At 48.0% G+C, this 208,010-nt stretch overlaps 1 protein-coding gene, 3 long non-coding RNA genes and 1 pseudogene across 12 annotated transcripts; 4 read left to right on the top strand and 1 right to left on the bottom strand.

Annotated features, from left to right (window-relative positions):
• Nucleotides 1–1,659: 1,659 nt before the first annotated feature.
• Nucleotides 1,660–5,626, bottom strand: LOC144378466 (uncharacterized). The gene is made up of 2 exons (XR_013440155.1): nucleotides 2,689–5,626; nucleotides 1,660–2,158 (listed from the first exon to the last, which is right to left on the bottom strand). It is a non-coding gene; the product is annotated as an uncharacterized LOC144378466 (long non-coding RNA).
• A 168-nt stretch (nucleotides 5,627–5,794) lies between these two features.
• On the top strand, nucleotides 5,795–18,716 carry LOC120887229 (uncharacterized). 8 transcript variants are annotated; one of them, XR_013440151.1, is made up of 3 exons: nucleotides 5,795–6,008; nucleotides 8,860–14,475; nucleotides 16,133–18,716. It is a non-coding gene; the product is annotated as an uncharacterized LOC120887229 (long non-coding RNA). The 8 variants fall into 8 exon arrangements; XR_013440154.1 differs by lacking the exon at nucleotides 5,795–6,008 and having other exon boundaries at nucleotides 7,964–9,462; nucleotides 11,229–14,475; XR_013440153.1 differs by lacking the exon at nucleotides 5,795–6,008 and having other exon boundaries at nucleotides 7,966–11,321; nucleotides 11,504–14,475.
• Nucleotides 18,717–24,206: 5,490 nt separating this feature from the next.
• Nucleotides 24,207–32,207, top strand: LOC120887228 (uncharacterized). The gene is made up of 2 exons (XR_005730347.2): nucleotides 24,207–29,365; nucleotides 29,895–32,207. It is a non-coding gene; the product is annotated as an uncharacterized LOC120887228 (long non-coding RNA).
• Nucleotides 32,208–47,765: 15,558 nt separating this feature from the next.
• On the top strand, nucleotides 47,766–191,542 carry Atxn10 (ataxin 10). Of its 2 annotated transcripts, XM_078052542.1 has the most exons (12): nucleotides 47,767–48,126; nucleotides 71,989–72,180; nucleotides 78,096–78,178; nucleotides 88,923–89,019; nucleotides 91,527–91,685; nucleotides 103,817–103,897; nucleotides 110,437–110,602; nucleotides 117,839–117,947; nucleotides 119,439–119,608; nucleotides 165,456–165,519; nucleotides 190,590–190,777; nucleotides 191,238–191,542. In XM_078052542.1, the coding sequence occupies exons 1-12, from the start codon at nucleotides 48,011–48,013 to the stop codon at nucleotides 191,238–191,240; spliced, it is 1,428 nt and encodes a 475-aa protein (XP_077908668.1). In that variant the 5' UTR covers nucleotides 47,767–48,010; the 3' UTR covers nucleotides 191,241–191,542. The 2 variants fall into 2 exon arrangements, with proteins under 2 accessions (XP_077908669.1, XP_077908668.1); XM_078052543.1 differs by lacking the exons at nucleotides 190,590–190,777; nucleotides 191,238–191,542 and adding an exon at nucleotides 187,669–187,868 and having other exon boundaries at nucleotides 47,766–48,126.
• On the top strand, nucleotides 48,156–58,564 carry LOC144378465 (thioredoxin reductase 3 pseudogene; annotated as a pseudogene).
• Nucleotides 191,543–208,010: the final 16,468 nt, after the last annotated feature.

The following is a 208,010-nucleotide window of genomic DNA, read 5'->3' as shown; positions in this document are numbered from 1 at the left end:
CTCCGACCCTCAAGGACGCGAGTCCAGCCTCCTGGGGACCGCGGTGTTTCGAAGTCACTGTGTGAACACTGTCAGGCCAGGCCAGGCCTGGGGAAGGCCGTGTGGGGCTGGGCAGACAGGGAGCCATGTCCAGTGACAAGGTCAGCACAGGGGATTCAGCAGCTCTCCAGGCCAAGGAGGCAGGTCTTGGCAGGGAGCACGGCCTGGGGCTGATCACAGGAATGGAATCCTCAGGACTTGGGGAGAAGAGAGGGCAGGTGGAGCCCAACAGCCACCTGCAGCTAGGGAGTCATCTGCAGGGCCAGCAGCTTGGGCCAGGCTCAACAAAGGATTTCTGGAGCGTTCTTCCAGAGGTCTGACTGGGACTTGGACTGGGCCAGGGGCACAGAATTCCTGACAACTTCCAGAAAGGGCACCTCCATAGGGCTCTTGGCATTAGTTAGCATGGGACCTGCCATTGGTGAGCAGAGCCAAGCCTCCTGCCACTGATTGGCTCCCAGATGAGCATGTGACTTAAGATGGCCAATCAGGGCCTTCCCTGAGGGGGCTGATTAGGGGGCGGGGCTGGGAGCTGCCAGGTCTGGGAGCGGAGAGGAAGGGACAGTGCTGATCCTTCCCGATCCAGAGTCAGTCTGGACCCAACCTCAGCTCTGTCAGGGCCAGCAGGGCGTCCCTCTCATCTTCCAAGCTTCATTTCTGCATCTTTAAGCAGATACAGCAATCCCTAGACCAGGGCTAAATTTCATGAGCTCAAGAGGGCTTGCCGACTGTAAAGAGCTGCACACAGTGTGAGATCCCGTGGTCGCTGACCGTGAAAATGATGATGGATGCCACTGGCTGTGAAGCCACATGAACGGGCTCCAGAAGCCTTCATATTTTCAGTCCTGATTTCCATTTACGTGTGTGTGTGTGTGTGTGTGTGTCCTTTTTAGTTGTAGCTGGACTCAATGCCCTCATTTTATTCATTTATTTCTATGTGGTGCTGAGGATCGAACCCAGGGCCTCACACGTGGTAGGTGAGCGCTCTGGCACAGAGCCCCGGCCCCGGCCCCTGATTTCCATTTCTTAATCACCCAGGAGAGACCCGGTAGACAGCTGTGTAAATCACACCCAGCCCTAACTCTTCCCATTTCATCTCACACTCCATGTTGGTCACCGGATGGACCAATAAGTGTCCATTATTCTTACAAAGCAATCGCAGTCAGGGCCCAGCTAACAAGAGCTGGAGGTGCCTCTGGGCCCCAACAGCAGTTCCCTGTCTTAATTGCAGCCTTTAAACAAAGTAATTGCGGGGAGACGCTGAAGGGAAAGCAGTTTATAAGCCTGAGAAGGCAGACACACAGGGCCAGTCGTTTTGCTGACCTGGAAGTAGAAGGACTTGGAGGGAAGATTCCAGAAAGCCCAAACTACCATTCAACCAGGAAACGGCTGGCTGGAGGCAAGGACCCGCCCCACTGTACTGAGAAGCTCCGCAGCATGTGGCAGGAGCTCCCCGGCCACCTGGCATCCTCGTGAGACCAGTGTCGGCACATTTGTGGGACTTGGGTGGACAGTGGCAGGGCCACCCAGCCGAGGGGACTAAGGAGGTGAGCTGGCGCGCCAAGGCTCCGTGAGGTTCCCAAGTTTGTCCCTAGTGAAGAAGCCCTGGGAGTCGAGCTGTGCTTTTCTTCTTTCTTAATATTTTATTGTGAAGCTTTCTCAAATATACAGCAAAATTGAAGGAATTTTAGGGAGAATGCCCAGGTGCCCACCGCCTTGACCCTGCCGTTAACATATTAGGAGCTCTAGTTGCATTTGGAAGAATCGGCGACTCAGTGAGATTATAAATATAAAAGCTCTGCAGAGCTTGCAGCCTGCCTTCCGCTCCTGCCACTTTCTCACTGTGGGCTGCCGCCCAGCCCCACCATGGCAAAGGAGAGGACACCTGGGCACCTAGTGGCGCTTTCTGTTAGTCTAGTCTGGACAGGAAGCAGAAAGAGTGAAACTGCACAAGAATGGGTCACTGGCTATGGACGTCCATTTGTGCACCTGGCCCCTGCTGGGTGGGGAGCACTGAGGGACCAGGACGCGTCTCTGTTCACTTGGGGGTATCCCCAGGGAGTGCGTGGCTCAGAAGAGGCGCCCAGGAAGCGTCTATGGGATGGACAGCATAAAAACCCTGCAAACGGACAGGAAGGGGCATGATGCTCCGATTCTTACAAGACGGTCAGCCCACAGTCTCATGGTGGTGGCTGACGTGGGCAGTGGCAGTGGGAGCTGAGGAAGGAGACAGTTTCTAGAAAGCATTCTTGATTTCTCAAGAATTCAAATACTCGAAACCTTGCTCTTGGAAGTTCTCTCTGAGATCTAACTTAAATCCATTCCTCCTCCTCTCCTCTCCTATAGTCTAAGAATCTTTGGAACAAGAATCCATCTAAAAGACCCAAAACCCCCTGCACAAGACCCTGGCTTGAGCCTCCCCTGCACCAGGCCTGCAGCACTGATTGTCTCTCCTGGGCTCTGTGCACCTATCTGGTTGCTCCATGCAGGGCGGGCTGTGCTTGGCAGGACAGCATGGCCAAGACCAGGGCACACAGGTCCCCTCCGCTCCCCCCTCCCGTCCCTGACCTCACACCGGCACCAGGGACCCCCATGCTCCTAGAGAGCAGCCTCTGAGGCCCCTGCTGCCACCTCGTGCAGTCCACTGACCTCCTGACCCAGGGGCTCATGTGGTGGGTGCCTCGGAACGGGCAGGTTGGGCTTGGAAAATGATAAGACATGCCTGAGCCGGGCTGGCCCAGAGGTGACCGCCGCCACCACCAGGCTCTGAAGAGAGAAAGGCATGTTTCCCACGGTGCAGCGCGAGACGCTCGTGTCCCGCAGCCCACCTGGACAATCTGAGGGCTGCTCTCCGTAGCTCAGCCTGGATAATTGCATAGTTAATCGTGTGCAGGTAACTCAGCCAGGGGAGGTGGTCAAGGGAGGGGGAGCCCGGCTCCCACTCCGCTGGAGAGCTGCCACGCTGCCCCTGTGCCTGATCCCGGGGTGGACCTGCCGCCCACATGCACGAGGCCTGGCCTGCTCATCTGACCCAGGGGCAGCTGGACGCTGACGCCTGGTGGCCTTGCTGCTGCCCGCTTGCTCTGTCAGGTCAGGTCAGAGGCCACTCCGACTGCAGATGCTCTGCCAGGGTGGATGGAGGGAGGGTGTCTCTGCTCCCAGGCCGGAAGGAGCCAGGGTTTTCCCTGGGGACTTCGGCCCAGTTTCCTGGGACACAGGGAAAGCCAGTGTCCATTTTCCTTCCTCCACACACTGGCTCTAGGGTCCTGGTGCCCATGGCCCTGGGTGGTTCCCCTTGGGGCCGCTCAGCCTTCAGGGATCCAGGCCATGTTCAAAGGTCCCTGACACCACTGGGCAGAGGGCCGAGGTCAGGGGAATGGCCCCCAGGCGGCTTGATTCTCTAATCCCGTCCCTCCCTACATCCCAGGGTTCTACCACCTCAACTGCCAGGCACGGGTGCCCCGGCCCCTCCCTGCTCTGCAGCTCGGCCGGGGCAGGCAGCCCTGGGTGCCGAGGGGTGGGGCTGGAGGGCGAGGTGCAGGGCTGTTGTCGGGCAGTCTGCAGCCCTGCCCTGACCGGCAGACCTCCGCCTCCTCCCTCCCTCCTGTTCCCTCTTCCTCTGGAGAACTCAGGGACAGAGCACAGGTCTCCGGGTGTGGACCGCTGTGACCTACGCTGCAAGCCTGGGACAGCCTCTGCGCCTGGTGCAGAAGCCTGAGCTGCAGCCCACACACCCAGGGCCTCCCTGGAGCCCAACCTGGGGAGGCCTGCCCAGGAGAGGCGGCGGGAGGGAGCCTGGAGACAGGGAGGAGGTCACGCCCCGGGTGAGCTGGAGAGGCAGCGGACACAGGGTCCTGGAACTGGGCCAAGGAAGAAAGTGTCACCTGGAGGGTGGGACCAGGAGCCGAGAGGCCATGGCGTGCCTCTGCTGACAGTCCTCGGGGGCTCAGGGGCCACAGCGGGACCAGGAAGTCTGAGCAGCAACAGAGCCGACCGTTATCATCTCGGGGACCCAGCTCTCAGCACCGAGTCTTCCTGCACTCTGAGGGCCAGCGAGTCCAGCCGTGTGAACGCCCAGTGGTCCAGGCTGGCTCCTGAAAGGTGAAGCCCGCTCTGCCCTTCTCCTTGCCAAACTGGGTCCATGCAGGAGGACCTTCAGACTCCCAGGGGCACCCTTCTGGACCTCTTCTCCTTACTGCGCACACAGCAATGGCCTAATCCTTGCTTTAGGAAGCAGGGCCCTCCCGCCCCAGTGTGAAGACTCTGGTTTTGCACAAAGGGATTATTCCACAGGGGACAGCTATGGGCCCTCTCAAAGGGTGCTAATAGAACCTTCCAGAAGCATCAACCTGGACACTGGAGCACACTGACCCCAATCCCAGAACAGAGCAAGAAGGGACATGGTACGGATGGCCCTGAGGCCAGGGAACACGCTGGCCTATGCTGATGACCAGGGAGCATCCGTCCAGCCTGGGTCTCCAACTGGGCTCCAGGAGGACTGGGTCACACCATGGGAGGTGCTTTTTATTTTTCTTTCTGTGCCACAACAATTTGTGGCACTTACATAACTCAGGACCCTAGAAGTCTCATGAGGCCAGCCTGTGGCCTCCCTGCCCAGCTCCTGTTCACCGTAGGCAGGGAGGCCGAGGGCGGTGGGATGCAGAGTGCGCCAGGGCAGCATTGCAGCTGAGACAGAGCCCGGCTTGGTGGGTTGCCACCCTGAGAAATGGCCCCCGGGTGTCCAGGGGAAGGCAGGGGCTGGTGCCGAGGGGAGGTAGGCAGTGGGCTCAGGGTGCCGCAGAGCCTGCTCAAGTAGAGATTGAAGGAAAACCCTTCCAACGGGTCAAGGGCGGCCCACAACGAGAAATAGCAGCAACTTGGCATGGTGCCCCCCAAACAACCCACCATCAGGGTCAATGGTGAGCCTCAGAGATCAAGGGGTACCCCAGAGTGGCCCCAAAGCTGAGGCCCTCCCGGCTCTCTCCACTGCAACAGAAAGCGAGCCGCCACCAGGAGGAACGTGCCTGAAATAAAACCAGAGCGCGATGATGACAAGCCAGCAGCCTCGGACACACACCCAGTACAGGCCTCGCCGTGGTGCAAGCTGTGCTCTCTGCCAGCCAGAGGCCGTCCCAGTGTTCCAAGGTGGGGGGGGGTGCACGTCACTGGGAAGAGCCCCCTCCTCGCGCCTCCCGGGCTGCCAGGCACGGAGCCCAGCCTTGCTCACAGCTCTTTCAAGACCTTCCCAGAGTTTCCCTCATCTGTATCAGTCTTCTCATCTGCAAAATCGGCCTAGTAATTACTACCTTGCAGGATTTTTGTGCACATAAAGCAGGAGGATGACGGTCACACGGGATCGGAGCCTGTCTTGGAAGATGAGCCGTGAAAAAAATTGTTGGGAGTCTCCCTGAGAACTCCCCGGGCCTTTCAAACATGGCGGCGGGCAAATTGCCAGTGAGCGGCTAGAACTCCCCGGGCCTTTCAGATAAGAAGCCCCTCATGCAATATGGCGGGGGGGGGGGGGGGGGCAAGTTGCCAGTGGGCGGATAACAAGCTGTTTTGAAAATTCACTAATTGGCCCTCCCGTCTTCCGTGATCGTGGACAGCTGGTGCCCCCCATGAATCTTGTGCAGGGTGGATGTGCGTGCACCGTAGGTGATGATCTGACCTTTACTGTGATTGGCCCCGGGAGCTTCCTGGTTTAAGATAACTGACTCTCGCTTTCTATATAAGCTGGAACCAGCTTGCAGCACAGTGCTTCATCTTTGTCACTGCTGTCTGTGTGTGTGCCTTTTAATCTCCGACGACGAACCTTGGCCTTTCACTGGTGCCGTGACTCGGATGGGGAAATTCCTCATTCTGAGGACCCCCTCTCTCAAGGTTCGCCGTCCTCGTTCACCTTTTTGAGCGCTGCTACATTCCACCCAACACCGGCTCTCCAATAGGTAACTACTTCTGATCGACAACCGGTGAGTCCCCCTCCCCCTCTTTGGGAATCCATCTCCAAACGGCTATATGCAAAAGGCCTTGACTGTGAACGTCCAGCAAGGCCCTTGACGCCTCGTTTGGAGGAGAGAACGCACCCCACCACCACTTTCACAGTTACGGTGGACTCTCTGGATGCCCATCTCATGGTTGATGAGCTATAAGGGACAGAAGAATAGGCATCCCTGACTCTCTCCTTCTCCTCTCCTGGAAAAACCCTGACGTCAGGTGGCCTGTGACTCCCGGCCTCAAGGTCTCGCTGGTTGGGCTCCTGGGTGACGACTCATTTGCCCTCCCGGCCCTGGCTCTCCCGGGTCTCTTTGGTTGACCTCTCCTTTCAGGGACGCCTGAAGGAAACTCAACCCAATTCTGTTCCAGTCCAGGCCACTCACCACTTCTCTTCCTGCCGAGAGTCATCCTGGGAGCCTCTTCTTCCCTCCCCGCTGACTCCCCTCTCAAATGCCTCCTGGCTAACCTCATCCGGTTCTCCCTCACTCCTGACATCAAACCCAAACTCCTCATCAAATTCAGTGCACAGAATTGGCCATGTTACCAATTAGACCACCAAAACCGATGGCCCCAGAGGGGTCTCTAGATCCTCAAATTCTGCGTGACTTTTTAACTTCTGCGAGCGCTCAAAAGGGTGGAAGGAGATCCCCCATGTGGAGGCCTTTTCCCTCCTTCTCTCCCACTCGGAACTCTGCTTCTCCAGCAGATCCTCACCCTCAGCCTTCTGCCCCACACTCTGCGGTCACTCCCACCTCAGTAACCTGATTTCTCCCCTCCAATTACTCGATCAGAAACCCAGACCTCCGCCGGTTCTCAGACCATTGCCCCCTTGCTGAGCTGGCAGGTACTGAGGTACCCCTCCACCCACTCACTCCTCTCTTCTCCTGTCAGTGCCCACACCGGTCCCACCAGGTCCTCTTACCAGCTGACCCAAAGCTCAAACCAGCTGAGGACAGCCCTCAGACCCCTATTCAAGATCTGGTGAAAATGGCCTTTAAAGTTGCTTTGTCATCACTGGAAACAGGTTACTAAGAATTTAAAGTCCCTCACAGGCTTTTTGGGATACTCCCAACTTCCCCTCTGCTCTACCTGTTCTACTGCTCAAGTCTTCGTTGCTAGGAAACTCCCAAACCCCTTTCCCAGTATCTTTTACATCTCCTTCCTCATTCTCAGATCCACGGAGCTGCTCTCAGCCCCGCCTTCCCGTCCTCCCCCTCTGTACCAGGCCCACAGAAAAGTCTTCACTGACCTTCTCCAGAAGCCTTCACCATGGCTGACTTTAGGACTTTCAGCAAAAGAGTCCCTATAAAAGAGTTCAGTGTAGATAAACTTCCTCTTTTCGTGTTGCCCTGTTCTACTTGGCCACTGGCTGGAAAAGTCAGCACTCCTAAGCTAGACACCCCCTTACTAGTTTTTCACAAAATTTGTGAACAAGGCCTCTGGCCTGGAGCTGGGCTTCACAGAGATGGCTACATTTCTAAGATAAGGAAGTTACCAACTGGGCTTCAAGGGAACAGCTAGCTGGCAGGGGGAGGAAAAAAAGAAAAAAAAAACTTTCCCCCTCCCAAGTGTCCTTGAAAAGTTAACTTGCCCAGAACAGAGGAAAAAACAGAGACAAAACTGCCTTTTGTGAACTCTGCAGACTGAACTTCTGAGCCCCTCCCCTTACATGCTGGATGCAAAATTCTGAAACTACCTAAACTTGGGGTTCAGGGCATTAATTGATCACAACAGAAGCAGTGCCCTCTGAATCTCAAATAGGACTGTTTCCCTATCTTCACTGCTATCTTAGGTGCCTTGCTTTGTCTGTCCCTACAACAGTATAATTTCATATACTTAAACATTGTTTATGTTTTCATGAAATTTTGTGTACTGCAAAAACAAAAGTACTTTGCTACTTTTCTTCGAAAGGTTGACAGTTTCAGCCTTTCTGTAATTCATGTTTTAGATGTGATATTATATTGTGTTAGCTAATATTCATATGAACTTGAGCAACAATTTATTTAAGCTTTGTAAAATGATATTTGAAAAGCAAAGATCAGCTTCAGAACTATAACACTTAAGATTTATGAAGAGCACCACCTTGCCTGAGATAAGGCCTATGTCCCATCTCACTACATGTCAGAATGACTCCAAAGTAGGCCAGACTTCAGGTAAAGCCCAGTTCTCTTATTTTAAAGTGAAACTGACTTTGCTGCATGTTTATGATTAATATTTAAAGTTAAATGAAAAGGGCCAAGAAAACCAATGTTTGGCTCTGGCCCTCTGAGTCAGTCTGAATCCAGGGAACAAGGAACTTGTCTAAAGAGCTTTTCAACTCTGGGCCACATAACCTCCTGGTCAGGGAGATTAATGAGACCACTGGAGAATGAAAAGCAATCCGTGCATTTGCTGGGAATAGGAGGGTCACCAGAGAGGGAGACATCCCTGATGCTTCCAAGGGAAGCCACGGTCAAGCAAGGCCTGGACCCATCCTAGCGCAAATGGCACTAGCAGAACTGAGAAGCTGCTCTCAGGTTCCCTCAGGAGCGACCCCTATGGGAACTCGGCTGACTCTTAACAATAGATAGAAACAAAGTCAGTTTTGACCAACTTGATCTTAGACACCTACCAAAAACAGTTAAGCCAAAACATAGTCATTCCTGGGAGTAATGAAAGACAAGAACAGCTAGAAAAGAGGAGACAGCAACTAGCCAACAGGCTCCATGGGGAATGTTCAGTCAAGTATGGCCTTGGCTCCTCCCCCTCGCAGGACCCCTATTAGTCCTCTTTAGGTTTCTCCTAACAGAACCACTAATAGGACCACGTCTGTTAAATTGCCTACAGAAGTTCCTGCAAGATCAGATGTATAGATTCACCAACAAGCTGGTCAATCAACTACTTCTTAAAGACTACCAGCCCTGGTGCCCAAGACGGAGACCTAAGACTCATGACCAACTCCTCTGGCTCCAGAGACTCTGTGCCCATCTAAAACCCTCTCTAACCCCTTTTCCAGATTTTACAACCCCTCTTTCACTTCCTAGGAATGAGAACTAATCTCCAGCAGGTCCACCTGCTTATTCTGTCTGCTCTCCAGCATCCCCACAAGGAAGCATCAAAACTAAGCTCCCCACACCTCAGATGAGGAGCCACCACCCAGGTGAAGACTGGCAGATCAACTCCACTCACGTGCCTAGGCACAAAAAGCCTCGCTACCTACTTACTCTGGTTGATACTTTTTCAGGTTGGATAGAAGCCTTCCCTACCTCCAGGGAAACTGCTGACACTGTTGCCTCCATCCTCGTTGAGCAGACCATTCCCAGGTTCGAACTTCCCGCCTCCATCCAGTCGGACAACAGTCTGGCCCTCAGTTCTCAGGTTGTCCAGCTAGTCTCCAAAGGCCTCAGCATCACTTGGAGGCTCCACATCCCCACCAACCCCAATCCTTGGGTAAGGCTGAGAGGCCTAACCGCATTCTCAAGGATCATCTCACTAAACTCGCTATTGAACTTAGGCTCTTCTGACCCACCTCCTGCTGTTGGCCCTCACCTGAATTCAGGCAGCCCCAAGGGCCCCCTCAGGCCTTAGCCCCTTTGAGCAACTCTATGGGTGCCCTTTCTTAACCGCCCACAGCTTTTCAATCACTCCTCCTCCCCTTGTGTCCTCCCTGCCCAATCTCACTCTTCTACACAAACTCCTAAGGGAACACACAGACCAGTGCCTTCCTGCACCATTCATTGCCTCAATCCCAGCACAACCAACCAACAAGCAGAACTTATAGCTGCCACAAGAGCATGTGAACTAGCAAGAGGGAAAAAGCTTTCTCTATACACTGATTCCAAATATGTCTTTCATATACTGGTTTTTCATGTGGCTATCTGGAAGGAGAGGGGACTCCTAATGACTAAAGGAACTGCTATTATATATGCAGCCTTATTTCTAATCTGCTATGAGCCTCCACGCTGCCTTTACAGCTGGGAATAGTCCACTGTAAAGCCCCGTCAGACCGACTCTTCTCCTGCCACAGTGGGCAACTCCAAAGCTGACCAGGTCAGCTGCCCTACAGGCCCCATCCTCTTCCTCATTGCTCCACCTTTCCTCTGAGGAGCGACCTCCTGACCCTCACCAGCTCACTAGATTCCTCCATTCACTGCTCCATTCCAGCCCCCAGAGCTTATCGACTTTCCTTCAATCTTTTTTCCCTCTTTCCTCCGACGATCGGACCTTTCTGCAACAGGTTACATCCACATGCCAGATCTGCCAGAGGCCCAATACCAACACCCCCTTAAAATCCAGACCCTATCCTTCTCATCAGGCCTGTGGCCACACCCCGGAGCTGATGGGCAAATTGATTTCACAAACATGCCCAGGGTAAAAACATCAAATATCCCTTAGTACTGGTGGACACGTTCTCAGGGTGGAGAGAGGCATTTCCCCATCCAATAAGCGGGCCTCCACGGTTGTGGATCCGTTGATATCTGACATAACCCCTCGTTTAGGATGCCCACTTCCATCCAATTGGATAATGGCCCAGAATTTACCTTGCAGATAACTTGGGGGCTGGCTAGTGCACTATCACTCCCTTGGCACTTCCATTGCCCTTACTGTCCCCAAGCTTCCAGGAAAGTTGAAAGAACTAATCACCAAATTCACCATGGAATTAAGCTGAGGCTGGACTAAGGTCCTCCCCTTGGCCCTGTTGTGTCTCAGGGCTTCACCAAAGAAACCATCCAACCTTTCCCCATTTGAGGTTATGGATGGCCATTGATTCTTACCCCCTGGAATACAGACTGAACAGTTACCTATACCTGATTCCTACGCTCCACCTCTCCTTTTCCATCTACGCTCTGAACTTTGGAAATACCAGGACTGGCTTTTACCTGACCCAACCATTACTCAAAACCCCCTCACCCTAACACCCGGCCAACAGGTATATTACTGCCTCCCAGGTGAAAGACCCCAACTATGCCCCAAATGGGAGGGCCCTGCCTCCATTATCATGTGCACTCCCTCAGCAGCAAAACTCAGACTCACAAATGATCAATTAACTCCATGGATTCACATTTCCAGGCTCAAACCATGCATCTAGGAAACTGATTCTGGCAACATCCGACCAGAGGACTCATAAGAATCCACACCTACCTACTCTTGCTCTCCCCACCCTACTGACCCTTTTAAAAATTCGTCTCTCTCGTGTTTCTGCCCTTACACCATAGCTGAGAACATATACAAAAATGAACCTTAACTTTCTGATCCTCATCCTCACCCCAAGGGTAATGCCTTCACCATCGTATGTCTGGAGACTCAAGGTGAGAGAAACATACACAAAAAACACCCAGACCACCCACTTGGCTACCACTTCTGACTGCCCCCTAACAGGGTGCTCCTCAGCCATCTCTATTGTACTCTCTTCCTCTTCCTCTGAGCTCATTAAGCAAGCCAGCCACCCTCACTTTGTTTTGTTTTGTTTTTTTTTTATGACCAAAATAAGGATTACTGCAACGGTGGCCGGAAACCTACGGAGGCTGCCCCTATTGGTCATGCAGAATTCATGATGCATATTCAGGGCAATTTAATGTAGGAAGATTTAAACTTGAGTCTGCCTCCCACCAATACAAGCCGACCATCCCAGGCCCTGGGAACCCACGCTGGGCAGCAGGAGTAAAGGCTTCCTTTTATTGCGGTAGGTATGTCTCCACTCCCTGTGGTTCCTTATCCATTACCTGGAATATGTTTCCACAGAGTCCCCAGGCTCTCTTGTCTCAACCAACACAAAACACTCAGAACAACGGCTGCTCACATCCCTAGAAAGCCAACGCACTTCTGACTCTCAGGCTTCACCCATCTATACCTGGTTACAGATCATCACTGACACATTGTCCTACCTAAACTCTCCCCGCTGCAAGTCCAGCAAATTGCTCTCTGTGTGCTTCCCAAGCATGGCCCTTACTTGCCGAAGTTCCAATAAAAGTTTCCAGTGCGAATGTCTCCAGCTTGCCCAACTCACCCTACAACAGGGAACCTATGAAACCCCTGCAGAATGTTCCTTTATGGGAACCCGAGGAAAATAACCACACCATGATTCCTCGGGTTTGCCTTCTGGGATCCGCAACTCCCAATTTCCTTCCGGCAGGTTTTTGCCACCGTAACCTAACCATCAACCACACCACTTACTCCCCACCAGTCTCTTCTTCTGTGCAATGGCACTCTCACCAACATTGTACTCTCCAACATGTCTAACCCATGTTTATTAGTCACCATAGTTCCAAGCTCACTCTCTATAGAAACTCTGAAGTAAAATCCATCCTTAACCCTATAAAACGTGGAAAACGGGCTGCATTCCCTCCGTTAATGATAGGCATTTCATTAACCGCCTCAGCGGCAAGCGCAGGGTTATCGGGAGGAGCCTTAGGTCATTCCCTGTGGGCTGTCAAGGACATTAATTCAAAACTTGAAGGAGCACTTACTTCCACAGCAGAATCTCCAACATCCTTACAAAAACAGGTCACCTCATTGGCACAGGTCACCCTTCAGAATCGCAGGGCCCTAGGTTTACTCACCCCCGAAAAGGGCGGAGCCTGTCTTTTCCTCAGGGAAGAGTGCTGTTATTATGTCAACGAATGGGGTCTTTAGAAGACAATGTGGTTAAGCTCACTGGCCTGGCAGCCACTTGAAGGACCCCAACAAGTCAAAACCGCTTCTCTTCCTAATGTCCACTCCCCTTCTGGCATGGATGGCCGATCCTTGGACCACTATGTGTAATCTTTTTAATGTGTCTATTTTTACCATGTATTATAAAGTTTAGGTAAAACCTCTAACCAAACTTTTAACCAGCTTCTACTTAGAAATTATCAGCTTCTGGCCACAGATGAGTCAGCCGCCTTCTCCAGAGAACACCCCTCAATGCTGAAGACCCTTCAAGGTTCCTGGGATGCCTTCTTGAGAGCCATATCTGATGAGGCCTGGCTCGTACCCGCCGTGGAGACTTATACCGCCTGGACTGAAGTGATGATGGACCTTTGGCTACAGGGAACATTTTGTGATGTCACATCTGACTTTGTACCAATCTTGGCAGCTCTCTTGAGGGGACTCCTAACTTCCCTCCTTCAGACCCCTTCCCCGGTGACGACCCCCACTCAGCAGGAAGCAGCCAGAACGAATCGACGTCCCTTTCCATATAATAACAAAAAGGGGAATGTTGGGAGTCTCCCAGAGAACTTCCCGGGCCTTTCAAACATGGCGGTGGGCAAATTGCCAGTGGGCGGCTAGAACTCCCCGGGCCTTTCAGATAAGGAGCCCCTCATGCAATATGGTGGCAGGCAAGTTGCCAGTGGGCGGATAACAGGCTGTTTTGAAAATTCACTAATTGGTCCTCCCGTCTTCCATACACGTGGACAGTTGGTGCCCCCCATGAATCTTGTGCAGGGTGGATGTGCGTGCACCGTAGGTGATGATCTGACCTTTACTGTGATTGGCCCTGGGAGCTTCCTGGTTTAAGATAACTGACTCTCACTTTCTATATAAGCTGGAACCAGCTTGCAGCACAGTGCTTCATCTCTGTCACTGCTGTCTGTGTGTGTGCCTTTTAATCTCCGACGACGAACCTTGGCCTTTCAAAAAATCATTCCATTCCTTGTTCCAGTCCTTCTCATTCTTACGTGGAGACCTGCTTTTCCAGGTTCTCAGAAAATGTCCATTCACTCCCCTCTTCTGATCAAACAGGTATTTCCTGCAAGTCTCCTCTAACCCAGGCCTGGCAGAGGCCCAGAGAGGCAGAGGCAGGCCTTATCAGAAGGATCCTCTGGAGAATGGAGGTGCCTCTCAGACCCGGGAGAGGCCAGCTCCTTTTCTATGGCAAAGACCAAGATTCATTCTCATCAATTTTATTTTCTTCATTTTCTCTCCGTGTGCCAACCTTTTTAGAATAAAACTCATTTTAATTTCACAAGACAATTCAAGAAGGAAGCAACAAAATTGGCTTAATTTAACTTTACAAACTTGAATAGAAACATGCTTTTAGCATCCAAGTATCCCTTTTTACTTTGACTCCTGGGAAGCTCAGATGTAGATCAGTGCCCAGTGAGTAATCCGATGTCTCACACTCACATTGAACTCTCCCTTCCGTCTGGTTTCTCGGCCCCATTCTACTTGCGCCTGCTCTTCTGAAGCACTCACTGCAGGGAAGCCATCGCACAGCCTTTTGTGAAGTGAGGCACAAATGACAAACAATTCTGTGAAAGATGCAAATGTGCGGTGACAGAAATCAGCTGGCACAACAGCCAACAGGTGGGAATGACCGCAGTGACCATCAATGGATGAATGGACACACAAAACAAGATAAATGCACTCAGCCTTGGGAAGGCAGGGAATTGCCACCTGCCACAACACGGTGAACCTCGAGGTCAGCATGGCCAGAGACACATGCTGTCCCAGGACGGATCCCGAGTGACCGCAGGCGTGTAGGTAGGCAAACCCACAGAGGCAGAGGGTGGCGGGGTGGCGCAGGGCTGGAAGGACGAAGTGGGGTTGGTGAGTTCCGAGGGCCGATGGTGGTGGAGGCCCAAGGGGACAGCCTCTCAGCGTCCGCTCAACACTGGCCGAGTGGTGCGTTTTATATCTTGTCCCTGTGCTGGGAGCTGGCCTGACACTTGTGCTGGGGTCGGGGTTGAGCTGTGGCTCGCTGTGGACAGACCAGGGCCTGTGGGCTGGTGCCCCATGAGGCCTGGCAGGGCTGGTGCTGAGCCGGAGGGGGCTGTGGCCAGCCTGAGGCAGGGCCAGGATTCGGTGTCCCTGGCAACTGGCTGTAACAACAGTGAGGCCCATTTCTGGCCAAGGCATCATGGTGAGAACAGGTCGTGGGGTCAGGAGGCTGGGATTTCAGTTGAGGCTCTGCTGCTAAGCTGTGTGACATGGGCAAGCTGCTGACCCTCTCTGAGACAGATATGGAGACAAGGGTACCGTCTGTGAGCAGCCTGGGGCCTGCCGCCGGCAGGGGCTCGTGGTGCTCTGTTCCCCCCTCTTCCCTCCATTCAGTGAAAGTCCCTCCTGCCACACCCCAGGCCCCTTCCCGCAGGCCCTGCTACCCCTGCGCCTCCCTCCATCTGCAGAGATGCCACCTCCTTCTCGGGACACTTTCCAGCTTCCCGCAGACACAAGGGCAGCCTCCTGAGGGCTGGCTCGGACGTCCTGCCTGGTCTCTGCTGGACACAGGCTGTGACCTGAAATCCTCCAGTGACCAGGGACAGTGGCCGCAGGGAAGTCAGGCCTGTGCAGGCAGATGGAGCCCCAGGGTGACGGGCACAGCGTCCTGCCTCACGAGCCCCAGCCCCTGCCGGCCCTCCTCGCCCTCTGGAACATGAACAAGTCCCCTCTGGTGTGAGGCCTGTCCAGCGCGGGGCCGGCAGGCCAGCAGTCAGGAATCAGGGCCCTTGAGATCTAGATGGACTTTCCTCCTGTGAACGGGACGGAAGAGCAGCTTCCCCAGCCTCTGTGCTGGGCGACAAGGCCAACGACCGGTCGTTCTATTGCTGGGGGTCCATCCTAGGTGACAGCCACCCCGGGTGTGACGGGGGACACAGTGGAACCTGGGTCGGTGAGGACCTGGACGCCCACTGGCCCCAGGGACAGGCTGACAGCCGCTTCGTCCAGAGGGAGGCCGGTGAGACACGGTCTCGGCACCCGGGGGACACAAGCCCTGTGTGTCCTCGGGCTCCAGGAGGACCCAAGACGAGACCAGCTGTGTTTTGGGCCTTGCCTGCGTGAGCAGGGGCGTGCTCTCTGCAGGAGCACGAGCCTCGTGGCTGGTGAGGCGCCCGCCGGCTCCCAGGGGCTTCTGGTTTAGGGCTTTTTCCCTTCCAGCTATAGTAATGTATTTGAAGGTCATTTCCACCCCGAGTCTTGGCTCTGTAAGTGAGCTTCAGGACACGCACAGTGAGGTGCTCACGGCTTGAGGGTACAGCCGAGGGGACGTTGACACCCGTGTACACCGTGGACTGGCCACCCTCCTACAGAGCACCTTCGGTGCCCAGAAGACCCAGCCCCCCACATCCTGACTCCTGTGGCTGCTTGGCTCCTGCAGGAGCGTCCTGTTAGCGGGAGTGTGGTGTGCATTCTCCCACAGTGTCTTCTTCTGTCCCGCGGCGTGCTAATGGGGAGGTCAAGTGTCCACTCTTCCTTGTCACGTGATATTCCACCGTATGTCACAGCTGCTGTGGCCTCCTTGCCCATGACCGTTGTTGGACACACACATCCTTTCCTGCTGGGTGAGTACCCAAGAGGGGAACTGCTGGCCTTGATATGGGCTAAAATGGCTGCACCGATCTGGACTCCCTCCCAGAGCCGCTCAGCCCCTCCTGGGGAGGCTCACACTGCCGTCATTTTCAATCAGCCAGCTGGTGGCCCGGGTGATGTGGAGGACTTTCCTAGCCTGGGTGTGCGTGTGTGCGTGTGTACGTGTGTGTGGTGTGGTGTACCTCTGTGTGTGTGTGCATGTGGTGTGTGTGTGGTGTCTCTGGGTGTGTGGTTGTCTCTCTGTGTGTGTGTGTGCATGTGTATGGTGTGTGTGGTGTACCTCTGTGTGTGTGTGCATGTGTGTGGTGTGTGTGTGGTGTGTGTGTGGTGTACCTCTGTGTGTGTGGTGTGTGTGTGTGGTATGTGTGTGGTGTGTCTGTGTGATGTGTCTTGTGTCTGTGTGTGTGCATGTGTGTGGTGTCTGTGTGTGTGTGTGTGTGTGTGTGTGTGGTGTGTCTCTATGTCTGTGAGTGGGCATGTGTGTGGTGTGTGTTGTATGTCTCTGTGTCTGTGAGTGGGCATGTGTGTGGTGTCTCTGGGTGTGTGTGTGTGTGGTGTGTGTTGTGTGTCTCTGTGTCTGTGAGTGGGCATGTGTGTGGTGTCCCTGGGTGTGTGGTTTGTGGTGTGTGTGCATGTGTGGTGTATCTGTGTGTGGTGTGTCTGTGTGTGTGTGTGTGTGGTGTGTCTGTGTGTGGTTGTCTCTGTGTCTGGGTGCGTGTGTGTGGTGTGGTGTCTGTGTGTGTTGCTGGGGATGGACTCCGGGCTCACACACCCTCAGCGCTGGACCACTGAGCGGCACCGCCCACCCTCGTGGCCCTGGGGCGGGCCTCCGGTGGCTTTGGTTTGCCAGTTCCGTTGGGTTCTGTCTATGGCACTTCCGGCCTTTGGGCCTCGTCTCTGGGACGTGCCAGGTGCTTGTCTTGTTGCTGACCGCTGAGGCCCTGTGTGTCCTGGACGGGAGCCTTTCTGGACATGTCACCTAACCATCTCTCCGTTTCCGCTGGCCTCTCTTGTTGGTCCCTGTTTCTGGTCATTTCATTTTTCCTATTTTGTCTGTTTGGGCAGCCCTGGAGACTGAAACCAGAGGTACTTCCACCGAGCCGTGTCCCCACGTGAGACAGGGTCTTGCTAAGTTCCCCAGGCTGGCCTCAAACTTGCAGTCCTCCTGCCTCAGCCTCCTGAGTTATCAGTTTCTCTTGATGAGCGGTTTATCAACTGCCCTCTTATGATTAGTGTTTTGTGTTCTATAAGAGCAGTCATAGAGAAGAGGGTGCTGGTGAGGGCCGACAGGAAGGCCAGAGAGAGGAGCTCGGCCAGCAGGTGGGTGCTGCGTGCGGGTCCAGGGCATGGTCCAGGAGAATCCTTCAGGGAGGTCTCCCCGGCACGGTTACACAAGTGGGCAGTTCTGTGGGGTCACACTGGGCCTGAGAAACAGCCACAGGCCCCGTGGGGTGTGGGAGGTCAGCAGGGTGAGTCAGCTGGGTGGACTCGAACTGTCCCACTGGGAGGGGGCCACCAGGAGCCATGTGCAAGGCAGGATCAGAACTGCCCACTCTGAGAAACTGGGGGGTGGGTGGGGAGGCAGGCCCCTGAGCCCTGCTTCTGGTCCAAGAAAGGTTGACTTGTGTTCAGAGTGGAGGAGCCTGGATGTAGAGAGTTCACTGCGTGATGGAGTCCATGATAAACCTGAGAAACTCTAGTCATATACCTCCAATCCGTGAATGTCGTGTTCTCTCCATTTATTTAGGCCTTCTTTAATCTCCCTTAGAAATGTTTGGTAGTTCTCAGTGTAGATCTTGCACATATTTTAAAGATTTATCCATGGCTGGGGTGTGGCTCAGTGATAGAGCCCTTATTAGCACGTGTGGGGCCCGGGTTTGATCCCTCGCACCACATGCGCACGCACACACACACACACACACACACACACACACACAGAATATTCCTAGATGGTTTATATTTTCATGCTATTGAAACTCTTCTAATTTCTTTTTTCTAGTTGTTTGTATATTGATCATTTTATCTTGTGATGTTGCTAAAATCACGTATTACTCCTCATGGTTTGTAGATGCTTCCAGATTTTCTATGGACACAATTATGTTGTCTTAAAACAAAACAAAAAAAATTATTATTATTTTTTACTTTCTTCCTTTCCAATTTTTATACCTGTTTCTTTTTCTTGTCTTTGCACTTGCTAGGTCTTCCAATGCTATATGGAACAGGAGCGGTGAGAGGGAAAACAGCAAGAAACTGTAAACAGTTCCATTCACTCAAGAGTGGGTCACCCCCCAACACACACACACACACACACACACACACACACACACACACACACACACACACTACGGCTAGTTACCTTGAGTCTCCAATGTTCCACCAACCTTCGTTTCTGAATAAACTCCACTTGGACATGAGCTATCATATTTTTACTGTATTTGGGGGTTTGATTTACTAATGTTCTGTTGAGGATTTTTCATCGATTCTCATGAGAGATACAAACCTTTACATTTCTTTTATCATAATGCCCTCGTCAAGTTGTAATATCAGGGTTTTGCTGCCTCATTCAACAGGTTGGGAGGCGTTCTCTTTTCCTCTGTTCTCTATAAGAGTTTGTGTAAGATTGTTGTTATTTCTTAAATATTTGAAAAATTACCAGTGAAGACATCTAAGTCTGGAGTTTTCTTTGAGAGAAGGTTGTAAATTACAGATGGAATTGTTTTTAACGTTACAGGATCTTTGGCTTTTCCCTTTCGTCTGTGTAAGTTTTGATAAATTGTAGTTTTAAAGAACGTGTCCACTTCCTCCAGGTTGCCACTTTTACTGGCTGGAAGTCCTGCAACATTCTTGTGAGGTTTTGAATGCCGTGAGAACCAATGAGCTGGTGCACACCTGGCCTCCTAGCCCCTCCAGAGGCCGAAGCAGGAGGATTGAAAGTTTGAGGCCAGTCTCAGAAATTTAGCAAGACTCTGTCTCAAAGTAAAAAATTAAAAAGGACTGGGGATGTAACTCACTGGCAGTGCCCCTGGGTTCAATTCCCAGTACAGGAAAATAAAAAGTCACTGGGGGGCTGGGGTTGTGGCTCAAGTGGTAGCGTGCTTGCCTCATGCGTGCGGCCCAGGTTCGATCCTCAGCACCACATACAAACAAAGATGTTGTGTCTGCCGAAAACTAAAAAATAAATATTAAAATTCTCTCTCTCTCTCTCTCTCTCTCTCTCTCTCTCTCTCTCTTAAAAAAAAAAAGAAGTCATTGGGATCTGTAGTGAGCCCCTTTCACTTCCAACATGGGGATTAGAGGGGCTGGGGTCCTAGTCAGCGGCAGAGCGCTCACCTAGCACATGTGAGGCCCTGGGTTTGATCCTCAGCACCACATAAAAATAAATTAATAATAATAAAAAGGTACTGTGTCCAACATAGGGATTAGAAATCTGAGTCTCTCCTGTCTGTCCACCCCACTGTTCTTGGGAGATCATCCACTGTGAGTCTTCTCCAACTCCGGGGCCACCTCTGCTCATTCTCTCCATTGGGTATCACTCTGCAGCTCATTGATTTCTACTCTGATTACATTCTTCCTTCCGCTTTCTTTATTTAGGTTTAGTAACTGTTTTTCCTTTTCCCAGTTCCTTGAGAGAGACTTCAATGGTTGACTTCAACCTTCTTATTTTCTAATATGTGCCCTTCCTTTGCTGCTTCTCACGAGTTTCATTATTTTCATTATCATTCAGTCTGAAGTCTTTTCTAATTCCGTTGTGATTTCTTCTCTGTCCCGTGGGTTATTCGTAAGTGTATTGTGTAGTTTCCAAGCACTTGGGAATTCTCTAATTATCTTTCTGTTGTTAATTTCTTGTTTAATTTATTTTGCTTGATGGTCAGAGAACACACCTTGTGATTCTGGACTTTGAAATCTGCCAGGGCTTGCTCTAGGGCCTGACCTAGGGTCTTTGGGGTAAGGTTCCAGTCCCCATTTTCCCCTCCTGCCCTGGCGCCATAGACGTCACACGTTTTCATATTTATTATACTATTCTTGCTCTCCATGGTTTACACTGTTGTGTACTTACCCGATATTCACCTTAGCCGGTCTTGCTCCCCTCTGCCACTCCCTTCCATGGTGGCTGCTTTCCTTCAGCCTGGGGACATTCCTTGGAGGGCGCATCTGCCCTCACAGATTCTCCCAGCCTCCGTTTGAAGACATTTTGTGGTCTTCGTTTCTGAAAAGTCCCTCCTTCAAAACCGGGAGCCAGGTCTGTTGGTTTGTTCCTTTTGGCAATTTAAACATGTTATGTCCTGGATTCACCAACTTACGGGTCACCTTGGGGGCCACGCTGCCCTCCACAGGCCGTCCCAGTTTCGGCACATCTGCCGCCACACAGGTGCGTAGCGGAGTCTGTAAGCATCGGCACTGGCCTCCCAGGCCACCTTTATTCCCACTCTGTGTGAGCTCCTTTGGTCAATGAGCAGCTGCAGGGAGAAGTCACACACACCTGTGCCTTCCTGGGGAGGGGGTCTCCAAAAGGGTCACAGGCGTGGTCACAGGCGTGGTCACTTGCGTGGTCACAGGCGTGGTGGTGCACACTGTGAGCCCAGGCACTCGGGAGACCGAAGCAGGAGGATCGCAAGTTCAAAGCCAGCCTGGGCAACTTAGCAAGATGCTGTTTCAGAAGGCACTGAGTTCGATTCTCAGCACCACAGACAGATAAATAAAAAATAGAGGTCATCAACAACTAAAAAATAATAATAATAAAATAAAAAATAAAACTGAAAGGACTGGGGATGTTGTTCAGAGGTAGAGCACCCCTGGAGCCAATCCCCACTACACACACACACACACACACACACGCACACACACACACACACGCACACACACGCGCACGCACACACACACACACACACACACACACACACACACATACACATGTCCTGAAACATGACACTTGTCTCTCCCGCAGGTTCTGAGCTGGCTGAGGAGCCACACAAGGCAGAGCAGAGCAGAGCCCGGGTCCCCTTTTACTCCCGAGTCACGGGGGAGCTGGACCTTTGGAATAAGGACAGTAGCCCCCACCCCCAGGAGGCAGTGTCCTCGGCTCCACCTGGGAGGCAGAACAGCCTCCAAGACCTGAACAGCCCTCTTCCCACCCCGGGGGCAGCTGGGTAGGACTCAGATCCAACCCGTCTCAAGATGTCAAGGTTTAAACAGTGGGATGGGTCCTCAGTTCCGGGGCGTGCCCCCCACATGGCGGCTGTTAATGGAGTGGGGTCTATTGCATATTGTGGTGTATTGAGTATCAGCACGGAGCCCCTCTTCTCACGGCACTTCAGCTACCCTGGCCTCCAAACACCCACCTTGGAGTCTTCCACCTGCTGTTCCCTTGGCAAATCTGCTGGTCTTGGCCTCCCCCCTCTCCTGGTTCTCACTCCTGCAGGTCTTCATTTACATGTTTCCTTAAAGTTGGGCTTTTGACTCGCCCCCTGATTTGTCAGCTCCCTTTGGTGACCTTGAAACGTCTTATTCTGTGATACTTCTTTCTGGAACCTAACCATCCCTCGTGATAACGGGACCGCTCTTACTCCTGAGGTGGGCCCTGCCTCCTCCTGGCCCCGCTGGCTCCTGGCCACTGCTTTCCACCCGGGGATGGACTCTTCCTCTTCTGCGTCTTCTCTTCCTTTCTCCTGGGGGCGAGGCCAGTTCCTTTCTCTCCACCTCTGCTCCAGGGGAGACAGGCAGGGAACGGCCCCGGGAGCTGCCCAGGTGACTGCACTGGTTGGGTCACAGAAGGGCGACTGGCAGCTTGGCTCCCTGGCCTGTTTCACTGAGTCATCTTGGCAAGGTGACCAAGCTCCAGGACCGAACATGCACGTGCAAAAGGCCTGCTCCCCAACACGCCCACCTCTCCGAAGCCAGGCCAGGGCGCACGGGCGTGGCCTGGGGCGCAGGAGTCTGCAGGTTGCCAGACTTGAGCTGCTGATGTGCCCGTGCAGCCCGCCCAGGCTCAGACCCGGGACCCCGCGCAGGTCAGAGTGCTCTGCCCCTTGCGTTTTTGCTGAGTGTGTCTCCACTCCAGTATCTTTTTTCTTCTCTCTCTCTCTCTCTCTCTCTCTCTCTCTCTAGGTAACAGGGATTGAGCCCAGGAACACTTAACCACTGAGCCACATCCCCAGCCCTTTTTATGTTTTATTTTGAGATACAATCTCACTAAGTTGCTTAGGGCCTCACCTAGTTGCTGAGGCTGGCCTTAAACACACGACCTCCTGCCTCAGCCTCCAGCGCTACTGGGATTACAGGTGTGCGCCACCCACCAAGCCTGGCTCTGGTATTTTTTTCCGTACCCCACAGAACACCCAGCTGACAAGGGCCCGTTAGGTGCCTTCGTGCAAGCCTCCGTCATCCCACGTGCTTGGGGACTTTTCACTTGTTTTGCCTTTTTGCTGTGCTTTTGCATCCTTCAGAGGCCTCTCTTTCTCCCTCCCTCCCTCTCTCTCTCTCTCTCTCTCTCTCTCTCTCTCTCTCTCTCAATGCTGGTGTACTGTTAGATTCACGCTGAATAAAATTCACAGCTTCTCTTCAGGGAGACACAGCCTGTGTCATTTAAAGGTGGCTCCAGGGGCCGGGAGTGAAGCCCAGAGGCTCCAGGCAGGTGGCCTCTCAATGGGGAATGGACCTGGAGACATCTGAGCGGCGTCTGAGCTCGGGAGCCGCTTGCTGGACAGCTACGTGGGTTTGACCAGTCACGTCAACCCTCCGTGTCCGTTTCCTGGTGGACAAAGTGCACTCACAACGCCCTGCTCTGCAGTCACCACGGGAACTGGAGGCGCTACGTCCAGGCTGGGGGTGTGACTCCGAGGTGGAGCACCCCCGCCACAGGTGAAGCGGGGCCGGGGACCGAGCCTGGCACTGAGAGGGGCTTCCTCAACACAGTATTTATTATGAGTTTTCTTAAAGTGACACTGACACAATTAAAAAATAAAAATAAAAAAAAGCTTCACATAATATTCACTCTCCAAGGCCATGAACCTGGTCAGAAACAGATGTGGAACCACAGGGTTCTCGTTCCCTCCCTCCCTCCCTCCCTGACTCCCTGCTCCCTTCTTCCTGTCCCTCTCTCTCTCTTTTCTAGAATCTCCCCCTGAAGGGCAAGTGACCTCGAGGCGTCCTGGGGACGTCCACTCTGCCGTCAGGAGACCACGTCCCCCTGGCAGTGGTACCTGGAGTACCCAGGGCACCTCGACCCACTCCCCGTGGGGGGCATCCTCCTGTCCACCCTGCTCACCTCCTCGCCCAGCCTCACCTCCGCCCAGGGACGTTCTGGTAAACCAAGCCCTTTGGGCTGTCACTACAGGGAGAAGCACAGAAGGCGTGGCCCGGGGTGGCCCAGGATCTGTCCTTTGGGGGCTCATCCCCGCCCTTCCTGGTCACTCTGTCCTTGTAACCTGTGAAATAGCCGGTGCTGGTGTGGACAGGTGAGGTCACTCGCCCCGATGGACGCAGCAGTGTCAGGAGCCCAGGATGGGCAGCAGCCAGTTCAGGTCATCCCCGAGCTTCCAGGGTCAAGGTGCTTTAAGGAAGGGCAGCAGAGGCTTGGAGCAGGGACGTGCCCTGGGAAGGCAGGGAGAAAGGGTGAGGAGCTCCGCCCTTCACGGGGAGCAGGGCCTGCTGGAGACCAGCACCAGTCCCTGCTGTGACCGCACTGGGGTTGACAGGCCGCCCCCTGCAGCGCCTCGGGACCCCAGAGGGGGGCTCAGGCAGGACAAGGATGCACAACCAGACGCAGCCAGAGAAATCAGAGTGTGGGGACAGAGAGCACCAGGCCCTGGGGAGGAATGGGAAAAGTGAGCAGGGGAGACTCCAGATCTGGCCTGGGTGGGGGTGGGGGTGAGGGTGAGGGTGGGGGTGGGGTGGGCGGAGCTCAGTCTCCCTGACGACGTGGGAGGGAGGAGGGGGAGTGGCTCCCAGTTACCCTGGCAACAGGGCCCTTCAGCTCAGGGGATGGGAATGAAAAAAGCCACATGCAAATGAGGCAAATGAGGCAAATTGCAATTAGGGAGAACAGGGAACACTGGGTCAGGTCCACCCTTAGAGGAGCAGGAGGGGTGTGCGGAGCAGAGGAGGCCCTGGGTATAAAAGCCTATGCAGCCGGGGTGTGCAGGGGCCCCTGAGGTCCTGGGGAACCTCCCTTACCTGGGGTGTGCTCAGCTGAGTAGTGGACTCCATGGTTTAGAGCCCCGGGGCTAAACCATGTAGATGGATGGGAGGAGCAGGGCTGCAGCAACAGCCAGAGCCATGTCCTTAGAGACGAGGAGACACAGGCGTGGGGGGCGGGGTAGTGGTGCGATGCAGGCAGGTGGGAACACAGGTCTTTCTGAGATAAACCCAAGAGTCAGTTTGCAGATCAGGTGGCCATCAGCCCGCCAAGAGCCTCATGTGGGGAGGCGTGAGCCCCTCCAAAGCATAAGCGTCCTCTCCAAGACACACCTCACATATTTAGGTGCCATGACCGTCCTCCTCGCCACCAATGCAGCCCTGCCTGCCTGTCTCCTTCATGACCCCTGGAGTGACAGCCAGGAGCTCTGGACTGTCCTCTGTCTCTGACACCTGAGACCAAAGTTAACAGTCAGATTGAAAAGAAGAAGAAGAAGAAGAAGATGAAAGAATGGGCAAGAGGGGCTGGGCGGAGGCGCAGGGGCAGAGCGCTCGCCTAGCATGTGTGAGCACCACGTATAAATAAATAAACAAACACAACAAAGGCCTTCTGTCCATCGACAACTACAAATAATAACAATAATAGGCAAGAACTTCAACCACCACCACCACAAAACCTCTAAGTAGATCCTTAGGGAGACTGGAGAAGACACTGCATTGGTCAAACAAGAACAGAATGATCTGAGAAAGGAACATTGCAAGAACAGGAGGGAGAGGCTGCCTACGGTGGCGAACAGAGCGCGGAGTAAAGGCAGGGCTGGGGCCGGGGCTCAGTGGTAGAGCACGTGCCTAGCACACACAAGGCCCTGGGTTCGATCCTCAGCACCACATAGAATAAATAAATAAATAAACAAAGGTATTGTATACAACCAGAAAAATTAAAATAAAAAAGAAGAAAGAGGCAGGAGCAGAGGACGAGAAAGACGTAGGGAGAGGGAACCTCCCAGCCAAGGCGGGAACAGTGACTCACGTGCCCCACCCACACCCACAGGAGTGGTGCCTGACTTGTCTTCTCCCCATGGACCGAGGGACAGGTTGTCTTCCTTCCCTCTGGCTAACCCCACCTGGAAAGTGATTCCTTGACCCCGGAGCAGGCCACGTCCTTCCACAGGGCAGGCCCTGGGAGCCGCTGCTATTCCCTTAACTGATGGACAGCCTCACTTCAAAACACCAGCAAGAATGTGCTTTATTGTTCTGTCTTCAGCAGCCACTGAGCGTGTGGGGCAGGGCCAGCCCCGGAAAATCTAAGTCATGGAAACGGAGACGCCAAGAGGCACTGGGCTGATAAGGACAGGAGCTGAGAAGGAGCCAGCAGGTCACCACTCCAGAGGAGCAAGCAGTCCGACTCCCTCCCACCAGCCTGGGCAGGAGGAAGGCTGACTGTGCAATCTGCCTGGTCTACGGGGGGACGGACGCCAGGTCCCCGGGATGAGGGCAGGCAGGACCGGGCAGACTGGACGCCCTGCAACCCGGATCACCCCAGATGAGCCCAGGAGGCATGTCTGGTGATGCAGATTGCTTTGAGCCACAGCAGCCACCTCTTTGTCACCTTGTGCGTAGAGTGGGAAGCGTTGTCTCGATTCCTGAAGTCACACAGTGTTACCTGCTATCGCTCGTCCTGGCCAAAAGCATCTGGTGAGGGCTGGCAGTTGAGGAAGGGGGCACACTCGTCTCATTTGCATTTGGATTCATTTTCCTTACACAGTAGCACATCGACTGAGGGGAAAATGAGAAAAATCATAGGTGCTTTGAAGTCCCAGGCGCAGGCTGAATGCCTGTCTCTGCCTCATCTGGCTGTGACTTGGGACAGAGTCCTGCGATTTGCCGAGCTCCTGTTTCTTTGTCAGCAAATAGGGTGGAGGGTGATAATCTTTCCCCACAGAACTACAGGATCAAATGTCTCCCCTCTTCTAGGGAGTTTCCGTCCAGGGGGGGGCCTGATTCTTATCCCTTGGCACCAAAAAGCATAGCTTGGCCACCCTAAGAACAGCGGCAGCTGGAGGTAGAGCAGAGCACGGCAGGTGTGCTTCTGGAGCACTAAAGCGTCACTTCATTCCATTTAGGCAGCCACCCCGAGTTAGTGCCCTTTGAATCCCTCCTTTTGCTGTGGGGAAATGGGAGCGCAGAGAGATTGCCTCATGGAGCTGAGGTCACACAGCAGCAGCAGCAGCAGCAGCAGCAGCACTAATACATGGCTGCAGGTGGACCATGCCCGGCTCTCTGCCCTTTACCCCATGCTCTTGGGTCTCAAAATACAGTCATATTCCTCATAAGGACCCTCAGGTCCATGATGGCCCACACTGACTGCAGTAGTCCACATGGCGAGGGGTGTGAGGGGCTGTGCCGTGGGGGGGGAGCTCATACACTCTGGGTGTCCACCCAGCAGCCAGGTCACCGACCATGCCTGTCATCGAGCCACCAGGACTGCTTTTAACAAGGTCTCTTCTCAGGCGGATTTCCCTCAAGGCACTGAATTCTGAAGCAATCTGCTTGTGCACGTTGGAAACTTCCCTTCTTAAAAGTCCTCTCAAAGTTTGTGTAAGAGAAAAAGACCCCAAAGAAAACCAAGGAAATGATGTTGGAACTCCCCCCAGGGGGCAGGTGGCTGGCCAAGTCCCCCTCCAGGGTCCCCACTCCAGCTAGGCCCGAGCAGGTGCTGCCCGTGGTGCAGACAGGTCTAGCAGCCGCCGCTCACCCAAGAGGACCAGGGGTCCCCCAGCCAACGCGTGGGCCCTGCGAGCTGGACAGAACCACTTCAGATGTCCCCTGCTCAGGAATTAGCCCAATCAGAGGGTCAGCAGCCCCCGGGGCCAGAGCATGCCACTTGTGGAGGGGTTTTAAGCCCCCGGGGTCCTTCGAAAGATGCCCTGCCGAGCTGGCGACCCGGCCTGCAGAGTCCTCGGTGGTTTAGAAACACATGTGGGGCTTGGCTTGGGAGCCACCAAGGCCTGTGGGTCAGGCGGGGACAGGGCTGGGTAGTCGTGCAGGGAGAAGTGGACAGTGTATTCTGGCCAAGCTGCAGGTCGGCTGTCCTGTCTCGGAACAACTTACAAAAAGTGTCCCATTTTTCCTGGAAAGCTTGCGTGAGTGGGCCTGGGCCTGGCTACTCTTGAGCTGCCCTAGTCAACAAGCACCAGTCCCTCAAAATCCGAGCCAGGTTTGGTAAAAACTGTAGAGAATCTTGGTGCTTCCTCATGGCCTTGGCCTCCCTGGAGTCCTAAGGTTCCCAGGTGAGGCCTTCAGATTCCCGGGTGGTCACAGAAAACAGGACGTCCTCGCCAGTGGGGTGGGTCCTTCAGTGCTCTGGCCTGCACCCATGGCTCCAGGACGTTTGGCCCGAGGGCCTGAGCACGGGAGCCGCCGCCCCGCGTCTGTGTTGCCGACACTGCGGCTGGCCTGCCGCGTCCACTCGCGCGGGCTGTCCACCGACTCCCAATGGGGCAGAGCGGCGCACGCCTGTGGGGTTGACTCTAGTGCCTTTGGCTAACAGGGAAGGAAAATGATAGTTTTTCATCTGAAGCCTGCAAGGAAACAAGGTCTTCTCCCTTGATCTGTGCAATGGCCGAGGCCTCGCTCAACCTCTGCCAGGGAATGCTCTTCCTGCCCCTCGGGGCTGGATAACCCCCTTAGACACCCCCATCGCTTCCAGCCCCCAGCTCACGGCTGTCTGGACCCCGCTGTCTCACCGGGCCGGGGACTTACCCAGGCCACGAGCTGTGCCTTCCTTACCCTCCAGAGAGCAAGCCAGAGGCTGTCCTCACCACGGGCTTCACCCTGACCCTGGTCGCGGCTTCTCAGACCTGGGACAAGGCAGCTCCCCCAAAGAGGGCTCCCATCTGATCCGGGGACGCTCGTGGATTGTGTGAGAAGGTGCCTGACCTCCTCGTTGCTGCCGCTTGTAAAACATGTCAATTCTCTTTTCCGCAAGTAGACGTCCCTTCCCATAGTTTCTATTCCTTTAATGACCACTCCCCGCAAGGGAAAGCTACCAGAATGTTCTCAGCTCAAGGAAAGGGCCATCAGTGGCACGTGAGCCTTAACCTGGGGATAGCCGCGGTCTTCATCCGTCTGGCCAGATTCCTTCATAAGGAAACCTGGCCTGCCGCCTTGTGAGCTCCTGCAGGCCTGTGGGCTTTTCTACTGGGCAAATCGGGACATTTCCACCCTCAGCCACCAACACTCTGTGAGTGCTGAGTCCCCAAGACGGTCTCGCACAGGAGCAGCGAGATGCCTAAAGTTTTTAACACTGACCCAGAAAACAAATGGGCATTTCTGTTTGCCAGTAAGAAGTTGACAGCCCGTGTGTGTGCACACGCGTGCGCATCCACGTGTACAAATAAACGACACACACTGGTCAAAGCGGCGCTATTTGGTCAAGGCCGAAGGCGTGTCGAGAGGGAAGGGGTGGAATTCCGAGTCGACACGGTGGGCGTTTCAGAGTCACATCTCAATGGTCAGGGGAAGGAAAGGACAGAAGAGAAGGGCTCCTTTAGAGGAGACCCATTTATCATGGTCCCCCTGGCAAACAAGAAAGCACCAGAGACGGCTCTGTGCCTGGAGAGCTGCCCTTTGGTTCCCGAGAGCTGCAGCTGGCCTGAAGTCAGGGTTGCTAAGGAAACGCCGTCTGCTGGTGGATGGCAGAGCAAACAGACACCGCGGCCTCGGGTAAATCATTAATTCATCAGTATTCTCACCGATGGCATCTGGAGAGACAGACGTATTCCTGCTTTCTTCCAAGTCCTCAAAAGTGCTCTTTCGTCGCCAGGTAAACACTTGGACGACCACTTTGTGGATAATCATTCCCTCCTGGGCTCACACTCCAGAGACCATGAAGGGCTCCCTCCCGGATTTTAATGGATCAAAGAAAATGGTAAGCGAGGCACAAGTGCGCTTGGCGGTTTCTTGTTTTTGTTTTTTAATTGATGGCTGTGGTTTTTGTCGAGAATGGAAAGTGCATTAAGGAGAGTTTGACGTAAACGCAGAGCTCCCTGCGCTTGACCGATGGGGCTGAGGGGAGGGAAGCCATGCCCACAGCCTTCCCAGGGGTCAGGTCTCGCGCTGCAGGGCAGGGCGAGGAGGAGGTGGTGACCAGTGCCAGTTGCAGGTTGGGTACAGCCGGCGTGTGTCCAGAGGGGCAAGGGCCCAGCGTGGGCAAGGTGACGCCCAGCCGGGGTTGCTGCTGCGACAGGGGGTGCGTTCAGCTTCCTAGGCTCCGGGCTGCCCCAGGGAGTCAGCACTTTCTCCTCTGGCCACCACCAGCCCTCGGGGGACACGACAGAGCTCAGCAGTTAGTGAGAGGTGGGCATCCCCACAGGCCTTCCCTCGCCGTCAGGCCCTCCTCCTGCATCCAGGCCACCTTCACAGAGCCCTCCCTTCTCCCCACCACCTCCTTCCCTCAGGTCTGAAGTGTGTCCGTGATCACTGCCTGTGGCCCCCTCCTCTGATGACAAGCCTGGAGTAGCACTGAGGACCGAGAGCTCTCTAGTGATGGAAACACCCGGAGCTGTGTGACCTCTACCACCTGCTCAACCTCTCTGTGCCTGGTTTCCTCCTCCACACAGTCACAGAACGTACCTTGAAGGGCTGCTGAGAGCACCACCTTGGTTTTGGGTGCACTGCTGGTATTAATAGCAACGGAAGCAGAGAGTGGTGGAGAGACCACAGTGTGGCTGGCAACTCATTCACCTTCTGCCCACTCCAGATCTGGCACCTTCCAAACCCCACAGAACCCTAGACAAGGCCTCTGGTCTCATCTGGTCCACCTCTTCATGTAGGCCCAGCAGGACAAATCATTTCCACCGGACCCTCTCCTCCAGGGGAGCTTGCTCAGAGATGTGGGACACAGTGCAGTGCCAACCAGGGGGGACATAGTGAGTGTTTGTTGATGGACTAATTTCAGCCCTTCAGGAAGGTGCTCCTATGAAGGGAGGTGGGTGAAACCATGGCTGTGTGGCAGTGAAGCCAGAGGGATGTGACAGCAGGGGCCACAGGACAGTCAGCTCTGACACAGGAGAAGGGGCAGGGAGCTGGGGGGGCTTCCTGAAAGAGGGGGCTTTTGAGGTGGGTTTAAAGAATGGAAGGAGGCTCAGGAAGCCCGGGGCAAACCATTTGAGGTGTGGGGCTCTGAGGGTCGGGTCAGGGCTGCAGGACAGCAGCAGGAAAGAGCTGGAGGCTCCCTCCCCTGCAGCCAGCCCTTGCGGGTCTGGCAGGCAGGTGGGCGTCCCCAAGGAAATCCCCAGAACGGGACCGTGGGTGGCCTGTGTGGCTAGCTGGGCACTCTGCATCTGTAGCAGCCACACAGCTCCGAGGAGACGAGATCGTGGGGCCTACTTACTTGTGTGCACTTTCCGGGACTGAAGTAGGTGGGGGAAGGCACCAGAGGGCCGCCCACCCGCCCGCAGAGAGGGCCCCCGGCAGCCTTCTGTGAGTTGAGCAGCTGCACGGGAGACCTGTGTTTTCTCAGGCTCACCCGCGTGCCCATGCGGGGCCTGAGAAAGTCCCTGTGTGTGTGCGTGACTCAGAGGCAGGTGGTCAGCCGAGGAAATGACACCAGGCCCCTGCACGGGGTCTCCGCATTCCAGTCCGTGTTCCCACGGTGCCCTGCGTCGTCAACAGCTCCCAAACAGGCCCTCTCCACGGGAACCCGCCCTCCAGAACAGGCACGGGCTCGCTGCATGTCAGGAGGCTGAGTTCTAACTGACAAATTGGAGAGGTTCCCCAAGGCAAGGGTTACTGAGCTCTGTCATTCTCACTAAAAATGTGATTTATAATATATTCCTACTTGCCAGACACTCCTTTCCCCAGGAATGAACACTTAACGCAGACATGGGAGGCTATCCCAAGGCCTGAGCCCACAGGCGCACACACCCCTCCAAGTGTTCACTGCAAATGAGCAGACGTGCCCAGGCCCTGGGCAGCATTTCGATAAGTCTTCATATCTAAGCAAACACTTAAAATTCAGGACAGGGCGAGAGTGGCCCATGATTGATTTTAGCATTTCACATTCTAAAGGAAAGATCTAAGGGTCTGATGAAGGAGGTCGTATTGGACCTCGGGGTGTAGCTCAGTGGGGCCTCCGGCTTAGCGAGCACGAGGCCCTGGGTTCCATTCTCTGCACAAAAAAAAAAGAAAGTAAAGAAAATGTATTTCCTAACATTCCTTAGAGTTTATAAAAGAAAACAGTTTTTCTTGCTCCTTCAATCATCTGATATTTCTGAATGCGGCATGGGTCAGATAGTGAAGAGCAAGCTGCGCCTTGGGACGGGCTTCCTGAGACCCTTTGTAAAAAACACACACAAAAGCAGCTGAAGCCGCCTGACTTCTCTTAGGAGTCGGGTTAAAGTTGCAAACTCATTTTTGCGGGAGATAACCAGAAATCCTCTAAGCGGTCTAAGTGGGCAGGACCGGATTTGATCTCTGCGTCTGATTGCCTAGCAGAAGTCAAGCAGCCAATGTCTCAACAATGTCTCCATATCATGAAACTTCCTAAAAATCTTCAAGGGAGTAACCTGAGCTCCTGAAAAATGATCTCGAATGTCCACAGGACAAAGCTTCCCTTCTAAGATATAAAGGGGGAGCTGGAGCAGGCCTCCCTATTCGACTCGACAGGAATCTTGTTTCTTTGTCTGTGCTCTGGAGGGCTTCTGAGGAGGCGGCTATGTCTTGGTTAAGAGGAATGATTAAAAGAATTTACATATAGTAAGCATTTAAAATTGAGTTCGGTCAATAGGAGTTATTCATTTTACTGTTGTGTGTGTGTGTGTGTGTGTGTATGTGTGTGTGTGTAGATACCTGTTTTTCTAGACAATACACAGCTTTTATTTCATTGTGTGCATAAACCCTGACCCAGGACCCTCCGGCCACGGAGCGCGGGACTGACATCCAGCGTCCACAGCCCGACGTGCAGGTGGTCAGATGCGGTCTGGAGGTCTGTGGCGCTTGGCCAGAGAAACGCGGATAAGTGCTCTGGAAACGTCCCTGAACGCTGGCGGGGCAGCAAGATGAGACTCTTTGTTGTGCGCGCCCTACGTCCCCAGCGTCCTCTCACCACTAGGTGGCGGTGGCCGCCTCCCTCCTCCAGGTGCGCCGCGGAAAGGTCCCCAGACCTGCCTGGCTGCCCCGCCGGGCAGGGCGTCGGCGAGAACCGAGGCCGGCGCTCAGCTGACCCGACGGGGCTTTCCGGGACGGCGAGGGCGTCCACGTGAAGAGCCAAGGTCATTCGAAGGCTGAGCTAGCACGGACCGGGCAACACCGTGTCGCCGGGTGTGACCTGCGGCGCAGCCCCTCCTGGAAGGACTGTGGCGCGCGGCCCACATGCAGACGGGGCGCCGTCCTCCCACATCCCACAGGTGGTCCTTCGAGTTCTCTGAGCGTGTGCCCCTGCGAAGTAGGATGTCGCGGACCTGCTGCGAGGGGCGGGGGCGGCCAGGACCGAAGCACAGGCCACTGCCGCACCCTCTCCCGCTGCTGGATTGACACCAGGGTCTCCCCGCGGATGCCTGGACCAGGCCAGGACCCAGCGTCCTTGCCCAGTGCTCCCCCGAGAACACTGGGGCGAACTTGGGGAGCTGAGCCCCTGCCCAGGCTCCCCGGCACTCAGTCCTGGGCCGTAAGACCCCCAGCCTGCCCACCTGCACCTGCCCCCAGCCTGCCCCCATTCAGCTTGCCCCCTGAGCCTGACCCTTAAGGCTGTCCTCCGCCCCACCTGTCCCCTAAACCTGCCCCGACCAAGCCTGCCCCCCAGGCCTGCCTGCGGGGCCTCCCCACCCGCGCCTGCGCCCCCACCCCGGGGCTGCCGGCCTGAGCCGCTTCGTCTGCGGAAGCGCTTGCCGGGGCGACCGCCAGGTGGCACCCTGTGGCCTCGGATGGCGGCTTGCAGGGCCCCGACAGCCTGCGGTAGCTTTTTCAGACATTGTCTCCGGCTTCCTCCCCTTTTGTCACATTGTACCGCCGAGGTGTTCGCGGCACAGTGCTGTGGCTCCCGCACTGGGAACACCTAGGACTCGTGGACATGATCAACCATGAGCGCACAGAGGGAGCAGGACCGGCCGCGGGGGTCTCCCGGCCCCCAGTGTCTGGCCCATCTTGCCGTCTCTCCCTGCCCACCATAGGGACAGGCTGGGCACACCTGCCCGGGTTTGTCTCACCTTCTAGATTGTGAGGGATGATTATTTCCCACCTGTTTGGTCCCTACACTGACGACTTTGAAGGGGATTTTATTTTTTAAAATTATAGGTAACTGACAAAGAAACATGCAAAACCAATAATAGCTCTAAACATGAAAGTCAGAAAGCAAGCCCAGCCCCCGCACATGCCTGAGAGCCCAGCGACTCCGAGGCTGAGGCTGGAGGATCACAAGTTCACAAGTTCAGCCTGGGCGACTTAGCAAGACCCTGTCTCAAAATTTAAAACACCGGAAAAGAGCTGAGGATGTGGCTCAGTGGTCGAGCAGCTCTGGGTTCAATCCTGAGTACTGCTAATACCAACATTAGAAAGCAAGGAGGCAAGCGTCCAAGACTGGCCCTGTCAACTTGCATTGTGATGGAAGCTTTGGGGGCCACACAGAGTGGGTGGAAAGCCTCCCAGATGCAAAGCAAGGGGTGTGCCCTTGGAGGTGGACACAATAGACACTTGTGAGCAGAGCCCCCTGGCTGCAGAGGTCAACCAGGGATTCCTGCAGCCCGGTACATCATGAGACCTGCTCTAAGCCCCTGGTCTTGCTTCCTGACGCCCCAGGTCAGGTGCAAACACCTCCTCTCCCAGGACCCTAGGTAAAAATCTTAAAAAAGAAAGAAAAGGGCCAAACCATCAATTCTTCACATTTTTGTTCTCTGTTGGTGGGGTTGCGTGTGGCATTAAAAACAAACAAACAAAAAAACAGAAATAATAGAAACAGAAGAAACACCTGAGGGCTGGGAGAGGGCATGCTGATGAGTGTGCACCTTTGGGGGTCTCCATCCCCCGCCATCAAGTTGTGTGACGTGACTGTTCTGAGGAAGCAGATGACAGAGATGGCCATGCAGGTGGGGGAAGGTGTCAGGTGTGATGAGAGCTAATGCTGAGCACTGGCCACCGCCCCCTTTTGCTGAGTGTCCCTACCCACCTTTTGGGTGCAGCCGGTGGCCAGTGCTGGAGGCAGGGTGTGGACGTGAGCCTCCTGACTCCAGAGCCCCTTTTACCCACAGGTCTCCTGGACAAACCTCCACCCTGAAGGCCTGAGTGGCCTGAGTAATGTGACATGAGGTGAGCTTTCTCCACAGCCCCAACCGCAGGGGTCCATGATGGCAGGGGTCCTGTCTTCGGAAGCTGGGGCAGTGTTTGTCAACTTGCCTGAGATTAAACCACCCCCATTTGAAACAGTTCTCCACGTCCATATTTGTTCTCCCAACAGCCCTGGGCAGTGGGTAAAGCAACCCATTTTACAGATGAGGAGACAGTCCCAGAAGCTAGTCAAGGGTGGAGTAAAGCTTGACGTAGCCAGTGCATGTGGGAAGGCATGCTTACTGGAAGGGAACCAGCACAAGGGACGGTTGTTTCCCCCTCTCTCCATCTTGCTTTCTGAGGCTTCAGTTCCCTGAAAATACTACATGGGAATACTAACACTTCAGCCTGAAAATACTAAATGGAAAATTCCAGAGATAAATAATTCATAAGTTTTAAACTGCATGCCACTCTGAGCAGTGTGGTGAACTCTCACACTGTCCTGCTCTGTCCAGCCTGGGAAGTGAATCATTTTTCTGTCCACTGTATCCACACTGTATATGCTGCCCACTCTTAGTCCTTTAGTGACTTTTTCAGTCATCAGATCAACTGTCCACATGATAGTGCTGTGTTCAAATGCCCTTTACAGAGTAACCTAAGGCTGTGTTACAATGCCTGCATCTTCCCTTTAGCTCATCACATGTTTTGAGAGAAAAACACCATATTTGAATAACTTTTATTATAGCATATTGTTATAATTGTTCTGATTTACTATTAGTTTTTGTTAACTTTTTTTTTTTTTTCACTGCTAGGGATTGAACCCAGGGCCTCACACATGCTAGGCAAGTGCTCTACCATTGAGCGACATCCCTAGCACTTTTTATTTTATTTTGACTCAGGGCCTCACTAAATTGCCCAGGCTAGCCTCAAACTTGCCATCTTCCTGCCTCAGCTTCCAGAATAGCTGGATTATAGGTGTGCACCACCACTGTGCCCCAGTATTCTTACTGGGCCCAGTTTCTGAATTAGACTTTATCACAGGTGTGTATGTATAGGACATGATACATATGAGATCCCATACTTCTGTGACTTTGGGCATCCACAGGGGTCTTGGGACATGTCCCTGTGGATGAGAATAGGCAGCAAGTTATGAATCATGGTTAATTTCAACAATATTTACATTAATTATAATACCCCTGTTGGGCATATTTTCCCTGACTTACTGAGGCTGAGAGGACATGAGGTCCCCCACCATGGCCAGCGGAGCCAAGCCTAGAATCCAGTACAGGTGACGACAAAGCCGTGCCACTTGTGTCTCTCCAAGGGCTCCCCCACCCTCTGTCCTCTGCACCGCGGCCCACCTCTGAGGCAGCCCTTCCTCAGCACTCTGCTCAGGGCTGTGGTGCCCACTAGGCAGGATTTTCACTCTGTAAACTAAACACTGTGGACATGGGCTGGGGGCAGTTGTGGTGGGTGCTTGCCCAGCTTGTGCCAGGCCCTCAGCACTGGAGGGAAGAAAGGAAGAATGGGGGCAGGGAGACAGACAGACAGAGACAGAGAGACAGAGGGAAGGAGGGAAGGAGGAAGGAAGGAGGGGAAGGGGACCCATGGCATAATCACTGATGAGGGTCCATATGACCCACGGGGATGATGGACGCTGTGCCAGCCACGAGGAGGAGGAGGTGGACGACAGGGGGGCGTAGGCAATGGTGGGGGGTTTAAAGTGAGGAGGGTTTGGAACATACGTTCCATTGGGGAAAGGCTTCGTGGTGGAGGACCACGGTTCTCACACCAGCAAGAAAAGAGGACATAGCAGCAGACGTGGAGGGTGGAGGTGCGGGCGAAAAGCTCAACTGTGAGTCACGGGCTGACAGAAGCCAGACACCCTGCACACAAGGCTCCAGGGGGCTGCCAGATCTGCCCGTCCCTTCCCACACCTCCCCGGCCGGTGACCTTCACCTCCGCTGCACTGTGGCTGCCCACGCCCTGGACCCTGTCATCACCGGGACAGTTCCAACTGCTCTCCGTGAACCCACTCCCTGACCACAGCTTCCGAGGCTGCCAGTCCTCTCACGCCTCCGCCCCTCTCTCCCTTGACATTGTCCTGATCCCAGCTCCTGTACTTTCCCACGGGCATCAGCTCCCCTGGCTCCCCACCGCCAGGCCTCTTGACCACAAGGGACATCATCTCAGCTATTCTCTGCCAGAGCCCTCAACTGCTTGGCCCTTGTCCTTCCGCCCTCCTCATCCGGAAAAACCCAAGCCAGGGATTTGTAGCACCTGTCTCCTCCCCCTCCCCAGCCTCTATGCCAGTGGAAGAAAGCCCACACCAAGGATGTGGTGCCCACAGGCCACGGCACCCAGAGTCAGCTGCGTCTTGCACGCCTCGGCTCCTCTCCCGGCACCTTTTCCAAACCTGCACCCTCTCCCCCAGCAGATGGCTCTGCCTTCTAGCTCACAGGAGGACACAAGCGCGAGCGTGGTGCAGACGCCCTTGGCTCTGTGCTCCCCTACCAGGGGCACGCTCTTCAAGCATGCACCCCGCACAGGGAGGCTCCAAGGAACACAGCAACCTGCCCAAGGGTGTGCGTGTCCCAATCCTGAGCCACTTCTCCTTCCACATAAAAAGGATGGTTGCCCTGTCCCGCTTTTGACCTGTATCCACCTGTCAAGTGTGGTAGGCAGAATAATGTCCCCCAGAGAGGTCCCCTGCCTGACCCCTGGCCTCACAAGTATGTGAAATCACATGATGAGGGGGGTTGAGGTCACTCACCTGCGGATTTTGAGATGGAAGATTGTCCTGAACTATCTGGGCGATCACAGGGGTCCTCATGTGTGAAAGAGGGAGTGGGGGTGTGTTCACACCAGATGAGGTCGTGATGGAGACCAAGCCAGAGGATGGCACTGTCAGAGGAGCCCTTCCCCCTGTGTTGCTGGCTCTAGAGGTGGAGGGATGGGGGTGCTCTGCGCTGGAACAGGCAGGGAGACAGAAACAGCCTCTTCCCTGGCACCTCCAGAGGGAGCCAGCCCTGTCCCCGCCTCCCTTTTAGCCCAGTGAGATCCATTTCAGTCTTCTGAACTCCAGAACAGTAAGACATTAAATTTGTGTTGCTTTAGGTAACTCCATTTGGGGTAAGTGCTAGTCAGCTTTTTGTTGCTGTGACCAAAATATGTGGCATTAACAACTTGGAGAAGGAAAGGGTTATTTTGGCTCAGTTTTAGAGGTCTCAGTCCATGGTTGGCCAACTCCATAACTCTGCCTCTGAGGTGAGGTGGAAGGGTGTGTCCTAGAAAAGCGGCTCAGATCATAGCAGCTGGAAGCAGAGAGACCCAGAGGAAGGGAACCGAGATAAGATGAACCCTTTCAGGGCATGCAGCGGTAATCCACTTCCTCTAGCTTGGACCCGTCTCCCAATAATGCGTTCAACCAATCAGATGGATGAATCCCCTGATGAGGTTACAGTTCTTGTGGTCCAATCATCTCCTAAAAATCCTGCCTCTGAACATGGCGACATTGGGGACCAGGCCTTTTGCACATGAGATTTTGAGGGATATTCCATTTTCAACCATAACGGGAGAATTTGTTATGTCCATCACCAGAGACCAATAAACCAGCTCATCCCACACGTGACCCAAACCTGCTTTTTCCCTTTTCCCTATGATCACACAGAATTCCCACTCACGTGGCCATGGGTGACAAGAACTTAAGGACATGTGCCAGTGCAACAGTGGAGGGTGACATGAGTTTGGGGCCCTGGTTTGTGCTTCTTATAGTCGGTGTTTCCAGGGAGACACAGCAAGTTGTAGGTTCTGTGGATCAAAGAATGGAACCCACAGACAGCAGAGGGCGAGAGCAAAGAAACAATTTATTTTTGAAACATCAAGCAGAGATCTACAAGGGGGATCCCAGGGGGTTGCCTCGAGCTGCTGCTGTCCAGCGGTGCATGTGGCAGTGCTGGAGGTGGACTTGAAAGCTATTGGCTAATGATTTCGAGAGAGGGGAGTTTCTACATCCAATCAGAGGGAGACACTTGGTGATCCTGCTCCCCCTGACAATCGGGGTGTTTACCATGTCTGTTGGGGGGCTTCACCACATGCCACCCAATTCCTCCTGGATGGTACAGGAATCGTTGCGATCCAGGCCAGCCCTGTCCAGCTGGCTCCTGCTTTCACCAGCACTAAACCTCACGGGATCTCTTCCGTCTGGGAAGAACCACAGTTGCTGCTGGAGGGCCTGATGCAGTCCAGCCCATGATGGGCAGTGCCAGGCACATGGTCATTTGAGGTCCTGGTTAGCAGGGCCCATTAGCATGCCAGGAGCCTTTTTCTTTAAGTTTCATGACTTTGGGTAAATTTATTCTGTTGTGCAGTTGTCACTGTAATCCAGGTTCAGAGCACTCCCGTTGCCCCAGTACTTCCATTTGTGATCCCTTTGCAGTCTGTTTCGGGACCATTTGTGGTCTACTCCTGACCCTGCCTGTGACCCCAGGCAAATTCAGATCTACGTTTCTATCTCTAGAGTTTCTGCCTTTTCTGAATATTTCATAGAAACGCGATCACACGACAGGTGGTCTTGTTGGTGTGATGTCTTTCCCTTCTCCCAGTATATTTGAGGTCCATCCACGTTGTGTAATGCACCCCCCTCTGGCTGGGCTAAAGTGTGAGCCCTGGGAAGCTGCAGGTTGGTGCCCTCACGGCCTCTTGGTCTTGCTTCACGAGCTCCCTCTCGGGGCACCTGCAGTCTGAATATTTAGTCCAAGACACGAGGGGCTTCCCAGCTGATCTCCGGAGTTCCTTCTCTGCAGAGCTCGCACCTCTGGAAACCCCAGCCACCTGGCTTGGCTGTCTGGGACCTCTCTCCTTTATTCGTGGGGTCTGCCTTGCAGTCAGTCCTTGGCGGCTGCTTCCTGTGCTACAGTGTGGGAGGGAGAGAGTGCACGTGGGCAGGAGGGCTGGGTGACCATCAGGACCACCTCACAGTCTCTTTGTTTCCCAGGGATTTTAGGCCCGGGCTGCATGCTATTCAATGTCTGGAAATTTTTTCATGTTTTTCATATACCTTGCCCAGTGTTCTAGTTGCTTATAACTGGAATGCAAGTCTACCACCAGGTAGCCTCTGTGGCCAGCCATGCTTCTTTTGTTGTTGAAAAATTTCACTATTTAATAATACATAATAAGATTCTCCTTTCCAAAATGCATGGCTGGGTGAATTTTGGTAATTGTATAGGACTGATTACCTCCATCACCATCATGAAAGAGGACAGTTCCCCTTCCACTCCCCTCCTCCATCCCAAGCAATATACTGATCTGCTCTCTGTCACAAAGTGTCCCCTTCTCTATAATTTCATACAATAAATATAAAAAAGAATTTTATCAAATACTTTTTTATACCATGAAATTTCACCATCTTTTATGTTTGAGATCCTTCATTTAGCATGCTGTTTTTGAGATTCATCCCCATTGTCCTCTGTGTTGACATTTTGTTTCCTTCCATTTCACCACCTGATGGAATTTGGTGGCTCCTGATTTGAGGTTATGATGAATAGCGTCACTGTGAACATCCATGCACCCGGGTTTGTGCAGGCATATCTGGGAATGCTGGCACATGTTGTAAGTATAGATGAACTTTTAAAGGTATCGCCATGCTGTTTTGCAAAGTGACCATGTCAATTTGCATTCCCACTAGCAAATGTGTAAGAAGAGTTCCAGTTGCCCTCATTCTTAGCGACACCTGTTACTCATGTTTAACTTTAGCCTTCTTAATGAGTGGGCAGTGATAGCCCATTGATTTCCCCCTTTGAATTACCTTGGCATTTTGGTCAAACACTAGTTGACCATATAAATGTGTTTTTTATTTCTGGTCTCCCTGTTCTATCCCATCAATCTACATGACAATTCCACACTGTGTTGATAACTGAAGCTTTATGGTGAATCTTCAGATCAAGTTGTTCTTTTTCAAATTGTTTTGGTAGTCTGGCTCTCTTACCTTTTCATGTACATTTAAAATCAGCTTTTCAAAGTCTTTGTGCAGAGACTATTAACATTTTAATTGAAATTACATAGACTCTAGAGATGAACTTACCCTGATATCTTGAGGATATGAAATCTTTCAGTACGCAGGCATGGTGTGTCTTTCCATTGTGTTAGGTCTTCTTAAAGTTTCTTTTTGTGAAGGTTTTGTTGTACAGGTCTTCCACATCTTTCATTAAATACATCCCTGGATGTTTTCTGATGTTTTAAAAGTGAAATCATTTTTAATAGAATGTGTAACTGTTCATTGTCAGGATATAGAAATGCAATTGACTTTCACCTGTTAACTTTGCATCCTGCAACCTTATGAAGTCACCTGCTAGTTCTAGTGGTGCTTTAACAGACCCTGGGGTTTTGGACAGAGTTGGCATCTGCATAAAGGACACTTTTACTTCTCGCCTAATGCGTGTGCCTTTTACTTCTATTTCTGGCCATGGTAAGGTGCATGTAAGATGAGTGAGAGAAGGTACCCTGGCCTTGTTCCTGGCCACGCACCCTAGCACTGAGTGTGACATCAGGTGTAAGATGTGTGTGTTAAGAAGCTCTTAATTAGGTTTTTGACTTGTTTTTCTAGGTTTCTGAGAGTTTTTGCCAAGAAGGGAGGGGGTGTTGAATTTTATTAAATGCTTTTTCCTTTATCTGTTGAGATTATCATATCGCTTTCTCTTTATTGCATCAATACAGTGAATCATATTCGTTTTTTAAACTCACCATACATTCTGAAGATATGCCCTATTTGCTCCTGCTGCTTTTCTATATTGTTTGATTTGTTAATATTTTGTTAAGGATTTTTGTGTCTATTATCTTGAGGATGTGGGTCAGTGGTTCCTTTTTCTTGTGTGGTCTTTGCCTGGTTTGGAGTCAGGATGATAAAGCCTCATAAAGCTCATTGGAAGTGTTGCCTCTACTTCCTGAAAGGGTCGGTGTAGGACTGAGCCATTTCTTCCCGTAGCACAGGCGGCCTTTACCTCTGAAGCCCTGTCAGTCTGGAGGTTGCTTTATGGGAAGCACTGTTCTTTTTTTTTTTTTTTCCCTAATAAATTCAATTTAAGATTGTTCAAAGTTTATATTTTTCTTAGATAAGTTTGGCAATTATGTCTTTCAAGGGCGATGCCTGGGGTTCCTCTGAGGTCTTGTCCCTCCTGCAGACTCCTCTTAGCATTTCTGTGGGTCAGGAATTATCTTACTTTTATCTGAAAATGTCTTTGTGTTCATTCCTGAGTCACATTTTTCTGGATGCAGAATTTCTGATTAATAGTTTTTTTCCCTCAGCAGTTTAAAAGTGTTGACCCACTGTTTTCTGGCTCCATGGTTTCTAATTCGGCCACAGCTCAAGTCCTTGTGCTCCTGAGGCTGAGGCTGTCCCTCTCCCTGGCTTGCAGAGCTGGTGTCTCGGGGTGTCTCTGCGTTCACTGTGCTTGCTGTGAGTCTAGCATCTTGTGTTTGTGAGGTTCATCAAACTTGGAAATCAAGCACATTTTTTGGTCTTCTTTTCTCTCTTAACAGTCCCTGAGGTTCTTGTTCTTTGTTGTATTTTAATGTCTTCTTTTTTCCTTATCCTTAGACATTTCCTGTCCATCTACTTAGCTGTCATTTATCTACCCAGGGGTTCCATTTCAATCATTCTTCTTTTATGGCCGTCAGCTGTTAAATACCCCCAGTGAAGTGTGTGTGTGTGTGTGTGTGTGTGTGTGTGTGTGTGTGTGTGTGTGTGAGAGAGAGAGAGAGAGAGAGAGAGAGAGAGAGAGAGAGAGAGAGAGAGAGTGTGTGTGTGTGTGTTACTAGTAATTGAACCCAGGAGCACTCTATCACTCTACCACTGAGCCAAATCCCCAGTCCTTTTTATTTATTTTAAATTTATCTATTTTTATGTGGTGCTGAGGATTGAACCCAGTACCTCACAGGTGCTAGGCAAGCACTCTGCCACCGAGCCACAACCCCAGCCCCAGTCCTTTTTATTTTGAAACAGGATCTCACTGAGTTACTTAGGGCCTTGCTAAGTTGCTGAGGCTGGCCTTGAACTTGCCTCAGGCACCTAAGTCTGTGGGACTACAAAAAGCCACTGCAGTCAAATCCAGTGAACTTTTAATTTCAGAAATTGTGCTTTCCAGGGTTATATTTCTATTTGGTCCTATTTTATTGCTTCTATTTCTCTGCTGAGCTTTACCATTTTTCTCTTGAGGTTTTTCTCATTCAGGTTTTTTTTCATATATATATATATATTTAGTTGTAGATGGACACAATACCTGTATTTATTTGTTCTTATGTGGTGTGAGGGTTGAGCCCAGTGCCTCATGCGTGCTAGGCGAGCGCTCTTCTGCTGAGCCAGACTCCCAGCCCTCAAGTCGTGTTTTGTTTTACTTCACTTAGTTTTGAAAGGTGCTTTAAAACCCATTTCTGTGGACTGTAACCCTGGTGCATTTCCAGGGTGGATTTTATTGCTTTTCTTCTAACAGTGTTTTCCACATTCCTGTTTCTTTCTACTTCAGGCTGCATTTGGATCGTACGATGTTGGGCTGCAGGGTTTCTGGATTCAGTTATTTTCCTGTGTTGAGTGTTGATTCTTTTTTTGCAGGCTGTTTTCTTGCGTGGGTTCCAACTGAAGACTGTTCTAGGGGAAGCCCTGGGCTGGCTTCAGGCCCTTTTCTTTAGTCCACCAGCCCGGGTCCGAGTGACACGGTTCTGTGGGAAGTGAGACACGGACAGAATGAACATGAGGATCTCCTCTCGGCCTTTTTCTTCTGCGGTCGGCTCTCTCTCTTCAGTGTGTCCCATTTTCATGTTCACTCTGATGTTCCCCAGGCCAGAAAGATGCAGGGTTTGCATGTGTGTCCCCACCGCCGCTGTGTACACCCACGTACGACAACTGGCCCAAGCCCACAGCTGAGAGGTGGCATTCCTCACAGCTCCCCTCCCTGCTCCTCCTGATGAGCATGGCCCCCTCAAAGAGGTCTGTCTGCTTCGCACACTCGCAGACACCTGTGGGGTGGTTTTCTTGCAGCATATCTATTTTAGGACTGTTTGCTGGGGCTGAGTCTTTGTCGTGTTGCCCAGCGGTGGGAACGAGCTGAGCTTGTCCACAAAGCCCTGTGAATAGCACTGTGTGCGCTCAGCGATGGCCCCGTTTGGAATGGCATTTGTAAGGCTCTTTGCCAGTTTTCTGCCAGATGTTTGAAACTGGGGGCTTGATACCAGATAATGTCAATACTAATAAAGGAACTCCAAGTTCAGCCTTCTGTGATCTTGGCTGCTGGCTGGGACGTGTAAGGCAGAGGTGATGCTTGAGCAGGAGGGACCCCTGGGCCCCTGCCCACAGAGGGGATCTGGGAGCACTGGCTGGGAGCGAGGGTGGAAAGCTTCTGGGGGTATTGGGAAGGCTGGGGCAGAGCCGGGTCATGAACACTGCAATTCTTCATGTACTAAACCCCTGAAGTCACTGTCCTTGTTGTTCTACACAGGGACGGTCATTTCATGAGGCCAACTTGCTCCTCACCCTGCACTCTTCACCCCATCTTGGCTGGGATGTCTTTGCGGCTCAGCACCCATGGCTGGCAGCTGTTTATATTTTCAGAACACTTCCTCTAGAGAATGTAGCCTGCTCAAATTCTCACTCCGTTAAAAATAAGCTTGGTTTCTTACACCTTCTTATCAGCTTTTGTCCTTTTCTGCAGTTTCACCAGGATGTGTCTATTTGTAGATTTCTTTTCACCTTCTCTGCTTTGATTTCATTGAACTTCTTGAGTCTGTAGTTTGGGGTCTAAAGATTTCTGTCCTATTTCTCTCTCTTTCCGAGACTCTCGCTGTCTGTCAGACATTCTCAATCTATTCTCTGCCTCTTAGTCCTTCTGTATTCTCATACTTTTATTTTTTTCATGTTGGATAATTTCTTCGGACCCATCTCCAATTCATTTATTCTCTCCAACCTGCTGTGGATTCCATCCTTTGGGTTCTTTTTTATTATTTTTTAATTAAAAAAAATTTTTTAGTTGTTGATGGACAACACAATACCTTTATTTTATTATTTTTTTAATGTGGTTATAAGGATTGAACCCAGTGCTTCATGCGTGCTAGGCAAGGGCTCCACCACTGAGCCACAACCTCAGCCCCCTGCCCTCTTTTCCAGCCCCGATTTTGTTTTCTTTCTCAACACACTGCGTTTCACAGCTCCATTCCTTGCTTGGACTTTTGAGTTGCATTCTACTCCTTTGAACAATGCACATGCTGTGTCATTGCCTCTGCCTGAGAATTCCAGGGTTAAGTCCCCCTGCCTCAGTATCTGTCACAAGTTGCTTCTGCTAGTTCTCAGGTGTCTTGTCATCCTGAGGACTAGCTATTTTTGTGTTTTTCACTGTATCTGAGAATTTTTATAGGAATAGTTGGATGGCTAGGATCTTTCTCCAAAGATTTTTTTTTTTAATTTTTAAGTTATACATGGGTACAATATCTTTATTTTGTTTATTTTTATGTGATGCTGAGGATCGAACCCAGGGTCTCACATGTGAGAGGCGAGTGCTCTACGGCTGAGCCCCAACCCCAGCCCCTCCAAAGACGGTTTTTATTTGCTTGCTCCTGCCAGTTAAGTGCAGTATGTGACACCATTCTGATTTTTCTTTCCTTTCTTAATTTTTTTCTTTTTGGTACCAGGGATTAAATCCAGAGGCACTCAACCACTGAGCTACATCCTCAGTCCTTTTTACTTTTTATTTTGAGATAGGGTCTTGCTAAGTTGCCCAGACTGGCCTCAAACTAAGACTATCCTGCCTCAGTCTCCTGAGTTGCTGAGATTACAGGTGTATACCACTGCGCCTGGTGGTTTTATTTTTGTTTTGTCACTCAGAGGATGACTTTAAGTAACTTGACATGACCAAAGTGAAACTTCTTCCATTTTCTGAAACTTACTGTAAAAGACAGGGATCACCCTTTTCTCCGTGCTTGGTAAAGCTCGCAAAGTCAGTGGGTCTAAGGCCATTTTCAGTGCTTCATTTTCTGGAAAGCATTTTCATCTTTTGCCTGCCGAGTGTGCATATTATTATTTAGGATTTAGGTGATACTTTCTCTTGTTAGCTTTCTTCACCTCTCCTGTTCCCTAGCTTTTTCCTGGAATTATTATAATGTATCATCTCTCTGTTTCTACTTCTCTATTCCCTTAATAGACTCAGAACTTATTGATGGCTAATGACTATTATTTGTCTTTACAAAACTAGTTTCTAAAATAGTCCATGATAAATGCTTTAAAGTATTGGCCAAGGCTTACTTTGTGTCCCTCACTGTGGTGGCATGTTCCCCTGGTTTACTCAAGGTAGTTATATAACATAAAAAGATGCCACTGAACCCTGAACTACTAGCTTGGTTCCATCAGTTCAGGCAAGGTGGAAAATCGCTAGTCTTTCTGAGTGGTTGACCCTATCCACCACTGACCACCTTGACTTCCTGTGGTTTCCTTACCCTTACTACTTCTCTTCTGTCCTAATTATGACACTTTTAAAATCTTCTCTTGTGGCTTTTTCTTCCTCCTTTTCCATACTCTTTCTTTTCCACACTTTTTGTTTGGATTGTTGTGTTTTCTCCTGGATTCATGCCATTTCCTTTCTCCTTTCTGAAAATTCAGCATATCTAAAAAAAAATATTTGTTCATTAACTCAGTTCATATTTATTGAGCCATTACCACAGAGTGGATCTTCTCCCAGGTGATGGCTGGAGAAATAAAAGTAAACTCAACAGGCCTGGGGTCATAGCTCAGGGATACAGCACTCACCTAGCACATATGAGGCACTAGACTCGATCCTCAGCACCACATAAAAATGATGTGTCCATCTCTGCCCTTCTGGAGCTTGTAATTCTAGCAATATACACAATAGATAGCTAGGATCTTTCTCCAAAGATGGTTGAAGGGTTAACTTGCCCAGAACAGTGAAAGAAAAAGCTGCTTTTATGTGAACTTCTGCAAACTGTGAACTTCCGAGCCCCTCCCCTTATTTTCTGGGTATAAAACTCTGAAACTCCCTGAACTCGGGGTTCAGGGGATTGATTACAGGAAAAACTGTGCCCTCTGGACCTGGCTGCAGCCAAATAAAACGTTTTCCTGCTATCTTCGGTGCCTTGCCTCATCTGTCCCTACAACAGAGGAACATGTAGCCAGAAAACAGAAACTGAATGACAGCATCAGGGATCTGGGTTGTGCCAGCTCACTGGTGGGCACGCTCTAGGTATGGTTGTTGTGTCTTTAAATTTCATTCAACAAAGAATGAGCAAAGTGCCACACTTGAACACACTCCTAGTCTTCAATTAATATGTGGAGGCTGTGTGCACATATTTTAAGTGACTCCACAGCAATCTGTACAGTTCCTGTCACAGCAGGTCACTGGACTGCCTCTCTCTCAAAGGTCTGAGATCTTTCAGGGTTGGAACCACCTTACTGACCCATCTCCAGCACTCAGCACAGGGTCTGGCAATTATTCTTGTTCAAAAAAAAAAAAAATACACGCAATGCAGAAAGCACACGCGGTGCAATTTAATTAAGGGCGTGGAAAGAAAATGTCGGTATCAACCCTGGTCGGAGATGCTTTGTTGAATTCTTGTAGAAGAACACATTCCTTTCCTTAGAGAAACGCGCTTCTGACCCTGTTCAGTCTGGGAGCCCGGGAGCCCGCAGTGCACTCCGCCTGCGCCCAGCGCCAGCCGGGCTAGTGCTGGTCCGGGAGCCCCGTGACCGGCTCTCAGGGTGCGCCTGGGGCTGCTGCCGGGCAGCGGCCTCCTCGACCCACTGAAGAGGCAGGACCCAGGTCTGCGCCCCCGTCCGCGGCCTCGCCCGGCCTCTGTCCCTGGGCCTCCGCGGCCCTCGGGGGTCTCTGTGCCGCCCCTGCCCACGAGGGGGACACCGCCACTTGGTCTCCTCGCCCTGGGGGCGCGTCCATCCCAGACCCGTCCCCCACGGGAGGCCGACGCGACCCGGGCCCGGAGGCCCCGCCCAGGACGCAGGCCCGCCCCGCTCCCGCGGCGACCCCCGCGACCCCGCGCCCCGAGACTTCCGGCGCGCCCCCCGCCAGGCGGGACTTCCGCCGCCCCCTCCCCGGCCTGCTCTGCGGCTCTGCGCGGCTGGGTGGCGGCTCCCGGGCTCCGGCGCTGCGTGCGGCCCCGCGCTCGTGCTGCCGCGCGGCCTCGGCCTCGCCTCCTGCCGCCTTGGCCCCTCGGCCCTCGCCGCTCCTCCTCCTCCTCCTGCCCCTCGCCGCCCCTCGCCACCCCTCAGCGCCGTTCCTCAGCGCCGCTCGGCCGCGCAGGAGGCAAGATGGCGGCGCCCAGGCCTCCGCCCGCCCGGCTCTCGGGCGTCATGGTGCCGGCGCCCATCCAGGACCTGGAGGCCCTTCGCGCGCTCACGGCGCTCTTCAAGGAGCAGCGCAACCGGTAACGGCCGCCGGGCGCCGGGGCGGGGCGGGGCGGCGAGGCGAGGCGCGGGGCCGCGCGAGGCCTGCCGGGGGGCGCTGCCCCGTGTGCCTGCAGCCTGCCCAGCGGGACTCTGCCCCTGCCCTCTGCCTGCAGCTCTGCCCTGCGGGACTCTGCCCCTGCCCTCTGCCTGCAGCCTGCCCAGCGGGACTCTGCCCCTGCCCTCTGCCTGCAGCTCTGCCCTGCGGGACTCTGCCCCTGCTCTCCGCCTGCAGCCCTGCCCTCCGCCTGCAGCCTGCCCAGCGGGACTCTGCCCCTGCCCTCTGCCTGCAGCTCTGCCCTGCGAGATTCTGCCCCTGCCCTCCGCCTGCAGCCCTGCCCTCGGACTGCATCCCTGCTCTCCGCCTGCAGCCCTGCCCTCGGGCTGCATTCCTGCCCTGCGGGCTCTACCCCTGCCCCTTGTGCCTGCTCCTGCCCTTTGTGCCTGCCCCTGCTCCTTGTGCATGCCCCACCCTCTGCCTGTAGCCCTTGCCCTGTGTGCGTGCAGCCCTGTTTTGTGTGCCTGCCTCTGCCTTATGCCTGCCATGCCCTGCGTGCCTGCAGCCCTGCCCTGTGGGACTCTGTTTCTGCCCTCTGTGCTTGCAGCCCTGCCCTGTCGGGCTCTGCCCCTTGCCCTGCGTGCCTGCAGTCCACCCCTATGGGGGCTGTCCCTGTTCTGCAGGCCTGTTTTCCTGGCCTACTGCCCTGTCTTGTGGATTCTGTTTAGAGCGCTTGACCTGGAGGCTACTGGAGCTGCACATTCTAAGGCCTTTTTCTGTGGGTCCCGATGGGTCGCACTGCCCTGGAGCAGTGTTGTGTGGTGTGCAGAGCACTGGCTGGGAATGGCTGGCCCAGTTGGTGAGAAGACCAGGTGTCCAGGAGTCCATCAAGCCTGGGTTTGATTCTTAGCCTAACCAGTTGGACTATTGAGCACTTTCTTGAAACCTTACTTAGATTCCTGATCTAAAAACGGGAATATAATGCATAACTGCATTGCTGGATGGTACAGAGGGACAGGTGAAGTAAAGCATGTGGAAATATAAAGTATCTGAAGCCCTCAGTTCCTATTTGATTTGGGTCTCTTCCCTGGGCCTCAGTGTCCCTTTGGTTTAAAGGGAATAATATTGGACAGTATCTCCCTATGGGCTTGTCATGAGGACTAAATGAAATAATGCATATTTTCTCCTCAGGATGTGCTTGGTACAAAGATATTGTATTAGTGGAAAAATGCAAAGTCCTTGTTTTCTCCTGTAGGAAGCCCAAACAACAAGCAACCCTGGGGGTTTGGGCAAAGAGAAAACACAGGGGAAAGGAGCATCTAATTTTGGATTGGTCTAAAGGGTGATAAGAAGTGCCCCTCTCTTTGAACTAGATACCTGGTCTGAGCAGTTCTGGTACCCCCGGTCAGTAGAAAGAGTGGAGCTGCTGGAAGGTGCAGAAAGCCCAGGGCAGTGCTCCTTGGGTTTTTAGGGGAGATGTTTGTCTTCTTTGGCGGGGGTAGGAGTGACACCTTGATATGATATTATTGGGAGACGGGTTGGTTGATTTGAAGCTTAGCATTGTCTATACCAAGCTGGATCTATAACCCAATCATCACCCATTTGTTGAGTGCCTACCATGAGCCAGGTTCTTTGCTGGAGTCTGGGTACAGAGACGAATGTGGCATGATTCCTTTTGTCAAGTATGCTAGGGAATTGCTATGTAAGCATGTCAGAAGGGAGATCTGTGTAGGAACAGGTGCTGCACATAGGGAGCCCGTGGATATTTGGGATTGATGGGTAAGCCAGTATTACTGCAGCTGTTGTGTTTCAACGCATGAAGAGGACTTGTTGGAAAAATAAGTATTTGCAAAGGGGCCATAGACTGGTTTCAAAGTGCTACAGAGAGGATTAAATGAAACATCATGGGTTAGGTCTGGTCCAGAGGCGACACTGAAACCTCATTTTCCTTTTAATAGCCTGCTGGAGAAAATCTAAGGCTCTGAGTCAGTTTACAAGGCCCTCTTGACTTGGTCTGTTGTATCACTGAAGGTTTTTATCAAGGGACTGGCATGATAACATCTGGGTATTAGAAAGACCTTCTGGCTGCGACTGTATGGAATAAGAGAGGGTGAAGCTAGAGTAGGGGGGCTTTAAGAAGCTATTGCAGAAGCACAAGTAAAAAAAAGTACCCAAAGATAGGACATATTGTAGGGCTGGATAGGAAAAAGATTGAGAAATACTTATAAAATTAAATGAACACAACTCAGGGACCATTTGGATTGTTGGGAGAGAAGGGGTAAATGAGGGTATTACTCAGACTTGGTTCAGTTTCTTCTGGGGCAGTGTCCTTGTTGTAGGCAAAGTTTGGGGCCTAGGAAAGGTGAACTGATTGGCAGGTCCTGGGATGGAGAGAGACAACTGTGGTGGTGCAGAGAGCTCTAGATGATGGTCTGTAAGGACAGGCTTCTGGTCTTGTGCCTGTCACTGTGTCTCTCTGTCTTCATGCAAATCACTGTGGTCTGTAGGGTTTGTCTCCGAGAGGATCCCTCTAGTCCTGACACACTGTCAGGGATCCTTGAGGGATGTTTGTCTTTATTGGCAGGGGTAGGAGTGGATAGGCCTAGTGCTGTTGTATAGCATGGAATGGGAATGCAAATGGTCCAAAGTGTCAGGAGTTGGATGAGACATAAAGGGAAGCAGAATGAGTCTTCAGAATAGCAGATAGGAAATAGACAAATTGAAAATAAGAATAAGGAAAGTAACTTACTTTTCCTTGATGGAAAAAGAATTATAAACTTATGTACTTTGTGCTCTTCCTGAAGTCCTTGATATTAAAAAAACGAGTTTCCTTCTGCTGTCAGTGGTAGAAACCCTGCAGTGGGAAGAGCAGTGGCCTTGGAGCCATGTAGATCTGAACAGGAATCCTGGCTTCTTGGTCTCTGAAGACGTCTTGGCAGGGATCTTGGAACTACATAGACCTGAACAGGAATCCTGGCTCTATCTCTGCAGACATTTAGGCAATGGCTTTGGAACCATGTAGACCTGAACAGAAATTCTGGCTTGGTTTCTGCAGACTTCTTGTTTTTCATCTTGAAAACGGGAGGATGGTAACCACTTTGCAGAAGTATTGTGAGGATCCATGATGTTATTTGTATAGCACTGTGGTTCATGCAAAGGACCTGCTGTTAAGAAAGGACTGGTCTGGCCAGTGCAGTGGCTCGGGAGGCTGAGGCAGGAGGATCACAAGTTCAAAGCCAGTCTCAGGAAAAGCGAGGTGCTAACCAACTCAGTGAGACCCTGTCTCTAAAAAAAATGCAAAGTAGGGCTGGGGGTGTGGCTCAGTGGTCAAGTATCCCGGAGTTCAATCCCTTGTACCCCACAAAAAACCAAAGGACTGGTCTGAAATGAACGGGAGCGCAATCGTGTTTCACCTCTTGCTTTATTGCAAACAACTGAAGCTATTTTAGGATAGTGATAATTTAAAGTTTTGTTTTTAATTGTGGTGCTGGTGCAACCCCTGATAATTCTAATTTGAGGTTTCCAGAGAAAGAGCTTCTGGAATTTCATTATACAATTTTTAGCAACCCTCAACCCTCAAGGAAAAGGAGATTCTCATATCCCATTACATGTCCACACAACCCTTGACTCAAGTCTGTCAGGTTTTTCTCTCATGTGAGCTGAACATAGTGACTTGTTTCTAAAGAGCAGATCAAGGAAGGAGTGACAGTGTGTGATCTCACCTTTTTCTTTGCTCTCTCTTGGATCATGCATCCTGCCAGGTCAGGACGCTGCATGCATCTTCAGAGTGCTGTGGAGAGGAACGGGCCTGCTGCTGAGGGCCATTGAAGAGCTGTGTGGAAGTGGGTCCTCTCAGAACAGCCAGACTTTTAGCTGTATATGCAGCCTCCAGACCCTGAGCCACTTTCAGAGTTTTTTCTTCTTTTCTGTGGTTATGATTTTTTTCTCTGGTGCTGGGGATTGAACCCACGACTTCTTGGATGCCAGGCAAGTGCTCTACCAATGAGCCATTTCACTAGTCCCTTTATCAGATTTCCGATCGTCCTAGTTGGATGTGTAAGATCATAAATGTTTCTTCTTTAAATAGCTAAATTCAGGGGATGCTTTGCTGTATGGTAGTGAATTATTAATACAGTCTAAAGTCATGCATCAGACATTTTGTAGCCCTCTTCTTGAATAATTAACCACTAAAATTTGCTGAATAATTGCTTATGGCCACAAAATGTAGGTATTAAGATTCTCCTCAGCTAATTTTTCTCTTGGAGGATAATTTTTTTTTCTCTCATCTATTTTACATTTGTTTTATACCTCTGGTTGAATATGGATATCTGCATTTTTCACATTTGTTTAACAAGTGATTTTGTGTGTGTGTGTGTGTGTGTGTGTGTGTGTATGTGTGTGTATGTGCTGTGCTGTGAATCATTGCAAATCATGTTAAATCCTTCCTGGAACAAACTAAGATATAAAAATTAAAAATTCTCTGGGGCTGTGTTTGTGGCTCAGTGGCAGAGCGCTTGCTTCGCACATGTGAGGCACTGGGTTTGATCCCCAGCGCTACGAAAAAATAGTAAAATAAACAAAATAAAGATATTGTGTTCATGTATAACTAAAAACTTTAAAAAGATTTAAAACTTCTGGTTTTAGTCTTCTGGAGGTTTTATTTTCCAGCTCTTGTTACCTTTGTGATGTGTCCTAGAGACACACCTGTGCTGTTTTGTTAAGAGGCCGTCAGTCACGTAGGACTTTTTAAATTCAAATGATCTGCAGTAAACAGAGTTAGGCATACAGTGGCCACATGTGACCAGGTGCCTCCCTGGGCAGTGCAGGTGTGGAATGCACTGTCATCTACTGCTCTGAAATTGTAGGCAAGGATTGTCTCTGGGCTCTTGAATGTTCACAAAATAAATGTAACATTTGATAACTGTTTTCTATAAATATGATACCTTATAGCTCCATCTTATTATTTTTTTTGGGGGGGAGGGGGTACCAGGGATTGAACTCCGGGGTACTCAACCACTTAGCCACTTAGCCACATCTCCAGTCCTATTTTATACTTTATTTAGAGTCAGGGTCTCCCTGAGTTGCCTAGCACCTCATTTTTGCTGAGGCCGGCTTTGAACTTGTGATTCTCCTGCCTCAGCCTCCTGAGCTGCTGGGATTACAGGTGTGCACCATTGTGCCTGGTTTCATTTGATTATTTCGAATAAAGTGAGCACCTCCCCTTCACTGCCCGGTTGTGTGAGGGTAGCAGAGGCTTAACAAGGTGTCATGGAGTGCTGGTTTGCATGGCTCAAGCATTGTGCTTGCTTGGCCTTTTCTCTTACTCAGGTAGAAACCCCTGCCCTCCCCCATTTGTCAGTTTGGCTTACTTGACTTTTTAAAATGTATTTAGTTAAAATTGTTTTTCTGTTTGCTTTAACTTGGGCATCCTATTAAAGGTGCTTGATGTTTCTGAACCCCTTCACCTTTGTCCCCGGTCAGCATAGGTGGTTAATTGTTTGGTCACGAAGGGAAATTCTCAGGGAGTTACAAAATAAAACAGATACACAATTTTACCTGTAAAACAAGCTCTGGGACCCAGGATGGCTCCTTGGGCTCTCTGCCTCAAGCTTCCCAGGGGGGAAGCGAGGATCTACAGGAGAGGCTAGTGAGAGAGAGCAAGCATGCTTGGGAGTGGGCTTTTATAGGGGAAATCTAAAGTCTGGGGAAAATCCTGTCCAATGAAGGTCAAGGGGGGCAGTTTGCAAGGTCAGGTGAGGTGACTGGATCCTGTGGTAGTGGAGAGACATGCCTCTACACGGACACTGTCCTTGAACTCAAGAAGGGCGGGGAAGTCCTGCTGCATTTTCTGCCACGGACACCTCAAAACACCCAGCCAGGGAGTGACTCAGTCACGTGCCAGGTTGTTCTCCCACACCTCACCTTATTAGCTCTGTTTTTACAGGACTTACAGCACTTACTGTGTTTTAACTTACTCCTTCTAGAATGGAAGACAGGTGAGAGCAGAGATGTTTGGCTTTTTTTTTTTTAATCCTGTTTGGTTATTGCTTCTTAAATTTGATGACTTTAATTGGTTTGGGAATTTGTTAGCCAGTACTTGTTCAGATGTTGCTTCTCTCTGTTCTCTCCTTTGCTTCTGGAATTCCACTTATACATGTTAAACTTTCCACTGTTTTGTATGTCTCCTAGGCATTTTCTCTGTATGTCTGTCTGTACGCGCGCACGTCTCTCTCTCTCTCCCTCCCCCCCCATATATTTTTTAAACTTCAAGCTTCTTTTTGAAAGTTTTCTACTAACCTGCCTTCTAGTTTTCTAATCCTCTTTTCTGCTGTGTCTAATCTAGTGTTTATTGTGTTTTTAGACTCAGGTACTGTATTTTGGAGTTATTGTATTATATAATTTGATTTTTTTCTAAACAGATTGCTATTCTCTGTTGAAATCCATCTCATTATCTATCTTCTTGAACATATTATACTTATTTTAAAGGATGTACCTTATAACTTTTTTAAAAAATATTTTTTAGTTATAGATGGATATGATATCTTTATTTGTTTATTTTTATGTGGTGCTGAGAATCGAACCCAGTGTCTCACATGTGCAAGGCAAGCACTCTGTCACTGAGCCACAACCCCAGCCCATTCTCGTAACTTTCTGTTATCAGTTTCTTTCTTTGTGTGTGTGGTGTGTCTGTCTGAAGATATTTGGTTGTGTCTTTTTTATTGAATGCTGAATATTTTGATTAGGAAAATTGAGACCATTTCCTGGCATCTTCCCTTTGCAGAATATTTGCAAACTGAAAACCAGAACTTGATTCCTCTCAACAAGTGGTGGTAGACCAAGTAGATAACATTCAACTGGAATAAATTGAACCTTGACACACACTTCACACCATTCCCAAGAAATATGTAAACACAGATTATAGATCTAAACATAAAAGCTCAATTTATATGTAGGAGGAAATAGAGTACCTTTGTGTCTTTGAATCTAGGCAAGGACATAGGTTAACACTTACCGTATAAGAAAATACTGACTTTATAAAAATTAAGAACTTTTCATCAGAAGACACCATTAAGATAGAAAGGCAGGCTGGGATTGTGGCTCAGTGGTAGAGCACTTGTAAGCATACGTGAGGCATTGAGTTCAATCCTCAGCACTGCATAAAAATAAATAAAAATATTGTGTCCATCTACAACTAAAAAATACATCTTAAAAAAAAAAGATGGAGCTGGGGGTGTGGTAGCGTGAGCTGTGGAAAACACGTTGCCCTTGGGGTAGAGGATGGGACTGGGCAGGAGAGTTTAGGGGCTAAGGAGCATCAAAGACAAACTGAGGAGCACTTGCTTTGGAAAGTTCACCCATCACATAGAGCCAAGAAGGAGGCTGAGGGGCTCCTCTGGAGGAAGACTTCTGATGGTTTATGGTGCCAGTAAACCAACATGCGCCAAGCAACACTGAGTGCCAGGCAAGCACTGAACCAATGACCCATTCTAGGGGCTACTGCGACTAGTGAAGTGTCCCACCTTCTAGAGGTTAGCAGGGTAATGGAGAAACTGATCAAAGTAAACATGGTCTTGCTAAGATGCTGAGTCTGGCCTAAATCTTGTGATTCTCCTGCCTCAGCCTCCTGAGTAGCTGGGATTATAGGTGTGGCCACCACATGTGGCAAAAGAGTGGAACACAAAAGGAAAAATCAGTGCTTGCTGAAAGCCAAGATAACCCGAAGACACAGTGCCCGGTTAAAGAACTCTTTTCTTCTTTTGGAGTTGACTATAACATCTTGGAAATTAATCACAATGATGACAGGACCTGTATTCAAGAAATACTGGCAGAAATTGCTTATCAGAAAACTGTGCCCAATAATTTTGTGAATAAAGTGCATGTGGGGGGATGTGACAGCTTTCCAGGCACATTCCTTCAGGAATGCCCAACAAATGATTATGAGCCCATTGTTACTGGTGGTGGTTCTGGTGGCCTCCTATGTGCCAAGGAAGCTGCCATTTTGGGAAAGAAAGTGGTGGTATTAAACTTTGTGGTCTCATGGCTCAGGGCACATCCTGGGGCCTGGGTGGTTGTGTTCCTAATGTTGGACGTATTCCTAAGAAATTGACACATCAAATTGCCCTCCTTGGACGGGCCTTGGAAGACTCGAGGAAATTTGGCTGGATGTGTAATCAACAAGTGAAACACAACTGGGAGACCATGACTGAAGTGATTCAGGACCACATCGGCTTTGGTTGGAGCTACGGGTTGTCTTTGAGGGAAAAGGGTGTGGCCTATCCTATGTCAATGCCTATGGAGAATTTGTGGGCCGTCATAGAATCAAGGCAACCAACAAAAAAGAACAGGGAACTTATTTTTCTGCTTCAAAATTTGTCATAGCAATGGGTGAAGGCCACTGTACTTAGGAATCCAAAACATTAGTTGTGGGTGCTTCTTAGGTTGCCTTGGAATATGCAGGATTTCTTGCTGGCTTTGGTTTAGATGTTATAGTTATGGTGTGTTCAATCTTCCTTTGTGGCTTTGATCAAGAAATGGCAGAGAAAGTGGATTCCTATGTGGAGAAATATGGCATTAAGTTCTTAAGACAATTTGTATCTGTGATGGTTCAACAGTTGGAGAAAGGCTCACCTTGAAAGCTGAAAGTATTGGTTAAATCCACTGAAAGACCAGAAACTGTTAAGGAGTTTATATAACTTAGTTTTGCTGCCATTGGTTGTGACTCCTATTCAAGGAAATTAGTCCTGGAGAAGATTGGTGTCAAAATCAATGAGAAGAATGGCAAAATACCAGTAATGATATGGAACAGACCAATATGCCCCATGTCTATGCCATTGGTGATGTTTTGGAGGCAAACCAGAATTGACTCCTGTTGCTATTTAGGCAGGCAGGCTGCTAGCTCGAAGACTTTTTGGGGCCTCTTTAGAAAAGTATGATTATGTTAGTGTTCCAACTACAGTATTCACACCTCTGGAATATGGTTGCTGTGAATTTCTGAAGAAAAAGCTATTGAAGTGTATAAAAAAGAGAATCTAGAAGTGTACCATACTTTGTTCTGGCCTCTTGAATGGACTGTAAGTGGCAGGGACAATAATACTTGCAAAGATAATCTGCAACAAATTTGACAGCGATTGAATGACAGCATTTCATATTCCTGGACCCAGTGCTGATGAGATTATCCAAGGATTTGCAGCTGCGATGAAATGTGGACTCACAAAACAGCTGCTGTTTTGTGACCCCATTGGAATTCACCCCACATGTGGGGAGGTCCTCACAACTTTGGAAATCACAAAGTCATCAGGATAGGACATCATTCAGAAGGGCAGCTTAGGGTGGCCCTCCTGCTATGAAGTTCTCCTTGTCGTGTTGTCATTTCAATGACAGTAATGCTCTGTGCCCATGATGCCCACTCTGTTGCTGGAGGACCAGTTCAGGGCTCTTCACAGCACAGAGATGAGAAGGTAGACAGGGAGATGGGACAGCAGCAGGGGCCTGCTGGTCATCTCAGCTGACATGAGTGGCAGTTGGATTGCTTCCTTGACACCCTGGCTCAGAGGTGAGGTGAGCCAAGGCCGACCCCCTCGTGCATCAGACTTGACTTTCCCTCCAGCACGCTTTTGAATAGCAAAGCTGACCTAAGCTGACTTTTCCAGTTGCTACTATGAAAAAGTTTTTTCAATTGTGAAACTGGCTAGGAAAAAACTATTTTCCAGTGTGGTCATGGAACGTACATGTGCTCTGGGGTGGGAGGCATCTGGGAGGTGCATTTGAGTAGCTGGCTATAGAGACTGGGGACATTAGTAGAAATCTCTGCACCATGTAGGTGTCAGTCAACTGTCCTTTTAGGTATATTTTAACCTGCTGTCAAAACTGAACTCGGGCCTCACCCTTGTGTGCATTTCCTGGTGACAATAACCCGAAGTTATTTTCCTCTTATTAGTATCTCTAGACTGGTGTAATATATAAGAGGAAAAATACTTGAATTTCTTCTTGTTGATTTTTTAAAAAAATATATATTTTTTTTAGTTGTAAAGGTATTGTGTAGACACAATACCTTTATTTTATTTATTTATTTTTAATGTGATGCTGAGGATTGAACCCAGTGTCTTCCACATTCGCGGCGAACACTCTACCACTGAGCTACAACCCTAGCCCTTTTGTTATTTTTTAAGAGTAATATTAAAAGAAGTTTTCAGTATTAAAAAATTAAAAAAAGCCACAGACTGAAAGTATTTGCAGTACAAATATTTGACAAAAACCTTTTTAAAGTATGTATAAAGCATTCCCACGACTCTAATAAAAAGATTACCCAATTAAAAATTAGACCAAAAGACTGCTTTACAAAAAAGATAAGTAAATGCCAGTAGACATGATGATTAGGTGCTCAGCATCAGTAGTCATTAGGGAAATAATTAAAACCAAAAGAGATTACCACTTCACACTGTCAAAAAACCCAACAAAACAAATAAGCAAAAAACCACAGGTATTGATGAGAAGGTGTAGAAATTAGAACACTTCATACATTGCTGGTGTGAATTGTCTAATGGTTCAATCACTATGGAAAGCAGCTTATTGGTTCTCAAAGATACACCTAGAGTATGACCGAGAAATCCCACTCTTGGTATATATCCAAAGGAAATAAGAAAGGACAGATATTGTATGATTTCACTTATATGAATATCCTAGAATAGATTGGAACTCACCAGGCTTTGTGGGGAGGGAGAATGGAGAGTTATTACTTAATGGTTACACAGTTTCATGTTTGTTATTAAAAATTTTTGGAAATAGATGGTTGTATAACAGTGTGGATGTAATTAAAGCCACTGAATTGTAGACTTTAGAAGGATCAAAGTGGCAGATTTTATGTTTTGTATCTATGTATTTTACCATAATTTAAAAATGAAAAATGAATAGTATAATACTGAAGCGTGTGGATTTTGTTGTGGTAGTGTGTATCCACTGAAATCCAAATGACTTGCATTGCCTCAGTCTGAAGACGGTGTGTAGACCTGAACTCACGGATTGCTGCTGGGAATGCACAGTGTACAATGCTGTGAGAAATATGTTGGCGGTTTTTTATGATGTTAAATGCATACCCACTGTGGCCCTAAGTATTTTTCCAAGAGAACACCAAAACATTTTTTGTTTAATTTTGTTCACAAGTTGCCCAAAGCAACTTTATTTTTTTAATATTATGTTTTATTTGTAGACGGACACAATACCTTTATTTATTTTTATGTGGTGCTGAGGATCGAACCCAGGGCCTCACATGTGCTAGGCGAGTGTTCTACCACTGAGCCACAACCCCAGCCCTGCAACTTTATTGGTAGAGCCAGATATTGGAAACAGCTCAAACATGCTTCATTGCCTTAACTCCTGGGTAGTAAATGAGTGAATCTATGACTGACAGTTGTGGGGGAGCCTCAGGAGCACGCTGAATGAGAGAGCCTGGCAGGCCGGGCAGTGATTAGCTGGAAGGGGAGAGGGAACATTCCAGGTACAGGAAGTGTGTGCTGTCTGATGGGGGTTAGGTGTCTGGTATGTGCTTAAACTGTGTCGTTTAATATCTGTGCATTTTACTGTACGTATGTTATACCCCAATTTTCTGCATGTAAATCATCACCTTCCTGCCACCCCCTCAACTCATTTGAATGTGGCTGAAGGACTTTGAGGAAACATCACTGGCCTTTTCTGCTCACTGTTGAGAATTATCATTGGTAAAATTTTTTTTTTAGTTTTTGTTTTTGTGGTGCTGGGGATTGAACCCAGGACCTTACACACTGGGCAAGTGTTCTACCACAGAGCTACATCCCCAGCCCTAAAATGATATTTTTAAATTGTAAAATTTGCTGTGAGGAGAGGGGTTGGCCGCTGTGTTTGCTGCCTCACTGGAACCCTGGCACTTGGCAGGTTTTGCTTCACTCATGTTTGTCTCTGAGACAGTGCTGTGTGTCCAGAGCGGAGGTGAGCGGCCCATGGATGAGGGAATTGCCCGAGATCAAATCTTTGAAAAATAGAAGTAGCCTTGGCATCTAGCAACACTAAAGTCATGTTAAGCTATAAGAATTTCCCATTCAACAAGGGAATACCTGAAAATAGCTTAACATTCTGACTTAAGCCCAGAACTTGGGTCTCGTGTTCATGGCTGTGCGTGAGGAAGTGACTGGAAGACAAAAGCTGTGCTTGTTATTCCTGAGGACGAAGGAGATGGGGGACTTTTCATTAGTTTCATCCTGGTGGTGGTGTTGTTTTGGCAGGTCAGAACTACAGATGTGTGATGACGTCAGTGCCCGTGGATGTGGATGGGACTGTTAAGTACCTTTGCTTCCCCTGTAGGACTCACAGCTGTTAGATTTTGAACTGATCTCAGTCTACAAGCATCACCCACTGAAACTTCACTGTGTGCGAACACATTGCCCTGTAAGGGAGCAGCTTAAAGCCACAAGCATTTATTTCACTCTCTGAGTGAGGTCAGGAATCCAAGAGCTGCGTACTGGGTGGGTCTGGCTCAGTGTCTCTCATGAGGTTGCTGTCAAGCTGTTGACTGGGTCTGTGTCTTCCGAGGGCCTGACTGGTGCCTAGGGATCAGCTTCAAACTCATGTGTGGCTTTTGGCAGGTAGCTTCAGTGCCTTGCCACACGAACCCCTTCCTAGGACTGTGTCTGACTTGACTGCTGGCTTGTCCAGTGAGTGTTCCAAGGGGGTGCTCTTGAGAGGGGGCGCTGGAAGCTTTCTGGCTGATTTGGGAGAGGTATGTCCCTATCAGGCCTGTTCTCAGGTCAGGAGGGCCCTATGTTCACTGGGGCTGTTGGGATCCCTGGGGCTGGAAGGCTGGCTGCTACCTCTGCATTGCAGGCTCCAGCCCCTTCCTCCCCCTATCCAGAGCGGTTTTCTCTCAGTCCACTAAGGTGCCTGTTTCATTTACAGCACTTACATAAATGATATTGGCTGTTTTATGCTGTATACTCTTCAGTTTGCATTTTTATATAATATTTTTGATGCTATCAGTTCATAGCTAGAGAGGTAGACCATTAATTTCAAATATTGTGAAGTACACAGTAGTCTACTCTTATCTGGTGATCTGCATGTATTAAATGAAAAATTTCAGGAAAAAAATAATTCAAAATTCAGGTAGTATATTATTTATTATAGTATTATAGTATATTGTTATGATTGTTCTATTTTATTATTATTAATCTCTTACTGTGGCTAATTTATAAATTAAATATTATCATAGGCATGTAACAACATGGCATACAAAGGGTTTGGTACTCAACGGTGATTTTAGGCATCCACCAGCCGTCTTGGAACATGTCTCGTGGATGAGGACAGAGCACATACTGTCATAAGAAAATACTGTTGTTTGCCCTTTTCCCCATGGATGGAAATTTGGGTTGTCTTGAATTTTGGGTAATTGAAACAACCTTGAAGAGATCATCTTGTCTATTTCCTTGTATCTGTGAGTCTTTGTTTTTTCCCCCCAGAGATCTGAGACCAGGAAGTGGTGTGAGTAATGTATGCTGGCCATGCTGCTGTTGGGTGTTGGAGAGGGCAGCCTGGACGTGGAGGAGACAAAGCCAAGGGGAGGGTGCCTTGTTGAGCTGTGACTGCTGTGGGTGGTGGGCTCCGTGGCACTGCGGCCCCTAGGAACTGCACAGAGTGCTCCTCCTTGTTGGGCCTCTGCAGCCCTTTGCCCCCGCCCCCAATCGGCCCAGGGTCCTGAGCTGGCTGGCCAGGGCTGGGGCGGGGCTCTGTGAGTGAGTGTGGTAGTCTACTCTTCTGCTCAGACCTCTGTCCTGAGACTGTCACTCTTCCCCTGACTCTTCAAGGTCGGTTCCTAGGAAGGAGTCCTGTTGGAGCAGGCTGCAGTGCCACTGCTACAATCTGTCCCCAGGGGAGGCAGCACTAGGTGACAATCATTTCTGCCTCTGCCTTCCAGCCCAGACTTCCCTGCTCAGCCAGCAGTGTGTCTGGCTGTGCCTCCAAGGGGCCTGAGCCCTCGATCTCCTTTCTCTCATCAGTCCAGGGTGCTGCTGTTGCCTGTTGCCAGTTACCACTAGGCACTGAGGTACTGAGGGACATCCCAGTGAAGCCAGGTTCCAGGTCTTACCCCTTCATGTCCCCATCTTACAGGAGCAAACCATGGCTGATGACCCTGGCTGATGACCCCTGCAGCATGACTCAAAGAAGAGTCTGCTGGTTGGGGATCCAAATTGATTGCTTTGTAGGTGGTGTTAAGGCACACAAACTCTTTGTGCTCCTTGGCAGAGGTGTTCTCTGGCTCAGGGATTTAGTCCAGCACAGCCTAGACTTGGAGATTACATGCAGATTCTGTAAGGGGTTGCTGGCGGTGGGGCGGTGGGGTGGTGGGCAGGGGAGCCAGGTGTCCTTCTTGCCGGTTTTTCTGTTTGAACCTTTGCTGGCTCAATCTTTGAGTGAGAGATTTATATTGCTTCTTCCTTTCTGGGCTCATTACTCCCTTTGGAATGGCTTTACATGTCCTTATACCTATTCTCAGGGACCTTGGACTAAAATCAGTTCTTTTACTGGTAGTTTGTGCCGTGGTAATGTTAGCTATTGTGTGTTTGGTTCCTGAGCTGAGCACCTTGGACCAGCCCCATCTGTGAAGCTCACTGGGCTTCCTTCTAACATTGGGGGACGCAGCTTTCCATGCAGTTTGTGTGGGGCTGAAGTGATGGCAGCTCTTCATTCTTTAGATGCAGGGAATGCTGTCTTAGAGCTGAGTTTCCCACTGTGGCTCAGATCTCCAGAAGGTAACAGGGGAGCTTTGGAAGCTGTCACCCTGCATAGTTGAACTGCACACTGCCTCTGGTGGTTGTGAAGATGCTGGCTGTTTGTCTCCAGTCATAGCCGAGTGTTTTCATTCGGTGTCTAGCGAATGGAGAGATTGACCTTGTTCTGAGATGGGCCATATGTTCGTTGATAATTTGAAAAAAGTAGACTTGCTGTGTTGTTTGGCATGGAGGTTGGGTGGTCTGCTGGGAGCTGCCCTGCCCCACTGTTGTTGCACCCTGCAGTAGTCCCCTGCAGTAGTCTTTCTCCACTTGACAGCACTTTTCTTGAGGGCAGGAACCTTTGTCTTTGTGGTCTCTCAGAGCAGGGTGCCTGGACCCTTTGGGGTGCTCATTAAATGTTAGCTCCAGTGAGTAGATCCCTGCCTGGTGTTGACAGATATTAGTCAATAACGAAAGCTATTAATTCAGTTTACTATGTTATTCATTTGTTTAATTCCCCCCACATATGGTATCTGCCAAGTTCTGTGCTTTGAAGCTAATATAGTAAAATGAAGTGTTTTCAGCTTGTTTTTAAGTACTAACAGAATAGCTCAAATGCTGTTATTTATTTATTGGTACTGGGGATGGAATCCAGGTGTGCTTTACTACTGAGCCACATCTCCAGCCCTTTTTATTTTTTATTTTGAGACAGAGTCTTGCTAAGTTGCTTAGGACCTCTCTAAGTTAAACGTGTAATCCTCTTGCCTTAGGCTCCCGAGTTGGTGGGCTTACAGGTGTGCACCACCATGCCTGGCTGTAATTTTTAAATTTATGACTGTCTTATGTCTTCTTCATCCTTTTCCTCTCATACACACTCCTGATTTTCTCTCAAGATTTAATTACCATCCTATTTGGTGGTGGAATCCTTTCCCATCCCCAGATTACCTCCACCTGTATTCCCTCTGTCCTCTCTTTCCAAGAGCTTCACACAGAGAATTATAAGCACATAATTACCCACCGGTTCCCCTAGTCTGAGCAATCCAGGGGTAGGATTCTTATTTGTTTCTGTATTTTCAGTACCCCCCCTCTACATCTAGTGCATAATGAGCATTTAATAGTATTTTTAAATATTTATTAATTTTTTAAAATATTCATTAATTTTTTTAGTTGTAGTTGGACACAATATCTTTATTTTCATTTATTTTTTTAATGTGGTGCTGAGGATCGAACTGAGGGCCTCGCATGTGCCAGGTGAGCGCTCTACCGCTCAGCCCCAGCCCTAGCCCCAGCCCCAGCCCATTTAATAGTATTTTTATTATTCCCTCCCTCCCTTCTGCTGGGGATTGCACTTGGGGCCCCAGGCATGCTCATCAAGCACTTCACCAGGGAGCTACATCCCCAGCTGTTTTTTTTTGTTTTTTAGTTGTCAATGGACCTTTATTTTATTTATTGATTTGTATGTGATGCTGAGGATGGAACCCAGTGTCTCACACATGCTAGGGAAGTGCTTTACCACTGAGCTTCAACCCCAGCCCCCCAGACTTTTTTTTTTTATTATTTTCTTGAACATTTACTTTTCTTGAGTCATTTAAATAAAAAACAAGAGCATAGGAAAAAGACTAGTTAAGAAAGGACAGGAAATATCAACTATGACAGATGACTTTGATTTCAAGGGATAGAAAATGACTTGGTATTCTTAGTTGCTTATGTAAATATGTTGACTAACCCTCATAAAAGTCAGCATACCACAGAGGTAAAAAATAAACCTGTCCATCTGTGTGTACACACAGGCACAAGGATTTTCCCAAACATTACTGAGCCTGTGGCCAGCAAGTCTGTGACATACCAAAAGAACAAAACAAAAACCCACAGGAGTCCTGAGCTGAGCTAAGCGTACCATGTGGCATTTGAGTCAATCATGATTCAGCTCTGCTTTGTTGGGAGAGAACGTCAATTAAGTTACACTATAAAAAGAACTCTCAGAGTGTGATGGCAGTCTCCCTTATTTTTACCTATGCCATGAGCTGGAACACCACACGGAACTGTTTGGTAAGGTGTTCTGACTCAGTTTCAAAATACAGAAGTGGTCAGCATGAGCCACCTTACATTCAGTTATCCTAAGTGGTCGAAGGAGGCAGGGAAGAGTTTGAGCCAAAAAATCAAAATACATAAGGGTAGACTTGACAGCAGGCCCTGAGGAGTTCCAGCCCTTCCATTCTTCCAGGTGTCTGTGGGGGTCACTGAGTTCCAGGGCTTCTCACTGGCCAGGACACTCGAGAGCACACCCTGGGACTGCACCAGGTGAGCCAGGTTCTCCAGTGGCCACCTGCCTGGATGACTTATAGTTCACCGATGGTTTGTGAGTGAGGCGGCCCTTGTGGCAGCTGCCGAGGAGTTTCCTCATGTGGTGCTCAGAGTGTGCCCGCACAGGGACGCCCTTGCTGCCAGTTATGGTGCCAACAGAAATGGCGGGGTGTGCAGTGCATTTGGGAAGTCTCACTAACAAAGATGGCAGTTCTTACAGATTGACCTGTGGATTTGAGGCCATTCAGAATAAAATCTCAGTAAACATTTCCTAGAAACTTACAAGTCATTTTTCTAATTTACACAGGAAACCCTTAAGACTTCTCGAATGAATCCTCGATGATGTGGCTCTGGAGTTCTTCCCCTAGCCCTCAGCAGAGTACCCTGTCCCCCTACCCCCTGCAGAGTCTCTCATCTTGCTTTTCCCCTTCCTGCTCAGAAGGAAGTGTGGCTGCGTCAGACATTGATGTGGCTCCGTCAGACATTGATGTGGCTCCCAGAGGCTCTGGAGAGCGGGAGGCGATTCCTCTTTGTCGAGCACCTGCTGTTGGGCTTGAAGTGTTCTAAGTGTGGCTTCACTGCTGCCGTCAGCTCCCTCTCCCCTTGCATGTGCCTTCATACTGCCGATTGAGTCACCTGTGCAGTTGAGACCTGCAGGTCCTCGTGTATCTGCTTGGCTTTATGGCCAAGGTTCTGTGTAGGTGGTTTCAGCATTTGCATAGAGCGCCTTTCACCACCTGACCCCTCTTTCCGGGTGCGCCCCTTTGCTGAGCTTGACCTGCCCCTGCCCCCACCCTACCCACACATTGCCGCACCTCACGTGGACTCTGCTCTGCATCCAGCAGTCCCTGGTCCTCACTTGTTCTGGTGACCCACTCATCCTAGGATTCCTGCTTCCCCAGCCCACAACTTGGTGATCCTACTTCCTGTCACTGTGCCTTTTGTCCTTCCTTCTCCTTCTTACTGTCCACATTCCCTTATAATCCAGATTAGACCCTGGGTTAGTAATAAAAGCCTTTCCTGTGTGCACCCTGCTCCCTGCCGCCTCTGTACTTCCTTTCTCTCTCTTGCTGAGACTCCAGCCCTGGCTGAATGCTGTGCTGGCACCGGAAGAACTGCGCAGGGCTGGAGAGCAGTGTGCCTGGGCCTCCTCAGCTCCACTGCACAACCACACTCGCTGATCTAAATTTTTTTTTTAATATTTAATTTTTAGCTATAGGTGGACACAATATATATATTTTATTTTTATGTGGTTCTGAGAAACGAACCCAATGCCTTAGGCATGCTAGGTGAGCGCTCTACCTCTGAGCCACAACCCCAGCCCCTTACTTCATTTTTAATTAAAACTTATCATTTCTGATTGACACATCATGACTGACCTCACACGGGATGCGATGTGTTTATTTGAATGTGTGTGAGACATGCATTGATGAAGTTGGGCTTACTGACGTGGCCGTCACCTCACCTTCTCTCTCATCTTCTGTGGTGAGACATTTCAGATGTGTTTATGTTGGAACACAGAGTGCATTATTTTTGACTATAGTTACCCTGTTGTGCAGTGGACCTCAAACCTGCTCCCCTGTCTCTCTGAGATTTGTGCCCTTTGGTCAACAGCAGCTCATCCCTATCTTCTCCACACCCCAGTATCTGGTCACTGCCCCCTTCCCTGAGTTCAGCTTTGCCAATCCTGTTAGCGTGGGATCAGGTAGTGGTTATCTTCCTGTGTCTGGCTTAGTTCACTTAGCAGCACATGCTCAGGTTCATCTTGTGGTTGAGATGACAGGTTTCCCTCACTTTTAAAGCTGAAGATGTGCCAGGTGTCTGTGTCCCCTGTTGGTCCCTCCATCCATCAATGGGCACGTGGCTGCTTGCTTGCCTTGGTTATTGTGGACAGTGCTGCAGTGAACACGGGGGTGCCAGTGCAGAAGTGGAGCCCTGGACCACAAGGCAGTTGCTGTCGTTACTTTTCGAGGAGCCTCTGTAGCCCTTCCACGTGGCCATGCTGTCATTCCCTCCCACTCACCGAGCTCCATTTTCTCTGCAACCCCTCATGAGCACCTCAAATTTAACATTCCCCAAACCAAACTCCTGATCCTTTCATCCCCCAAATATCTCCTGGTTGTCTTTTTATTTCTTGTTCCCTAAACATCAAATACATCTTTGCATTTGTCATTCAGGCCACGGTTTTGGAATCACCTTTGCCCACCCTTTCTCACGTACCTCTCATAAAATTTATCATCAAATTGTGTTGGCTGTGTCTTGAGAATCTGGTCTCCGCTATCACATCTGCTGCTCAGTGTCCTGCTGTCTTCCCGTTCAGCTTTTGTGCTCAGTGCTTCAGAAAGCAGCCAGAGGGGTCCTTGGAACACACGCCAGGTGTTGCACCCGTTGGCCCAGAGCCTCCGTGACCTCACATCAGGTGAGCCACTGTCTTGCCAGTGCCTGTGTGCTGTGGCCTCTTCCTGAGCCCTTGTTGCTTGGTACTTTACTGGCAGATGTGCCTTTCCCCCACCAGGCTCTTCTTTGATGAGGGTGGGTGGGTGCTCAGATGGCACCTGTGAAGTTGAAGTCTCTTTGCCTGAGATATGATGACATTCTCTGCCTATATTCTTCAGAGTGTGATGGTTCTGCCTTCTGTGTGCTCCTGGCCACTCTCGGAGCTACCTCTGGGTCTGTGTGAGCTCCCACAGTGCCCTGGTGGAGCAGGCCACCCTCCTGTGTGCCTTGCTGCTAGCGCACACTTCTATTCTGGCGTCGCTTTGGTCCAGCAGCTCAGGCCTGCCTCTGTGTCCCCTTGACCTTTCCTAGCTTCTCTCATTTAATGCGCTGCATCAGAGCTTCCAGTTGCTCTGATGAGAAGTGGATTTAAGATGTGGTGAGCACAATGGGAGGGGGAAGCATGTGATTTTGGGGTCAGGAGAGGACTGGTGTGTTTGGAACCTATTCAAACGGGTTTCCAGACTGTGGCCAGATCTGGCCCACAACCTGTTTTATTGTGGCCCATGAGTTAAGAATGGTTTCTACATTTTTAAGTGGTAGGGGAAAAATAAAATTTCATGACACATGAAAATTATATGAACTTTAGATTTTGGCACCCACAGGAGTTTTATTAGAGCCCAGCCATGCTCTTTTGTTTAGGTGTTGCTGTGGCTGCTTTGGGCCTTAAGGGCAGGACGAAGAAATTGTGGCTGAGGCCTTCTGGCCAGCAAAGCTGAAAATACTTACTGTGGAGTCCCTTTACAGGAAAAATTTGCGACCCCGCACAGCAGATTGGCCTGGGCTGTCAGGGACAGCCTCAAAGCCTTGCGCTGACAAGGAAGGAGAAGTGGGAGGAGGGCTGGGGTTCTCCATGCTTGCCCTCGGCTGTTTGTGGCAGGAGATGGAAATGTTTTTATTTTCTGCTTTTGATCAATCTAGCCTGGTGAAATCAGCAAGCAACGTTTATGGTTTTAAATAACAACCAGAGAGTGTTATTTTAATCTCTGAACTTGTGTGCATTTGAATCATTTTTCTCAGTGACAGTGGTTAAACTACGTTTAACCACATATGCCAGCTTTTACTGAACTAGAAGGTATTAGAATAAATCTTTTAACAAGTGCAAGCGACTAGTCTTGCAGCGTTACAATGACCTGCACTTAGCTTGCTTTCTCGCAGGAGGTCCCGCCTGCCGCAGTGGGCTGCAACACTCGTGCACACGGCGGGGCGGGAGGCCTGGCCAGCCTGTGGCAGGTAATCACAGGTGGTTTTCTTCAGTGTTACTCAAATGGGACTTGCCAGGATAAAACCTGCAGATCTGTTCAAACTTGAAGGAAATGAAATTCTACCTTTTGTGTAATTGAGAGGATTTTTTTTTGCTCTGTAATGTAACATTTCATTTCTTCGCTGTCTTCAGGGTGTGCATTCCTATCTAACAGGAATGTCTAAGGGTTGAATTTTAATTGTTCTCCCAAGTACTTTCTGTCTTCTGTGACTAAAAGCTAAGCTTTTTAAAGTCTTTGTGAATATTTTTTGTTTGGTTAAAGCAGAAACGAGGATTTTAAAAAAAAATTTTTTTTAATAATTGTAGACGGACAGCATGCCTTTATTTAATTAATTAAATTTTTAATGTAGTGCTGAGGATCAAACCCAGTGCTTCACACACGCTAGGCAAGCGCTCTGCCACTGAGCCCCAGCCCCAGCCTGAGAGTTGTTTTTAATCAATAACATTTGCTCTATGGGAGCGGCTGACCTTTCCCAGCTGTCCTTGGTCAATCATGTGTCCAGCTGTTCTGCCATGGCCTGAGCATGGGCTTTGCGGAGTGCCTCTAGGTTTGTATCTGCAGTGCCACACGGTTCCTTCAAGGCTGTGGAGGTGAATAATACTGGTGGAGTTCAGTGCTGTCCTTCAGTAGGACTTTGTCCTCATCTGGTGGAGTTGTCTGTGTTAGGTTGTGTAAAATACAGTGAGTAGAATCTGGAGCTCTTCCTTCACACCTCTAGAGGAAAGGTTTTTTTTTCCCCTCCTACCTTTTACAGAGGGAAACAGGCATCTAAGATGTTCTCTGCCCTCAAGAAATGAAAAATACAGTTAAGCTTAACTGTATTTTCCCCCTCCGTTTAAGCTTATCCATTATAGCACTTACTGGGGAGGAGAAATTTTATGACATCTACATGTATCCACATCTTAAAACGCAGCCAATTTTCAAGGTTCTATTTTGAACCTGGGCCCTTGGTTCTAGGCAAGTGTTCCACCCGAGTTGTACCCAGCGACATGTGGACGATCTCTCAGAGGGAAGGGAAGAGTGGTCTTGAGGACTCCTCAGATGCTGCTCAGAGGGCTCAGTTCACGCCTGGCACCATGCCTGGTACCTGCCACTCTGCTTCTGCCAGGTCTCCTCGCTGTTTAAACTTGACTTGAACAAACTCCGTCAGTAGAGGCCAGTTTTGGGCCCCAGAGACTCAGTGGTGACATCTCCAGCCCTTTTTACTTTGAGACAGGGTTCTCACTAAGTTGCTTAGGGCCTTACTAAGTTATTGAGGCTGGCCTCAAAATTGCAATCCTCCTGTCTTAGGCTCCCAAGCCACTGGAATTACAGGTGTGTGCCACCATGCCTGGTCCCTTTTTCAAATTTTATTTTGACACAGGATCCTGCTGAGTTGCCCAAGCTGGCCTTGAACTTGTGGCCCTCCTGCCTCAGCCTATGGAGTTGCTGGGATCATAAATGTGTGGCCCTGCACCTGGCTCAAAAAGTGTTTTTTTTTTTTTTTTTTTTTTTTAAAGGAGATGCAGGATTCTCTCAGGCAGAGAATTGGTGTGACCTGCACTTAGAATGGGCTGGACTGGAGGAGATTCAAGTGAATGACTTATGTGTTTCTAGTTATTGACTTTTTTAGGTACCAGGGATTGAATGCAGTGATGATTAACCACTGAGCCGCATCTCATCCCTTTCTATTTTTTGTTTTGAGACAGGCTCTTGCTAAGTTGCTTAGGAATCTCACTAAGTTGCTGAAGCTGGCTTCAAACTTGAGACTCTCTTGCCTCAGCCTTCTGAGTTGCTGGGATTACAGGCATGTGCCACTGCATCTGGCTCCAATTTTTAATTGATTATACTCTGCTCTGCCTCTTTCCGAGAACAAATTTGAGATGTCTTAAAAAATAAAAAGCATTACAAAAAGATAAGGGAGTGGCTGGGGATGTAGTTCAGGGGTAGATCACTTGCTTAGAGTGTGGGAGGCCCTGGGTTCCGTCCCCAGCTCTGTGGGGAAGGGCTCTGGGGGAGGTAAAGGCCAGACAGAAAAAGTAAGGATTCTCAGTATTGAAGTGGGACATAGATTTGAACCCAGACTTATCAAAGGACCAGAGAGAGTCAGCTGATTTCTGTAGCCTGTTAAGACAAATGTCGCATGTGGTGTCCAAGAATTCTTAGGGCTTAAGCTCACAGTGAGGTGCTACTCCTGGCCCTGGAAAGGAAGGGGCATCTGTAGAGCAAGTACCCTCTGTGGCCAGAACCACACAGTGCCCCTAGTTCAGAGTTACTGTGTGGCTTCCTCATGGTCTGGCTTAGCACAAGGAAGGATGTGGGGTCAGTCCTGAGTCCACAGTGAGAACAAGGAGGATGTGTTTGAGGTCACTAGCAGAGTCTCTTCAGTTGTCCAGCGTGGCAGTTTTTCTTACATTAAAACAGGTTGCTGTTCTTCTATGTGAGTTATAGAATGTGGAAATTGGCTTGCATTTAGGTGCCAAATTGAACACAAAAAATTCTTAGCTTTAGTGCTCTGGAATGAGAGCCAGTGCAGGCGTGCTCTGGAGCCAAGTGCCCAGAGTGGCACCCTGAGTGGGAGAGCTGGCGCATGTCGTCCCCCCTTGCCCCATCTGGTCAAGCGTAGAAAAGTGATTGTGGATGTTGCTGGCTTCCCTTATACCTGGGGGGTGAGTCGTTCTCATCATTAACTCAGGTGCACATTGGGTGATGGCAGATGTGTAAGTACCGACAGTCATCTGCACTGGATCTAGGCTGTCGTGTAGGGTGGAAATTCTGGGGTCAGCGTGCTTCTAATTGTAGCTCTGCCATCACTGGCTGAGGGATGTGGGTCAGTGATTCCCCCTTTCTGCCTATAAAACGGAGTATTGGCCTGAGAAGTTACTTCAAGGATGAGGGGAGCCTGCACACTGTAGGCGCCATCTGTGTAGTCTTGACTTGTGTTGTGACTACGGGGCTGGGGCAGGCAGGTCCAGCATAACTCCCCATGAAGGCGTGAAGCAGTTTTCTGACCAGATGTTTGGAAGTCAATCTTTTTTTCGCGTTTGTAATAATTTTATCTTCTTCCAGAGAAACAGCACCCAGGACCATCTTCCAAAGAGTGTTGGACATCTTAAAGAAGTCTTCTCATGCTGTGGAGCTGGCCTGCAGGGACCCATCCCAGGTGGAGCATCTGGCTTCCAGTCTGCAGCTGATAACTGAGTGCTTCAGGTGTCTCCGGAACGCTTGTGTGGAGTGTGCTGCGAACCAGAATGCAATCAGGTGGCGTTCCCTATGATGCATGCAGCTTCTGTCATGCTGGTGTTTGACCTTGTAGTTCCCCCAGGGTGTTGTGGGGCTGTCCCTCCTTTACGCTGGGAAGCATTCCTCTTCACTTCCTTCCCAGGCAAGCTCAGGCCAGTGCAAGAGGTTGCAGCATGGAACAGTGCAGACACTAGGGCCACCGAGCTTTCCTGTTTATCTTAATTTTTTCCATCTTTTTAAGTTGTACATGATTTTGGGGTTGAGTGTGACATATTTGTTGCATACACAATGTAACAATATAATCATGCACACGATGTAAGAATATAATTTGGTGGTATTGTTTTCCAGTATTTCCCTTTCCCTTGCCTCCTCCCTTCCCCAGTTCTTTCTTCTATCCTGCTGTCCTATTTATATTTATAACACGTTTTGAGATTTTTTATTTCTGCTCATAACAGTGATTGAACTTCATTTTGATTCTTTATTTCTAGATTCTGCCTCCTGAGTTCATGTGCAGTTCTTGACCTTACTTTTCTTAGTTGTAAATGTCTCATTTGCTTTTACTGATTTAATTAGTTACCCTGTGTTTACTTTGAACAAGAAGCCTCTTTTGTAAATTTCTAAGATCTTTCCTTGAATATAAATGTTCCAAGCTCTACTTCCATCCATGTTACAATGTACAGATTTTAGTAAGTTCTTTTCTCTATTATGCCCTCCTAGAGCTGAACTTCTGTCTTCTTTGATTTTTTGGAATCTGCTGTATTTTGTGGGTATTGGGGATTGCACTCGGGGTGCTCTACCACTGAACTACATCCCTAGCCCTTTTTATTTTTTATTTTGAGAAAGGTCTCACTAAGTTGCTGAGGCTGGCCTTGAACTTGTGATCTTCTTGTTTCAGCCTCTGAAGGTGCTGGGATTACAGGCATGTGCCACTATGCCCCCTTAGGAATCTGCTTTTTATTAAAAAGTTTTATTTGAAGTGAATTCCGAAGCCACAAGCAGGATATTCATGTTTCTTTCCTGGACTTGCATGTAGACAAAGCCTTCAGGCTTCCCTGTCACTGATATGATGGGTGAAGTGGGGCTAGTCCAGAAGCCACTTGAGGGACTCTCCTTGTTGCTTAGACAGTCTTATACCTGAGGCTTTAATATGATTAAGGTTATGCAAGATCAAAGGAGGCGAGAAAGGGCCAAAGTTGTTTAACTTCAATACTAAACTCAAACTGCCATGTATTTGCAGAAAAATAGAAACAATAATAGTCTTGCTAACAATAGTTAATATTTAAGAATATAACTAGCTATGGGGCTGGGGATGTGGCTCAAGTGGTAGCGCGCTCGCCTGGCATGCACGGGGCACTAGGTTCGATCCTCAGCACCACATAAAAATAAAATAAAGATGTTGTGTCCACTGGAAACTAAAAAAAAATAAATATTAAAAAAATTCTCTCTCTCTCTTTTTTTAAAAAAAAGAATATAACTAGCTATGTGCTAGAAGCAACCAGCCAGAAGGCTTGTTTCTTTGGTTTCTTTCCAGGTGGGGAAGTACTCTAATGTGTGTGTGGTGGCAGCTTAGAGCAGAGACTGTGACTGCAGACTTGTCCTGGTGGGGAAGAAACCGAGCCCTAGCACCTGGCTTTGTCTCAGGTCTTTATTTTAATCTATAGATCAACCAAAGAAACAGCATGCTGTTATCTCCCCATTTTTATAAGAAGAAACTGTGCTTCAGAGAGGTAAAATAACTTGTTCTAAAATCACTCATTGAATCAGTGGCATGTGACCCTAAAGCTCTCAGTTGAAAGCAGGGCCTATGCCCTTCTGAGGCTTGCATATTGGCTCTGTTGCCTGTGACAGCTGTTTGCCTTATGTGGCCACATAGCCTTGGACATGGGATGAAGCCATCCAGAGTGTCTGTTTTCTCCCGGGTAAACAGAGCGAATGCTGTCTTCCTGTGGGCTGGGTGAAAGGGTTATGAGATTACCTGGCCTGCAGATGCCTGTGCAGGCACAACTGCCAGTGTTCCTGTTTCTGCCCATGTTTAAGATAATGCTACTTTAAAAAAAAAAAAACAATTAGTTTTACTTTTTTTGAGCTATACATTCAAACTGTAAAAATTGAAATATTTTAAAAAGTATATGTTTTATGGCACACAAATATCAGTAGTTTGTTAGCATGGCTGTCAAGGTGGATGTAGGGTAGTAAGGCAGTCAGCAGACCAAAGCGAGGGTTGGAAGGGAGTCAGTTTTCTGCCTCAGAGCTTCTAGGGTTGTATTACTACTGTTGATTTTCACAGGGAATTTCCAGCTCATTTAGGCCTTTATCTCCCAGAAAACAATTTTGAGTCAGAAACAGAACAGAAATTCCAGTGAGGACTTTGCTGCCACCTTTAACTAAAACTAACCTATAAGAACCAATCAATACTCAGGTTGTAATCTATGGTATTTTTCTGGAATTTTATTTTACATTTTTAATTAAAGGTTAATTGAAAGATGGGGCTAGAATGTGGCTCAGTGGTAAGGAACTTGCCTAGCACATGCCAGGCCTTGGGTTCCATCTCCAGCACTGCTAGGAAGCTTGGGCAGGATTAATGAAAGGTGTAATGCTGCGTAGGCCCGCAGGCCTCGGTTGTGTGGTATGGAATGGAACATAACACAGCGAAGAAACAGTTTAAGGCTGTGCAACTTCCAGAAGTGCTTGAAGAAGACTGTTTAAAGCTGTGACATGTAGTCAATAGCACCCCTGCTGCTGAGGCCCCTGTGCCACTTCTGTAAAGGGTGGGAATGTGAGGCTGTGGGATCTGTCAGTGTCTCAGCTCTGCCCTCTTGAAGCCCGAAAGCAGCCATAGATAGTATGTGAATGGATGAGCATGGCTGTTTTCCAACGAAGCTTAGTTTCTGAATATTGAAATTTGAATTTCATAGAATTATTATGTCATGAAATTGCATTTGTTTGAATGTTGGCCATAGAGGCTGGCAGCAGGCCCACAGCCTTGTGTTCTTTATGTAGAAGTGAAGCAGGAGGAAGGTGCTGAGCTGTCTCCCCATGGTCATCTGCCAAGGTGAAGAGGCAGGGAGCAGTGGCTCTGATCTCTTGTCGCAGGGTGATACCTGCTAGCCACATGTACAGGGATCCTGAACATCCGAAAATCCCTTTCATTAACCTGGGGCTTCACACAGTGTCTGGACTTGGATCTGTGTAGGTCAGGATCCTTCTCTGATCATGTTTGGGAGCTGTACTATTTTCCTGTTCCTATTGTGACAGATCACCACCAAGGTAGGGCTTGAAGCAGAAGGGGTTTTTTTTTGTTGTTGTTGTTGTTTGTTTGTTTTTTTATACTTTATTTTGTAGTTGTAAATGGACAGAATGCCTTTATTTGTTTGTTTTTATGTAGTGCTGAGGCTTGAACCCAGTGCCTCATGCATGCTAGGCAAGGCTCTGCCACTGAGCTACAGCCCCGGCCTGAAGCAACAGAGTTTTTATTGCATATCTCCGGGGCTTGCAGGTCCAAGAACAGTCTCACTGGCCTGAAGTCAGTGTCTGCAGGGCTACTTTTCTGGAGGCTCTAGGGAGAGTTTGTTTTCCTGCCTGCGGTGCTTCTAGAGCTGCTTGCTCTGCTGGGCACAGGGCTCCATTCTCTATCTGCAGAACAGCAGCGTAGCATCTGACAGTCTTTGTTTCTGACTGTGACCCTCCTGTATTACCCTCACAAGGCTATTACTATTAGTGGCCTGCTGAGATCTCTCAGATAATCTGTCTCGAAACTATGAATCTGATCATGTCTAAACAGTCTCTTGTGGTGTTTTCTGACACCAGCCAATTCTGATTCTCTACCACTGGGTTTTCCACAACTGAATTCTGTTGTGACACTGTCTGTTGGGAAGTCAGAGGTGTTAGATCCCACAACTTAAAGGCTCAGGTACTCTCTCTTCAGGAGCCAGCTAGAAATGGAATGCCCAGGCTTCCAGGTTTCTGCATAACTGACTCACAATTGGGGTTCCTGTGACTCCCCTCAGGACTACAGAACTCCAGGAAGGTGTCACTCACTGTGGCTGGTTTATTACAAAGGTCACTTCAGGAACAGTGAGGGGAAGGTGTGTGGGGCAGGTAAACAGCCAGCGCCAGTTTCCCCACCTCTGTCCCTGATGCCTCTCCTGGCAGTTTGATGTGTTCGCCAACTTGGAAGCTTTCCAAACCTCATTGTTGAGGGATTTTTGTGAGGTTTCAGGACGCAGACATGATTAATTAAGCCATTGGCCATTAGTGTAGAGTCCATCTTGGTCGCTCTCCCTCGCTCTGAGGCCAGAAGTGGGCTGGAGTTTCTACCCCTTTATTACTTGGCTAGTTCTTTTCTCTAGCCACCATCCTGAAGCTCTCAACAACAGATGCTGCTGTCATTCAGCAAGTTCTAAGGGTTCTAGGAACTCTGTGCAAGGAACCCAAGACAAAGAACCAAGGCTGGGTCTCTATTACCACGTCTCTCACCATATGGTGATGTTCACAGGTCCTGGGTTTAGGATATGAGCATCTTGGGAGGATCATCCTTTTACCTGCTTTGGCCTTTTGGCCCTTGAACATTTACCTCTGTCATTCATATAGAATATATTTGTCCCATCTCAAGGTTCCCCAAATTTTTGACCTATTATAAGCAACAACTCATGTTCAGAATGTCCCTGCGTCTCAGCTGAAAAGTCCCAAATCTAGGCATCTAAAGTGTGTAACTTACAAGACTTGAGTGTGTACTTTTCTGGGCAGATCCTCTTCATCTATGACCTGAAACAGGACACTGAGTATCTGCTTGCCAGGGCAGGCACGAGGTGACAGTTGAACAGGCACGGTGGCTGTCTGCACCGTGGGCTTTCTGTCATGCTCCCCAGGGCTTCCCTGCCTCTGCCCATTGCCAGATCCGAAAGTGTTGAGGGCCACAGCCGAGTTGGGATGACGCATGACATTTTTGCTAGAAGTAATGGTTGAGAGGTGATGCCAGCGAGCCATTAAATGATGACTTTTGAGTTCTTGCGGAGTTCCCGTTGAGTTCTGGTTGAGCTCTCGCGGAGATTCCTGAAGAGTTTGAGGTGGTTAGGGAAGTGCCTGAGGAGGGATTTCCGGTGTGTGGTTCCTGGAGGAACTGCGTGGCGTTTGGGAGAGTTCCCGGGGAGCGTGTGTGGAGTGTGCTGATGGAGTTCGGAAATAAAGTTTGTTCCTGCTTGAGTGGCTCGTGATTTGTGCCCAGCCAGACTGCAGCACCAAAGCACCTGGCACATTTTACAGATCTGTTACAGCAGCACCCTCTTCTGCTACCCATCTCTCTATGAGTTCCTTTTGCTGATGTGACAGATTTCCAGAAACTTAGTGCTTTCAAACACCATACCTTTCTTATTGGAAACTGAGAAGTTTAGAAGTGGTTCTGAAGGGCTGTGTTTCTTCTCTCTAAGGACAGCTGGCTTCCTTGCCTGCCTAGCTCCTAGAGGCTACTGCACATAACCCCATGTGTTCCTCTTGTAAGAATCCCTGTGTTTGCTGGGCCTCCATATAATCCAGGACAATTTTCTCATTTTAAGATTCTTAATTTGGGGGCTGGGGATGTGGCTCAAGTGGTAGCGCACTCGCCTGGCATGCGTGCGGCCCGGGTTCGATCCTCAGCATCACATACAAACAAAGATGTTGTGTCCACCGAGAGCTAAAAAATATTAAAAAATTCTCTCTCTCTCTCTCTCTCTCTTTAAAAAAAAAAAAGATTCTTAATTTGGTCTTGTTTGTAAAGTTCCCTTTGCCATGTAAGACAGCATATTCATGGACTTGGTGGGCTATGGGTGCTGTTGCCCTGCACACAATGGGAAGTGTTAGTTGGTAGTTTTAGCAATATGTATCAGGTCATCATTTGAAATGCAGTTTTAGGAAAGCGTATATGTCTAACTTTGTCTTTTCAAAATCCGATACAGAAACCTGGATACGATTGGTGTGGCTGTTGATTTGGTTCTTCTGTTCCGTGAACTACGAGTGGAACCGGACTCCCTCTTGACAGGTAAACCACAGTATAATTCACGGATTATTTATATCTTGGAAAAGGATTTAAACCAAGACTCTTGAGTAGTGCATCATTCATTGAAGCACATGTTGTGTATTTTGAGAGACAGGGAAACAATGAATTATTAAAGAGTTAGCATAAATGAAAGTTTCAGTGACTCCCTTCCTCCCTGATGTGGGCTGAACCATCTCTCCCTGTTGATGCTGAAATCTCTTAATCTGTTCAGGCAGCTGTAGTAAAGTCCTTAGCCTGGACTAACTAACAAACTATAGAAGTTTAGCAATCACAGTTCTGGGGACCAGCACATTTGGTGTCATGAGGGCTGCCTTCTGCCTCCAGATGGTGCTGTCTTGCAGCATCTTCACATGATGGAAGGACAAAAGGGCACATGGGCTTCTTCTGACCCTGACCAGACACCTGCCCAGGCCCCAGCCTCTTATCAGCAACATATGGGGATTTGAGTTAAACGCAGACATTTTTGAAGGACACAAAGTAAGTGAGGACATTTGACTCATAAGAGAGGGTGTTAGGACACATACACACACAGAGGCAAGAGCACATGGGGACACAGGGGGAGAGGGTCATCTAGTGCTAGGAGAGGTCTCAGGAGTCAGCCTTGCTGCGACCTTCCCTTTGGACTTCTAGCTCCAGAAGTGTAGAACATGAACTGTTTTTTTTTTTTTTTTAATATTTACTTTTTTAGTTTTTTTTAGGTGGACACAATATCTTTATTTTATTTTTATGTGGTGCTGAGGATCGAACCCAGTGCCTCACGCATGCCAGGCGAGTGCGCTACCACGTGAGCCACATCCTCAGCCCCTGCACTGTTTTTTTGATATTTATGAATATGATAGGTCCTCTTCTAGGTTTTGGGTGTGATTCCAACAGTGACCAAAACAGACAAAAATCTTTGCCCTAGGGCTCACATTCCAGTGGGAGCCAGATATAAAATCTGTTAATTAAGCCAAATACGTGGTGTGACAGAAAGGGAAGCTGGCTGTAGTCCTTAAGGGCTTTGACAAGGGATTAAGAGCAGCCAGCTGCTTAGCTGGAAGGCTAAGAGGTTCTCAGGCTGTTTTGAGTGGTTTTGGTCTGCGTATTCCTAGCATCAATACTTCTCCTTTGAACAAGAGTTATTATCTCGACGAAATATTAAAAGCCTCTAGACTTTCAAATACAGTCTTGTCTAAGGAATTGAGATACTATATGGGCAAAGGATTCTCAAGAAATTGATAGGATGTCCCATTGAGTCATAAGTTGTTTTTAAGTTGTTCTACATTTAAATGTGTTTTTGTGGCTCCATTTTATACTAAAATGGAAGTGTCAGTACTTAATTGGGGGATTAGAAATCTACAGTGAAGCCCATGTTGTGTCTATTCAGTAGGAAGCTCAGGGTGTGCACTGCGCTGTGTTCCCTGACAGCTGGCAGGTCCTGAGGTGGTGGGCAAAATGCCTCTGGCAGAGCAGAGGTGCTGTGGGTTTTCTTTTAGTGATGTGTTCCTGATAGAGCAGCAGGGCCTGAGGCCACCCAGATGCTGTGGGTAGCCAGCTCCTGGGGCCCAGCCCCGACCCTGGGTCCTGGGCTCTAGCCCACTCAGGAGCAGCTCCCCTGGGAGTAACCCCTGGCTCCTGGCCTCACTCCCACCCTGGCACCCGTGCTGTGCCCTCTCACCAGCAGGGCCTGTGCGGGCTCCTGCTTTCTTCTTACATAACCTTCCTTGACTCCACCTTCCCCTCGCCCCTCATTCTCACTTTTTCTGTGTTATCCGAAATTCCTATGAAAGGTTATGTAGTTTTTATCATACTTGATGACTGGTTCTTTCTCTCTTTATTCATAGTACTGCTTTCCCTGAAGCAAGTAGGTTTCCTAAGAACACATGCCTAAGCCTGCTTTTGAGATCCAGTTTGTTGTGGAGGAATTAATTGCTTGGCTGGTAATGAAAGAGTAGATCCTTACAGACCCGTTTTCTGTTAGCTATTTCAAGATCTGTTCACAATTTCAATGGATAGTTGCAGTCTTATTAGTATAATTGTTTTTTATTAGTGTGAGGCTCATATAACAAAATGCTCTCTTAGTGGGAGCAGTGCTGTGGCATTTAGGGTGTTCACAGCATCGTGCATCTCCACCTCTGCTCAGAGCAGCCTGTTTCCAGGAAGCGCTTCCTCTGGATTTCCCTCCTGTCACCCTTACATTCTGCTTCCTCTATGGACTCAGCCCATTCTGGATTTTTTTCTTGCAGTACTGGGATTGAACTCAGAATTGCAGATTGAACTGAAGAACTGGGATTGGATGTGCTCTATCTCTGAGCTACATCCCCTGTCCTTTTACTTTTTATTTTGAGGTAGGGTCCCACTGAGTTGCCTTGGCTGGCCCTGAACTTGGGATTCTCCTGCCCCAGCTTCTGGCATAGCTGGGACTGTAGGCATGTGTCATTGCCGCCAGCATTCTGGATGTGTTATATAAGTGGAACGAGAATTAGGTGGCCTTTTGTGTCTGGCTCCTTTTCCTTATCATGATGTTTTTGGGGTTCATCCATGCTGTTTCTGTTCTGGCTGAATGCCATTCTGTTGTGTGATTATGTCACATTTTGTTTATCCACTAGTCGGTTGATAGACATTTGGCTGGTGTGGATAATGCTCTTGAGTGTACGTGGATTGATTTGAGGGCCTGAATTCCATTCCTCTGGGTCTGTACCTAAGACTGGAGTTTCTGGGTCATGCGGTCACTCTATGCTTAACATTTGGAGGCCCCGCTGAATTTTTCCACAGCTGGTAGGCTGCTGTGCTTTCACCAGTAGGTCTGAGTGTCCAGTTTTTGCACACCTGTGCTGGGTACTTTCTTTTTTTGGATTATAATCATCCTGATGGGTGTGAAGTAATGGCCCTTCATCGTGATTTTTATTGCCCAAATGACCAGTGACGCTGAACATATTCTCAAGTGCTTATTGACCATTTATGAATCGTCTTTGGAAAAACGTCTGTTTGTCCTTTGCTTGCTTTTTTTTTTTTTTTTTTTAAATATGTTTTTTAGCTGTAGCTGGCCACTGGCCACAATACCTTTATTTCACTTATTTATTTTTATGTGGTGCTGAGGATTGTCTCGCACATGTGAGGCGAGCACTCTACCAGTGAGCCACAACCCCAGTCCCCTTTGCCTACTTTTTAATTGCACTGCTGTTTTACTGTTGAGTTGTAAGAGTTATTTACATGTCATGGAGACCAGGAATTGCTGACTCTGTAGATCCATTTGTGGAGATTTGCCATCTCAACAATACTGTGTCTTCTAGTCCGTGAGGGTGGAACATTTTCCATTTATTTAATTGTTTAATTTTTCATGTGTATCAGTTTTAAATAGCTGACTCGTGTTCAGTGGCAGATTTGGAGAGAGATTACAAGGCAAGAGAGAAAATGAAAACTAAATAAAATTTCTGGTCACCTTCTTGGAAAAGCCGTGAAATCACCGATTTTTGTTTGGAATTCAACAGTGAAATTTGGATTCAGTAGGAAACTGAATTTTTTGTAGTGTGCTAGTTCAAATCTAAAAGGATCTTGTTAAAAGAATTCTGGTTTCTATAAAGTACCTGTACTATCTTTTGATTCTTTCTCTGTGAGAACTTCATTTTAGGGAGATTTTTAGCAGGGTAAATGTGCCAGTTTTTTGTTACCACTCTTGAGGTAAGAACTGTAATTATATTGTCAAAATAATATTTAGAGTATTATTTTCAAGCAGTAATTACAGTGATGTGACAAATATATTATGCTCATAAAATTTTATGTAAACACAAGCATGAGTTATTTTAATTGAGTTACTGATGTTATTTTTGGCTTTTATTCTTTTCTAATCTGTAAAAATAATGTTGGAACTTTGTAATAATTGCAGTATTTTTACATAAAGATCAGTTGATAAGGTATTTGGTAAAAGCATCCTTGTCTGGAGTTTTCTTTCCTTGTGTCTAGGATATCTTTAAGCCTTTTCCCATCCAGAACTGGATTCTGATGTGGAGACCAATTTTATTTGCCTGGTGAACCATTGGGTCAGCTGGCTTTGAGACTAGCTTGTGCTTTTGGCCTTTTTTGCATGGTAAACTTCTGTATTTGTATAACATTCAGTAGAGGGGCCAGGGAGGCCGCTCCATGGTAGAGCTTGCCTGGCATGTGTGAGGCCCGGGGTTCATCCCCAGTACCGCAAGAAAATAAAAAATGAAAAAGATTCAGTAGAAATGCAGGTCATGTCTTCTAAGATTATGACTTCCCTGAAAAAGACTAGTGTTTTCTGTTATAAACATTTCATATATGTTCAGTGCAGAGCATTATCTTCACTGTTGTTATTTTTCAGTACTGGGAGTTGAGCCAAGGGTTTTGTGCATTTTAGGCCAGCAGTGTACTTCTGGGCTACATCCCCAGCCCTATTACAGGTTAATTTTTAAGAACTCAGAAGGTGGAGAGAAGAAAACTAATCATCACTCATGTGCAGACCGTGAGAAGCTAGCTCTTGGGTTTCTCTGTGTGTGTGTGTGTGTGTGTGTGTGTGTGTGTGTGGCGCGCGCGCGCCCATGTGTGTGCGTGTGCTTGCAGTCTTGTGCCAGCTTCTTGACTTCACACTATAATACCCACCTAATTCAGTTTTGGGGTTATTGGTGCATTGTTTTCTGTGTGTACTTTTTAACCTTCCGTGGTCTGGTTTTTGGCCTGGATTCTGCAGCCCTGTGAGCAGCCAGCTGTGGAGTTGCAGTAAGGGCACAGTGTGGCACCTCTGCCCTGAAGTCCTCAGGGATTACTTGACCTGAAGCCAGCCATGGTGGGAAGTGGTGGGCAGGACTTGCCTTGGGCTGGATCAGCAGGCCAGCCCTGTCCTCAGCAGGGCTGAAATGTTTTCCTGCTGGGAATTCCTTTAGTCAGTCAACTCTTCATGTGCACTTGAGCTCTCCTGTTGCTGCTCGTCTTCCCTGACAGCTGGACTCCTGCCCTGACTTGGGGAGGAGACCGATTGCTGCTGTTTTTGCCAATCCCATTCTGCTACTCACCAGCTTGATGACCTTGCGCTGGTCACTTACCTTTCTGTGCATTGGTTCCTGGCTGAGAAATGGGGATATGATTCGTGTGTACCTCATGAGGTGTGGGTTGGGTGAGCAGGTCAGCAGTGTGCAGTGTCAGTGTTGGTCAGCATCCCAAGGTCCTGGGTGACAACTCCATCATACTCGCCTGGTTCCTAGATTCCTTAGGGATGCCTCTGTCTCCCTCTGCTGTCCTGGCCCTGGTGTGAACCCCATTAGAAGTAGCCAGCAGGCAGTGGCGCTGGGCTCTTGGCAGTTAGGATGTGGTGCTTGGGAAGGCTGCGTCCCAAGGAAAGGGCTGAGGCAGTGGGATTGAGAAACACTTTCAGCAAGCTTTTCCCTGATTGGCCTCACTATGCTCTGCTCCTCAGAGCGTTGGAGGGTCAGGACTTCTACTGCTGTAGCCCTGCATGCTGGCTTAGGTCCCTCTGAGCCTGTGCCTTCCTTCCTCCTGGGAAATGGGGCATCCTCTGCTTTCATAGGAAAGGGAAGTGAAAAGGTGAGGAGCTTTTGGAAGGTGTCTGTGTCTCCTTAGTGACTGCTGAAGTATTGCCAGGACTGCTGGCTGTCCCCTCTCAGCACCCTGCATGCCCTGTGACACCATGCACTGCTGAGGCTAGGCTCCACTGACCCCCCTCCTTGGCTGACTGTTAGCTTCAGATGACAAAGGAGCCCGTGGAGTGGACCTGACAGGCCAGGTGGCTCTTCCTAGTGAGGCCCTGAGTGCCCCTGCTCCACTTGCGAGTTTCCTCTGTGAGCCCCTCTGGAGAAGGCCCTTTCTCTACAGGCCTGGCCTGCAGCCCTGCAGGGCCCTGGAGCTCTGGGCTTCTACACCCTGCCCTCCCTCGTTCCTCCAGTTCTGAGGCTGGAGGCTGTTTTGTGCAGCCTGCCTCTATTACCCCAGAGCTGCTCTTTCTGGTCGATTCATTGCATTAAATTTTCTTTGTTAAAATAACCAGTTTGGTTTCTGTCACCTGACTGGGTTCTGACTCTTGTCATTTTCTAAAGCTTGTGCTTGCTGCTGCTTCTCTTGCTCTCACTGGGTTCCTTTCTCTCTCAGGTCCCCACTCCTGGGCATCCATTCTATCAATGGGGGTAACCAGCACATGGAAGCCACCTTGTAGTCTGGACAGGGAAGGTACTTAATGTAAAGAACTGCTGTCACAAAGGCTTGGACTAAGGGATGAACAAGTAAGAAAGAGAAGGCTGACAAACCCCAGAGTTGCCGAGGCCCAGGGGCCTCTACCCCTAGGACTGGGGGAGCGTCTTCCCCTAGGACTGGGGGAGCGTCTTCCCCTGGGGCTCAGATCCCACACCTCTTTGCACAGAGCCTAGTGCTGGCTCATTGGGTGCTGCACAAGTCACTGACAGTGGTGTTCCAGGGAAATTTGCTGGAGACCTACCCTTTAGCACTAGGGGTCCTTGCTGGGAGGCTTCTTGAGGAAGCTGGCTGCTGTGCGCTGCTGGTAATGTTTTCTGAGGAAGCTGAGCCCTCCTGGAGAAGGTGTTCCCCAGGGCATGGCTGGAGGAGGGCCAGTCCTGGAGGAGCCCGTCCTCCCTCCAGCGCCCCTCCAATGCTCTGGAGATGACTCAACAGGCCATGGGCAGCCCATGTCTTTGCAAGGCCACCTTTGTCTTTACAGAGAAGATAGGATTTATTTAGATCTGGGAGGCAAAATTGAACACCCCAGTGTATTTTAAAGTCAGCCTGTGCATTGGCTCATGGGATCTTATCACTCAGGTTGTGCCAGTCTGGTGGGTATGAAGGGGACCTCGGTGCCAGTTTCCCTTGTGCTTTTATTCTATGGTATTTTTTTGAGAAAAGTATCAATATTGAGATGTTATTTATTTTAATATAGTCCAGTTTATTAATTTTTTTTGTAACGAGTACCGTTCTATGTCCTGTTTGAAAAATCTTTCTCCAGAGTTTTCCACAAGTTTCTCTCGGTGATTTTTACGTTTAGGTTGGTATTTGGAGTTGAACTTCTGTGTTGTGTGAGCAGTTCAGTGCAGGTGTTTCCGTAGCTGTACCTGGTTGTCCATGCTGTTCTCTGAAAGGCCACTGTCTACTCAGTTACCTGCCTTCACGCCGGTTCTGTTCTGTCCAGGCCTGCCAGGACCGACCCTGCTGTCTTCCCACAGTTGCTGCACTTGATGCTCCTGCCTCCTCCTCTCTGGGTGGTGTGCACTGTTGTTGGCTCCTGTGTCTTCCCACGCAGGCAGACACAGGTGGGTGCCCCACGCAGGCAGACACAGGTGGGTGCCTCTGGTATGTGGAGTGACACATGGATCCCTGTGGGATGCAGCCGGGATTGTGTGCACTTCTGGAAGCGGTTGAACCCTCTGCTGGGTGAGCCCGTGGAGCCCTGCACTTGGTCCTTTCCTTGACTGCTCTCAGGCAGGCTTTCTGGCTTTTTCCCTGGGGCTGCTGTGTACTGGTTGTACCCTTGATGCTTTTATAAATGGTCTTTTTTGTTTGTTCTTCATACATGGAGATGTTATTGGTTTTGAAAATACTTTTGTCTAGCAGCTTCCATAACTCATTTATGAATGCAAGCAACTTACACATTTTAAAATTTTTCTACACAAATTTTTTCATCTGTTGGGGGAGATGACAATGTGGTTTTCTCCTTTTCAGTTCTTAGGTCTTTGATTTGTCTTTCTGAGGAGATTTGTAGTAGAGTGTTGACTGGAAGGTGGTGACAGTGGGCCTTGGACTCCACCCTCGTAGAGGAGCGTTCTCTGTCTCTGCAGCTGGCTGTTAGTTACACTGTGTGCTGTGGATTTTTGTTGATGCTTGTATTTAGGACATGAAGTCCCTTTCTATTCTTTTTTATTTATTTTTTGGTACTGGGGATTGAACACAGGCCTACTGTACCACTGAGCTACATTCCCAACCCTTTGTATTTTCAGACAAGGTCTTGCTAAGTTGCTAAGGCTGGCCTTGAACTTGTGATCCTTCTGCCTCAGCCTCCTGAGTAGCTGGGATTATAAGCATGCGCCACTGTGCTATATCAGTCCTTTAAAATTTGTTGAATTGTCTCATACTCTGTTATTTATAATGAGATACTATATTTTCTTGAGAACTATATATTCTTTTTTTTTAAGTTGTAAATGGATCTTTTTTATTTATTTATGTATTTATATGTGGTGCTGAGGATTGAACCTAGGGCCTCATACATGCCAGGCAAGCACTGTACCACTGAGGCACAACTCCAGCTCCAAGAAGACTATATTTTTCTGCAGGTTTTTTCTTGTTCTTGTTATTGTTGAATTTTTCTTTATTATTCATCAAATTTGGATGTAACTACCTAGAGCTTCTGGTAACAAGAGTTAACAGTCCTACCATGTGGGTTGATACCATCACGGGGATGCAACCAGAAGTGAGGTGCTTGATACTTGTGGAACTTTGGTCAGGTTACTTACCTCCCTGGGCCTCACTCTCTGTGCTTCAGCGTGGGATCACTACTCTCTCAAGAGGCAGTATTCAGGGAGGGTGGGTCCCATGAGCACTTGGGGTTTTCATTCAGAGTCTGAGCGAGCACGGGAGCACGTTTCCATTACTTGCTTGGAAGGTCTGTCTTTTTAAGCCACCCTTAGTTATCCCCACCTGTGTGCTGGTCAAGAGGTGGTCAGCTGAGCACTCACCACGTTTTCTATTGCATATTCAAGACTGTGAGTGTGAGTTCCTATTTCATCTCCACAGTAACCTATTGGCTGCCCCTGTAACACCTCACAGGGCTACCTGGGGAGGAGCTGAGTGATAGAGTGCTTGCCTGGCACTCATAAGGTCCTGGGTTCTGTTTTCAGTACTGCAAACACAAAACGAAAGAAAGAAAAGTGCTTGTTGAGGTTGGGAAATGAGCAGAAGCCTTTTTGTAGGGGAGTAGTTGTTAGTAAACAGTTTTATTTTACTGTAAAATTTAATGGGCTTTATTTTTAAATACACAAATTGAGAGGCAAGAACAGGTTTCATACCTAAATGCTTCCCTGACACGTGCACAACACGTCCCACCAGTGTGCTGCCTTGTTACAACTGATAAGCCTATGTTGACAGGCCATCGTCACCCTCTGTCCCTGGTTTAATTAGGACTTCTGTTGGTGCTGTGTATTCTGTAGATCTGGATAAAGGTGTGATCAGTGTCTACCAGTGGACTGTCATGGAGAGTCGTTTCATTCCTAAAAACCCTTTATGCGCTGCTTGTTCATCCTGCCCAGCTCTTTTTATTTTTTTAATTTAATTAAAAAAAAAAATCCTCCTCACTTCTGGCTTTTCCTGAGTGCCACAGGGTTGCAATCATACAGTGTCTAGCTCTTTCATATGACTCCTTCAGCTTGGTAATATGTACCTAAGTTTCTTCCTTTTTTTTTTTTTTGTTTGGCTTGGCTTGAGAGCACATTTCCTTTTAATGCTGAATAGTATTCCGTTGTTGAGTAGAGCACGGATGATTTATCCCTTCACCTGCTGAAGGACACCTTGGTTTTTTCCAAGTTTTGGAGGTTATGAATAAAGCTGCTGTAGGGCTGGGGGTGTGGTTCAAGCGGTAGTGCACACCTGGCATGCGCAGGGCGCTGGGTTTGATCCTCAGCACCACATAAAAATAAAATACCAATGTTGTGTCCACTGGAAACTAAAAAATAAATATTAAAAAATTCTCTCTCTCTTTAAAAAAAAAAAAAAACTGCTATAAACACTGTGTGTGTTTTGTGTGTGTTTAGGCCCAGTGTTTTAATATCAAGGAGTGTAGTTGTTGGATCCAGTGGTAAAAGATGCTTAGTTTTGTAAGAAGTTGCCAAACTGTTTTCCAGTTTGCTGGCCCGTTTTGCATCCCCAGGGCAGTGCGTGGGAGTTCCTGGTGCTCCGCGTCCTCCCCAGTTCTTGGTGTTGTCTGCGTTCTGGCTTTTCTGCTGGCATTCTGTAGTTTGATGTCATTAGGTCGTTTCTGAGTCGTGTTGAGATCTGGTGAACATGGCGTTCTGCCTGTCTGTGCTGTGAGTTGCTAGAAGGGTGTCCTGATGGCCCCTTTACTGTGGGTGGGCCTCTGTCCTCTTCACTATGTCAGTCCTCCTTAGGTGTGCCCTCGCCACTGTTACCAGGAGCAGTCCAACTTAAAATCATTGGGTCTTTCTGGTAAGTCATTTCCTAGTGGCTATCTTAAAAAAGTTTTCAATAATTCTTTTTGTGTTAAGGTTATTATTATTATTTTTTGCTTTGCTGTTGAGGAATTGAGCCCAGGCCTTGGGCTTGGTGGGCAAGTGTGTTCTAATTTTAAGTGCTCTGTGGCTTCTTTTTGATTGGTATTCACCTGGTATATCTTTTTGCTAGTCTTTAACTTGTAGTATTTCCCTACCTTTCATTTTCCAAAAATCTCTCTTAAACAGTGTGGAGTTAGAGTTCTAAAAATCCAGCCTACAAATATCCCTCTTTTAATTGAAGCCTGTATTCCAGTGATATTTGTGTTACAGTTATAGTCTTGTTAAGAAGTAAGTTTTGTGTAAAGTGTATTGTTTGATGAGGCGTATTAATGTCATACCCAAAGTGTCATTGTGGAGGGACGACTTTATACTTAAAAGAAACCAGCAGAGCTTCATTGAGTAGCATGGGGACCATTTCTTATTAGAGTGTCTGTCCACTGAATTTAATCAGATGTCTGTCTTTGTTTTTCTCTCTTTCTCATGCCCCTCAGCCTTTCGCTGTGGCCTGCAGTTTTTAGGCAACGTTGCCTCACGGAACGAAGACTCCCAGGCCATCGTGTGGGTGCACGCCTTCCCCGAGCTCTTCATGTGAGTGCAGAGGAGTCTCCTGACTCCTCAAAAGACAGCTACACCAGCCCCTGTGCATGGAGGTGGGAACGTGGGGAACCAGCCTGTGGCAACAGCGTCTAGGCCATAGTGGCTCCTGGGGTGGTAGGGGAACGGTCTGGGGGAGAGCGCCTGAGAGGACACTAGGTGGGGTTCCGTGATCCCACACATGTGCCCTCGACTATAAGTTCGTTTGCTGTTAAGAAAATACAAATCATGGGCCAAGTAAGTAACGTTGCTAAAGAACCTGGAATTTGTTAAGACCAAAAAAAAACCCAATAATTGAACCTGAAACCTCAGCGCATGGGCAGTGAGTTAGCCTTTCCTTGCTTTCCTGCACAGCACAGTACTGTGTGCTTTGGTAGGTAGGGGAAGTGCATGGTATGGTGGCCAGTCTGCTCATTAGTGTGAGAAGCATGGAGAGCCAGTGGCCAGTCTGTGATCAGTGTGAGAGGCAGTGACCAGCCTGTTTTTAGTGTAAGAAATGGCAGTTAGTCTGTCTGTATAAGAAGGGGATAAGCAGCCCATGTGCTAACCTAGTATGTGGCTGACCAGTCTGATTATCCCTGTAAGAAGTGGCTAATTAGTCTTTTTATTTAGAATGGTTCCTGAGTCTTTTCCTGTAGATAGACTGTTTTTTAAAACCAGCTCTTCTAGTTCACAGAAGGTCGAGCACTGGGAACACTGTACTGCAGTTTGTGGGGAGGGCAGACTAGGCTGTCGGAAGGGCAACAGTGCCACGTGGCTGTCCCAGGGTAAAGAGCAGAGGGGCAGCTGTCATTTATATGTCCTGAGCTGAGTGTTTCCTGTGTATTGTTTGTGTTCTTGCAGCAACTGCCCTGGGGGTAGGTGGTCCTGGCCCTGTATGGATAGATGAGACGGTAAATGGCTGGCTGGGTCTGAAGCCTGCACTCTGTAAATGGCTTGTTGCCCTAGTTCTGTGCTGCTTCCCTGCTGGTGTAGGTCTGGGGCTTGCTGTAAAGTCTGTCTCTCAAGTTCCTGCAGACGTTGGTGTTGAAAAAGTGTGTGTGTAATGATTAGTAATAATTGAGCTTAGGTGAAAGAACACTCTAAGCTACAGAAGTAGACATTACTTATATTTGAGAATTTTTCTCTGTAAGACATTTTGGGCACCTAATATATACGAGCTTTTGAGCTAAATGACTGTGATAACTTATTTCCATTTTTTTATTGGTGCATTCTAATTGTACATAAATGATGGGATTCGTTGTTACACGTTTGCACATGCATACGGTATGACAGTGTAATGATTGGCAACTTAAATATATCTATTAACTTCAGATTCCATGCTTTGGTGGGGGAAATAAAGGAACAGACAAGTACATAACAATGCAACTGAAATAATCAGGATAAATCCAGAGTATGATAGAGAAATAGGAGGAGGGCCTATCAATAGTTTTCATGGTCCTTTTGTATGAGTTCATTTGATCCTCACAAAAGCCCTGGAGATATTTGGAGGCGGCCTTATATTCTATTTCATTTTTAAAATAGCTTTATTTTATTCATTTTATTTTTATGTGGTGCTGAGGATTGAACCCAGGATTGAATTCGAACGTGCTAGGCAAGCGCTCTACTACTGAGCCCTAGCCTTAGCCCTCTATTTTGTTTTTTATATCAGAAGACATACTGACAGAAGTGATGTGACTTTACTCTGTGCTTATGAGGCAGATAGAACCAAATTTGAGTTCTAGTTTTGGCAGACACTGGCATTGTACTGTTGGGCAAGTGGAATCAACAAATTCTTTCTCTGTAATCCTCCAGGAGGCTATTGTGAAGTTTAAATGGAAAAATAACAACAAAATCAGACAACTACCTAGTGCTTGAGCCCAGGTAGTTGAGAGTCTAAGGGAGCTGGGTTGATGAGCAGGCAGTTGGCTGGGGTTCCTGACTCCAGGCTCCGTTTCTTGCTACTGCCTTCTGTTCTTCAGATGTGCTGTCCCTCATGACTGGTCAGGCAGTGCCTGTGGTCATTGTGGTAACTCTTTTTGCCTGTTGGGTGTTCTTTCTAACAAGAATGCGTGTCCTAATGCTTTATAAGTGTGATCATTTTTATCTTTTTTTTTAAGAGAGAGAGAGAGAGAATTTTAATATTTATTTTTTAGTTTTTGGCAGACACAACATCTTTGTATGTGGTGCTGAGGATCGAACCAGGGCCGCACGCATGCCAGGCGAGCGCGCTACCACTTGAGCCACATCCCCAGCCCATTTTTATCTTTTCTAATCAGATGTGAAGTTGCTTTTTGCTCCAGAGTCCTGAGTTAACTGCAACTTTTTATTGTGATTTGACTTTGTATTTGCTATTTTTATATTATTACTATTTTAATGTTAAAAATCCAAAGTATTATGTCTTCTTCAACTGCTAAAAATATCAGTATGTACTGAATTTACTAATGGGTTTACTGTTACTTGTGTTAAAATAATTTCTTGTTGCTAAATTGAACAAAAAATCTCATTTCTTCGTTTGAAAGGTCTTGCTTAAATCATCCAGACAAAAAAATTGTTGCCTACTGTTCAATGATTTTGTTCACATCTCTTAATCCTGAGAGGATGAAAGAACTGGAAGAAAACCTCAATATTGCAATTAATGTCATTGAAGCTCACCAGAAGCAGCCTGAGTCAGAGTGGCCGTAAGTATCTTGTTAGAAATAAGATATTTATTTGCATGAGGATGTCCCAACAGATCACTTTCCTCACAGAGATTTTAAGTAAACATTTGAACTATGATAATTAAACCATAAGTTCAGACTTACCCTATGGTTAGTAAAATTACCAAAGTTTTTGGGAAGAGTCTGGAAACTTGGGAAACAGGTGACGCTCATTGTGAGCTGGGCTGGAAGCATGCGGGGGGGGGGCTTCTAGGTGGTGGTGGGGCATTCTTGTGGTGTGAAGGAGGCAGTGCCTGGGCACTGGGAGTACACAGATCAGGCCCCAGCATGGATTGGGGCAGCCAGAGGTTGTCCTGTGAAAGTGACTCAGCTGCGGCTTACCTTGCCCCCTACAGAATGCAGGCCTTGTCTCTATTGCTTTTAAAGTTTTTCTTAGTCTTTAGAAGTTAATAATGATGTCTTAGCATAAATTTCTCTTTTTGGGGTTAACTCAGCCTCTTGCATCTGTAGATTTATGTCTTTCATGAAGTTTGTGACGTTTCTAGCCATTATCTGAATATTTTTCAGCCCTACATTCATTCTTGCCTCTCTTCCTCTGGGACTCCACGCCAGTTACACACACAGGCCACTGTGGTGACCAGTGAAGAGACATGAAGAGACAACAGCCATGTGTAGGTTTAGACAGTTTGTTCCTGAATGGACAGAGGCAAGCAGCCAGAGGGGTGGGTGACAGGCATGTGACCGTGAGATGGCCCATGGCAGGGGAGCCACTGGTCAGGGTCCTGCTGTGGCACAGCTTGATGAGGCTAGGGCAGAAAGTGTCAACCCTGTTGAGAGTGACACCTCTGCAGGACTGTCTCATGAGAGTCACAGCCCACCTGAGGATGTGGCAGGGCCCTAGGTGGTGGCCTCAGGCCTTGCATATTCTCCTGGTCCAGAACCAGCACAGGGCGTTCAGCTAAGGCTCAGGCGAGCCGCTGTGGAAGCTCTGGTGTCTGGGCACATTAGGGGTCCCCATGTGCTTCGGGGGAATAGCTTTCCTGTACAGTGGTGGTCCTCTGGTTTTGTTCTGTAGGTCCCTGAGGCTCCACTGAGGCTTTTTTTCTTTTTGGTTTCCCGTTTATTTTCTCTCTTAGCCAGGACTACACAGTGTAGATTTTGTAACTTAATAGTAAGTTTTGAAATTGGCAAGTATGAGTCTTCCAACTACGATGTTCTTTTTCAAGATTCTTTTTTTTTTTTTTTTTTTCTATTTTGGGTCCTTTGCATTTCTGTGTTTTTCAGGATCATCTTTTCAGTTAAAAAAAATAGCTAGAATTTTGCATGAATATGTAGATCAGTTTTGAAAATATTGCAGTCTTAACTAGATTAAGTTTTCCAAACCATGAGTAGGGGATGTTTTCCATGTATTTAAGCCTTCTTTAAGTTCAGTGATGTTTTGTAGTTTTTATTGTATGAATTTTGCATGACTTAAATTTATTCTAAATATTTTATTCGATTGCCAATGGATTGTTTTCTTGATTTCATCAATGGTATTTAGTGATGCATGAGAAAACACTGCTGTGCAGAGAAAGAAATAGAGTTGGTTTTGGGCATTGGTCTTGTGTCCTGAAGCCTTGCCGAGCTTGTTTGTTGTCATGACAGGATTTTGGTGCTGTTTGGGGGTTTCCTGCGTCTAGGAACCTATCCTCACACATCAGTGGAGTTTTGCCCTTTCCTTACCTGAGTGCCCCGACTGGAGATTCTGGGCAGTGTTGAGTCTGAGTGGACAGAGTGGTTCATGTCAGTCCTGGCTTTGGGTTTTACCACAGAGCCGTGGCAGCGTGGGGGCTTCTGGCTGCCTTTCGTCAGGGTGGGAGCAGGCCTCCTGGATGCTCTTGTCTTGTCGAATGTTCTCAGTGGTTAAAGGGTGGTGCATTTTATCAAATTCTTTGCTGTCTGTTGATATGATGGTTTCGTCTTTTTCTATGGCTTTGTTTTTTAGTTTATGAATGTTTTATACACGTGATTAATTTTTGTATTTTAATCCAGCTTTGCATTCCTAGAACAAACCCTACTTGTTGGTGGTGTATAGTCCTTTTTACATGGACTTAGTTTGTCTGTGTTTCGCTGAGGATTTTTAGATCTATATAAAGTGGCATATTGGTCTGTAGTTGTCTTTTTTTGTGTGTGATTTTTCCCTTTTTCCTGGTTTGGCATCAGATTAATGTTGGCTTTATAGAATGTGTTGGTTTTATTTTTATTTATTTTCTGGTGAAGTTTGTGGAGGATTGGTGTTAATCTTTAATTATTTGGTAGACTACACCAGCGAGCGTCCGGTCTTGGGGAGGTCTTGGTTGCTTATTCATTCTGTATTTGTCATAGGTCTGTTTAGATTATCTGCCCCTCCCTGGGTCAGCTTTAGTACTTAGCGCCTTTCTAGAACGCGGTCTGTTGGACTTTCTAATTTGTTGGCACATGATTAGTCACAGTATTTCCTTAGGATCTGTTTATGTAAGGTTGGTAGGAGCCCCCTCTTTGGTCCTAATTTTAGTAATTCAAGCCTTCTATTTCTTTCTTAGTCACTATAGCTAAAGGGGTTTTGTTTGTTTGCTTTTGTCTTTCCAGACAATAAATTTCAGGTTTTGTTGATTGTTCTCTATTTTTCTGTTTCCTCTCTTTTGCTGTATATCTTTATTTGTTTTGCTCTTCCTTTGTTAGTTTCTTAGGGTGGAAGTTAGGTTGCTGCTCTGCCGTCTTCCTCTCTTTGACGATCTGTCACCTTCCTCATAGGAACCACTTTCATTCCCGTCCTTCAGAACCATTAGTTTTGCAATGTGGTGCTTTTCGTGGCCTCAATCTCAAGTTATATTCTTATTTCCCCTGCGATTTCTCATAGAGCCCACTGGTTATTCTAGGAGTTTGATGTTTAATTTTTACTTGTTTGTGTATTTCCTAAATCTCCTTTTTAAAATTGACTTATAATTTTCACTCCATTGTGGTTGGAGCACATGCTTTATATGGTCTCCTTCTTTCTGAAGGCACTGAGGCGGTTCCATGGCCCATGGCATGGCCTGCCATGGAGTGTATTCCCTGTGCACTTGGGACGAGGGGTGTGCTGTAGGTAGGTACCTCTGGGTTTGGTTGGTGTGTGGTGCCGTTCAGGTCCCCTGTTTCCCTGTTGATCTTGTGCCTGGTCCTGTACATCATTAGAAGTAAATTTTTGTCCTTACACTTCAGTTCTTTCAGGTTTCGCTTCAGTTATTTTCAGGCGTCTTTGTTGTGTGTGTGTATGTGTGTGTGTGTGTGTGTGTGTGTGTGTGTGTGTGTGTGTGTGTGTGTGTAATTGTTACATCGTCTTGAGGAGTTGACCCTTTTTTCCAGTACAAAACTTATCAGTGCTTCTGTCACTTACGTTTAATGATCTTCTCCTGTTCACTTCAGATCTGATTTTCAGGTTGTGTTCCTCACATTGGTCAGTTCTTCAGGGCCTAGACTGCTTCCAGGTGGCCCCTGTTAATCCCACTTTCCTTCTTATGTGAGGCTGCAGTCTTTTCAGTTTTAGCCTTTTTTTGTGTAAACTATTATCCTTCTGTTGAAATTTTACCTGCATTTAAAATTACTTATGTTCTGAACATTGATTTGTATTTGAATTGCAATGTGCAAACAAACAGAATATAGTACATGAAAATATTTTGGAGTATTTGAATTGGAAAATGTCCCTCAGCATGCAAATGTAACATGACAGGATGAGTCTTGAGTCAGCTCACTTAGGAAAATTTCCTGTAGCTGAATTTCATTTTATTTGATAAGTATCATGGATGTGTATTTTAACAGCATGGAATAAAGGGCCAGGGTCATATTGGCCAAATATAAAGTCCCCTTCAGAACAGCCCAAGGTAAACGGTATCAGAGGTCACTGCATAGATGGAAGACAGGATGGCAGCATGATAGTCAGCAAGCCTTTGTTATCCTGTGCTGGGTGCTTGATGTGTGACGGGAGAGAAGCTCTGCGTTGGCAAATGATGAGACTGCAGACTACGCAGAGGCTCCAGAAGCTGTCTTTTATTTATTTATTTTTAACTCTGAAAATTGGAGAAAGCCCACCTTCTGCTCCTCTTACCCTAGCCTTGTGAGATGACTGGCAAAGAGCATCACACCACATGATCTTAGAACTCAGGGGCTCATTATCTCTTCATTTCTTCTTTTTTCTTAGAAAGGGACAAATGAAAGTTTTCAGTGCCTCTGGGTCTTTTTGTTTGGGTGTACTGGAGTCACAGGAAAGTGTAGGCAACGAAGTCTTTGGGTCTGTTTGGTTTGAGTTAATGAGATAATGTCTTTCTAAAAATGTTTGTTTGTTTTATTGGTAGGTGTGACAGATGTTTTCATACTCTTAGATAGCCCTAGATGAGTCCAAGCCTTCTATTTTGAGTTCATCTGATGGTGAGTTTGTGTTGGCACATTGGAAAAGACTCCCTGTGAATCTGTGGGACTGGAAGGCAGAGAAGGGGACGTGCCTGCTGACCTGGGTTGCTCTGGCTGCTTCACTTTGTCCATGCAGCCGCCACGTGCAAGAGAGCCCTGAGACCCAACACCAAAGTTGCACAACTAACACCCAGCAGAGAAAGATTGAAGGCGTGCCAGGCCTGAATGCTTGCCCCTTTATACCGTGTCTGGAATTACTGATCTTCAGGAAGAGGTCTGCATCTCAAGGGCAGGTCTGAGCACTGAGCTTGGCCTTTTGGGATAAGCTTTGATTATTTTGAGCTTGTATCCAGTTTCTTACAGAAATGATGTGGCTGTGAGTAGAGCGGTCTTTTTTGTCTGTGTTGGGTTATGTAGTCGACTTCTTTTGTGTGAGAAAGGTTCATTTCCAGACTGATGCCCCCTTTGCTCCCGGGTACGCCTCAGGTACCTGTGTTTTTGTCCACTTCAGCTTAGGTTCAGCTGTCCTTCCTTCTGCACTGGGGACCTCTTGCCCTTTTGCTCTCTGCTGTCTGTGTGTTCCCACTTGCAAGGCTCTTGAGGCATTCACTTGTCCATTAGATGGGCAAGTCCCTGAGGCAATGTCAGTGTTCTTACTTGGATTCTGACAAGGTTGTGTTCTGGCAGGTGACGAGCACTGTGGTGTAGTTATGGTGATGGAAGGCCAGTGCAGCCAGCATGTGCACAGAAGGGAATTTGTTGGTTTATGTGACTACAGAGTCGCTGGCCCAGTGTGCCCAGGGGCTGACCCTCCTGTCACATCTTTGCCTCATCTTCCTTCTCTGCTGTCTTTGTCCTTAGCTTTGTTTTCTGCCTCCCTTCTTGGCTCCTATTCTTTGCATCTGCTCACAGTTGGTGGCCCCTGGCTGGTCCTTCGGCCACTTCTCTGTATCAGGGCTCATTCCTGGATGACCTCATCTAGTATTATAGCTTAAAACACCTCCTTTGAATTGATACTCTCCAAATTGAGGTTCCTGGGCTTGCCCCTTGTCGAGGCTCCAGATGAATGCCTATAGCTTCCTCGCAAATGCTTCAAGTCAGCGTCTCAAACCTGTCAAGGCTGTAGCCCAACTTCTGCTTGCTTACACTTAAAACCTGTGTGATTCCACCAGTTTTTAGTAGAGACCCTGAGCCCACTTGCTGAGGCCCAGGATCTGCCCAGGTTCAGACCTGTGAGTCATTCCAGAGTCTTCTGCCCACTTAGACTCCTGTGCTCTGTCTTCCAGTTCCAAGTTTGCTTATGTTGCACCTTCACTGCTGCGACACATCCAGGTGCCGTCTTCTCTTGTGCAGACGGGATGCTGCCAGAACGCTTTCACTCATGTCTGTCCCTCCTCTTTCACTCCGGATTCCTTCACAGTAGCCAGAAGGGCTGTTTAACGATTTACTGTCGCTCTTGCTACTCCCTTGCTTCAAGGAGCCCTTACCCAGAAGCAGGGTCCTGCCCTTGCTGCAGCCGACCATCTCGTCTTGATTCCCTTTCTGCGCTTGTGTGTTGGCTCAGGCGTTCTTACCCCTCTTGAACACCCGAGTTAGTTGCCCCCCCCCGCCCCCCCCCCCCCCAGCCTCTATACCTGCTGTTCCTTCTGCTTGGAACGACCTCCCTGTAGATCTGTGCATGGCTGGTCCCCAGGGTCCCCTCCATTGCCCTTTCTCCCTAGAGGCCTCTGGGACCTGTGTTGGGGGTGGTGTGTCGGCGTGTCCCTTCCCCACCTGTTTCTCTACTTTCCTCTCATCCATTCATTTCCTGTCTCCATCACTACACATTCTATGCATCGTTTCCTTGGCTATTGTGTTTTGGTGCTGGAATATAAGAGTGGCCCTAGAGCCTGGAGCTTGTCTTGGTCATCATCCTGCCCAGGTCACCTAGAACATAGGCTAGCAAGCTGCAGCACATTGCTCGTTTCCAGCCAAGCTCGTTAGGTCACACATATATTTGGCTGCTCTCTGCTGCCAGGGGAGCCGAGTGTTGGTGACAGAGACTGTCGGCTTGCCTAAGTATGTATCACCCAGCCCTGTGGGCAAAGGTTGCTGCCCTGGCATTTGGCCAGTTTTGGTGTACAGTGTTTGCTGAAGGGCCAAGCAGCTGGTGGCACCGTTGGCTACAGTTGCTGTTGGGCTCACCTGGTGGTCATTGCCTTCGGAGAGATGCCCTGAAGGTCTTTACTCAACATCAGTAATCTTTTCTTGGACATCATTTTGTGCAAAAATGTGACTAAGAACCTATTTTCTTTTTAAAAATGGGAATGTTTTAAAACCAACCCCAGTTAGTTTCTTAAAATAGAATCAAAACTGGAATATTAGCAATAGAAAGGAACAAATTATTGATATAGCAGTAACTTGGGAAAAATCTTCCAGAAATTAGGCTGAGTAAAGCAAAAGAACAGATAAAGACAGAAACCTAACCCCAGGAGGTCAAGTGGAGTGTCTCTTCACTTAACATTCCATTCCTGAGGTGTCAGCATCATAGACACTGGGGACAGCTGTCAGGGTTGGGGAAGGTGCCCAAGAAGGGGGTGCCACTATGAAAGAGCCACACAAGGGGTCCCTGGGTTGTTGGAACCACTCTGTTAGCTTAACTGTCATGGTGGCGATGTGAACACGAGTGATAAGATCACGTAGAAGTGCGCATCCTCACACACATAGATTCACAGTGGGAGTTCAGTAAGACAGGAAGGCCTCGTCAGGCCTGTGGATTGTGTCAGCCATGGTGTCTCGGTTGGGATGCGCTGCAGCTTCACAAAATGTTACTATGGGGGAAACTAGGTGGAGGGTACATCCAGTCTCTTGTGTTTCTTAAAATGACACTTGAACCTATATTATCTCAAAATAAAAAGGTTTAAGTAAAATAAATTAGTAAGTATAGGGCTGGGGATATGGCTCAAGCGGTAATGCACTCGCCTGGCATGTGCGGGGCGCTGGGTTTGATCCTCCACACCACATAAAAATAAAATAAAGATTGTGTCTGCTGAAAACTAAAAAATAAATATTAAAAAATTTTCTCTCTCTTAAAAAAAATTAATAAGTATAACCCAAACACCTGTGTAGGCAATAGACTGAGGATCATTTGGGATCAGGTATCAGGCTGTGCCCTGTTTCTGTCTTTCTCATTGCCATGGGTTAGTGTGGTTTTCAGAAATGCTGTGCTGCTTCTTGCCGCCTCTTGCCTCCGTTATCCCGGAAGTGCTTCTCAAAACCTCCATGCAGTTTGGACTCTCCACCAACTGAATAGGGAAGGGAACCTGTGACTTTCTGTGTATACATCTATTTGTGGGATGTTGTAGGTATTACTTTAGGATATAAGTAAAAGTTTTCCTACATAAACATTGACTAGTGAACATTGAGAAATTTGGAAATTAAAAAAACAAGGAGTTGTGACCTAGGTGAATGTGTACTGGGTGTGCCAGTGAATTATCCCTGCACAGCCCTCTTTCTGGTAGAAAAGGGCCCTCTGCTCATTCTGTGGTGGGGCTGCAGGGCTGCGTGACTGACAGCTCCAGACACCAGGCTTGGGCTCATTTTTTCTTTTTTTTTTTAATATTTATTTTTTAGTTGTAGATGGACCCAGTACCTTTATTTTATTTTTATGTGGTGCTGAGGATAGAACCCAGTGCCTCACGTGTGCTAGGCGAGTGCTCTACCCCGAGCCACACCCAGCCCCTTGGGCTCATTCTTGAAAGAAAAAAATTCTTGTTATTCAAAGAAGGAGAAAGGGATGTGAGACAAGAAAACAAAGTGGCGGACACTTTTTAAGGACTTAAAGCTATTTGTGGACTGGTGCTGCATCTTCACTGCCTGCGGCTGCTTCAAGGCTTGCCTGCTATTTGATCTCTCTTCCTTTCTGTTGGGGTTAGATTCTGACGTGTTGATACCGGCAGTGGGAGAAGCAAAGGCCTTGATGCTGAGAGGTTAAGTGTTGTGCCCAGCGTCACTCCCTGCGCATGTTGGGACACACTTGGTTCAGTTCTCTGTGAGATCTCAGTGTTCGCAGCCCTCCCCCGAGAACAGGGCCTGGAAGGAAGAATGGCTGGGGTGGGCCTGTGTGTGGTGCTTTTGCCCAGGGCCTTGCATGGGGAGCCTTTGGGAATCCTAGTGCCCTAGTGTCAGCTCATTTAGTTTTTTTTTTTTTCAGCTTATGGCGTTTTTCTTTTAGTGGAAGAAGCATGATCACTGAACCAGACTGCTATTTTTCTCTGTTAATGCTGCTCACATTTAACCCAGTGAAAATGTTATTTGACTCTAACAGGGGAAGGAGGTGGTTTTTTTGCAGCAGCCTCATAAGCTCTGTGCACACTGCTAGGTTAAGAGCTGCGGCTGAGACTCCCTAGATCTCGAGCACAGGAGAGAAAGACACAGCTAAGTCCAGGATCACTTAACTTCTTCATTTAATCAGTGAAGTATAAAAATATTTTCTAGCTTCTTGCAGTCAGTGAAATCACGTGAAGAGTATAGTTTTGACATTGCATGCCTGTATGTGTATGAAGATAACAGACAGCTACAATTTTAAAAAACTTCCCCTGAAACACTGACTTAAGAAGCCACACAGGGAGCATGCCTCATCCGGGGCAGGCCTTCTGCACTACAGGCTCTTGCCCTGGAAGTGGAAGGAGGATGGGAAGGGGGTTGTGGAGGAGGAAAAGACATCTGCACTGCATGGTTCACCTGTGACCTGACTTGTGCACAGTAATCCTTGCAAGGCAGTAGTGAAGACTGCATTTTAGTGATAAGATTTTGACTTTGACTTTGGACGATCTGAATCATTGTATCACTGAGTTGCTGTGACGGAGAGGTATTTACTGTATCTGGCTTAGGAAGAGAATAAAGACTTTTTATTAAATTATCTTGGAGAAATGATTGAACTCTGTGTGACGAGAAGTAGTGACTCTGAAGACTAACCTTCCTGAGTTCTCTGCATCTCTGTATCGCCTCCTGGGAATCCACAGGGCCAGGTCTCTCTGAATGCTGCTTCTCCCAGTGTGTGCCAACACCTTCTCTCTTCAGCAGAAAGTTCAAGAAATAGAGCTGAGCCTGAGATTACTTTTTCCTGTACATTGCTTAAATTATATAGTTTCTGGATAGATAATGCACGCATGTGGTTCAAATATCAATGCCTCTCTGCCCTCCCAGCCATTCACTATCCCTTGATCAGTCAGCGATTCCTTCTTTCCTGTCCCCATGGTACATATTTGATGTCCTTCCATATTGTTATATAAAGTCCTCTCACTTTTTTCTTCTTCCCTTGGACCAGTGTACTAGGGTTTCTTTCTCTTGATCTCTTTGTTGATGGGCATCTCTGGTTTTCATGACCACAGGGGTACTGCAGTGAACACTCTGTTCCTACAGGTCACATTACGTGTGTGCAGGTGTGATCATGGGGCAAGTGCACGAGCACACCTGCCAGGTCAAAGGGAAGTGCTTTTAGGTTTCTGAAAACCCCTCCTAGTGTCCCTTCGTGGAAGCCTCAGCCCCATTTGCTCTCTTTCCCACAGCATTGCTTACAGAATGTTAGCAGTCTTACATAGTTTTGGATCTGTCAGTCCTGCTGAGGTTTAAAATGGTATTCGTGAGCTGGGCTTGGTGGCCCATGCCTATAATCCCAGTGGCTTGGGAGGCTGAGGCAGGAGGATCTCAAGTACAAAACCAGCCTCAGCAATTTAGTGAGGTCCTAAGCAACTTAGCGAGACCTGTGACTAATAAAATACAAAATAGCTCTGGAGATGTGGCTCAGTGGTCAAGTGCCCTTGGGTTCAATCCCTGGTACAAAAAAAAAAAAAAAAAAGCATCAGAATTTGTGCGATAAAAGCAAAAACGGTGTTTAGGAAAGTTTATAACTTCCTGTCTTACCTCAGGTCACTGATTTTAGGCCTTCCTTTGTTTCACTTGTCTGGAATCAGAGATCTGAGGTTTTTTTTTGTTGTACATTCAGAAGGGAGAAAAAGTAGAGCACAGTAAACCCTGAACAAAAGAGAAGGAAGGAATAAAAGACAGGACAGAAATTAGTGACATAGAAAGCAGAAAAGTGTAGAAGTGGATTCTTGCAAAAGTTGGTTAAGAAGAAAGAGGACATTCCTTGCAGATGCCGTGAGAGCAGGTGTGGCTGCCACCTCCATCTCGATCTGCCCAGGCCTTCATTGAGGCGACTTGTCCAGTGGAAACCTCTCTGAAGGCAGAGCCTGGTGCCCCTAAGCCTCCTGTTCTCCTCCCTCTGGGGCCCCTAGTGGTATTTTGCTACCTGTGCTCCCTGAGCTCACTGCTCTTCCTACCCTCTTGCTGTTTTTCCAGGTCCTCTTTGTTCCCCTCTCATGTGACCACTAGCCCCTCTTCTCCCAGGGATTCACCGCTTCCCCTTCTTTGGTCTTCTCCCCTTCCTTCCCCAACCCACTGCTGCTTCTGTAAGCCACCGTGTGTGCCTGCCTGTGGCTTAACACTTTCTTCTGTCATTGTCTGTCTGTGTGTGGGTCTTTCTGCATGGTTTGGAGAATATTTTTGGAAGTAAGGCTTGTGATGTAGCCCTAGCCTAGTAATACTTAGAGTATTGTGTTTTTGAATGAATGTTCTTATAGGAAAATGTTTTGATTTCCAAGTGAGTGGAAGATGAATGGGCTTTAAGATCTGGGTCTTGTGGTGAGCCTGGCTTTGAGTGCATGGATTCCTGCTGATGCAGCTTGGTGTCCTAGTTGATATAAATGCTGGTCACAGTGTGCTGCAGAGGGTACTTTGTGAAATTTTTGAATATTATTAATTATTGTTAGAAATATTGTACATCAAAGTGACCAGCCACTTTAAAGGCTATAGAAGAAATATAGTACCTGTTTATATTTTAGTGTATTTTTTTAGTGGTGCTGGGGATTGAACCCTGAGTCTAGTGTGTGCTGGGCCATGCCCAGCTCTGGATTCTGTTTTTACCTGAAGGCTGATGTGTTGTGTAGTCCCCGTGCTTCACTTGGGTATCATACTGCATGACATTACTGTATTATTTTATTTGTGAACAAGTGATTAAACTGTAATGTATTTAAAGTATATTTTATAGGCAACTCTTTTTACTGTAACCTTGGTCATAAACAGTGCATTCCTTAGTTCTTAAATCTTTTCCTCAGATGCCCTCAGGTAAATACAACCTAGAATTTATAATACCATTCAATCTTTTTAGATGTCACAGTGGTACTTTGAAGAAATATGCCTATATTCTTTGCCTGGGGCTTTTGTAATTGTTCCGCGGGTTCAGAGGAGTCTGCTCCTTGGCAGTGAGGGAGTCTTGATGACTTGAGAGCTCCTCAGGGTGGAGGACCAAGCGGAAGCATCTCTGCTGTGTTGGCATATCTTTAGATAGAAGCAGAACAAGCACCAAGCTTTTGACTGAAACAATGCAAAATGCTTTCTGTCTATTCCTGAGCTTATAGTGAAATTTCATGTTTTTTTACAGCAAGAGTTTTCCTTTCTCAGCTTAGATAAAACCTGTGGTAAGCCCTTTCTTCTAGTTCAATCAGTTTGAATTATTTCAGTAAAGTTTTCAGTTGGAGACAGTAGTTTAAGGAGTATTTTTCCTTTTTTAGCTGTTAATGTGAGCCTTCTGAAGCATTTGGGATTATAGCAGAATAAAGAGTTCTATGAAAGGAAGTGCTTATAAGGTCGACAAGACCAGTCTGTTTTACTATTCTAGTAACCGAACTTTCCCCCTTTTCTCTTAGGTTCTTGATCATTACGGATCACTTTCTGAAAAGCCCGGAATTGGTGCAAGCCATGTATGCCAAACTGAGCAATCAAGAAAGGTAACCCCAAAACCAGTGTGGTTTGAGTATTTAGCATTCCATATGGTGCATCCTGCTGCTGGACTGAGAAGCTGTGCGGTTTCCTGGTTGGCACAGACCTCTAAGTACATGCTTCTGTGTTGGTGCTGGTTTTAAATTGCTTGGCTGACATTATAGCTTGACCACAGTAGGCAGTGATTTACGTAGAATTGCAGGATTCAGGTTGGTGCCGTTATGCAGTAAAAGAATATTTTAAAAAACAGAAAACACTTCAAGAACAAAATGTTATGCTTGTGCCTTAATTTTATAATAGTGATTTATTCAACTGTGTATTATATAGATGTGCATTTGACATGTGCTCATTTGTTTATATCATGGTCTGATTATATGGAATATGCTCTGCTAGGTTTATAGTTTTTTTTTGGTTTTAATTGTCGATGGAGTTTTATTTAATTTATTTATATGTGGTGCTGAGAATCGAACCCAGTGCCTTACACATGCTAGGCAAGTGCTCTGCCACTGAGCTACAACCCAACCCCTAGGTTTATAGTTTTTGATAAGTAATTCAGATGAAAAGAAAATTGTATCTGCCTGGGGCCCTTGGCTGCTATAGCACCTGGTGCTGAGACTTTGGTTCAGGCCTCCTTGTGACAGCAGTGAAGATATGGCTGCAGTGGGGACTTTTAGCCTTGTTCGGATTCAGTTTCTTGATTTGTAAAATAAGAGGTTTGAAGAAAATAATTTGCAGGACATTTTCTGTTCCAATAGTATGTGTCTTATTAGAAGTATTGCCTTAGTGTTTTCAGAAATCACAGATCTAATGATCAAAAACTTAAATATTTTACAACTTTTTAAAATCATAAACAAAGTCTTTATAATTGCATTGGTTTTGGAATTATTACTATGTATTTATGTTCCAGTATTTAAGCTTTACACACTTTTGTAAGGTTTTGCTAAGTAAAAAGTCTTCAAAAATAAAGAAAAGTTCATGCTTGTAAAATCAGTTTAAATACCAGTTTTATAAATTTGGTACTCCCACCCCCACTGCTACCATATACATGCATTCATTGAAGAAAAATAATAATTTATATTGTTTTGACCTAAAATAAATGTATAATATTTAGTACTAATATTTGCTAATTGCTTTGTAGTAGGGAACACCAGAATATAAGGAGAATGCACAGCTTAATTGTAGTATAATATTCAAATTTCTATCTTCCATGTTCCTGCCAAATTTTATATACTTATATATAGTTTTTTAAATGTGTATCACATTGTGTGTGTGTGTGTGTGTGTGTGTGTGTGTGTGTGTGTGTGTGTGTCTGTGCACTTAATCACTGAGCCACATTCCTAGCCCTTTTTATGTTTTATTTTGAGACAGGGTCTCACCAAGTTGCTTAGGGCTTCGATAAGTTTCTGAAGCTGGCTTTGAACTTGTGATCCTCCTGTCTCATCCTCCTGAGTCACTAGGATTATAGGTGTGTGCCACCGTGCCAACCAAATTATATTATTAAACTAATCCATTGCAGAACTAAATTGGATGATAAACTAATGACTTGTTGTTGTCACTCAAGGAATTCCCACCTGTAGCAGGTGCTTCCTTGTCCATGCCAGGTTCTGCTCTTGAGTCTCTAGTGTGTTCTCTTCCAGCTGTGTGCTGCCATCTCATCATATCATTGTCAGGCACTGTGTCCCTGCTTGCTTGTGGCACACTGCCATTAGGTCATTCGTGCTTGAGGACAAGGACTTGATCCCTCTTGTTTTTTGGTGGCCACATGTCCAGTTAGTCCTGGGCACATAGCAGGTGCTCAAAAAGTTTTTTTTGTTTTGTTTTTTTTTACATTGAAGACATGAGTGAATGAATGAATGTTTTTACTCCTCCACGAAAGGCTTATCTATTGGCCAGGTTAATGTGATACCATCTGCCAAGCTAGAGACCTCAACTATCCTCAGCCCTTCTCCTGACCTTTCTGTTTCACACCAGTCAGTGAGCTGCATCAGCTGCACCATCTCAGGGTCTTGACAAATTCTTTCCTTCCTGCCACAGCCTTAATTGCTTTTGTGATGTCCTTGATGCACACACTGTGTTTAGTTTGTCACTCATCCATTGGTGGGCACATCCTTATCTGGTGACTAGCTGTCATTTTATAGTTGTCCACTAAAGTGTCAGTCTGGGGTGTGCAAGTCTAGCCTGATGAGTAAGGCAAGAAAACGTCAGATCACCTACCCATATTTATCATTATCAGAAATTGAGTAAGTTTTAATGCCTAGATTGAGTCTTAATAGACACATAGTTTCTAGTTAAATTACAGATGTGGGAAGTATGTCATGTGAATTTTTTTATTGGTCAAAAAACCTATTAAGGGGCTGGGATTGTGGCTCAGTAGTAGATTGCTTGCCTAGTACGTGCAAGGCCCTGGGTTCGATCCTCAGCACCACATAAAATAAAATAAAATGAAGATATTGTGTCCAACTTCAACTAAAAATAAAATAAAATAAAATATTTTAAAAAAAAAACCTATTAAGTCAAAGCATGTTGTTGCCTGATGGATTGTCCCTGTGGAGATTCCGTGAGTTTCTGTGTGTTCTGAATGCCGAGGCACCACAGTTACCCAGCATCTGATATCAAGAAAGGGGCACTGCTGTTTTGTAGCATTTGGTATATAGGTGGTAATGATATTGTCGTTCTGGAGTAACTGTCAGTTAAAAACAGGTTTGTAGCTCTTGGTCTTAGGGAGGCAGCAGAGATTTCCTCTCTGTCCATGTGTTCCTTTGTGCCCAGGGCAGGAAAGGTTGGGACTCAGAGGAGGCACATCTGGGTTGCTTCAGGATGGAAGTTGGGGGAAGGATCTGCTAATTCTTGGGCCCCAGAGAGTAAGTTACAGCACTTTTAGAAATAATGAGAGTTTAAAGTGATATTCTAGGATTAGATCTTGGTCTTCCCCAAAATGCTTATTTTATACACAAATATGTGATTTAATCAGAAATTTAACATTTAGTTGATCACATTCTAAATGTAAGAAAGGTCACTGGGAACCAGTTCATCTTTGTTCTGTCTTTTGTGCTATTGCGTAGTAACTGCTTTTTCTATGAATACGTTACCGTTGAAAACATTTATACTTTTCCCTTACATTTGTATATAGTGCTTGTTAACGTAGGTCAGGGACCTTCCTTCCTTCCTTCCTTCCTTCCTTCCTTCCTTCCTTCCTTCCTTCCTTCCTCCCTCCCTCCCTCCCTCCCTCCCTCCCTCCCTCCCTCCCTCCTTCCTTCCTTCCTTCCTTCCTTCCTTCCTTCCTTCCTTCCTTCCTTCCTTATCTTTATTTATTTTATTTATTTTTATGTGGTGCTGAGGATCGAACCCAGGGCCTCACATGTGCGAGGCAAGTGCTCTGCTGCTGAGCTATAACCCCAGCCCCGGTCAGGGATTTTTCTAAGCACTTGACAGATGTTAATAAAACTCTCATTCACCCTAGAAGATTTGTACTGCTGCTGTACCTGCCTAGTTGATGTGGACACTGGGGAGGAGTTCTGTGTGGCTGCACCAGCTTGCAGGGGACAGGTGGCAGCCTAGGCTTCATGCAACTGGTCTGACTCCAGTCCCTGACAGTAACTGTAGCATGATGCTGCCTCAGGGAAGTCCACTATGGTCAAATGACATTCATGTTATAGTGAGGAATTTAAAACACTCATCAGCACACAGGGTAAGGACCTATAAATCACTTACTTTTAACATTTTTAAGAGAAGATGACCTTTCTCTCCTAGGGTTTATTTCTCCTGAATGTCCATCAGTCCATGTACTTCGCTAACACCCACATGGCAAGTGTGACCCTTTGGATGCCACGGTCAGTCGATCCACTGCTGCCTGTTGGTTCAGTGAGTGAGCGAAGAATGGATGTCGAGCCTCAGTGTTACTGAGATTGGATTTTAATGGCGTGGGCTTTATAGTTCACACCTGTGTGGCAGTGGGGCTTCACCAGATGGCAGCCTCAGCAAGACTCTTCTAAAAGCACCAAGCAGAAGTTTTCTGGCTCAAGATTGGTACCTTTGTTTCTCGTGCCTTATAAATCACATATATACTCACGGGAGCAATGTATCATCCTAGCAAATTTTTTTGTAAATATGTGTGATCACATAAGATTGAAGACAGTGGGGGTCTAAGTGCAGAAGGACATGCAAAAGGAAAAGACCAGGGTAAAGGGGAGGCACAGGCACCAAACCTCTCTATGGGTTTTTTAAAAAGTATTTTTTTAGTTAAAGATGGACACAGTACCTTTGTTTATTTATCTTTATGTGGTGCTGAGGATGAACCCAGTGCCTCCCCCGTGCTAGGTGAGTGCTCTGCCACTGAGCATAACCTCAGATATCCCCTCACCCCGTGGTTTTAGTGAAAGCAAAATTGTGTTACTTGATTTACTTCAGTGAGTTATGTTGAATGCCTAGTGTGAACAAGGCTCTGTCCTTGTTCTTGAGGGAGATGCCAGGGTGAACGTGCCCAGCCTTCAGCCATGCAGCCTCTCAGTGAACTACCGGAGACAACTGTGGGAAAAGTGAGCCGAAAAGTGAGCGTGTTGTTAACCATATTGGAAGACACGTCTGCGGAGGGGCCAGGGTGGGTGAGGAGCCCGGGTTGGGTACAGCGGTCCCTCAAGGCTTCTGTGTCAAGTGGACCTTGTGAGAGGTGCGCTCAGATCCTCCAAGGTCCTGCCAGTTCTGTGCCAACAAGCGGGCCCTCTCCATTGGCAGATATGGCACAGCAAGAACAGGTGGAATCCTTGGGTGTGTTTGGAGAATACTGAAAACTGCACTTTGTGGAATAGAAGATATTCTCAAGAGAGCAGTGGGAGAGAGCACTGAGTGGGAGGTCAAGGCTGAGTTTTGTTTTGGTCACAGAGTTTTTCTGTTCATTCAACGAACATTTATCGAGTGCTGCTGAATACCCTGGACAGACCCCTGCTGTCACTGTGCTTGCTTTATGTGGGAGTGCAGCGGAGGAAGGGAGCAAGCTGTGAACTCTGCCAACAACTGAGGGGAGTTGTGGGTGGGGCACCTCAGTGTCCAGAGAGCCCTGCGGAAACTTGAGTCCTGGGGCTGTGGGATAGCCTGGGACCCAAGGACAGGGAGCGTTGGGGCCAAGCTGAGTGGGTTGCTGGTAATTTCTACCAAACAAATACTAACACCAGTTCTTTACAAACTTGACCAAAAAATAAATAAAAACAAAATCAACTCATTCTGCACAGCCAGCATTAATCTGATGCCAAACAGGGTGTGGGGAGGCATCACAAAAAGACAACTACAGACCAAAATGCCTGGCCATCCTCCTGTGTGGGTTGGGGTTGGTCTGGCCTTATGGCCCAAGGATGGCCATTGTTTTTAAGATTATATATGAACAGGGGAGAGCAGAAGCATCTTGGCATTATCTCAAGAGAGGGACTATGTGTTTGCTTGTTTTAATTTTGATTAGTAGTTGTTATAAGAAAGCTGTGATTAGGGGGAGGGTTTTTTTTTTTAAAAGATGTTGATGGACCTTTATTTTATTCATTTATTTATATTCGGTGCTAGGAATTGAACCCAGTGTCTCACACAAGCAAGGCAAGCGCTGTACCACTTAGCCACAACCCAACCTTAGAGGGAGTTTTGAACATTCTGGTCTATAAGTGATTTTTCCTGTTTTGACCATGTTGGCTCTATTTTACTTGAAGTAGTAGACAGTTTGTGTTACTCTTGGTAAGGAATTTTCACTGAAGTACATTTCCGCCCATTTACTAAACATTTTGGATGCTCATTCTCTTTCTAGTTAAAAATAAATGAGGATTATGCATATAATCCCAAATCAAAATGTGATTTTCATCCAAGGTCTTTTTTGATCTATGTGGATAGATTAGCCTGTTGGCCGTTAATTTTTCCTAAGATCATTGATTATTCAGTGGAGATCATTATTTGATTATTTAATTATTGATATAAAGTGGCATAGGTTGGCCTTCAGAATTGTGTTTTGGTAAACAAAAATAATTAAAAGCAGAAGAAAGCTGGCCTCTCAAGAAAGGCCATGGAGTGAGTGGGGAAAGCATGGGCCACTGGCTGCAGGGGTGCTGGCTCAGCTTCCCGGAGAGGTGACTCTGCGGGGGTTAGGTGACCTCACCGAACCTTTGCACCTTTGCACACCTTTGGTATGAGGTGAATGACAGGACCTGCCTCCTCGAGCTTTCTGTGAGGATCCAGTGAGATCCTATGTGTAGAATGCCTGTCTCGACTCTAAGTAACGGATAAATGTCAGCCCTTCCACCTGGCTGCTGTTCCTGTGGCTGTGTTCACAGAGCTTAAACTGACCACGTAGTGACAGGTATGAAAGGTGCATTAGTCTTGCTTCCATAGCCAAGTTATAGCAGAGAAATCAAGATTTTGAAAAATAGGTAGTGGATGAAGGTTAGCTTTTATTCATAAAATTTTCCTAGACATTATAATAAAGTAAGGAATTTATAATAAAAATATCACCTTAAAGTTGTCTGTGTAGGTGTTTCTGGTGTGCTACAGTTTTGGTGGAGCTATTTTATGTTCACAGGGTCACGCTGCTCGACCTCATGATAGCCAAGCTGGTGGGAGATGAGCCGTTGACCAAGGATGATGTTCCAGTGTTTCTGCGCCACGCCGAGTTGATTGCAAGCTCCTTTGTGGATCAGTGCAGGACTGTGCTGAAGCTGACCTCTGAGCAGCACACTGAGGACGAGGTAAGTGCCTCGGGTGAGGGAGTAAGCAGGCTTTCCAACCCAGTCACTCTTCTGGGAGAACTCACTCTGAGAAGCTTGGAAGGATGGCCTTGAGTCCTGTGTCTTATGCTGGGGTACTTAAAAAATGCAGATGAGGGAAAGCAGTGCCCTTGTTCCTGCAGGCAGAGTCAGTGACTTTCAAAGTGGCTTGCACATTTTTCAGGGCAGATAATGTCAGATCCATGTGTTCCTAGGTGGACATGTCGGTGAGGTTGTTCTGCCACCAGCTTGTGAGTTGGCTTTCTTCTGAATGGCAGCTTTGTGAGGGTAGGAGGTCATCGTCATGGTACTGAATGTTCATAGTGGGCACTTTAGCAAATATTTGCTGAATAAATAAGGAGTAGTACATTGTGAATATCTTTTAAAAACGTCATTACAAACATTCCAGGTAAAGAATTTCCCATAATTTATTTGACCAGCTGCCTGTAGGTGGACGTATAGGTTTGCTAGTTACTTCTACTTATGGTAAATGGTGCTGTCATAGATGTCTTTACAGTTAATCTTTTCACATCACTAACTGACGTTACTAACCTGCAGTGCAGATCCTTGCAGTGCAGTTTCTAGGTATGCAGTATATACCTTTCAAACCTTTTGGTATCTATAACTATTTTCTACCTTCTAGAAAATTCACTTCTCCTAGCTATTGTGGGAGCTTTCCAGTTGTAGCACCTGCTGCCCCTCTCGGCCACTCCAGGTGGCTTTCTTCCCTCCCGCCTATCCTTGAGCACTGGGCCTGGTCTCTGTGGAGGGCACAGGCCTAGCTGGCGTCACTTCTGTTCCTGCCTCTTCGCTGGAGAGTCTCTCTTTATATGTACCTATTCCTCCTTCCCTTTCGAGGTAAGGTTGGAATTGTTCTTTTTCTGGAAATCTGCTCAGTAGACAAAAGGAATGCTCTCTGCTACTGTCGCAGGGAGGACTCCATATGCAATGGGCCAGAGAGCAGGCATCTGGCTCCCCTTCTGTGAGACTGGAGCAGGCCAGTGCCACCAGGGCTGAAGCCAAAGGCAGAGGGATAGGAGAGGACTTTTTTGGGTAACGGAAGTGCATACACTGCTGTGCACTTGTGGGTGAGATTTACTGCATCTGAGTTATACCTTAGTAGAGTTGATTTGAGTTTGAACATATTTGAAAAAAAAAATGGTAAGTCTGTTGTGTACTGATTGGAATGGGCCAGTGGAGTGGAGTGAATGATGCTGGCAGTAGGCGGACAAGTAGGTGGAGGGATTGGAATCCAGAGAGGACCCCCACCACTGCCAGGGGGGAGCAGAGAGCACAGAAGTGGCACAGCCATCCCAGAGTGCTGTGTGCAGCGGTGCAGAGCCCTTAGCTCCTGTGGTCGGTGCCGCTGTGACGGTGACTGTTCTGCACGAGAGTGGGTTTCTGTGCCCGTGCTTTGGCTCAAAGCCACTCTGCTGTGGGTCTTCTCTGCTAGGTCACCCGATCAGGTTCTGGCTCACTGACCTTTTCTGTGGTAGAGAAGAGGGAGGTCCTTTCTCACTCTTTGCATTTGCTTTCTGGGGATAGATTTCCCTGTTTCCAGCAGGAGGAGCCGTGAGCTGTGCTTCAGAAAGTTTTAAAAATTTCTCTAGGAGACAGGAAGACATAACACTGCACTTGTTAAGTCACAGCTTTGGTCCATTCCCAGGACTTGTGTTGAAAGCATTTCAGTACTGTAGTACGGAGTTACTTAGTGGGTTTTTTTTTTTTTAAGGAAAATTTATGTTTTCCCCTTAAATAGTTGTTTCTCTAAGGTGGGAGGAATTATATGTTAATGGAGTAGGAAAAGCTGAGATAAGAAGTGCATCAATCTGCACACTCATGACTCATGCAGATTAATGCACACTTGCTGTACTTCAAGATAGGTGCAAAAGTAAATAAAGTAAATGCCACAGTAGTTCTTAAGAAGACCCCATGTGTGTGTTTAAAATAGTTCCCAGTGTAGTTGGCCTGCACCAGCTTCTGAGTTGGGTACCACACACTGAGGATTTGAGCTAGGTATCCATGGTTGGCTGGAAGTCACCTGTGGCAGAGGCATCTGTGCCCAAAAGTCAGTGAGAGCTACATCCAGGGCTCACTTCTCTCCCCTCTCAGCAAAGCCCACGCTCACCCATTGGTGGCACTCTTGCAGATGATGTAGTCAATAAAGTTCTCATAATTCAGTGGCTGGAAAGTGAGAGTGAGAAGGGTCATATTAATTGTGTTTGTTTTTTAATTTATATACCTGGCCATAGAACCCGAAGTTCTGTGCACGTGTTCTTTTATAGAATTCATCTTGGGTTCTCATGTCAATGCACCCACTCTTGTTTCCAGGTTGGATACGTCTTGTCAGCTCCAGAATGCTTAATCTGTAAGATCTGAGATTTAGTTTCCCACATCTTGTTTACTGCTCATGAGCCTTGCCTTTCCTCTGAATGCTCAAAAAACATTTCTTTTAACTTCATATTTCCTTACATCTGTATGTGGTGAGAATTATTCTTAGTTTGTAGGGTTTTCATTCTTAGCTCTTGCAACTACATATTAAATCATTTTACACAGTTGGCAGTTAATGTATATTCATGGAATAAGTAAAAATAGTGTTGTTTTATTCCATTTTGATAAGGGCTTAAATTATTGCATTATGCAAATAATATTTTCTCTGTTGTGAAAAATTATTTAAGCTAGAGCAAAGTTAAGAAGTTTCCTTCCTTTTGCCTAGCCCCTGTTTTCTACAGAGCTATTTGCATGTATTTCTGTTTTTTTCCCTAAAGATATTTGTTGTATATACACACAACTACATGCTTTTTATTTCCTTTTTCACATTATTGCATATGATGTTCTTTAACTTGGTTTGTCACTTACTTGTGATAAAACTTATATATCTTTCCATCTCAACACTAATGCATTTGTTAATATTTGAATAGCATCTCACTATTTAGATGCACCATAATTTTTTCATTTGTTTCTTATAGATACTTCAATTGTTTCCAGAGTTTTTTTTTTTTTTTCCATAATTGTAGTTGGACACAATGCCTTTATTTTTATGTGGTACTGAACCCAGGTCCTTGCATATGCTGGGTGAGCACTCTACCGCTGAGCCACAACCCCAGCCCTCCAGGTTTGGTTTTTAAAAGAAACTTTTAAAAATAATGCTACAGTAAATATCCTTCTAGGCATTTCTTTGCAATTTTGGACAAGTAAATCTGGGATTATCAATACCCAGAAATTGATTAACAGGTCAGAGAGTTACATTTTAGAGACAGTTCTAAATGAAAGAACACTGCAGTGCAAGACTGTGAGTCACAATGGTCTTAGTCAGCTTTCTCACTGCTATGAATAAAGGACTTGACCTGAACAATTGTAGAGGAGGAAAAGTTCACTCAAGGGCTCATGGTTTCAGAGGTCTCAATCTATAGACAGTGGAGTCCATTCCTCAGAGCTCAAGGGAGGCAGAACATCTGGTGGAAGATTGTGGCAGAGGGAACCAGCTCACGTGATGATCAGAAAGCAGAGAAGTCTTCACTTGTCAGATACAAACATGCACTCAAAAGCCACACCCCCAATGCCCACCTCCTCCAGCCACACCCACCATTTGATTTAACCACTCAGTTAATCCCCATCAGGGGATTAATTCACTGATTGGGCTCATCTGCTCACAACCTAATCATTTCTCCTCTGAATCTTCTTGCATTTTTCTCCCAGATGAACTTTTGGAGGGACACCTCACATCTAAACCATAACAACAACCCTTTGCAAATCTAACTGATTACATTTCTCTACTGTTTTTCAGGGCCAGTATGTTCATTTATTTTGCATATTAAGTTATCTTTGACATTGACAGTTAATTTTGTTTGAATTTATTTGTAGTGTATTTAGCTTTTAGAATTTTTTGTTTGTTCTTAATGTAGTTAGGCTTATCAATGTTATCCTTAATGACCTGAATTTTTTTGTCAAATTTAGAAATTTAGTAAACTTCTCCACTTACAACGTGGACATATTTACCTGTAAACCCCATTTCTTTCAGTTCCTAGACCACACTTTTGATTAATATAGAAATTATTTTTAGATAAGAAGTGATGTGTGGATTCAAATGAATTATTTATGTCCTTTGACTGTGGAAGATTTTATAAAGTCCCTGGTATGCGTCGGGGTGGGTTTGAGTATTTCTGTATTGCTGGCATGTGGACTTGGAAGTCTCCCACCTCTGCATGCCTGTTTTCTGTGCATGTAAGTGGGGTGTCCTTGAGCATGAACTTTTCCCTCTGCTGAGCAGTACATACCCCTTGCTTCTCAAATGTTGACCTGTTACCGAGTCAGATCATGTTGTTTTCAACTGCTTTTAGTACTTTCTGATGTAGGAAGCTGCTGCATACGTTTGGATCCATTTCTAGATGTTTAGCTTTTATAGAAGGAGCCAGTACGATGTTAACTGGAGAAAGGAAACGTAAAGAACTACATGTTTGTATGTAGCAAAGGAACGTTTAAATGAACATGTGTCCGTGTATGTTTGTTACATGCATGTAAAATGTATTTAATGAATACATGCAGAACTGGCCTTTGCAGAAGGCAACGATTAATTACATTCTGTCCTGATACAACTAATTTGTATATCTTTGGGCAAAAATATTGGCATCATTTTTATTCTTATATCACTTACAAAGGTATAGAATGGCTCAAACGCTGAAGGTTAGAGAGATGAGTTGGACCAGGAGACCAGTCTTTTTTTTTTTTTCTTTTGCCCTTTCAAAATGTTTTGGAATGTTGCTCCTTTTGTTTGCGTATGTCTCTCAGTACCTGATTTAATTAATATAGTTTTAGGGTACTTTTAAATATCTGGGAGGACATTTTACTCGTTACCCTTAGTTTTTTAAGAGTGATTTTCCTGGCTGTTAATTTTAATTTCCAGATGCTCATTAGGAACACATTATTAATAAAAGGACTTTAATGATGAAAATTTGGCATGTTTAAGGTGGGGATAAATTAATTTTCTTTTGGGTTTATTTTGGTTAATATCATAGAATTTAGGACTGGAAAGACACTTCCAGTGCATGTCTTTCAACCCCTTCATTGTCTCTTTATTTCTGTCTTTTAATCATGGAAAATTCCAAATAGACTAAGAGAAGAAAGTGTAGTGAAGCTCAGTCAGCCGTCCCCAGCTTTAGTGTCCTCATTCATTCTTTTCCTTTTTTCTGGTTCATTCTGTATGTGTGTGTGTGGGGGGGTGCAGGATTGAGCCAGGACCTCAGGCCTGCTGGACAGGGCTCCCCCTGAACTACTCCAGTCCCACAGTTCACTCTCGTTTCATCCACAGACTTATACCCCTAAAAGATGAGGAGTCATCAGACACAAGTGCATCATAATTAATGTACCTATAAAGTTTAACAGGAAAATTTTAATACCAGATAAATAGTGCACAGATTTTCTCCATTGTCTGATAAACTTTTTTCGAGTTCATTTTTCAAATATGGATGCAGATAATGGCCATGCCTACAATGGGTTAGGTCTCCACCTTCCTTAAATACCTAGGCTTTCCTTTCCTCCTCTCCTCTTGTGTGCTAGCTGCAGCTAAGGTGCCGGCATCTTTTCCTCGGGTGTTGCCTACGGTTCCGATGTTGGTGTGTGCGTCTCTGGTGGGTTCTGCCTGTGGAGGAGGGTTAGTTCTTGAGGTGTGTTTGGATATGGGTTACTGTTTTGCAATTGTGTTTCGTTGCTGTGGTGCCCACTTTCAGCAGAGGCGCAGAATGCTTGGCCTTCTATATCTGAGGTGTTGGTGGGCCTTGATGATTACTTCAATCTCCCAACTGTTGAGATGTGAAGCCTTGGCATTTTGACTGTCACAGTCATTTGTCACTTATTAGCAGGCATATTTTATAAAGAGAAACTTTCCCTAGCCAACTGTTAGGCTCCAGACAGTATGGTTTAGTTAAGGCAAGGAAATGCTTGATTGCCCCTTGATTCAGTCTTCAGAGTAATTGGTCAGTTCTGTGCCCTCACTCCAAGGTGACCAGTGAGCTGGTTTAATTAATTATCTTTGTGGCATCATGACTTTAAAACTGCCTGGCTTATGTTGAGGTGTGATTGTTCCTGATGTTTTTCACTTACTGATATCTCTGGGGTGTCTCTCAGCTTCCTCGCCACATGGTGTCTGCACGAGCTCTGCCTCACCCTGATCAGCCAGCCATTTCTCAGGAGAAATGGGAAAGAGGGTGCCGGAGCCCTGAGACATTCATACATTAGCTCAAGTCTCCATGTTCAAAGTACAGTTTCAGAGTTCTAATCTAGATCCCCCCTCAACTCTGTAATTAGCAAATAAAGCTATGAAGTAAGGTTAAAGATCCAAGGCATTAGAAATGTGCTATTTCTTGCTATTTATTTTATGATTTCTAGATTAAGATATTACCTTTAAATGTCCTAGTTAGAGAATAATAAGTACATGTTTGGTATTAACAAAGTAATTTATCCTTCTTTTGAAGAATGTTAACTTTATGACCTAAGCTTATAGTCTCTACCACATTTTGTCAAATGCTTTAACAGTGGGGCTTAAAAGTTCTATAAAGTTCTGCTTCTTTGAATTCCATGTAGACCACCTAATACCATGAAGTTGGTATGTGGTAGCTCCTTGTCATGTACTCTGTTTGATGTAGATCGTTTAGTAGTTATGTGAATTTACATGTTCAAATAATATTATCTTTTCCAACCCAGCAAGATACTGCATATAAGTTTTTATTTACCCAGAAATAATACAGAGATCTTGAAGCCAGAGTTTGTCAACCACAACACTTTACAGGATTCCTGTGGACAAGAAATTAATGTATTTCATGGGATATTTGCATCTTTAAAGTAGAACTTGAATACTGGAAACGCTTTAAAAAGAAAGTATTTGCATAAATGTTATGTACGCGTAGCTAGTAATTTTGAACATTTATCCCACTGTTGGAAGGTATTTTTGCTTGAATAAGAACTTTTCTGACTCTTTGCTCCAAGAAGACACATAATGACACATAATCTTGCATTCTCCCTGGTGGATGTCTGCTGTTAGGGAGATGATTATTTGAGGACATATATAATACTTCTATTTTGTTTTGCATGGTTCAGTTTCTCCTTTCAGTAATTACATTACTAAACGCAGTGTTGCATGTTACTTTCATATTTAACGTTGTATTCCATTCTCTCCTGGTGATCTATAAAATGAAATCATTTAGCTTCTCACGTACTTTGCAGGAGGCTCTGGCCACCATTAGGCTTCTGGATGTGCTGTGTGAAATGACGGCCAACACCGAGCTGCTGGGCTATCTGCAGGGCTTTCCTGGCCTGCTGGAACGTGTGGTCGGTGAGTGAAGTACACACATGGTGTTTTAGTTAAGAAATCTTTGACTCGTCATGCTGCTATGTAAATCCAAACACAGGTTCTTAATTTTCAGTTTTCTGATGCACTTTGAGGGTTTTGGGTATTTCTTCTTGAGGGGAGTCATGTGTTGTGGTACTAGCTCAGGCTTCAGAGGCTCGTGGACCTGAAGCCTCATCAAGTTTCACCACTTCCCTCCTGTTGACCTTGGAACACCTGCTCAGGAAGATGGGCACAGTGAGACTGTGGTGCGGGTGCTGGCAATGGGTATGTCACCAGGAGGCATGTGACCAAGATGATGGGGAAAGGAAGAGGGGAGGCTTGTGACCATGAAGATGATTTTATTTTTTTTATATTACTTTAACTTTATGAAACTTGGCAGGAAATTTTTCACAATTTTATTTACTGAATGCATAGAAAAGTACTTTATGTGTTTTATATATTCTGTTCTTACAGGAAAGCAGTTTTAAGCAGGAAGCCATTATTTGAAGTATTACTATCTTTACTAAAAAGCTATTTGGAAAATAATTCAAATGGAACCTGCTCCTTGTGGTTAGCCGAGCTTTGGTGTTGGTCATCTCTGTTCCCTGCTTTCTTCCATTAAAGAGGCCACGCTTATGCTGGAGGCCCATAGACTAAGGAAAGTGACTTTGTATCAGAGGCTAAGATACCTAGCAGTCAGCTGCGGGAGGTGCTAGAATCCCCTCCTGGGGTGCTATTTTGAGTGCAGTGCTTTTAGTGATAATCAAAATAAAACACCGCCAACCTAGAATCCTTGTGGAGCCAGGACAAGTGTGGGTTGCCATCCCACTCTGCCAAGTTACTAACTTCTCTGTGTGATTTCTCCATTATAAAACTGGGAACCTGATGTCTGCCATTACTAGGTTTGGCGAGAGGGTTAAGTGAAATAATGTGGAAACACAAACTCACAGGTCTTAGAAGATCATCTGTTTTCCTAGGCTCTGGAGAGTATAACAATGTTATTTTTCTGACTGTGGCTAAAGCAGGTCTGTCTTGGATTATTTGACCATCGAGAAGTGGAAAGCTCTCTTGGTTCTGTGGTGTGGTTTGTTACAGACATGGGCTGTGATTTTTAACTTAGCTGACTCGTTATCAGATGAATTCTTATAGAGAGAAAGGTGTGTGTGTGTGTGTGTGTGTGTGTATGAATGATATTTATTTATTTTGGTAAGGAAGATATTGGGAAATTTTTAGCCAACTTTTCTTTGTAGGTAAAGTAGAAAGTCCAAATCAAGGTAAATAATTATGTCTTATCTCCCTAAAACTAGAGTCAAAAAAATAGAATGCAAAAGCAGAAGAGCCATTTAATCATTATTTAAAGAAAGCTTTTAGTACTCTATCTTTATTTTGCTTTAATGCATTAAAATAAATTAGATTTATTTATGGAAAGCTAGTACCAATACTAAAAAATATTTTCTTGTGTAAAACAAAGTTTATTTATCTTTTTCATTCTAGATCTTTTACGACTAATTCATGTAGCTGGAAAAGATACCACAAACATCTTCAGTACCTCTGGTTGCATAAAAGCAGAAGGTGACATCTCAAATATGGCCGAGGGGTTTAAGTCTCATCTTATTCGCTTGATTGGAAATCTGTGTTACAAGAATAAAGATAACCAAGACAAGGTAAGATGATTTATTAGTATGTGTCATTTGTGCTTTGCCTTATTTAGAGTTTAGACTACATTATGGTTTTGGAGTGAAAAATTGAGGTGGTTAGAAAATAGATTGAGAAGAGATACATAAATTATATATGTAACATCAGTGAAAACAAACATATATTATTCCCATAAATAAACACAATAGATCATATTTATTAACATTAGGATTGTGTTTTTTTTCTAATTTCGTGTTATTTTTGTCCCGAGTTGGAGCTAATTTCTTTTCCTGTACATTACTGATGTTTGTTCACAGCCTGGGCATTTGAACACTGTTATGTCTCCCAGTCAATGAAAATGTGTTTGATAGGCCTAGACAGTTTCTAGCACAAACTAAGCATTAAAGAAACTCTAGTTATTTTGATATTTATTGTAAGAAAAAAACAAAACAAAGGTCCCTTTAATTTCGTCCGTGTTTTACATTTATCAATGATGTTATCAGAAGCTTTTCTTCTGTGTGTTTTGAAGTGAACATATAATTTTAAGTCTTAAGACTTTGGAAAATCAATAGAATGCTTTTAGAAAGCTCTTTCTGAACAGTGTAGAGGCCATTATTTCAGTCATGGGAGAGAGTGATGAGTTGCAGGATGGTTGGGTTGCATGTTTCACATTGAACTAGTGTTTGTTGGAGTCTCTTGAAGTTCTACTTTTGAGTGACTTTTGTTTTGGTTCATTAAATGTGTGGCAGATTATATTTTCCAAGAAGTCTGCAGAAACATGTTATTTTACATATTTTTCTGCAGTGTGACTTTGTCACTCCCCTACCAAGGGTTGGCACCTATCTCTCCATCCCTTTGAATCTGTTCAGCTCTTGTGACTGCTTTGAACAGTATTCCATGGTAGGAGCCATTCTGTACCATTTTGGGCGTAGCTCTTAATTGATCCTGTTTCTAACTTTGTAGCAGCCAATCACCATGCAAGTAGTGCTTGTTCCCTGAGATCACCATGATGGGACTTGGTGAGTCCCCATGGAGAGACCCTGGAGTATGAGATGTAATAAAGACACCTGTCAAGGAGCATCAGGGCACTAACTCTGTGTGTGAGAACTCTGTTGGAAACAGATCCTGCCTTGTTTCCTTATGTGCCCAGCCGATGCCACACAGATTTGGCAAAGCCTTTTCTGAATTCATGACCCACAGCATTGTGAGAAAAAGTGAAAAATGGGGTGGGAGTCCGAGGTTCTCTTTAAGTGAATGGACTAGAGAGCTCCTATTGGACTTAATAGTTATAAACTCTGGACAGAAGACGGCTATCTGAAGACACTCAGATTTTACAAAACAGGCAGATTCTGGAGTGAAATTGACACTTTGAAAAAGGAAATGGTACAGTGTGTGCTATGCAGGGCAGTGGAAGCTTTGGTAGTCTTGCAGTTTGAAAAACCAAAGAAGAGTGTGTGTGCAAACACAGCTATTGGAAATTGAGGGGAGGAGACTGTAAAGGAGAGAGTGAGCCCCACAATCTATGTATCAGTTACTTAAATCCTTGCTGATTCCTGAATTACACGTGTGGAGCAGGCTCTAAGAAGCTAAGCTAAGGACAAAATAATTGTGCCAAGATTTGAGCTTCTACTCCAGAATTCTCAGTTTGTTTCCAGCTAAGATAATTGCCTACCAAAACCAAAATATCAGTCATGCTCTTTAGAGGAATATAACTGAATCCAGAATTTCCATAGCATAATGTCTAGGATACAAACCAAAATTACTTGACATACAGGAAAATGTGTCCTATTCTCAAAAGAACAGATAATTGGTGGAAGCTTTCTGTGAGTTGATAAGGATTTAAAAACAGCATTTGTAGTCTTGTTCAAGGACGCAGAGGAATTTGCATCAGATATCACATGAATGAAAAGATAGGATATCTTGGTAAGGAATAGAAAGTGTTAAAAAAAAAAAAAGAACCAAATGGAAAATATAGAGTTGAAAAAATACAGTATGTGGAGTTAGTAAGAAATTATTGAATGCTTAACATTTAGATAGAAATGTCAGAGGAAAGAGTTAATATAAATGTGTTAGTAGGGTCATCCAGTCTGAAAAACAAAGGGGAATAAATATTAAAAATAACATTTAAAAAGATACCATGTTTTAGAGTAAAGATTAAAAATAAAATGAAGATTTAAAAAGATACTATATTTTGGAGTAATTTGTTACGTAGTGGTTGGTACTGTTAAGGATTCTTTGAGGGCTGGGGTTGTGGTTCAGTGGTAGAGCACTCGCCTAGCACATGTAAGTACTACCTTCAAACCTCAGCACCACATAAAAATGAAGTAAAGATATTGTGTCCACCTATAACTAAAAAATAAATTAAAAAAAAAAAAGAATTCCTTTGAGATAACATCACAGCAGGAAACGTGTCCTTTTGTTAGCTGTCTGCATCCTTTGGCACCCTTCTCATCTCCAAGCAGGCATGAGTGTAAGACTACTAATCTGCCCTTGGAAAATCACTAGACTGATTTTTATTTTTAAAAAACGTTGATAGAATAAGACATTTTACCTTTTTAATGACCAAGACTGCCTTTCTTGAGGAGCACAAAAGAAGTGTTTTTTTCTTGTGTTTAACTACCCTTTTGTTGCTAATTTGGATTGGCCTCTTATAGGAACAAAATAGAGTAACCCTTAAAAGCCTTATGAAATAACTCCCTGAAGTGGGGATCAGGTTGCACCGTAAGTAAATACAGAATGTGACCAAGCTGCTGTAGAGGTCCTGGGGCCCATGGGAAGTCCACAGGGTGCTCTTACTTGTGTGGTGGCTCATTGCTTTGCTGGTTTCTGAGCAAACACTGCAGAGGGGAGGAGGGAGTCAACTCTGAATATTAGAAGGCCTCTGTTTCGCCCCGTTCCTTCCCTGTGCCAACAGAGGCCGGAACCTGAAAGCATTACCTCGGGGGTGTTATTCTTTTTCCAAAGATTCAGAGGCAGCACTAAAATTGTATTTGGGATGTGTTGGAGCTTCTCTGCTCTTGTAGCTGAATCCTGATTCCAATCGGCGTTGTAAACCTTTTCCCTGCTTGTTGTTGCCTCCAGGGGTGGAGTTCAGGAGCACTCAGGTGGCTGCATTCATGGTTTCAGGGAAAAGCAGGTCCTTATCCTTGGACCACTCATTCTCACGGCATTGCCTGGGTGGATTGTTCCACTCTTTCCCAGTTGGAGCCTGGGAGGATGTTTGCCTGTGTCTGCACTGAGACTGAAGATACAACGTGGGACTTTTGTGCCACCTCACCTAGCTTGGGTTCATCCTTCACCCAGAAGAACAAAGGCACTAGCCATGATTTATTTGTTTAGTGTCTGCTGTGTCCCCACATTGTACCCAGTGAGCTGCAGGTGTCACCAGCTTTAATCTTTGCCTTGGTCTTGAACAGCAGGTTCTGCCAACCACATTTCACGGAAGGCCATCCTGCTGGTGCGTTCCCAGGCCTGTGTTCCCTCTCCTACATCCTGGTGCCTCTCATTTGAGAGCTTTCAGAGAGTTTCAAGGAGAAGATTTGAAATGGACCCCCTGGAGGGCTTCACAACAAAGGTGCTGCTAGCCATGTCTCTTGAGTCCCCTCTAGCTTTAACCCTACACTCTGGTGGTCCTCTCGGCTGTCTCCCTTCATTCCTTTGTCAAATATGCGCATTCCCTTGATAGACAGGGCTTCTTCTCCTGGAAGGTTCCATTCTTGGAATACCTTGGGACCTTGCCTCCTTGACCCAGGATCTCAAAACTGTGCATGACACAAGCTTTTCTAGAATTTTTGTTTCCTCTGGAGTTTGAGCAGAAGCCTTTCGAGTCTCTGCTCGTCTGTATCTCCTCATTCTCTGCGACAGTGTGGAGTCCACCTGCTGGATGGCACCTCTTCTCTCCTGTGGCCCTTCCCGTTATAGAGTCCTTTTCATCTTTCCAAGTCACTGCAGCCTGTGGGGCCTCTGAAGAAGACTGAAAAGATTTTGTCTTCATCGTTTTCTAAGTGAGGAAATCAAGGCCCTGAGAGGCTGAGGGAGCCCAGCCCGCTGCTCTTGAGTGGGAACGCCGGGCTGCATTCATTCGTCTTCACTCGGCAGCCATGTTAGTGGAGAGAGAGCAGGCGCTTGTGTATGTGCACACCATGAGCGCCAACTAAGGTCCACTTTAAGAGGCCTGTCTGAGAAGAGCCGCCAGGAGACACTGCCCTCTGGCTGGCCAGTCCCCTGAGCAGGGCTGTTCATAGGCTGGGAGAACCTCTTCTTTTGGGATTTGTACCCTTGATCAAGGTATCAGAGTTGGGGTGCTTGGCCTTAGGATTCCTGCTACCCATAGCCTTCCCATGAGGCTCAGGCTTGCCTTCTGCACATGTGATGGGTTGTGGTGTTTTCTGAACTTAGAGCCCTCCTTCCCCAGGTCCCAGCAGGAAGGGAGAAGTCTCTCCCAACTACTCCTCATACCTTGTCTCTTGTCCTCAGCTTGCTTAGTGTTTCTTTGCTGCAGCTGCAATGACCAGTCTGCTTTAAACCCTTGAACCCTGAGTGGAGATTTTCTGGCTTCTGTTAAAGGAGACATGTGGCTGGGAGCAGACTCCTGGGCTCTTCCTGGAGTGACAGTGTGTGGCTCACTCTTTGCCTTCCCCTTTCTTCTGTTCTTCACCGATGACCCGACATCTTTTTGATTGAATGCTTTATTCAAAGAAAAAACCCAACTGTGCACAGCTTTTGCAGCAGCATTACTTCCTTCAAGAACAGGTCAGGACTGTGTGGAGGAGTCGGCAAGTGAGCAGGACCCTGCTCGCCTCCAGCTCAGCAGTCATGGGCTTTCATTCACAGAAATCAAAGTCTCCATGATACGTTTTTCATTAAGCTTGTTTAAATTGAACATAGTGCATGGAAAGCATTCAGTAAATTTTTCTTGAACAACAGTCGATTTTTATATTGTTGACTGTCCACTACACGTGCCTCGTTGCTGTCAGTTCTGAAGTTGCAGAGCGGTTTACACATTATCCACTAATGACCTGAGGTCAGTGCCTTTCAGCTTCCCTGGTGACCACAGGAGCCGAGAACAGGCCAGCTGTCAGCCCTCTCCTTCCTTGTCTCAGGCACGTTCAGTCATGAGGCTGAAGGAGATGGGCTGTTTCCTGTGGCTTCGTCCAGCTCCTTGTTCTTGGTGCCTGTTCTTTGTGCCAGTGCTGGATGACGATTGGTGGAATGGTTGTTCTATAAAGAAATACATGTTTGACTAGTCCATGGTGGGGGTTCTCTTTTGAGCATCTGTAAAATGGGCCAGACCAGCATGGCCCTTGACCCTCTGTGGACAGGGCTTGTGTCTGTGTTCTCCATCTCCATTAGCACTCAGTGGACTTCTTTGCCTCCACTCTTCCTTGAGTGACCTTAAGTTGGCCTTTAGAACTCCAGGTCCCAGGGTGCTTTCTCCTTGAGGACCTCTCAGGCCAATGCAGGAATACTTTCTCCTCCTCTCTGTGCTGTGGACCCTGGTGCTCCTCGCTCGGCCTCTGCCTGTACTCGGTTTCTGTGTGGAAGTGTGTATGGAAGCATATACGGGTTATTAATTCATTTCAGTGTACATGGGCTGTTGTTTTTATGAGTCTTCAGTCTAATACATGTACATAACTGACCGCCACCAAAACAGTGGCATATGAAACATTTGATTTAATTATCAGTCAATTTTACTTTAGCAGCTCAGTCCCTTCCTACACCTCCCACCACCACCTTTTCCTGGTGTCTCCTTTAGTGGTTCATCTTTAGTGAACCAAAGTCTTCCCAGATACATGGTGTCCTCCCTCCTGGGGGCCTCTGTGCCCTGACTCTGCTGTCTCCTGGGGTTCGAGGCAGGCAGAGGATCCTTGTGCCATCAATTGCTCTGTCATTGTTTGGCTTGGGACGTCTGGATCCATAACTCTGCAGGATGCTCATAGTCTTTCAGCTCTAAAGGGGCAGAGGCCCGGGACAGCACAAAAGGCAGAGGCAGCACTTCAGAGCTCAAAGATCCAGACTAGTTTCTTAGTTGATCGTCTGTTAACTGTGTGAATTGGGGCATCCTCAGCTTCTTTGTGGATGAAATGGGGACAGGAGACAGTTGTGCCTTCCTTGTGGGGCTGGCAGGATGGAGTGTAGTCACGTGTGTGAAGCATGTAGTAGAGGAGCTGCAGTCTCCTGCCTCCCCACCCCTCCTGAGCAGCCCGAGGCAGGTAGATCTGGTTCATTTCAGTTCTCTCAGTTGCATGCATTAAAATAGGAACCTGTGATAGCATTTCATGGTATTTACCAAGATTGAGTCATCCTCCTCTCTGTTCTGTGTCAGTTACTTTTCTAATAGATGGGCTTTTGGAGGAACTAAGGTGAAAGCAAATAATAGAATTTTCTTTAGGATGAGAATGACTTTTCTCTGGTCAGTTCAACCATAGATGCTTTTCTGAGTTGAATTTCTCTTTTGTGAATATCTAGTAAATATTTAAAAAATATTTTTGAAATATTGCCTGTGGAGATTCCAAACTCTGTTCTAGGTCAGTTGGGAGAGTATCGAGGGACTTGGAAACCTCGGGGCCGAGCCTGGCTTCAGTGGCCCTGTGCCTCTTCTGCCAGAGCAGGTCTCCCAGTCCCTCTCTCCAACTTGAAGACTGCACGCAGAGGCACGATCTGGCTTGCCTGGGACTCCACCTCTTTGTAATGTAATGCCAGCTCAAGAAATATGTCACAATTCATAAATCAAGCTGTCGCCATTCTTTCCTGAGCATGTACAGTTCCCCTTAAAGTAAGTGAAATTAAAATTCCTATCCAGAGGGTGTGCGTGTTCGTTTGTTGCAGCTGTAATTTTTTTTTTTTAAAGACATAGATAATATTCTACCATTTGACTATAGAAATCCCTCCCCTTTGTCTTACTGTTACAAGAACACTCCAGTTTCTCTTTGGGGAAAGGAATAGCACTGTTTGCAAGGAAGAGTCCACTGATTGCACTAGCGCAGTGGACAGAGGGTGATTGGCTCCATGAATCAGGTTGCTTGGTGTGATAACAGGTGGAATTCAGCTCCAGGACCCCTACTTTCCCCACCCTGCTCCCCTGCTTTCACATTTTCTGGGAAAGGAGATGCCTGAGACATGTTCTCAGTGGCACCTTACTGTTACCAGTACACCAAGGATTGACTGTGCACTTTTTGCTCAGCTGCTCTCTTGTTTCCCGAGGTTCTCCTTGGGGTCTTCTGTTTTCAGGGTTCCCTGTGCTACAGGCACAGAGAGCAAGGCATTGCTGTGGTGGCCCAGCGGCTGTGAAGGCTGAAGCCCAGGTGATTTGAAACAGATCTGATCTGTCTGTGTTCAGCAGCAGAAAGGAGGACTCTACAGGACGGCGTGGGGAGCAGCTGCGCTGGTTGGTGTGCCCCCCCACCAGGTGGAGGCATAGCAGGCGAAGGGGCCAGCTTGTGCCCATTCACAAGGCCAGTCAAAGTCCTCCTGGGAATCTCGACAACAAGATGAAAATAATTGGGAAATTGTCTTAAAATAAAATATATTTTAAGGATAAAATAGTCACAAAACTACACAGACATAATAGGGAATATATACTGGAAATGAAGAGAATATATGCTTTGGGAATGAATGCTGAGACATTCTAAAAAGTCACCACGGCAAGGATGACCAGCCCCAGAGAGGGGCAAGCCTACCTGGAAGGTGGGGCGTGGACAGCCGAGGAAACACTGGGAATAACTCAGCTTACCTTCAACAAAGCCAGAAACAGTTTGGGGTTGATTGAAGAATAAAATGCTTCAAGATGAACCATGGAAAACTAGAACAATATCGCACTGATTTTCACAATAAGCCAGGATATTTTGTGGATTTAGAAACAATCAGGTTATCATAGATTTGACATAAACCCACTGGGACCCTGCCAAATGATCCGAGTGACCTTGAGCAGGTTATTCAGCGTTCTCATGACTCGCCTTCCTCAGCCATAAATGGAAGTGCGTAGTGTGGCACCAGGACACTGTGTGGTGAACTAAAGTGAGTGCTTGGCAAGGGCTCAGGGTCACCATATCGACAGTTGTGCTGACCTCAGCATTGTTGATATAATCAGCAGCAGTCTTCATTCTCATCTGTAGGAGATGCTTTAGTAAGTTGTGGTAGTGTGGTAGGCATCCAAGGAAAGATCGTATTTCCAGAGCCTTTGCTGCACTGTTAGGAGTTCGTGGTGCCTGGTAAGTGGCAGGTCACAGCAGGAGACCCAGTGTGCCACCAAGCTGCAGTGGGGTAAAGGCAGGCCTGATGAGCCTCTGCATTTTGTGTTTATATCTGAGTTGGCGCAAGGCAAAATCACCCACAGAAACAGCACTGATAGCAGGTGTGTCTGGCGGAGAGGACACAGGGTTGTTGTTTTTTTTTCCACATGTGTTTGTGATCTTTACAGTGAACATGAATGACTTAGTAGTTACAATAAAGTGCTGGTTAGGAGAGGAGGACGACGTGTGTAGAGAGTGCCTGCTGCTGCTGTCCTGGGCAGGAAGGCACAGTGCCTTGACAACTGAGGTGACTCTGCCCTGGTCCCACATCCAGTCTGCACAGCACCATGACCCCTCCTGGGCCAAGAGTCTAGGCTTTAGCAGTTACAGTTTCAACTATACTTTTTATTGAAAGATTTTAAGAAGTAAAACTTTAATTCAGCCGGGTGCAGTGGCACACACCTAACCCCAGTGGCCTGGGAGGCTAAGACAGGAGGATCGTGAATTCTAAGCAAAAGTGAGGTGCTAAGCAACTCAGTGAGACCCTGTCTCCAAATAAAGTACAAAAATAGGGCTGGGGATATGCCTCAGTGGTCAAGGACCCCTGGGTTCAATCACCAGTTCCCTGCCCCCCCAAAATTAATTATATCGGATGAAAAATTTTGCTAACTGAAATTATTGCTGTCTGGAATGGGAGGGAATCTAGGGACACTTGTACACACATCAGTTTGTTGTATATAAGGAGTGGGGACAGGCAGACAAACACAGGTTTTGTTTTTTTTTCAATATGTCGGACATTCTTTTATTTTTCTACAAAGGAATATAATTTGTATTAACCCTGTATTGTCGGGTGTTCTGATTTTAGCATATGGACTTTTGGTATGTGAGCATTTAAGGTTTTTATTACAAATCTCCAGCTAATGAAATCTGAAATATTTTTGACATTGTGAAATGTCTTTATATCTTCCTAGGCTTCATTTCTTTGGTTAAAAAAGAGCAGTGCTCTTATTTCAAATGTTTTGAGAATAGCGCTTTCTCCATTTCTTTAAAAAAAAAACAAGATGGAACTGTCATACATCTAAAATAGTTTTGATCTTCCCCCTTGCAGCAACTGAAAATGAAGAGGATCAGAAGGACATACTGTTACATACTTTCTTTGTGAGCACTTGAGGTCATTGTCTGCCCCTACCCCCAAAGCCTGTTGCTTATCTTGTTTTTGCAGAGTTCAAATTTATGCCTGTCATACTGTAGTGGAACATGAGTGGCATTGAGGCTCAAACTGTGGGCCTGAGTGGAGTCCCAGTGTGCCGCCAAGCTGCAGTGGGGTAAAGGCAGGAGCATTGTTCCCTGCAATTGGAAGCCAGGACGCTGGGTTAGAGCTTTTAATTCTGAACAGAACTTGTTGAACTGTAAGTGTGTGATTGAAATACACTGTGTACCAGCCAGAATTCTAGGCACTGGGAATGAGCACTTGGGAAAGGGGGGGCGGGCAGCACAGCTGCCTAGCGCCTGGTGGAAAGTGCTCCCCGGAGCTTCCAGAAGGCCTCATGGTCAAGCTGTGCAGGGTGAGTGAGGGCTGCCAGTCCCCAAGTCTCAGGCGGTCTGGCCTTAGGAGATGCCTTGTCTCAGCTGTTTTTGAGCCTCTCCCAGGTTGCCTTGGGACCCTCTCGTCCCTTCCTTGCGTTGCCTGGGCATATTTGTTGCCTGACTTTGAGACTTCCTTTCTCCTGGAGAGTTTGATTTGTCTGCTCCTTCCTCCTTTCTCTTCCCTCCTCTTCTCCTCCCTCAGTGCTGCTTTCTCTTTCCTGCTCTGCCATGGGGGTACTTTCTGTGTAGGGGACTGAAGACAAGTACACTAGGTTTCTGCTTGCATCTCCTGGGGCCTGGCGCGTCCCCAGCTCTCGCCAATCTAATTTCAAGGAGGACATCTAGCATCTAGCACCATACTGGTGGTGTGTATTTGGACCCATTACCTACCTGTGGTAATGGCCACCCTGGTTCCCTGAGCCTCCTGGACGAGCCAGGGCCTTTTCCTGGGAGAATTCCTTGTACAGTGGTGGCCTGAGGGGGCACAGTCTCCACCGGGGTCTTATTGCTGCATCAACTCCCTGCCTGTCTCCTCCTCTCCCGTCTCCCACTTGGCTTTTCATTTCTGTCCTTTAAGAAGGATGCACATGCCACCCAGTGGCAGGATGACAGCCAAGTTTCCTGAGCTGAAAGGGCTGAGCATGAAAGCAAGTCCTACAGGCCAAGCAGTGAGAGCAGACCCAGCGGCGGCGACCTGCCCTGGACTGCCAGCTCCCAGCACCCTCCCATTCCTGCCTCCAGCAGAGTGCAGGGAGATTGTGGTGTGGGAGAGAAGAACCAGTTTAAGTTCTGGGGCTTTTGTTTACTCGCTGAGTGACCCTTTGCTTGACTTCCAAGTCTCACTTCATCTGTGAAATGGAGAAAGCTCCTGGGCTCATTGTGGGCTGTAAGGATTACATTGTTGGTAGTAGTGACAGGCCAGCACCTACCCTCTGCGAGCGCCATGTGGCCTTGAGTGGGGTTTACAGTGATGTTTGATGGTATCCCACTCACTGCAAAGCCCAGGACCCCTCTAGTCTAGGGTGCCCAGGTGCCCCTTGGATGTTGCTGACCACAAGCAGTGGTTAGTGCTGCTCTCCTACAGCCCTTCGAGCAGGCCTGCACTCTTTGACAGGCAGCACCATGAAGGGGCACCGAGAGTGTAGAGGCTGGGGTCCGTTCCAGTTCCCCTTTCCCCTGTGAGCCGCCAGACCCTCACTACCCTCCCTCTGTGCCCAGGACTGACTGGCTTTGTCTTGCATGCCAGCATCCTGGTGCTCAGGAATTCTTGGTGCCAGGGCACCGGGAAGGAGCCTTCAAGGCGCCCTTGCTGCCCGCAGAGCTCTCACAGCTGTCTCTGTGCTCGTAGTGGGCCTGCACAGCACTGGTAAAATCACACACAGCTGCCGTCCAGGTAGGACAGGAGTGGCCGCCTTGCTCCACCACCCTGCATCTTTGCTGCAGGTTCATCCTGAGGGCAGTTCTACTCCTGAGCTTCGGTCTCCTTTTGAGATGTGTGTTAAGACGACGCACAACTTGGAGGGAAAAGTGTAAGCCCTGTCATTCTTTTCATATATGTGTGAGCTTATTTCTAGTCTATTTTCGCTCTTTCTTTTTGACAGGGTCTTGCTAAGTTGCCCAGGCTGACCTTGAACTTGTGATCATCCTGCTTTGGCCTCCTGGCCTCCGAGTAGTGCCAGTATGCCAGTTTGGCTGAAATTTTCTGAGGAGGCTTTTAGACAGCATTTCAGGCCCCTCTGCTGAAAACTGCAGGAGGCTTTGTGTCATTTATTCCTGTGAGTGTGAATGTGAGTGTGTGTGTGTGTGTGCGTGTGCCTGTGTGCGTGTGCTCACACTTGTAAGTGCAGCTGTCTTCCAGGGGGAGCTTTGTGGTATTTGTGTTATTGCATGTCTTACATTACAAATCCCTTCACAGGCGGCACTTAGCTCATGTTACTCTTGGCCATTTGAATAATTGGTTGAACGTGAGACTAATTTCTGGGAATGATTCATCATTATTTTCTTGGTATGTGTTAGTGACCATGTTCAATTTACTCACTGGAAAAATCCAAGAGGAAACTTTTTAATGAAGTCGCTAGCAATGCCGAGGTGGGGAATGGGAGGGGCTGGAGCTGAGTTCACCCTTGAGTGCCACACTGTCTGGGCCTGGAAGACAAGTGAGGGGACCCTGTGAGGAACAGAACTGGGATAGGAGACACAGGTGCATGTGTCCTCTGGAGACTGGCTTCTCCATTTGGGGTGAGGAGTGGCCATGATCTATCTGCACCTGCAGCAAGGGACAGCCAGCCAGGGGCCAGCCTGTGGAGGAGGAAGGTTGGGGAAGTCTGAGCAGGGCTGTGGTGGTGGAGGTGTTGACAGGAAAAATCCTATGGGTAGGCCTGGGGGAGGGGGAGGGGGAGGGAGAGGGAGAGGGAGAGTGTGTCCCTTGCCTTCTGGAATGTCAACCCAGGAAACCTTTAGCTGCACCCTTTGCCTCCCCCAGCCCTAAACAAAGCAAAACAACAGCTCAGAGCTGGAGTATCAGCTGATTTTAAAAACTCAGATGAGCAGTGCAGCACCCTCCTCGGAGCTGCAGGACTGGGCTCCAACCTGGCCACCCTGGCTGGAATTCTGGAGAATTTGCTCCAGAAGGCAGGTGGGAGCTCATTCTCCATCACTTTGGAGAGAAAGAAATCAGTCCTTTTGGTCGTCTTTTAAAGATTCATTTGTTTTTAATTTTGAAAAATAATTTCTAGCAATTTTAGAAGGATGTTAGTTCAGTGTTAGTAAATATGGATAGGATAAAAAATTTTCACACACAAGAATTTTCTCTACATGGGCCTTGTAAGTCAAAGTGTTCTAAAATTCTAGTTATTTTATTAAAATTATAATTGAATTTTTTTAGTTCAATGATGTTTCATTGTCTTGTAAGAGTTATTCTGTATTAGTGATTTTACATGTGTAATTTTACATATGTAATTTTACCTTGCGTATTAGGAAAAATGGGCTCTGGTTCCCTCTCTCAAGTCTTGCCCATGTAGCGTACATTGGTTAAATTGGCATTTTTTGGCCTTTACTGGGTGCACTGTTTATTAATGTTATTGGAATTTGTAAAGAGGAAGAAAACAGAGTTCTGCCTCTGTGATGAGATGTGCAGATTCCGAGTTAAGCTAATGCCGCACACTTCCTATAGCAGAGATGTGTCCCTGCAGTGGTGGTGTGGGAAGCCCTGAGTGTGGTCAGGGGACACCTGTGCTCTCCCTGCTAGCTCCCTGAATCAGCTCCTGTGGTCCTGTGCCATTCCCCTCCCCTCCCCACGCGCTAGCCTCCCTCACCTGTGAGATCGGTCCACATCCCCATGCAGGGCTGCTGGGAGAGCTGCCTAGATTGCATGTGCAAAGCATGGCACACACAAGCTAGCAGTGTGTGCATGGGCCACTGCCCCACCTCTGTAGAAGGCTTGCAGGCTGTTCTGTCAAGACTCAGGAAAACCATGTTCAGAATGGGACTAGCCACTTTAGTGACACACTTGGAACAAAATACACCATTATTTTAGACTCAGAATATCAGGTTCATTATTGATCTGTTAAAAACTGAAATTCCTGAGGAACATCACACTTCATTTGGAGACTGCTGTCAAAGTGCTACTATGCCAGTACACAAGTTGGGAGCTCTTGGCCATGACAGGTTCATGCTCTGACGGCATCTTTATGCTCCTGTGAACTTGCTGGCCAGGTGTGCATGCACACACTCAAGCCAGAGTGCCAGGAGCTGTAATCTGAATGTGAATAGATAAGAGTAGTGTGTAATGCTTTATCTTCAGGGCAAGGTCCTGATTACAGCTCTGTATGACAGCTCATTGTCAGAAGCCTGAGGCATCCGTAGTCTGGATGGCAGGAATTTGAGCGCTGTGAGGCATTCCAGGCTTCCTGTCTATCCTGCCTGTAAATGTATGGCTTTTATGGACGTATAAATCATGGCAGTAGGCTTTATGCACATCCAAAAAGAAGAGACGTAAATCTTCAGCGTTTCCAAGATTTAATGTAGTGCAGACATTCTCACTTAGCAGTAGTGTTCTTAGTAAAGGCAGCGTGGTCTTAAGTCTTTGAAAGTTACCTTAAAAACATATTGTCAGGGAAATAGGTATTTATTAAGAGCATACTGTGTGCCAAGAGAGAAGCAAGGGTGAGGGAAGGTCCTCGGCCCTAGAGCTCACAGCTAACAGGGAGAGATGGCAGAGCCATCTGACCCAGCAGAGGAATGAGGCACAGGGTGTGGCTTCCCCAGGGAATAATGCCCTCAGAGGCCAGGCCTGTCACCCAGCTGTTCACAACCCTGTTCCTCACTTCCAGGGAGGAGTCGTGCACACCTGGGTGGTGTGTGTGAGCTAGGAGTGTGGAGCAGCTGGCAGTGTCTGTGGCTCCATCTGGTCCCTGGCTCTCCACTTCTCCCTGTCTCCCCCTCCTTCCTGCTCCCTCCCCACCCCTCTGTCTGATTTGACAGATGCATGCTTCTTTGACTGACACTCAAGTCCCTCACCCTCAGAAGGTCGCTGTGGAGGCTGGCTTTTGTGTGCTAGTAAAGCCAGGTGCTTGATGGCCCCTAAGTGAGGGATGAGCAGCAGGGACTTTGAGTTACGTTTTTTTCCCACATGGAGATGGAATGTTGATTCTCCCAGGTGGGTGCTCACATTCCTTTGCTGAGGCTTCCCTGGGAGCAGGAGCCCAGGTCTGTTGGTCCTGGCTTGTGTCAGGGTTCAGGGACCTGAAGGCCACAGTCTTTCCTGACCTTCATCCTGAGCTTAGTAGGCTTCCTGCAGGTAGGTATACCTGTGCGTGTGCCCTCACTAGCCTGCTACTCCCGTGTGGGGTCCATGGAGCCACAGGAACTGCTCAACAGCATTCTGCCTGGTGGGTCAGCACACGTTCCCTGAAGGCACACTGTGCCAGGCCTCTGGTGAGCTCTGTGGTTTCCAGGCTGAGTTGGATGCAGTCCTTATTCACAAGCAGCTCATTTTTATAGGAGATGGGGGCTAAATCATGTGGTAGCCAGAGCTGGGGCTTGTGACACCAGGGCTTCTGATCCAGACTCTGGGCAAAGGCGTCAGGTGACTGTGCCTTTAGCTTCTGCCTTGAAGATGCTGCTGTTTTCCCAGTGTGCAGATGGGGAGAGTCTAGCCTTGTGCCCAGGTCTGTGTGGCTGTGAAATGGCAGGAACAGGGAACACCTGCCTTTGTGTTAAGCCATTTGGACTGTGTGTGGGCTGCTTCCTGTTATAGCATGAGCTCACCTGGGAGCCATCTGAGGTCTCCACTGGGAGGAGAGATGTGACAGGACCAAAAGGAAGGGGCTGGCAGAGGGGACTGGAGAGAGCAGTGCAGAGGTCTCCGTGGTGGGCCTGGGAACTCCTCCTGTGCCGTTGTGGGAAGGTACTGACTTTCCCTGTTGCCCTGCTTCTGTGGGCCACCTCCACTTTGGGTGTTTTCACCTTGGAGACTTGGAAATTCACAGTCTGGCACCCAGCTCTTTGGCTCCAGGTCTCTTTGCCAGTCACCCTCTGCGTGGTCCCAGTGTGGCTCCTAGTCTGAGATGAGCGCTCTGTCCACTTTCAGGGCTGAGCCGACGGATGTTCTTACATGTGCTTGTTACCTTACAGGGACTTTCCCAAGACCGTGTGCAGCAGGACATTTGCTTGTTCTGCATTGCTTGCCCTTCATGGGAAGATGGGGTGCAGAAGTGACAACTGACAGATTGTAATGTAGACTGTCGCCTACATTACGCAGACTCCTTCAAAAGGGTCTAAAAAAAATGTGACGTAGCAAAATCCACTGTGGTGGGAAATATTCGTATCTTTTCCCATTTCGAGCTGTCTGGATCTGGAGACTGGGGCACCTGGTGGTTTGGTGCAAGACTTAGTTCCTGGGTCTTATTATTCGTGTGCCTGCTCTGCCTCTCCATTATTAGTGATCACGTACAAATCTGTTTTAAGATGCATCTCAGGGAATAACAAATCTGTTGCTTGACTAAATACCTTTAATTAAAGCTGAAAATAAATTAGGCCTTGGTGAAAGAGGTGTTCTAAAATGTCAGCTGAAAGAGAGGATGCTGGCTTCAGTGCAGTCCATTTGACACTGCACTCGGTGGGTTGGAGTCCGCTGGTGTTGGGGCAGGGCTCTTGGTTTTGGTGATTTTTAAAGAATTTCCTATTGAGACACATCCTTTTACTTCACTTTGTGGTTTAAATGAGCTGAGCAGAAAACTTAATCTTAAAAGATAATATTTTACTCATAATAACTACAGGAAAAGTGACAAGCTTGAAGTCACAGGTAAAAAGTAAACGAATCCCTCAGTCCCCTGTGCTACTCTTGGGAAGCAGACACAGGTGGCATTTCTGAGGGTGTTACTGTTTCCCTCAGCCTCTCTCCCCAGACAGGGATTTCTTCCTTGAGGGCAGGTACCTCAGGCTGCTTTTCTCCATATCAGTATCACTTGAAAGAAGCCTGACCCACAGCAGGCCCTGGGTGGTATTTAGTGGCCCCCTCCCCCTGCTAGTGAGAAGGGGTGCCCATTTCTTCCTTATCTTTGGTAGATAACAGATAAAGCAGATTATTTTAGTCAGAAGCAATTGTAAGTAGAACCCTTTCAGCTTTTGTGGTTCTTGGCTTAATATCCACAGCTCCACCTTAGTCAGGTGTGTGTCCTTGACGTTTTTGAACCTGGAGAGCGCCTTGCCTGGAGAGGGCCCTGCCTTGCTCCAGCTCTGCTCAGGGCTCCTCTTTGTTGCTCTCTAGCTGGGTCAGGACAGCCTGGGCAGAGAGTGGAGAGTGTTCAGGTTACAGTGAGAACATGAGACTTTGGAGCAGGAACGGAGAGGTCACCAAGGCCTTGGGGCTGCCCCTGTGGTCCTTCTTGAGATCACTCAGCCTCCAATTCTGCCTCCTGTCTGCTTCTCTGGCCCAGTCACCCATCTCTTAGAGCGCCCTTCTTGTGCTGTGGCCCTGTGTGGCACCTGCTGGCTCATGGTGTGTCCTTACCCAGTTGCAGCTCCTGCCCTCTGTGTTGTGGCTCCCAGTCCAGAGTAAGGAGGAGTGCATAGCTTCCCCGAGTCTGTTTCTGGCCTTGTGATAGGTGCTCTGCTGATGTGTACCTGGACCAGCCCCCAAAGCCTCACCTGGGAGCTTCTCTGGAATGCAGGATCTTACACCCCACACCAGTCATTCTGAATCACAAGATCCTCAGGGGATCTGAATGCACAGAATACTCTAGAAGCACCTTGCAGGCTCCGACTACAAGCAGCAATGTGGAGAGCAACAGCTCCTTCTTCCTGGAGGGTTGTGGCTATTCATTCTAATCCAGAGGGAACCTGGAGATGGCCCTGCCTGCAGCCTCCCTGCCCCTCTTGCACCCTGGTGGCTAGGGGTGGGGGGAGCTATGGAGGCAGGAAGGGGGTGATTCCTGCTAGAGATCCTGGTTCTGGGAGTGGTCCTAACCTGTTAAGGAGGGAAAGAGGAACCTGAAGAAGGATATGTGTTTGGGGGGCTCAGGTGCCGTGGCTGAAGGAAGACCTCGAGTGCCAGGCAGAGGACCAAGGCCCTTGCTCCTCACCTCCTCCTTCCCTGCCCCTCTCTGCCCCGCCGTGCGCCTGTGGCGCTTTCCCAGCTGGTTTGTGTTCCTGTTCCTGTCCACCTCCTGACCGTCTGCCACATGGTGTGCTTGGACCCTGCCTGCCTCCACGTCCCTAGACTGCGTCCACTTTAGCACCTGGACTCGTGGACATCTCCGAGGGACGCTGGGGTCAGGCACATGGGGCACTTCACAGCCTTCACTGCCCTCCCATTTTCCAGGTCCCTTTGCTGCTCTTCAGGCTGCTGACAGATTTGGGGAAAATTGTTAATATTTTAGAAATTCCATTTCAGAGGTTTGCCAGCCGTTGTTTCCGAGGCCTTCCCAGCAGCATTTTTTGGGTTTCCTTGAATCCTGCAGTGCAGGTGTCCAAGGAGCCCCATGCTCTGAGATTTCTGATGTCTCCTCTTGCTTCTCCTTGTCTTTCCTGCTCAGCCACTCCTTAGAACTCAGGACCTTAGTGAGAAATTGGAGGGAGGGTTCCCATTGGCAGGAGTGTCTTTACAAAATGTTTGCAGTTCCCTTCTCTTCCCGCAGGTAGCCTTCAGACTTGGAGACTGTCACAGTCCTCAGCTCCATGTCTGGCGAGTCCAGGTTGGTTGGGCAGTGTTTCTTCGGGCCTTGCTCTTTCTCATCCTGCATCTTTTCCCAGTGGCACTTCTGTTGATGTTCCTGTCCCCCTCTGTGGGTGGATCTAAGCTGGGGTATGGTTTCTGGCCTCTGCCCCTTGCCTGATGGGGTGCAGAGGAGCTGCATGAGCTCTGAGCAGTGGAGAATTGATTCAAAACTCCATAAACTGAGCCACTCTGGAGGGAGCAGGCAACTAGCATCCTGAGGTGCATGGAGCTGTCAGCTGTGAGCTGCTGAGGTCACAGGCCCAGTAGCCCTGCCTCCTCCTGCTGAGTATCTCCATGTCCAAGCACCAGAATGTGGGCACCACCTTCAGGTGCTGGTGACTACAGACGCTCTGGCCTATGTTACATTTTATTAGGCTTTTTATTTTGAACCACCTCATGCCTTCAGTTGGTGCTGCTCATTTACCAGTCAGTTATGCTTAACCACCGTTGTTGCCAGTGATCCTGTTTTTACAACATCAAGGCTCAGCTGGGAAACTTTCTGTTTTGTAAATGATTAAAATCCCTGCCAGGAGTTTGATGGAAGCTGTTTAGGAGAGCAGTGTGACAGGTGTCCCCAGTCACCAGGACCAGGTGGCTCCCCCTCACACACCTCTTCTGAGCAGAGTCAAGAGGAAGTGCTTGAGTTGGCTCAGGGCTGCAGGAAGGTAGCGGTTGCTGCCAGCCATCAGAATGTGGGGGTGCAACGCAGAGCAAGGCAAGTCTCAAAGCTATGGGCTGCAGGAACCTGGCCATTTGGAATTTAGTAAATCCAGACTTTGTCCGCAGGCAGGGAGAAAGGAATAATTCATGTTCCAAGATTTGGCGAGCGTTTCACTGCCTCCAAACAAATTCCTAAGTGCAAGAAGTGGCTCCTGCGGATCGTCTGGGATTATTTGAGTGTGGTGGATTTGCCCCACCCCACCCGCTCCAGGTGCTGTGCAGGTTCTCCCACGCCAGCCCCTCACACCCTCAGCACAGGGGTGATAAGAAACAAACCCACTGTGTGAATTACTCCTCACAGAGATGACTCCTAAGAAATGGCACATCTTGTTCTTGCTGTTGACAGCACCAGCCACTCTCATTAAGGCTCTTGTGGAGGGAAGCACTCTGCATGGAGGTGGCCCAGGCTTATCTGGGTGCCTGGCAGAGACCTTGGATTTCACTGGGATGGTACCTCTGCTCACGATAATCTGTGGATTTCACATGACTAATACTGCTAGGGTTGTGTCATGGGGGATTTTTTTTAAGAGCTAGGTAAGTTGGTTTTGTTTATTTAGATGAATAAGTGAATAAGAATAGCCAGAAAATTCCCAGAAAAAGAAGAGTGATGGGTGGTTATTTTTACCATGTTCACATATTATCCAGCACCCACAGTCACAAGCAGCACGGTGTTGGTACAAAGGAGACAGGCGAACAGGACAAAATGTAAAAATTCACAAATCAACTCAAGGGTTTTTGGAAATTTGGACATGTTAGATTATTGGGGGAAAAGAGGGTGATTTTTATAAAAGGCACAGGGACAGCAATACGTCCTTTTGGTAAAGTTGGATCCGTCATACCAGTGCGCACCAGTCTGTATGAAATGGCAACCCCCTGAGACCATGCAAGTGTTAGGAGAAAGCATGAATGAATTCCTTGATGACACAGCAGGGGAAAACTTTCCTGTGTCATTCAGAGTTTGGAAACAGGACATTAAAAAAAGTTGAGGGCTGGGGCTGGGGCTCAGTGGTAGAGCACTTGTTTAGCATGTGTGAGGCACTGCGTTTGATCCTCAGCACCACATATTAATAAGTAAAGAAAAATGAAGATCCATCAACAACTAATAAAAATATATTTTTTAAAAAAGTTGACTGATGCAAGCAATCAGGCAAAATCACAGATGAAAAATTGGGGGAGAGACCTGCAAATTAAAACAGAAAGCCCAATATCCATGATACATACGGAGAGTTTCCAAAAACCAGACCAGTGGCCCTGTGCAGGGACAGACTGAAGGGTGAGCAGAGGGTTTACAGGGGGATGATGGCACAGGGCCCTCGGCGTGGCCCTGCTGGAGAGCAGTGCTGTGCCCAGGGTGGCACCCGGGGGTGCTGGCTCCCTCCAACTTGACTCCAGAGGTGGACAAGGCCGAACAGACACCTCAGAGCAGATGATGGTTGGTAGTATGTCATGCCAGCAGCACACTGTGGACATGCTCGGCAGCCCCGCAGCCTTGCTTCAGGACTCTCTACCCCAGCCTGGCTCAGCCCACCTGCCCACTGCAGCATTGTTTCTGATACTAGACGCGGTGAGAGCGGACTGTGGCGCAACCGTCCAGTGAGGTTTGCTGCACTGCCTGGAGGAAGTGGGAGACCTGGTGACCTCGCAGGGTTGGAGCCCAGGTCACACTGGGGAAGCAACAGCCGTTGTACCTCCAGGCGCCACCTTCCACCCAGGGCAGGGACAGAGCCGAATGCTACACACTCGTTGTGTGTTTTTTCTTCATATTTCTTCAAAAAGAAATCACGGAAGAAAAACTAAACTAATTTTTAAAAACTGGAAACTTAAAAAGAGGAGAGTCTGATGTGGAACAGCCAGTTGTAGAATTTCCTAAATGTACTTGTTTTCTAGTATGACTTTCATATCTAAGTACCTTAAATAAAAAATGAGCAATATATAAATGCAACTTCTTCTTGAAAGAAAGAATGAAATGGAAGAAGGTGGGAGAAAGACAGGAAAAAGAAAGGAATCTTAACTGCATAGCTTACAGATTATTTAAACTGGCTTTAAAACATCATCTTTTAACTGTGGTGCTCCAGTGAATATAGTCTCAGAACAAAAAGAGCCGTAGAAGTGGTACACTGCCTTCCACGGTTAGCCACAGTGCAGATGTCCCCAGATGTCCCCAGCTGAACAGTGGCTGGACTGAATGCTCTTCAGCTTTACCATGGTGGGAAGTGAACCACATTCACACCAGGGTGGCCTTTCCAGCCTGGTGTGGGTGCTGCAGGCCTTCCGTGCCTTGGGGCTCAGCTGGGGTGGGCCGCAGGTTAGGTGTTACGTGTGTGCTTGCTGCAGGACGTTTCCAAGGTAGGACAGCTTTCTGTGAACAGAATCCCACCTTACATCCAACACAAGTGCACATACCTAGGTGGAGGCGTGTGTTGCACACTCAAGTGGAGGAATGTGTATGCTGGGGTTAAGAGCTGTGACATTGGTGCCATGCATTTGTTACACACTTAGGTAGAGACGCATGTTACAAAGTTCGGTGTGTGACATGGGTGACGTTTGGCACGCTTAGTTAGCACTTAGGTACATGTGCATGTCCCGTACTTTAGGATAAGAAATAGCTGCATCAGTGCTGTTGGGCAGCAGGATTTTTTAACTAAAAGAGATGCAAATGCAACAGCAGAGGAGTTTTAATTCCCTTTTTTAATGGTTGAGGGGAAGTGACAATAGGACTTTGTTAATAGTTTTCTCAGCTTTGTTCGCTGAAAGGACTAAGACTGATCGATAAGCCCTGGGAACATCCCAGTGGCCGGGCTGTTCATGGACATTGGAACCCGAGTAGCTGTGAGAGGAGACTAGGAATTCTAGTCGGACCCACTCAGAAAAGCAGTGGCACCTGGCTACTTGATAAGGTATTACCTGTTAGAAATACCAAAGTACCCCCCAGTGCAGTGATGCCATCTCTGAGCTACTGTATTCTGAATAATCTTGGAGGAAAGTGTGGCTATAAGGTAGATAGAACCCAGGAAAAAAGGAAGGAATGTTGGAATTTCTGAATCCAGGCATTGGGCATGTGCGTAGGTATGCTTTTCTCTATATTTTCTAATGTGGCCGTTAAAAAACAAAGTTAGAGGTTTTTAGAGTTGTTTCTGTTGTTGGCCTTTGACTTGGCGAGCCTTCCTTCACTGTGAGGGTGCACACGAGCTTGTGCTCCCCAGACCTCCAGGTGCTGCTGGGTTTTTATCATCAAATGTGTAGAAACAGCAGCTTCTGCAGCAGCTTCCCCTGGGTGCAGGGCGCTGAGCAAGGTTTCATGAGAGACCCTCATGAAACGGGGAGAATACTGCCCTCCAGGTGGACAGAAGGCCAGATGCCACAGTGCAGAGAAGTGGCTGTGGAGGTGGAGGCTCCCAAGGAGGATGCTCGAGAGAGGGGCCCACATGGCAGCAGCTCAGAAAGAAAAGCAGGAGCCAGTGCAGGTCCAGCAGGAGCCAGGGAGGATCTCTAGTAGACTCAGCCGGATAAAGTGGAGCAGGGCCAGGTTTCAAGGGCCTTGACGCAGCCTCTTTTCTCCTGGAGTGGCCTGTGTCTGGCAGGTGCTCAGAAAATACCTGATGAATGAACTTGGTGTGTCACATAGGGGCCAGATCCGAGCAGAGTCTCACGAGAGTATTCAGAAGTTTAAAAAGTATTAACAGTTCTCTGATGGAACACCAACTCGGCCATAAATATAAATACCCCCATCTAAATACTATTCTGGATAAAAATGTCCAGAAGCCATTTCATGGAGCAGGCTGTGTCGGAGGTGGCAAGACCAGAGCTGGCGGAGGGAGCCTCACAGGCTAGGCTAATGACAGCTCTGTGTCTTGTGCTTGCCCAGAGTGGGGCCTGCGTGTGGCCTGGGACCCTGACCCAGCAGAGGTTATGGGTTGGAATCCATTAATGAATCCAGTTTATTTGTTCATAATTTTAAAAAATTTGTAAAAAAACAAGCCAGGAAGGTGGCAAAGAAAATGTTTCATGTATGAACGCACATTGTAAGACACACAGTGGCTTATGGGACATTTGCTGTGAGAACAGTAGCGCAGGATCTGTGGCAAATGCCGGTGTCAACTGCATATACAGACATGTCCCTGTGCGTGTACGTTGGGTGGCCATGTAGGTATAGTTCTGACTGTGGACTAAGTACAGAGAAACTCACGTCACCTTGCACAAGGCCATCTGGATGCGCTGGTGGGAGGCAGGGCCCTGCTCCAGAGTGTCCTGCATGAACCAAATGTGGGTCTCTCCACAGAGCACATGTCCACCACAGGAGAGCCACCCGTGAAGCCTGCCCATCAAGGGGTGACAACTGTGACCATGAGGGTTCATTGCCAGCAGGCTCATTGCAGGATCAGAGAGGGCTCATTGAGGGAGAGGAGCTGGGGTCCTGCCTCTGTGTCATCCTGGTCTTGCAGTGATGTGGGCTGGAGAGCAACTGCGGAGGGCGCGTGCCTCCCCACCCGCTGGCCCCTTCTGGACCGCCCTGCTGTGCCTGCAGGTGGGGGTGTGCTGACCCTCACTTGGGGAGCCAGCACCTTCACAGAGTGAGTCTCCAGCTGTGGGCCAAGACTGTCCTTCCCTCCCTTGGTGTTCAGTGTGGCAGCCCCAGGAGGCAGCTGGCCTGCTGGCTAGAGTGTGTGTGCCTCCCGTGTAACCTGGGGGCTGCCATAGGCGCTCCTCAGGTCGAATTCCTGCCTGTGCGCCGCTTGCTATGGAGACAGGATCACTTTCCTGTGTGTTGGCGGTGAACTCTGCGCCTTCTTCAGTTCACTTATTCCAGAGGCTTTGGGACCTCTTCCCTGGCCTTCTGTGTAGATGAGCCAGTCCTCGTGAACCGGCCAAGTGCGGTTCCTCTTCCACGTCTGGATTCCTTTTGTTGCTGTTTCTCCTCTTTTCGTCAGCTGTGTTGTTGCCATTTAGTTGGGGTGTCCCTCGTCTGCAGGTGGAGTGAGAGCAGAACCAGAAAAGACAGAAAGACAAAACCCAAAGAAAAAGGAATAAAATGATCTAACCTTTAAAGAAAAAAGAAAAGCTTCAGCCTGTGTGTTAGTAGATAAGCACTCCTATTCTGGAACAGTCGCTGAGGGGAGTTCTCGCTCCACCCTCGGCGTAAAGAGAAGGGCTTTGCCCAAGGTGTGGCCTTAGCTGCCTTTGTGGGTGACCCACCAGGGAGTGCAAGAGCAGGCCCCTGAGTAGGAGGAGGTCACGGGTAGAAAGAGGCCCTGGGACAGGGGAGGTGTAGGGCCGCTGCTGCCCACCTGTGGGAGCCAGAGTCTCCTGTCAGGAAAAGGATGACAGCTGTCAAAAGCAGATCAGTTCTGTGGAGGTCTCTGTCTCCTGGCCAGCTGCTCCTCCCCAGGCCCGACCTGTGCCACACAGCAAAGGCCCAACTTCAGTAGGTCTGCGGAGCTGAGTTCCTGGGAAAAGGGTGAAGTTTGGACGGTCTTCACAACACAGACTCACCTCCTGGGTGGGGAGCATGTGTCTGGGCTCCCTTCGCTTCTCCCCTGGTGTCTAGAAGACCTGTGTGTTGTGTGGCCAGAGTGACCTTGCAGGTCTGGGACACTCCTGGCCTCCATTTCCAGAGGGGAGACTCTGGTCTAGGCCATCTTTGGGAAGCACTGTCCCTCATGTCCCTCAGCCCTCACCATGCCAAGGAAAGGAGGACTGGGTTGGCGAGGAAAGAAGATGGTGCCCACAAAAGTGGGCAGGAGGTCTCCACCTGGAACCCGCTCTGCACCTGGGCTGTGGGTGCCTGTCCCTGTTTTTCCTGTTGACCTCAGCACAAGGCCCAGTGGCTGAGGTGCTCAGTCTGTTTTGGTGGTGATTTTGGAAGAAACTAAAGCTTTTTAAGTTGGAAAACACACACAGCAAGGGCTTGTGACAGAGACGTGCACTTGCAGAGAGTCTTAGTGCATATTTGACTGTCTTTTCTGTTCGTTTACTTATTTGTTTATTGAGTCATATTAAGAAAAAATATAGTGTTTGAATTTTATTAAAATATAGTTAGTATTGAACAATTTGGTTAGAATTCAGTGACTGCCAGAGGTGCTTTGGGCGATGTTTGTGCAATGACACTGTTTTTCTCGTTATTGTGACTGTGGTAAAAATACATCTTGGAGCAGCATTATTGAGAGAGGCTTACGAAACACACCTCAAGCAGTTGCCACACTTACAGGTTTTCTGCAGCCTGTGGTCTGCTGGGATGGAGTGGGCCACACCTGGAGCCTGAGGTACCATTGGCACCTGTGTTATTGGCTAGAAACCTGCTGCTTTGGGAGAGCAGGCAGGCCTCAGGGCCCTGTCACCCCAGCCCGAGGCTCCACCCTCTGCCTTCACAGGAACCCTGGCCTGAGGTTGCCCTAATTCAGAGAGCCCCTGCTGGGTTGCTACACGACCTTTCTGAACCTCAGTTTTTCTGAAATCAAGGTGGTGGTGTGCTTGGGACAGGATGCTGGGTGGACAGAGGCAGTCCTCCCAGAGGAACCCCCTCCTTTGGAGCTGCAGCCGGGTTGCCATGCTTCCCACCCAGAACCTCGAGCGCTCTAAGCTCACCCTTAAATCACCGTCCACTTATTTAGTAATAACGAGTCTCTTTGTGTGGCACTTGGTGTTGTACAAAGCACTTTCACGCATCTTACTGAAGATGTTAAAGCAAAGCTGTGTTTGTAGGTGTGATATGTGATCGGTATTTTGTTTGACTGTCCCTCATTTTTTCTCATTTAAAATTGTTCCTTCTTAGAAAAGTTCATGCACTCATAGCCATGTGAAGTTTCCATACAATTTGCAGAGTCCAGAAACTCTCCGAGACTAGTTTGGGACTCAGAGTTAGAACCCTGTCTTAAGGGACACACACTGTGATGTGGGAGAAGAGCTAGGGCTCGAGGCCAGGCAGACCTGGCTCCTGTTCTTCAAGGCTCCGGCACTTCTGGCCGGGGAGTTGGTCAGGAGTAACTGAGCTGTCTTATCCATACAGAGAGGCCAGCAGAGCGCCAGGTGTTGTGTTGGGAGTGGAGGTGATGCAGGGAGGTGTGCCGGGGTCTTGTTGGGACGTCAGCCCCTGCTGGCAACTGCTGCTGCTCTAAAGAATTGATGTTCTAATTAAATTAGGGTTTTGCCCAGAGATATGAAAAATTGTGCTCTATATGTGGAATATGAATTGTAATGCATTCTGCTGTCACATGTAAATTTTTTAAAAAATAATTTAAAAAACTAGAGTTTTGCTAGTGATTCTGAGTTCACAAAAGTTCCTTAAGGGGAGGAACTGTGCTTTTCTCAACTTTTTATTTCCCTATATTTTATATATAATTTCTAGGCAAATATATGGTGTTGAACTTTTTTTTAAACATTTATTTTTTAGGTGTAGATGGACACAACACAATGCCTTTATTTTTATGTGGTGCTGAGGATCGAACCCGGGTTCCACCCATGCTAGGCGAACGCTCTACCGCTGAGCCATAATCCCAGCCCTGGAGTTGAACTGTTTGAGTCAAGAACATTTATGTCATTTGTATAATGGACACTTCATTTGAGGGATTTTATGTATGGATGGACAGTAATTTTAAATAAGCCAGAAAGCTACTTTCATGTTTTGAGAAATAGCTGCTTTGGGGATTCCTGTTCAGACTGCACGGTGCCTTCTTCCCTGAGTGGCACCTGCTGGTAGATCACCTCGAGGAGAAGTCTGAACAGCCTGCGATTACAAAGATCATCCCATGCTGTTATGTTTTGTTATACAGTTGTTACCATAGCTGGAGATGGGTGGGTGTGAAACCTTTGTGAACTCAAAATTTTTTTATGATGATGGAATATTTTATGTTTCAGTGCTTTTGATACTGAGCATGTGTTCAAATATTTTACCAGGTATGTGTTTTTTGCAGGTTCATATAATATATAAAATGTAGTTCTGTTCCAAGAAAAATATAAGCGGTAAACAGTGGGGAGGGGCAGGCAGGCCTGTTGTCCTCCACCTTCCTGTCTGATGATTAATGCTCTCAGCTATGTTTGGCCCTGCGTCTCGCCAGGCTGGTGTTTGCTTTCGGTCAGGCTGTTTCCTCACAGTTGCAGCAGCCAGCCCCACGCTGCCTGTCTTCCAGGTGGAGTCTTGGCATCATTTCCAGATCACCCTGCTCAGTGCAGGGTCACATTCTCCTGTGAAAGCAGCTTCTGGCTGAAGCAGGCCTGTGCAGGACATACACCCCTGCCCGTGCCCCTGCCCCTGCCCCTGCCCAGCAGTGGCCTGCTGAGGCTGTGATTGTGGTTTGAAGATGTCAAAGAGGAGTCACGCTCTGCTTACAGCCCAAAGCACAGAAGCAGACTGCAGTGCTCAGGCTCCCTTTCATAAGGAGCTGTGCAAAGAGCCGGACCACTCAGAGGACTTCTCGCAGGAACTGGCAGATTTTGACGAGGGGGTCTGGTTTTGTAAAGAAAGCTTCACTGGGACCCAGCTATGCCTCTTTCTCTGGTACTATCTGTGTTGTCCTCACAGTCGTGGTTGTGACAGAAATCTTGTGGCTGGCAAAGTCAGATTATTTATTTTCCAGCTCTTTACAGAAGATGTTTGCTGGCCCTGATTGTATTCAATCAAAACCAGTAGTGTTACTTCTAGCTGCCTTGCACAGCACCTGCGGGCCTCGGACATGTCTTGCTGTCTCCTGACATATCGTGAGTTTCCTTTTGTTAGGTGAATGTGTGTTCTGAACTCCTGTGTGCCAGGCTCTTTTCTAGGCTCGGGGAATAGAGTAGTGCCTGCAGCAGACACAGGTGCCCGCCTCTTGGAGCTTGCATTCCTGCGGTGCCCAGACCCATGAGGCCGATGGCCCTATGTACATTGTAGAGAAAGTCAGATGAGTTGACAGTGAAAGCAGCATGTAGAACGCTTCCAGCATCAGCGGCCACACAGAGCGCTCTGGGCTCTGCTGTGCTGGAGGCAGAGGTGTTAATATGTAAGGCAGAGGAGAGCCTTGGTTCCTTAAGATCACACGTTTATTTTCCTCTAAGTTTTTGTTGGAAGAAGGGATAACTAGAAGACCTGAGGAGCATACCTGATGAAGTTAGTCTAGTAAAGAGAGAGAAGAGCTCACAGAAGCCATCATTTTCACCTACTGAGTAGCGCAGGGCTTCTAGGTCCTGGATACAGCAGTGGCCAGGTGACGGAGCACCTCTGCTCAGCGAGAAGCGAGAGCAGGAGGCACACACCTGGGGCCTCCAGCTCCAGGCTTGTTCAGGGCACTTGGAGTCCACCCCTGGGCTTCCACGTTCATCCTGTGCCTCACGGCCTCCCTAGCCGTTAGGGTGTATGCAAGACCCTTTGGCTCTGGGCTCTGGGAGTCCAGGCAGGATGAGGGGCCAAAGCACTTGCCGATACGAGGGCCCAGCTGGGCTGATGTGCTGTGGAGCAGGGCTGGTTTTAGAGAGGAAGATGCAGGCAGGTTTGAAGTTGCGAGGCTGGTGCTGGTGTCCTGTAAGCATTGAGTGCTGCTCCTCTTTTCGCAGGGGCCCAAAGGTCCTCAGACCTGAGTATTTTTTACCTCCGTCCTCAGGTCATCAGCCAGAGAGCAGAATGAATTAAACAGTCTTGGGGACCCAGATGACTTGGAGGAATGTTCTTGTTGCTCTCTTCATTTGTAAAGGATCAGGCCTTTGCAGGTTCTTTACGGCTCCAGTATGTGCTCCGTGAGTTTTCTTCAAGTGCTGGAGGAGCCTGTAAAACAGACTGCTTGCCACTGGGCCAGAAGCCTCAGCTTGAAGGAGAAAACACAGCCCACAGAGGCTGGCCCTGGGTGGCTCAGAGCTGGGCCGCTGACAAGGGGGCTGTAGCGGACACCCTAGGAATGCTCAGCAGGCAGCTCTTTATGTGCCTGAGAGGAACCAGGAGACCTCAGCACACAGAGAGAAGACTGCAAAGCCCAGCTGCAGCCTCCAGACCAGACACCCCTGGAATAAAAGCAGAAAGGGCAGCAAGCAGGCCCAGTGCAGAGAGGAGAGGCTGGGCAGAGCACCTCGTGCACCCAAGATGGAATGAAAGTGCCGAGTGTGGACAGACAGCGGGCTAGAAAAGAAACCAAGCAAGTCTCCACACATGGGACTCTAGTACCAGGAGACAGGAGGGAGGGTAGGACCAAAAGGCTGTCTTCTGGCAAAAACGTCAGCCTAAGGTTGAGGAGCATCCAGACGCAGTTGCAGTTCTTGATGGTGGTTTTAGAATGATAAGGGACTTAACTCTGGGCATTTCTGTAAGCCTGTGGTCCTCCATCCTGTTAAAAAGGAAGGCTGTCAGCCTTCTGTTTTGAACCACTGAGGCCTGTTTGCCTTAACCAGCATTTCCACTGGAAGTATATAGAGAGAGTGTTTTGCTGATGTGTTTGTATTAATCAGCTGTCACTGTAACAGTACCTGAGATAATCACCTGATAAGCAATAGAGGTTTATACTGGCTCACCTTCCATTAGCCATTGGCCCCATGACTTTGGGCCTACAGGCCTGTGTGGAGGAGCAAATCTATTCACCTCATGGCAGCTGGGAAGGGAAGGAGAAGGAATGGTGCCTGCAGTCCCCTTTGAGGGCAGTCAGTCCCCAGTGCCCCGAAGCCTCCCACCAGGCCCCCCTCTTCCATGGCACCAGCCTGGGGACTGCCCTTCATTAGTGGGCCTTTGTGGTCATTCCAGACCCCAGCTATGGCAGTCTGTTCTGCTGAACCAGTGGTTCTGGATCCCCCGCTGAGTGTGGTGCACACCAGGGAGTGCTGTGGTATATCACAATGAAGTGGACCTGCGCGGCGTGGCACGTGGGGCGTGCGCACAGTGGACTGAGGTGCAGCGGAAGAGGCAAGAGCTTGCCAAGGGACAGAGAGTGGAGAGCTGGTTGTGGCCATTGCCAGCTGGGAGGGTGCTGGAGTGTCTGTCTTGATGTGGGTGGAGGTTCCACGTGTGCATACATGTTAATGTGGGTGCAGGCTGTGTGCTCACGACCTGTGCACCTTAGTCAGATTTCAAAAACTTAATATTTCTGTGTTTTTAAACTCTATTAAAGGACAGAGTGGAAACTTGTGAACTTGGCTTTGGACCCCCTGTGCTCAGGCCTCACTGACTGGGCTGAAATCCTCCTGTGTCCCTTCAGTACACCGTGTCCCCCCGGATAGGTGCTGAGGGTGCCTGTGTCTAGGGCCTCACCTCCTGCTCCTGCCACCCTGACATTGGTAGGAAGAGCAATCCATGTGTCTGATTGATCCCTGGGTTCCCAGTTCAAGGCCCACTGCAGTATAGCTTTAAATGTTGTTCAAGGGTCTGGGGTTGTGGCTCAGTGGTAGGGCACTCACCTAGCACGTGTGAGGCATAGGGTTCCATCCTTAGCACCACATAAAAATAAATAAGTAAAACCAAGGTATTATAAAACAATGTTGTTCACGTGAATAGATAGTTGTGCACTGAAAGCTTTCAGATGGTAGTGCACACCAAAGAGCCATGGAGAAAGGCCTCGAGGAGACTGCTGTCGCTTTCATGTCGTGTGGACATGAGATCCTGAGGGTGCAGGCAGATGCCAGCGTCTGCTCTCCTGCTTGGGGAGGGAGGAGCTGGGTGTGTGAGGTCTCCTCCTGAGGGGTGAGCCAGCCCCCCATCTGCACTGTTTCTGGCTGCTGCTTGGGAGGCTCTCCTGTTCCCCCCCTCCGGGTCCTGCAAGGCCTCAGCTGCCCCCTGCCAGGTTTCCCAGCACATTGTCTTTTTGAAGACCAGAAGCGTCTTCCTGGAATTTGGGTGGGACTGTTTTTTCTTTTAAATATGTGTGTGGTGAGTGGCCCTGTGCTTTGCCCCTTATTAAAGCTCCATGGCTGTGATAGAAATCTCTGCAGATCCCATCTTCTTCATCTGTCACCCAGGGACACTAATTCTTACCTTGCAAAACAGTGAGTACCAGATGTTTGTGTGTAAAATTGGTGTATCAGAAGGTCCGTGGCCTGTGTTTCCTTTCCTGTTTTCTAGAAGTTTTTGCAGTTGTCTTGATTGAAAGACCTAGTCCCCTGATTGCAACCTGCACCCTGAGCATTCTTCTTGTGCCACATGCCCTGTCAGACAGTGGGACACCCACACGACTCTCCTCAGAAGCCTGTGCCTGGCTATGGGCCATGTGGATCTCAGGCAGGGGAGAAGGGACAGGAGGTTGATGTCCTCGGTCTCTCCTGTCAGCTTCATCCTTGCTGTGCCCAGAAGTCGCCTCGCTTAGAGCAGGGCCCCACAGGATGTCATGACTGTTCTTATAGGTTGGCCAGTGTGGCAAGTGGGCAGCATGGTCTAGAGACGCAGGCTCTGGTGAGTGCTAGCTCCACGCATGGCTAGTTGATCGCAGTGTCTAAGGTTTATTAATGACCGGGAGCTCATCGTAGCACAGCAAGCAGTTGAAGTTCTGGCCATGGGTTAAAAATTAAAGACTAGACGTGTTGAGGAAGGAATTCTGTCTGTTTAGGTACTGGGGTGTGGTGTAGCGGGTGGTGCATTCAGGGTGGGATTTGCACCCTCTGTAGCTGTAGTGGGTGTGTGCTTGGAAAGCTCATTCTGTGTCATCAATGTGGTTGTGGGTGTGAGCAGATCTGCCAGAACAGCTTCTCAGCCTGGCCTTGTTTTCTCTGCCACCGCCATGGTTTTCTGTCCTTTTCAATATGACCCCTTTCTTAAGTCATACCTTAGGGTGCCCCTCAGTAGCATAGCGCTCTCTGTGATATGCGTTCTCATCCATTAGTGAAACACTGGCTTCTTGTTTCACAGCTTCTACTTAAAGAACAGAGGACTTTCATCTAGCTCTTCAAACACTGTGTTGGTCAGCATTTGACACTGTGCTTAATTAAGCTGTCTTAAAGAAATGACAGTCAGGGACAACCAACTCTGTGCTGCTAGTTTTTTTCCTATGAGTCAGCTAGTTTAAAATTCTTCACAAAGAATGCAACAAAAATCCTGTAAGTAGAAGGATAAACATGAAAGATTATATTAACATCTGCCACTCGGAGTGCTTCAGAGAAGGCAGGATTGTGTAAGACCTTGTTTTCTCACCATCTACTAAAACGACACCATCTGCATGCAGTAGAGCTTTGTTGCCTGATTTTCACGTGGGGCCCAGGCAACTCACCCGAGGTCACATGTCTGTGCGAGGGGCAGTGCCAGGCTTCCTTGGTGCTCCTGGGTCCTGCACGGGCCTTTCTGCCATCACCCCTGTTGAGAGGCCAGGAGTCAGAGGCTACCCTGTCCTGTCTGTCGGCCGGTGCTTTGCATTCCAAGGCAGTTGGAAATACCTATCTGACATCTGCCCCAAGGTTTCTGGTGTTTTTGTAATTGAATGGTATGGAAGCGGACAAATTTTATAGTTACATAGTGATTTGACTTTCCTTCATCAAACCAAGTTTCTACATATATCGGGTATTTCCTCCTTCTTCTTCTTCTTTTTTTTTTTTTTGGTGTGTGTGTGGGGGAATTCCTTCTTGTTTAAAAACAATTATCTGGGGGCTGAGGCAGAGGCTTGCCCAACAGGTGTGAGGTGCTGCGTTCAAAATCCTCAACACTACATACAAAAGTAAAATGAAGGCTTGCTGTCCATCTGCAACTACAAAAAAAAATTTAGAAAATTTTGTCTGAATTTTTTTTCATTCTTGTGTTCAGAAAGTAGTTGGCTTCTTCATAACTGTCTGATTTCATTCATGCTTAAACCTAGATTTTATCTGCTGAGTGAAGAATTCATGAGACAATCACATCAAATTCACACGCAGATGTTAAAGACAAGTCAGTTGTTGATCTTCCTGGAATTTGGTAGTTGAACTTAGAAAGTATTTTCCTGACCACACTGCTCTTTGTCCTGGGCACACTGCGGGCTCATCGGTCACTGTCTTTGCAGAGTGGCTTTGTTTCCCTCGGGCTCCATCCCTGGAATTTCACTGTAGAATTGTAGTGTCTTCTCCTTTCTGAATTCTTTGTTTTTGAGGATACCTGTAACATGGGTAGCTTTCTTCTTGGTATGCTCAGCCTTGCAGGGTCCTGGGGACAGGCCAGCAGAAGGGATGCATCTCTAAGTGCATCCAGACCTCATGGTGCCCAGTGTGCACTGCCACCTGGTGCCCTGCAGTGTCCCCGCCGTCCTCCTGTGAGAGCGGGGTGGCCTGCCCCTCAGTCTGCCATGTGCCTGTCTGCCCGCCTGTTCCCTGTTTGAAGGACCCTGGAGTCCTCACTCAGTCCAGGCCTGAACTGGTCAGAACCTTTATTATTGAAGGCCTTGCCCCTCTAGAGCCCTCAGTTCTAAAACTCAGGCTGGTGGGAGACACTTAGTTTTCCTGATGGCAATAATAAAAAGGCAAAGTGAAAGCGCCCAAATAGTATTTGTTAAAAAGTTTGTTTCTGGTGTTCCCTTTTGCAGGGCTGGGACAGAACCCAGGCACCCAGGCACTGCGGCAGGTGCTCCTTTCCAGTCCCACCCCGGCCCCCAATGGGTTTTTACTTATCAAAAAAGCAGCTTTTCAAAACACCTCTGTGCTGTCAGTAAGGACCAACTGAAGGTCCATTGGTGGTGTGGACTGGAAGACCCCTTTGGGGGCAGTTCTGTAATGTCTGTCATTTGTAGATTTAAAGGTGTTTATGCGTTTTGATACAGTAATTGTTTTTTGAGAATTTCTCCAAAGGAAATAGTCAGCAATGAAGTTTTTTTTAAAAAAAAAAAACCTGCCTGTGTGAATGTTTCTTCCATTGTTACTGAAAATGCAGTCGCAGTGTTGTTCTGAAGAGGCTGGTCACGGTGGGAGGTTGTGATAAAGAAGTGGAGTCAGGACCCCAGCTCCAGAGACCTGGACTGCTGAGGGGTGACCGTGGCCTCCATTTACACAGGGAGTGAGTATGTGGCATTTGTGCAGCACCTAGAGTGCTCTGGGAGGCCTTTGGGGCCCTGGGCACCCCTGAAGAGAGGAGTCTGGCCCAGAGTGTCACCCAATCCTCTGGACTGCAGTGAGCCTCAGAAAGGGGCCTGTAAACCCAGGGTCTGGGGTTGGGGCCCAGAAAACGGTGTGTGCCCCAGCTGCCCCTGGAGCCCCGCCCTCCAGGTCCCGACACGGCAGCGCTGTGTTTTAGTCCTTATGATTTGAACTTCTCATCAGAGTTTTGTTTGCTCTTCCCATGTCCTGACCCGGAACAGAATGTCATTTGGTATTGAAATGACTTTTATTCTCCTGGGAACTCCGTATACATATGTGTGTCTGTCATTCCTGTGTAATTTTAAACAGAATACAGAAAGAAAATGCCACCCCACTGTGTAGAAGTGAGCTTCTAAAAGAAGTTGCCCTGGACGGTGATCCGAGGGCAGGTAGTCGGCTCCGAATCACTGTGACTCCTCAGGAACGCATGTGTGTCTTCAGCTGTTGCTTGACTCCTTCAGGAGTAGCCTGCTCTTACACACGGTCCCTCTGGAATGAGTGTGTCTCTTGCCTCCGTGTCTAGCACAGGATTGCGCAGACCTTTCCATTGAGTCATGTTTGTTGAGGTGCCAGGAGTTCTCCCCTGACACCCTGAGGGAGCCCTCCAGTGCCATCCCTGTGAGGTGACACCAGAGTGCTTCCCCAGGTCAGATCCTGCAGGGCTGCACATGGGCGTGCACAGGTGCTCACCTCCTATTAAATAGGTGAGCGCAGAGCAAACGGTGGCATGCACCCCATGTCTCCAGGTGCCGCCCACCTAACACCCCTGCTGTGTTCTTGACCCCCCTCACCCAGAGCCCTTCTTCCCCTCAGTGAGTGAGACCACCACCGTCCAGCCCCTTCAGGCCCTTGGAAGCCCGGGCTGCCTCTGCTCCTGTGGTGGCCCACCTGTCTCCCCTCCAGGCACCCCCCCCCCCCCCCCCCCCGTGCTGGGCCCGCATCCCGCATCGCCTCTGCTTTAGGCGGTTGTGGTGGTTTCCTCGGGTGTGGGGGCCACGCTTGTGCTTGCCCACTCAGATCTTCCCACTCAGTTCTTATTTGAAAAATCCAAGTTGGATATCTCTTTATCTGCCTGCGATCTTCAATGGTCACTTTACACTTAGGGAGAAAAATATTTTCTAACTTCCCAAATTGTCTATACTCTTTCCTACCATGCCTCCGAATCACCTCGGGGCTCTTTCCAAGCCTGTCTATGCCAGGGCCGCCTCTGATAGTGTTTGAAGCTCCCGGGTGGTTTGGGGTCCCAGCGAGGACTGAGAACCACGCTGCACCTCAGTTACCTAACAGGCTCGTCCAACCAGTGCTGGGCCCTGACCGCAGAGTGCTGATTCACACTCCTGGGCTGGGCAGGAGCGCCCCCCTAGGCTTGGCTCCTTTGTTGCACTGCAAGCTCATCGTCCTCCACTCGCCCCATGGCCTGCCCTGCAACGCCCACACACAGTCCTTTTTACCACCTCCTGTGCTTCCAGGTCCTTTCTCTTAAGTGATCTTTCCTTGAGGCCTTGGGAGGTCTGACCTGTTTTTATGCTAGCTCTTTCTATTTGTTCAGGTCTCAGTTCAGCTGTCAGCATCTAATGGAAAGTCTCACCTGGTCATCTGTCTGAACTAGAGCCCTCCCATGCAGTCTCAGTGACCACCCCGTTTCTCTCTTTCTTAGAGGTGCCATTGCCTGTGAGTGTGCGTGGCCTCCCTCTGCTGCCCCGCATTCCTGTTTCGCCTGTGCACACTGTCAGGTGCCTTGTTAGAGCCTGCAGGGTGGGAGTGGGGTGGGTGCACGGGCAGAATCATGCTGGTCTCCTTCCTATATGTGTATATTTTTCAGCAAATAGTTTTTGAGCTTCTAAGGCTTGGGCCAGGGGCATGAGAATAAAAGACACGTGGTTCTTGTGAAGGAAAGCCCTGGAGCCTAATGAGGAGTCTGAGGAGCAGAGAGTGCTGTGCACACCAGGGGCTTCCCACAGCCAGAACCATGCTGGCGGTAGAGATCCATCAGCACTGCTGGAAGGAGGGGAGGCAAGAGGGGAGGCAAGGGGGGAGGAGGCGGACGGCCTGGGAAGCCCAGGACACCATAGTTGAGACTGTCTCTCAGCACGGAGAGAGGAAGCTGCCTCTCTGTGGTGTCCTGGCAATGAGCTTTGGTCTGGGGGCAGTGGCCTCCTTTGGAGAGAAGCTCAGCCTCTCAGGGCCATGCTGCTGCTGCTGCTGCTGCTGCTGCTGCTGCTGCTGCCGCCTTTGTGAGGTTGCTCTGCAGGGCCCCTGCTCCTTCCTTTTCTTTCTCCACCACCACTGGGGAGACTGGAGACTTTGTCCCTAAGACTTTTAAGTGGGTCAGAACAACACATGAATCTAATTAACTCCAAAATCACTTTGACCTCAAGGCAGAAAATTTATTCCACACTGAGATATTCCAATGAAAGGCCCACAGTCTTTGTAATAATAAAATGCCCATGAGAGAGGCTCTGTATGTGAATATTAATTCTATCTCATTATCAAATTCCCAGGGAGGTATTAAAATCCAAAGATTGCATTTCATTTTAAATTAAAATCCAATGACATTGGGTGTGGTGGTGCACACCTGTAATCCCAGCAATTTAGGAGGCTGAGACAGGAGGATCACAAGTTCAAGGCCAGCCTCAGCAACTTAGTGAAACCCTATCTCAAACATATTTTTCTGGATATGTAGCTCAGTGGTAGAGCACCCCTGGGTTCAATCCCCAGCACCACAAAAAAGAAAGGGAGGGAAGTTCATAGGCTATAAGCTAAATTCTCTTGCTCACATGTGTTAAGTACAAAGAATTTGAAGTTACAAATATATTCTGCGTGGGTTCTGATCGCGCTCCATGCAGCTGAAGGGGCTTGCGATACCAAGGCCTCCAGCCTGGGTTGTCTCGATGGAATGTGGGCTTTTTTCTGCTTCCTTCAGGCTCACCCAATTCCAAACCCTGGCTCTGCCTCACTTCTTAAAATTAAAAAGTTACCAGGGCACAAGGTGACCCAGACATCAGCCCTGCACAGTGGCGTCAGGATGCCAGCTGCTTCCCCACTCTGTGATGAGCAGCACTTCGCATCCATTGCCAAGTGGCTGTTGCAGGAGTCTGCAGGGTCAGGGCCAGTGGACCTGTGCTTCTGCCAGCCCCTGCCACCTGTGGCTGTGACATTTGGGAGCAGTATCGTCACCAGTGTCCTGGATCCTGCTGCCCTTCCTGTGAGCCACTGCCGGGCCACCTCCTCTCTGGGTTTGTGGCCTGCAGGCTCTTCCCTGCGGTCCACATGCAGAGCAGGTGACCAGGTGTGCTCTGGTTCCTCCTTCTGGGTCATGTGGTGCCCATGCTGGGGTGGAACCCAGGCCTGCTCAGAGAGTCTCCACCCCAGCAGCTTCCGTGCCCCAGGGTGCCTTCCTCTAGCTGGGCCAGGGCTGCTCCTCCCAGCACCACTGTTCTGTCACAGGCCTGAGGTGCTTTCGCATCTCCCCAGTTCCTCTTGCACCTCCTGAGTGTCTTGGATCCTTGAAACAAAGGCCTTTTAAAATGGCAGGATCCTGATGAATTCATTTATTCATTTTTCCACGTGGTCTGCGGCGCGGCGTCCTGTGTTCTTGCTGAGTGGACCTTCTCTCTAAACTGATGCTCGTGATACTCACTGCAGCCTCTCTGGGTCTAAACGTTCCCAAGGACTCCAGGGCTGAGAGTGATCTGGGCTGCCAGAGGCCATCCTGCGGGCGTGAATGAGGGTCCTTCCAGGCTTTCTCATCTCTGCTAGTTTGTGTTTTTCAGAAAACTGCCTCATCTTGATATATTTTTGTAGCATATTTAATTTAGTTAATCCTGTATTCTAGGATTCTTTGAAAAGGGATTTTTTTTTCATACATTAAAAAGGTCTGTAATTTTCTTATCATTTATCTGGTATGTCTGGTTTGTTTCGTTTTCCCTCTGATGCTACATAGGGGTGAGCCCAGGGCCTTGTGCGTGCTGAGCATCGTGCCATCTTCCTCCTGCTGTACTGGAGCACCTGGAATCCAAGATAGGTCCCCACTCCTGGCAAGGTGGTGGCATGGCCCTGGGGAATATGGTGGCTCCTGGAGAGTTCTTTGGACCATTTGCTTTTTTTAAGTGAATCTTGGCCATTTTAGTATCTTTAAAAAATTATTATTCTATTAAAATTTTTAATTTTTTTGTCAGCTTCAACATTTTTTCTTAGAAATAGTTATTTCCTCTGGACTTTCAACATTTTTTCATAATTGTTGGTAACAATGAATTTTTAATAATGTTTTACTGTTTATGTTGTCACCACCTGTTTCTCTCTTTTAATTTTATTCCTTTTAAAAGAACATCTCTCCCTCTACCTTCTTCTTCCTTCTAGAGTCTCCCATTCTGTCATTGTGTACAAGAACTGGCTCTGGGTTAGGTTGACCTCCCCTCATTGTCGTGGCTTTCACTGGGGATGATAGCAGGGTCCCCTTCAGAAGTGCCTTAGAGGACTCAGTGGAGACATATTTAAATCGCTACAAGAAAACTGCCCATCCAGCACTATGCAGCTAGCCAAAGCAGCCTTCAAAAATGGCAGCAAAATAAAGACATTTCCAAATATACAAAGGCTGAGAGTGTCCCCAACAGCATCACCCTGCAAGAAAGGTGGAGGGAACTCCTGCATAGCCAGGGGAGATGACTTCACAGGGAGTCCTGAACTGTCCGCACCCAAGCAGAGAACCCAGAAGCTGGGAAGATTGGTGTGTGGGTAAAACCAGTGGTGGGAAGGGGCCCTCTCTGTCTAGAGGGCGTCTGTGAAGGCTCCAGGGACAGCCCACTTTGTGGTGAACTGCCCGGCGCTCCCCAACATCAGGGCCAGAGCAGCTGCGCTCCCTGGACAGTGCTTGGGCAGGGGGCAGGGGACCTTCAGGCCGATTAGAAGAGTGAAGTAACACCACTCTCCTCCATGAGCCAGACGCACGTATGTGCTGAGCCTTTGTCAGGAGAATCATTGTGGGAAGTGAATTTGGACGGTCACAGGAGGTGAAACTAGCCAGAAATAATTGGGGAAAATGGAAATACCCCTTCAGTAGCATCATGCAACTTGAAGTGTTTCGGAGAGATTTTAAAACGTTAAGTGTGACACTGGTGCTCTGAAGTCCTTAAAACATCTCTGAGAGGAGTCAAGACTGAACGGAAAGCTCAACATTTTTTTATTTTATTTTTTTATTTTTTTTTTATTGTTGGTCGTTCAAAACATTACACAGTTCTTAATACATCATCTTTCACAGTTTGATTCAAGTGGGTTATGAACTCCCAACTTTACCCCGTATACAGATTGCTGTTTCACATCAGTTACCCTTCCATTGATTGACATATTGCCTTTCTAGTGTCTGATGTATTCTGCTGTCTGTCCTATTCTCTACTATCCCCCCTCCCCTCCCCTCCCCTTTTCTCATCCCTGTTTAATGTAAATCTTCTTCTCAAGCTCTTCGTCCTTACCCTAAAGCTCAACATTTTGAAGATAACAGTTCTCCCGAGGTGACTTGTGGAGTGAACACTGTGCAGACAAGATCTTAGGGGCTGGTTTTTGGTAAAAATGGATAAACTGGTTTTAAAATGTATTGATAAATGCAGATGACCTAGAAGCTCTGTTCTGGGTTGAATTCTGTCTACTCCCCACCCTTCATTTATATGTAGAAGTCCTAACATGTGACCTTAAGAAGGGGGAGACTGAACAGAGACCTTGTCCATGTGATGATGAGTGCAGAACTCTGCCAGCCAAGAGATACCCAGGGCCACAAGCCCCTGGGATGGGGAGAGAGACCCAGAGCAGGCTCTTCCCAGCCCTGAGAAAGAATGACCCTGTCAGCACCGTGGGTGTCACCGTTGTCATCTCCCAGGACTGTGAAACAGCACGCTTCTGCTGTTGGAGCCGTTGGCTTTGTGGTGCTTGTCGTGGCAGACCTGCTAGACGAGAACAGTACCAAAACAGTTTTGAAAAATGACAAAACAAAAATAGAGAATTATACTTCTTCCTTCGTGGCTTACATAAGGTAAATTAGGACCGTGTGGTGCTGGGACAGACCTAGATGTGAGGCCATGAGAAGAGCAGCGGAAGGTGGGCACTGGAACAAGTTCATATTCTTATGGGGAAAGGAGCCTTGACCTCTACCCTCTTCCAAACTCAAAAGATGACTTAAAATGGAAATCTAAAAGTTTGAGCTATGAAATATGTAGAAGGAAACATCTTGAATATGCTGGGATAGGCCAGGGTTTCTTAGGACACAACACACCAACAGTAATGCAAAAAAAAAAATTGACACTTTGTTCCTCATTTAAATTAAAGAGTTGTGCTCTTTGAAACACTGTGTAATAGAAAGGCAAGTCACTGTGCATGGAAGATGTTTGCAGTATGTGTATTTGCAAAAGCACTGTTCACGAAGTAGAGTCTCTTACAGCTCAAATAAGAAGCTCATGCAAATGATAGGCGGAACAGTGAGCAACATCCAACTATGAAGACAAGGAGTGTGCATCTCAGGAGATGCCTTGCATCATCAGTCACCGGGGAAATGTGGGTTAAGACCACCTAAAAAGTCCCGTGGTATCACGCTGGGGATGTGGCTTAGTGGCAGAGCGTCTGCACACACAAGGCCTTGGGTTCCATCCCCACCATGGCAAAAGAAAACAGAAAACAGTCTCATGATGTCAAGTGTTGGCAAGGACCTGGAGTATAGCTACATGGGTGGAGTGGTACACCCATCTTGGAAAATAGTTCTGCTCTTAGGTACTGATCCAAGAGAAATGGAAGTGTGTCCCTGAAAAGACCTGAATGCAAGTATTCTTAGCACCTCCATTCCTCTCAGATAAAACTGGAACCAACCCAAATGTCCATCAGCATGTAACAGTCAGATGATAGCATACTAATAATCAGAAATAAAAAGGAAAAAATTGCCTTCCCTATAACAAGAGGGGTGAACCTGAAAACACTGGAAAAGGCTCCTTTTGATATGATTTAATACGTATTAGATTATAGAAAGAGGAAAATATGCTGTGGGGACAACACAGATGAGTGGTTGCTCAAGACTGAGCAGAGGCATGTGGAGAGGTGCAGCAGTGCCCGGGGACATTTCTGTGGTGACGAGAATGTCCCAAGTCTGCATTTGTCTGTGCTCATACAGGTGCAGTGGCCATTTATTGTGTAGGAACTGTAGCTCCATAAAGTGCATTTTAGTAGTAAAGAAAGCAAAGGACCAAGGGAACCAGTGTGTGACAGGTGCTAGGCTTCAGGAGTTCCTCCCTGGGACTGCGGCTGGTGGGAGCTCGTGGCTCTGGGAGTGTCAGGAGTTCCCACCGTTGCTGCACACGGGAGCTGCCTGGAGGGCTTGTGCTGAGACTTTGGTGCCCAGAGTTCTCATGCATTTGTTCAGGGCTCTCCAGGTGATGCCACTGTGTAGTGAGGTTGAGGGCCCCTGGTCTTGGCGGGTTCTGAGCTCTCTGAAGGAGTGTTGCAAAATGCAGTCCTCCTGCATACTAGTTGCTCCCTGAGGTGTATCATTCTTTGTCCTCCTGTCCCCGGGGAAAGAAGCAGCTTAATAACAAAGCTGAGTTGCACAAAACACTGTGGAAACCAGTGCCACCTAAAGATGAATGTCCCACAGTAGTGTAAGACTTAGAATTTGCTGTGTGGGGCAAAGGTCGGAAGAGAATGGCAGGAGGACACCAGCTTGAGACAGCTGAGGACACTGGCACAGGCTGCGAGCCAGGAAGTCAGAGTTCTGTTTGGACTTTGTTGGAGGTAAGAGGTCACTACATCCAGCTCCTTGAGTGTGCTCAGGAGACACTGCATCCTACGGCACTGCTGTTTCTCATGTTCTCATGACAGGCAGGCCACCTGGCCTCAGGTTTCCTTGTGTCATGCCCACCACAGTACCACATGTGGCCACAGCTCTTCAGCTCCACGTGAGGTAGCCTAGACTTTCTGAAGTTCAGAACCACCAGAGGCTGACTGGGGTCCTGTGGTCTGTCTGCCTGTTGACCCTTCCCCTTCCCTGTGGGGCAGGGAAGGGAGTTAGTCTCATGAGGAGACCCCGGCTGCTGCCTCTCTCCATGATGCTCTTTCATCTGCAGTAGTCTTCAGGTGGTACATGCAGGGAGCCAGGGCTCGACATGCCAGGTGAACGCTCTACCTGGGCCACCCCCAGCCCATCCCCCAGCTCTCTGAGCTGGCCGTCAGGTATCCTGGGTGGCAGCATCCCTAGATGGACCACCACGCCCACGCTGGCCGTTCACTTCTGTGGCAGGCCTGGTGGCACGTGAGCCTGCTGTTGAGGGACTGCTGTGAATGTGTTTTTAGAGTGTGGTCCAGACTTGGCTGAGGGCGCTCCTCTCCCTCACACTGCGTTTCTGCCCTCTTTGAGGTTTTGTCCTCCATGTCCACCATGCAATGTGAGCACAGCAGGATGACCCAGGCCTACCGTGCTGCCCCTGGCTCAACTCCCTACGGTGGCGAGCCAGGGCCACACCTGCATGATTGCACCATGAGCTCCTGACCTGCGCTCCTGGGGAACGCGAAGGGGCAAGTTCGTTCTCTTTCTTCCATTTGCTTCCGAAGGCCAAAGCCCATTTGCTTAAACCAGGCTCCTTGTCTTGCTGTGCTGTCACCACGGGAGAGCCCCAAGCTTGGCTCTGTGGGAGCTCCAAAGCTCATGACTCAATGTGCTCTGGGTCCAGAATCAGCTCCCAACATGTCGTATAGAGAAACAGACAGCTTCCTTGTTTTATGAAGTGCTAACAGAAGAAAGCCCGTAAGGTCCTAATGGCTCTCCCCTGCCACGCACCTTGGCCCTATGGCAGTGAACTGGCAGGAAGTAGCAGATGGGCTCAGCCCCCGCCCCCGTGGGGTTGTCGCACTGAGTCTGCATTTCCTGCTGAGCTTGACAGCCAATGGCCCCAGTGTGTGGTGGTGCGTGTCTGGTGTTGTAGACACTGAGGCCTTTCTATAGAGTCTCTTCTGTCCCCTGTTGGTGATGCAACAGTGTGGACTTGAGACGCTGGCCCAGGAGCACCTTCCTCAGTTCCCCCTCAGTGCCACTGGCCTCTGATCTGTAAGAACTCTTCCTTTATCCCTGTTTCCTGATTAAATTTCAGTTTTCAGCAAGTGATTTCATTTCCTTTAAAGAAAATCTTACCTATTTGAAACACCTCAGAATTCTACCTTTTTTTTTTAAGGAAGAGGTGTTTTTCTTGCACTGAATAATAAATGCTAAATACTTTATTTCTCACTTGTCAGAAAAAGCTGGTGTTTGAGAAAAGTTTGCAGTTTTCCCCCTGCAGAATGGAAGGGTAACTTTGGCCTGTGAAGAGTGTCCTCGTTTTCCCCTGCTCTCATGAGCTGCCCACCTCCTGCCAGCTGACCACATGGATGTCACTGGCCACCACCACCACTCACAGCACCCTGACTGAGCTTTCCCTGTGTTCCCCAGGCATGGCCGTCCATTCTGTAGTCACAGTCCCTTTGAAGCAGGCCCTGTCACCCCATTTTACACATGAGGTTTAGTGACTTGCCCAAGGCCGGGCTCCCGCTGGGCTGTGCTCACCGTCCTGTCTGCATGCCGCCTGCCTCCCAGCACCCAGCCCTCACATTGCTCTTTCCTCACCAAATACCACATGGCCCCTCACTCGTCTGCCTCAACTCTATTCGCTGTCCTCCCCTTCACCCACCACCCTTCTCCAGGGAGGCCTTCCTTGAGCTCCTGCTCTGTGGTTTATTCCCTGGCTAAATAAATCAGGAGCCCAGACCAGCCTCCATTGGGCTCAGGGCTGCGTTGGCATCCAGGTCACAAGTTCTCAGGGACTGGCGAGGATCTGCTTTCAGTTCCTTACTGGCCCCTTTTGAGGGCTCCCCTTGTCTTCACCCCAGTGCCAGCAGCAGGCTCTTCCCCAGACTCTCCTGGTTAGTGTGCAGCGTGTCACTGGAGGAGCCTTGGAGGGGCACTTGGGAGGGGCAGAACCCAGGGTCTACCCTCAGAGTGGCCGACCACTACTCTTGCTGTGCTGAGACATGAGTTTCCTTTCCCCAAACTGTCCAGGACCAATAATTCTATAAAATATGGTCTGAAGTGAATTACCAGAAAAATAAAATATTTAAAAAGATAGAAATTGAAACCCAGATTTTATCACAAAATCCAGCAGACGTGGCCAAAGTATCAAGTTGCCAGCCATTTTGCAGCTCGTCCTCTCAGGGTCCACTGCTGTGAGCTGCAGTGGTCTCCAGACCCACTTGTTAGATGAATGGCCACAGGGAGGGCGCTGGCTTCTGAGCCTTATGTTCCCTTTCTGTACAGAGGAGCCGGTAATGCCTGGCCTTGCAGAGCAAATCCTCAGAGACTGAGACTGCCCGGGGCGCTGCCAGGCCTCCTCTCCTCTCATGCCCAGAGGAAATCATACGAATTAGATGATGCCAGCTAATTTTCTCTTTGTCTTGGTATTGGTGAGCCTGAGCACCATTACCAACAAGTAATGGTTGTCCTAGCAAGTCTGTCACCAAGGACCTCTGGAAGAGAGGGCTGTGGAGTTCAGAACATGGGGCTCACTGCTGCTGCACTCTTTGCTTTTAGGCCTTTTCAATAAACTAAGGAAATATTGTATTTTGGGGAAGAGAAAAAATATACCATCAGTTCATATTAATGTTTGTATTTTAAATATAAAATTAACTGATTAGATTTTTTTAAGGCTGAAAATCGTGGTTGCCAATGACATCACTTGCTCATTTGCTTTCAATATGCAAATAATGATTCAAAAATAATAATATTAGGGCTGGGGATGTGGCTCAAGCAGTAGCATGCTCGCCTGGCATGCATGTGGCCCGGGTTTGATTCTCAGCACCACATAAACAAAGATGTTGTGTCCGCCGAGAACTAAAAAATAAATATTAAAAAAAAAATTCTCTCTTTCTCTCTCTCTTTAAAAAAAAAAAATATATTAATGGCCATCACTGAGGCTCAAAGTACTAGGTGTGGTATGGGTCCCCGCCGTGGCTGTGATATAGGATCTGTCTCACTAGGGGCACAAAGCCAAAGCATTTCCCATTAGAGGAAGTCATTTCTCTTTGTCGTATGTCTTTTTTTTTTCTTTCTTTCTTTCTTTCTTTCTTTCTTTCTTTCTTTCTTTCTTTCTTTCTTTCTTTCTTTCTTTTTTTTAAAGAGAGAGAATTTTTTTTTAATATTTATTTTTTAGTTTTCGGTGGACACAGCATCTTTGTATGTGGTGCTAAGGATCAAACCTGGGCCGCACGCATGCCAGGCGAGCGTGCTACCACTTGAGCCACATCCCCAGCCCTCGTATGTCTTTTTAGATTAATTTGTTTCAGTTTGGAATTTCAGAAAATTATATAAAACATACATAGATTCATTCCAAAGTTATAGAACTGTAAAAACAGGTCTGCTGGTGGGCAGGGTCTCATTCCTGTTTCTTCCAACTCCATCCTCCTCTCCCTGTGGGTAACTGGTATTTTTTTTTATTTAATGTTTTATTATTTCTCAGATTAACTTATTAATTTGTTCATTCCCCTCCCCTGGGATTCAAGGCCAGGGCTTCACACATGTGAGGCAGGTGCTCTAACCCTGAGCCACAACAAGCTCCATTTCAACTTTTTAAGTTCTGTATATATTAAAATGTTAATCTTTTGCAAATATCTTAGTCTGTGATGTCTTACAAATAATTTCCCCAATTTTCATTTTCCTCTTTTTCTAAAATGTAGTCAAATTATAAAACCTTTTCCCTTTTGTTTCTGGATTTTTGAATCATAATTGGGAACTTTTCCTGCTTCCTGTGTAGAGAAGGCATTCACTCATGTTTTCTTCTAGTATTAGTATTTTTTCACTGTTTAAATTTGCAGCTCACGTTCATTTGGAGTTGACCCTGTGAACAGTGTTAGGAAGAGATCTTCTTTTATCATTTTTTATTTATCATTTTTTATTTGCCTATTCAGTTGCCCCAACAACTGAAAGAGTAAAAAGAAAATAAAGTATCAGTTTTGTTGATGTCTTTTTAAATGTTTCTGGACTGATGGGGGGGTGGTTAATGTAATTGTGCCAGCATGTTGTAACACTGGGTGAAGAAATCAGGAGGCGAGAAAGGGCGTCCATCCTCTCTGGCCCAGACTAAACTGTCTGTCCTCTTTCTCTAGGTGAATGAGCTGGATGGCATCCCGCTGATCCTGGACAGCTGCAACATCGATGACAGTAACCCCTGTATCCTTGCATGTGAGTCCCAGGCCAGTTCCTGGCCAGTAGTCTTAGCCAACAACTGGCCTGCTGGCTTGTGTCTGAAAACCTCACCACCCTACAAACTTTGCACATCGTGAGCTCATTCTCCCAGGGCAGCAGGGTATCCTGAACTAGTGTGTCACTGAAATGCTTGGAAACTCTAGGGCAGAGGCTTCTCATTCCAAGACCCTGTGTGACTTGTCACCAGTGCTACCTGGCCAAGAGCATAAGTATGGTCCTTATGGCAAATATGAAAATGCTCATGGTTTTTTGCTGTAGAAATTCTGAGGATTCCATCAGTTGGAAAAACTGCTTGAGTTGCTATTTGGAAACATGTGACCATGAGGGCACCCTGTCTTCATAGCAGCAGGGAGCAGTTTCTCTGCCCCATAGTTGTCATTTTAGAGGGGCTCTTACAGCAGCGCTGGCTTTTACCCTTCCTGGGTCTGCCGTGCCTTCTGGAGTCTGCCCTGCTCATCTCCTTTACTTTACCACGCAGTTGTACCATACCAAACCGATCAGTACAGAGGTGGGCACCCAGGGCCCAGGACACACACAGCCTGCTCAGGTTCTAGGTAAAATCCACCATGTAATTTTAGGAATTTCCCTTGTGAAAGTCAAGCCCAGCCCTGGCGCCTTGCCCCATCTCCACCAGGCCCTGTGCTTTTGTGTATGGGGTTGGGGTAAAAGTAGGACTTGGGGAGTGTGTCCCACAGGAAGCAGTAAGGAGCCCAGCCTAGAACTGCAGAGACAGCTCTCCACAGTGAGATGCCAAGAGAAAAGGAGCTGGTGGAAATCACGTGTTTCAAAGTAAGCAGATTAAGGAGTGCTAACAACTGGTGATGGAGATGCTGCCATTCCCGTGGCAATAGGAGAAGTCTTAACAGTGAAGGGCTGACAAGGTGCTGAGGAGGCCCTCAGGATACCGTGACATTAGTTCCCTGCTTTGTGTGGTCACCAGACTATGCTCATCAGCATTTTTCTTTTTAAAGCCTAAAGAAGAAAGTTGGGGGATAACATCCAGTTCAGGGAAGTGGGGCTGTATGTCCATCTGCACTGCAGATGGTGTTCTCCAAGGAAATCTCACCCACAGCTCACTTTCTCCCTTTGGTACTGGGGGTTGAACCCGGGGTACCTAACCACAGAACAGCCTCCCCAGCACACACATGCACGTGCGCGCGCACACACACACAGACACACACAGACACACACACACACACACACACACACACACACACACACACACACACCGCCTTTTTAAATTTTGAGACAGGATCTTGCTAAGTTGCTGAGACTGGCTTCTAACTTGTGATCCTTCTGCCTCAGCCTCCCAAGCCATTAGAATCACAGGCGTGCGCCACCGTCCCCTGCCACAGTCCACTTTTATTGACTTTCCAGTGAATAGGGTCTTTGTCAGTTGTCTTTGACTTTTAGCAAAAATGAAAAAGTCAAGAGGCCGTCACACAGAGATGCCCATTCTGCTGGGCGGAGCCCTGCTGGCCATGGCCTGGCCCTTGCTCTGCTTGAGGTGCTCACTTGGGAGGTACATGTTCCAGTCTCACTCAGGTCCACACAGGCAACCTTGGCTGAGGCTGCAGCCCCGTGGAGCACAGCACTGCAGTCACCCCCATTTTGTAGCTGAGTCTTGGTGACTTGTCCCATGGTGCACTGGTCCTCACTGCTGGCAGCACCTGCAGAGGCCATGTTAGCACATTCCTGCAGCTGAGACCTTGGGAGTTGGTTGTCCAGGTGATGACAAGAAGCATGGGAGGCCCCAGATGTCCCCCACCCTTGAGGAAAGACAAATGTCACGTGGTGCATTGACCACCAGATGTGTCGAATGATTCCTCTTGATGTCATGTCACATGTCATGTGTGTACTAAGGTGAGATACATCCTGAAGTCCAGAGCATGGGGAGCAGGGTGGGGGAGTGTCAGAGGGCGATGCAGCCCGGGCAGGCCTGGAACCTGCACAAAGGCTCATGGGATCATACTGGGCGACCCCCCCAGGGCAGCCACACACAGCTTTCCACGCAGTCTCTGTCCTGCTCACAGCAGCCTCCTGAGCTGCCCAGTGACCCCCTGTTACTTCTCACCTCCAGCCATGCTTTGCCCCCCTGTTCCCTCTTTTATTTTTATTCATGGAAGTAATGCATTTACCTGGCTTTTTATAATTGCCAAAAACATGTAGTGAGGGAGCAGTGCCTCTGCTCCCCCCAGGACACATTCAGTTTACTCTCTCTTGTCTCTCTAGTGGTATTTTATTGAGGTTTCCTGGTAGATCACCTTCTAAGATGATCTGTTGTGATTTGAGCCTCATCTCTTGGGTGCCACTCTGTCACCTCCCACAGTGGTGAAGACTCATATCCCCACTTTCTCTCACCCACCATTCATACAAGCCAGCATCTTCTAAACTGTGTGTTGGTGTTTAATTGTGTGTGTGTGTGTGTGTGTGTGTGTGTGTGTGTGTGTGTGTGTGTGTGTGTGTTTGCACACGTGTATGCCAGGGTGCCAGGGAAAGCCTCCTGCATTTTTGTGCCCCGGGTTCTCTCCTGCTGTCTTGGCGGCTCCTGTGTATTCTAGGCAGAAGCTCTCTGTCCTCCTCACATGTTGCCGGTGTGTTCTCCTCCTTGTTGTCTCTGTTGTTCCTGGGAGTGATGGAGTCCTCGTGCTGATGAGCTGTGAGCTGGGATTCGTCACCTGTCCTCCCCCTCTGCTCCCTACACTGCTGCTTTTCTCTTGGCCTTCCTGAGACTCCCTCTCTCGTTCTGGTTTTTGTCTGTGTTCTTGTCTTACTGGCATGTCCTCTGTTGCTTCCTCTTCTGTGCCACTTAATTGCTGGAGGGTCCCTAAGTACTCTGGAGCCCTGGAGGGGGTCTAGGTACTCTGGAGCCAAGAGCTCCCCCTCACTCTGATTTCTCCCCCAAGTAACCCCACCATGTATTCCTTCACTCCTTCAGTGTAGTGACACTCGCCTGGGCCTTGAGAGTTGCAGAGTGACTTCCAGGGAGGCTGTTGGGGCTGGGACCAGACTGGTACCAGTGATGGTGGTGACATGGAGCTCTGTCCTAAGTGTTGCCATAGTTCTGAATGTTATCTGCGCTCCTAACTCTAGAGCAGACCTCTCTTCAGGTGTCAGACCTGTGTACCTAACTCCCTGCGTGTGTTTGCGTGGTGTCTTGCACACATTCCCACGTCAGCAGGCCCAAGGTTAAGCAACATCTTGCCTGAAAACCGTCCCCTCCCTCTCAGCTGATGAGGGGAGGCTCTGTCACACGGCTTAGAGCCACAGCCTGGAGTTACCCTCCATGTTCCTCCTTTGTAATTCTCCAGCTACAGCGTCACCCGGCTGGGTTCTCCATATGCACATGTTCACGAGTGTATTGGGGAGAAGGGGTATAAGCTCGAGGAATTTCTCCCATGGGTTCTTTGTTTTGTGGATTAAGTATTACTTGGGTATTGATATTATTTTGAATTTGTTTGCTTAAGCCCATTCCGATAATTGACACCAGTCATATTTTAATTGAACTTTAGTTTCAAAGTTTGTGTTAAGAAGCAATAGTTATTTGGGGCGAGTGTGTGTGTTTATGTTTTTTTAATTTGTAGATGGACACAGTATCTTTGTTATTTTTATGTGGTGCTGAGGATAGAACCCAGGGCCTCACACGTGGGAGACAAAGGCTCCACCACTGAGCTACAACTCCAGCCTCTGGGCGAATGTTTTAGTCAGCTTTTCTGCTGCTGTGAACAAAAGATCTGATAAGAACAATTTTGGAAGAAGGAAAGTTTATTTGGGGCTCACAGGTTCCGAGCCCACAGTCCATGGACAGTCAGTTCCATTGTTCTGGGCCCTAGATGAGGTAGAAGATCATGGTGGAAGAGTGTGGTGGAAGAAAGCAGCTCAGGATGACAATCATGTCCTCAAGCGGGGAGACACATCTCCTCTCAGCCTGGCAAAATACAAGGCCATCCCCAGCACCCTTCTCCTTGGGCCCCACCCAGCCACCTAGAGTTTCCACCCACATCACCCACTCAGTGCAGGGTTAGGCTGGTTCTCTCCCCACTCCTTCCACCTCTGCACGTCCTGGCATTGTCGCACACGCACACGTTAGCCTTGGGGGACACCTCACATCCATCCTTCTCGTGACTCTTGTTGGACTGAACCTCTGTATGAGTGGGTGCACCCGAGACATGGGAGGGTGGTTGGAGCAACTGCCCTTTCCAGTAGCCTGAGCATTTTCTGTGGAAGGCAACAGGGCCTGAGGTTGGATAGCCATCTGTTTCCTTGGGAAATCTGCAGACAAGGCTACAAAAGATGGCCTTTCTTGTCCCCCAGGGCGAGGAATGGGGAGTCAGCCTGTCTGAGCAGCGCTGGCAGCCCTCAGGTGGGGAGGACCGAGGGTTTCTCTTAGCCTCGGGGCTTTCTGGTTGGGGTGGGGGGAGCTTGTCTCTGGAGGCCTGCCCGGGGTGCTCCTGTTTCAGGGCCGGGAGCGCAGGCAATGCCCAGCTGTTCACTCGCCCTGCTCACTTTGGGTCACCCACAGTAATGACAGAGGAGCCAGTGCCATCGGAAAATTCCAGCTTCATCACCACAGAGTCTATTTCTTATTTGTCAGTTTATTGTGGCAAGTGGGATTTTTTTGTTGTTGTTTCCAAATAGAAACAGCTGAACTTTATTTGAAATGTTTTTTTTTCATTCTTTTTTGATCTGTTTTGATCAGTTGTCCTTGATGTGGGTTTCTTTATATATATATTTTTTTTTATTGGGGGGATGAGGCAGGATAAGGATGGAGTGAGAGCCCAAATGGGTTTTCTTGGTTTTTGTTTTTCTCTTCTTGTTCTTTTTTATATTGAAGGACTTCATTTGTAAGAAAATAAAATTAATTTGCATAGAATCCACCCCACAAGCTGAGAGTTTGCAGGAATAGTGCTCAACAGCCTTTTCCTCTGACCTGAGCCAAGGTCGCTGGCCTAGTAGTAAGGGCATCTATACAGGCAGACAGCCCCAGATCAAGCTTGGTCACTTGTTGACCCTGGAGCACCTCTGGTGACCTCTGCATGGTCAATGATTTGCCTGCCAGCTGGCTGTGGTGACCGAAGTGTCATGGTGTTTATAAAGGGCCATGTGTATTCTTATACAAGTCCTGCCACAGCTGCTCGCCTCACGAGGAAGCCTATGGGTCAGTGGAGGGACTCCTGGAGAGTCAGGAGCAGGTCCACATGGCACAGCACAGGCCACAGTCCAGAGGAAGAGGAGGGCCTTTCCCTCCATCACATCCACAAGGGGCAGGGGACCTGCGGCTCTGCCTTCTACCAGTCAGAACTGTTGGTTCAATCCATGGATGACAATCAAATCATTTCTGAGCTTTGTCTCATTGTCCCTCACATTAGCTTTTGGGGAACACCTCATATCTAAATGGTAACACAGGTGAAGGGAGCAGATGGCCTTCGGCATGCGGTTTGTGTACAGTGCACTCGAGGACTCATGGTGCACACTGACAGTGCTTGCACTCTATCCCTGTGTCTCTTTGCTCCTGTACTCTAAGTGCTTCCCCCACGTGGGACCCCTACGTGTCTTTTGAAGCCAGCTTTTCTGGATGAGAATACCACATCTTGACAAGACAGGTATTTTAGAATAAACATAGAAACATGGCTTGTTCTGAGCTCTTCTTGATGGGCACCTGGCTTGTGACTGAGCCTGCCATGCAGTGCCAGGCAGAGGCTGTCAAGACATATTCACCCCCGCGGGCTGGTGCCAATGCCTAGATCCAGTGTGGTTTGTGAGGGCCGTCCACAGCCGTGCACAGCCAGGCGCTCACCCATCCTTTCTGGGGCCATCTCGAATGGTCTTAGGAAATTTTTCTTTTGGAGTCAATCTTGCTTCTTTGGATGGAAGGACTCCTCAGTTGATCCCTGCATCCTCAGGGTTATGCATCTGTAAACACTGAATGCTTGCTCAGTGTTGAACTGACGCAAATTATAAACTAGATAACCTGTTGATACAGTTTTGCTTTAAAATCCTAAACTTTCTGGTGTGGCTTCCATGGATTTTTTTTTTTTTTTTTTTTTTTAATGCTACAGATTGATTCTCTTTTACCGTCGCCTACTGTGATCGGAGATAGTGTGTAAGTGAAATCTTTCTGTCCCCTGAAAGCAAACCAGTGGCACTCAGGAGGCAAGTCCATGGAGTGGTGGAAGGCAGCGAGCAGGTGTGCTGACTCTGCTCCCAAGGGCCCGCCACGCGGAAAGGACGCCATTGCCCACAGCCTTCCGGCTGTCCTGGTGGGGGAGCAGGGTGTGTGCACCCACCGAGTGGCTCTTAGCTTTCAGTTTGGGCTCCTCGTTTTCCTACATCTCTAGACTCACTGAGAATCTCTGCTGTGTACAGACAGGTGTGCAACCTGCATGTCTGAAATGGCCTCCGCAGTGACCCATGGCAGCCTGGTTGGCATCCTTCCACTTCACCTCAGGCCATGGCGGTCCTGCACAGCCCTTCCTTTGCTCTCTTCACTCCCCGGCTCTGGGGTCAGTGTGCACTCTGCTTGGTTCCCCTGCACCAGGAGCACATCTTTCAGAGGTGGCAGGCTGTGGGCACATGCTCAGTCAGGGAGACAGCTGCCTCACCTTCGTTGTCACCCGCCTGGGCAGGTCAGGCAGATGCCTGTGCACAGATTGGCACAAAGCTGCTCCCTGGCTTTGACATGACACCATGCTTTCTGGAGTTCATTGCTTAGTGGTTAAGTGGTTACTTTATGTCTGAAGGGCCATCATGAAATTTATTTGAAAACAACCTTTGCACAATTTATTGCCTTAGTTCATGTCCTGAAGGATCTGCTCCTTGTAACCAAGTGACATAGCTGACATTGCAGTCTGATGTCTTTGATGGGATGCATCCCCAGCTTGCTTGCTTTCTTAAAAATTGCATAGCCTGAATTTTAATGAAAGCACACTGGAAATCCACTCCAAGATAATGTCTCCTTGATTGTCTTCCAGTGGTAAATTTACTGTCCTAAGGAAGTATTTTTAATTAGAAACTGTTTTCAAAGTCATTTTCCCAGTGTGTCTGCAGTGGCCTCCTGTGCACCGTTTCTGTGGTGTTTATCGGTTCGAGGAGCTCAGCACAGTAGAGGGAGTGCTCGACTGTGTTTTAGAAATTTTATACCTGACTTTCAAGATGAGGCCATAAAGTAGTCCTTCAGACCCTGACCCTCGCAGGCTGCCTGCACTGTCCACCTCAGCATCCAGCGCCCACTTACTACTCCTGAAACCTGCTTAGTGCCCACAGCCATGGCACTCCCTTGTCCCCAGTTGGCCGTAGGTGGAGTGCAGCCATGGTGTTTTACGTCGCCTGGGCAGCTGTCTGGACATAGCAGTCCCCAAGGTGAGGCTGGCCTTGGAGGAGCTGGTGCACAGGGTGGAGCGAGGGGCTCCACTGCAAACCGCAGGAGCCCCTGGCCACTTGCTGTGCTTACAAAGCACTAGGACACCTTTTCCCCTGCCTCCCGAATTGCTGGGACCGGAGACAGGGCATCTCACAAGCTGGGCAAGCACTCTCCCCCGAGCTGCGCCCCCAGCCCTTGATCTGTTTTCTGATCAAGGTAGTTATTGGCCAGTTTTTCTTTTTTGCATTAATTTTCTTTATCATGAACAGTAATTTGGAGATATGTTTAGGAAATTAATAGATAACTTTTGGAATTACCATACTTTCAAGACACTGTCACATAAAATGATCAATTTTATAAATTGGGTAGCTCAAGTTTGGCAAAGGGAAATGTTAGCAAGTAACCCTGACTAACTGTCGGAATTTTTGCCTAAAGTGACCTTAGTCAAATACAACAGAGACAGGTGTGCTCAGAACAGAGGTGTGTCGTAGCTGCTCAGCATGGCTCAGTAGTAACTCCTCGACGGTTTTATTTTGGAACCATTATTCTTAGCCATCTTGTATTCTACAATTACTATTCTAGGACCAACACATTAAAAAAGGAAAAGAACTCTGTCGGGTCTGATCCTTTCTGGGCCTTAAGAAGCAGGCACTCGTTAATTCCTTTCGAGTAAATTATAAAGACTCTATGAGTGTCACACCCAGGGCCCACTGAATTACGGAAGGTGCCACCCCTGGCCAGTCTGATTGGAGAAGTGGGTCATTAAACACCACTTACCAGATGGTGCTGAGGGTCAGCAGCACAATGAACAAGGGCCTGACTCACCGCAGAATTCGAACCTCTTCTGGTGAGCAGCTCTGAGGAACTTGAAGGGAATCCAGAGTTCTGCTTCTCTGTCTGAAGTTGACTGTCTTGTGAGAAGTGCACGCCTCTCCTTGCTTAAGGGCATTCTCTTCTTGGGCTTTTATGGATGCATGTCATCCCTTCATTGGACAGAGGTTTAAAATGTAGAAGTGAAGTTGCCTTCTACTATGCTCAACTTTTTAACTCTCACCATCCTTGGGTCTGGACATCTTAGAGACAGAGACAGTAGACTGTGACCCCATGGCAGCAGGCATTGCCAATGTGGCTTCTGATCCTGGCCATGCTGAGCAGTCAGCCTGTTACCGTGCAACAGGAGCAGTAGGTTGTGTGAGCTGCCTGGAAAGTTGGCACGGAGCAGACAGGTGTGTGCTTCATGGTAACAGCACAGTGGAAGCAGGCCTGTGCTGCGGGAGTCTCCCAAGCTGGTAGCTGCCAAGAAGGCAAGGAAGGAGGTGGACACCCCTGGGGACAGGGCCCCAACCCTGCACTCTGGCCGGTTCAAGGAGTGTGTGTGTCAAGAGTGCTTTTGCGGGCTGGGGTTGTAGCTCAGCGGTTGAGCACTCGTCTCTCACGTGTGAGACCCAGGGCTCGATCCTCAGCACCACATAAAAATAAATAAACCAAAAGAAGATATTGTGCCCATGTATAACTAAAAACATATTTTTTTTTTAAAAAGTGCTTTTGCAAGAGAATCTTGTCTTTAGTTCTGAAAATTAGTGTAAGCTTATATTCCCACAACGGCTCACAGAACAATGCCTGTTCATTTCTGATCAAGATCTGCATATTCTGGTTAAAGGTTGGAAAAGCCTGTAGGAAATCAAAATATTCTTCAGTTTTGGGGAGATATTAAAGTCAATATCAATCTAAGGCACTCAGCTGTTCCTTTCCTGGAGCCCTGTAGGAACCCGTGCAGCTCTTAAGAGTGTCTTCTGCGTGTAATTAGGAAGCACCAGGAAGTCCTGATGGGTTTGCAGAAAATCAGTGACTGTGAAAATCCCCAGCTTCACCCTGCTGGGTTTCTGATGTAGAAAAGGGACCATACAATAAGGCAGGTACCTGAGCTGGGAACATGCTGCCTTTCTGGGGCATAGGGTTCTAGTGTCGGGAGCTATTGCCGGGTGCTGTCTACTGGGTAGAATCTGTGAGCTGCTCTGGCAAATCCCTGTCACGCTCTAAGTCCCAATTCAGTCATTCTCCTAATTTAAAAAGGATTATTTGTGCATATTTTGAAACATAATATGGGTATAGAAAAGTGAAGTTAATGCATAGGTGCAGTTTGCATATCATTCTAAGGTAAATGTCATGTAAATAGCACCCAGGTCAAGAAGCAGAGCCCTGCCAGGCTCCCTTAGCCTCAGCCATCTGAATTCTTCAGTCAGACCAGTGGAGCTGCGGACTTGAATGAAGGCCCCACACACAGAAGAGGCTTAGGAGGTAAAGCAGTTAGGTTGCTTTGGTCACTTTCAGCAGCTCCTTGCCCTAGATCTGTGGCACACCACTATGTGCGCAAAGGCTCCTAAGAGCCAGGTCAGGGAGCAGAAAGGTGTCTGTGCTCCGGACACCCGGGACCTGTCCTCCAAAGCTTGACATCAGGCTCTGGGCCGTGGAGGCCTTGGCTCTTGAACCTCCTGCTCCCTCTGGCTGAAGTGACTTCCAGAAGCTTAAAGGAACAGTGCTTCCCCTTATTTAATTTTTTTTCCTCTTTTGAGACCCAGACATTAAAGAAAGGACATTGAAAAACATCTGTATGTACAGGGAAAATTAGAAAGTGACCATGGACCTGTAGGTAAAGGCAAAATTCAGAGAACAACTGAGATCTTAAGTTGCCACCTTGAGCCGACCTTTGCCAGTGAGACGGCCTGAGCAGTTCCCTGGAACACCAAGCCCAGTGAGTGCAGCAGACACGGGAAGTTACCATAGGGTGAGATTCAGATGTTCAGATTGGAACACCAAGAAACAATCAGAAGACATAAAAGAAACAGTCACTGCAGCCTATTCAAAGGAAAAACATAAGCCCAAAGACAGAAGAACTAACTGCTGGACTGAGGCTTTAAAACAGGGTCTGAAGGATATTAGGGAACTGAAGGGACTGTGGAGAGAGCAGTGGCTCTGCCCAGCACAGGGGAGGGACAGAAACGGGGGCTGAGAACTTCCCTGAATGTGAATGTCTATGAAACTTAGTGAACTCCAAGTAAAAGGAGCTTGACAGAGACCTGGAGTCAGACTGGGAAGACAGAGAATCCTAAACGCCCAAGGGAGGAGTGACTCAGGAGTGTGCTCAGCGGGGTCTCTCCTCAGGAAGGAACTTGGAAAACCAGGAGACAGGGGCTGGCCTGGTGTGTTCACAGTGCCACGAGAACAGAACTGGCAACCGGCAATCCTGGAGCTGCCCAGACAGTCCTTCAGAGGGAGAGAGCACTTAGGAGGGACAAAACCTGAGGGAGTTTGGGACCCGGCCCTGCCCTGCTCTGCCCAGTGAGAAGTGTTGAGCTGACTGCTGCAGGAGAAGGCAGGAGTCACTAGCGGAACTCCAAGCTGTGTGCGGGACGGAGATACAGGTAAAGAGATGGGTAATTGGAAGAGCTGGTGCCATTGTAGCAGTGGGTTAGAACTGCACATTTTGCTTTCTACATGATTTAAGGAACTGATACATTTCAAAGAATTGTTAGTATATTAAGAAATACTAAATGTATTAGTATATATTTGAGAGAATACAATGTATCGGGATATAATTTTGTGACATTAACAGAAGGGGGAAAAAACGAAAGGGTTGGGGACAGAGCTGTAAAGGAGCAGAGTCATTGTATGTCATTGAAGTTAAACTGGTATAAATTCAAATTTGAATGTTGTCACCCCAGAATGTTAAGTGTGATCCCCATGGTAACCACAAATTAAAAAGCTGTGTTTAAACATGTCACTATAAAAAATGAACTGAACACAATAGAAGGTAGTAACACCAGAAGCAAGGGTCAAAAAGCTGAGAGTCGTATAGATATCTGAGAAAAAGGACACTCGTAAACCCTTTCTTACCATAATTACTGGAAGTGTAGCTGGGATGATCAAAAGACAGAGGTGAACACAATGAATAAAAACATAATCCAGCTATGTGCTTTCTACAGGGACTCAGTTTAGCTCCACAGACCAACGGGGCTAAGATTGAAGGGTGGAAACAGATGGTACAAGTGCAGCTCGTGAGGACTGCTGAGAACAGGGCAGCTCCCGCCACCCGGCAGACTTGAGAAAGCCTACAGGACGCCCAGGAGGACATGCTGGGTTGCATAGGTCAGTGCAGCATAAAGCGTACAGGCACCAGTGTTTACAGACTTCACAACTTCCAAAACGTGCTGAACCAAAACTTAACAAAACTGAAGGAAGAATACATGGTGTTAAAATCATGGCTGGAGATTTCAATGCCCCAGTTTCGATAATGGATAGGACAGCTGGACAGGGGCGAGTAAGGGAGCAGAGAAGTGAAACAGCTAGGTCTGCAGACGCACACAGAACACCCTGCCAGCAGCAATAGCGCATGTGTTCTTCGCACGTGCACCTGGGGCATTTTCAGAGCGTGGACGACCATAGGCCACGTGCACAGTGTCACCTTGAGCCCGTGGGATGAAGTTAGAAATCAGCCACAAAATGAAACTCTTCAATTTGGGAAATTAAACAACATACTCTTAGTAAATAGGTCAGAAAAGAAATCAGAGGGAAATTGGAAAACACAAATTGATGAAAGCAGCTTACTCAAACTTAGAGAACATAGCTAAAGCAGTGCTGGGGGAGAAGTGGATAGCTATACACATTTACATTAAAAAAATTATCCCAATATCAATAGCCTAACTTTACAATTTGTGGAAAGGAAGTAGAAAAAGAATACACTAAACCCAGAGTTAACAGGGAAGATGAAGATTAGAACAGAGATAAAACAGGTTAAGAGGTAAACAAAATCTAAGTATATATTGGAAAAAAAAACAGAAAATTATGAAACCACAGTTGGTTCTTTTAAAAGAACAACAGAATTTATCAACTTGAAGAAATGAAATGGGAGCATTACTACTGATTCTACAGAACTAAAAATGGTTATGAGCACAACACTTAGATGAAATGGGCAGATTCCTAGAGAGTGAAATTCTGCCCAAACAGAATTGCAGAGGAAAACTTTTAGCTTGTTTTGTAAGGTCAACTTTACCCTGATAGGAAAGCTAAAGATACTACATTAAAAGAAAACTTTAGACCAGTATCTCTTATGAATATCAACGCAGAGATCCTCAACAAAACACAGGCAAACTGGATTCACCAGCATGACTGTCCATCATAACCAGCTGGGCCACTCTTGGAGGCCAAGCATGTTCAGCATCAAAAAACCAGCAGTAGCAGAGTAAAGGGGAAATGTTACCTGATCATTTCTATTGATGCAGAAAGAAGCATTTGACAGAATGTAATACCCTTTCATGATTTAAAAAAAGGAAACACAACTCCCTGTGAAGAAACTAGAAATAACAGTACAACAAAAGGAAGAAGCATAACTGTTTCTATTCACAGATCATATGGTCTTATATGTAGGATTTTCTACATGTAAATACTGTTAGAACTAATAAGTGAATTCAGCAAAATAGCATGATACAAAGTCGGTACAAAAATCAGGTGTGTCTATGTACTAATGAGCAATCTCAAAAGGAAATTATGTGACTCCATTTAAAATAACATCAGAAGTAATGAAGGGGCTGGGGCTCAGTGTACCTTGCACATGTGAGGCACTGGGTTCCATCCTTAGCACCACATAAAGAATAAATAAATGAAGATACTGTGTCCATCTACAACTAAAAAAATATTTTTAAAAAAGTAATGAAATACTTAGGAATTAATTTAACCAAGGAGGTGAAAGATTTGTACAATGAAAACTCCCAGTACTGGGGAGGGGTAGGGGGGTGATGAATTAACTGGAGATAAACAATTTGTTTGGAAGTGCATCCCATGTTCTTAGGTTGGAAATTTTAATATTGTTAAAGGTATCAGTACTTCCAAAAGCAGTCTCCAGATTCACTGCAATCCATGTCAATATCCTAGTGAAGTTATTGCAGAAATAGAAAAGCCCACCCTGAAACTCATTTGGAATCCTTTGGATTCCATCAGCCAAATAACATATAAGAAGAACAGATCTGGAATACACATTTCCCAATTTTACAGCGTAACACAAAACTGTAGCAATCAAAGACCTAAATGTAAAACCTAACATTGTGCGGCTCAGAAGAGAACAGGGCCAAAGTTTCACAGCATTCAGTTTGGTGATGACTTCTTGGTTCTGACACCAGAGACGCAGGTGACAAAAAGATAGCTGACCTGTATGGAAATTTAAAACTTTCTGCCTCAAAAGACATTATCATCAGAATAAATAGGTAAAGAATAGGAGAAAATGTTTGCAAAACATGTATCTGATAGGGCATTAATATCCAGAATTTATAGAAAACTCCTAAAACTTAATAGCAACAGTAAAAACAACCAACCTGATTCCAAAATAGGCAAAAGACTTGAACAGACACTTCCTCAAAGATGATGCACAGATGACCAGGAAGCCCACAAAGAGGTGGATACTCAGCTTCACTAATCATTGGGGAAATAAACATCAAAACTACCATTAGATACCACCTCATAGCCATTAGCATGGCAATTATTTTAAAAACTTTTAATAAGGATGTTGGAAAAATGGCTCTTGGTTGCACTGCTGATGGGAATGAATGTACAGCTATTGTGGAAAACAGTGTGATGGTTCCTCAGGTTCAAACACAGAATCACCACATGATGCAGCTCTTGCATGTTGAGATGCATGCTCCAAAGAATCGAAAACCCTGTCTGGAAGAGAAATTTGTATGTCTGTGTTCATAGAACTATTGTTCAGAAGAGCCAGAATGTGAAATAAGTGTCCACGGGGGATGAGGGCATGATCAAAATGTGATCCATCTGTCCAGTAGAGTGTTCCCAACCTCGAGGAGGGAGAGAACCCTGCTATAGGCCACCGTGCGAATGGACCTTGACTCCCTGGGTACGCGCTCAGTGAAATAAGCAGTCACCAGAGGTTCTTGGAGTGCTGGATGTGGAGGCAGAGTGGAGTCTGGCACTGGGCTGGGTTGGGGTAGCAGGAGAGGGAACTTGCTGGTTGGTGGGCAGAGAGCTTCCATGTTACCTGATGGAAAGCATTGTACAGACAGGCAATGGGATGGGTACACAGCGTGTGTGAATGACTGTGCACAGGGGACAGTTACCATGGCAAGATTCGTGTTTTACTACAGTATGACTTTGAAAGAGAGGCAGGTAGCAGCCGCACCTCATTCAGAACCTTGTCAGGGTCTGTGCACAAGCAGATTTCTGCAGGTCTTTAGGGGGAAAAAAGGAACCCGCCAGTTTTGTGTATTTACCGAGAGCTGCTGGCATTTATTGCCGTGCCAGGCATTGTGGTCAAGTTCATTAATCTTGCTGACCATCATATGAAATAATGTTTTGACCTCAGTTTTGTAGGTGCCAAGGCCCCTGGGTGGTTGACAGCAGGAATGGTAGTGTAGTTTGAACCTCACTCAGCTCTGCTGTCCCCACAGCCCAAGAACTTGATCTCTTCCCCAAACTGTCAGTCACTGTATCCCACCATCTTATTGTCTGCCTCCCATTTTATGAATGAGGAACTGAGGCAAGGAGGTGTGAAGTCACGGACCAGTACAGGAGCCTGCTGCTTGGAAGGAAGCCTGCCCAGGGCTTGTACTCGGTCCGGTACAAGGCCTGGGACACGTCCCCTCGTGTCATTCTGACGTGAGACCTGGCCATGCCTCCAAGTGGAGAAGCTTCCTGCATGAAGTTGCACAGATCACCCAACTTGGAGCAACTTGTGAAAGGCAGTCGGGATGGAGCCAGCCGGGCCTCACTACCCAGCCTTCCTCCTGCCACCAAGGCCCCGTTTGCACCCCCTCCCCCCCAGCTCTTTGAGGGTTTGTGCTGGTGTCAGCATCCTAATGGTCCCCAGAAGACCTGGCACACCCACTCTGCCTCTTCACACCTTGGCCTCTGCCACAGGCTTCCCCTCGGGCGGCTTCTCTGCCTGCACCACTTCCTCAGGTGCACCATGACTGCTTCTCCTCTGGACTCAGCTCCCAGGGAGCCCTGTCCTGCTGCCTGTGCCCTGTGCAGTTCTGCAGGCTCTCTTCAGCCTGACACTGTGGCTGATTGTGTTGTTTACCTGCTGCCTCTGCCCTGAAGTATGAACTCCTCGAGGGCGGGACCTGGAGGGTCATGTCAATTGGGCTCCCAGCCTTGAGCACAAAGCCTTCATGGTTGTTAAATGAGTGACTAGACCATGGTCACATTCTCAAGAGACATCCAAATGTATGACGAACTGTGTGTGTGTGCGTGTGCACAGCCAGAGCCTGGCACACGCAAGGCAAGTGCTGTACCCTGAGCTGCATCCAGCCCCAGTTGGGTTTCTGTGTGTATCTAAATACCTTGATGTGACTTGTAAAGATCAAGAGGCATTATTGTTCGGAGAAGAGGAAAAACACGTTAAAGTGTTAAGTTTCTGGAACTGGATGAATTTTTTGCCAAAAGCAATCTATTCTGTATTTTTAGAATTTTTCAAAGAAGAAAGACATATATCAAGGAAGACTTTAAGAACTTAATGTCACCACCACAACCAGCATGGCTTTGAAATAGTCTAAAGTGTATTGGCTTGATTCCAGTTAAAGTTGGAATTATTTACCCATTATACATCCCTGCTGCAGGCTGCCTGGCTTTAAAATGGACCCAGCAGTGCTCTTCCCCTGGAGAGGGAGATCTAGTCCCCATGGGGAGAGAAGCCAGGCTGCACACCTCTCTTGAGATGTTCCTTCCTGATAGAAGTGGAAGCAGGCAGCCTGGAAGAAAGCTGTCCTGCTGTGTCTGTCTGCATGGCTCCTGGGGGAGGGACAGGATGCCTCTGCATACCTCTGCCTGTGCAAAACAGGGCCACCCCTCGCAGGACAGTGACTTCCTAGGGCCACTGATTGGTGCCAGAAGAGAGGGAAGGCAGCTTGGCTGTGGTGACCCTGGAGCAGACCAGCACAGGGACTAGTGACATCCCCAAGCACAGGAGGTGCCAGGCACCTGGCTGTACAGGAAGAGCTCCTGACTCGTCGATGCCTGCTGCGTCTTGTCCGTTCTGAAATCTGCCAGAAGCTCCGCATTGTTGGTGTTCTTCGTTTAATCCTCTGTAGCTCAGCACTGTTTTTGACCCTTGGCTATACTTTATTAATTCTGAAATGACATTAGTGCTAGACCAACACTAATCTCCTATAATTTAGATGGGATTACTTGCTTTTTCTACTCCAATTTTTCATTTCAGTTTGAGCTGTGGTGCTGTTAGCTAGTTGCAAAGGTATTTGCAGAGGTAGTCATCAGTGGTGTCTGCAGCTCATTTCCTGGGAGTTGTTTGGAGAGAAAGGGAGGCCTCCCGCATCCCGCCATTCCTTTCCTTGATTTCCAGGCAGGTCTTAGAAGTTCACCACCTCAATGACAGGAGGAAGGACTGCTCTGCCCTCCAGGGGGCTCATCTGGTCCTCTGTGAGCAGTGAAGAGGCTTGGGGGCAGTGTGGCCAGGCGGCGAGGAAGGCGATGCTGGAGCCGACTGCCCATGCCCAGGCCCAGGCCCAGACCCGACTGCACCACTGCGCTTTGGTGGCCATAGAGAAGCTGCTCTCCTCTGCAGGATGAGGGTACTCCAGCTGAGTGCCTTCCGTGGGTGCGTAGGATGGCTGCAAGCATACTGTCATGGGGATGGTTGCTGCTGCGATTGGGCCTGTCACTTGGGTTTTCTGTTGGATTTCCATGTGACAAGCTGATGGTTTGTTGCAGTCTCTGTGTACGTGGGGAGCGCCCTGTGAAGCTGTGAGTGCACCCAGAGAGCCCTATGCTTTGAATGGTTCCGATTGGTTGAACCAATTTGTTGTCTGGTGGCTTCTTGTTTTCAGAGTGCCAGGCTCTTGCAAACACCCTCTTTACCTGGAGGGCAGGGCCTCGAGCTTCCCAGGGTTTCTGCCCTGTCCCCTGGCTCCTCAAGTTCCTCCATCGACAAGCAGCTAAGCTCAACCCTGCCCTGCTGACAGGGTCATGGATCTGAACTCTTGTTCTTTCAAGAAGCTGACTGTTTCCCAGGCTGTCTCCCAAGCACACGTGAAGGCCACAAGAGTTTATTAAACAGCATCTCACAGCCTATATCTAGTAGGAGCTGAAGGAGTACCCCTTATCTGCAGACCCAGCCAGGACCTAGGGCACATTATCAGAGCGCTCCTATTGTGCATGCGAGGGGGCTGCAGCAGGCAGGGAGTGTGCAGGAGAGTGAGGCACCCCAGTGGACTCCAGAGCCCATGCTCAGGGCCACGTGTCAAAGCACTGCTGTGTGCTGCACACATGCCGGGCACTTTGTTAAACTACTGCGTGCAGTGGTCCTTGTAGAGTCTCAGAAATGACATTAGAGTGCTGCCCCGAATACAGATGGGACTATCTGTGGCCTCAGAACCCTTTGGTGTGGGTTGAGTTAGAAGTGGTGTTGGCTTTTCTGACCCTGAAACCTGTAGTGTGATGCTGGTGCCAGGCCGTGACTGCTTCACCCACACTGGCTTTGAAGTGGTTCGTAAAATGGTTCCAGAGCCTGTGTCATATACAAAATTAGTTTCAGAGCCATAGGATCCTTCACCGCCCAAACCCTGCGGATGCAATGTACCTGTGAGCGTGGCCCCCGCCCAGCCGCCGCAACTTTGGAGTGGGAAGGGCGAGTGGTGACTCTCAGGCCAGAGAGGGGAACGTGGTCTGCCTGTGACTTCACGGCCAGCTGCACAGGCCCTGGCTTTGCTCTTGTCCTGGATGCTGGGCCCTGTGCACTTGGACTGGCAGAGGGCAGGGTGGGCAGAGGTGAGTGAGGCTTGCCTGGGAAGGGGACGCTTCCTAAGGTGGAAAAACATTTGGACTTCAGGGAAGTGGGATGTCTAGGGCAGGCCTCGCAGCTCAGTGGTGGAGAAATGGACACACGCGCGCGCGCACGGAAAGCGTCTAGTCTCCTTTCAAAGTCCCTTTGGGGATCCTTAGCTGTGCCCACTGAGCACAGCAAGGGTGGCCTGCCCTCTGGTTTGTGCACACAGAGCAGTTCCTCTAGTGACGGTGGGTGCTGTGTGGTCCAGGAAGGTTCCACAGGGCTCCTCAGGGCCTTCATACTGCTCCCCGTGATGCTCCATCTCCTTCAGAGCAGTAGCGTTCCGAGGTGACCATTTTCCTCAGCAAAATGGAACTGTGTGTCTTTGTGGTATTTAAGTGCAAGTGCTAGTCTGTTCTTCATACCGTGACCTGTGATTTACAAATCTAGCAATTATCTGCTTCCCTACCTTCCTCTATTCATGGGTTTTTTGTTTGGTTTTGTTTTGTTTTTTACCAGTTTCGGCTCTGGCTGTGAGCAGGTCATTATAGAGTGAGTTGGCGGGTGCCGCCTTGGTTTGTCAGGCTGTTGGGACAAGACAGCCTACAAATCATGGGAGAGTGCATGCAGCACTGCACAGAGACCCTTGGAGCACAGATGTTCCCTTGGGTCCACAGGGAGCCCTAGGGCAGGAAGCGGGAGCCGGAAGGGGTGGTTTGCCGCGGTCCTCAGACATACCATTCCAGCATCGCACGGAGCCCTGGAGGGTGTAGGTTGGGAAACTCCCGCTTTAATTTTCTGAATGGGAAGTGTGTGGAGCTAAACCCAGTTGGTCACAGAGGAGGGGAAGTACAGCCATCTGTCCTCCAGTAAGCACAGCATCGTCCCAGAGGGCTACAGGGGCCTGACCTGGGGGAGGCTCCTTCCCCAGTCTCCATCCTGTCTGGCCCCACCTGGCTCTGACAGGTCCCTCTTCCCCCAGCATCAGCAGCAGTGCCTCAGGAGGTGCCTGGAGTAGGTCTGGGCTTGCCTGTGTGTGTGGTGGGGGGCTCTGTCGGGGGAGCCTTGCAGTTGCATTGCCGCAGCCCCTGCCATTTTCCCCTTTGGATGATGGAAATTGGCATATTTGGGTTTTGCTCGTGTAAGGTACTTCCAGAACCAGTTTAAAACTGAACTACTCCTGCATCCTCAAAACATTTGCCTCAGTTTTGCTATAGTCTGCACGGATACCTGTTTGCATATGTCAGGGGGCTGCCATTCACCCTGTCTTAAGAAACCTTTTACGTCAGGCAGGAAGTGGCCCAGCTGTACGTAGAGGCCTAATGAGGAGGGTTTATATGGTGCTCTCACACACCAGCTCAGCAGGGCTCCACCCTGCTCTGTGCCCCATAGCGTGTCCTGAGAAGTTACACACCACAAGGTCCCTTGCCTTCAAGGGCGTGTTGTCTAAAAATGGTTTATAAACATATATCAAAAGTAAAATTTAATATCTATAAAGAATATATATTTATTATACAGATTACATAAAGTACATTTATAGCCTGAAAAGTCAAAAATTTTTAAAATATTTAAATTGTTCTCATTTAAATAATGTAGGTTTTTTCCAACCCTAGTCCTCAATAGTGCATTTATTTCTTCATTCAACCAGTGTTTTAAGGCCTCTGTGCTCTAGGCCAGAGTCGCAGGCCGTGTGGCAAGTGCCTTTGGCCAGTGATTCCCACGGTCTGTCTCCACATCTGCTCCACTTACGCAGTTAAGTGTTCCTGGCCATGGCCCCAACACTCCATTTGTGGACCCTAAAGTTTGAATTTCAAAGAGTTTTCATTAGTAGTAGTATTTTGAGTTTTCCAATCAACAAAATACATGAAACTAAATGAAATACAAAGAAGTGGCTTTAGTTAGCGGCCAGCCTTTGTAGCCCTTTCTCAGCAGCCTCCTGGACAATGCTGGCCTGCGCTGTGCTCTGTCTCTCAAGTAGTGCTGACTTCCCTGACTCCCAAACAGGTGGCCCGTGATTACAGGAAGGATTCTCATTAGGCAGGTCTAGCCTTTTGACTCACTCTCACTACTTTAAAAGTTGCATTTGGCATGTGAATCTACTGTCGGTGCCGTGCTGGTCATGAGCCTCTCTACGGAGGCTCCTTTCTCAGCCTGCATTTTTCTGCCCTCCTAATGCCTCATCACCTTACAGGTGCAAGGTGTCGGCTCGCACTGACTCCTGGACCAGCGGCAGGTATCTGGGAGGGTCACCGCCTCAGTGCAGGTGTTCTTGGCTCCTCCTTTCACTCGCTGGTCAGCAGCTTCACATTGCCTGGTGCCACCTTGCTCCCTGTGGACCAGGTGCCCTCAGGGTGCAGCCCTGTAAGCCTTCCCTGCGGTGCTGGGTGCAGCTCTCTGGAGGCAGTTGTGCAACAGACAGGCTCCAGCCGTCTACTTGTAGTAGCTGCGGAGACGCCCGAAGCTCTCTCCAGAGCCAGGCACACAATAGCGCACTTCAAGTGTTGGGGGATTAGAGACTTTAGAAGGTGTTTAATTTTCCCCTCACTCTTTCTTGCTCCCTGTCTCTTTAGAGAGGGAACAAGAGGGCCGTGTGAACATTAACTGGGACTTTCTTTAATCTCCCTGTAGCACTTAGTGCAGTCTGGGTCTGCTGGCTGCCCAGGCTCCCACCTTGTGGGCACAGGAGCACACCGCACCACAGACTCGCACCCCAGGGCTGTGTTCCCCACCTCCTAGGGCTAGGTTTACTCTCTTTTCAACTCAAATTTTGCAAAATGTTATTATTTTTATTTTGATGAATGGGGACTAAGTTGTAGTTAGCTAAAGTAAGAAGTCTGGGTTCAGTGGCCAGTGGGGTGGTGATAGGAACCGTGGTGCGTGGCATGTTGTAAAGAGCTGTCACCATGAAGAAACAACAAGCGTGTGAAGAGATCCGTGTGTTTGTCCTTATTTAAACATTACACAGTGTACGTGTATCAAAACCTCACGTGGGGCTGGGACTGTAACATGTAGCTCAAGAGGCAAAGTGCTTGCCTGGCTCTGGGTTTGATGATGAGCAACACATAAAAATAAATGAAATAAAGCCATCTGTCCATCTACAAGTACAAATTTTTTTTTTAAATCTCACATGGTTCCTATAGTTTCCTATAATTTTTGTTTTTATGTATCAGTTTAAGAATAGATATACATTAAAAAGAAACAAGACCTAATAAAAACCTTTTTAATTTTCTGAAAGGAACAACTATAAAACATAGATTTTGTGCTTTTCATTATGTCTGAAGTCCTGAATAGTAGAGCCCAGACGTTCCCATTGGAAGTTGGGACAAGCCACAGGACCCTTGCGCTGCATGCTCTACAGGCGGAGGGCCCCTGGCTGGCCATGCTTACTGGGGAAGCAATGGTTTTTACCTGCTGCCCAGGACAGTAAGTGGTTCCCGGGACTCTGATCAGGTGAAGTCCTCCTAAGGACAGAAGGTGGACAGCATTGGCTCCAGAGAGGGCATCACGGCCTGAAGTGACCAGTGCTTGGCTTGCTGGTGTTCCTCTGTGGACTCAGGGTCCTGAGGGGCTGCTCCAGGGCAGTCTGTGCCCCCACCCCAACCCTCCACTCCTTGTGCTGGCAGCAGGGTCTGGGAGAGGTGCCTTTCTCCTGGTCTTGGTGCTGCTTCCGCAAGGCCCTGCATGCCAGGTAACTTGTCCTGGAGTGGGACACTGAAGACCGAGCTGTGAGCTGCGGCTCTCCGCCACATTCTTCTGTGCCCCTTTTCCCTTACATAGACGGTGGGCACCACGTCCTTCTCTTCTGCAGAAACGAACTACCCAGCATTTTAAGGATGAATTGAGGATAAATACCATTCTAACAAGTGTTTTCACAGAATGTGATAGAGGAGCTCCCTCTTGCCCTCCGCAGGGGAATTCTGGGGTTGCTCATCTTGGACTTTTCATTCCTTGTCTCAGTGGCATTAGCTTCTTCTGACTCAGTCCTCCAGAGCCCCGACTCGGGAACCACTCAGAACCAGAGGGCAGAGAACAGCCAGTGTAGTGCTATGTGCCTCCACAGCCCTTCTGCGGGAATGGAGGGGGACAACTGGCCTTTGGCACTGCTGTGTGGGCTTCCTGGCGTCATGCTGGGACAGAGGACAGGCAGGCGGATAAGACAGCAGTCTTGTCTCAAGCGGTTCACAGGCATGAGGGCAGAGGAGAAATCCCGACAAGTAGTCATAGCTTACATGATTTCCACAGATGAGAATTGAGCTTGTCACTGTGAGCCAGGAACTAGACCTGGACAGGGTGTTGTGCTGTGGAAGGGAATTAGGTGTGGCTCCTGCAGGAGCTCGCAGGCACAGGGCACATTAGTGCAGCACAGCGTGGCATTAACTCCTAAAAGAATGCTCTGGAATCCATGGCAGGAGCTTCTAACCCAAGCTGTATAGCAGAGTGCTGGGACTCTGAGGGACGCTTGCAGGAGGAGGGGCACTCACCCCAGCTTGCAGGGAGGGGAGCAGGTGAGTCCCGTCTGGGGACATGGCTGCTCTGCCCTGCAGTGGAGGTGGTTTGTGACACACAGCTCTGGGTGGTGGCAACCTTCTCCACAGCCTCTGCATCTGTCACTGGCCGTGGCCCTGCTGGTATCGCTCCTCTGCCACTTAGCCAGCCAGCCCTCAGTTTCAGCAGCTCAGAGCATTGAGGGAAGCTCCTTTTGCTTGTTTTCAGTTATACTTTGTGAAGAACCAGTAAGTTTCAGAAAGAAGAAAATGTTTTGTTTGTGTCATTTCCAGTTAGTTACGTGCATGAACCCAAACCTTTTGGTCTTACACATTTTCTTACCTAAATACACCCCTTTTTCGACAGAAAGTGAGGAAACCAATGTGCATAGTGATGGTGTTGTCCTGAGTGCAGAGGTTGATAAAGCAGATAATTTGCTCAGAAGCTTATTCACATGTTGCAAATATCTGACACCTGGGAACATTATTTTTATTTTCTATAATAGCACAAAATTGAGATTTGGTGATTGCAGAAAAGAGGAGAAGATTCAATTTAGACCATGTGTATTTAAATGTTTATATAGATTCTATCTCGGGGGCGGGGGGGGGGGGGGAAAGCAACCTTGTAAAGGACCCAGGCTTTATTATGAAGGAGAACAGACAAATGGCCAGTGGAGAACATTTTCTACTAAAGTGGTGACTAAGTATGGGATCAGCATCCGGAGGGCACCAGCAGCCCTATCCTGTCCCATCTGGAGAAGGTCAGTCATTTATACCCACAGTGGTTTCAGTGACGAACCTTCAATGGCCTTCGGGTCATGCACTTTACAGTCACTGGCTGGGCCTCTGCTTTGCACCAGCTCTGTGTCCAGACCACAGGCCCTCAAACATGAGCTCAGCCTGTGTGGAGGAGCCAGGAGAGGCAGCCAGGGAAAGGGCTGTGATCCACATGTTCCAGGTCAGGTGGGGCTCAGCAGGGATGCAGATCCTGTTGGGTTGGCTCAAGGGACTAGGTGAAGTGACCCTTTAAAACCCAGAGATTCTCCTCAGCCTGCAGCTGCCCCTGCTCCCAACATCTCAGTGGTCTGACTGCAGTAGCGGAGTTCAGCTTTTCTATTTTCTATGAAATTATTGAACCAGAGAGAAAAGAGTTGGATTTTTTTTTCCCCCTTAACTGCTACAGAAGGAGCTGCTGGTTTTGTGACCATGGAAGCCTTGTCTCTGGGCTGGGGAGGCTCCACTCCCTCGCTGCCAGGTTCCTTGCCCAACACAGACATGCAATGGACCTTGCCCAACACAGGGACCTCAATGGACCCACCTAGTAACACCCCCCCACCCCAGGAAGGCCTTGTTTTCCTGAGCCTCTTCTGATCACCAGCAGGGAGGCCTCTTTCCTTGGAAAAACTAGGATTCCACCCCAGGTTCTTTGTCATTGACAGTCTCTTATATGTCTCTGGTTCTGCCACTGAAAACAGGTCCCTAGAGCTGTCTCCATGGGGTCTGTTATAGAAAGACATGTGGTAGCTGTGTGCTGTCTTGAGGGCTGCGCAGCTCCTGGCCACTGAACCAGATTCCTTGGCAAGTCAAGTGGGTGCTTTCATCATACAAGGTCATTACGTAAAGGTTCATTGAATTTCTGTTTGTTGGCGACAAAGAGAAACTTTCATCTGCATCTTCCGAGCTGTGCTCAGTTCAGGGTAGGACACCGAGCCTTAGCTTTCGAGAGCAGGAGTGTTTAAACTAAATCCAGCAAGTCCTTGAGGGCGTCTAGTCTCCAGAACACCAAAGGAAGGAAATTCCACAGTCACTCCTCCAAATCAGTTCCTACTGATAACAGGGCTTACTTTAAGCAGGATGGTTTTCCTGTCTGACTCTGACCAGGTGTCTCTGTGGCCAGGTCTGTAGGAGTCTTCTTTACCTAGTGACTCAGCGTAACTACCAACAAAGGTGTGTGAGTGTGTGTGTGAGTGTGTGTGTGTGCGCGTGCGCATATGCACCTGCCTGAGGCCCGTGTGTTCTAGAGTTCATGAACCTCAGCCCTCTGCTCTGAGCCTTTGCTTCCTCTTGCACTCATTCATCCCTCCTGAGTGGGCACCTCCAGGTGCCACCTGGACGTCACACTTGCTGGGCACATTGCACATGTACCTGTTCTGTCGTCTTCTCCTTTTCCACTTGGGATTTGTGTCCTGGTCACGTGTTCTGCTTGCACCTCCTAACTGTGTGTTCTGGCTGCATGTCCTGGTCACATGCCCGGCTGTATATCCCAGTGGTGTGTCCTGGCCACATGTTCCAGGAGGGTTGTAGGTGCCTGTGGTGGCAGGGTGCTTGTGCTGTCCACTCCCCACCAGCTTTCGTGTGCACTTACACAACAGCAAAGCCTGTACCATATTCCTTCACTCGGCTCCAGTTCTGACTCAGTGGGTGGTATACGCTGTCCGCAACCTCACTGAGGACAACAGCCAGAACCAAGATTTGATTGCAAAGATGGAGGAGCAGGGGCTGGCGGACACATCCCTGCTGAAGAAGATGGGCTTTGAAGTTGAGAAGAGGGGGGAGAAGCTGATTCTGAAGTCCACTTGTGACAACCCCCCTCCGGTAAGTGGCTGCATGTGAGCTGCCCTCCATGCAGTTACAGACAGCTGTTCCTATGCCCCAGGACCTTGGCACCACAAGGTCCTTGGTGAGGAGGGAGGTCTCTGACCCGGTTGCCAGAGAGCCCCAAGTAGAGCTGCAGACCACTTTGGTTCAGCCTTTATGTTGCTGTTTTCTTAAAAGTTAAAATTTCAAACTTGCTTTGGAGGAGAAATATAAAAAGTAGATTGAAATTTATACATCTCTAAAGAAAGTTTCTGGCAGAAATTAGGCGTTTTCTTTAAAAGACGGCTAACATTCACTGCTGTTAAAGAACAGGAAGCCCCTTGTGCCATCTGAACGAGATTCTGCGGGTTTATCCCTGAGGATTATGATCATTGTCCAGACGCTGCCTGTCTTTCCTTTGTTGTTAGTTCTTGTAAATAGACTTGTTATATCTTTGATTGTGTTTTTTTTTCCTTAGTGAAAGAACTCTCCATCCAAACATCTGAATTTTCAGAGTATGACTTGTGGATGTTCCTCTCCACGATACGTGAAACTGCAAGTGTTTGAAGATGTGTAAGTGTGAACCTGGGAACTCTGGTCTTGTCGGTAGCAGAGTTCAGTGGTGTCAGCCACCATCAGAGTCCTCAACTTCCCCCTTTTCTTTGCATTACGCGTAGCTGTCTGGCCTCCCTTGTCCCCGCGTAGAATATGTGTTAGTGTCACCTTGTGCATACTGTGGCAGCAGATAATAAAGCTCTGAGGGCACCGCCCTTCCTTGGCAAAGCCTGGCCGTTTGCTTGGATTCCGCGCCCCCTCAGATGGCAGGCAGCTTTGCTCCTCTCCTCCCTCCTCTCCTTGGGCTTCCTGAACTCTGGCAGGCAGTCAAAGTAGGTTCTCACTGGGATTAATTCTAGCAGTCTCTTTTCACCCCTTCTGCCTCTCCAAACATTGACAAGACTCATTTCCAGTTAATTAATTCAAGAGCCCTCCCTTTTGGTTTCAGCTACTGTGCTGTCACCGAGCCCTGTCCTTTGGAATGTAGGGAGAGGACGTGAGGGTGCTTAACTCCTCTTGTGCCAGAGCGTCCTGGGTTGGGCTCACCCTTTGTGCCCTCGTGCTGGAGGAAGGGCCAGTGCACACTCGGCCCAGCGCACAGTACCGGGACATGGAAGGGCCATCTCTGTCTTCAGACTTGCAATGCCACTTGGTTTTAGCGGCAGCTTTGTGTAGATTGCACATGATTTTAGAGGAGCAAGAGTTTATATGACATCTGTCCATCTGCCTATGTCTGTATACTCGTGTATCGGAAGTAGAACTGGAGTAAGTAAGGCAAGCCCCTCGACCACCCGCCTCACTCATTTTGTTGCCTCATGCACTCCTGCAGGGCTTGCCGTGGCACCAAGCACATACTCTTGAACAGCTATGTTACCAAGCTGAAAATCCAGAGATTTTGCACGATGCGTGTTGAAACTCCCCAAGTAAGAACAACAAAGACCCAACCCAAAGTTTTACAGAAAATATTGATTGCTCCAAAATAAAGTTATTCCAGGTTTCTTTGTGCTGAACTTAAAGTGCTTTGCAGCAGCAGCTGGAGCTGTTGATGGTGCAGTGACGGTTTTCCCATGTGCTACCAAACATACTCTGCAGCTGTAAAGGGACTATCTAGGAAAGACTTTTTCTCTCTGTGGTGACATTTTATTCGCAAAGAAGCCATTGCCACATTTGAAATGCACAAAGAGGTCACTCTCTTGTGGGACATCAAGAGTTAAAATCTAGTTCTCTCCATGAAGGCTGGCCAGAGAGCCAAGCAGCAGGAGCCCATTTTCCTTTCAGTAAGTGGCCTAGACTCTCCTTTCTCCTCTCTCAATGGCTGTGTGCACCCAGTGGAATCACACAGACGTGGGGTGTGAGCCGCACAATAACAGACCCAGGAGATAAAAGGAGCCTTGTGAGGATGCAGAATGGGGGTGGCTGTGTGTTTTCTAAATAGGAAATGTGAGGCTTTCACAGTGACAACAGGCTGGGGCCGTGGGGCCCTTTGATCCCTGTGGGGAGTGAACTGTTGAGGACAGCCGCCTGCGCCCCCACCCTCCAGTGGGCCTGGGGCTCTGAGAGCCTTGCTGTGTTCCATGCAGAGGATTAGACCACCTCAATCAGCCCCTTAGAAGCGAAGAAAGCAGACCAGCCTCAAAAATTTGTAAAGCGGCAGAATGGTCACAGCGAGTTTTGTGACCATATTGTTTTCAAGAGCAAACCCACAAAGCCTTGGGCAGCTTCATTTTAGAAGATGGGGAAGAAAGGCTTCTCTGCTGGGTGGTGAAGCAGAATGGTCATTTTGTAACACCAGATAAGACTTCAAATTCAATTTTCGCTGTGCTGTTAGAATTTGTCCTAGTGAGTACATTTCATGGTTGCCGGGGTTATTTAGGAACTCAGATCAAGGTGCATATTTTTTATTTCATAACTTTGTGATCTAACCATGGTTGTTTTTTGCAAAATGGCATCTAGAGGAGTGACTGAGGTGGTCGGTGGACTACCAGTTAGCAAGTTTTAAATCAAAAATTAATGTTTTATGTGTGTGTCTTATGTCTGTTTTTTTTTTTTTTTCGAAGTCATTAATGTGCTGCTCTGATCAAACAAATTGGCATTTATTTTGTTCAAATGACTTTCTACTATCCTTTCATTTCTGTCCTTAAGTGAAAAAAATGTTCAGTGCTATGCTTTGGCAGAGGAAAGCCTTTAAGTACCATCCCCAGTGTCTGGCTGTGCACCCAGAGCAGCAGTGCTCACATGTGAGGCCACAGGGTGGAGGCGAGGGCCTTGCTATCTGGGTCCACTAGAAAGCTGGTTTCTGGGAGCCTCGCAGTGCTGTCCAGGGTTCTGATCACCTCAGTCACCCCAGCCTGCGCACAGAAAAGCAATTCCAAATCTTTCCTTCAAAACTCAGGGATTTTCTCCCTTGACACACACACACAATATGTGTTTTCCTCTTCCTTATACATTTTTGTGTATTTACTTGGGATTTTTAAGTCAAGTAGGTGCACCATTTTGTGATATGAATTTTCCATACTCTCTACAATATACAAATAGACTCTCAAGCCCAGTGCCTTCTGTAGCCTGGGTGGGTATGGGTCAACTCCTTCACTAGCTTTCCTCCTGCACCCAGACGTCTCTGTTCATAGAAATGACTGTGGAGGTTTTTGTTTCTTGGTACTGGGGAATGAACCCAGGGATGTTCTACCACTAAACCACACCCCAGCCTATTTTAGTTTAATTTTGAGACTGGATCTTCCTGCGTTGCTCAGGTCAGCCTATAAGTTGCAATCCTCCTGATTTGCTAGGTTGACAGGCATGCACCACCGAGCCCAATCACTTTGGAGGGTTTTTGTTTCTGTTTTGTTTTGGTTGGGGGTGGTACCGGGAATTGAACTCAGGGACACTCGACCACTGAGCCACATCCCAGCCCTATTTTGTATTTTATTTATAGACAGGGTCTCATTGAGTTGCTTAGTACCTTGCCATTGCTGAGGTTGGATTTGATCTCATGATCCTCCTGCCTCAGCCTCCTGAGCCACTGGGATTACAGGCTTGCACCACTGTACCCAGCTTGGAGGGTTTTGATAATTGTTTTATTCTCACTTAAAACCTTAAATTAGAAACATTTCTTTTTGATTAAATAGCATACTATATATTCTTTGTTTGCTCACAAAGTTGTATTATGTTAATTTTGCATCGTGTAAGGAAGAACTCAGGTTGTGTGTTGGAATGTGGGTACAGGTTTACCACCATTTTGTACACAGCACAGGGGCCACATACAAGCACTCTGAAGCTGGGGTCCATGCTCTGTCGCTTGCACAGCCCTGGGCAGATTCCATGAGCTCTTTGCCTTTGGCTTCTTCTTCACTCAAAATGGGGCTGATGGGACCACCTTACCTTAGCATGGTGTAGTGTAAAAAAATTATCCGTGTAGAGTGCTTAGTTCTAGTATTGATCCCACTGGGTGGACGAAGAAGTGGAGTCTCAGAGAAATCAGCACTAAGGTCACACGTAACAAATGCTTAATGGCTGGTTGATTGCTACAGTTAATTGGAAAGAAATGAGTGAGGGGAAAAATGGCTGCTTTTCCCAGAAGCATACAAAGTGAGTGTTGCAGAAGTGCCTGGAGTGCCACCTCGGTAGAGAGCAGCGCGGGGAGCGGGAGGATGTGCCGAATCTAAATCTCGGCTCTCCTCCTTGCCAGCTGAGGGACTGTAAGCAGGTTGCTTAACCACTCTGAGCCCAGGTTTCTCCCCAGCAGTGTCCCAGGCCTTGGGGATATAGCAGAGGACGCTGTAGAGTCCACACCCACAGGAACTCACCTTCTGCCGAGGTGACTGAAAGTCCACAAGGTGGGATGAAAACGAGAGTATTGCTGCTGGAGCAAGCAGGTGAAGACGAAGCTGGCAGCAACGGCAGTCTTTGTTGCCTCAGGCACACCTGAGCAGAGGCCAGCGGGCGTGCGGGCCCAGGGAGCAGCAAGAACCTGGGACCCGGGCACAGTGGCTTGAAACTGGCCAGACACGCAGGTCTACAAGGCCCCGAGTGACTGGACGGTACCTAAAGCGTGTCGTGGTGCTGGGCAGTGCAGCCGAGGAGGGCAGAGCTGTGCTGCGGTTCCCACTGTCACTCTTGGTGAGGAAGAAGAATCAAAGTGGGAAAGTGACGAAGGGCCACTGGTGGTGGGGCCGTGGCCCCTGAGAAAGATTTGAACAGCTGCGCGCTGGAGGAGAATCCACAGAAACTGCTCCGGGCTCACGGAGGTGAGGGTGAGTGGGTCCGCAGGAAAGCCCCTGAGATTGTGTTGAACTGGGCAGATTTCCTCTTCACAGAGGTGGAACTTCAGCGTGAAGAGCAGTTCTTAGGTGTGAGTTGGCTGCAGCAGGGAGCATCCACAGTTCCACTTGGGGCAAATCAAGTTTGGGGTGCTTCTGTGGCATCCGGATGAAGATGATCTTGACTGTAACTGCATATACAAGCTGAGCCCAGAGGACAAGTCAGTGCTGGAAACGCCGTGTGGAGCCGTGGAAGTGAACAGGCTCATCCAGGGAGAGCATGGGCCATTTGGGGAGAGGCCTGGGCTAAGCCTCAGCCTGCACAGAACACACAGTGTGTGTGTGATTGTGCATCATGGGCTTGCCTGTGCTCTTCTCATGTCCTGTCCCTTACTGTGGTACACGCTGCCGTGAAGACCCCAGTACATGGAGCTTACCTGTGTTTTAAGTTGCATATACATGAGGTCAAGGAAGGAAGATGTGGCTAGAGATTTTCTCAGCAAAGTGTTTATATTAGAAAAGAAAGGGCCCTTCCAAATCCCAGTGGTGATTGTCAATGAGGGTAGTTAGTAATTCTGACCAAACCTCACCGAAGACAACTGAAAACAGGCCAGGATTTTTAAAAACCACCGTCTGAAGGCTTGGAGCACTAGCAGGGCACGCAGGGCCTTGAGGAGCCCCTCTTTCTATACTTGGGATGCCAGAGGGCTGCGCTAGAGCACTTGTGAGCCAGCACAAGCTCTGCATTTCTGATTATTCAGTCCCAGAGATTGTGAAGTGGCCCTGGTGTGTGGTGACATCTGGTGTTGCGGCCTCTGTCCCAGGTAACAGGCAACATAGTAAGTCCTGTGGGAGAAGACAAGCCCTTGGGTCCTAAATTAATTTTTCATGTGACAGAATCCAGTGCAAATTCCTGAGCTGGAAAAAATGAAAAATATAACCAAAAGTGAGGCATCAGTATACGAGATCAGCCAGAAAACAGAAATAGTGGATGGAAGATGAGCGGCTGAAGGTGTCTAGAGTGGCTGGCTAGGGGAGCAGGCCCTGGAGAAGGCAGAAGGTGGGAAAGGACACAGAAGTCTAGTGCTGCCGTCTGGAGTCTGAGGAGAGGAAGGATGTTTTCACTCCTAGCAGTAACACCTGAGCGTCCCCTGAGGGCCACAGCAGGGGAACCTACATGAGCACCAGGGAGCCAGTTCCTCCAGCAAACCCGGATTGATGATGAGCCAGCCACGTGGGGGGAAGCTCATTTCCAGGGATCGGTCATTCTTTTCTCTCCCCACCACCAGCCATCTTGTCCAGTGACTGTCTCTGAATCTCGTCTACACAAAAGCTGGGGCCAGCGTGCAGTGCCCGGAGCCACCAGTGCTCTCAAGTGTGAGCTGGGTGTGGTCTAGACAAGCGGGGCCTGTCCCTCGCTGGGTGCTTGCATACCCAGGGCACCATCCTCAGCTCACAGCACGAACACACCCTCCTCCAGTAGTACGTGGGCCGGGGAGGTACTGCAGTTTGTGGGGAGAGCAGGTGTTTGTCTCTTTGGGGTAAAGCAAATGTATATTTTTTCTCAGCATAGACAAACAAGCTCTCACAAGTAACGTGTATTTATCCCAGCAATATAAACAAACACGTTTATAATTTTGGCCAGCTTGTGGCAAAAAAAAAAAAAAAAACATGATTTTCTCCTGTTTTGTAGGCAAATATTCTTTTGAGCAATTCCAGATTAGCATGTTTCCAAGCAAAGGGGCATTTTGGCAGGTGTCATGGACTGAATTGTCACCACCCAAATTCATGTTGAAGTCCTCACTCCCAGGACCTCAGAATGAAACGGATCGAGCTGTTTATTTAGCAGTAGGGTTTTTAAAGAAGTCATTAAGTTAAATGAGGTGGACCCTTATCGTGGTGGTGGTTCTAATCCAGGGTAATTGGTGCCCCCTTATAAAAACGGGAGATCTGGACACGCGGTGAGAAGGAGGCTGCATGAGGACATGGGGAGGATGGTCAGCTACAGGCCCAGCAGAGGGGCCTCAGAAGAAACTAGCCCTGCCTCCAGCTGATCTGGAGACCTCCTGTCTCCAGGGCCGAGAACAAACTCAGGCTGCTCAGGCGCTCAGGGTGTGGAGCATCGAGGGGCAGCCCTACCACACAGTGCAGCAGGAACTCATTTGCAGGTTCAAGCCCAGCAGGTCAATTGATTTGAAGGTTTGCTGCACAAGTCACCACAGAGCAGAAGCAGTAAAGAAGGAATCAGCGGAGAGTTTTCCATAACCCAGGAGCAACATCTAGACACAGTTTCAGTGAACCCTGAGAAAAGTAAGTCACAGGGGAAATGCCTTGTGAAGCTGGGAAGTAAATGGCAGTATATAGGCACCCAGTGACCCTGCCTCTATCCCTCGCCTCCTGTGAGCCTCTCCCCTAGAGGGTGGCCAGACCTGCTCATTCGCTCCCAACTAACAATATGGCAGAAGTGGTGGATGTCAAGAGAGACTGGAACCGCGTCTCAGTGACTCTGCTGTGAGGAACACACATGTGAGGGCACCTTGACCCCCAAGCTGGAAGCTAGCCCCTTCCCAGCCCAGCCTTGAGGTGGCAGCCTCTGCACAGACACTGCTAGATGTTCTTGCTTCAAGCCTTTGTAGTTGATTCTGCAAGACGGAGCACAGATGACCCTCATAGGAACAAGCACTAGACCAGCAACTGACTTGCCAATAGCAGGGGCGAAGCCGGAAGACTCTGGGACCTATTTGAAGAGTCGAAGGTAAATAACTGCCAACCTAGAATTCTGTGTCCTTCCCTTCCCCTGAGAAAGTGCTTCTCAGAGCATTATGGTAAGCCCAGGGAGAAACCAACAGAAATCCAAGGATGTGCATTTTTTCTCATGCTTAGAAGCTAGAGAGGAAAAGAGAAGAGATAGTCGAGACCGAATGAAAATCAAAAGGGAGGGGCCTGGGATAGAGGCTAGAGGGAGGGAAGAGGAAGCACTGGGGAACGATGTTGCCAGATTATACATCATGTGTGTGTACAGATACGTGCCAACAAAGCCTGTGGTTGTGTGTAATTGTCAGGCACCAATTAAAAAATGGGGAAAAAATTATAAAAAGGAATGAAAAGGGGGAAAAATACATTTTGAGTGAACTAATAATTGATCACAAGTGGATTTTCATGGAAGAAAATACTGAGAGGTGCTCCTCAGAGAGAAGGAAAAACAAGGAGAAGACGTCGTTTGAGGAAGCAGGGAGCAGAGGGCAGCGGGGTCGGTGTGCAGCACTTCCTCAGGGTGTGTTGAGTGAAAATGGACAACAAAGAGGGACGAGAGACGGCACGAGGTGGAGTGTGGACAGAGTGCTTTGGCAGGCACCTGTCTTGGCCTGTTCACCAGAATGCAGGCTTCAGAGGAGCTGAGTCCTACACGGTGTGATCTCTGACACCGAAGAGTCGAGCTGCGGGTCAATACCAACGGCAACCAGAATCACCACCCTTCAGAAATGAAACAATAAGTTCTTAATAACCTAGGGGTGAACAAGAAGAAGTAGAAATTGGAAAATATTTCAAATTGAATGTTAATAAAAATACTAGAGGTCACAGCTTGTGACTGCAGCAAAAGCTATTATTTCTAGGAAAGAATGTATTGCCTTAAATGTACGCTGTGATAGGTAGAAAATAAACTTAAAAACTGAAGAAGAAAGAATAAGATACCATTAGAACATCACCAAATAGAAAACAAGACATGCCACAAGGGTAGGGCCAGAAACTGGCTCTTACAAAACCTGCGGTGTCAGAGAGAGAACACGTAGGAGTCCAGCACACCTTGGTGTCAAAACGTGAAAGATGAGTTAGAAGAAAAGGCCAACCACGTGTGCCAATGTGGACCCTGCAGAGAGTTTAACAAGCTGTGTCTTTTAGGCATGCAAGATGGGTATCCATTTTCAAAAGTTTGTTCGTAAACTTTGCCTCTTTTTTTTTGTACTGAGAATTGAACCCAGGAGTGCTTAACCACTGAGCCATATCCCCAGCCCTTTTTAAAATATTTTATTAGAGACAGAGTCTTGCTAGTTGCTCAGGGCCTCGCTAAGTTACTGAGACTGGCTTTGAACTCAAAATCCTCCTGCCTCCACCTCCCAAGCCATTGGGATTACAGGCATACGCCACCACTCCTGGCTAAACTTTGTCTCATTTTTAACAAAATCTTTGTCTCGTTTTTAACAAAATATATTCAGTACAGAAATAAAGTATAAAATTCAAAACTTGGTCATCAACTTTTTTAAACTAAGTAAATTGGGAATAGATTGAAATTTTTCCTATAAAGAGCATCTACCAAAACTACTATAGCAAATGTTAGATTTAAAGAAACGCTGGAATTTTTCCTTTTGATGTGAACAAGACAAAGTTAATCACTCTTTGCCACTACTCTTCCTGACATTGTAAGTCTACACAAGGTGTTGGAATGAACAAATGAACACAGCAGTTTTGCTGGATACAAGGTCATCACATGAAGGTTTATTGAGTTTTTATTTGCTGGCAACAAAGAGAAAACTTTTTTAAAACTTTAGAACATAAGGACTTGTGAACAATAATAAGAAGAATAGCCAAAGTGCCATCATTGTCCTGGCTCCAGGATAGTACACAGACCACAGAAGAGTCCAGAAATGGAGCTTCATGTGTACCCTGGGTACATCTTTCAAAGTGCCTTTGCAGACCCAGGGAAAAGTGTTCTTTTCAACATATCATGCTGGACATAGCGGGGTGACCCCTCTTTATATGGTATAAAAATGTCATTTTTCTAGGTGGATTGTAGAGCTTTGAAAAGCAAAGCCTTAAACTTCTGGAAAGTAGTCTTGTGACCTTATATAGAATAAGTTTCTTACCTACCTTTAAAAATTTAATTAAATGGACTTCATTAAGAATTAAGATGGTAACTTTTAAGAGAGGAAAAAAGAATTTGCCAGGGTTCAGGATACACACCCCTGTGTTTGTATATCCTGTACATTATATGTATCCTGTGTGTTGTAAATGAAAATATGTCCTGTGGGCTGGGGATGTGGCTCAAGTGGTAGCGTGCTTGCCTGGAATGCGTGCGGCCCGGGTTCGATCCTCAGCACCACATACAAAGATGTTGTGTCCGCCGAAAACTAAAAAATTCATTCTCTCTCTCTCTCTCTCTCTCTCTCCCTCCCCCCCCCCTTTAAAAAAAGAAAAAGAAAATATGTCCTGTGTATTTATACACATATGAATCCTGTTGGTTATTTCTCTGTATCTAAATTAAGGATTCAACTCACACAATCGTAGAGGTTGAAGAGTCTCACTGCCTGCCACTCAGCAAGTCAGGGAGCCCGGGGTGCAACCCCCAGTCCACGAACAGAAGACTGAGGTTGAGTACAAGCTGTCGGGCAGAGAGCTTCTCGACCCTTGTATTCTTTCAGGCCCTCGGTGAGCTGGTGATGTCCATGCACACTGAGGAGGACACCTTCTTCACTCAGTCCAGTTCAAACACTGCCTCATCTGAAACCTTCAAGGACACGCCTAGAAGTAATGCTTAGCCATATCTGGGCATCCAGTAGCCAGTCAAACTGACATAAAATTAACCATCGTGAATCCACCTTTTGTCATCTTGGCCCATATGTATCTGCATAAACCATACTGAATCTCCAAATCAGGACAGTAACAGGGTCATAATTCTGCCTGATGTGAACCTCTGAAAACGCACCAGCCCCTTCACCAGAAGAGAAGGTAAAGTCCTTGAGTGCTGTTTACCCATGTCCTCAACATCCTGTAACTGAAGCACTTGGTGTAAAGTTAACAATTCTCAAATACAATACTATAGAGTCAATACACCTTAGGTTGCATGATGAGAGGACGGAAGGAGAAAGAACTGAAGTCATTTTCTGTGCCACGCACGCACAAACATGGAAGAGGAGGAGAGGAAGTCCTCATGACAGCCGTGGTGACCTGTGTGATTGGCTGTGTACTCCACGCCCCTGCCTTCTATAACCCTGTGAGAAAGCAGAACTGTATCCAGAGTGAAGAGAAGCTACTGGCCCTTCCACCATGGGAGCAGTTCATTGTCATCAACACCACAATGCAGCGCATGAATTCTGAGGAATGAGCACTTGGGGCTCCCCAGCCAGATGGGCCTTTGAGAGTGGGAGTCCGTGTTGCTGAGCCCATGCATAACCTCCATCTCTGCCACCATGGCCACTGGTCCATGAGCCCGCAGGGTGGTGGGAGGAGGCTGACTGCAGCCAACGTCTTCACTTGATCATTACAGTGCTTCTTGCAGCGTCTCCCTTCTGTGAACATTCACACGAGGCAGATGCCTACTTTTTCGCATTCAGAGAGGTCTGTGTATAGCCCCTCACCAGATTTCCTTGTCACCAATTTTTCAATCATGTTCTTTCCAAGTCCCCTGCCCTCCAGCCAGACCCTGCATTGGTTTGTGATCCATTGGTTTGTGGCCATTCCACCTCACTTAAGTGCCCTGCTGAAGCTCTGCCACTGAGATTCCCCTTCATTAGGCTCCTCCAGGGGTGTCCCAGAGAAGGCTTGTAGGGTTGCCGTTGTTGATCTCTAAACCAGGCTGAGCTAGCAGGTCATGTGCAGACTCGGGGAGAAGGTCGTGGAGCAGGAGGGAGGCCATGCGTGGCATCTGGGCCACTTCATCTAACTAGGTCTTCAGGACCTTCCTGGGCCCATCACTTACATACCACTTCCATTGATGCTGGAGCCCTGTGCATGCCCACCTTTGAGGCCTGGTGGCCAGGTAACACCCAATTTATGACAGCAGCTCAGTGAATAAGTTGGTGGCCCATAGTTTCACATTTAATCTCCACCTAGGCTCTGCTCAGGCCACGGTCAGTTTCTCAAAAGAAGAGAGGTTAACTGCAGAGAGTGGCAGGGCTTCACCCCAGAATCCTCAAGGGCTTATAGCAAAGGGGCAGCCAATGGCTCTAGACAATATCTCTGGCCCCATGGACATTCCACGCACTCCCGGGCATGTGTGGTCATGTGGCCCACGTGGTGCTCTCTGGACCTGTTGCACAGCCTTCCATTCAGGCCCTACTCAAATGTAGCAGCTTTTTGGGTCACTCCGTAACACCTAAATGAGAAGTATACTGTCTCCAAACCCAGAGTCCCCAGGCCTCATGCCTAGCCTTGCTCCCCATGCCTGTTGGCATGGGAGGGATTTGGTGCGACAGTGTACCCTTCACCTTCCACATGGGATCTTAGCATGCCAGGGTCCCGGGGCCCTGGAATGCAGGCTGGTGGAAGGCCCCAAGGCTATTGGGTCTCCCTCCCATGCTCTGAACACATCTTACCAATAAATCTCCAGCAATTGCTACTTGCTCACAAGCTGCATGAGGAAGCGTCACAAATGGGTCAGTATGGTGCCTTGTGCGGGCAGAGGCAGCCAAGATCCTGCAAAGGACATCATGCCAGAGGCCCAGGGAGCTGATGTCCTGAGGTAGGGCTGTGAGGTGCAGCTGGAATAGTGGGGACAGGGCCTCCCTCTCATTCAGGGGATTCTGGGCCTGTGAACTCGCTCAGGTTAGACTTTTGCTCACTTGACAGAACTTCTCTGTTTCCACAGCTCTAAGAATGCTAGGCTTCCCTGTCTGACTCCTGGGAACATCATGATCAGCTAGCCAAGGTCAGAGTTGTGCATGAATTAAACTTCTGTTACTACTTTGACTCTGCCACCCATTACAGTAACTGTGCCCTCCTTTACTTTGGCATCTGGGTACCACCCCTTGGCCTCTGCCACCCCAGTATCTATGCATTTGGATCTCACTTGGTTATAGCAGTTCCCATTTCCAGGTCTGGCCTGCATAAGTTCCTCAAGGATGCCTGGGTTCTCCTCAAAATACCTCTGCAGTCACGGTGGAGGTGTGTCTTCGGGGCCCTCACAGATGGGCAGTTGGGCCTTGAATGGCAAATCCACTGGAGCACTCCAACCTCCTGAACCTCTGAACCCCTCCTCTGCATCAAAGCAAAGCAGGTCCAGTGTTCCCGGCCCTTGCTTCAGGAGCCTGTCGGTGGATTCTGCCTGGCTCAACCTGTGTGCCTTACGCCATTGTCCACGTCCTCATGGCCTTCCCCCATGGTCTCTGGATTTCCATCTGTGTGAATTAGGAAGTGAAGTCATCATTTTGGAGTGTACCTCATGGGTCATTATTTGTGCTTCAAATTTAGGGGACTACAGCCCTAATAAGGGGTCTAGAAGCAGAGGGGCATTGAAGGTGGGTCCTGAGGAGAATGAGCATCATCCTGCTATGGCCCTGCCTGAGGTGGGAGGGGTCATGGTGCCCCAGGCAGAGCAGCAGTAGTCCTCTTGAACCTGTGCAGAGGCCACTTCTGCTGGCAGAGGCTCATCAGAATATAGGGGCCCAGGGTCCCCAGCTTCAGTGGAACTGTTCCTACAAGTCCCCATGACAACTTTCCTTTCCTGTAAAGGTGGATGCCCGCCAGGTGGGGAGTTAAACCTGCACTGTGAACAGCCAGTCCTAGGGGGAGATTCTGCTTTTGATTTTGAACAGTCTCAAGCCTGCAGCTGCAGGAGACCAAAGGCTCATCCAGGCATACATACATGCTCTCGGGTCATTCATGCAGGGCCTGACCTCACCCTTTTCTTTCCCCAATCAGTCCAGTGACATAAGAAGCAACCAGCAAATCTCAGATCTGCTGATTTGGGAAAACTGCTTGGAATTGTGTGCAATCACCCAGACCCTTGCTTCTTGCATGTGTCTGATCAGGGGGTGCAGTGGTAAGATCTTGCAGTCTATCACTAAGTCACTCTGTGGACTGTCTACTCTCTTTACATCCTCGGCACCTTTAATCAGGTTAGAGAGCCCATTCCAGAATCAATTCTGAGGGCTCTTCTCCTTGAAATTCTGCTCCTCTCACAATCCAGATCACTAGTATTCAGGGGTCTCCAGAGGATCAGAACCAATGGGACATACCTAGAGACAGGGACATAGTGTGAGGACTTGGCTATTCAATTACCTGAGCTGACAAGCCCAAGATCCACAGCTGGCAAGTGGGAGACCCAGGAGGGGCAGTGATGCAGCTCCAGCCCCAGCAGAAGCTGACGTCTCGTCTTAGGTCAGAAGGCAGGAAAACGCTCCACTCCAGAGAAGGAGGCCAGCCTTTGTGTCCCTCTGGCCCCCAGAGGATTGGATGGGGCCACCCATACTGGGAGGGCACTGCACTTTGCTCAGTCCAGCAATTCAGTGTTCATTGTGTCCAGAAGCACCTTTGTGGACAGCCAAAATGATGCTTGACCAACTATCTGAGGAACAGTTAGGTTGCCCCCTAAAAGGAGCCATCACAGTACCTTGATGCAGTGGAGTGCTGACGCAGGTGAGCCTTAGGGAGGGGCAGAGTGGAGAGTGATGCTGGGTGCACCTGCGTCAGCAGAGACGCAGACCTTGCCTGGCACTCTGTGCGTCCAGGCCCCGTGTTAGCTTGCCTGCAGCCCGCTGGACCAGCAATCTGGGAAGGCAGGACTGTCAGTCATAGTTAGTAGTTGTGGATTAAATTGTCTCCCCCCAGTTCATGTGATGAAGCCCTAGCCTTAGTACGTCAGAACGCGACCATCTTCAGAGACGGGCTCTAAAAAGGTGATTGAAATGAAGTCGTTAGGGCAGCCCTGACTCAGTCTGACTGGTGTCAGAAGTGACCGGCACACACCAGGTGCATAGAGAGATGACCATGTGACAGACAGCAAGCAGGAAGCCACCTTCAAGCCAAGGAGAGAGGCCAACAAGGAAAGCAACCCTACCAACACCTGGATCTTGGACTTCCAGACTCCAAAACTATGAGAAAATAGGTTTCTTTTGTTGAAGCCATTAGCTTGTTTCGTTATGGCAACCCAAGCAAAATAACGCTGAATACACACTGCTCAGTATTTGCTGAAGATTGGGTCAATAAAATGCTTTTCCCCTGGCCCTCTTTTCCCATAGCTCACAGCTGCTGAAGGGAGGCAAACTTGTAAGTAAAGAAGTTGGTGGGTCCCAGAGTGTAGGAGCAGGGGCTGCCCAGGAAAGGGCAGCTCATAGGTAGGTGTGGGCTGGGAGGGCGTTCCAGGCAAGGAGCCAGTGCAGGCATCAGCCTCGAGCCAAGAACCACACCTCTGAGAACCACTGAGTGGTTTGCTACGTCCAACAGGCCACGTGTGGGGGGCGTGGGGGAGGGCTTGAGGTTTGGGCAGCACCTGTGCCCACCCACAGCAGGGGCTGTGCTGGGGCTAGTGCACATGGGGGACACCTGACCAGGAGAGATTTCTGAGGCCAAAAGGATGCCGCAGTAGGCAGCCTGCTGAGTGGAAGGAGGCGAGCTGAGGCTGTGTTCCTAATTAGCTGAGTTGGCAGGTGATTTAGCACCTCTGAGCATCACTGTCTTCAGTCAAACAAGAGTCGAGTGAGGATTAAGCCTGATTGTTGTTTATGTAAGCCGCCTCACTCTTAGAAGATGCTCAGCAAGTTGCAGTCTGCTGGTGCTCCTGCAGAGTAGGGTACAGGAGTAAGACCCAAAGAATACTGCCTTGGCAGCGGAAGGGCGAACTGGGACTGAGCTAGGATTGGCTCCCACCCACCCTGCTCCATCAGCAGGTAGGGTCCATGTCTTCCTCTCAGCTTTTATCCATTTCAAAGGCCTGTTCATCCCTTCAAGCCCCACCATAATGCCCTCCTCCTCCAAGAAGTCTTCCAAGGAGTGGGTGCACCTTGACCTGAATGTCTGCGGATCTCTGGAACATGTGCCCACTGCTGTAGGTGGTCTCCTGTCAGGCACCAGGCAGGAGATGAGCCTGACACTTGCAGGAAACAGTCATCAGGTCATTACAGCCACAAGAGTAGTCTCAGCAGCCCAGCATGCCTCCCACACGGCTGTGCTATGGTGACACCTGGGCCTACTCAGCTGGCCTTTCATCCCTTCATTAGGGCAGCCCTGACCCAGCCTGAAACCAAGTGCCAGGGCATGGTCCAGGTGCTGGGACTAGACCACCGTGCTCTCCAGCTGAATCATCAAAGAGATGCGAGTGCAGCTGTAACAGGTGCCCAAGTGACACAGGTCCTGTGAGGTGTGAAGTGGTCCCCATTACTGCCCACACATCCTGCCCTCTGCGCCCACTGAACTCCACCAAGGATGTCTGAAACCTCACTTATCCCAGACGTCCAACCACACCCTCCTCACCTTCTCCCCAGGACCTTGAGACAGGAACCCCCCTCCAGCCTTCCTGAAGGTGCCCCTTCTCCTCCATCCTTCTGGCACAATGAAAGGACCCACCTGTCAAGGCCAGGCCCTCCCCTTCACCTGCACAAGCACCTGATTCACAGGCAGTCCTCCCCTCTTTTGCTGTCTAAAAAGACCTGTCTTAGAGAGAATTTCCCAAACCCACATACTCTTTCACTCATCATTTATCCCACTTGTCTTCAAGAATTTGCATTTCCCTAATGGAACTCTGAAAAAAAAATTTTGTCAACATTTCAAGTTGATAAATAAATTTTTCCATCTCAAGTTTTTAGTTGCAAGTAACATAATTTTCAGCAAATGATATACTTCAAAGTAGAACTATTACATCACTTTAAATGATTTCAATAGAATTGAAATATATAGAAATGTGTTTCCCACCATAATCTATTGTGAAGTATGAAGATGAACATACTTTCTTGTAATGTTTAGAAACAGTGTTTTAATTTTTCTTCTAGTATCTGCATTTTCATTCTACTTCACTCAGAATTGTATCCTAATGAAGTGGTTTTGTACTTAAAATCATACAGAATATGATTACACATCCAGACTAAATTTTGACCACAAAATAATTAAATTTAAGTCTATAAGAACAACAACAACAAAATACTTGGAAAGGTCTGAACATTTGAAAATTAAAGAGTGCATTTATACATAACCTGTGAGTCAAAGAAGAAAATGCAAGGCAAATTGGAAATATGTTGACTTGAATAAGGAAAACAACATACAGATATTTTTGCAATACAGTTAAAGCAGTGCTTAAGGACATTTGAGCTTTAAATGCTGTTATAAGAGATGTTTAAAGCCAGTGATCTAAGTTTCTACCATTAGAAACTGAAGAAATGAAAACAGATGTAATACAAAATAAATACACTAATAACAGCAGAAATCGATGAAATAGAAAGTGAGCAGACAATGGTGAAAATAAGTGAAACCAAATGTAATTCTTTGAAAAGATCAGTGAAATTGGTAAATCTCCAGCTCAAGGAAAAGAACCATAAGTTTTCAACATCAGCAGTGAGAGTTAGGACATCACTACAGGTCCTACAGTCAAGAAAAAATATCATGAACAACTTGGATGAAATTATTTCTGTGAAAGATCTGAATTATTAAGATGGACGCGAGAAGAAATAGAAGATCCGAATAGCCCTATACGTATTAAAGAAATTGAATTTGTGGTTAATCTTAGGTCTTTATGT

Source organism: Ictidomys tridecemlineatus, chromosome 6, assembly GCF_052094955.1.
Source record: "Ictidomys tridecemlineatus isolate mIctTri1 chromosome 6, mIctTri1.hap1, whole genome shotgun sequence".
Classification (NCBI taxonomy): Eukaryota; Metazoa; Chordata; class Mammalia; order Rodentia; family Sciuridae; genus Ictidomys; species Ictidomys tridecemlineatus.
Note: the sequence above shows the minus strand (reverse complement) of the source record. Positions and strands in the feature narration are given on the sequence as shown.

What these genes read in the sequence shown, in the direction of transcription:
- Atxn10 (XM_078052542.1), top strand. Translation starts at nt 48,011, where the DNA reads ATGGCGGCGCCCAGGCCTCCGCCCGCCCGGCTCTCGGGCGTCATGGTG. An exon ending in AGCAGCACACTGAGGACGAG is followed by an intron (nt 110,603 to 117,838) that starts GTAAGTGCCTCG and finishes CGTACTTTGCAG; the next exon opens with GAGGCTCTGGCCACCATTAG. An exon ending in CATCGATGACAGTAACCCCT is followed by an intron (nt 165,520 to 190,589) that starts GTATCCTTGCAT and finishes ACTCGGCTCCAG; the next exon opens with TTCTGACTCAGTGGGTGGTA.